This window comes from Aotus nancymaae, unplaced genomic scaffold (assembly GCF_030222135.1).
Source record: "Aotus nancymaae isolate 86718 unplaced genomic scaffold, 86718_ANA_hifiasm-v0.15.2.pri h1tg000053l, whole genome shotgun sequence".
In the NCBI taxonomy this organism is placed as follows: domain Eukaryota; kingdom Metazoa; phylum Chordata; class Mammalia; order Primates; family Aotidae; genus Aotus; species Aotus nancymaae.
Window position 1 is genome coordinate 3764177 of NW_026988467.1, and position 283018 is coordinate 4047194.

The following is a 283018-nucleotide window of genomic DNA, read 5'->3' on the forward strand; positions in this document are numbered from 1 at the left end:
TCTCCAGGATCTGCGAACCTCCTTCTCTAAGCCCCTACAGCTTCCTGAGCCAACTCCAGCCCCAGTATGGCCACCTGACCAACAGCTGACAGCTCCCTCTAGGGGCAATGTTTTTTTCTTTACTGACAGGGACTGAAGAAAAAGACTTGACCTTCATACAGGCCGGCATTTAAAGGTTAAAGGCAAATCTAGATTTAATGCAAATGCAATTATAGGGCACCGGTCTCATTCTTCCAGAGCCTTGCTGCGAATGACCTGCGTGAGTATCTCTGTGAAGATACGAGGAACTGGAGAAAGGCAAAAAGCTGATGGTGGTGGATTGTCTTAAAATTCTTTACAAGGCCCACAGAGTAAAACATGATGTGAACGAGCTAGATTTCAATGCAAAAAAGAAGCAACTAAGAAGCCAGAACCATGGTCTCAAAGGCATCAAAACAAACCACAGTAGCAAGGCTTCCGGTGCTTATTTTCAGCCTTCTGCTGTTGGGTCTAAGAGATGCTGAGGGGCTACCATAAAATACTATAGATAATAATAACCAAGTTTAATTGAAGAGAAGTGTTAAAACCCACACATCCTAGTAACAGTCTTACAAGGTGATTGTTCTGGGAAGATGAAATTCTGACAAAGTAGTGGTCACAATACCAGTTTGAACCTCAGCCCCAGTAAGTATCCTGCTGCCCGCAACACAACAATGTTGCGACCTGGTCCCATCACATGTTTACACAAACCACTTCCAACCTAGAGGACAGAGGGCCGGAAGCTCCACGAAGAGCATGAAGAATGACCATCTGGTCACCAGCCTCCAGCACCCCCAGAAGAAAGCTCTGAACGGCAGAGTTGTTCACAGGTGCAGATTCAGGTCCAGCCTCTCACAGTAAGCGGAGCTTTCCCAAGAGCTGGTTGGCCAGTCCTTCTTCCGAACAGCACAGTCTCCAGCTCTACCCCGTGGTTGTCTTCAGCCTCAGATCAGAAGTCAATTTGGACAAATCTTTTTAAGAGCCTCCAGAAAAGGTTTTCCAGATTTCAAAGCAATTTCCTCAGCATAAAACCACAGGATTAAAAAAAAGGAAGGGCTCTTGAGTCCAAACTTATCTATTAAACACGTTTAAATTTTTCTTTTCCTTTTCCTTTTTGAGAGATAAGGTCTTACTCTGTTGCTTAGGCTGGAGTGGTTGGTGTACTCCAACGTGAAACGCTGAGGCTCAAGTAATCCTCTGGCCTCAGCCTCCCAAAGTGCTAGGATTACAGGCGTGTGAGTGAGCCACCATGCCTGGCCCTATCTATTAAACCTTGATTGAATGTAATAGACCAAGTACAACTGCACCAAATGGACTGGGATGAAATGACCACCCCAGGGCTGTGACCATCCACACCGGCCCCCAGGCCTGCGCGTGGCGAGCCCTTGGATTCACGATGCTTGAGATCCTGCAGGCCGAGCTTCTTCCTTCCTTCTCGGTACATTGTTATGGCCCCAGTCTCCTTCTTTTTATCCTGATTCTAATAACCAGGTCCTGGAAGAACTTTCTGAGGAATCTCTGTTTTAATGGCACATAAACTGTTTCCTGCCATTTTACTCCCTCTGGAAAGCACACCAGACAACAAGCATGAGCAGCTCACAGAAGACTAGAGCAAATTCTAGCTCATGCAGCTTTAAAAGAGAAACTTAAGACTATTATACGACATGCACGAATTACACAGAAAACACTGTTGCTAATAAGGACGCCATTCATGGCCATGAAACTCCATCATGCCTCTTGTGGTCAGGCTTGAGACAAAGCTTCCTGGTAGGCAAGTTTCTTCCCTTAGTGAAAACACGAGCATCACTTCATTTTTCGGTAGAACTTGGGTCTTCGGTATGGTTTCTCTTTATGTGCCTCCTCAGGTTCTCTTGCTCCAATTTTCTCTGATGCTCCAGGAAGTTTAAAATTGTAATCCGTTGTGACATAAGGTACTATCCCTTCGACCCCACGCTGAAATGGAAACACAAAGAGAAGGCATAGAAACACCCCAGGTCCAGCCTAGAGGGGTTCACAGCACTCTCTCTCACACCCAGAATATGATAATGTCACTGTGACGCAGTCTGAGTAAGGACTTCTCACTTTTAAGGCATTTGATCCCTTCCTTCAGAGACTCCTTTAAGCAACTGGCCTGGTAACAAACGTGCCAGTGCCTCCCTTCTGTTACATTCCTCCAACACAGCAAACGGCATGAGGCTGAGTGGGGGTGGAGTGTGCATCCCTCTCAAATGAGGGACACCAGAGAATGAGAATGGTAGGAACATCCTGTCCCCAGAGCCCACTCGAAGCCCCTGGGGCTGGCTCCTTAGGAGGGCAACCCTGGGAGGGCCTCTGCTCGCTCCAACACAACCTACTTCTCTGGTAAAGTCTCCACCACGGGACTTTGGACCATGAGTGACAGTGATTCATCGTCTCAGGCCTCAGAGGCAGCCCTGACACTGCCTTGCCTCATTCAGGATCTACAACAAAGCATAGGTTTCCCAGATCACCCATTCCCATGACCCTTGACCCCACTTCAGCTCCTCACTTCCTGTGGGCCTGAGTAGGCTGGGGCCGTGCCCAGGGTAAGGCTCACCTGGCACTTAAGGACACAATGCGGAATGGCAATAGCTCCAATGAGGAGACAATTCACGGTCTTTAGCTCTTCTGGGGGCACAGGGGTGAGGATGTGGTACAGCCGCTTCTCCATGTCAATGCCTCTACAGATGCCTTCAAGACAGGGGCACAACACAGAAATCAGCCTTTCAGAAGACATCAGACCTCCCCACCACTAGAAACTGCAGAATGGCTTTGAACATAAGTCTTGATTTCAGTTCTGTTTTGTTTTGAAAATACAAAGAGCTGGCTGGGTGCAATGGCTCACGCCCGTGATCCCAGCACTTTGGGAGGCAAAGGCGGGTGGATTGCCTGAGCTCAGGACTTCGAGACCAGCCTGGGCAACACGGTGAAACCCCATCTCTACTAAAAGTAGAAAAAATTAGCTGGGCCTGGTGGTGTGCACCTATAATCCCAGCTACTCAGGAGGCTGAAAACAATAGAAAATACAAAGAGCCAAGAGATGGAGTCCTTGAAAATTCAGACTGTTTGTACCTTCCCTTTGTTCAGTTATGAGGAACCAAAATGGTCTACATGCAAAAGCCCTAATTTGGACTGGGCGCGGGGGCTACACCTGCAATCCCAGCACTTTGGGAGGCCGAGGGAGGTGGATCACCTGAGGTCAGGAGTTGGAGACCAGCCAGGCCAACGTGGTGAAACCCTATCTCTACTAAAAATATAAAAATCAGCCAGCTGTGGTGGCACGCACCTGTAATCTCAGCTCCTTGAGAGTCTGAGACACAAGAATCACTTGAACCCAAGAGGTGGAGGTTGCAGTGAGCCCAAATAGACAGAAAAAGACTTTGCTTCAAAAAAAGAAAAGTCTTAGATTGTTTTAATTAAGGTGAGTACAGGCCAGGGAGAAAAACCCACCACTAAGGAACATACAGAAAACAACCTGACCTTTCCCCATCACTGTTCCTCCTTTATGGTGTGTACTAAATGACACAAATTCCGCGGAAATGCTTTTGAGAAATACAGTGTTGTCCAAATCTGAAATGTGCATTTCAGGACTTTGCTAATTTGGGATTGCTTAGCTCCACACCCTTCCAAAACTACACATTTATTGACCTCAGGAAGCCAGGGCTGGTCAAGGAGGTGGGGACCCAATCTCGCTAGGCACTTCGAGCCCTGGTCCAGACCCGGGATCTGAGTGATGGGAAGTGCCAGGCTGTGGCACAGCTGCACCTGGGTTCAGGTCATTCCTGGCTGTGGGGATAAAGTTTTTAAGAGTGGAAGTGGAAAGTTCAGTTAAGAAACTTTTCAGCAGATGCTGGTGGCTGACTAGCAAGGTGAGAACAGGTGGAGGAAGCTGACATATTTTGAAGACAGAGGCCACCAGACCGGCTAATGGGCTGAAAGTAGCAAATGAAGACCAGGGGATGCTAAGGAGGGGCCAGGGTCTGACCTGGACGTCAGAGTGAATCTTCCAATGGACCAAGCATGAGCCTGGGGCAAGGAGGAGAGGGTACGGGCAGGAGGACCCTCAGGGCCCCAGGTCTGCATGCCAAGGAGGGTGCGGGCAGGAGGATCCTGAGGGTCCCAGGTCTGCATGCCACTGAAATACTCTGGAGATACCCACTGGTAAGGTGGTTTGGAACACAGATGCGCAGCTGTGTTGGAGGACACTGTGGAAAGGGAATGCCTAAAGATGGATTTAGGGCCCAGTAGTGACTGAGGCAGCCTAGAGGAGAAGTGTCGAGCAAGAAGAAGAGGGCCAAGCCAAGCCCAGGCCCTTGGGAAGCCTACATTTATAGGAGCTGGCAGACGAAGCAGAGAAACAGCTGCTTCCTTCCTGGCCCCAACCCCTAAAGCATGCTGTATAGACAGGTGGGGAGTTCTCTGACCTCTGCAGCTTAGACACAGCTACAAGGTCAAGACCAGTCATTTACAGTTGAGGCAGTGGATTCTTTTCAGTAGGTTTATGGACAGATATATTTTACTCTCAGACTCACCAAACCCCAAGCAGTCACAGATTGGAGTCTGGGCAAGCAGGATGGGCCCATTCGTGTATCCTCTGACGTCATCCTGGATCTTGCAAAGACCAACCCAGCTGGCATTCACAGCATACAGTATATGGGTAGGGGCGACATCAGAGTGGGTAATCCGGAGCGCAACTGCATTAAAGGGGACCTGAAAAATGAATTTGCATCTCACTCTATTCATTGCTACTTTTAATTTCTACAATTAGATTAGCCAGCTATCTAAAGCTAGGTCTGCCAAAGTGCCTACCTAAAATTATCTCTAAAGAATAAAAATGGCTGGGGGTGGTGGCTCCCACCTATAATCCCAGCACTTCGGGAGGCTGAGGTGGGTGTATCACCTGAGGTCAGGAGTTCGAGACCAGCCTGGCCAACGTGGCAAAACGCTGCCTCTACTAAAAAAGCAAAAATTAGCCAGGCATGGTGGCACGTGTCTGTAATCCCAGCTACTGAGGTAGGTGGGGCTGAGGCAGGAGGATTGCTTGAACCTGGGAGACAGAGGTTGCAGTGAGCTGAGATCATGCCACTGCCACTGCACTCCAGCCTGGCAACAGAGCAGAGACACTGTCTCCTAAAAAAAAAAAAAAAAAAAAGTAAAAACACTGGGTGAGCCGTGGTGGCTCACACCTGTAATCCCAGCAGTTTGGGAGACTGAGGTGGGCAGATCACGAGGTCAGGAGTTCGAGACCAGCCCGGCCAAGATGGTGAAATCCCATCTCTACTAGAAACACAAAAAATTAGCCAGGGATGGTGGTGTGTGCCTGTAATCCCAGCTACTTGGGAGACAAATTTTTATATTTTTAGTAGAGACGGGGTTTTGCCCTGTTGGCCAGGCTGGTCTTGAATTCCTGACCTCATGATCTGCCCACATCGGCCTCCCAAACTGCTGGGATTACAGGCATGAGCCACCACACCCGGCCTAATTTTTGTATTTTTAGTAGAGACCGGGTTTCGCCATGTTGGCCAGGCTGGTCTTGAACTCTTGACCTCAAGTGATCTACCGCCTTGGCCTCCCAAAGTAATCCCAGCTACTTGGGAGGTAGTTAGCTGAGATCATGCCACTCACCCCAGCCTGGGCAACAGAGCAAGATTTGGTCTGGAAACCATCATTCTCAGCAAACTGACACAAGAACACAAAACCAAACACCACATGTTCTCACTCATAGGAGGGTGTTGAACAAGGAGAACACATGGACACAGGGAGGGGAGCACTATACACGGGGGTCTGTTGCGAGGGAGTGGGGGGGACAGCGTGGGGGGGGAGTTGGGGAGGGATAGCATGGGGAGAAATGCCAGATATGGGTGAGGGGGAGGGAGGCAGCAAATCACACTGCCATGAATGCACCTATGCAACAACTTTGCATGTTTTTCACATGTACCCCAAAACCTAAAATGCAATAAAAAAAAAAAAAAAAAAGTCCAAATGTCTTTGCCAAAAAGTTCTAGCATAAATAAAAGAAAGGGATGGGATTTTGGAAAAAAAAAAAAAAAAAAAGAAACAAACAAAAAAAAACAACGAGTTCAAGATCAGCCTGGACAAAGTGGCAAAACCTGGTCTCTACAAAAAATACCAAAATTAGCTGGGCATGGTAGCACATGCCTGTAGTCTCAGCTACTCAGGAGGCTGAGGCTTGAACCCAGGAGGCAGAGGTTGCAGTGGGCCAAGATTCTGACACTGCACTCCAACCTGAGTGACAAGAGCAAGACTATGTCTCAAAAAAATAAATAAATAAATAAATAAATTAGCTGGACATGGTGATGCACACCTATAGTCCCAGCTACTTGGGAGGCTGAGGCAGAAGAATTGCTTGAACCCGGGAGGCACAGGTTGCAGTGAGCTGAGATCCCACCACTGCACTCCAGCCTGAGTGACAGACCAAGACTCTACATAAAAAAAAGTTAATTAAAAATAAATAAATAAAAATACAAAAAATTAGCCACGTGTGGTGGTGCATGCCTTTAGTCTCAGCTACCTGAGAGACTGAGGCACTAGAATTGAGAATCACTTGAACTCAGGAAGTGGAGGTTGCAGCGAGCCAAGATTGTGCCACTGCACTCCTACCCGGAGTGCAGGCTTCAGTCTCATCCTCAACTTTGACTACACCACTTCAGGCAAGCTGACTCCCAGTCCCTGGCCGTCTGTAAAACAGGGATAGTAACAGGACCACGGTGAGGAGTGGTGTTAACGCTGGCTTAGAACAGAGTACTGCGCAGAGTAAGTGTTTCAGAAGTGCTGCCTGCGCTAGCTTTGTTCTTCCTTCATCCTCAACCCTAACGCTATTGTGCTTTCCTCCCAACATAATTCTTAGCACCCTGGGTTCCAAGTTGCAAATACTCTGGTGTTGGAATCCACTTTTGACAATAGTAATGTGAAATACTTTCAGAGTGAGTGCTCTCTGCCCGAGCGCGGTGGCTCACACCTGTAATCCCAGCATTTTAGGAGGTCAAGGTGGGTGGATCACCTAAGCAGCCTGACCAACATGAAGAAGCCCCATCTCTACTTCTCTACTAAAAATACAAAAATTAGCTGGGCGTGGTGGTGGCGCATGCCTGTAATCCCAGCTACTCGGGAGGTTGAGGCAGGAGAATCACTTGAACCTAGGAGGCGGAGGTAACGGGGAGCTGAGATTGCCCCACTGCACTCCAGCCTGGGCAGCAAGAGCAAAACTCCATCTCAAAAAAGAAAAAAAAAAGAGCGCTCTCTGGGTGCCAGGTTCCATTGTGAACGCTTCCTGAATCCATACAATCACTCTCTGAGGTCCAGTACCACCCCTGTTCTACAGCTGAAAAGGGGAAGTGCTGGAGCAGCCACTGGGACCAGGTGGGACATTCAAACCCAGCACGGAGCAACACTCATCCTCATCACAGCGCCACGGCTAAGAGCAGTAACTGGAGCTGCACTGCCTGGGCCTGCATGCCAGCCCGGCCCCTTGTGCTGAGTCCCTCAGCCTCTCTGCATCTCAGTTTCCCCACCTGTAAAATGGGAGTAACGACAGAACCTAGATCACTGGGTTGTTCTGAGGATTACATGAGCGACGAGTTATGCCGCGGTTAGAAGAGTGAGCAGCACACAGAAAACTACAGACGTTGTGTGTTAACAAAATGAAGACAATTTCTCCTGTACGTTCAGATTACCTGATAGGGTGTCAGGCTATGTAAAGGAGTAAGTGGTTTTGGCATCGGGGGCTGCAGCTGGCTAAGGTAACTCAAGACAGACAGCTCTCGAAGAATTTTGTTATGTAATTCTCTGAAAGGCAATTCAGAACAAGGTAAGTAAGGATTTAACCCTCCATGGCCACCTCCCCACAGCTGTCAACACAGAGGCCGCATTTTCAGAGTACTGGGCTTTCTGAAGCTGCCCCAACTTGACAGACCCTGACTGGAAAAACAGGAAGGTAAAGACTCTCCTTTAAGTCAAAGCTGCTGGCAGCCAGAGGTAGGGGCCATTTCTGGTTATTTCCACTGGGAATATTAGTTCAGAAAACAACTGGTTCTTCTTTGCAAATGCACAGCTGTGACAGAGACCTGAAGATTTTAGAGGACTCAGGCCTTAAAAGGAATTAAGAACAGCAGGCCTTTTTCAACGGAAAACGTAGTTCTTCAGCCAAATGAGGTTTAGTTACCTAGTTCTTGGGGTTATTCTGAATGCAAAATCCGTATAAACGGATATCAGTTTATGTCCAGTGAACTCAACTGGAATCTCTTTTTCTTCATCAGCAAATTCCAAAGCGTCTGCAAATTCCACAAGTCTGAAACCTCGATTTCTCATCTTGGTCTTGCTTTTTGTGTACAAGCCGTCCACGTCATCTACATACTGCGGGGTAAGGTCTGGCATACATTTACTGCGGTCAGAGCTGAACTGAACCACGTGGCTGGGAGACAGCAATCGGATCAGATCAATGAGAAGCAGGAGCCCCTGGTCTGTGAGGAAGGAGACATTAGCACAGCTGACGCACTCAAGAACAGTGACACATTCGTATTACAAATGGGTGCATTTGTTCTAAGACAAAGAAACCGTCAATAAGAAGGTCTTAAAACTGGGCTTTGGGGCTGGGCGCAGTGGTTCACGCCTATAATCCCAGCACTTTGGGAGGCCGAGGCGGGTGGATCAAGAGGTCAAGAGATCGAGACCATCCTGGTCAACAAGGTGAAACCCCGAATCTACTAAAAAATACAAAAATTAGCTGGGCATGGTGGCGCACGCCTGTAGTTCCAGCTACTCGGGAGGCTGAGGCAGGAGAATTGCTTGAACCCAGGAGGCAAAGGTTGCGGTGAGCCGAGATCGTGCCATTGCACTCCAGCCTGGGTAACGAGAGCAAAACTCCGTCTCAAAAAAAACACAAAAAACAACTGGGCTTTGGCTGGGTGCAGCGGCTCATGTTTGTAATCCCAGCACTTTGGCAGGCCAAGGTGGGCGGATCACTGGAGGCCAGAAGTTACAGACCAGCCTGGCCAACATGGCAAAACCCCATTTCTACTAAAACTACAAAAATTAGCTGGGCATAGTGGCACACGCCTGTGGTTCAGCTACTTGGGAGGCTGAGGTGGGAGGATTACTGGATCCCAGAGGCGGAGCACACAGTGAGCCAAGATCACGCCACTGCACTCCAGCCTGGGTGACAGAGTGAGATCCTGTCTCAATTAAGAAAAAAAAAAAAAAAAAAAAGAACCAAAACACTGGGCTTCGACGTGGATGTCTGACAGTCAGTAGCTACTCACGCTGCCTGTCCTTCCCTTGCACAGGTGCGGATGCAGCTTACCTGAAACCCATCCCATAGTGTTGATGATGAGAGGGGACTCTCTCTTGTAAGCGCTGAACACATATTTTATTACATCAATATAATTCTCATAGTTGTTTTTACAAGAAGGTTTCCCATAATATACCATCTTCTGTGGTGTCCTCAGGTGAGTGAAAGGTGGTCCTAAGAAGACAAAGGTGAGTAATGAGATGAGTATGGTAGGATGAGTAATCAATCCTGGCTAGTTAAAAGGTGGGGAGGGTTTTATTTCAGCCATCATCACCAACAAAGAACATTAGGAAATATGAGAACATCCTACCTACAGGGACACTCCGATTCCATTTTTGGAAATCTAAGCTTTCAACTTAACACAAAGAAATGCTCACTTTCACATAAATGGCTAATGCCAATTATGTCCTACATTGGCCATTCATTCAGCGAACACACAAATCTGCTAACTGCTGGGCTTGTTCCAGTGATTTGGGACATATCTGTAAACGAAACAAACAAACGTCCCCACTCTTGCAGGGCTTCTATCCCTGTGAAAGGACAATGAATAACCACATGCCTCTTACAGGAACACAGCACTGACTCTGCCCTAGGCCTTTCATATAGAGCCCCTAATTCTCCTAACGACCCTGAGGCAGATAGTAGTATCTTCATTTTTACAGATGAGGAAATTGGGAAAGAGATTGACCTGGACAAGGTCAGTGAGCCAGTAAATAGCAAGCTGGCTTGAACCCAGAGGGCCTGGCTCCTGTGTCCACTCCTAATCATGACACATCTCTTCTGGTCAAGTACAGGGAGTTGAGCAGCTAATGAGGGCAGGCCAGCACACTCAGCAAGCCAGTGACCAGGACTATGTGTGACAGGGTCAGCAGGGAGATGGCCTGGGTCAGTGTGATTGCAGCGAGGCCATCTGTGACAGAGATTCAACTGTCAGAGTGGCCACTACGATGGGAGCTGGAATTCAGCCAGCGAGGCTCCCTTCAACGTTGGGGCCAGTAAGGGCAGGGATGTGGGGCAGCCAGCAGCAGAGGAAGTGGCCTGTATAGTCCAGAGAAGACTGAGCAAATAAATATGCAAATATAGTATAAATAATCACAGCCAGGTTTCTTATCACCACAGAAAGAACTTACAAATATGAAAGCAAAGAAGGCTAACCAGAATGACCCCTGGGGTGTTAAGCTGGAATCGGAATGAGTCGTAAACTCATGGCTTTATTTATTTTTCTTTTTTATCTTTTATTTTTTTTGAAATGGAGTCTCACTTTGTCGCCCAGGCTGGAGTACAGTAGCACAATCTCAGCTCACTGCAACCTCCCCCTCCTGAGTACAAGTGATTCTCATGCCTCAGCCTCCCAAATAGCTTGGATTACAGGTGCCCACCACCACGCCTGGCTAATTTTTGGTTCAAGCAATTGTCATGTCTCAACCTCCCAAGTAGCTGGGATTACAGGAGCACACCACCATGCTGGCTAATTTTTATACTTTTAGCAGAGACGGCATTTCACCATGTAGGCCAGGCTGGTCTTGAACTCCTGGCCTCAAGCGATCTGCCCTTTTCAGCCTCTAAAAGTGCTGGGATTACAGGCATGAGCCAACGTGCCTGGCCCATTATGACATTTTACTCCAGACTGCATATACAATGGTAGTCCCCTGAGATTAAAAAAAAAAATTATTTTAAATTATGGTGGTTATATAGTAGGTGTATATTCATGAGATTTTAATGGAGCTGAAAAATTCCTACCACCCAGTAACCTCAAGTATAACACATATAATTATGTACCATAGATCATACTTGACTGATACTAAATGACTGCTACCAGTCTATGTATTTACTATGCTACATTTTTAAACATTATTTTAGAGTGTACTCCTTCCACATATAAAAAACACTGAATTGGAAAGCAGCCTCCAGCAGGTCCTTCAGGCATTATCCAGAAGGCATCGTGATCAGATGACAGCTCCGTGCATGCTGCTGCACCTGGAGATATTCTAATGGGACAGGACGTGGTAGGGGCAGGGACTGAAACTGAGCATCTTCACCCTGTGTAGGCTAAAGTGTGTGTTTGTGTCTTAGTTTTACTTTATTTTAAGAATCCTCACCTGGATGTGTCTTAGTTTTTAAACCAAAAAGTTTTTTTAAATAACCAGTAGGTCAGGCACAGTGGCTCACGCCTGTAATCCCAGCATTTTGGGGGGCTGAGGATGGTGGATTGCTTGAGCTTGGGAGTTTGAGACCAGCCTGAGCAACACGGGGAAACCCCGTCCCTACTAAAAAATACAAAAATTAGCCGGGCATAGTGGTGCATGCCTGTCGTCCCAGCTACTCAGGAGGCAGAGTGGGCAGACTGCTCAAGCCTGGGAGTTGGAGATTGCAAGCTAAGATGGCACCACTTCACTCCAGCCTGGTGACACAGTAAGGCCCCACTCCAAAAAATATAAGAAATAAAAGATAAAATACATTAATTTTGAAATAGGAAAAAGCTTACAGAAGAGATATAAAGAAAATATTGTTGTTACAGCTACACATTGCATTCGTGATTTATGCTAAGTGTTACTACAGAACAGTAAAAAAGTTAAAAAAATGCTTGGTGGAGTGCCTCACGCCCATAATCCCAGCACTCTGGGAGGCTGAGATGAAAGGATCATGCGTGGTCAGGTGTTTGAGACCAGCCCGGGCAACCGTCTCCCTACAAAAAAATTAAAAAATAAGCAGCTGGGTGTGGTGGTGAGTGCCTGTAGTTCTAGCTACTGGGAAGGCTGAGGCGGGAGGTTAACCATCGAAGAAATAAATTTTTAAAATAGGCCTCGCACAGTGGCTCACACCTGTAATCTCAGCACTTTGGGACGCCAAGGAGGGTGGATCATCTGAGGTCAGGCGTTCGAGACCAGCCTGGCCAACATGGTGAGACCCAGTCTCTACTAAAAAAAAAAATACAAGAAATTAGCTGGGACTACAGGCACACACCACCACGCCCAGATGCTTATTTTTTAATTTTATTTTTGTACGAAGAGGGTGAGGCATGAGAATCCCTGGAACCTGTGAGTTGGAGGTTGCAGTGAGCCAAGATTGTGCCATTGCACTCCAGCATGGGCGACAGCAAGACTTTGTCTCAAAAAAAACGAAAAATGAAATTTTAAAAATAAATTTAGTATAGTCTAAGTATATAGTGTTTACAAGACTAGAGTAGGTCAAGTACGATGGCTCATACCTGTAAGCCAAGCGCTCTGGGAAGCCAAGGCAAGAGGACTGCTTGAGTCTAGGAGTTCAAGACAAGCGTGGGCAACATAGGGAGACCCCAGGCGGGTCTCGAACTCCTGACCTGGTGATCCACCCACTTCTGCCTCCCAGTGTGCTGGGATTACAGGCATGAGCCACCGCGCCTGGCCCTCTTCACTTTTTTCGAGATAGAATCTTGCTTGTTTCCCAGGCTAGAGTGCAGTGGCGCAATCTTGGCTCACTGCAACCTCTGCCTCCTGGATTCAAGCGATTCTGCTGCCTCAGCCTCCTGAGTAGCTGGGATTATAGGCACCCGACATCATGCCCAGCTAATTCTTTTATATTTTGTATCTGCCTACCTTGGCCTCCCAAAGTGCTGGGATAACAGGCGTGAGCCACCACCCTCAGCCTTTTTTCTTTGTTTTTGAAACAAGCTTCGCTCCTGTCTCCCAGGCTGGAGTGCAATGGCGAGATCTTGGAGATCTTGGCTAAGCACCTCCTGGGTTCGAGCGATTCTCCTGCCTCAGCCTCCAGAGGAGCTGGGACTGCAGACGGCTGCCATCATGACTGGCTCGTTCTTATATTTCTAGGAGAGAGGGGGTTTCCCCATGTTGGCCAGGCTGGCTCCAAACTCCAGACTTCAAGTGATCCGCCCACCTTAACCTCTCAAAGTGCTGGGATTACAGGCGTGAGCCCCTATGCCCGGCCTCCTCTTTCTTTTTTTTTTGTTGTTTGAGACGGAGTTTCACTCTTGTTGCCCAGGCTGATGTGCAATGGCGTGATCTCACCTCACCACAACCTCCACCTCCAGGGTTCAAGTGATTCTACTGCCTCAGCCTCCCAAGTAGCTGAGATTACAGCCATGCACCACCACACCAGCTAATGTTGTTTTGTTTTGTTTTGTTTTGTTTTTTGTTTTAGTAGAGACAGGGTTTCTCCATGTTGGTCAACCTGGAAACTCCCGAGCTCAGGTGATCCGCCCACCTCGGCCTCCCAACGTGTCGGGATTACAGGCGTGAGCCACCAAGGCCAGCCTCTCTTTTCAACATAGCACTGAAGGTCCAAGCAAGAGCAATTAGGGAAGACGAAGAAATAATGGCACCTTAACTGGAAATGAAAAAGTGAGATTATTTCTATTTGCTGATGACACAATCTTATATATGGAAAATCCAAAAGATTCAAGAAACTGTTACAACTGATAAAGGAATTCAGCACCAGTGCAGGATGCAAAATCAATGTTTAAAAATCATTTCACAAAGGCCGGGCGCAGTGGCTCAGGCCTGTAATCCCAGCACTTTGGGAGGCTGAGGCGGGCGGATCAGAATGTCAAGAGATCGAGGCCATCCTGGTCAACATGGTGAAACCCTGTCTCTACTAAAAAATACAAAAATTAGCTGGGCGTGGTGGCGCGTACCTGTAATCCCAGCTACTCAGGAGGCTGAGGCAGGAGAATTGCCTGAACCCAGGAGGCGGAGGTTGCGGTGAGCCGAAATCACGCCATTGCGCTCCAGCCTGGGTAACGAGCGAAACTCCACCTCAAAAAAAAAAAAAAAAATCATTTCACACTGAGAAACAGTTCTGTAAAAAAAAAAAAAAAAAAAAAAAAGCCTAAAAAAAAAGTAGCATTTACATGTAATTATCCAAAAAAGAATCAAGAAAACAATCTCATTAATTAAAACAAAGCGTCTTGAAGAAAAAATAAATAAATAAATAAAAATAGAAAAAAGAAAGCAGTCTCATTTAAAATAGCAACAACAAATAAAATACATGGTACAATAACCAAGAAGATGAAAGACTTCTATATTAAAAACTACCTTTAATTTAAAAAAAATTTTTTTTTTTTTTTGAGACGGAGTTTTGCTCTTGTTACCCAGGCTGAAGTGAAATGGTGTGATCTCGGCTCACTGCAACCTCCACCTCCTGGGTTCAGGCAATTCTCCTGCCTCAGCCTCCTGAGTAGTTGGGATTACAGGCACGCGCCACCATGCCCAGCTCATTTTTTGTATTTTTAGTAGAGATGAGGTTTCACCATGTTGACCAGGATGGTCTCGATCTCTTGACCTTGTCATCCACCCGCCTCGGCCTCCCAAAGTGCTGGGATTACAGGCGTGAACCACCGTGCCCGGCCCTTAATTTTAATTTTTTTTTAAGAGACAGAGTCTCGCTTTGTCACCCAGCTGGAATGCAGCCGTGTGATCATAGCACACTGCAGCCTCGACCTCCCAGCCTCCTGTGGTGACGCACGCCTGTAATCCCAGCTACTTGGGAGGCTGAGACAGGAGAATCACTGGAACCAAGGAAGTGGCAGTTGCAGTGAGCCGAGATTGCGCCATTGTACTCCAGCCTCAGGGACAGAGCAAGACTCCATCTCAAAAAAAAAAAAAAAAAGGCAATATTCAAGAACTGGAATAGACATTTATCCAAAGATATACAAATGGCCAATAAGCACACGTTCAACATCGTTAGTCATTTAAGGAAATATAAACCAAACCAAAATGAGACATTACTTCACACATTCTCGGATTGCTATAATCAAATTAAGCATTGGTGAGGATATGGAAAAATTAGAACTCTTGTGCATTGCTGCTGGAAAAGTAAAATGCAGCTACTGTGAAAAACAGTTTGGCAGTTCTCAAAACATTAAACACAGAACTACCAAATGACCCAGCAATTCCTCTCCTCGGTATGTATCTGAAAGAACTGAAAGCAGGATCCGGAGGAGATACTTGATACCCATGTTCATAGCAGCATTGTTCACGAAAGCCAAAATGTAGAAAGAACCCAAGTGTCCATCAACAGCTGAATGGATAAACTAAATATTATACATACCTACAATTGAGTAACATTCACCCATCAAAAGGAATTTATTTATTTGGACAGAATCTCACTCTGTCGCCCAGGCTGGAGCATAATGGTGCAATCTCAGCTCACTGCAACCTCTACCTCCCAGGTTCAAGTGATCCTCCTGCCAGCTGGACTACAGGCATGGACCACCAAGCCCCGCTAATTTTTGTATTTTTTATAGAGACTAGGTTTCACCATGCTACCCAGGTCTTGAACTCGCAGGCTCAAGCAATCTGCCCGCCTTGGCCTCCCAAAGTGCTGGGATTACAGGTGTGACCCATAGCACCTGGCCAGGAATTAAATTTTGATACATGCTACAACATGAATGGATTCAGACAATACTATGCTGAGTAAAGTAAGCCAGACAAAGGATAAGTATTGTATGACTCCACTTACATGAGAATAGTCAGATTCATAGGGACAAAAAGTGGAACAGAGGTCTCTAAGGGCTAGGAAAGAGGACAAGCCAGAGTTATTCTTCTCCTTTTTTTTTTTTTGAGACGAAGTTTTGCTCCTGTTGTCTAGGCTGGCGTGCAATGGTGCCATCTCGGCTCACCACAACCTCTGGGTTCAAGTGATTCTCCTGCCTCAGCCTCCCAGGGGAAGTTATTCTTTAATGAGTACAGTGTTCATTTTGGGATGACAAAAAAACCACACCCAACTAATTTTTAAATTTTGTGTAGAGACAGGGTCTCACCATGTTGCAAACACAACAAAAAAGTTGTGGCCAGGCACAGTGCCTCATGCCTATAATCCCAGCACTTTGGGAGTCAGAGGTGAGTGGATGACCTGAAGTCAGGAGTTCGAGACCAGCCTGGCGAACATGGTGAAAGCCTGTCTCTCCTAAAAATGTAAAAAATAGCTGGGCATTGTGATGCGTACCTTTAGTCACAGCTACTCAGGAGGCTGAGGCAGGAGAATCGCTGGAACCCAGTAGGCGGAGGCTACAGTGAGCATAGATTGTGCCACTGCACTCCAGTCTGCCTGGGCGATAGAACAAGACTCCAGCTCAAAAAAAGAAAAAAGAAAAAGCAATGTGGTACTTACTTCAGCAGCACATAAACTAAAATCTGGAATGATACAGAGAAGATTGGCAAAGGGCCTACACAAAGATGACATGCAAATTCATGAAGTGTTCTATATTATTTAAAAAAAAAAAAAGTGATGAAGAATTGTGGGTTAGGTTCTGAACCAGATAAAAGACATTAGGATAACTGGTGAATTTTGAATAAAATCTGTAGACTGGGTAACAGTATTTTTTTTTTTTTTGCTATAGAATCTCACTCTGTTGCCTAGGTTAGAGTATAGTGGCATGATCTTGGCTCACTGCAACCTCCACCTCCTGGGTTCAGATTCTCCTACCTTGGCCTCCCAAGTAGCTGGGACTATAAGCACATGCCACCAAATCCAGCTAATTTTTGTTTTTTGGGGTTTTTCTTGAGACAGAGTCTTGCTCTGTCACCCAGGCTGGAGTGCAATGGCATGATCTCGGCTCACTGCAACCTCCATCTCCCGGGTTCAAGCGATTCTCCTGCCTCAGCCTCCTGAGTAGCTGGGACTACAGGCATGTACCACTATGCCCAGGTAATTTTTGTACTTTTAGTACAGATGGGGTTTCACCATGTTGGCCAGGCTGGTCTCGAACTCCTGACCTTAGGTGATCCGCCCGCCTCGGCCTCCCAAAGTGCTGGGATTACAAGTCTGAGCCATCACATCTGGCTTGATGAACAGTATTGATTCCGTGTTCATTTCTTGGGTTAGATAGTTGTACATAAGATGTGATATTAGGGAAAGATGTGTTTCTAATTTACATAACACAATGAATAGCAGTTCCATTTCCTAAAATGGAAAAGCAGCATAGTTTGTTTTTTGGAGGTTAGAGGAGCAGTTATTTAGACCATGAGTTTGGTAGGCACATGTTCACTTTCAATATTTTATACTGTTCTATTTTCTTAGTTTACGTAAGCATCATTACATAAGAATTTTATAAAACCAAGACATTCAAGAAATACATAATACATACCCAGAACTGGTTCTGTAATATTAAGTAAAGAAATGCAACCAGGAGGGGTAAATTCTGTCTGTCCCAGATCACATTCCAAATAGTCAACGCAGGGAAGACTGCAAATTGTTCAAAAAGAAAAAAGAAAGAAAATCCTAACTAGCTTTACTCTGCAGAAAGCATAATCAGACAGTCAAGATTTCACGTGATACACAGGGATAATCCACACCACGCAGCACTTTAGAAGTGATGCCCCAAAGACGACAATCAGTGATTAAAAACAAGAGATCCCAGAACAGACCCTAAGATGGGCATGCCAAAAAATAAAAAATAAAAACAAGTCAAGAGAAAATGTGGCGCAGGCATGGTCACATTGTCCATTCATAACATGGGGACGACTTGGTCTTTCAGAGAATTTTTTCTTTTTTAAGATGGAGTCTCACTCTGTTGCCCAGGCTGAAGTGCAATGGCGTGATCTTGGCTCACTGCAACCTCCCCCTCCCCAGTTCATTCAATCCTCCTGCCTCAGCCTCTGGAGTAGGTGGGATCACAGGAGCCCACCACCATGCCTGGCTAATTTTTGTATTTTTAGTAGAGATGGGGTTTCACCATGTATGCCAGGCTGATCTTGAACTCCTGACCTCAAATGATCCACTTGCCTCAGCCTCCCAAAGTGCTGGGATTACAGGTGTGAGTCACTGCACCTGGCCTGAATTTTTTTTTTTTTTTTTTGAGACAGAGTCTTACTCTGTCACCCAGGCTGGAGTGCAGTTGTGTGACATAGCTCACGGTAGACTTGAACTCCTTGGCTCAAGTAATCCTCTCACCTTGGCCTCCCAGAGTTCTGGGACTGCAGATGTAAGCCACCATAACCTACCTCTGTTGTTTTAAAGGTAAAATTTCAGGTCTGGCACGGTGGCTCACACCTGTAATCCCAGCACTTTGTGAGGCCAAGGTAGGAGGATTGCTTGAGCCCAGGAGTTCAAGACCAGCAAGACCAGCCTGGCCAACACAGCAACCTCCTCTGTCTACAAAAACAAAACAAAACAAATTAGCCAGGTGTAGTGGTGCGCTACTGTGGTCCCAGCTACTTGGGAGGCTGAAGTGGGAGGACTGCTTGAACCCAGGAGGTAGAGGCTGCAGCAAGCCAAGTTTGTGCTACTGTACTTTCGGCTGGGCAACACAGCCAGACCTGGTCTCAAAAAAAAAAATTAAAATCACCAGGAGTTCAAGACCAGACTAGGCAACATAGCAAGAACTCATCGCTACAAAAAATTAAAATTAAAAAATCAGCTGGGCATGGTGGCCCATGCCTGTAGTCCCAGCTACTCAGGAGGCTGACGCAGGAGGATCACTTGAGCCCAGGAGTTCAACACTATAGTGAAGCATGACTGTGCCATTGCACTCCAGCCTGAGGGAGACCCTTTCTGAAAAAAAAATTAAAACATACACACACGATTTTGGGAGGCAAAGTTGGTGGATAAAACAAACAAAACAAAACATACATACACACAACAGAACTTATAAATACAGACTCTGAGACCAAGCGTCTCCTCTTGGAAGTTCCCGGAAGGCAAGGGCAAGTCAGCCCACGCTAGAGCATTGTCACATACTGCAAAACAGAGGGCAGTGAGAAGCGGATGCTTCGGCTGGGCAGCCTTAGAGCTGTATGTCATCTCCAGCTAGAAGCCAAGAAGCACTCCAACCAAATCAAAAACCCCACTTCATGCCACAAATCTAGTAACGTGTCAGGGCTGTAAGAAAAGCACTCTTACCTATTTAACAACTGGTTAATCAGGTATCTATTGAATGTTGACTTTCCAACATCCTGGGATCCACAAACCAGAATGACAGGGCAGCCATCTACTTCTTCTGCAGGGAACAAACATTGATTCCTACAATTAGCCATCTTCCTTGGACATGAATTATGGGTAACAATCCTCTGGGGCTTTGGTGAACAGACGCTGAGGGTGACCAGTGTGTGTTACTCACCACAGGAAGCACTGACTACCTCTTCCAGGGCTGACAGGGTGCTCTCAGTTAACTGCAGGCCTTTCTTTTTTTTCTCTTTTCTGATGCCAACAGACCTCAAGACTAAATGTTCAGGATTAATCTGGGGAGATGGACTCTGAAATCAACAATTTAAACTTTAAGGTGAAAAAAGGCACACTTTTTTTCTTCAGTACTAAATTAAACAAGCCTCACAGAGTTGTGAGCCAGAGAAGATAAATTATTTCCTTCCTCTGTCTTGTGCCCCAAAATCCAACCCATCCACACGTGTTGCTAACTCTATTTATTCCTAAAGTGGTTCACGCCTGTTTTCAGTTTCTGGTTTCTCCCGAGCTGCCACTGCCTCTGCAGGAGACTAACGAGAAAAAGAAAATGCCTGGCGAGGCATGACTGCACAGGATATCTTCAGCAGGAGGCCTGGCTCTAGACTAGGGGGGTGACGTAAAATCAAGTCAAGGCAACCTCTGAAAACATAAAGCAAAAACAAATAGAAATATGCAAGCAGAGCTGAAAAGAGGGAGAAGACATGTCTGTGAAGTCCAGAAGGACTGGAAAAGCAACCCACGGAAAGGAAGAGCAGGCCCTCGCTGAAGCAGGTAAGGCTCAGATGGAGCCAGCTCACCACAGAAGAGGATGAAGGAAGGGACCCGCCCGTGAGCACATCCTCTTGCAATTCATCAACCCTGAGAATAAAGACGTCATGAAGAGTTTGGGCGCAGTGGCTCAAGCCTGTAATCCCAGCACTCTGAGAGATTGAGGCAGGCAGATCACGAGGTCATGAGTTCAAGACCAGCCTGGCCAATATAGTGAAACCCGATCTCTATGAAAACTACAAAAATTGCTGGGGGCAGTGGCGCGTGCCTGTAGTCCCAGCTACTCGGGAGGCTGAGGTGGGAGGATCACTTGAGCCCAGGAGTTCTGAGTAGTAGTGTGCTATGCCGATTGGGTGTCCACACTAAGTTCAGCATCAATATGGTGACCTCCCAGAAGTGGGGGACCACCAGGTTGCCTAAGAAGGGGTGAACCAGCCCAGGTCGGAAACAGAGCAGGTCAAAACTCCCATGCTGATCAGTAGTGGGATCGCATCTGTGAATAGCCACTGTACTCCAGCCTGGGCAACATAGCGAGACCCCCATCTCTAAAAAGAGAAAAAAAAAGCTACAAAAATTAGCCAGGTATGGTGGTGCACGCCTGTAGTCACAGCTACTTGAGAGGCTGAGGCAGAAGAATCACTTGAATCTAGGAGGCAAAGGTTGCAGTAAGCCAAGATCGTGCTACTGCACTCCAGCCTGGGTGACCGAGTGAGACTCCCATCTCAAAAAAAAAAAAAAGAAAAACAAATGAGAAGCAGCCTAGTGTGAGGCTTCCTATTGGCAATGCTGGATTCTAGAAAACAATGGAAGGCAGCCTTCAACAATTTGAGAAAAAAGGCTTTTGAACCACCCATTCTATACTGTGTGTAACTGTCAATCACTGAGGGCAAAAGAACATTTAACAAAATTAGATAATCAAGTTTACTCTCTCCCTTATGTGAAAAAACAGCTCCAGAACCTACTGACATCCAGAAGATGGGATGGGGAGGGAAGTATCCAAGAAAGAGCATAAGAAATATGAACAGAGGTGAAGTCTCAGAAAAAACACAGAAAGCTGAAAATAAATGAAAAAAGAATGTGACTTCCCCATGGCATCTGGAGCATTCACGTTCAGCAGCAAATGCTTGGGAACAGGCAATTGCATCCCCTCCTCTGCAGTCCTGGTCCAGCTACTGGCCTCTGAGTGACTAACAGGCAATCACAACAGTCCGTTCACTGTCCCGCTCTCATTTCCTCGCTCCTTTCACTTCAGATTCCCGACACCCACCTTGTATCTATCTGCTTCCCACACAGCGATGACCTTGATTCCATTTCCCAGTGCAGCGGGAAATAATCAGAGGACACCTTCTGCTTCCTCTGGCCCTCTCCTAGGCACTTCCTCCAGCCACTATGAATGACCTGGCTGTGCTCCTAAGGCCACATGATGCCAGAACCAGACCCATCCCTGGTAGCCAAGTCACAGACACAGTTCCGGCATCCTCTGTTGCTTGGCCACCTCCCCTCTCCTCTGTATCATTCCCATCTGCCATGTTCCAGCAAATTTTTTTCATCTTAACAAAATTGCAAAACTCTCCTGATCATACTTACCCAGTTACTACTTCATTTTTTTCCTTCCCTTTACCGCTAACTTTTACCAAACTCAGGAGTCCCTCTCCACCCAGGCTCTTGACCCTGTTCCAATCAGGCTACTTCCCGCCCTCTACAGATGGTGCTTTCTCAGGTCTCACCTGACTACCAGCAGCATCTGTCACCACTGTTCAGTTAAGCCTCCTTCAAAGACTTCCTGACCTACAGGACATCACACACTGGGTTTTTAGCCAACCCCGATGAATATCTTCTGCTCCCTCATCTTTGCCTGGACCTTTTCTTGGAGTGCCCCAGGACTTGGAGCTGAAACTGTCTTGTTTCTATCTTTTCAACTCCATCAGCATTATTATCGAATCTGGTGGCCTGGGTATCCTCTCTGCTGAAGGCTCCCATATTTGCACCTCCCAACTCTTCCCTGAACTCCAGACTCACATATTCAACTGCCCACTTGACACGTCAAACTGGATGTCTACCAGGCATCTGAAGGTTAACAAATCGAAACCCACTCCTCCTGCAGTGTCCCCAACAATGGCGACTACGTGCACCTCAGTGTTTAAGCCCAAAAACCTGCTGTGACTCCTTGATTTTTCCTCACACTTCACATATCCAGTCTGTCTGCCAATCCTGTAGATTAGACTCCACCTACTGGCCCACGAGAGACAATTACAATAAGAGAACTTAAGGGAATGAATAACATGGCCAGCAAAAATTTAGAGATGAGGCCAGACACGGTGGCTCACGTTGTAATTCAGCATTTTTGGAGGCAGGTAGATCCTTGAGCACAGGAGTTCGTGAGCAGAAATCGTGCCATTGCACTCCAGCCTGGGAGACAGAGCGAGACTCTGTTTAAAAAACAAAACAAAACACCCAAAAAAGCAGGACTGGTTAGTTTAGTTCAGTTGGTTAGAGTGTGGTGCTAATAAAAACCCAAAAAGCACTTAACCAACTACAATATAAAATGGTGGTTTTTACTGAGGAATAAAGCTAAGGAGGGGAGGATGAACATTTTTCATGACATACCTTTCTATGCTATTTTCCATAAACACGTATTACATTCTGTAGGACCTACATAGTGGCTGGAGGAAGTGCCTGGGAGAGGGCCGAGAGCACTCATGTGACAGACAAACTGCTCTTCCGAGACAACATCATGCATATTCATTTGATATCATTGCTTTGGTGCAAGTAATTAGCAAAACTCTGAATGAAAACGGGTTCTACCTCTTGCACAAAAACGCAGGATGCACCTGGATAGCTGGTTATGAAGTTCACAGTGGTAGTTTTCAGATGTTCCAGCAACACAATGGAACACAGGGGAGAAAAATTCTGCATCGACCAACGCCTGTCATCTGTAAAGAGAAAAATAAACTGCCTTAGAAGTAGTAATTTCATTATATTCCACACCCTTTAGGACTGCCATCTCCTCAGCTAAACTATAAACTTTAGGAGAGTAGGAATTACAGTTGAGAGCCTTTTTCAGGGGGTCATATTGCATACTAAGATCACACCTGGGAGGAGAAGTCAATCTAGGTTTGTCACATAATAACTGTGGCCTTGAACAATTTTTCTTGTCTGTAAAATGGTGAAAATCATAGTACTTTCACCCTCAGGACCCTTGTAAGGGTCTATATAGATATATAGCAAAGTTCTTAGCACAATGTCTAGATCACAGTAAACATGGAAAAATTATTAATTAGCCTTATTACAGTAGGTCCTCAGTAAATTATTACCCAGTTCTTTTTATTACCCAGGTTAAGATGAGATTTGAGCAACATCCGGGCTTCCCTTTTGAGTTCCTTCTTGTTTTTCTCAGGCATCGAGTAATGAAGTGCATTGATAGTCAGGCAAGAGTGGGTATACACAGAGAAGATGTCTTGGGCAGGCTGGCCTTGGCTGATGGTAAAACCAAATACCTGCACCTGGCCATAGAGGCAAGTCACACGACAGATGCCACTAAAAGTAAAACCCTAGCAGGGAAAGAAAACAGAAAAAACAAATATTATAGATCCTGTCACTAAGAACTGAAATGTTCTTTTCTTTTTGAGACAGAGTTTTGCTCTTGTTGCCTAGGCTGGAATGCAATGGCCCAATCTTGGCTCACTCAAATCTCCGCCTCCCAGATTCAAGCAATTCCCCTGCCTCAGCCTCCTGAGTAGCTGGGATTACAGGCATCCGCCACCACACCCGGCTAATTTTTGTACTTTTACTAGAGATGGAGTTTCTCAGGCTGGTCTCGAACTCCCAACCTCAGGTAATCCGCCCGCCTTGGCCTCCCAAAGTGCTGGGATTACAGGCGTGAGCCACTGCAACTGGCCATGACTGAAACATTCTAAAATTTTAACTTGCTATTCATACATCAAAAGGCAGCTAAGACCAGGCACAGTAACTCACACTTGTAATCCCAACACTTTGGGAAGCTGAGGCAGGAGGATCACTTAAGCCGAGGAGTTCAAGATCAGCCTGGGCAACATAGTAAGACCTCTCTCTCTACAAAACATTTAAAACTTAGCAGGGGTGCAGTGGCAGGCATCTGTGGTCCTAGCTACTTGGGAGGCTGAGGTGGGTGGACTGCTTGGGTCTGGGAGGTAGAGGCTTCAGTGAGCCATAATTACACCATTGCATTCCATCAATAATAAATACTGGGCCAGGCATCGTGGTTTACACCTGTAATTCCAGAACTCTGGGAGGAGGAGGTGAGGGAGATCACTTGAGGCCAGGAGTTTGAGACCAACATGGACAATGTGGCAAACCCCCTCTACCTGACCCCCACCCCCATCCCACCATCTCTACTAAAATTACAAAAATTAGCTGGGCATTTGCCTGTAATCTCAGCTACTCCAGAGGCTGAGGCATGAGAATCACTTGAATCCGGAGGCAGAGGTTGCAGTGAGCTGAGATCATGCCACTACACTGCAGCCTGGGCAACAGAGTCATATTGTCTCAAATAAATAAAAATTAAATAAAACAAAAATTTTAGAAAGGGTATAGCCATAAAAAGGAACGAGATCGGCCGGACGTGGTGGCTCAAGCCTGTAATCCCAGCACTTTGGGAGGCCGAGGCGGGTGGATCACGAGGTCAAGAGATCGAGACCATCCTGGTCAACACGGTGAAACCCCATCTCTACTAAAAATACAAAAAATTAGCTGGGCATGGTGGCGTGTGCCTGTAATCCCAGCTACTCAGGAGGCTGAGGCAGGAAAATTGCCTGAACCCAGGAGGCAGAGGTGCGGTGAGCCGAGATCGCGCCATTGCACTCCAGCCTGGGTAACGAGAGCGAAACTCCGTCTCAAAAACAAAAAAAGGAACGAGATCATGTCCTTTGCAGGGACATAGATGGAGCTGGAAGCTGTTATCTTTAGCAAAGTAATTCAGGTACAGAAAACCTAACAGCATGTTCTCACTTATAAGTAGGATTTGAACTATGAGAACACATGGATACATGGTGGGTAACAACACACTCTGGGGCCTGTGGAGGTCTGGGGGAAGGACATGAGGAAGAACGGCTAATGGATGCTGGCCTTAATACCTAGGTGACACATTGATCTGTGCAGCAAACCACAAAGGCACCCATTTACCTATGTAACAAACCTGCACATCCTGCATGTGCACCCCGGAACTTAAAAGTTGAAGGAAAAAAGACAGGTGCAGTGGCTCACGCCTATAATCCCAGCACTTTGGGAGGCTGAGGCGGGCAGATCACCTGAGGTCAGGAGTTCGAGATCAGCCTGACCAATATGGTAAAACCCCGTCAATAAAAAATAAAAAAGTTGAAGAAAAATAAAATAATTTAAAAAGGTAACTGATTTGCAAGTAACAGATAAATAACAGATCACATTGTACTAGGTGACCATAACATACTTTATTTTTTTTTTGAGACGGAGTTTCGCTCTTGTTACCCAGTCTGGAGTGAAATGGCGCAATCTCGGCTCACCGCAACCTCCGCCTCCTGGGTTCAAGCAATTCTCCTGCCTCAGCCTCCTGAGTAGCTGGGATTACAGGCATGCGCCACCATGCCCAGCTAATTTTTTGTATTTTTAGTAGAGACGGGGTTTCACCATGTTGACCAGGATGGTCTCGATCTCTTGACCTTGTGATCCACCCGCCTCGGCCTCCCAAAGTGCTGGGATTACAGGCGTGAGAACATACTTCATTTTATTTATTGATTTAGTTTTTGAGACAGGGTCTCGTTCTGTCACCCAGGATGGAGTGCAGTGGTGCAATCTTGGCTCACTGCAATCTCCGCTTCCTGAGTTCAAGCAATTCTCATGCCTCAGCCTCCCGAGTAGCTGGGATTATAGGCACACACCACCATGTCTGGTTAATTTTTGTATTTTTCAGTGAAGACGGAGTTTTGCCATGTTGGCAAGGCTGGTCTTGAACTCCTGACCTGAGGTGATCTGCCCACCTCAGCCTCCCAAAGGGCTGAGGTTACAGGTGTGAGTCATCCATGCTCGGCCCATACTTTATATTACATATATATATATGTATATATATATATGCATTTTTTTTAACCTTTTTTTTGGAGACAATGTCTCATTCTGTCACCCAAGCTGGAATGCAGTGGGGCAATACCGGCTCACTGCAACCTCTGCCTCCTGGGTTCAAATCATTCTCCTGCCTCAGCCTCCCTAGTAGCTGGAACTACAGGCGCGCACCACCACGCCTGGCTAATTTTTGTATTTTTAGTAGAGACAGGGTTTCACTATGTTGGCAAGGCTGGTTTCGAACTCCTGACCTCATGATCCACTGCGCCTGGCATACGTACATGTACGTGTGTGTGTGTATGTGTGTGTGTTTTGAGACAGTCTTGTGCATACATACGTATGTGTATATATATATTTTTTTGCGAGAGTCTTGCTCTGTCACCCAAGTTGGAGTGCAGTAGCCACGCTCTCAGCTCACTGCAACCTCCGTCTCCCAGATTCAAGTGATTCTACTGCCTCAGTCTCCCGAGTAGCTCAGATTACAGGTGCATGCCACCATGCTCAGCTAATTTTTGTATTTTCAGTAGAGACAGAGTTTCACCACGTTGGCCAGAGTGGTCTCAATCTCCTGACCTTGTGATCCGCCCGCCTCTGCCTCCCAAAGTGCTGGGACTACAGGCATGAGCCACTGCGCCTGGCCTGTTTTGTTTTGTTTTTTACTATTAAAGTCCCTTTCAGGGCAGGGCGACTGGGCTCCCATCTGTAATCCCAGCACTTTGGGAGGCTGAAGCAAGAGGATCACTTCAGGTCAGCCTGGCCAACATGGTGAAACACCATCTCTACTAAAAATACAAAAATTGGCCGGACGCGGTGGCTCAAGCCTATAATCCAAGCACTTTGGGAGGCCGAGGCGGGTGGATCACGAGGTCAAGAGATCGAGACCATCCTGGTCCACATGGTGAAACCCCGTCTCTACTAAAAATACAAAAATTAGCTGGGCATGGTGGCGCGTGCCTGTAATCCCAGCTACTCAGGAGGCTGAGGCAGGAGAATTGCCTGAACCCAGGAGGCGGAGATTGAGGTGAGCCGAGATTGCGCCATTGCACTCCAGCCTGGGTAACAAGAGCGAAACTCCGTCTCAAAAAAAAATAAAAATACAAAAATTGGCCGGGCGCGGTGGCTCACGCCTGTAATCCCAGCACTTTGGGAGGCCGAGGCGGGTGGATCACGAGGTCAAGAGATCGAGACCATCCTGGTCAACATGGTGAAACCCCGTCTCTACTAAAAATACAAAAAATTAGCTGGGCATGGTGGCGCGCGCCTGTAGTCCCAGCTACTCGGGAGGCTGAGGCAGGAGAATTGCTTGAACCCAGGAGGCGGAGGTTGCGGTGAGCCGAGATCGTGCCATTGCATTCCAGCCTGGGTAACAAGAGCGAAACTCAGTCTCAGAAAAAAAATAAAAAATAAAAATACAAAAATTAGGTCAGGTGCAGTGGCTCACGCCTGTATTCCCAGCACTTTGTGAGGCTGAGGCGAGCGGATCACCTAAGATCGGGAGTTCGAGACCAGCCTAACCAACATGGAGAAACCCTGTCTCTACTAAAAATACAGAATTAGCTGGGCATGGTGGCACATGCCTGTAATCCCGGTTACTCAGGAGGCTGAGGCAAAAGAATCTCTTAAACCCGGGAGGCAGAGGTTTGGGTGAGCCGAGATTGCCATGGCACTCCAGCCTGGGCAACAAGAGCGAAACTCTGTCTCAAAAAAAAAAAAAAAAAAAAACTCACAAAAATTAGTCAGGAGTGTGGTGAGCACCTGTAATCCCTGCTACTTGGGAGGCTGAGGCAGGAGAATCACTTGATCCCTGGAGGTGGAGGCTGCAGTGAGCTGAGACTGCGACACTGCACTCTAGCCTGGACAACAAGAGTTAAACTCCCTCTCAAATTAAATAAAAATAGGCCAGGCGTGGTGGCTCACGCCTGTAATCCCAGCTACTCGGGAGGCTGAGGCAGGAGGGGCAGGAGAATCACTTGAACTCGGGAGGCAGAAGTTGCAGTGAGCCAAGATTGCTCCACTGAACTCCAGCCTGAGCAACAAGAGCAAGATTCCGTCTTAGGGGAAAAAAAAAAATAAAGAAAGAAAAATAAAAATAAAAATACAAAAACTAGCTGGGTGTGGTGAGGCACGCCTGTAGTTCCAGCTACTCGGGAGCTGAGGCACAAGAAGCACTTGAACCCGGAGGCGGAGGTTGCAGTGAGCGGAGATCGCGCCACAGCACTACAGCCTGGGTGAAAGAGTGAGACTGTCTCAAAAAAATAAATAAATAAAAATAAAACAAAGTCCCTTTAGCTCTTAAGGCCTAGGGACCCCTTTACAGGGTACCTGTTACGCTGCTGCTCGGTGAGCCTAGACCACCAACAGGATGGACTTGAATCCGACTTGCAGCCGAGTTAACAGGCCCTGGAAACCACGGTCGTCTCTTAGCCTGCAGCTCTCCCGGGGCTGCCTCTCCAGCCCTCCCTGCCCTCGGAGTCTCCTGCCGGCGCCCCTTACTTACCTGTTCGACCGGCAGCAGCAGCAATGCGCGGCCAGGGCCCACTGGCCGCACCGGCGGGATGGGGAGAAGCCGGGGACAACGTGAGGCGGGTTCGAATTCGAATTCGGGTTCGGAGGCCGGGGTCGGGCTAGGGATCGGGCTGGGGATCGCGGTCTTGGGTCTCCGGGCCGCCGCCACGCGGGACACCTGGCGGACTCCCTCCCTCCAGTCCACGCCGGCAGCTTGGGCTTGCAGTAGTCGCCTCCGTAGGCGCCGCCGACTGCACCAACGCAGGGTCCAGAGCCGGCGGCGCGGTCGGCGGCTGAGGATGAGCTGGGGCCGGGCCTTTCGGGCCCGCAGCCAAGTGGAGCGGCAGGAACCCCGCTTGAACAGCCGTCCTGAGTCCGCCATGCTGAACCCTCAGCACCTACCGCGCGAGAATCTCGCGAGATCCCGTCGCTCCGCCCTGCGGTCCGCCTAGCTGCTGAAAGGAGCAGCCTCGGAGCCGCCCGCGCCCTCTTTCGGCAGCCTCCGGAAGCGCACTAGGAGGCTCCCACCGGCCTGGTCGCGGGAGGTGGGGGTGGGGCCAGGGGGCTCCGCCACCCCACCGAGGACTCCGTTTACATTATGCAAATTCTCTACCCCAGCCTGCCGGGGAGGGAAAGCCGGAAACCTCGAGACCAGCCAAGGGCCACCTCTCCGGAAATCCACCCGGGATTTTATTTTTTTCTCCTGCAGAAAAAGCTTTAGGATTGGCAGTTTAAACAAAACCCGTCTATTTGCATACCTTCGGTTTGCATGGATTTGTCTCGAAGTGAACAACCCTGGGTAACCAGGCGAAAGTATAAGACGATTGGCTCAGAATCTTAATGTTAGAAAACTGGAGACTGGGGGCAGGAGGGTGTCGACTCAAAGCTGTGTCTCAAAAACTGAGGCCCAGGTAAAAAGTTCTAAAACATCACAACGCCCGGAGAAGTTGTGTCCCAGCCTCCCGTCTCGCCCCAAAATGCCAGGGCTCCTTTCCTGAGCCAGGTGAAGTCACAGGCACCAGAGCATGGACAGAACCCACAGACGTCCAAAGGAAGGATCGCTGGGTGCCTCCTGCTTTGCATCCGTGCCTTGGTCCTGTCCAGTTCCTGAGTGGCACCGCAGGCCCGGAATGCCAAGGCAAACAGCCCTGCTTCAGCCACCGGGCTCCAGCCCCACCCTCTTCAGGGGCATGAAGTTAGGAAGCATCGGCTGCCTCCTTCTATTTAAGCAACTGGCCTCCTTAGGGGACAGTGGTCGGCCATGCTGGGCGTGGGCGTGTGGCCAGGATGCTACCCTGCATAGCTCACCTGGCCGGCCTGCAGCTTTTCATTTCCTGCTGCCGGGCCTTTGCCTGCCACAGCACGGAGTCTTCTCCTGACTTCAGCCTCCCTGGGGATTACCTCCTGGGAGGCCTGTTCCCTCTCCATTCTGGCTGTCTGCAGGTGAGGCACAGACCCGAGGTGACCCTGTGTGACAGGTGAGTGAGGGGGTCAGCGGAGCCACACTTGGTGGGACCCATGGCAATGGGGCCCCTCTGGCTGCCATTCTCAGCTAGGACCTTGTCTCTCTACCTTTGCCCCTTGAACTGTCCCCAGGCCTTGCCCATCAATCCACATGCCACCTAAGTGCTGGCTAGACCTTCCTGGACACTTCGGCTAGTTTCCAATTATTTCACTCTTGTTGTTAGAATGGGTTGTATTATAACTCCACTGAAGTCCGTTCCTGGCTTTCTACTATACCTAGATGGCAAGGCCTGAGCAAGGGCGGCCTTTTCCCTCTTCTATTTTCTTTCCACTCCTACCCATGTTCAAAGCTCCCTAGAGTCCCAGATGACTGTGCGGAGGAGACCCCATAAGTGCCCAGGCAGGAGTCAGAAGCCTCAGCCTATTGCCATATAAATAATGAAGAATATAACTAGAGATATAACCTTAGTAGTTATTCATAGATGATCTTAGTTATTCATATGTGATCTTAGTTATTCATATGTGAACTTATTCATAGATGATCTTAGTTCTTTTACTAATGCCTCTCAGGTCGCAAAGTGTGTACCTAGGGTGACATTGTGAAAGGAATGACCCTAAGGCAAAATGCTTTAAGCCCGCTGTCACGCCCCTGAAAGGGCTGCTGGAGGGCGCCTTGGCTATGCGGAGGGAAAGCACCCGCTGTTTTGCAGGCTGCGGAAGGAGATGTCAGAGATGTCCCCTTCCCCGGGAGAAGTTAGGAGAAAACTCCCCTCCTTCAAGCTCTTGGGGTGGGTCTGACGGCTGTCAGGGAGCCCCACAGACATCTGGGGGTTAATTGTCTCTATGTGATGCTGTGCCTCATCGGTCACGTTCCATGTCCACTCTCTTGTTCCACTTCTGCATCTGGTTCCTTTTTTCTTAGACGAGATAATCAGTAAAAGTAATATAAGTCTTAGTGTCTTTGTTCTTTCTTGACAAGTATGGAAAAGCGCTGAGGCATTATGCGCCTTACCTCATCTCGGTGACTAGAAAGCCTTGGGCCCCCATCCCTATGTCACGTGGTGTATTTGACCCTATCACTGACCACCAATGCCACACCCTACCTGCCCTGCCCTCAGCTTTATATGCAATAAAAGTCAGAGTGTGCCGACACTCGGGGCCACGCCGGACTCCACGCTTTGCTTGGCAGTGGACCCCTGGGCCCAGACTCTCTTTTCTCTATCTCTGTGTCTTGTGTCTTTTATTCCCACAGTTTCTTGTCTCCACACCAGCAGAGAGGGGCTCAAAGGACCCTGTATGGCTGGACCCTACAGATGACAAGTATGGTTCTCCATGGGGTGGGAAGGGAAGACACATCCCAGTAGATGCTTTAGGAGCTTAAAGATAAACTAGATTTAGAATGTGTCATTGCTTTGATAATAAAAATAAAATAAAATAAAAGTAAAAAGGTAAACTAGATTGGGGCCGGGTGCAGTGGCTCATGCCTGTAATCCTAGCACTTTCAGAGGCCAAGTCGGGTGGATCACGAGGTCAGGAGATCGAGACCATCCTGGCCAACATGGTGAAACCCTGTCTCTACTAAAAATACAAAAACTAGCTGGGCGTGGTGGCGCATGCCTGTAGTCCCAGCTACTCCGTAGACTGTGGCAGGAGAATCGCTTGAACCCAGAAGGCGGAGGTTGCAGTGAGCTGAGATTACGCCACTGCACTCCAGCCTGGCAACAGAGCAACACTTCATCTCAAAAAAAAAAAAAGATAAATTAGATTGGTGCCATCATTAAGTCAACAATCTAGGTAGAGAGGAACTACTGCTATTTATTTTTTTATTTTTATTTTTCTGAGACAGTCTTGCTCTGTTGTCCAGGCTGGAGTGCAGTGGCACGATCTTGGCTCACTGCAACCTCCTCCTCCTGGGCTCAAGTGATTCTCCTGCCTCAGCCTCACAACTAGCTGGAATTATAGGTGTGTGCCACCACACCCGGGTAATTTCTGTATTTCTTGTAGAGACTGGGGTTTCTCCATGTTAGCCAGGCTGGTCTCAAACTCCTGACCTCAAGTGATCTGCCCGCCTTGGCCTTCCAAAGTGCTGGGATTACAGGCGTGAGCCACCGCACCTGGCCTGCTTTTCCTTTATTTATTTATTTATTTATTTATTTATTTATTTATTTTGAGACGGAGTTTCGCTCTTGTTACCCAGGCTGGAGTGCAATGGAGCAATCTCGGCTCACCGCAACCTCCGCCTCCTGGGTTCAGGCAATTCTCCTGCCTCAGCCTCCTGAGTAGCTGGGATTACAGGCACGCGCCACCATGCCCAGCTAATTTTTTGTATTTTTAGTAGAGACGGAGTTTCACCATGTTGACCAGGATGGTCTCAATCTCTTGACCTTGTGATCCACCCGCCTCGGCCTCCCAAAGTGCTGGGATTACAGGCGTGAGCCACCGCACCCAGCCCTGCTTTTCCTTTAAAGAAGACAGTTGCTTGCAGACTGTGCAAGTCACAGATCCAGAGGCCCAAGAATGCTACCAAGGCTTGGCTGTGGGGTGTCCTACCCATGAAGCACACGAGATGGTTGGCCCAGGAAGAAGGTTCTGGAAATCCTGGTATATGAGGACCTGCTCGAATTGCTACAGATAAAAACCTGGATAGGCCGGGCACAGCGGCTCATGCCTGTAATCCCAGCACGTTGGGAGGCCGAGGCGGGTGGATCACCTGAGGTCAGAAGTCCGAGACGGCCTGACCAACTATTTTTAGTAGAGAAACCCCATCTCTACTAAAAATACAAAATTAGCTGGGCGTGGGGATACATGCCTATAATCCCAGCTACTCAGGATGCTGAGGCAGAAGAATCATTTGAACCTGGGAAGCGAAAGTTGTGGTAAGCCAAGATTGCACCGTTGCACTTCAGCCTGGGCAACAAGAGCAAAACTCTGTCAAAAAAACAAAAAACAACAAAGAAAAAAACTGGATAAAGAGAACAGGCTGGGAAGAGAAGTTGGGTAGTGCAGGAGGAGGGAAGATGTGAAAACGGGCTTCAGATGCCTGAAGAACTGTCTCATACAGGAGGCACGAACCCTCCTTTGAGTGACTCAGGGTACGGAAGTGGTAGAAGCCATGGAAGACCCTTCTAACAAGCAAGAGGCTGGAAAGTGGAACAGGCTAGCACACTTGGTTTGTTTGTTTGTTTGTTTGTTTGTTTATAGCATGAGGTCTTGCTCTCTCCCCCCTAGGCTGGAGTGTAGTGGTTCAATCACTGCAGCCTCACTTGGGCCTCATTGAGCCTCAAGTGATTCTCCTGCCTCAGCCTCCCAAGTAGTTGGGACTGCAGGCATGCACCACCACTCCTGGCTAATTTTTTTTTTTTGAGACGGAGTCCCGCACTGTCACCCAGGCTGTAGTGCAGTGGCACAATCTCAGCTCACTGCAATCTCCGCCTCCTGGGTTCAAGCAATTCTGCCTCAGCCTCCCGAGTGTAGGGTCCAGCCCTACAGGGTCCTGTGAGCCCCTCTCTACAGGAGTAGAGAAGAGAAACTGTGGAAATAAAAGACACGAGACACCAAGAAAGAGAAAAGAGAGTTTGGGCCCAGGGGTCCGCTGCCAGCCAGAGCGCGGAGTCCGGCAGTGGCCCAGAGTGTCCGCACACTCCGACTTTTATTGCGTATAAAGCTCAGGGCAGGGCAGGTAGGGCGAGGCACTGGTGGTCAGTGATAGGGGTCAAGTACACCACGTGTCATAGGGATGGCGGCCCAGGGCTTTCAAGTCGCCGAGATGAGGTAAGGAGCATAATGCGTCAGCACTTTTCCGTATTTGTCAAGAAAGAACAAAGACACTAAGATTTACGTTACTTTTACTGATTATATCTTCTAAGAAAAAGAGGAACCAGGTGCAGAAGTGGACATGGAAGTGGACACAGAACGTGACCGATGAGGCACAGCATCACATAGAGACAGTTAAGCCCCTGGATGTCTGCAGGGCTCCCTGACCGCCGTCAGGCCCACCCCAAGAGCTTTGGGGAGCGGAGTTTTCTCCTAACTCCTCTGGGGAAGGAGGTGTCTCGGCCATTTTAGACGTTTCCTTCCCTAGCTGGCTTAACAAACAGTGGGCGCTTTCCCAGTGCTGGCGCTGCTGCACAGCCGAGGCGCCCTCCAGCAGCCCTTACACGGGCGTGACAAAGGGCTCAAAGCATCTTGCCCGAGTGTCACTTCTTTCACAGTGTCACCTTAGGTCCACACTTTGCAACCCGAGAAGCATTAGCAACAATAAAGATTATAATGAGTATATATATAAGTATCTATATCTATAATAACTTATGTGATTATATTTCTAATTTCATCATTTATGTGGAAACAAGCTGAGGCTTCAGACGCTTGCCTTGGCACTTGCGGGGTCTCCCACCCACACCGAGTAGCTGGGACTACAGGCATGCACTACCACATCCAGCTAATTTTTTTGTATTTGTAGTAGAGACGGGGTTTCACCATGTCGGCCAGGATGGTCTCGATCTCTTGACCTTGTGATCCACCCACCTCGGCCTCCCAAAGTGCTGGGATTACAGGCATGAGCCACTGCACCTGGCTTTTTTTCTTTTTCTTTTTCTTTTTTTTTTTGAGATGGAGTTTCGCTCTTGTTGCCCAGGCTAGAGTGCAATGGCACCATCTCGGCTCACTGCTACCTCCGCGTCCCAGGTTTGAGCGATTCTCCTCCTGCCTCAGCCTCCCGAGTAGCTGGGATTACAGGCATGTACCGCCACATCCGGCTAATTTTTTATTTTTAGTAGAGACGGGATATCTCCATGTTAGTCAGGCTGGTCTCAAACTGTCGACCTCAGGCAATCCACCTGCCTCAGCCTCCCAAAGTGCTGAGATTACAGGTGTGAGCCACTGCGCCCAGCTCCTGGCTAATTTTTTAATCTTTTGTGGAGAAGGCAGTTTCATTGTGTTGCTCAGGCTGGTCTCAAACTCCTGGTCTCAAGTGATTCCCCTGCCTGGGCCTCCCAAAGTGTTGGGATTACAGGTGAGCCACTGGGCCAGCCATTAAAAAGCAATTTTTTTGAGATATCGAGTCTCACTATGTTGCCCAGGCTGATCTCCAACTCCTGGGCTCAAGCACTCCTCCATCTTCAGCCTCCTGAGTAGCTGGGACTACAGGCATGGGCCACTGCACCTGGTTTAGCCTGCTCTTTAAACAAGCTGACTCCTGTCCCCAGCTCATTCCTATTGGGCTCCAGACAGGAGTTCTCAAAGTAGGGGTAATAAGGCATACAGGCCCTCAGCACATTCATAAGTGTCCTGGTGAGAAGCACTAGTTAAACGAGGTTAGGCAGGTGTAGTGGTTAGCTTTTTTTTTTTTTTTTTCTGAGACAGAGTCTTTCTCTTTTGCTCAGACTGGAGTCCAGTGGTGCAATCCTAGCCCACTGGCAGCTTTGCCTGGGCCTCACTGAAGTCCAAGCAATTCTACCGCCCCAGCCTCCTTAGTAGCTGGAACTACAGGCATGTGCCATCACCCCCAGCTAATTTTTTTTTTGTAGAGACAGGGTCTCACTACATTGCCCAGGCTGGACTCAAACTCCTGGGCTCAAGCAGTGCTAGGCCTCCCAAAGTGCTAAGATTCTAGGAGTGAGTGAGCCGGGGTGGTGAATTTTGTGTGTCAACTTGTCTAGGCTATGGTGCCCAGAGTTGTGTGGTCAAGCAGCAGTCTTGGTGTTGCCATGAAGGTATTTTTAATTTACTCATTTTGGCAGGGCGTGGTGGTTGACACCTTTAATTCCTGCACTTTGGGAGGCTGAGGCAGGCAGACCACTTGAGGTCAGGAGTTCCAGACCAGCCTGGCCAACACGGTGAAACCCTGCCTCTACTAAAAATACAAAATTAGCTGGGCGTGGTGGCTGGTGCCTGTAATCCCGGCTACTCGGGAGGCTGAGGCACAAGAATCCCTTGAACCCAGGATGTGGAGATTGCAGTGAGCCAAGATCACGCCACTGCACTCCACCCTGGGCTGGAGTCTCCAGTGAGACTCAGCCTCAAAAAAAACCCACAAAATTTTATTTTGAGACAGAGTCTCTCACTGTCGCCCAGGCTGGGGCCCATTAGCGTGATCTCGGCTCACTGCAACCTCTTCTTCCCGGGTTCAAGCGATCCTCCAGCCTCAGCCTCCGGAGTAGCTGGGATCACAGGCATGTGCTACCATGCCCAGCTAATCTTTGTACTTTTGATAAAGGCTGGTTTTCACTGTGTTGGCCAGTCTGGTTTCAAACTCTTGGCCTCAAGCAATCCACCCACCTCAGCCTCCCAAAATGCTGGGATTACAGGTGTGATCCACCGCGCCCAGCCTGAAGGTGTTTTTTAGATGTGGCAAACATTTAAATCAATAGACTTGGGCTGGGTATGGTGACTCACACCAGTAATCCCAGCACTTTGGGAGGCTGAGGCGAGCGGATCACTTGAGGTCAGGAATTCCAGATCAGCCTGGCCAACATGGCAAAACCCTGTTTCTACTAAAAATACAAAAATTGGGCCGGGCGCGGTGGCTCACGCCTGTAATCCCAGCACTTTGGGAGGCCGAGGCGGGTGGATCACGAGGTCAAGAGATTGAGACCATCCTGGTCAACGTGGTGAAACCCCGTCTCTACTAAAAATACAAAAAATTAGCCAGGCATGGTGGCGCATGCCTGTAATCCCAGCTACTCAGGAGGCTGAGGTAGGAGAATTGCCTGAACCCAGGAGGCGGAGGTTGCGGTGAGCCCAGATGGCGCCATGCACTCCAGCCTGGGTAACAAGAGCGAAACTCCGTCTCAAAAAAAAAAAAAAAAAAAAAAAATTGGCCAGGCGTGGTGGCTCAAGCCTGTAATCCCAGCACTTTGGGAGGCCGAGGCGGGCGGATCACGAGGTCAAGAGATCGAGACCATCCTGGTCAACATGGTGAAACCCCGTCTCTACTAATACAAAAAATTAGCTGGGCATGGTGGCGCGTGCCTGTAATCCCAGCTACTCAGGAGGCTGAGGCAGCAGAATTGCCTGAACCCAGGAGGCGGAGGTTGTGGTGAGCCGAGATCGCGCCATTGCACTCCAGCCTGGGTAACGAGCGAAACTCCGCCTCAAAAAAAAAAAAAATACAAAAATTAGCTGGGTGTTGTGGCACATGCCTGTAGTCCCAGCTACTTGGGAGGCTGAGGTGGGAGAATCCTTTGAACCTGGGAGGAGGAGGTTGCAGTGAGCCAAGATCGTACCACTGCACTCCAGCCTGGGTGACAGAGAGAGACTCTGTCTCAAAAAAAAAAAAAAAAGTCATTTGGGAGGCCAAGGCAGGTGGATCACTTGAGGTCAGGAATTCAAGACCAACCTGGCCAACATGGTGAAACCCCATTGTCTTTACTAAAAATGCAAAAATTAGTCTGGCGTAGTGGCATGCGCCTGTAATCCCAGCTACTCAGGAAACTAAGACAGGAGAATCACTTGAACCCGGGAGGCAGAGGTTCAGTGAACTGAGATCATGCCACTGCACTCCAGCCTGGGCAACACAGTGAAACTCCGTCTTCAAAAAAAAAATAAAATTAATAGACTTTGTTAAGCAAATCGCTCTCCATAATGAGGGTGGGCCTCATCCCATAAATTGAAGGCCTTAAAAGCCTGAGGTTTCTGGACAAGGAGGGAATTCTGCCTCCAGATCGCCTTAGGACTGAAGAGCAAGGTAACATCAATTCTTGACAGAATGTCCAGCCTGCTGGCCTGCCCTGCAAAATTTGAACTTGCCAGCCCTCACATGTGAGCCAATTTCTTTCTTTTTTTTGAGACAGAGTCTTGCTCTATTGCCAGACTGGACTGCAGTGGCACAATCTTGGTTCACTGCAACCTCCACCTCCTGGTTCAAGCAATTTTCCTGCCTCAGCCTCCCAAGTAGCTGGGATTACAGGCACATGCCACCATGCCCAGCTAATTTTTGTATTTTTAGTAGAGACGAGGTTTCACCATTTTGATCAGGCTGGTCTCAAACTACTGACCTTGTGATCCGCCCACCTTGGCCTTCCAAAGTGCTGGGATTACAGACCTGAGCCACCGCGCCCAGCCGAGCCAATTTCTTTCTTTCTTTCTTTTTTTTTTTTTTTTTTGAGACGGAGTTTTGCTCTTGTTACCCAGGCTCGAGTGCAATGGTGTGATCTCAGCTCACCGCAACCTCCGCCTCCTGGGTTCAGGCAATTCTCCTGCCTCAGCCTCCTGAGTAGTGGGGATTACAGGCACGTGCCACCATGCTCAGCTAATTTTTTATATTTTTAGTAGAGACGGGGTTTCACTATGTTGACCAGGATGGTCTCAATCTCTTGACCTCGTGATCCGCCCGCCTCGGCCTCCCAAAGTGCTGGGATTACAGGCGTGAGCCACCGTGCCTGGCCACGCCAATTTCTTAAACTAAATTTCTCTCTGTCTCTCTCTTTCTCTCTGGAGAACACTGACTTATATAGCAGGTTTCTCTGCTCCGGGACCTCAGGAATGTTTTGATGCTCACAGGCTTCTCCATCAGGGCCAGCTTGTTCCTCCTACTGAGCTTCAGAGCCCTTCTTGAAGTCATGGTTTGGGGGACTGGACCGATGACCTCAGAGGTTCACTTCTACCCCCAAGCCTGGGAGTCTGGGAGGCCAGAGGATCTCAGTGGGGCCTTGTCCTTCTCAGCTGTCTCTGCTTGGCTTTTTCCACAGGCTCGGCACCTTCAATGATCACGGCTACCACCTCTTCCAGGCTATGAGGCTTGGGGTTGAGGAGATAAACAACTCCACGGCCCTGCTGCCCAACGTCACCCTGGGGTATGAGCTGTACGATGTGTGCTCAGACTCTGCCAATGTGTATGCCACGCTGAGAATGCTCTCCCTGCAGGGGCCACACCACATAAAGCTCCAAGGAGACCTTCTCCAGTATTCCCCTAAGGTGCTGGCGGTGATTGGGACTGACAACACCAACCAGGCTGCCACCACAGCTGCCCTGCTGAGCCCTTTCCTGGTGCCTCTGGTAAGCTGGAGCCTCACACCTTCGCCCGTTTCCCTTCAGGCGAGTCTGGGCTAGGGCGTGTCGGCAAGAGCTGCTGTCCCCACAAGGCTGCCTGCCCACTGGATCTCTCTGGTGGTCACTGCTCCCTAGTCACAAGTCAGGGGTCCCTGTCCAGCATGGTTCCTGCCCCAGCCTTCCTTTCTTTCCAGGACTGCTACCAGATCTCCCTGCCTCCACTCTCATGGGAAAACCCATTCTCCTCGGGAACTAGTGCCCTCCACTCCCCTCCTCCCTCTGGAGGTTCCATCGCCTTTGTTAGGAATGGACACCCTGAACACGCACTGTGGCTCACGCCTCTAGTCCCTTGGGGAGGCTAGGCAGATCTCTTGAGGCCAGGAGTTCGAGACCAGCCTGGCCAATATGGTGAAACCCCGTCTCTACTAAAAATACAAAAATTAGCTGGGCGTGGTGGTGCACATCTGTAATCCCAGCTACTCGGGAGGCTGAGGCAGGAGAATTGCTTGAACCTAGGAGGTGGAGGTTGCAGTGACCTGAGATTGTACCACTGCACTCCAACCTGGGCAACAGAGTGTGAGACCTTGTCCCCTCACCCAAAAAAAAGGACACCCTTTGCTTCGCACCCCATAGACTGCTCCACGTCATCCCTGCCTCACCTGCCTGACTTTCCTTCTTCCCTCCCGGCTCAGAGGTGCTGACATCCCTCCCCTTGCTGGGGCCAGTCCTGCCCCTGTGCTTATTCCTGCCCTGTACCTTGGGCCATGGCCCCTCCTTGGCTCGTTTCCCCATGGGCTCCTGCCCGTCCTGTGGTTGCCCTCATCCCTCTCCCTCCTCCAGGCCCTCTACTCTGAGCACTGACTCCTGACCCTACCCATGGGAGCTTCCCGCTGGCCTTACCCTCCCCTCATTTTCCCTCAGCCCCCCATTCCGCCCCCCTACTCTTGCTTTTTCTGTGAGCTGGGGCACTTTCTAGGTCTTCGAATCCTGCTTTGCAGTCTTTTATCTTAAGTGACGTCTTTGTGAATTTATTATTTTTTTTAAGACGGGGTTTCACCATGTTGTCAGGCTGTTCTTGAACTCCTGACCTCAGGTGATCTGTCCGCCTTGGCCTCCAAAGTGCTTGGATTACAGGCATGAGCCACCACACCCTGCCAAATTTTTTTTTTTTGAGACACAGTATCACTCTGTTGCCCAGGCTGGAGTGCAGTGGCGCAATGTCGGCTCACTGTAACCTCCAACTCCCAGGCTCAAGCTCCCAAGTAGCTGGGACCACAGGCATGTGCCACCATGCCTGGCTAATTTTTGTATTTTTTTTTAGAAATGGGGGTCTCACATTGCTTTTGGCTAAGATCAAGTGTAGAGATGGGGGTGTCACTATGTTGCCCAGGCTGGCCTCAAACTCCTGGGCTCAAGCAATCCACCTGCCTTGGCCTCCCAAAGTGGTGAGATTACAGGTGTGAGCCACTGTGCCCTTTGGGACATTTTTGACCAGTCCTCCTATGAGAGTCTGGAATTTTTGCCCCCTCAGCCCCCTGCCCCCGCACCCCGGCTTTCCCTTGCAGCCCTTCTCTCCTCTTGCCCCACCTCCTCTGAGAAGGCAGGTGATTCCCAGGAGCAGGCTTCACCCTCCTCTCCTCCCTGTTTCCAGTTCCCAGGCAGGCTGTGGGTTCGTGGCTTAACCTCTCATCCTGAGGACCCTCTCCTCTGATTTGAGCCCCTGATGCTGGCCCAACATTGCCACATCATGGACCCAGCAGGGCCCAGATTGACTTTACGTCCCTACACAACAAAAGCTTCTTTTCGGCCAGGTGTGGTGGCTCACGCCTGTAATCCTAGCACTTTGGGAGGCTGAGGCAGGCAGATCACGAGGTCAGGAGATCAAGACCATCCTGGCCAACGTGGTGAAACCCCATCTCTACTAAAAATGCAAAAATTAGCTGGACGTGGTGATGTGTGCCTGTAGTCCCAGCTACTGGGGAGGCTGAGGCGGGGGAATCACTTGAACCCAAGAGGTAGAGGTTGTAGTGAGCCAAGATCATGCCAGTGCATTCCTGCTTGGCAACAAAGTGAGACTCTCTCTCAAAAAAGCCTCTTTTCTTCCTGAATTGCCCCCAACCCCCTGGTGAATGGAGCAGCCATCGCTACCCAAGCCACAACCCCAAGTCCTGCCTGCTGCCACTCCTCCTTACCCTGCTCCCCACCTTTGGTCCTCTCTGGCCTCCTTTTCCACTGCCACAGCCACAGCTGGAATTCAGACCAGCATCACCCCTCAGCTAGATTCTTCCATCAGCTTCCTAAGGCTTCCCCCGCCTCTAGTCTTTAATCTTTTCTCATTCCTCACTGAAGTCAGAGATATACTCATAGAATCCAAGTCCTGGCCAGGTACAGTGGCTCACGCCTGTAATCCTAGCACTTTGGGAGGTCGAGGTGGGCAGATCACAAGGTCAGGAATTGGAAACCAGCCTGGCCAATGTGGTGAATCCCCGTCTATACTGAAAATACAAAAATTAGCCAGGCATGGTGGTTCGCACCTGTAATGCCAGCTACTCAGGAGGCTGAGGCAGGAGAATCGCTTGAGGGAGGCGGGGGTTGCAGTGAGCCACAGGGGGTTGCAGCCTGGGCAACAGAGCAAGACTCTGTCTCAGGGAAAAAAAAAATGCTAGTCCAAACATAGCACTTCTCTTCGGACACCCTTAGGGACTCCTTATGGCTTACGGCAGTGGTCCCCAACCTTTTTGGCATCAGGGACTGGTTTCATGGAAGACAATTTTTCCAAGGACATGTGTGGGGAGGTAGGTTTCAGGATGATTCAAGTGCATTACATTTATTGTGCACTTTATTTATGTTATTACATTGTTTTCTATATATATATATATATATATAGAAAATATTTTTTTTTAAGACAGAGTTTTGCTCTTGTTGTCCAGGCTGAAGTGCAATGGCACAATCTCTACCACTACCTTCACCTCCTGGGTTCAGCAATTCTCCCGTGTCAGCCTCCTGAGTAGCTGGGATGACAGGCATGTGCCCCCACGCCCAGCTAATTTTTTGTATTTTTTAGTAGAGACAGAGTTTCTTCATATTGGTCAGGCTGGTCTCGGACTCCCAACCTCAGGTGATCCACCTGCCTCGGCCTCCCAAAGTGCTGGGATTACAGGCGTGAGCCACCATGCCTAGCCACATATATATTTTTCTGAGACGGAGTCTTGCTCTGTCACCCAGGCTGGAGTGCAGTGGCATGACCTCGGCTCACTGCAACCTCTGCCTCCTGGTTTCAAGCAATTTTCCTGTCTCAGCCTCCGGAGTAGCTGGTGGTGTGCGCCTGTACTCACACAATAATTTGTGTATTTTTTAGTAAAGATGGGGTTTCACCATATTGGCCAGGCTTGTGTCAAACTCCTGACCTTGTGATCTGCCTGCCTCGGCCTCCCAGAGTGCTGGGATTACAGCCGTGAGCCACTGCACCCTGCCATAATATATTTATATATGTATGTATGTTATATTTATTTATTTATTTATTTATTTTGAGATGGAGTCTCCCTCTGTCACCCAGGCTGGAAGGCAGTGGGGTGATCTTGGTTCACTGCAACCTCCATCTCTTGGGTTCAAGCAATTCTCTGCCTCAGCCTCCCGAGTAGCTGGGATTACAAGTGCCTGCCACCACGCCCAGCTAATTTTTGTATTTTTAGTAGAGACGGGATTTCATCATCTTGGCCAGGCTGGTCTTGAACTCCTGACCTCGTGATCCACCTTCCTTGGCCTCCCAAAGTGCTGGGATTACAGATGTGAACCACTGTGCCCGGCCTATATATTAATATAATAAAATAATTATACAAATTACTATAAGGTAGAATCAGTGGGAGGCCTGAGCTTGTCTTCCTACAACTAGATAGTCCCCATCTGGGGGTGATGGGAGACAGTGATAGATCATCAGACACCAGATTCTCATAAGGAGCGCGCAATCTAGATCCCTCACATGTGCAGTTCACAGCGGGGTTTGAGCTCCTATGAGAATCCGATGCTGCTGCTGATCTGACAGGAGGGGAGCAGCTGTAAATACAGATGAAGCTTCACTCACACACCAGCTGCTCACCTCCTCCTGTGAGGCCCAGTTCCTAACAGGCCACTGACCTTAACTTCTGCCCTGACCTACACATGCTTCTCTTCTTCCCTGCACACGGCCTCCAGCGGAAGTCCCTGAAGGTCCCTAAACACAAAGGACTATTTCACTCCTATGCAGGTTTTGTCTCTTTTGCTTAGAATGCATGCCCTCGGCCGAGTGCGGTGAGAGGATTATAGGCACTTTGGGAGGCCGAGGCGAGTGGATCACCTGAGGTTGGGAGTTCGAGACCAGCCTGACCAACATGGAGAAACCCCATCTCTACTAAAAATACAAAATTAGCCAGGCATTGTGGCACATGCCTATAATCCCAGCTACTTTTGAGGCTGAGGCAGGATAATTGCTTGAACCCAGGAGGCGGAGGTTGCAGTGAGCTGAGATCATGCCATTGCACTCCAGCCTGGGCAACAAAAGCAAAACTCCATCTCCAAAAAAAAAAAAATGCATTCCCTAACCCTTTATCCTGGGGCAGATTCCCATTCCTCCCCCAGAACCCGCCCCTGTGGAGCCTTCGCAGGTGATCTGTAAGTTTCACAGGGTGAGTGGTGCTTTCCTGGTCTCCCCCCTCCCTGTATCCCCACACCCAGCACAGGACCAGGCACTGGGGGGCCTTCAGTGGAGATTGATGCCACTGAACTGGCTGAATGGGACCTCCCACAGATCAGCTATGCGGCCAGCAGCACGACGCTCAGCATGAAGCAGCAGTATCCCTCTTTCCTGCGCACCATCCCCAGCGACAAGTACCAGGTGGAGACCATGGTGCTGCTGCTGCAGAGGTTCGGGTGGACCTGGATCTCTCTGATTGGCAGCAGTGGCGACTATGGCCAGCTGGGGGTGCAGGCACTGGAGGACCAGGCCACTGTTCAGGGCATCTGCATTGCTTTCAAGGACATCGTGCCCTTCTCTGCCCGGGTGGGTGATGAGAGGATGCAGGGCATGATGCACCACCTGGTCCAGGCCAGGGCCACCGTCGTGGTGGTTTTTTCCAGCCGGCCGCTGGCCAGGGTGTTCTTCGAGTCTGTGGTGCTGGCCAACGTGACTGGCAAGGTGTGGATCGCCTCAGAAGACTGGGCCATCTCCACTTACATCTCTGGGGTGCCCGGGATCCGGCGCATTGGGACTGTGCTGGGTGTGGCCATCCAGCAGAGGACTATCCCTGGCCTGAAGGCGTTTGAAGAAGCCTATGCCTCGGCAGACAAGGGGGCCCCTAGGCCTTGCCCCAAGGGCTCCTGGTGCAGCAGCAATCAGCTCTGCAGAGAATGCCAGGCTTTCACGGCACACGGAATGCCCAAGCTCACAGCCTTCTCCATGAGCGCTGCCTACAACGCATACCAGGCTGTGTACGCGGTGGCCCATGGCCTCCACCAGCTCCTGGGCTGTGCCTCTGGAGCTTGTTCCAGGGACCAAGTCTACCCCTGGCAGGTAAGAGCGCCTACCCCCAATACCCTGTGTCAGAAAGAACAGCCAATCCTGAGACGAGCAGAGTGGGCACTCTCTGACCACCCTAAATGCCAAGGGGGATAAATCCCAGTAACTTGACTGCTTTTTTTTTTTTGAGACAGAGTCTCGCTCTGTCCCCCAGGCTGGAGTGCAGTGATGTGATCTTGGCTCACTGCAACTTCCACTTCCTGGGTCAAGTGATTCTTCTGTCTCGGCCTGCTGAGTAGCTGGGATTACAGGCACCCACCACCACATCTGGCTCATTTTTGTGTTTTTAGTAGAGATGAGGTTTCTTGGCCAGGCTGGTCTCGAACTCCTGGCATCAACTGATCTGCCCGCTTCAGCCTCCCAAAGTGCTGGGATTACAGGTGTGAGCCACCACACCCGGCTGCTCTCTTCTCTTAGACAGATCCTTCTCTCTGATCCTTGCCTTCTCTCACCCACTGTGGGTTGGAAGTGTTAAGGGCTAAAACTGTCTGGAAAGGAGCCCTTTGTTAGAGGCCTCCTCTCAGGAAGTTGGTGGGGAGGGTTGAGGGGCTTCCTAAGAAGGAAGGGAGCTCTAAGGAAGGGACTCGACCTTCCTGATGGGCTGAAACCACCAGGATGGAAACCCAGGAAGGCCCCAGGCCCTTGCTTCTGGGACCATGTGGGTCTGTGCTGTCTATTGTGGCTTCATGATAATGCGTTTCTTTCAGCTTTTGGAGCAGATCCAGAAGGTGAATTTTCTTCTACACGGGGACACTGTGATGTTTCATGACAATGGAAATCCCTTCAGTAGCTATAACATAATTGCCTGGGACTGGAATGGGCCCAAGTGGACCTTCACGGTTGTCGGCTCCTCCACGTGGTCTCCAGTTCAGCTAGACATAAATGAGACCAAAATCCAGTGGCACGGAAAGGACAACCAGGTAATGGGGATGTGGCCACTCACCAGGCGACTTATGGGCAGCCTAGAGCCTGGAGGTGATGTTGACACACTGTGTACAGAGAGCAGGAGGGGGACCCCAGGGATCCAGCTGCCACCACTCTACCCATCCTGGCCAGGGAAGCAGGGAAGACACTTCATGGGAGCTAGCGTGCAGATGCCCTGGGGTGGGAGTTCACACAACCAGGGGCCCTCCCCTAGGGGTGAGGCCCTGAGGGCAGATGCACAGAGATTCTGTTTTCTGTTCCACCTGTGAGCTGTCCTTTGACTTGGACCCCTATATGTGGACCCTCTGGCTTCTTACAGGTGCCTAAGTCTGTGTGTTCCAGTGACTGTCTTGAAGGGCACCAGCGAGTGGTTATGGGTTTCCATCACTGTTGCTTTAAGTGTGTGCCCTGTGAGGCTGGGACCTTCCTCAACACGAGTGGTGAGTGAGCAAAGGAGCAGTCGAGCTACCCAGTACTGCCAGGGGCTGAAGGATGGATGGAAGACCCTCCCTTGGGCCCCATGTGCACATGCCCTGCCCCAGAACCAGGGCCCCAGTCACTGGGTTGCCAGTTAGCTTCAGGTTGGAGGACACCTTTCACCAGACAGAATTCTGATTAAGAGAAAGAATTGGCCGGGTGCGGTGGCTCACGCCTGTAATCCCAGCACTTTGGGAGGCTGAGGTGGATGGATCACCTGAGGTCAGGAGTTCGAGACCAGCCTGACCAACATGGAGAAACCCCATCTCAAAAAAAAAAGAAAAAGAAAGAAAGAATTGGCTGCTGGGTGCAGAGGCTCATGCCTGTAATCCCAGCACTTTGGGAGGCCGAGGCGGGAGGATCACTTGAGGTTAGGAGTTTGAGACCAGCCTGGCTAACATGGTAAAACCCCATATCTACCAAAAATATAAAAAATTAGCTGGGTATGGTGGCACAAGCCTGTAATCCCAGCTACTTGGGAGGCTGAGGCAGGAGAATCACTTGAACCCAGGAGGTGGAGGTTACAGTGAGTCGAAATCGTGCCAGCCTGGGCGACAGATCGAGACTTCATCGCAAAAAAAAAAAAAAGCTGGGCGCAGTGACTCATGCTTGTAATCTCAGCACTTTGGGAGGCTGAGGTGGTCGGATCACTTGAGGTCAGGAGTTCTTGCCTGGCCAACATGGTGAAACCCTGTCTCTACTAAAAATACAAAAATTAAGGGCTGGGCGCAGTGGCTTACACATGTAATCCCAGCACTTTGGGAGGCCGAGGCGGGTGGATCACGAGGTCAAGAGATGGAGACCATCCTGGTCAACATGGTGAAACCCCGTCTCTACTAAAAATACAAAAAATTAGCTGGGCATGGTGGCACGTCCCTGTAATCCCAGCTACTCAGGAGGCTGAGGCAGGAGAATTGCCTGAACCCAGGAGGAGGAGGTTGCGGTGAGCCGAGATTGCGCCACTGCACTCCAGCCTGGGTAACAAGAGCGAAACTCCATCTCAAAAAAAAAAAAAAAAGAAATACAAAAATTAGCCAGGTGTAGTGGTGGGCACCTGTAATCCCAGCTACTGGGGAGGCTAAGGCAGGAAAATCTCTTGAATCTGGGAGGTTGTAGGTTGTGGTGAGCCAACACTGGGCCACTGTACTCTAGCCTGGGTGACAGAGTGACTCCATCTAAAAAAAAAAAAAAAAAAAAAAGGCCGGGCGCAGTGGCTCACGCCTGTAATCCCAGCACTGTGGGAGGCCGAGGTGGGTGGATCACGAGGTCAAGAGATCGAGACCATCCTGGTCAACATGGTTGAAACCCCGTCTCTACTAAAAATACAAAAAATTAGCTGGGCACGGTGGCGCGTGCCTGTAATCCCAGCTACTCAGGAGGCTGAGGCAGGAGAATTGCCTGAACCCAGGAGGAGGAGGTTGCGGTGAGCCGAGATCGTGCCATTGCACTCCAGCCTGGGTAACAAGAGCGAAACTCCATCTAAAAAAAAAAGAAAAGAAAAGAAAGAATCAGGCCAACTGAAAGCCTTAGACTGAGGTGTGTCCTCTATTAGAGAGCTGTCATCACAACTACAAATGCAATTGTATCCTGAATTCAACCTCTTTCTCTAAATGAATGTAACTGTTGTTCCCTTTGTACCCTCTTATCCTGCTGTCCCGTCTGTTGCCCATGCCAAAGACAGCTAGCTCCTTGAACAGCTTGGCCTGAATCCAGATACTAGCATGTCTGCAGCAGAGCAAAAAACAGCATTCCCCATCCAACAATGAAAACTCAAGAACAGAGAGCAAATTAGGTAGCTAAGGACTCATGTCCTTAGTTGGTGTCCAGGAGACATATTCTTTCCTTTCACCATCTCCGTAGGGATAGGAATACTTCCCTGCTGTTCTCAGAGGGTCAGGACTCAGAGAACCACAGAGCAGCAGCTCAGGAAAGTGGTTGATGGAAGTCCTGGAGAGAGAGGGATTAAAATGTCCTCCCTTTGCAGCAGGCTGCTCCCATTGGATCGTAGCCTCTCTGATATGCAGGCAGAGTAAGGTCCACCCTAGGGTTTGCAAAACCCTCAATGGATCATGAGCCATGTAGAACTGACCTGGGTGTTTCCAGAGTCTGTAATTAACACAGGCATTTTGAGGAGATGCCTGGCCTCAGGCCCCATTCCCGGCCACCCCCATCCCACTATGCCTAGCATAGCCTAGCTGCCCTGGAACAATTCTCCCTGCATCTTGCAGGCCCCTATTCCCTATTCCTACTCTGCTTATCTGGCTCTCAGGAACCTTCTTGGCCTGCCCTTTCAGACCTCTACAGATGCCAGCCTTGTGGGAAAGAAGAGTGGGCACCCAACGGAAGCCAGACCTGCTTCCCACGAACTGTGGTGTTTTTGGCTTGGCATGAGTACACCTCTTGGGTGCTGCTGGCAGCGAACACGCTGTTGCTGCTGCTGCTGCTTGGGACTGCTGGCCTGTTTGCCTGGCACCTAGACACGCCTGTGGTGAGGTCAGCAGGGGGCCGGCTGTGCTTTCTGATGCTGGGCTCACTGGCAGCAGGTAGCGGCAGCCTCTATGGCTTCTTTGGGGAGCCCACGTGGCCTGCATGCTTACTGCGCCAGGCCCTCTTTGCCCTTGGTTTCACCATCTTCCTGTCGTGCGTGACGGTTCGCTCCTTCCAACTAGTTATCATCTTCAAGTTTTCCACCAAGGTGCCTACATTCTACCATGCTTGGGTCCAAAACCACGGTGCCAGCCTGTTTGTGATGATCAGCTCAGTTGCCCAGCTGCTTATCTGTCTAACTTGGCTAGTGGTGTGGACCCCACTGCCCACTCGGGAATACCAGCGCTTCCCCCAGCTGGTGGTGCTTGAGTGCACAGAGGCCAATTCTCTGGGCTTCATCTTGGCCTTCCTCTACAATGGCCTCCTCTCCGTCAGCGCCTTTGCCTGCAGCTACCTGGGCAAGGACTTACCAGAGAACTACAACGAGGCCAAATGTGTCACTTTCAGCCTGCTCTTCAACTTCGTGTCCTGGATCGCCTTCTTCACCACGGCCAGCGTCTACGATGGCAAGTACCTGCCCGCAGTCAACATGCTGGCTGTGCTCAGCAGCCTGAGCAGTGGCTTCGGCGGGTATTTTCTGCCCAAGTGCTATGTAATCCTCTGCCGTCCAGACCTTAACAGCACAGAGCACTTCCAGGCCTCCATTCAGGACTACACGAGGCGCCGCAGCTCCACCTGACCAGTGGGTCAGCAGGCAAGGCCGGCAACCTTCCCTGCCCCGAGGGTCGAAGGTCGAGCAGGCCGGGGGTGTCCGGGAAGCCTTTGGGCTCCTCAGTCTGGTGTTAGGACGTGTAAGCGCCAGGGACAGCCCAGACCAGGCTCCGGGCTGCCAATAAAGAAGTGAAATGCGTATCTGGTTTCCTGTCGGGGGAGAGGGTGAGGTATCGCCTATTGAAGTCTGAATCCAGAGCCTGGAAAAGGCTGGCCGCCTAGCTTGATGTTGCTAGGCAACTCTGGAGGCGGGCCCGGCGCCGAAAAAAAAAAAAATAGGGTTTGGCCTCGCCCCCGCATCCCATTGGCGGTTCTCTGCAGGGTCCCGCCCTAAGGGGGCTGGAGCTAGAAACTCTACGCTTCCGAGGCGCCCCTCCTGGCAGGCACGCTCTAACGTCACGTCCGGCGCGAAGACGGCGGCGTCTCCGCACGGTCGGCGGGGCACGCATTGCCCGGCAGTTGGTTCGTGGGCTGTGGAGGCTACGGAGCAGGGGGCTGGCGGAGTCGGCTCGGCCGGCTCAGGGAGACCCTGCCCGGGTGAGGAGGGCGCGGGGGGAGGGAGGGAGGGAGGGGCTGCGGGCCGCCGTGGCTGCCTTCCGCTCGGCCGCTCGGGACCTGTGGGCGCGGCGTGGGCTCCGCTCACCTGTCCGCGGCCGCCGCCCTCCCGCTTCCAGGATCCTCTCGCTGTGCCGGGCCAGTTAGTTCGCGCTCATCCCGTGCCTCCTTTCCCCAAACTTTGATTTTTCCCACCAGGCCCCTCTTCACGACCCTGGACCCCCATCAGCATCCCCCCTGGCCAATCCAATATGGCCCCTGGCCCCCAGGAGGTTCTCAGTGTGTTCCTGCCCTCCGCGTGCACCTCTCACCCTGACCCAAGCCCTTGTGCTGATAAATTTGATTATTTGAGTAGAGAACAACTTCCCCTTTCTCTCTTTTCGACTCCAGGGGCTTTATCTTGTATACCCTCGCTTGGGCTGGCCAGGGTGTCACTTCTGCCTTCCTGCTCTCCGGACCATGGACGGCTCCTTCGTCCAGCACAGTGTGAGGGTTCTGCAGGAGCTCAACAAGCAGCGGGAGAAGGGCCAGTACTGCGACGCCACCCTGGACGTGGGGGGCCTGGTGTTTAAGGCGCACTGGAGCGTCCTTGCCTGCTGCAGCCACTTCTTCCAGAGCCTCTACGGGGATGGCTCAGGGGGCAGTGTCGTCCTCCCTGCTGGCTTCGCTGAGATCTTTGGCCTCTTGTTGGACTTTTTCTACACTGGTCACCTCGCCCTCACCTCAGGAAACCGGGATCAGGTGCTTCTGGCAGCCAGGGAGTTGCGAGTGCCAGAGGCCGTAGAGCTGTGCCAGAGCTTCAAGCCCAAAACTTCAGTGGGACAGGCAGCAGGTGGCCAGAGTGGGCTGGGGCCCCCTGCCTCCCAGAATGTGAACAGCCACATCAAGGAGCCGGCAGGCTTGGAAGAAGAGGAAGTTTCAAGGACTCTGGGTCTAGTCCCCAGGGATCAGGAGCCCAGAGGCAGTCATAGTCCTCAGAGGCCCCAGCTCCATTCCCCTGCTCAGAGTGAGAGCCCCTCCTCCTTATGTGGGAAACTCAAGCAGGCCTTGAAGGCTTGTCCCCCCGAGGATAAGGAACCTGAGGACTGCAAAGTGCCCCCAAGGCCCTTCCAGGCTGAAGGTGCCCAGCTGCAGGGCAGGAGTAATGAGGTACTGTGCCCAGGGTACTGGGACTGGGGAGGGAATAGAGGGAATAGACAATTTTTTGGTATAATAGGGACCCTGGGCCGTGTGTGGTGCGTGATGGCTGACTCACGCCTGTAGTCCTAGCGCTTTGGGTGGCCAAAGAGGATGGATCACTTGAGCTTGGGAGTTCGAGACTAGCCTGGGCAACATGGTGAGACCACATCTGTACAAAAAAAAGCCCAAAATTAGGCCGGGCATGGTCGCTAACGCCTGTAGTCCTAGCACTTTGGGAGGCCAAGGTGGGTGGATCACCTGAGGTCAGGAGTTCAAAACCAGCCTGGCCATCATGGTGAAACCCCATCTTTAAGAAAAAATAAAAATAAAGAAAAAATAAAGAAAAAAAAATTAGCCAGGTGTGGTGGCACACACATACCAGTTGTCCTAGCTGTTCAGGAGGGTGAGGTGGGAGGATCACTTGAGCCCAGGAAGTAGAGGTTGCAGTGAGCTGATATCGTGCCACTACCCTCCAGCCTAGGCAACAGAGCAAGACCCTGTCTCAAAAAAAAAAAAAAAAAAAAAGCCAGGCGCAGTGTCTCATGCCTGTAATCCCAACACTTTGGGAAGCCAATGTGGGCGGATCACAAGGTTAGGAGTTTGAGACCAGCCTGGCCAATATGGTAAAACCCCGTCTCTGCTGAAATACAAAAAAAAATTAGCTGGGCATGGTGGCAGGCGCCTGTAATCCCAGTTACTTGGGAGGCTGAGGCAGAAGAATGGCTTGAACCCAGGAGGCGGAGATTGCAGTGAGCTGAGGTTGTGCCACTGCACTCCAGCCTGGGCAACAGAGCGAGACTCCATCTCAAAAAAAAAAAAAAAAAAAAAATCTGGATCCCAAGACAATCCCTGTTAACATGGGTTTGGAACGGGCTTTTTCCAAACAAAGGAAGCTGGTGACATCAGGCTGACCTTTCTGCAAGCCCCTGCTGTTCATGGTTGCCACTTTCCTGAAAGAAGTGGGCAGCATCGGGGTTACAGGTGTTTCCCTGGGGTGGTGTTTCCAGCCGAGCTTCCAGTTCCCCCCAAACAGCCACTTTCCTCCAAATCCAAGATTCAGATGCTCTCTGCCCTGGACCCCTGAGGGAACAGTCCCTGATGAAGGGACTTGTCAGGGTTGGAGTTTGGGATGGAACTGGAGCTGGGTCCCTACAACCCCTGTTGATTAATTTGTGACCCCACCCCGTTCTGCTGCCTGTTTTGGTCTAGTGGGACGTGGTGGTTCAAGTAGAGGACGACGGGGATGGCGATTACATGTCTGAGCCTGAGGCTGTGCTGACCAGGAGGAAGTCAGATGTAATCCTCAAGCCCTGTGCAGCCGAGCCAGCCCTGAGCGCAGGCTCCCTAGCAGCTGAGCCTGCTGAGAACAGAAAAGGTACAGCGGCAGTCGAATGCCCCACATGTCATAAAAAGTTCCTCAGCAAATATTATCTAAAAGTCCACAACAGGTAAACGTTCTGTTTTTCTATTTTCTTTTCCTGTCTACCATTCCCGTGTTGGGGGAGGGGTCCTGCGCTTCCCACTTCTGGGTGAGGCAGAGGCCGAGGGATCCATCTCAGACCCACATAGTGCCTGGTCTTGGCACACCTCTGATGATCAAAAAGTTAGAGTCTGCTTTGGGCTGGATCCTCGCTCTCTTGTGAGTACTCTGCTTGGAGATGGGTTTGTGAACATCTTGTCAACGGGTTCCACCCACTGTGGACCTTGACCTCCAACTGGCTTCTGCCAGCAGAATGAGAGACGTGTGGCCCCTGTGTCAGAGCTAAGGCCTAGCCTTAGGTGTTTCTGAAGCCTGGCAGCCGGGGCTTTGGGCCACAACGCTGAGCCTTGGGTCAGTGTTACCTGTGTTCCAGGGAAGTGTTCACTCTGGGGTGTCAGTAGGGCATTCAAGTTCATTTGTGTAAAGCTTGTGTCCAATAAAGTCACCAGGAACTGCAGGGGCTGTTAAAAGTTTTATTTTTACTTTTAGTAGAGACGAGGTCTTGCTGTGTTGCCCAGGCTGGTCTCAGACTCCTGGGCTCAAGCGATCCACCCACCCTGGCCTCCCAAAGTACTGAAATTACATATTTTTTTGAGACAGAGTCTGACTCTTTCGCCAAGGTGGGAGTGTAGTGGTGCGATCTCAGCTCACTGCAACCTCTACCTTCCAGGTTTAAGCAATTCTCCTGCCTTAGCCTCCTGAGTAGCTGAGACTACAGGCGTGTACCACCACGCCCAGATAATTTTTTGTATTTTTTAGTAGAGTCGGGGTTTCACCATACTGGCCAGGCTGGTCTTGAACTCCTGACCTCATGATCCACCTGCCTCAACCTCCCAAAGTTCTGGATTACAGGCATGAGCCACTGCGCACAGCCCCCAGGGGCTACTTTAACTTAAAATTAAAATTAAATAAAAATTCATTTCCTGAGACATGTTAGCCAAATCTGAAGTGGTGAGGAACCACGTGGCTCCTGGTGGCTGAATTGGGTGGTGCTGACATAGCATATTTCTATCATTGTGGAGAGTCCCCTTGGGCAGCAGTGTTCCAGAGTCCCTGCAGGGCCTGTAGGGATGGCAGCCCTGTGACCTGCCTTCCAGTCCTGCCACTCTCAGCTAAGACATCACTAGTCTATCATGGCGTGTTTTCTTGCCAAGTCAGGTTGGGCCACATGCTAGTAACCACCTGGAACGGGAGCAAGGGGCAGACCTGTTTGCTGTCCCTGTGCACTGTGCTTGGGGCAGCTGCTGCCAGTGGAATGTTGGGATAACCCCAGAGTGTCGGGGGTCCTGGGGCAGCCTGTGTGCTGCTGGATGCTCACTCTCAGGCACTCTGCTGGGGTAAGATTGGGGCAGTTTCCATCCATTTCTTGGGCTTCAGCTTGCTGGACTGGCCCTGAGAACTGGGAAGGGAGTGATGGCTTCATGAAGTCATTTTGATGGGGGTTGAGGAGAGTTGCTGCAGAGGCAGAGGTTGAGAGAAACTCTTGGCCCCTGGCTGGTGGGAGGAGCTGTCGCAGGCTGCCCAGGGGCTCTGAGGTCCAGTTCATTTAGTTCGTTCATTCAGCAGTCTACTAGGTGGCCAGCAAGGCTGTGCAGGTGTTAGAGATGCATTTAAGGGAACAAAACAAAGGCTCTTGTGCAGGCCACCTGCTTGCAGGGCAGTGCAGATGACAGATAAGTCCATCTGCCTGCGGTAGACGGTGAGGAAGTGCTGTGGAAAACGAAAAAGTAGAGGCGGGCCAAGGGGTCAGGGAGTAATGGGGTGGATTAGATTGTGATTTTAAGTAGCCAGGGTCTCAGGAGGTTTACTGAGAAGGTGAGATTTGAGCAAAGACTCAAAGGAGGTGAGGAAGTTGACTAAGTGGGTGACTGGGGAGCATCTGGGCAGAGGGAAGAGCCAGGGCTCTGGGTTAGGAGGAGCCTGGCAGGGTGACAGGCAGCAAGGAGGCACATGCCTGACCCATGTGGCCAGATGACACCCTGGGAGTGAAGCAGGCAAGGTGAAAAACACATTTTCTTCAGCATGAGCAAGAGTGAGCTGTACCCAGAGTGGGCAGCTGGCGATATGCTTTCTGTTGTTCTGGGGGAGGGGGCTTGTAGGTCTCCCAGGAGAAGCTGTTGCTGAGCTAGGTGGGGCAGTGGAGTCAGGTGAGGCCATTAGATCTGGCCGTGGGTTTGAAGCTCTGGGAGGACTGTGTTTCTTCTCCAGTAGTCAGGACCCAGGAGCTGTTTCTGCCTTCAGACAGAATGCGGTCAGCAGGGCCTTCCCATCGGCCTCTGTGCTGCTCAGATCCGTGGCGGCCTCTTAGGACCCGTGTGAGCTCTTGCCATGGCACTCTCCCTTGTGGAGAGTCTCCATGCTGGGGAGACTTTTGGGGTTGCCCCTGCACCTTAAGCAGCTGGTGTCACCTCAGAACACCTGTTCCCCTCAGAGGGGAGCCAGAGGGGGCCCTGGGTGAGGGAGAGATGGGAAACCCTCTCAGCCCCCCGACCCCTGTGGCTTCTCCTGGCAGGAAACATACTGGGGAGAAACCCTTTGAGTGTCCCAAATGTGGGAAGTGTTACTTTCGGAAGGAGAACCTCCTGGAGCATGAAGCCCGGAATTGCATGAACCGCTCGGAACAGGTACTTGGGAGCTGGCCCAGGTACTTGTGGGCAGGGCACAGGCACATTGGCCTCTCTGTTTTTGTGCCGTCCGGGAAGGGCCCCAGGACACTGTCTGGGAGAGTTACTGTAAATTCAGGAAAGCTGTGGGGTCCTAAGATGTCATCAAGTCCATGCCCTGGTATAGGGGACAAAGGTCCTGAGGGCGGAAGGGACAGGCATAGGAGGAACTTTGTGGGAGGCATTTTGGATTTGCCTTCCTAGGCCCCTGGCCCACCCACCTTGGGCTTTGGAGAAGGGGAGCCTCCACAGAGGATGGCAGCTGGGAAAGGCCCCCTGGCCACCTCCCTGCAATGCCACTGCTGGCTTCTGTGTCAGGGCCAACTGAAACCCAGACCCACTCTTTCTAGAGGCCTGTCAGCCGCCGCGGGGGCCAGGGACTGTGGGTGAGGCCACCTGGACCCTGCCCTCAGTCTGTCTGGGCCTGAGAAGGGCCTGGTGTGCAGTGGGCTTGCAGCACTCAGTGACGGTCAGGCCAGGCAGGTTACATGTTGCCCTCTCCCACCCTAGCGTCCCCACCCCTCAGGCAGACTCTTCCCAGCAGCGAGTGGAAGCCCGGGCAGAGGCTGCTGTTGCAGGCAGAGGCCCCCGCTGATGCTGGCCCCGCTTGCCCCTCACACTGCCAGGTCTTCACGTGCTCCGTGTGCCAGGACACATTCCGCCGGAGGATGGAGCTGCGGGTGCACATGGTGTCTCACACAGGGGAGATGCCCTACAAGGTCAGGCTTGGCCTGTCTCCAGGGCCAGGGGTGGGTAGCCCCAGGATCCCTTCTGCTTAGCCCTTTACATGGGTGGTATTGGGCACCCATGGTAGCTTGTCAGGGAGCCTGCCTTCCCTGCTGCCCAGTGCCCCTTTATCTGGGCAGGGCTGCTCGCTGCAGCCTCACCTCCAGGATCCTTATTGGGCCCTTGTTTCTTTCCATGGAGGACAGGCTCGGCATCCTCTGGGCAGCTGAGCCCTTAGGGCCCTTCCTGGCTCTATACTTCACACCAGATCGGGGGCCTCCCTTGAGTTCCCGCCCTATAGCCTGAGGGTGGGTGGCAGGGTTTCCTGGGTGCAGGCTGCCCTGGAGGTGACTGTGGGCCTCTTTTTCAGTGTTCCTCCTGCTCCCAGCAGTTCATGCAGAAGAAGGACTTGCAGAGCCACATGATCAAGCTGCACGGAGCCCCCAAGCCCCACGCAGTAAGTGATGGGCAGGGCTGAGCATATTTTGATGCTGGCATTGTAGTGGGAAATTAGAGATTTGGAGAGATGGATGGGGTTGCGGGAGGATTTTATTTAACGTGATTATGGGCTTAGTGGAATTGCTTTTTAATTTTGAGTAAAGGACAAAGAAAATGGGGTGCCTTTTATGCACCTGGGTGGTACAGGATGATGAAGCAGGAAGCACATTTACAGAAGCCAGAATAAAGAGCAGTTAACTTGTAACGTGTTTTGTGATGTACTTTACATTTGAAAAGTAACATTTTGAGAAACACATTTTCTTCAGCATGATCAAGAGTGAGCTGTTCCCAAAGTGGGCTGTTGGCCATGAGCTTTCTGTTGTTCGGGGGAGGGGACTCGTGGGTCTTCCAGGCAGCCCTGCCTTGCTCTCACCCTGGCCCTGGTGGCTCTGCCTGCCCGGTCTGCCTGCAGTGCCCCACCTGTGCCAAGTGCTTCCTGTCTCGGACAGAGCTGCAGCTGCATGAAGCTTTCAAGCACCGTGGGGAGAAGCTGTTCGTGTGTGAGGAGTGTGGGCACCGGGCCTCGAGTCGGAACGGCCTGCAGATGCACATCAAGGCCAAGCACAGGTGTGTGTCGCCCGTTCTCTACTGGGGCCCTGTCCTGCTGCCAGCCCACGCTAGCACCGGGCAGGGAAGATAGAGTTTGCTGACATTTACACAGATGAGTATGTCCTTGGCCTCCACCTTGAATCTAGTGCCTACAGACTTTCTGGGGTAGTGGGACCCAAGGGGCAAGCAGGTATGCCAGGCGGGAGAGGCTGGGTGGAGGTGTTTCAGGCTCAGATAACTCTGCCCAGGGCAGATTCCAAGTTTCCTTAGTTTCCTGTGACTTCCTGCTCGTAGATGCCCTTCTGCTCTGGGGGTGGAGGTGCTGCTCCTTTCCTGGCACTGCCCAAGCCCTTTTTTCCACCAGTCATGTTCCTAGCTGTAGCAGAGCGAAGGGGCCACTTCTCTTGGTGATGGCCTCTGCCCCATGTCCCCACCCTAACAGGAATGAGAGGCCACATGTGTGTGAGTTCTGCAGCCATGCCTTCACCCAAAAGGCCAATCTCAACATGCACCTGCGCACACACACGGGCGAGAAGCCCTTCCAGTGCCACCTCTGTGGCAAGACCTTCCGCACCCAAGGTGAGGTCCGCCCCGCCCCTCCCCTCAGTCCTGCCCCGCCCCTCCCCTCAGTTCTGCCCCGCCCCTCCCCTCAGTCCTGCCCCGCCCCTCCCCGTCCCGAAGCTGAAGCAGGCTGAGCTCCTGCCTCGTGCCCACAGCCAGCCTGGACAAGCACAACCGCACCCACACTGGCGAAAGGCCCTTCAGTTGCGAGTTCTGTGAGCAGCGCTTCACTGAGAAGGGGCCCCTCCTGAGGCACGTGGCCAGCCGCCACCAGGAGGGCCGGCCTCACTTCTGCCAAATCTGCGGCAAGACCTTCAAAGGTACCTGGGTGACCCTGGGGGAGCCATTTCCTGCTCACCCAAGTTGGAGGGTGTCTGAGGAGGAAACGCTCCCTGCTTGCCAGTGAACTTCTGTGCACTACATGTTAGAGTTGAAAGTGGACCTGCTTTGACTGAAGGCAGGGTGTCCTGTGCAGTAGTGACTCTGGGTGGCACTGGAGAGCCTGGCAGGGCCTGTGCAGCACTTGTAAACCACTGGCCCCATGTACGGCAGAAAGAACCCCCCTGCCAGTGGTTCAGCCACCTCCCTTGCTGCCTCTCCCAACCTCCTGCTGGGTTTCCTCGAGGGTCCCGGGGCTCCTGCACTATCCGCTCCGTGTTCTCCTCCCTCCCGCAGCCGTGGAGCAACTGCGTGTGCACGTCAGACGGCACAAGGGGGTGAGGAAGTTCGAGTGCACCGAGTGCGGCTACAAGTTCACCCGACAGGTAGGCCAGGCCCTGGGCCCCTTCCCCTCCCCCAGGACCCCCCAAAGTCCTGAGCTCGCCCTTCCCGCTAGGCCCACCTGCGGAGGCACATGGAGATTCACGACCGGGTGGAGAACTACAACCCGCGGCAGCGCAAGCTCCGCAACCTCATCATCGAGGACGAGAAGATGGTGGTGGTGGCGCTGCAGCCGCCTGCCGAGCTGGAAGTGGGCTCGGCAGAGGTCATTGTGGAGTCCCTGGCCCAGGGTGGCCTGGCCTCCCAGCTCCCCAGCCAGAGACTATGTGCAGAGGAGAGCTTTGCCGGACCAGGCATCCTGGAGCCGTCCCTCATCATCACAGCTGCTGTCCCCGAGGACTGCGACACATAGCCCACTCCAGCCACCAGAGCCCATGTGGCCCCAACCCTCAATAAACCGTGTGGCTTTGAACTTGTGTATTTCAGCCTGACAATCTGTTCCCCAGTGTCCTGCATTTGGGGAAGGGCTGCCTTCCCACGTGTGCCCTCGGGACGGTGTGGTGCCCTGCCGGTCCTGTGTGGGTCTCAGCTCAGCTGGCAGCTTTCCCTTCTGTTGGGAAGCCTCAGCTGAGCGACACTTGGACAGGGTCCCTTTGGGGGCCAAACCTCTGGCCTTGGCTGCTCTCCACATCTGTATGCATGTTCCTCATTATTGCAGGATTTTAGAGAGGGGAACGCTGGCCAGATAGAGCACTACTATTCCTAATTTAGAGCTGAGGTGATGCCAGCCACTGGGGACAGAATTCATTACTAAGCTTCTGGAGTTGAGTGGTCAGGACCCAAGGTGTTGGCCTTGTTGGGCAGAATCAAGGCTTGGGCCCAGTTAGTGCAGCTGAGCACGCCTAGGGGCCTCAGGAAGGCGGGGCTCTTGACTAAGCCCTGGGCTCTGGCATGCCCAGAGGGGACCCTTCCCTCAAGAGCAGCCTGGTCTATGTATCTAGGCTTTGCTGGTCCCAGGTTCTACAGCTGTGGGGTACTGTGTCAAGGAGCAAATGCACATGGGCCCTAGAGCAGATTTCTCATGTTTAAATTTCTTCCCAACCAAGTTGGCCCTGGCAAGTCACTGACAGCTTCATTTCTCTACTTAAAATACAAAATTGCTGGGCGTGGTGGTGCATGTCTGTAATCCCAGCTACTCAGGAAGGAGGCTGAGGCATAAGATTCCCTTGAACCCAGGAGGTGAAGGTTGCAGTGAGCCGAGATTGCACCACTGCACTCCAGCCTATGTGACAGAATGAGACCCTGTCTCAAAAAAAAAGGCCCACTCTGGCTTCAATACTGCTCCCCTTCCCAGCCGAGACACCGGCTTCGCCCTCAGGTTCAGATGGGCTCTGCAGATGTGAAAAACATCCTGAGCTGGACAGCTTGTGTGGATTCACAGCCTGGTTTGGGACTGCATTTGAAGGGCTCCACCTCCTCAGGTCCAAGGTCCATCCCATTGCAGATGGGAGTCTCATCACCACCTGTACCACATCCTCAGGAAGGGCTGCGAGCGCCAGGCCCAGGCAGAGGACCAACAGGCAGAGACCAGCTTTGGAGCAGGCAAGTTTCCCATGCATCACCCTGCTCCACCTTTACTTCTCGGCCTCTATTTAAATGGAGACAAGGTCTCCCTGTATTGCCCAGGATGGTCTTGAACCCCTGGGCTCAAGTGATCCTCCCTCCTCAGCCTCCCAAAGCACTGGAATTGCAGGTGCGAGCCACCACACCCAGCCTCCCAGGCGTCTTTTCCACTGCCTCATCGCTTGCAACAATCTGAGATGAGAAAAGGTCTGGAAGGGCCCTGGGCCCACCATGCTGCCAGTTCCTCCCACACCTGGCCTCAGCCCAAAGGAGTCCCACAAGGCACAGTAGCAGGAGGACAAAGGGAATGACCTCAAATGGATGGGAAATGTTTTTATTGCAAAAAGTACCGAAGGCACCCTAAAACCCTAAGCAGGATTCTGGACATGGAAGCCTACAGAATAGACAAAAATAAATACGTCAACCTGCCCAACCCTCTGGGGTAGGACGGGATGTGGACACTGGAGGGAGGGTGTCCTTTATCACATATGCGTCTCTGAAGTCATATAAATATAAAATACATTATAGTAGATCAGCATTAAATACCAGTCACTGTATTTTCATAACTTAATTTGTGCTGTAGACACAGTTCTGTACATGTAACACGTGGGGACAGTCCCATGCCCAGGCATCCCAGCCTCTATCCTGAAGTCAGTGTAAAGACACCCTTAAGTGGTGGGGACATGACAGCCCAGAACCCACAGCACAGGGGAACCGGGAGAGGAGGGGCCTGACCCTGGCTCCCCGAGGTGGTGTCCACAGCCATTGCTGCAGAGGCTGGTGCCTGCTCTTCCCCGTCCTTGGTCTTTGAACCCAAAGATGGGGTCCTGATGGTGGAGACCTGGGTAGGTCTGGAGAACAGACACAGGAGAGGGCGCAAACCCAAGCCCAGCTCTTCCACCCTGGCTCGTACCATAGCCCTCGTCTGAGTGGCCGCCACAGGACTGGAGTATGGCAGCTGCCAACCACAGCAAAGCCGCAAAAAGAGAAAACAGGAACCCAGAGTTGTCTTCCACAGGGGCAAAGCCTTGCAGCCCAGCCCAGCCCAAGATGCCCTGTGCTGGCAGTCATCACACAGCCTGGAAAGCGTGTCCTTGGGTGCCCAGCTCAGTGCCTGGGACAGTCAGGGATTGAGGGCCTGGCCAATCTTGTGTGGCTGAACCCAGCCCTTATACACCTGATGTCAAGGGAGACAAGCTGCCCCACTGAGCTCAAACCTCTGGATGGGCTTGACAGCTCGATAGGAAGTTAAGTGAGGGCTACAGGGCAGGGAAGCTCCCTGAGGGAGTTTGCGCAGACCAGGAGGGCCCGAGGGTAGCCCCAAGGAAGCAGAGGAAGGAGGAGGGCAGGAAAGGGCTCAGGGTGCAAGGCAAGCAATAGGGCCAGAGGGCGCCTGGCAACAGGAAGCCCAGCTGCACGTTCCACACCACCCATCAGACTCCCAGCCAGGCCCCAATAGGCCCGGACAGTGCTGGGGCCCCATCCTCGGCCGTCCCACCAGTGCCTGGTGCACAGCAGGTGCTGGGAGATGACCATGACCCAAGGGAGAAGAGCTGCCACGAACTGTAACCAAACCAGCCAGGGCGTTCTAGGACAAGATTTTCTAATGACAGCAATGTCATCCACAGTGTATGGATTGGGCTCTTCAGGAGCATGAGGGAGAGGCCAGGCAGCCCTGGCAGGTGTCCCCGGACATATTAAGGCAACCAGCCATGCCATCTGGCTAACACAAGGGTCTTAAGTGCAATCTAAGTGACAATGCGAGACTGTCTCTTGCTGAGAACATCTCTACAAGTTAGTTCACTAGAAAAGGCAATCAACATTTGCTTTAATCTTAACGAGGAAAGCGCAGTGTGAATGCCCTCTTCTCTAAAAAGGAAGGCAAGGACAAAAACTCAAGCCAAGACTCCTTTGGGTACTTTGAGGTGAAACTGACCATTTCCAAGAGAAAACCAGGGACTGCCAGGCTTCGGTGTTCCTGAGTGCTCCTGCAGAAAGCTCTGGCAATGGCACTTTACAGACTTGAAAAATCAAACAAAGCTGACCCTATACAGCTTCCTCTTCTTTTAAGGTCAAACTGCAAGCATTTTAAACCTTGAAACCAACCACCAAGGCCACCTCCTTCCTGCCCAGGACTTCCTTTAGAAGCTGTGGGACTCCTCATGCACAGGCCTGGCAAGGGCTCGGGCACTCGCAGCTGTCTGCCTGGCTGGGTGTCAATGACTGCCTCCCAGGGCCTCCTGGGAAGGACCTATGGCCTGGCGTTGAGATCTCCCCTGGGCTTCTGTCCCAGGATGGTGAAGGAGACGGTGAGAGGTGAGGATGCAACAGCCAGTCGGAGGTGGGAGCAGGGGGGCTACGGCTGGGGAGGCCCAGCATCTGTCATGGCCACATTCTCTTTACCCCCCAGGCCCACATCCCTGCTCATGTCCCACTGTGCCAGTGGCCTCTGGAGGCGAGCCCTCTGAAGGCTTTGGATATAAGCCCCGGGCAGGGACTATGAGCTAGGGAGGCAGGCCCCCATGCCCTCTGGGGAAATGGTCCCCCAAGACACCCCAGGATGTGGAATTTGGGACCCCACTTCAGCCTCTGTCTGCCTGATTCACTGCTCCAGGTCCAGGCCTTCCTCCAAGCTTCACGGGAGGACCCCTCCTCCCTTCACTTGTCCCTCTCAAGTCGTCCTCCTCGCCCAAGGTGGGAGCAAGTAGGTGCAGGTGACAGCAGCAGGAGGGGTGTGTACTGCGTGGGTGAGCTGCAATCCGCAGGCTGGGGGTGATCCGAGACCCAGAGACATGTGCCGGCAGGAAGGTGGCTCTTCCTCAACGTCGGGAAGGGCGTTCACGATGGCCTTTGACTCAGGCTCTCAAGGCACAGAAACCTTCAGGCACTGGATCCTGGGCTTGTGTGGCTACCCGAGAGCCTGTGCTCCACCTGTGAGCCCAACTTGTCCTCGTACATGAAGGAGTGGGGCGCTGCCCCACAGAGGTGCCAGTTACCTGCACCGAGGCCCAGACCGGGCCGGACCGGGGCTAGTGCAGCTCATCAGGGTCGCGCAGTGGCCGGGGTCGGCCTGGGTCCATGTCATTGCTGCCACTGTCCAACTCGAAGCCGCGCCCACTTGAGAAGGTCTGGGGCATGAACTGGCGGAAGATGCTGACACTGCCGTGCCAGAAGGTGGGTTCTGGGAGCCGCCCCACCACACTCCACGCGCGAGTCTCTGGGTCGTAGGCCTCTACCACGTCCGAGAGTTCAAATGTATTGTCATATCCCCCAGAGACATACAGCTTTCCTCCAAGGACAGCCAGGCTGCCCCCCACGTGCACCTGTGGCCCAAAAGGATGAGTGAGCGGAGGTTAGAGGAGAGGGTAGGGCAGGGCCCCACCTGACGACCCATGGGAGACAAGAAATGACCTATCATCACCCCAGAGGAGTAGCCTTGGCACTCCCAGAAAGAAGCAGAGAAGCCAACCCCCTTCCTACACCCCGCTTAGGAGAACAGGCCTCCCCAGGGGCAGCTGGGCCTTCCCTATGGTGATGAGGGCACCCGCTGCAGTGCCAGCCCTCCCTGTGTGCAGGCCATGCTGAGCAGCACTTCCCACGTTCTCTCTCAGAACCTTGCAGTAGCCCTGTGGGCTGGGTGCTAATGTTTTCCCCATGTTACAGATGGGAAAACTAAGGCTTGTGTGGCTGACACTGGCAGAGCTGGGCTCTGAACCATGAGGCTGGATGATTCCTTCCATCTTTCCCAAATTCACTATGACTATGTGTAGCTTACTGTGGGGAAAACAGAAAGTTAGGTCTCTTTTTTTTTTTGAGATGGAGTTTCACTCTTGTTGCCCAGGCTGGAGCGCAATGGCATGATCTCGGCTCATGGCAACTTCTGCCTCCTGGGTTCAAGCGATTCTCCTGCCTCAGCCTCCCAAGTAGCTGGGATTATAGGCGCCTGCCATCACGCTCAGTGAATTATTTTTTTTTTGAAACAGAGTCTCGTGCTGTGTCGCCAGGCTGGAGTGTAATGGCGCAATCTTAGCTCACTGCAACCTCTGCCTCCTGGGTTCAAGCAATTCTTCTGCCGCAGCTTCCTGAGTAGCTGGGATTACAGGCACGTGCCACCATGCCTGGCTAGGTTTTGTATTTTTTAGTAGAGACAGGGTTTTCCCATGTTGGCCAGGATGGTCTCAATCTCTTGACCTTGTGATCCGCCCGCCTCGGCCTCCCAAAGTGCTGGGATTACAGGCGTGAGCCATTGCGTCTGGCCAAATTTTTTCTATTTTAAATAGAGATGGGTTTTCTCCATGTTGGTCAGGCTGGTCTCAAACACCCAAACTCAGGTGATCCGCCTGCCTCGGCCTCCCAAAGTGCTGGGATTATAGGGTGAGCCACTGAGTCTGGCCAGGTCACTCTCTCTTTTTTTTTTTTTTTGAGATGGAGTCTTGCTCTGTAGTCCAGGCTGGAGTGCAATGGTGCAATCTTGGCTCACTGCAACCGTCGCCTCCTCGGTTCCAGTGATTCTCCTGTCTCAGCCTCCCGAGTAGCTGGGATTACAGGCATGTGCCACCACAGGAGGCTGGGAGGTCGAGGCTGTAGTGCGCTATGACAAAATGGCTGCACTCCAGCTGGATGACAAAGTGAGACTCTTGCTCTTAAAAAAAATTAAAATTAAAGGTAGTTTTCAGTATAGAAGTCTTTCATCTTCTTGGTTACTGTACTACGTATTTTATTTTGTTGTTGTTGCTATTTTAATTGAGATTGTTTTCTTGATTCTTTTTTGGATAATACATGTAAATGCTAGTTTGTTTTTGGTTTTGTTTTTTTTTTTACAGAACCGTTTCTCAGTGTGAAATGATTTTTAAACATTGATTTTGCATCCTGCACTGGTGCTGAATTCCTTTATCAGTTGTAACAGTTTCTTGAATCTTTTGGATTTTCCATATATAAGATTGTGTCATCAGCAAATAGAAATAATCTCACTTTTTCATTTCCAGTTAAGGTGCCATTATTGCTTCGTCTTCCCTAATTGCGCTTGCTTGGACCTTCAGTGCTATGTTGAAAAGAGAGGCTGGCCTTGGTGGCTCACGCCTGTAATCCCGACACGTTGGGAGGCCGAGGTGGGCGGATCACCTGAGCTCGGGAGTTTCCAGGCTGACCAACATGGAGAAACCCTGTCTCTACTAAAACAAAAACAAAACAAAACAAAACAACATTAGCTGGTGTGGTGGTGCATGGCTGTAATCTCAGCTACTTGGGAGGCTGAGGCAGTAGAATCGCTTGAACCCTGGAGGTGGAGGTTGTGGTGAGGTGAGATCACGCCATTGCACATCAGCCTGGGCAACAAGAGTGAAACTCCATCTCAAACAACAAAAAAAAAAGAAAGAGGAGGCCGGGCATAGGGGCTCACGCCTGTAATCCCAGCACTTTGAGAGGTTAAGGTGGGCGGATCACTTGAAGTCTGGAGTTTGGGGCCAGCCTGGCCAACATGGGGAAACCCCCTCTCTCCTAGAAATATAAGAACGAGCCAGCCATGATGGCAGCCGTCTGCAGTCCCAGCTCCTCTGGAGGCTGAGGCAGGAGAATCACTCGAACCCAGGAGGCGGTTAGCCAAGATCTCCAAGATCTCGCCATTGCACTCCAGCCTGGGAGACAGGAGCGAAGCTTTGTTTCAAAAAAAAAGAAAAAAGGCCGAGGGTGGTGGCTCACGCCTGTTATCCCAGCACTTTGGGAGGCCAAGGTAGGCAGATACAAAATATAAAAGAATTAGCTGGGCATGATGTCGGGTGCCTATAATCCCAGCTACTCAGGAGGCTGAGGCAGCAGAATCGCTTGAATCCAGGAGGCAGAGGTTGCAGTGAGCCAAGATTGTGCCACTGCACTCTAGCCTGGGAAACAAGCAAGATTCTATCTCGAAAAAAGTGAAGAGGGCCAGGCGCGGTGGCTCATGCCTGTAATCCCAGCACATTGGGAGGCAGAGGTGGGTGGATCACAAGGTCAGGAGTTCGAGACCCGCCTGGCCAACATGGTGAAACCCCATCTCTACTAAAAATACAAAAATTATCCAAGCGTGGTGGTGGGTGCCTATAATCCCAGCTGCTCGGGAGGCTGAGGCAGGAGAATCACTTGAACCTGGGTGGTGGAGGCTGCAGTGAGCCAAGACCGCACCATTGCACTCCAGCCTGGGCAATGGAGCGAGACTCTGACTCAAAAGAAAAGAGGAGTGAGTTCTTTATTCTTCTTTTTCAAGACTGTTTTGGCTTTCTAGCGCCCCTTGCAATTCCATCTGAATTTGAGGATCTGCTTCTCCATTTTTGTGGAAAAGGCTCCATTTTGAAAGGGATTGCATTGAGTCTGTAAATTGCTTTGAGTGGTATTGATACTTGACAAGGCTAAGTGTTCCCATCCTTCCTTAAAATTACACAGTCGTGTGTTGCTTAGTGCAAGGAAACATCCTGAGAAATCCATCCTTGTGTGAACATCCTAGAGCGGGCTACGAAAATCTAGATGGTCTTAGCCTACTACATACTGAGTCTCTGGCAGAGCCTGTGCTCCCAGGATACAAACCTGTACAGCATGTTACTGTAGGCAACTGTAGCACAGCGGTAAGTGTTTGTATATCTAAACACACGTACCCATAGGAAAGATACACGTTAAGGCAGTGAGTGGCTCACGCCTGTAATCCCCGCACTTGAAGAGGCCGAGGCAGGTGGACCAGTTGAGGTCAGGAGTTTGAGATCAACCTGGCCAACGTGGTGAATCCCCATCTCTACTAAAAATAACAAATTAGCCAGGCATGGTGGTGAGTGCCTGTAACCCCAGCTACTCGGGAGGCTGAGGATAAGTGCTTGAACCTGGGAGATGGAGGTTGTGAGCTGAGATCACATCACTGGTGGGTGACAGAGTGAGACTCCATTTCCCCCCCCAGAAAAGAAAAGGTAGAGTAAAGTTCAATATAAGAGACAACAAATGGGGCGCGTAGGGCACTTAGCATGAATGGAGCAAGCCCGCGGGGCTGGCGGTTGCTCTGGCTAAGTCGGCGGGTGAGTGGTAAGAAAACAGAAAGGCCTGGATATTGCTGCACCCTACTCCCTTTTTCTTTTTTTGTTTTTTGCTTTTGCGACAGAGTCTCGCTGTGTCACCCAGGCTGGAGTGCAATCGTACGACCTCCACTCACTGCAACTGCCTCCCAGGTTCAAGCAGTTTTTGTGCCTCAGTCTCCCGAGTAGCTGGGATTACAGATGCACGCCACCCCACCCAGCTAATTTTTGTATTTTTGGTAGAGATGGGGTTTCACCATGTTGTCCGGGCTGGTCTCCAACTCCCAGCCTCAAGTGATCTGCCTGCCTCCGCCTCCCAAAGTGCTGGGATTACAGGTGTGAGCCACCGTGTCTGGCCGAATTTTTTCTATTTTAAATAGAGGTGGGGTTTCTCCATGTTGGTCAGGCTGGTCTCAAACACCCAACCTCAGGTGATCCGCCTGCCTCGGCCTCCCAAAGTGCTGGGGTTACAGCCGTGAGCCACCGACCCTGCCCAGGTTTTTTTTTTTTAATTTTTTTTGAGATAGAGTCTTGCTCTGTAGCCCAGGCTGGAGTGTAGCGGTGTCATCTCGACTGACTGAACTTCCACCTCCTGGGTTCAAGTGATTCTCCCGCCTCGGCCCTCCAAGTAGCTGGGATTATAGGTACGCACCACCACGTGTGGCTAATTTTTGTATTTTTAATAGAGATAGGGTTTCACTTGGTTGGCCAGGCTGGTCTTGAACTCCTGACTTTGTGACCTGCCTGCCTCAGCATCCCAAAGTGCTGGGATTACAGGCATGAGCCACGGTGCCCAGCCAAGTCTCTTAAATGTAAGGACATTAAGCTGTGATGTAAGCCGTGAGGCTAGATGTCATGGAGTGTAGGGTCGGAAATGTTAAGACAGGAAAGAAGACTACAGGCAGTGAGATATGTACCCAGGACTAAGACTGGTCACATGGCCAAATGGCACTGAGCCTTCCCTGTTACCATCGCACTGCCAGGCTCAGCACCCCGCTTCTCATCAAGCCCAGAGAGAAGGGGTGGACCCTGGCTGTCCTATTCAGAACCCACAGCAGGTGACAGAAGTATCCCCACAGTGGGTTCCTCAGGAACCTGCCGGGCGTGGTGGCTCACCCCTGTAATCCTAGCCCTTTGGGAGCCCAGACAGGAGGGTCACTTGAGGCCAGGAGTTTGAGACCAGCCTGGGCAACATAGCAAGACCCTATCTCTACAAAAATTTTAAAAAATATCCTATTGTATCTACATATGAGAAAAAAAAACAGCTGGGTGTGGCAGCACACGCCTGTAGTCTCAGCTACTCAGGAGGCTAAGGTGGGAGGATTGCCTGAGCCCAGGAGGTAGAGGCTGTGGTGAGCCATGATTGCACCACTGCACTCCAGCCTGGGTGACAGAGCAAGACGCTGCCAAAAATAAAAAGGCAGGACACAGACCTCACGCTGACCGCTCCAGCCACACTGGCCGCTGGCGTACCCAAGCACATGCCAGGACGCCCTGCTGCAGGGCCTCTGTACCTGCTGTCCCTCTCTGGAACAGATGTCCCCAGATGGCTGGATGCCCTCACTTCCTTCTGCTCTCTGGCTTATAGTCGACACTCAATAAATACTGGTCAAGTGCATGCTAAGCTGTGTAATCCTGGGGTGTTACTTAACCTCTGTGTCTCAGTGAGCCTCAAGTGCAAAACGAGGATAACAGCAGCCTTGTATCCACTGAGATGAGACCCACCCATCATGGCGGTGGATCCCAAACACTCATCATGATGACACTTGGGTTGCAAAATCAGGACCAGCCTGAGCTTCCAACGCTGGCCCGCCTGAAAATTTACCTGATTCATGGCCGGGATCTTGTCCCATTGGTTCTTCGTCGGGTTGTACACGTCCACCTCCGCGGAGTCATCCCTGCAGAGGAGGCAGTGGGAGGACAACTGCTCAGAGCGAGGAGGAAGCTCCCTCAGGCGCGCAGGGCTGGAGCGGAGTCCTCCCCTGAGTCACTGACTTCTCCAGTGATCTGGATCTTTCTGATGCCATCCAGCAGCTCCCTTGCCAGGCGGGCTCCATCCTCAGCTCTTAGTGCCCACCCAGCCAGGGCGCCAGGGCTAGAACCCTCGCTCCCAAACCTGAAGATCAGGATTCTGAGGACCTGAAGCCCCTTCAATGCCTCCCCATCACTCTGCACCAAGGTGGCTGTCCCCCTAGCCCCCAAGGCTAAAGGATCTCCCTTCAGATCTTAAAACAGGTTCCTGGCTTCACTGTACATCCCCACATGCCCTGGAGCTCTCCTTGCCACTGTCCCCAGTATCACTGTGAGCCCCCAACACCGTCCTGTTCACTATGATGTTGAAGTGCCCCTCACTTTGGGATCAAGACCTTTCAACTTCATTTGACAACCTTCTTTTTCCCACAGAAAAAGGCTCAAAGGCACAGCCTTGAAAAGCAAAAAAGATACAGGCCAGGCACTGTGGCTCACGTCTATAATCCCAGCACTTTGGGAGGCTGAGGCAGGTGGAGTGCCTTAAGTCAGGAGTTAGAGACCAGCATGGCCAATACGGTAAAACCCCGTCTCTACTAAAAATACAAAAATTATGGTGGCTCACGCCTGTAATCCCAGCACTTTGGGAGGCCGAGGCGGGTGAATCACGAGGTCAAGAGATCGAGACCATCCTGGTCAACATGGTGAAACCCCGTCTCTACTAAAAATACAAAAAATTAGCTGGGCATGGTGGCGCGTGCCTGTAATCCCAGCTACTCAGGAGGCTGAGGCAGGAGAATTGCCTGAACCCAGGAGGCGGAGGTTGCGGTGAGCTGAGATCGCGCCATTGCACTCTAGCCTGGGTAACAAGAGCGAAACTCCGTCTCAAAAAAAAAAAAAAAAAAAAAAAAAAATTAGCAGGGTGTGGTGGCACGTGCCTGTAATGCTAGCTGCTCAGGAGGCTGAGGCAAGAGAATCACTTGAACCTGGGAGGCAGCGATTGCAGTGAGCTGAGCGCATCACTGCACTCCAGCCTGGGTGACAGAGTGAGTGACATTCTGTCTCAAAAAAAAAAACAACAAAAAAAAAACGTGCCGGCCTTGTGGCTCACGCCTGTAATCCCAGCACTTTGTAAGGCCAAGGCAGGTGAATCACCTGAGGTTGGGAGTTCGAGACCAGCCTGACCAAAATGAAGAAACTCCGTTTCTACTAAAAATACAAAATTAGCTGGGCGTGGTGGCGCATGCCTGTAATCCCAGCTACTCGAGAGGCTGAGGCAGGAGAATCACCTGAATCTGGGAGGCGGAGGTTGCGGTGAGCCAAGAATGCACCATTGCACTCCAGCCTGGGCAACAAGAGCAAAACGTCTCAACAACAAAGAAACGCAAAGGTACTACAAGACAAACAACAGTAGTTGTGAACCAGACACTCCAGCACAAAACCAGCCCCAGACAACGCAGACATGCGGCTGGCTGCATTCGAAGGAAACTGCATCCATGGACACTGACAGTTACATTTTGTGTAACTTGAAGTGTTACTCTTATCTTGATTTTTAGCCCCCAACCATTTCAAAATGTCAAATCCACCCTCAGTCTGTGGGCCCTACGGGGGTGATGATGATCATTAAACACTGGAATCTGCTAGGCTGCCCTTTCTTTCCCCAGCAGAGACCTGCAAAACACAGCCTGGATGCTGGGCCAGACGGAGCTCGCCGGCATTCCCAGAGGGGGCTACTGGGCCCCAGCCAAAGAGCCATCTTGTACCAGAACCAAGGGGAGGGAGGCTCAGCTCATTCGTGGGTCACACAGACAACGACCAAAGCTATGGCCTCCCTGAGGATGGCACGTCCTAGACACAAGCTATTCAAAGACAGGTGGTATTCTGGGGGGAGGGTTATGTGGGTCTTGAAGAGTCAAACTGCACAGACCAGGTGGCACTGGGACAAATACCCCAGGAGGACCAGCCCCAAGCAGGGCCCCGGCAGGTCCAGCCTTCTCTTCCAGGCTCCAGCATCCTCCACTCAGGCTGAGCCTGGGCACCCCTCCTCTGGCACAGGTGACATTGGTAGGATGAACAGATGCAGCCTTTCCAGAGCACGGCCTCCTCCTACACATGCAGGTGGCTTAGGAAACCCTTGTAAAGGCTAGAAGTGAGCGGGGTGGGGAGCGCCAGACCCTCATGCTTCCCTGTGGGAAGGTTAACCCAGCAGGCAGACCTCCCTGGGGCACATCATATCTTGCTCTAGGACAGATGGGGGAGGGGAGGAGGACTCTTAAAGGCACTGCGCCTGGAACCACTGCCTAGGAGCTGAAAAGAAGGTTCTAACGCTCTGATAGGTTGTATTTATAGCCATCTCCACCCCCTCTTTGAAGACACCTTCACAACTTGGGGGAGGGAGAGCGGGGCAAAGGGTCAGACGATGTTTTATAATGGGACCAGAGCTGGCTCAGATTCCAGGGCTTTCTCAGAGCAAGACTGTTGGCTCCTGGAATGTAGAGGTGCCCAGCTACTTACGTAACAACGCCACCCGTTTTTTTTGGTGCTCACCCCAAAAGCCTGCTAAGGAGCCTCCTGTTTCATGGGGTGGGGCAAAGGCCAAGGCCAATGCAGCTCTGGCAGTGAAAGGCACGGGGCCAAGGAGCAGGGAGCTCACATCCCCCAAGCTCCCCGTTCAAATCGCCAGACCGAAAGGACACAGTGGGGACTGTCATTCAGTTTCTCCCCTTCCCTCCTGGACCCAGAGCTTCAGGCAGGCTCCAGGCTGGGAAGGAGCAGCAGGGTGTGTGAAGATGCAGCGGAGTACGGCAGGCGGGGGCTGCCCTGTGCCATCACTGATGCCCACCAATCAGTTGGAGGCAGCATTTGGCTGTGACCAGACAGGTCATCAAGGCCAGCAGACACACGATGACCTGCAGGCTGCCTGTCTCTGCTTCGCGCTGCCCAGGCTACAGTCTGCTCTTCCTCAAAGAACCCAACTCCACCACCCTTAAAATCCTTTGATTAAGAAAATCTGGAGTTTTCCTTAAACTCAAAGGAATAGAACAAGCACTCTAGCTCAGAAAGACCCGGCCTGGCCAGATGTGGGGCTCACGTCTGTAATCCCTACACTCTGGGAGGCAGGAAATGTGGGAGGATCATTTGGGGCCAGGAATTTGAGAGCAGCCTGGGCAATACAGCGAGACCCTGTCTCTACAAAAAAATTAAAAATCAGTCAGGTGTGGCACATGCCTGTGGTCCCAGCTACCTGGGAGGCTGGTGGAAGGATTGCTTGAGCCCAGGAGGTTGAGGCTGCAGTGGGCCATGACTGCACCACTGTACTCCAGCCTGGGCGACAGAGTGAGACTCCCATCTCCGAAAAAAAACAGCCCAGGAACGGTGGCTCATGCTGTAATCCCAGCCTTTGGGAGGCCGATGCAGGTGGATCACATGAGGTCAGGAGTTCGAGACCAGCCTGACCAACATGGTGAAACCCCATCTCTACTAAAAATACAAAAATTAGCTGGGCATGGTGGCGCACGCCTGTGATCACAGCTACTTGGGAGGCTGAGGCAGGAGAATGGCTTGAACGTGGGAGGCAGAGGTTGCAGTGAGCCGAGATCGCACCACCATACTCTAGCCTGGACAACAAAAGCAGAACTCTTGTCTGCCTCAAAAAAAAAAAAAAAAAAAAAAAACAGAGACAGACCCAGCCTCCGACCCCAGCTCGGCCTCAGTTTCTCATCTGTAGAAAGGGGAGAGCAGCCACGATGTGCTTAGCGCAGGACCCGGTAAGAGATGCCAAACACAGTGTGGCTCGGCGCCTGCAACTCACCTGACAAAGTACATGAGTCCATTCAGAGTCACAGTCTTGGGGGCGAAGGACCAGGGTGGGAGCTGGCCACAGTCCACCAGCGACCACAGGTCGGTGTTGGGGTCATAGCACTGCATCACCATGGTCTCCTTGCCGGCCAGGGAGCCGATGGCATAGAGCCGGCCGCGGCAGGCGGTGGTGGAGCAGTTGTCCATGGGGTAGGTCATGGGCTGCAGGGCCTCCCAGGAGTCGGTGGTGTGGTCATAGCGCTCGGTGCTGTCGGCAGCCACCACGTACAGCAGTCCGTCCAGTACAGAGGAGCTGTGGTACTCGCGGGCCTTCAGCATGGGCGCCACCTCCGTCCACTCGTTCACGCTTGAGTTGTACCTCCACACGCAGTCGTAGAGCCGGGAGCCATCGGACCCACCTGCCAGGGTGCATGACGGGCAGGTGGTCAGCCCACTCGAGGTGAGTCACCCACCTGCCCCCTCCTGAACTTCCAAGAGGGCCTCTCCCTTGAGAGGAATTAATGTCACTGGGCTTCACCTCACACACATGTCCTCTCCCCAAAGCCCAGGCCACATGCTGTGGCTAAGGCAGAGCACACGCTGACCACTGCCAGCGAGATGACCACCGCCAAGCCTCTACCAAACGAAGGTCCCGGGTGCAACACCGAAGAATCCGGCAGCCTCCCCTGGACACCTCAGCCGACCAGAGCACCTGGCCGTGAGACAGCTCTGCTGAGGAGCCACTGAGCGTGTCTGCAGGGTGCACAGGGACTTGCTCACTAAGTCCTAGGGTTCCTGGGCACCCTCCGAACAAGGTTCTGCCAGGACTAGAAGAGCAGAAGCCCACATCCTCCTGTAAGCAAGAGACCTAACAACATACAGCCCACTTCTTGATTCTGGTGCAGGTTACAAAGCTGTGTTTTGTTTAGAAAAATCCATCAAGCTGTGTTAAGTACAATATATATACCCTTCTGCCTGAATTACTTTTTTTTTTTTTTGATACAGAGTCTTGCTGCCACCCAGGCTGGAAGGCAGTGGCATGATCTCAGCTCACTGCAACCTCCACCTCCTGGGCTCAAGCAATCCTCCCACCTCAGCCTCCCGAGTAGGTGGCACACGCTGCCACACTGGGCTAATTTATATATTTTTTGTTGAGACGGGGTTTTGCCATGTTGCCCAGGCCGGTCTTAAACTCCTGAGCTCAAGAGATCCACCCACCTTGATCTCCAAAAGTGCTGGGATTACAGATGTGAGTTACTGCACCCAGCCCTGTATTTTTAATTTCAATAAAAAGTGCTACTAGCTGTAATCATAAATTACACCAAGTCTATCAGGGCTATTAGAAAACCCAGGACATGAAGGGACCCCAAGAATCCTGGGGCTGCACCCCTTGGCCTGCCAGACTGGCACCACCAGGACTGAGCAGACAGGACATTCTGTCTCCCAGCCCTGAGTTCTAAAGGAAGAGCAAGTTCTTGTTCTTAGGAAGTGCACTCTGCCGGCCTCCCTTCCATGGAGCTGTGTGAAAGGCAGCTGAATGGAATGACCCAGCCACCTGCCTAAACCCAAGGGATTAACTGCTCTGCTGAAACATTTATGGAAGGGTTTGCAAAAAGCGGGGGCGAGTCTGACTAGTTCTGGGAAGCAATTCTCTGCTCAAAGACATTGGTCAGACTTTGGGGAGAGGGGAGGGACACAGTCTCCAATCAACTAGGGGAAAACCTCAGATTGGAAAGAGGAACCGATTCTGGCAGATTCCAGCAGAGGCTGGACTCTGAGCTGCAGGGCAAGGAAGCTGTGGCCACAGAGTCCAGCAACTGTCCCACTTGACAGCTCAGAGTCCCACTGGAACTCAGGGCACGTCCCAGAGTGCGCTCTCTGGCAAACATGCGAGGCTGGGCACAGCAGCTGTGACATCCCAGTCCCCACCTCCTTGCCTGATAACTGCCTCACATGCCTGACTGGTGGGTTCTTTCTTTATATAGCAGTTACAGAGACCGCCCTTCCTCACCCCGGGGAAGGAGATAGCCTCGTGTTTAAACTGGGATTTATCTTCAATAAAAACTGCAGGAGAAGCCCAAACCCAGGCGGCCTGGGACCCGCCTACCATGACTCGGCAGTGTTTTGGGGCTTGGGCCAAGTAACTGGAAGAAAACCTCTAACATGTGACCATGTTTACAGTCTCTGGGGAGGTCAGCCTAAACACCATGTGACCACAGCACAGCGCCTAGGTGCAAGCCCAAGGGAACCGTGTCACCGGTGACAAAGAGTGAGTCAGGGTGCCGGGGTGGCTCAGCAGGGAGGGCGACATTCCCCCGCTGGGGGAGAACAGATGCCTCACCGGGCGTCAGCCTCCTGCCTGTCCCTAGATTCCTTAAGGAGAAAAAGAAAGCAGCCATTGTGCGGGGTGAATGCCCCAGTATCTTCCAACCAAGTGGGGAGGCATCTTCGGGGCACGGAGTTGGTTCAGCCTGGCGCCCCGGCCGCACGGGTCACAGAGACTCACAAGCAATTACTTGTCCCGGTTCACACAAGGGGCGATACTTTTCAAGGGTGATAGTATCGGCCAGAGAAATGTAGTCACCCGGGCCCCAGCTTGGACTCAGGTGCGGCCCTAGGATTCCAGGCTCTGTGCGTTTCTCCTGCGGGTAGCTGGGCTCCCGCACGGGCGAGGCTCCACCCCAGAAAGCCTGCCCAGCCCCTGGCCCACTCACCCGTCACGTAGATGTCATTGCCCAGCGCCACGATGCTGTAGCCCCCGCCCAGGTGGTCTGGGAACTCGGCTAGGTAGCGCCACTGGCCCGTCTGTGGGTTGTAGCAGTCGACAGTGACCAGCTCGTCGCAGTCCTGGTCGCAGCCGCCCACGAGCACGAGGATCTCGGCGAGGCCAGTGGAGGGGCGAGGACGCATTCGGGGGCAGGGCCCGCGGTCGTGGCGGTCATAGCGCGCTGCCTGGAAGTCGCGCGCCTCGCGCAGCAGGCGCAGGCAGGGCGGGCAGCGCGCCACCAGCGGCTCAGCCTCGACGTGCGCCAGCAGGTAGAAGCGTCGCACGAAGGGTAGGCGCACGGCCTCCAGCAGCTGCGGCCAGTGCGCGGCGCGGCGCGGCGGGTCGGCGCGGACCCAGCGCAGCGCCAGCTGGTAGGCGGCCTCCTCCTTGGGCACGCACAGCCCGTCGTCCCGCAGGTAGCGCAGCAGGCGCGCCAGCGGCAGCCGCTCCAGCTGCTCCGCGCCCAGCTCGCCCACGTGGCGCAGGATGAAGCGCTGCGCGGCGCTCGCCAACCCCGCGCAGCTGAAGGCCTCGGCGAAGTCCTGCATGTCCAGGCAGTTAGCCAGGTCCAGCTGCTGCTGCAGGAAAGCGCCGCATGCCTCCTTCACGGCCGGGAACTGCAGCAGGTCGGCGGCGCGCAGCAGCGGCTCGGCGTTGTCGCCGCTCACTGCCACGCGGCCCGTGTAGCTGAAGTCCAGCAGCAGCTGCAGCATGTCGGGCGGTACTCCGTGCAGGCGCACCCGCTCGGCGCGGCTCTCGCGCAGCTGCCCGGCGAACATGGCGCGGAAGTAGGGGCTGGCGGCGGCCAGCACCGCGCGGTGCGCCGGGAAGTCGCGCCCGCCTGCCGCCTCCAGGGTCACGTCCAGGAACTTGCGCTCGGCGCGGAGCTGGCTCAGGCCGCGCAGCAGGCTGAGGGCGTGCGCGGGGTCCGAGAAGGGCAGCACGGCCAGGGGCGCTGGCCGCTCCATGGCGCTTTCACTCGCGACTCGGGGACACCGCGGCCAGGGCCTGCGGAGAGACGCGGCGGGCCCGGCACCGGTGCTATAAATAGGGCGGGGCGCCGCGGCCCCTAGGGGAGCGGGACGGGCGGGGAGAGGCGGGGCGTCGCCGACACCGCCCCCTTAACCCCTCCGTGCCCAGCGCCACCCCCCCGAGCGCGGGCTCGCCTGCCCCCCACGCGGCGCCCGCCCCCGGCTCCGCAGGGTGAATCACCGCGGTCCTCGCCGCGGTCCCTCCCTCCGCCCTTCCGGGTCTCCCCACGGACGCCCGTGCCGGGGACGGCGAGTGACAAGTGCCAGCTCCGTGGGCGGCCCAGCCGCGCGCCGGGACCGGGGGCCTCCCGGGGTTGCCCACGACCCACACGGCCCGGCCACTGAACCCAACCCGGGGGAGGCGAGCTCGGCCCTGAAACCGAAGCCACCCCTCCTTTCGCGCCAGACTTCCCAAGGGCGCCGGCCCAGGTCCCGGGGCGGTTGGGTACAATGGCTTTTTGTTTTGCTTTTTGAATTCCACTAGTTTCAAGGATTGCTAGTTAACCCTGTCATGGGATACAAAGGGTAGGCTTTTTACCATTCTGAACCAAAGCAAGAACGCGTATCAAGTTTTTCGGTGACGTTTTTTCTTGGCGCATTTATAAGCGATCCGGAGCCGGATTCCAGGAGTCGGCCCCACTCCTGTGTTCCTGCAGGAGCTTCTAACTCAGCCACACTGGCGTTCACTTTAGTTGGCTTCAGGCGTAGTTACAGTTTCCGAGCCTGCAGCGACGCTGCGGGCTCCTGGGCTGCTCGTCCCAGGGGCTCCCGGGCCTCCCTGCAGCAGCTGCTCAGACTCCATGAGAGGGGCCCTGGGGGGTCAGAGAGCGAGGGCTCAAAGTGAGATGGGAGACCGCCTTGAAACTAGGAGATGACGCCACTTAGCACAGTCCGGTTCACTTGTACTGAGATGGGGGAATGGTGAAAAGAAGAAATTACCCTTATTTTAGTTACAATAGACACAGCATCACTTTGAATGTCACTATAGGGAAAAAAGAGCGCTCCCTTGGTTCTTCAGAGGAAGGTAGGCTTTGGTGAGTTTTAAGAGAGACCCCTACTTCACTTCCAGGACTGCTGCTTTGTAGGGGACACTTGGGTTTGTGCTATTTTCCAGCCCCCGCTACACCTGGTGGGGCCTTTGAGAACGCATTCCTGAGGAAGGAACCCGCCCACGTGGGTCCCAAGACAGGCTGGGCACATGGGAGCTGGCTGTCATTCCCTGGTGCCAGCGAGGTCTAGGTCCCGGAACCCTTCCAGAAGACATTTTGTTTTTATTCCACCTCTGAAATGAGAACCGCAGGCTTTCTCTTCTGCTTGAGAGTTTCACGACATTTTGCCCTGAGAATGCATCTGGTCTGAATTTCAGGGTGAGCATGGGAAGCACAGGCCCAAGTGAGAAAACATTCAGGTACCCAGGCGGGCTGCCTCTTGCCCATAGAAGGACTGTTCACACAGCTATTCAAGGCAGCAGCAGCATTCCTGGGCCCAGGAGCAGGGCCAATAGCTTCCTCTCACAGGCTTAGTGACAAGAAAGGCTGAATAGCCAGGAAGTGGAATGTTTGTAGGGAAAAGAACTCCCGTCCCCCAGGTCAGCTTACCCACCTTGCATAAGTCCAATGATTAAGTCAATAATGTTTCCATAGTTGAGGGCTGAGTATGCTTTTTTTGTATTCCCAACAACAGGGGTTATTTTTAAACATCATTTCAGTGTATGTAGCTTTGAAGAATAACGATGTATTTATTGAAATGGAAAGATGTTCAAGCTATGAAGTGGAAAGTCAGATTACTCATCCTATGACCCATTTGTTATATGTATTCATATGCCTAAAAAATTTTGTGAAGTTAACATTACAGCGGTGGCTCACACCTGTAATCCCAGCACTTTGGGAGGCCGAGGCGGGTGGATCACCTGAGGTTGAGAGTTTGAGACCAGCCTGGCCAACATGGCAAAAAACTGTCTCTACTAAAAATAAAACAAATTAGCTGGGTGTGGTGGCGCAAGCCTATATCCCAGCTGAGGCATGAGAAGTGCTTGAACCGAGAGGTGGAGGTTGCAGTGAGCCGAGATTATGCCACTGCACTCCAGCCTGGGTGACAGAGTGAGACTCCATCTCAAAAAACAAATAAAAAACAAAAACATTTTCTCTAGGTGATTATGTTCATTTTTTTTTTTGTTTGCCTGCATTCTCTTTCTGTACATTATCTGTTAAAGAAATAATTCAAGTTCAAAATAAAATTAAGAATTCATATCTTGAGAAAAGAAATACTTCATTGATAACCCGCATCTACCAGTAAGCATGTAAAAGGCATGTGTGTGTGTGTGTGTGTGTGTATATATATATATATAGCTAAGTTAAGAAAGGAATGTGGAGAGAAAAGACAGGAACAGATTTAGACCCATCAGCTGTGTTAGGAATTTTGGATAACCTGCTAACCCAGGCATGCTATTTAGCTCTTTTGTTTTTAGGGGTGGGGCAGGCAGAGTGGGAACAGTGGAACAATGTCAGCTCACTGTCACCTTGAACACCTGGGCTCATTTGATTTTCCCACTTCAGCCTCCCAAGTAGCTGAGACTACAGGTGCATGCCACTACGCCTGTCTAATTTGAAAACTTTTTGTTGAGACTCAAAATATTGGGTCTCACTATGTTGCCCAGGCTGGTCTCAAACTCCTGGTATCAAGCAGTCCTCTTGCCTCAGCCTCCCAGAGTACTGGGATTCCAGGTGTGAACCATCCTGACTGTCCTACTTCCTCTTTTTGCTGGTCAATCTCATGAGTTCAAATGGGAATGTGAGAAACTCATACACCTCAAAATGACAAAGTTGTTATTGTTTTCAGCATTCTATTTAAGGTGATCTGGGGGCCGGGCGCGGTGGCTGACGCCTGTAATCCCACCACTTTGGGAGGCTGACGCGGGTGGATCACGAGGTCAAGAGATCGAGACCATCCTGGTCAACACGGTGAAACCCCGCCTCTACTAAAAATACAAAAAATTAGCTGGGCATGGTGGCGCGTGCCTGTAATCCCAGCTACTCAGGAGGCTGAGACAGGAGAATTGCCTGAACCCAGGAGGTGGAGGTTGCGGTGAGCCAAGATCGCACCATTGCACTCCAGCCTGGGTAACAAGAGCGAAACTCCGTCTCACAAAAAAAAAAAAAAAAAAAAAGGTCATCTGAAGACCCATAGAATCATCCACCACACTGATGTGGTGGAAACACTATTGTTTGGTGAGGAAGATGTTAACTCTGCCAAGCAGGCAGTAGTTTGTGGGAAAATACTTGTATTTACAGGTTAAACTTCAGTCATGAAAACTTACCTCTTCTAAAATCATGAAAATGGGCCAGGAGAGGTGACTAACACCTGTAATCCCAGCACTTTGGGAGGACAAGGTCAGGAGTTTGAGACCAGCCTGGCTAACATGGCAAAACCCCGTCTCTATGAAAAATAAAAAAATAGCCAGGCGCCGTGGCTCACGCCTGTAATCTCAACACTTTGGGAGGCCGAGGCGGGTGGATCACGAGGTCAAGAGATCGAGACCATCCTGGTCAACATGGTGAAATCCCGTCTCTACTAAAAATACAAAAAATTAGCTGGGCACGGTGGCGCGTGCCTGTAATCCCAGCTACTCAGGAGGCTGAGGCAGGAGAATTGCCTGAAACCAGGAGGCGGAGGTTGCGGTGAGCTGAGATCGCGCCATTGCACTCCAGCCTGAGTAACAAGAGCGAAACTCCGTCTCAAAAAATAAATAAATAAATAAATAAATAAAATAAAAATAAAAAAATAGCTGGGCATGGTGGCTGGTGCCTGTAATCTCAGCTACTTGGGCGGTTGAGGCAGGAGAATTGCTTAAACCCCGGAGAAGGAGGTTGCAGTTAGCCAAGATTGCGCCACTGCACTCCAGCCTGGGCAACAAAGTAAGACTCCATCTCGAAAAAAAACTAAAATTATGAAAATGGTCATTGCCTAAATAATTTAAGACAGTGTGATTTACCCGAACATTCTGAGGCTAAAAATAAAAAAGAAAAAGTGATTTAATATGTGATGTGATTTTTTAAAAAATGGTATTATTTAAAAAAAAATTTAATTTTGATATTTATTTATTTATTTATTTTGAGACGGAGTCTCGCTTTGTTGCCAGGCTGGAGTGCAGTGGTGCGATCTTAGTTCACTGCAACCTCTGCCTCCCGGGTTCAAGCGATTCTCCTGCCTCAGCTTCCCGAATAGCTGGGACTACAGGTGTCCACAACCATGCCCAGCTACTTTTTGTATTTTTAGTAGAGCCGGGGTTTCACCATTGCAGTGAGCCGAGATCGCGCCACTGTACTATAACTTGGCGACAGAGCCAGACTCTATCTCAAAAAAAAAAAAAAAAAAAAAGTGTCTGTTTACAGCCTGGCCAACATGGTGAAACCCCATCTCTACAAAAAAATACAAAAGTTAGCTGAGCGCAATGGCACACATTCGTAGTCCCAGCTACTCAGGCTGAGGCAGGAGAATTACTTGAACCCGGGAGGGGAAGGCTACAGTGAGCCAGGATCTCGCTACTGCACTCCAGCCTGGAGGACAGAATAAGACTCCGTCTCCAAAAAAAAAGTAGACTGTTAACTCTTTTTTTTCTTTGAGAATATTTAGGAACACACCCCTTAGCCTTGATAACATCCACAGTGATTGTGTCTTTTCTTGTATTACATACTGATTTTTTTCAGATTCCTGGTTTTCTAAGGTATGGCATATTATAATGCACTTACCACATATAACTGCTTTTTTTTTTTTTTTTTTTTTTTGAGACGAAGTCTCACTCTGTCACCCAGGTTGGAGTGTAGTGGCACAATCAAGGCTTACTGCAACCTCCACCTCCTGAGTTCAAGTGATTCTCCTGCCTCAGCCTCTTGATTAGTTGGGATTCCAGGCACGTGCGGCTGATTTTGTATTTTTTGGTAGAGATGGGGTTTCACCATGTTGGCTAGGCTGGTCTTGAACTCCTGACCTCAGGTAATCTGCCCACCTCAGGCTCCCAAAGTGTTGGGATTACAGGCGTGAGCCACTGTGCCCAGCCTAAACATTTTTTCTTTAAGGAATGTTGCACTATTCTCTATTTATTAAATGCATTTACATATGTAAATGAGATAGTGTAAATAAAAACATTTAAACAGTGACACACAGTGTTAACTATTACCTTTTTTTTTTTCTTTGAGACGGAGTTTCGCTCTTGTTACCCAGGCTGGAGTGCAATGGCGCAATCTCGGCTCACCGCAACCTCTGCCTCCTGGGTTCAAGCAATTCTCCTGCCTCAGCCTCCCGAGTAGCTGGGATTACAGGCACGCACCACCATGCCCAGCTAATTTTTGTATTTTTGGTAGAGACGGGGTTTCACCTTGTGACCAGGATGGTCTCGATCTCTTGACCTCGTGATCCACTCGCCTCAGCCTCCCAAAGTGCTGGGATTACAGGTGTGAGCCACCGCACCCGGCTACCTTTTTTTTTTTTTGAGACAGAGTCTTGCTCTGTCCCCCAGGCTGGAGTGCAGTGGCATGATCTTGGCTTACTGCAACCTCCACCTCTCAGGTTCAAGCAATTCTCTTGCCTCAGCCTCCCAGGTAGCTGGGATTACAGGCACGTGCCACCATGCCAGGCTAATTTTTGTATGTTTTGTACTGATGTGGTTTCACCATGTTGGCCAGGCTAGTCTCGAACTCCTGACCTCAACTGATCTAACTGCCTTGGCCTCCCAGTGTGCTGGGATTACAGGCATGAGCCACCTCACCCAGCCTTTAGCTATTACCTTTATATTCTACCAGTATGAACACAAGAAACTCATCTGATTCTTCTATGTGTAGATCAGATTAACTATGTGAAACACTGACGATATATATTCTAGAAATTATTTATTTATTCTTTTTTTTTTTTGAGACAGTCTCTCTCTGTCGCCAGGCACCAGGCTGGAGTGCAGTGGCACTGCACTGAGAGGATCACCTGAGCTCAGGAGGCCTAGGCTATAGTGAGAGCAGTGCACCGTGTTTGCACCACTGCACTCCAGGCTAAAAAAAAAAAAAAAAAAGGCTAGGCCTGTAATCCCAGCACTTTGGAAGGCCAAGGTGGGTGAGATCAGCAGTTCAGGACCAGCCTGGCCAACATCGTGAAACCCCATCTCTACTAAAAAGACAAAAAATTAGCTGGGTGTGGTGTTGCATGCCTGTAGTCCCAGTTACTTGGGAGGCTGAGGCAGGAGAATGGCTTGAACCTGGGAAGCAGAGGTTGCAGTGAGCCTAGATCCTGCCACTGCACTCAAGCCTGGGCAATAGAACTTCGGTCTTAAAAAAAAAAAAACAATTAAGCTGAACAAAAAATTGCAACATTCGAAAAGCAAGCCTTTGGTTATGCTCACACCTGCACTCAAGCACAGAACTAAACAGAAAGCCTTCTCACATGTTTTCGCAAGTGGATGTAGTGTAGCTGCTGAGATTTAGGAAGGTGAAGCTATATTTGGTAACTCAATTAAAATAACCACATTCTCAAGTTACTTACTGGGAAACCATGGTATTCTTAGTATTTTTAACTTGTTGCAACCTGTGCTAATGTTGGCTTTTTCCTCCTCTCCTAAGTAACTATAATCATCTGAGAATTAGTATTCAGCAGTAGGTATAATTAGTTTGTTTTTTGTTTTTAGCAGAAAACAAAGAATCATAGACTCCAAGGATGTGGCTACTGTGGTGAACGTTCTTCAATTAATCAAGGAGTTTTAGATTTGCCCCCTGCAGCCCAGGAGTAGTATAATATACCTGAGAAAAAAACCAGAGATAATTTAACAAACCTAAGCCTGTCACACAGAGAAAATCAAATTTATTACTTCACAACTACATATTATCCCACTGTTTGGGGCAACTCTGAGTGTTATAGTCCTGTTTTTGAATTTAGGGAAAGGATGGTAAAGATTAATGTCTAGATTTCCTCCAAAGGCTGTATTTCTTTCTTTCTTTTTTTTTTTTTTGAGACGGAGTTTCACTCTTGTTAACCCAGGCTGGAGTGCAATGGCTCGATCTCGGCTCACCGCAACCTCCGCCTCCTGGGTTCAGGCAATTCTCCTGCCTCAGCCTCCTGAGTAGCTGGGATTACAGGCACGCACCACCATGCCCAGCTAATTTTTTGTATTTTTAGTAGAGGGGGGGTTTCACCATGTTGACTAGGATGGTCTCGATCTCTTGACCTCGTGATCCACCCGCCTCGGCCTCCCAAAGTGCTGGGATTACAGGCGTGAGCCACTGTGCCCGGCCATTAATTATTCTTAATCCCAGCACTTTGGCGGGCCAAGGCGGGTGGATCACCTGAGGTCAGGAGTTTGAGACCAGCCTGACCAACATGGTGAAACCCCTTCTCTACTAAAAATAGAAAATTAGAATTAGCCAGGCGTAGTGCTGCATGCCTGTAATCCCAGCTACTTGGGAGGCTGAGGCAGGAGAATTGCTTGAACCCAGAAGGCGAGGTTGCAGTGAGCCAAGATCGTGCTACAGCACTCTAGCCTACAGCACTCTAGCCTGGTCAACAGGAGTGAAATTCCATCTCAAAAAAAAAAAAAATTAGTTGGGCATAGTGGTGCATGCCTCTTATCCCAGCTACTTGGGACGCTGAGGCAGGAGAATTGCTTGAACCCGGTAGGTTTCAAAAAAAAAGAATTACTGTTTACTAGAAACATATTCAAGAAATATTTAAGTCTGGGCAGGTGGCTCATGCCTATAAGCCCCTCCACCAAAAAAAAAAAAAAAAAAAAAAAAAATCTATTGACTATCCATTTTGTTTGTTTTTTGTTTTTGAGACAGAGTTTTGCTCTTCTTGTTGAGGCTCGAGTGCAGTGGCGTGATCTCGGCTCATTGCAATCTCTGCCTCCCGGGTTCAAGAGATTCTCCTATCTCAGATTCCCGAATAGCAGGGATTACAGGCACCACCCCCCACCATGCCTTGCTAATTTTTGTATTTTTAGTAGAGACAAGGTTTCATCACATTGGTCAGACCAGTCTCGAACTCCTGACCTCAGGTGATCTGCCTGCCTCAGCCTCTCAAAGTACTGGGATTACAGGCATGAGCTACTGTGCCCAGCACTTTTTTTGGTGTGAGACAGGGTCTCCCTCTGTCACCCAGGCTGAAGTCCAATGGCATGATCATGGCTTACTGCAACCTCAAAACTCCTGGGCTCAAGGGATCTTACTGCCTCAGCCTCCGAAGTAATTGGGACTACCGGTGTGCACCACCACACCCAGCTAATTTTGTTTTGTTTTGAGATGGCATCTCACTCTGTTGCCCAGGCTGGATTGCAGTGGCTCTATCTCACCTCACTGCAACCTCTGCCTCCCGGGTTCAAGCGATTCTAGTGCCGCAGCCTCCCAAGTAGCTGGGATTACAGGCACATGCCACCACACCCAGCTAATTTTTGTATTTTTAGTAGAGACAAGGTTTCACCATGTTGGCCAGGAAGGATGGTCTCAATCTCTTGACCTTGTGATCCGCCCACCTTGGTCTCCCAAAGTGCTGGGATTATAGACGTGAGCCACCGCACCCCACCCTTTTTTTTTTTTTTTTTTTTTTTTAAGACAGGGTCTCCCTATGTTGCCCAGGCTGGTCTGGAACTCCCAGGCTCATGGGATCCTCCTGCCTAGGCCACCCAAAGTGTTGAGTTTACTGAGCTACCATGCCTGCCTGGTAGAATACCCATTCTGAGCAAAAGTTATCACTTAGGTCTGAGTATCTGTTCCCTGACTCAATCCATGTTTGGGACTTTTCTTTCTTAAGGTGACCAAATAGTCCAATATACACCCCTGAATTCTAGGCTCAGTTTTGTCAATGAGTCCATTATTCTGAGCAAGTCCTTCAATTCATTCCCAATTTGAGAATTTTTCTTTTCTTTTTTTTTGTTCTATCTCTCCAACACTGTTCAGATTGAGAATTTCTTAATCTGTGTGTATGTAGGGAAGGATTTAATGTTTATTATGTGAAACATTTACCATAGGGGATAATGATCAGGTTAAAAAAAACTTCCTTCTTCTTTCATTTGGGTTTTGTCTCTAATAATCTTTTTATTTATTTATTTTTAGATGGAGTTTCGCTATTGTTGCCCAGGCTGAAGTGCAATGGCGTGATCTCTGCTCACTGCGACCTCCGCCTCCGGGGTTCAAGTGATTCTCCTGCTTCAGCCTCCCAAGTAGCTGGGATTACAGGCATGCGCCACCATGCCCAGCTAATACTAATTTTGTATTTTCAGTAGAGACGGGGTTTTGCAGTGTTGGTGAGGCTGGTCTTGAACTTCCGACCTCAAGTGATCCGCTGGCCTTGGCCTCCCAAAGTGCTGGATTACAGGTGTGAGCCACCTTGCCAGACCTTCTAATAATTATTCTTTTTGGTATTTGTATCTTTAAACTACCAACAGGATCATCACCTTCTTAGCTATGTTTCTTATTCTGGCAAAACAAGTTGCTCTTTGTTAATATGACCTTGGGCAATACTAGCCAACCTCAGGACATCTGCTCTGGTCACAGTAACCCGGTAACATTCCAAATCTGGCTAAATCATCTGAATGTGCAATTGTATAAATTGTTGTTGGCTGGGCGTAGTGGCTCACACTTGTAATCCCTGCACTTTGGGAGGCCGAAGGGGGCGGATCACCTGAGGTCAGGAGTTTGAGACCAGCCTGACCAACATGGTAAAACCCCGTCTCTACTAAAAATACAAAATTAGCCTGGCGTGGTGGCTTATGCCTGTAATCCCAGCTACTAAGGAGGCTGAGGCAGAAGAATCCCTTGAACGCCGGAGGCAGAGATTGCGATGAGCCGAGATCGCGCCATTGCACCCCAGCTTGGGCAACAAGAGCAAAACTCCGTCTCAAAAAAAAAAAAAAAAAGTTGTTAATCAGCCAATGTCTCTGTTTTTAATCATAGTAATATTGTTTTATCTTGTAAGACACCTCAATTTATCATGTCTTGGGAGCCCTCCAATGGGCTACAATATCGCGTAAATAATAAAACAAGAGGAACAACAACAGTAATCTACGATTTATTTAGCCAGGCACTACGCTCAAAATGTAACAGCTTAGGAAACTGAGGCTCAGAGGAGTATTTCTAAGATGAACACCGTCTCCTAGTAAACGTTTCCATCGGAATGATCGTAACCCCTGAAATAGCGACAGCCAGCTGATGGGTCATTCGGCGCCTGTCAAATATCTTACTGGTATCTCCAAAAGTTTGTTTTCTAATTTGAATTTTAAATTTTGTGTCACTCCCCTTTAACTTCTTCGAAGATACCAAACAGGTTACTGAATCAGCCGCGTTTTGTGCTTACACCCCACCCCACCCCCGCCGCCCCTTCGAATGGTTATTAAAAATGTTACAGACCCGCAGGCCGCCTTTTGATCATCTCATCAGGGCAGCCCCCTCCGTGTCCGGCCAGCCTTCCACTCGTACAGCTGTCGGATACTCTGCGGTCCAGCGTTTACGCACTGCCCATCCCAGTTAAACCCCAGTAAACAGGGACCGAACACCGCGTCTTCGCCTCGCCCTGCGGGCCGGACTCCTCCGAAGATATTCAGGAGAGTGGGAGGGAAAACGGCCTGTGGGTCCCAAGGTTAAGCGAAGGCGACAAGAGAAAGCTAACGGAAGGCACAGCTCTTTAGAACGCTGACAACGCTGGCCCCGGGTTTTTAATGCCCGAACCCGGCCCCCACGAGTGAATCCCGCAGACGCCTACAGAAGAGTCCGGTCCAGCCCCGGCCCCGCGGGCCCGGAGCAGGGAGCAGCGCGAAAATGGAATTTGCGAAAACAAGTTCGCTCCGCCCGGCCTGGCGCGGGGGCCCGGGCGGCTACTCCGCCCTCAGCGGGGAGTGGCGAACGGTGCTCCGGGAGGCCGCGACGTCAGCATCCCCGCCCCCGCCGCCCCCACTCCAGGCCGGACCTCGGGGACCCCCGCCCCACAAAGGAGCGCGAACCCCAAGCACGAGAGGAGGGAGGGGAGGTGCTAGCCGCCGCCGCCGCCCTTTGCTACTCGGGCCGTCAGCCCCGCCCCCACCCCCGCGGGCACCCCCGCCCCCGTCCCCGCCCCCGTCGAGACCAAGGCGCTACCGCTCACACTGCCCCTCCCCCCGCGGCCGAGCCGGCGCGGGCCCCCGCACCTCCCCCGCTCCCGCGGCCTGGAGTCCAGAAGACCCGCCTCCACACACCGAGCCGCCGCCGCGAAGCCTCATGGGGGTTGCAGTCCTCAAGGATATCTTTGTGCGCAACACTGGTGAGGCAGTGGACTACCACTCCCACAAGGCACTGCGCCCACCCCCGCGCCCCGCCCCTTCGCCGCCGGTTTCCAGTCGTCACCCAGACTACATTTCCCGACAGCCCTCACGGCTCTCCCGCCCTCCCTCCCGAGACACGAGCCGAACTGGGCGTCAGGTCGGGGAGCCGGTCGGGTTCCCGCTCGCTGCCGCTGCCGCCGCCGCCCCCCGCAGCGACTCTCCCGCCTCTGCCGCCGCGGGAGCTGCATCGCCCACTCTGCTCGGCGGTGGAACCGCCAGTCCGGGGTCACAGAACCAGAGACGCGAGGCCCCGAGCCCCCGAGCCCCCCATCACCTCCAGCCCGGGCGACCCCCCCCCGGGTCCGCCCTCGCCCTGCGCAGCCGCCCGAGCCCCCTGCCCCGGGCGATCCCGCTCCCGCATCCCAGCCCCTGTACTCTCGAAGCCGCCGCCCCTCGCCCGGAACATGGACTCTGACTCTTGCGCCGCCGCCTTCCACCCAGAGGTGAGTGAAGCTGCGTCCGAATCGCCCCCGACCACCCCCTCCGCGATCCTGCGATCCTGCGCTCCTCAGGCAGCCGGACCCCCAGTCACCCCGAGCGCCGCCCTCACCTTCCCCCAATTTCCCCTCGACGGCCCCCCACCGGGAGCCCAACCCTCGCCCCCTGCCCGGGCCCGCGCTTGGTCCTCCCCGCCGGGCCTCGCCTCCGCGTCCCTCCGCGTCCTCCCCGCGCCCTTTCTCCAGGGCTGTTGCGCCTATCCTTCTCTTCGTGGCCGCCCTTCTCCGGCCTCTGTTCGCCCCGGGACCTGCCGGCGCCTCCAGCGCCTCCTGGCCGGCCTGCTTACTCTTTCCCCGCCCCCGGGGACGAGGTCTGAGCCGCCGCCCGCCCCAGGCTCCCGCAGCTCTCGGGGACTTTGCGGCCCTCCTCGCACCGGGCTCGGCTCCCGCGGCCCCCGGCAGCTCCCCTGATCCCCCGGGCCCGGTGGCCCGCGCCCCGCCCCCTGACTCCGCGCGCGGCCCGATCGGCCCCCGCCCCCTACGGCTCTCGGCGGCCCCTCCCGCTCTGGGGACCCAAGTCTTGCCACCCCCCACCGCCCCCCCGGCGCGCTGGCCTCCCCCTCCGGGCCCCGGCCCCCCGCCCTCGGCCCCCCGCCCCCCGCCCTCGGGCTCCGCTGGCTCCGCCCCGGCTTTCTCCCCCTCCTTCCGGGGATCGGCCTTCAGGGCTCCCGGCCGGCCCCCCACCCCACGCGGCCCCCTCCCCCAGCCGAGGCGCGTCGGTGTCGGGGGTGCGGGTCTGGCGACCGCTGGCGAGTGGGGGAGGGGAGGCGGCGCTGGAACCCGCCGGTTTCGCTGCCGCCCCCGGGGGTTCGGAGGGGGTTCCCCGGCCTGGGACCCCCAGAATCCTGGCTGGTGTCCCCACTCCATATCCCCGCGGGATGGGCCCCGCATCTTCCGGGGCCGAGTGTTGCAGGGGGCGGCTGCCGCGCGGGAGGGTGGGTGGGGGCCGCCCCGCCATCTGCTTTCCGAGGAGGCGGGCGGGCGGGCGGCGTGGGCCGGGTGGGGGCGGCTTGGAGCCCCCCAGTCCCCGCGCTGGTGCCCCCAGCGCGCCCTGGCTCGAGGCCGCGGTCGCTCTCCACTCGCCCTCCGGGTTCCTGACCCACTTCTGCTGGTTCCCCGCCGAAAGAAAAGTTCTTCCTAGGAGTTGGAGGCCCGAGCGGCGGCCCGCGGTTCCCGTAGCTGGGCAGGCTCGCCAGTGCGGGGAGCGCGGGCACCAGTGATCTTTGCCTCCGCTCCTCCCCTCGGCCCTGGGGTCCGAGGGGTTGGGAGAGGAGGAGGTTTGCCTGAACCAGGTGGAAAAAGTAATTTACAAAGAGAATTGTCTCCCTCAAAGCTAACCGGCGGGCCGCAAGCCTCCTCCTCGCGGCGGGAGGGATTGCCCGAGACCCCTGTCCCCCATTCCCCCCCGCCGCCCTCCCCCACCCCGGCTTTCCCCCAGCAGAGCGGTGGCCCCGGGCGCTAGAACGGTAACAACACCTCTCCAGGAAGGATGGGGGTGGGTCGGACAGGGCACTAAAAGGAACCTCAGGGAACGTGCTGGGCGAATAAACAGCAATACAGCACACTTGTTTTGCTTAGGAGCAAATAAGAGCTCCATCTTCTCGTGCTGCTCTCAGGAGAAAAATCTCTTCTTGTGATGGGTGTTTCCAATTGAATGGGGCTGGAACCCTCTAGCAAAAACCTCCACTGTGCCATTTAAATATGGGACTAAGCTTCGCAGTAAGGTTCCTCGTTTATTGTGAGTTGAGACATTTGAGTGCCTGGCACCCGGATTGCTAGGGGAGTGGAGGAAACCCTCTGAGCAGGAGAGAGGGGTCCTCAGTGGCCCTAGCTGGTCAGGGTCAGCCAAGTGAATCCGCTCCAGGGTCCCGGTCTCAGAGAGCTCTGGAGAATGAGTGGTTGATTATTTTTTTTTTTTGTCCTCCAGGCTAGAGTGCAGTGACCAGATCTCGGTTCCCTGCAACCTCTGTCTCCAGTGTTTAATTGATTCTCCTGCCTCAGTCTCCTGAGTAGCTGGGATTACAGGGGTGCGCCACCACTCCTTGGTAATTTTTGTATTTTTAGTAGAGACGGAGTTTCACCTTGTTGGTCAGGCTGGCCTCGAACTCCTGACCTCAAGTATCCGCCCATCTCGGCCTCCCAAAATGCCATGAGCCTCCTTGGCAGGCGAGTGGTTGATTTTTGAAATCACTTATACATCAGTTCCAGCTGCTACAGGAGTTCATATTCAGAATGGAAAATCTGTAGCAAAAAAGCAGTTATTAGAGCTCCTCTCGATAGGCCTGTGGAGACTAATGGATAAAGTCAGAAAATATCACGAGTGCTAAGAAATAGACTTTTGTATAAGTTTTTATCTCCCAGCTGATATCCCAGCATTCTTGGCATAAAGTCTTAATACTCCTCTTTCTGCTTTCTAAATGGTGTTATTTCTTGACCTGAGCTTACCTTATCTTGTTTGTGGACCCTGTAAGTCTAACAGTATTTTTTGAGTGGTTGACTGCAAAAGTTTCAGCTTACTTCCTTTTGTTTCTGTGATTCCATTTAGAAGCTTCTGCTGTAAACATTCCCTTTTCTCTCCCCATAATAGGAATACTCCCCCAGTTGCAAGAGGCGCAGGACTGTGGAAGACTTTAACAAATTCTGCACCTTTGTCTTGGCCTATGCTGGCTACATCCCTTATCCGAAGGAGGTAATCTTCTGAGCTTCTGAGACCTTTCTTGATGGGTAGTCAAACCCCAGGGCCTCCACCTCAAATCTTTGGGCTTCTGACTGGTCAGTGGGTCAGTAGATTTGGAAGGGGCTGCTTGTGATGACCTCAGTCAGTAGTCTGGCAGAAATCGGTTTCTTGGGAGTTTGGATTAGCTAGGGAAATGGTTCTAAAACTGGTAGAAAATGCCGGGTTGTCTAGAAAATGGTTTAGTAAACTTTCTTTTTGGGAATGGAATCTTCCTCTCTTGCCCAGGCTGGAGTGCAGTGGTGCAAATTCCGCCTCCTGGGTTCAAAGGATTCTCCTGCCTCAGCCTCCCAAGTAGCTGGGATCACAGATGTGCACCACCATGCCCAGCTAATTTTTTTTTTTTTTTTTTGTATTTTTGGTAGAGACAGAGTTTCACCTTGTTGGCCAGACTGGTCTCGAACTCCTGACCTCAGGTGATCTGCCCGCCTCTGCCTCCTAAAGTGCTTGAATTACAGGAGTGAGCCACCATACCCGGCCGATTTAGTAAACTTTTAAAATTTATTTACAAATAAAGTCTGTGATATCAACTTGCTCATTTTTATTTTTTTGAGACGGAGTCTCATTCTGTTGCCCAGGCTGAAGTGCAGTGGTGTGACCTCGGCCCACCGCAACCTCTGCCTTCCAAGTAGCTGGGATTACATGCGCACGCCATTATGCCCAGCTAATTGTATTTTTAGTAGACACAGGGTTTCACTATGTTGGCCAGGTTGGTCTTGAACTCCTGACCTCATGATCCGCCTGCCTCGGCCTCCCAAAGTGCTGGGATTACAAGCATGAGCCACCGTGGGCAGCCATCTGCTTCCTCTTAATTAGAGCCTGTAGTTACTGACTGTTGACCGTGGGTGGACACTATTCTTGACCTTTGTAATGCTATGAGGTAGGTGCCATTTTTTACCCCCAGTTTATAAGATGAGGAAACTGAGACATAGAGAGGGAAAACTTTGCCTTAGGTCACCCACTAATAGTGGTGGAGCTTGGGGTTCAACCCGGTGGCTGGACTCAGGGTGCACACTCTGCCTTTCTTGAAGCTTCCTGCCTGTTGGAAATATGTATTAGTGTCTTCAGGGACTCATGGCTACAACTTCGTGTAGGTGAAGAGAGGTTTTTTTTTTTTTAACTTGCGGAGAAGAGGGCAGGACTGGAGTAGAGCTGCTGTGCTGCTCAAACTTCAGGCCTCATTTATATTCTATTCCATGAAGCTCAAAATCGAAGAATCCAGCTTTTTTGTTTGTTTTTGAGACAGGTCTCGCTCTGTTGCCCAGGCGCGATCTCAGCTCACTGCACTCTCCGTCTTCTGTGCTGAAGTGATGCTCCCACCTCAGCCTTCCAAGTAGCTGGGACTACAGGCCCGCCACCATGCCTAGCTAATTTTTGTATTTTTAGTAGATACGGGGTTTTGCCATGTTACCCAGGTTGGTCTCAAACTCCTGGGCTCAAGTGACTCACCTTGCCTTGGCCTCCCGAAGTGCTGGGATTACAGGCGGGAGCCACTGCGTTTGGCCATAATTTTATTTTTTGTAGAGACAAGGTATTACTGTGTTGCCTGGGATGGTCTGAAGGTAGTGATCCTCCTGCCTTGGACTCCCAGAGTGCTGGGTTTACAGACACGAGCCACTGTGCCCAGCTGCATTCAGTATATTTCAAGGAGGCAAACTGCCAGCATGGGTTTATTTCCATCTGCTACATAGGTAGCTAATGCCTGCTTTCTTTTCTTTTTTTGAGATGGAGTCTTGCTCTGAGGTTTAGGCTGGAGTGCAGTGGTCTAATCTTGGCTCACTGCAACCTCTGCCTCCTGGGTTCAAGCAATTCTCCCTGCTTCAGCCTCCCAAATAGCTGGATTACAGGCACCTGCCACCACGCCCAGCTAATTTTTTTGTATTTTTAGTAGAGGGGGTTTTACCATGTTGGCCAGGCTGGTTTTGAACTCCTGACCTCAGGTGATCCATCCACCTCGGCCTCCCAAAGTGCTAGGATTACAGGCATGAGCCACTGTGGCCGGCCTATTGCCTGCTTTCCAACGAGGAGAAGGTTCCACTGTTTGCAGATGACATGCTTGTGATCCGAAGGGACCGTAGAGTTGAGTTTGCCGCTTTGGGGCAGTCATTCCCGACTTTGATTTTGCAATATTTTGGAATGCCTAGTTTTTTAAGAGTGTCAGGAAATTCTCAAAACTAATTTAAATTCACTTAAAACAATCTCTCTCTTCAGAGGGCAAATGGAAGGAGAGGTTTTACAATGAGGGCAAGATAAGCAGACAGGTGTGGGTGTCCACAGCATTCCTTCCCACAGACACTGTTGAACTAATTTCCTGTCTCTAAGATGGGGCTGAGGGTTCAGTAGGGAGTTTCTCTCCTTGTGGCATCACATTAAACTCATGGCATTGTTTTTGTGTTCTTTTTTTTGACACGGAGTCTGACTCCATTGCCTGGGCTGGAGTGCAGTGGTGCGATCTCAGCTCACTGCAACATTTGCCTCCTGGGGTTTTAAGTGATTCTCCTGCCTTAGCCTCCTGAGTAGCTGGGATTACAATTGCCCACCACCATGCCCAGCTAATTTTCATATTTTTAGTAGAGATGGGGTTTCACCAAGTTGGCCAGGCTGGTCTCGAACTCCTGATCTCAAGTGATCTGCCTGCCTCGGCCTCTCAAAATTCTGGGATTACAGGCGTGAGCCACCGCGCCTGGCCAGAAGTCATGGTACTATTGCTTCAAGTGTGATGCTGATGGGCAGAGAAGCTCAAAGTTGTGCAGACATCTCTGGAGGTCTGACCTGGCTGGGTGGCTGGGGATGCTCTGCTAGGGGCTAGATCTTGTCACCAATGACTGGTCACAGTAACCGGAGCCCACCACCTTTGCCTGTCTTTTTAGGAACTCCCTTTAAGGAGCAGCCCCAGCCCTGCCAACAGCACTGCTGGTACCATTGACAGTGATGGCTGGGATGCGGGTTTCTCAGACATCGCGTCCTCCGTGCCCTTGCCAGTCTCTGACCGCTGCTTTAGCCACCTGCAGCCCACTCTCTTGCAGCGAGCCAAGCCCAGTAACTTCCTGCTGGACAGAAAGAAGACGGACAAGCTGAAGAAGAAGAAGAAGAGGAAGCGCAGGGACAGTGATGCGCCTGGGAAGGAGGGGTACAGGGGGGGCTTACTGAAGCTGGAAGCCGCTGACCCCTATGTGGAGACCCCCACGAGTCCCACCTTACAGGATATCCCCCAGGCTCCCAGTGACCCCTGTTCTGGGTGGGACTCCGATACTCCCTCAAGTGGCTCTTGTGCCACTGTGTCACCTGATCAGGTCAAAGAAATAAAAACTGAGGGCAAACGGACTATCGTCCGGCAGGGAAAGCAGGTGGTGTTCCGAGACGAGGACAGCACAGGCAACGATGAGGACATCATGGTGGACTCAGGTGAGTGGTCCCTGAAGGATGATGACCCTTGTTGGCTGGTAGTGAGAAGAGAGTTTATTTATTTATTTTTGAGACAGAGTTTCACTCTTGTTGCCCAGGCTGGAGTACAGTGGCGCAATCTTGGCTCATTGCAACCTCTGCCTCCAGGTTCAAGCGATTCTCCTTTCCCAGCCTCCTGTGTAGTTGGGACTACAGGTGTGCACCACCACTCCTGGCTAATTTTTGTACTTTTAGTCGAGACGGGATTTCATCATATTGGTCAGGCTGGTCTCGAACTCCTGACCTCAGGTGATCCACCTGCCTTGGCCTCCCAAAGTGCTGGGATTACAGGCGTGAGCCACCTTGCCCAGCCTAAAGAGAGGTGTGTTTTTTTTTTTTTTTTTGAGATGGAGTCTCTGTCTGTCACCTAGGCTGGAGGGCAGTGTCATGATCTTGGCTCACTGCAGCCTTCACCTACCGCGTTCAAGCAATTCTCCTGTCTCAGTCTCCTGAGCAGCTGAGACTATAGGCGCACGCTGCCACACCCAGCTAATTTTCTGTATTTTTATTAGAGAAGGGGTTTCACCACGTTGGCCAGGATGAGCCTCCCACCTTGGCCTCCCAAAGTGCTGGGATTACAGGTATGAGCCACTGGGGCTGGCCCAAAAGAGGTTATTTATTAAGGGATCATCTCTCTGGGGCAGAGAGTCTAGTTCCTGCCGTAGAGTGTGACAGCCCCACTCTGTCAAGGAGAAGCGTTGCAGGAATGTGGATATTGAGATGTTTAGGAAGGAGTTGATTATCATTAGAGACAGCTGAGATTCTAAAACCTCAGAACATAAAAAGGATGTAATTTTTTTTTTTTTTTTTTTTCTGGAGACAGAGTCTTGCTCTGTCACCCACGCTGGAGTGCAGTGGCACGAACTTGGCTCACTGCAACCTCTGCTTCCCGGGTTCAAGTGATTCTTCTGCCTCAGCCTCCCAAGTAGCTGAGACGACAGGCACACAGCACCACACTTGGCTAATTTTTGTATTTTTAGTAGAGATGGGTTTCACCATGTTGGCCAGGATGGTCTCAAACTTCTGACCCCAGGTGATCTGCCCTCCTCAGCCTCCCAAAGTGCTGGGATTATAGGTGTGAGCCACCGTGGCCGGTAAAAGGATGTAGTTCTAAGTAAGCATCCAAGTGAGCATCTGGGCCGGTTGCAGTGACTCCAGCAGGAATCCCAGCACTTTTGGAGGTTAAGGCGGTTGGATTGCTTCAGCTCAGGCGTTGGAGACCAGCCTGGGCACATGGCAAAGCCCTGTTGCTACAAAAACATACAAAAATTAGGCTGGACAAGGTGCCTCATGTCTGTAATCCTAACACTTTGGGAGGCTGAGGTGGGCGGATCACCTGAGGTTGGGAGTTTGAGACTAGCCTGGCCAACATGGTGAAATTCTGGCTCTACTAAAAATATAAAAAATTAACTGGGTGTGGTGGTGGCACCTGTAATCCCAGCTACTTGGGAGGCCGAGGCAAGAGAATCACTTGAACCCGGGAGGCAGAGGTTGTAGTGAGCCAAGATCACACCATTGCATTCCAGCCTGGGCAACAAGAGCAAAACTCTGTCTCAATTAAAAAAAAAGAAGTACAAAAATTAGCCAAGCTTTGTGGTGTGTGCCTGTAGTCCCAGCTACTTGGGAGGCTGAGGTGGGAGGATGGCTTGAGCTCAGGAGTTTGAGGCTGCAGTGAGGTATGATTGTGCCACTACACTCTAGCCAGGGTGACAGCGAGACCCTGTCTCAGAAAAAAGTAAGCATCTCTTGGGTAATATCTGGTTCCCACACATTATGGAGCCCCTTCTGCCTTTTCAGAGAGAGTGTCAGCCTCACATGGAAGTGGAGTGTTCTTTTCAGTTGAGTAATGGGTTTCACGGAAGCCCAGCTGATGGCGAGGAATCATGGGAATTTCTCTTCCCTCCTTAAGATAAGTGTTTTTCCTTCCAGATGACGATTCCTGGGACCTCGTGACCTGCTTCTGCATGAAGCCCTTTGCCGGCCGCCCCATGATCGAGTGTAATGAGTGCCACACCTGGATTCACCTGTCCTGTGCGAAAATCCGGAAATCCAATGTTCCGGAAGTGTTTGTCTGCCAAAAGTGCCGGGACTCCAAGTTTGACATCCGCCGTTCCAACCGATCGCGGATGGGCTCCCGGAAGCTATTCCTGGACTGACTGCTGGCTGGTGAGGAGGTTGCAAGCGTGGAATCGGAAGCGACGGTGGGCTTCTTAGCCCTTCTCTTAGTTGAGCACAGAACTCTCAGCTCTGGTGGGGGCAGACCTCTGCCATTTAGGTGCCTAAGCAAAAGGACAGGCTGTCCAGGTAGCAACTGTACATAACCAGTGACCGAATGCAACCTTTGCTGGCCAGCGCTGCTGCCAGAGCTGTGTTCCCTGCAGTGGAGGTGGACCGGACACCCACATGCAGCGCGTTTGGCTCATTTGAAAATGAGGGTCCATGGTAGCTGTGTGTTTTGCTATCATTGCTAACAGATTCCCGCTTATTGGGCTGAGTGCCAGTTGTTGTTCTGCTTCCACTGTGTTGGGGAGAGGTGTTCGGTTTCCCCGGCCTGTTAATGAACAGCCATACGTGTAAGCTTTTTCTTGCGTGTTAAGTCTTTTACCAAAAGTGTCTGTACAGCAACCATCTAAGTTGCCCCTACTTAGTGGCTTGCCCTCTACCTGCCTCAGCTCTGCCTGACAGGCTGGGAGAGGCACTGGTGGGAGGCCTTGGGCTCCCCTCGAGGGGCCCTGGGGTGGTGGGTCAGCGTGTGGTTCTTAGGTTTCCTTCTGTTTGTTAAAAGGGACAATGTGGCCGCTTCTCTGTGGAAAGGGGATTGGTTGGGGGACTGAAGTGGCCCGTGTTCATAACTCAGTTTTCTGTTTTGCACGATGTAAAAACTCTGTCTTTTTGCACGATGCAGCCAAAAGTGTTGGCTGATTTCTTGCTGAGCGCCCTCTCAGTTGGTGTATGAGATCCTGGTGGGGCCCAGGCCAGCTGTTTTCAAGTGTGGGAACTCGTAGGTTCTGTTCTCTTCCTTTCATCTTATTCTTGTAGCGACATAAAGGTTAGGCAATCACTGGGACCCGCATGGTGGTGTTCCTCTAAATAATAGGGTAAAGGAGAGTTGGGAGGGAGACCTCTCCCTTGGGTGACTCTGTATGCCCTTTAGACAGGCTGGCCTGCCGGTTCCACAGGGCAAGGTTAGGACTTGAGTCCTTTTCTCCTGGTTTGAGTTGTTGAGTGAGTGATAGGGTAACATGGGCCTTCCAGAAGACACCTTGGAACTGTGCTGAGCTCCTTAGGTCTTTGCTGGGATCTCGGACGTGGGAGGTGCGTGTGAGGGCCAGCTCTGGAGAAGGCTGGGAGTTGGTGCTGGAGGCTTTGGAAGAACTCTGCTGGAGGGCAGGGTACCCCGGGACACTGGTGGTTCTGGGGCTGGGAGGGAGAGGGGCTCCGGCTTTCTCCAAAATGAGCATTGCTCTTTAGCAGTTTGAATACTTGTTCTCAAAACGTTTTGTAATTGACTGGTAGGTTTTCATAAGCATTGTTTCTCGTAAGGCATGGAAAGGGAAGAATGCCCAAGGGGGTCATGTTTATTTTTAGCAGAATGGGCCTGAGTGCTCCCTGCTGGGGGCTTCCCCTTCGTGTGGCACCTTTGTGCCAGGCCACCAGGCAGACTCTTCCCACCTCCTTCCACTGAAGCACCAAGGGGCTTGAACCGTAATTTGGCTAATCAGAGGTATTTTTTTTGGTCCTAATATCTTTCACACTTGTACAACCAGCCGTCTTATTTTTTTAAAGTTCTGTTGCTTGTATTAACACAAAACTAGAGAGAAAGAGTTTCTGAAGCCAGTTTATTGTGAAGATCCCCAAGGGAAGGTTCTGTAGAGAAAGACAGTAAGCTGATTTAGAAACGACCTTCTCCACACCATTGTCTGGCTCTGACGAGGGCAAACATCCAGGACGCATTGGAGAGGAATTTGCCAAAGATCCTGCCCTATGATAATGCCTGTCCAGTGTCTTCATCATACGAATAACCAAAGCTCCAAAGTGTTTTTCTTCTTTAAAAAAAAAAAAAAATTCCACAAGCTTTTAAAGGTGCATTTAAGAATCCATGTGACTTTAGAGTGGAACTGCCGGCCCTGGCGACTGTCGACTGTTGTGTGTGCTGGAAGGTTCGACGCCTCTGGAATGCATGTGATACTCATCTCCATTGTTGTTTCCTTGATTGCATTTTTGTTCTTTTAACAGGCCTGTCCCTGTGGGTGGTGTCTAAGAAGTCGGACACCTTAGTTTTTGTGTTAGGTTGAGCTGGGCAGCTGCAATCAGCTTCTTTATGCAGATTAGGCACAACCCATCTGGGGCTCCTGGTTGGTGGCTAATGAAGTGAGGGGAGGGAGGGATGTCACCCCAAAAGTAGGCCCTCCCATCGGCTTTGGCCAGGCCAGACACTTCACGTCGTTTACATGGTTCTGTGTAATTTTAAAGTTTATGTGTATAAAGCGAAGCTGTTTCTGTGAAACTGTATATTTTGTAAATAAACATATTGCTACTTTGAGGTTCATGATTCAAGGTTCAGGTGATTGCGTTCTGTGCTGAAGAACAATTGTGTTTCTTTCCTCGCTACCACCCCAAACCATGATTACATGAAGTCTCTGGGAAGGCAGAGTATCAGTGTGCACTTAGCGGGATGGAAAATGCCCACGGCATTAATGTATTTTGCTGTAGAATTCCTCAGAAACCACAGGATGAGTAAATGTGAATGGTTTTTGCATTTTCTTCATCAGATTGTGGATTAGCTCAAGCCCCAGTGAGTGTTTAGCCTATTTTTTATTTATTTATTTATTTTTATGAGATGGAGACTCACTCTGTTGCCCAGGCTGGAGTGTAGTGGTGCGATCTTGGTTCACTTGTGACCTCTGCCTCCAGGTTCAAGTGATTCTCCTGCCTCAGCCTCTTGGAGTAGCTGGAACTACAAGCACATGCCACCACACCTGGCTCATTTTTTGTATTTTTAGTAGAGACAGTTTCACTGTGTTAGCCAGGATGGTCTTGATCTCCTGACCTTGTGATCTGCCCGCTTCCACCTCCCAAAGTGCTGGGATTACGGTCGTGAGCCAACGAGCCTGGCCCCCCTGCTTTTTTTTTTTTTTTTTTGAGACAGTTTTGCTCTTGTCACCTAAGGTCGGCTTACTGCAACCTCTGCCTCCCGGGTTCAATCTATTCTCCTGCCTCAGCCTCCTGAGTAGCTGGGATTACAGATGCCTGCCACCATGCCCGGCTAATTTTTGTAGTTTTGGTAGAGATGGGGTTTCACCATGTTGGCCAGGCTGGCCTCAAACTCCTGGGCTCAGGTGATCCGCTTGCCTCAGCCTCCCAAAGTGCTGGGATCACAGGCGTGAGCCACTGTGCCTGGCTGTTTTTTTTTTTCCCTTACAAGATGATGCCTTCCCTATAGCCTGCTTTGAGAAACCTGCAGCTCCTGGGAGTTTCTGCAAGGCCAGGACTGGAATCTCCCTCCCCTCGGGTGCCCTTTTTGCCTCTTCATGTTTGGGTGTTCCCAGTGTCCAAACTTCTGGCAGTGAGCTGTCTGGCCCCTGAACTGACACTACCAGTGGCCAACTAGTAGCACCTCCAGTGACGTCAGAGGAGTCCAGACCTATTCACACCTCAAAGCGCTAAACACTGGGGTTGGCCTTGGTTTCCAGTTGTCCAAGTCTGTGGGTGGCTGAGTCCTGGCTGGGTGGTCAAAGTAAGGAGGTGAAAAGCGACCGGCTTTGGCGAATGGGATAAGACCTGCCCAGGCCCAAGGCTAGGAGTTGGCGTTTCGGACCTCAGTTGGGGACCGGAGCACCCAGCGACGTGGCGCCCCGGGCCCCGTCCGACCCTGGGGAGACGCGGGTCGCGGGGACCGCAGGAGGAGCGCGCCCTGGAGTCGAGCCAGGCCCGTCACCACCTCCCGGCGGCCCCGCCCCTCCCGGCAGGCCCCGCCCCGCCCCGCGGCCCCGCCGCCGCCATCTTTGTTGGGGGCAGCCGGGCCTGGCTCTGGAGATGCCGAAGTCGTGCGCGGCCCGGCAGTGCTGCAACCGCTACAGCAGCCGCAGGAAGCAGCTCACCTTCCACCGGTAAGAGGCCTGGGCCCGAGGGCGCGGGAGTACCGGACCCGGGCCTCGCGGACAGACTTGGAGACCTTGGAGCGCCGGGCGGGAACGCCCCGGAGGCCCGAGGGCTTGCGGCCTCCGCATCCAGGGACAGGCTGAGGTGATGGGCCCAGAGGGGCAGGCGCCGCCTCGCCCGCCGCGGGGACGCGGGGACGCGGGGCGGGTTGGACGGAGGGGCTGCGGCGCACCTGGCGGGGTCGGGGCTGGGGCTCGCCTGGAGCGGAAGGTGTCTGCTGAACGGGTGAGCGGGCCGCGGCCGGGGTTTGCTGTGTCCCTGGCCCCTGCAGCCCCCGCCGCGCGCCGTCCTTAAGGGAGCCCGGGACCTGGGCGGTGCAGTGGAGGAGTGGATCCCCCAGGGGCGTGAGGGCAGTGGGAAGGGACTTTGCACGGTCGCGGGAGGATGCTGGACACGTTGGAGTCTGCTCCTGCAGTCCCAGGACCCCCCGGCCCGGCCCAGGACCCCCCCGGCCCGGCCCAGGAGCAATCGTCCTTGGTCCGTGGTGGAAGTTGCGCTTTCTCCAAGGTTCAGCCACGGCACCGTTTCTCTACCCACTTTTGGGCACATCTCCGAAGGGAGGCTTGTGCTGATCGTTCGCATTCCCTCTGCTCCCATTTTACTCTGTTTTATGATAAATGCTTTGCTTGAAGTATACATAACGTACATGGAGAAAAATGCACGGATCTTAAGTACACAGCCCGGCAAGTTTTCCCCAGGTGAACGCCGCTGAACTGAAACGTTACCAGCTGGGTGCGGTGGCTCACGCCTGTTATCCCAGCATTTTGGGAGGCCGAGGCGGGAGGATCGCTTGAGCCTGGGAGTTCGAGACCAGCCTGGACAACAGAATGAGACCCTATCTCTACAAATAATTTTTAAAAATTAGCCAGGCAAGATGGTGTGCCCCTGTAGTCCCAGCTGCTCAGGAGACTGAAGTAGGAAGATTGCTTGAACCCAGGTTAGAGGCTGCAGTGGGCTATAATCTTGCTACTGCACTCTAGCCTGGGTGACAGAGCGATCCCTCATCTGAGAATACGAAATAAGAAAACATCACTACCGCTGAGAAGACCCCCCAATCTGGAGCCCTCCCAGACCCTCCTCCTCTCTCCTGCCCAAGGGGAGCCTTATCCTGCCCTCCATCAGGGTGGATTACGGTTCATTCCCTTTCATTGCTGCATAGTATTCTATTGAATGTGAGTACCAGAACGTACCGATTTGTTCTACAATTGAAGGGGCATTTGAGTGGCCCCGTTTTTTGAATGACAAATACATTATTCTGGTGGCTGCTTGCAGTGGCTCACACCTGTAATCCCAGCACTTTGGGAGGCCAAGGCTGGTGGATCACCCGAGGTCAGCAGTTTGAGACCAGCCTGATCAACATGGTGAAAACCAATCTCTACTAAAAATACAAAAATTAGCCGGGTGTGGTAGTGCTTGCCTGAAATCCCAGCTACTTGGGAGGGTGAGGCAGGAGAATCGCTTGATGCCGGGATGAGCCGAGACTGTGCCACTGTACTCCACAGCCTGGGCGACAGAGTGAAACTCTATCTTGAAACAAAAACAAGAACATTATTCTGGCCAGTTTTGCTGGGACTTGTGTTGTGGTGCATCTGTTTGCTTCTGTTTGGTATATACCTGGGGATGGAGTTGCCACTCCTCTCTTGAAGCCATTCTCTCCACTCCCATGAGAGCTCTGTCACGTTACTGGTGAGCCTTGTGATGCTAATGGACTACTGTGTAGCATTTCACACAACTGACCCCTGACCCTGGGTCACTTTTCCCACAAGGTGTCTGGGACACTTCTCAGCCACAGGTGTCCCTTCTCAGTCTCCTTTGCTGGCTCCTCCTTATTTCCAGCACTGGGGTGTGGGCCATGGCCTGGGTGGCCTCTGTCCACACTTGCTCCCCAGGGGCTGATCTCAGCCAGGCTTATCGGTTCTGCAGGGTCGTCCTCCACACTGACGTCTCCAGATGCGTGTGGCCACCTGTCACCCTAGCAGATGGGTAGCCTAAAAAGCACCTTGAATTTAACTCCTAACATATGAAACAAACTTTTTTATTTTTTTTTTTTGAGACAGACTCTCAATTTGTTGCCCAGATGGAGTGCAGTGGCGCGATCTCAGCTCACCGAAACCTCTGCCTCTCTGGTTCAAGGGATTCTCCTGCCTCAGCCTCCCAAATAGCTGGGATTACAGGAGTGTGCCACCACATTGGGCTAATTTTTGTATTTTTAGTAGAGATGGGGTTTTGCCATGTTGGCCAGGCTGCTCTCTAACTCCTGAGTTCAGGCAGTCCACCTGCCTTGGTCTCCCAAAGTGCTGAGATTACAGGCATGAGCCACCACGCTAAGCTTCTACAAAACAAACTTCTGATCCCATAAACCTGCTCTCCTGTAACTTCTTTTATCTCAAACATGAAACTCCTTTCTTCTCTATTTCACCATCTACAGGCAGACTTTACTGCATGACTTTAAAAATACATCCAAATCTGCCCTCTCATTACCACTTCCTGCCAGCTCCTGGTCCCACAGCAGCCAGGGTGGACTCAGGTTCCATCTCACCTCTGCCTAGAGTGTCCAGGGACTCCCCAGCTGCTCAGGGCCTTGCATCATGCAGTCCCCACTCCCTCTTGCTGTCTCAGCCAGACCTGCATGGGTGGCTGCTCCTGCTGTTTCCCGCAGCCCCTCGAGGCTTGTGCTCCCACTTCCGTGGTCTGTGCTCCAACGCTGCACCTTCAGCTGCCTTTCCTGACCACCCCCGGGCTTCCCTCTGTCCGTTCTCTGGAGCAGCTGTCATCCCTGGAAGATGCTGTCCGCATCTGTGTGGCTCGTCGGGTGTGTGCTCCTTCTCCAGAATATCGGCTCCTTAGGGGCAAGGACTTTGTCTCATCACCCCCCATCCCCAGCACCAAAACAGGGCCTGGCAGGCTCCTAGCAAATGTAGCATCGGAAATGGCTCACTTAGGCTCTCTGGCCGTGCTCACGGTCTTGGGTTTCCTATTAAGAACTCTTTAACAGCCGTGACAGAAGCTTCCAGAAATTAGATGTGATTTAACAAAGTGAGAGGACTGAATGTCCACAGCTGCTCGGTGAAATAATCTGCGATGATGTGAAAATTCCGTGTGACGCTGAGGGGCTGGGTCCAGTCTGCTGGGAGTCACATCCCCGCCTCTGCCCTCAGGTTTCCGTTCAGCCGCCCGGAGCTGCTGAAGGAATGGGTGCTGAACATTGGCCGGGGCAACTTCAAGCCCAAGCAGCACACGGTCATCTGCTCTGAGCACTTCAGGCCAGAGTGCTTCAGCGCCTTTGGAAACCGCAAGAACCTGAAGCACAACGCCGTGCCCACGGTGTTCGCCTTTCAGGACCCCACACAGGTAGGAGCGCACTGCATCTTGGTCTGCTCACATCCAGCCGGCACTGCCCACCAGCAGCTGGGTGTAGTGGTGGTGGCGGCATGTGTGGGGAAAGCCAAGGCCAGGACCTGCAGTGACAACAGCACTGTCATGCCTCCGGGGTCCATAGCCCTCTGGCACTGCTGGCCATGACCTCGGCTTTAAGAGAAGTCATAATTTAAAGCCACTTTAAAGATGAATCATTATATGGCTGGGAACAGTGGCTCATGCCTGTAAGCCCAACACTTTGGTAGGCTGAGGCGAGTGGATCACCTGAGGTCAGGAGTTCAAGACCAGCCTGGCCAACATGTTGAAGCCCCATCTCTACTAAAAATACAAAAATTAGCCGGGTGTGGTGGCACATGCCTGTAATCCCAGCTACTCGGGAGGCTGAGGCAGGAGAATCGCTTGAATGAAGGCAGAGGTTGCAGTGAGCCGAGATTACCTTGGTGGGGGTGGGCTGTGCGGGCCTGGCTCAGGAGACGGCTCACGAAGAGTTGGATGCTGAAGCCTCTAGATCGGATTCTAGGCCCTGTAGTGGGCAGGCAGAGTGGTGGCCAGACAAGCCACAGGCCAGCAGCTCCCTGCGCTGGTGGATTTATTGGGAGAGGAAAGGGACCCATGAGTGAAGAGTGGAGCCCATGGGAAGAACAAGGTGGCTGCATAGCCAACACGCCCAGAGCGGCCGCCTGGGAACGCCTGCCCCATCTGCCCCAGCAACCTTTCCGATGGCCTCACGAGTGCTGCCTCACCCTCTTCAGGTCGGCCGTCCCTTCTTCAGGAAGCCCTCCCAGACCCTCACATCCCTGCTGGCCTCTGACCCCTTACTGCCCCTCGGTCTTCCTGGCCCCTGGGGCCCCTGCCATCATTCCTGTTTCCCTCACTGGTTTTGTTTTCTCCCTGGAACAGAAGCTCCACGAGGGCAGGGGCTGCTTTCCCTGCTTCAGGCTCCACACCCAGGACGCTGCCTGTAATCCACAGGGCAGGTGCTCGGGGTGTGTGTTCATAGACGAGCAGTTTAATCACCTTCACGTATTTGTGATAACATGTTTGTCCCGGAAAGATGACAGTTGAGCCACGAGGAGTGGGGGACATTTGTCATTGTAGCCCTCAGTGCTTCCAGAGCCAGGTGGTGGGGAGAAGCTGGGTACAGCCCCTGCCAGCTCTGCACCATGTGGTCCCCGCACCGGCCCAGCCCAGGGGCTGCAGGTTCTGCGTGAGTGGCACCTCGAGTGGTGAGCTGGGCTTCTGCTGCTTGCTGGTGGTTGTGGGGCAGGGCGCCAGGCCCTGGGGTGACGCATAGGAAGTAGATTGCTCCCTAGCTCTACAGGGACCTATTCAGGGTGCTCTGACCATGATTTGGGAACATCTTTTGAGAAAGGGAAGTGGACCAGGTAGGCATTGTGAGTTGGGTTGAGCTTCAGGTCAGTTTAATTTAGCAAACGTTCATTGATTGTGGCACGCAGTGGGCCGAGCACTGGGGACAACCATGATGCCCAAGGCCTGCCCTGAGCTCTGAGGGTTCTTGGGGTCCACGTCCACTCTGTGTGTGTCTCTTGCAGCAGGTGAGGGAGAACACAGACCCTGCCAGTGAGAGAGGAAATGCCAGCTCTTCTCAGAAAGAAAAGGTGAGTGCACTGGGCCAGGTGCTTGAATGTTTACATTATGCTGTGGGTTGAGACAGGGAGGTGGCATTTTCCCAGTAAGGCCGGCCTGTGGGGCTGTTGCCTTTCCTCATATGCCAGTTTGGATTCCCAGTTTTTCTGGAGGGAAGGTCTAAGCCTCTGAGCTTCCTTCTTTTCAATATCAAAGAATCTCAGTTGCTAGTAAGGATGGTGCCTGATTCTTTCTCTCTCTTTTTTTTTTTTTGAGACGGAGTCATGCTCTGTCACCCAGGCTGGAGTGCAGGGGTGCAGTCTTGGCTTACTGCAGCCTCCTTCTAGGTTCAAGCGATTCTCCTGCCTCAGCCTCCCGAGTAGCTGGGATTACAGATGCCTGCCACCATGTCTGGCTGATTTTTGTATTTTTTTTTAGTAGAGATGGGGTTTTACCACATTGGCCAGGCTGGTCTCGAACTCCTGACCTGTAGTGATCCACCCGCCTCAGCCTCCCAAAGTGCTGGGATTACAGGCATGAGCTGCCATGCCTGGACCCCCGTTTTTTGGTAGAGATAGGGTCTTGCTGTTTTACCCAGGCTGGTCTCAAACTACTGGAGTCACTGCGCCCAACCTTTTTTTTGTCTTTTTGAGACAGGTTTCACTCTGTTGCTCAGGCTCGGTTCAGTGGTGCAGTCATGACTTATGGCAGCCTCATCCTCCCAGGACCAATCCATCCTCCCATTTCAGCCTCCCAAGTGGCTGGGACCATAGGCATATGCCACCACACCCAGCTAATTTAAAAAAAAAATTGTTTTGTAGAGGTGGGGGTCTTGTTCTCTTGCCCAGTCTGGTCTCAAACTCTTGGATTCAAGAGATTCTCCTGCTGTGGCCTCTCAAAGTGCTGAATTACAGGTGGCAGCCACCGCACCTGGCTGTGCCTGATTTCACTGCCCCCGGCCTGCCTGATTTCTTAAAGTTCAGTTTCAGGGCTGGGTATGGTGGCTCACACTTGTAATCCCAGCACTTGGGGGAGGTGGGTGGATTTCTTGAGGCTAAGAGTTTGAGACTAGCCTGGCCAACATGGTAAAACACCATCTTTACTCAAACTATAAAAATTAGCTGGGCTGGGTGCGGTGGCTCCTGCCTGTAATCTCAGCACTTTGGGAGGCCAAGGCAGGTGGATCATCTGAGGTCAGGAATTCGAGACCAGCCTGGCCAACGTGATAAAACTCTACCTCTACTAAAAATACAAAAATTAGGCCGGCTGTGGTGGCTCACACCTGTAATCCTAGCACTTTGGGAGGCCGAGGTGTGTGGATTGCCTGAGGTCAGGAGTTGGAGACCAGCCTGGTAAAACCCCATCTCTACTAAAAATACAAAAATTAGCTGGGCGTGGTGGTGGGTGTTTATAATCCCAGCTACTGGGGAAGAGAATCACTTGAACCCGGGGGGCCGAGGTTGCAGTGAGCTGAGATCATACCACTTCACTCTAGCCTGGACAAAAGAGCTAAACTCAAGAGAAAACAAAATAAAAAAATCAGCTGGGCATGGTTGCGCGTGTCTGTAGTCCCAGCTACTCAGAAGGCTGAGGCAGAATTGTTTGAACCTGGGAGGTGGAGGTTGCCGTGAGCTGAGATCATGCCACTGCACTCCTGTAGAGCTAGATTCCGTCCCAAAAAAAAAAAATAATTTCACCTGGGATGGTGGTGGTCGCCTGTAATTCCAGCTACTGGGGAGGCTGAGGCACAAGAAGTACTTGAACCCCGGAGCAGAGGTTGCAGTGAGCCAAGATCGTACCACTGCACTCCAGCCTGGGTGACAGAGCGAGACTCTGTCTCAAAAAATAAAAAATAAAAGGCTGGCTGTTTGTGCAGGGGCACAGACCCTGGAGCTGGTCCCTGGCTGTTGCCACTCCCCCAGAGGGACAAGTAGCAGCTTCGGGGCGGGGCCCCAAATGCATCTGCAGGGCTATAGTGCCTGACTCCACCCTGCTGTTCCCAGATCCTCCCTGAGGAGGGGGCCGGAGAGGATGGCCCTGGGAGAAACATGAACACTGCGCTTGAGGAGCTTCAGTTGCCCCCAAATGCCGCAGGACCCGTAAAACAGGTAAGACTGAGTACAGAGGTGGAAAGTGCTCCAAATGCAATGGAAACCAGTGTCCTGAGCACACACCACATGAGAGCCGTGTGGCTGAGGCAGGGTGCGCAGCCTTGGTTTCAGAGCTTCCCAGTAAAATTCACCACCATGGTGTGGACACATCCGGATTTCGGGAGAGCAGCCAGGAGCATCTCGCTGCCCGGGGCGGGGTGTGCTGGATGTGTCTGGTGGCCTGCCCTGGCCCGCCTTCTGCTGGTGAGGCAGCCCTCAGCTCTCACTTCCCTCTGTCTTCAGGTCTTGCCACAGAGGCCGCAAGCTGTTGGCTGGCTGGCCGGCCCTGCAGGCCTGAGAAGGCCCCCCTACAAGCAGCCATCTGATCACAGCTACGCCCTTTTGGACTTAGAGTCCCTGAAGAAAAAACTCTTCCTCACTCTGAAGGAAAATGAAAAGCTCCGGAAGCGCTTGCAGGCCCAGAGGCTGGTGATGCAAAGGATGTCCACCCGCCTCCGAGCCTGCAAAGGGCACTGGGGACTCCGGGCCAGACTTCGGCCAGAGCAGCAGAGCTGAGCCCCATGGGCTCCAGACACACAGGCAGCAGAGGCACCAGGGCTGGCAGAGCTTTGCAGCTCTGGCTGTGGACATTTCTGTGTGCTGTGGATACTGAGAAAGTTGGCCATAAGGCCTGCTGGGCGGGGGATTGGGACAGTGGCTAAGCTCCCCGGTGAGAGCCCTATGCTTCTGGGGGACGTTTAGAGGCATGGCACCAGAGTGCACATCTGTGGCATGACGAGCTTATCCTCCCATGGCAACAGAAGTCCAGGCTGAAGCTGGTTCTGGACACTGTCCTTTCAGAGCGAGCATGGTTGGAAGCCCCAGTGTGGGAGATGCTCCTGAGGAAGCCACGTGGGGGAGCACTGGCCGACTCTGTGGCGAGTGAGTGGGTCCCCTCCTCCATCAGCCTGGACAGCTGCTCAGGGTTTTGAGTGACTCCTGTCCCAGGCTGGTGTGAGTGGGCAGTGTAATAAAGTGTCTTTCTATATGATGTCGCTTCCGTCATTTTGTTTTCTCTCCTGCTGTGATTCCTCCTAAGAAGACTGACTTCCATGGCTGGGCGCAGTGGCTCATGCTTGTAATCCCAGCCCTTTGAGGTCACTTGAAGTCAGGAGTTTGAGACCAGCCTGGCCAACATGGTGAAACCCCGTCTCTACTAAAGTACAAAAATTAGCCAGGTATGGTGGCACATGCTTGTAGTCTCAGCTACTGGGGAGGCTGAGGCAGGAGGATCACTTGAACCCGGGAGGCAGAGGTTGCAGTGAGTTGAGACAGCGCCACCGCACTCTAGTCTGGGCCACAGAGTGAGACTGTCTCAAAAAAAAAAAGACTTCCTATTTCATGTAATTTATAATTTTAGTGAATTAAAAAGAGAAAAGTTGAAGCCTAACTAACTAACTGCTTTCCTAACTTGGGGTCTATTTCTCGGGAAATTTTTTTTTTTAATCTTTTCACTTTTCTTTTTTTTTTTGAGGGGGCCACATTTCTGGCACGGGCAAATGTTTAATGTAGAAAATGAAACCCCAGCTTCAGGTGAAGGCATGTGGTTGAGTGAGCAGTGAAGGCTGGGGAGGAGGCCTCTGGGGAAGGGGTGGGGTACCCCCCTTACGCTGCTCCCTCTTGAAGATGAACACAAGCTAAATGGAAGAGCGCCACCCTCTGCTTTCAGGAAAGGTTTATTGTGGCGAGTGCCTTCTGTACAGTTGACTGCAAACCGAACGCAGAAGATGGGTGCCCAGAAGCGCCTGCGGCAGAGGCGCACAGGAAGCCCGGGGCCCAGGCTCATGCAACATGATGCTCACCGCGGCTTAGGCCGTGGGGCTATCATCCGGAAACGTTTTTAAAAAATGGAGATGAATGTTACAGAATTGGACAACCTGAAGTGCTTTGCAAAATCAGAGGAAGGAGGTTCTTTGCCGTTACTCAGATGCCTGTGCTGGGGGGAGGTCTGACTAGCAACAGCTGTGGGCAGGCTGGAGGCTGGTGCAGCTTCGGGACCCCAGGGCCAGCTGTCTCGGCCACCGCCTGTGTGGCGCTCACTCCGAGGGGTCAGTGAGAGCGACTGATGGCTGCCACTTCCAGGACCCATGAGACGGGCCTCAGGAAACTTTACTGCAGCCAAAGCTCAGGCTGTCGAGGGGGTCCCAGCTCTGCCGCATTCTGCATCCCAAGTGGGCATGTGAAGGAAGGGTCTGAAGGGCAACTCCAGAGCACAGGCCCTGGTTCCCTGTGAGGACAAAGGACCTGCAGGAGCAGCGGGTTGCAGTGCCACCTGCTGGGTGCCATGGGCCAGGCCTGGAGTCCACACCTCCGAGTTCGGTGTCTGAGGTCTTGCCCACCCTTGTAAGCACCTGGCCCTGTCCCTCGAGCTGCTGTTGCCTAGCACGGCACTCTGGAGGTGGGTGGTACAGGCGATGGAGGGACAGAGGCCAGCTCGAGCCTGCTGGTGGCAGGGCATTTTCCCACAGGGATATAGGAAGCCACCTTGTCAGGGACAGGCCCTGGGATTGGGAGTTATACTACCCTGTACCAAGCTGAGGGGGCCGCTGGAATGATTTGAGCAGCTCTGGGAGTGGGGAAAAAAGACTAATTTCCAAACCTGTTTGTTCTCAGTTAAAAAGCAGTTTTATAAACCCGCAATCTGCTCCAGATTCACGCAGTAATATTTCAGCAGGAGAAGGTGGTCGTGGGAAGTCAGCCCAGCAGACGCTCCCTGACCTGGAGGCCTGCCTGCCTTTCCACATTGTTTCCCACGTTCGGCGTGGACTTCAGGAAAAGCAGCTCACGCTCCTGTGGTGTGGGCAGGGTGTTCCACAAACACCTCCAAACACAACCAAGAACTACAGGGCGGTGTGCTGTGGTCAGCACGCGTGCTCAGGGGACCCGGTGGAGTCAAGGCCAGCGCCCTTCCCTCCAGGAACCAATCCTTGGAAAAACAGCAATGGCCACGCTGCAGTCTGGTTCCCAGTGGGGCTTGCCTCAGTCCTACCCCCAGCACCCTCAAAAGCTGGGGTGTCTGTGTGTCCCTTCACATAATTGATATGGTACCACCTCCTATAATAATAATATAAAATAAAAACATCTGATGTCTGGGTTTTTTCCCTGCTTCCAAATTTGTAGACTCCCAGGAAGAAAAGATTTTTTGCAGCCTTTTAAAAATCTGGTTCTCAGGCAGTTTATCCATCTGTATCGATCCTGTGGGCTGTAAAAGAAAAGACAGACGCAGGTGGTTAGAAGGTGGCCGTTCCCATGCCCCTTTCTCCTGATGGGGCAACACAGAGCACCAGCTGCTGAAAGTCAACTGCTTCTGGAACCTGGAGGTCTGCTTCCATTCCCCCGCCATTCAAGCTGCAGGCTCCAAAGAGCTCCCTCTAATTCTACCTGTGAAAGGGCCCCAGCACCCTTTCTCAGGGCACAAATCATGGGCTCTGAGTGAATCATGGGTCACGGGCTAGCTGGCGTCTCTGCTCCCAAGCAGGCAGCTGAGGGAAGGTGGCTGGAAGCCCACACACTGAGCAGCCGCTGTGAGGTCTCCTCCCCCGTTAGCTAGTGGCCACCAAGGGACGGCTACTCACACTGCTTTGGTATCCGGAGGGCCTCACTGTCCAGCACCATCACCTGATGCAGGACGCCTCGGAACTGATAGAGCACTTTCAGGTTCTTCTCTTCACCCACACACGGGTCATAAAAGCCAGGCAGCCCAGCCTGTAACAAACAAATTGCTACCCTAAAATACTCCAGATACTCCACAGCGTGTAAGACCCAGCGCTCGCTCCTCACTACCAGCGGAGGTGCAGTGTGCACAGCCTTCCCTGGGGAGATGCAAACTTTGGAGCTTGAAGAAAAAGAAACAAGAATCTGGAAAAGTTGCCAAGACTTGCTTCTTAGTAAGTTCCCTTCCTCATACCAAGTAGACCTCTATCTTCACAGAAAGCCTACCAAGACAGAGACACTAGACGACTTCCAGGGAGCCAGGAGCTCTCTGGCCTGAGCTAACCTGCATTTTCATGAATGCAAGGCCCCAGGCCCCAGAGGTGAGATCCACACATTATAAGTGACCTCACGCTCTTTTTGGAACGAGGCAAAAATAAACAGAATCACATGCCATGAAGGCAGGTGTTTGTTTGCTGGTGTGGCTGGCACACAGCAGGAGCTCAGTAAATCCTTACTGAGTGAGTGGATGAAAGAAATGACTGAATGAAGTGAATAGCTCCAACATGGGTATTACTCGGGGGCTGGGCAGCATCCCATGCAGTAGATGCCGATGACGGCAAAGATTCCACTGCAAGGGGCCAGGCTGTCCTTGTCAGACTGAACCTGTTCTTCAAACCACTTTTTTTTTTTTTTTTTGAGACGGAGTTTCGCTCTTGTTGCCCAGGCTGGAGTGCAATGGCGCGATCTCGGCTCACCGCAACCTCCGCCTCCTGGGTTCAGGCAATTCTCCTGCCTCAGCCTCCTGAGTAGCTGGGATTACAGGCACGCACCACCATGCCCAGCTAATTTTTTGTATTTTTAGTAGAGACGGGGTTTCACCATGTTGACCAGGATGGTCTCGATCTCTTGACCTCGTGATCCACCCGCCTCGGCCTCCCAAAGTGCTGGGATTACAGGCGTGAGCCACCGCGCCCGGCCCCAAACCCCTTTTTGTTTTGGAGACAGGGTCTTGCTCTGTCACCCTGGCTGGAGTGCAGCGGCACTATCACAGCTCACTGTAGCCTCAACCTCCTGGGCTCAACCAATCCTCCCACTTCAGCCTCCCGAACAGCTGGGATGACAGGCGCATGCCACCACACCTGGCTAATTTTCTCTTTTTTTGTAGAAACAGGGTTTTGCCATGTTGCCCAGGCTGATCTCGAACTCCTGGGCTGAAGCCATCCGCCCACCTTGGCCTCCCAAAGTGCTAGGATTACAGGCATGAGTCGCTGCGTCCAGCCTGTTCAGATCTGTGAACAGTTGGCACATGGTGGCTGGTGCTGCTGTACCTTGGAGGCCTCCGTTAGGATGAGCTTTGAATCCTTCACCAGGCACTGCAGGGGCACAGTCACGTCAATCACCTTCACCTTCTCGCTCTTCCTGCTCTTGTCATTGACAAACTTCCCGTACCAGGCATTGACGATGATGAGCCCTGAGGACGGACTCACAGTAGAGGAAGGCCTCCTCTGGGCACCTCCCTGTTCAGCTTGGAGACTCCCAGTGCCCACCCTGGCCCAAGAGAGGACACATGTTCTTACCCATTCTGGACTCTTCTGCCTCGATTATCCTTCGGACAGATTCCTGCATCAGCCGGACCTGCCAGAGAACAAGGATGACATGGTCAGGGCCCCACCAGGCCCGCTCCACTTCTGGTCAGAGGGCCACAGGCAGGCAGTCTCTGTCCAGGTCAACATACCCGCTCAGGGCCTGGAGAGGAAGGGAGTGGGCGCCCTGACAGCTCTGCTACCCAAGTGGCTGGCTTTGAATCTCCTAGACCTGGGGCAGGCAGCTTGGTCAGGTGAGAAGCTGAACTGGCATGACCCCTCCTGTGACCATTGGTGGGAGCTCCCTTTCTAGGGATAAATGCATGGGTGGGATTTCTTGACCCAATAAAAAAACACTGAATGCGTTGTCAGCTTTAAAAAGAAAGAGATTTCACAGGAGAAGCTGGACTCCCAGCTACTCTTGATAGGTCCCATGTTCTCCAGTGGCATCATTCTACTGGGCACAGCTGTGCCATCCCCTCAGACAGGCATGTGCTCGCCGGGCCATGCACATGGCCCACGGCCCACTTCAGCTCTTCTTGCCATGAAGCACTTGGCAGTGTGCTCGCCACTTACCCAGGACACCGACTCCCTCATGCTCCATAAAAGGCAGAGCACTCAGAGGGAAGAAAAAGAAGCCAATAGTCACCACTTCAAAAAAGCCCTTGTTATGTCTTTGGAGGGTAATTATCTTTAGGGCAGGGACTGCAGGGCCGAGTATCGCATCCCACAGGCGACAAAGACTAAAATAGTGAGCCAAGGTATTGGAGAAGAGAAGTTGGACCCTAAGGCCTTGAGACCAACATGGGGGGTTTGGAGTGTGTCACTTAAGGACGGTAGGGAGGAAGGGGCAGTGTGCCCTGCGTCCGGGCTGCAGCAGCACTCACAGCGGACTCCGCCTCCTGCTTCTTCTGCAGCACGTCGGTGGCGGCGCTTTCCCTTTGCTTCTCCAATTCCCTGAGCGAGAAGAACACAAGCCCCACGTTAGCGTGGCGCTGCCCAGCTTCCAGCCAACACAGCCCCTCCCTTGCTGGACCTGAGCCCAGCAAACAGTCTGTGATCTTAGTGGAGTTCCAGTTCTAGAACTTTGAAAAATATTCCCACGACAGTCTTAGGCAAGTCTGTTAGTCACACAGGCTGGCAGCTTTCATTTTACCCCTAGATGGCTCTGCCCCACCTCCTCACCGGAACTAACGGGACACCCATTGTCAGTCTCTTTGGAAAGAAGACCCCACCACATAAGAATTTCAAGAGATCCCACCAACCTTGTGGAATTGTTATGGGGGGTTTCACTATATTGCCCAGGCTAGTCTTGAACTCCTGGGTTCAAGTGATCCTATTGTCTCAGCCTCGAAAAGTGCTAGGATTACAGGCATGAGTTATTAAATAACACTTTTGGTAGGAACAACTAACACCACTTTGGACACATAGATCCGCTTTCCTGTAACAAAGTATGGGACTTGGGGTCAGCAGAGGCCTGTCCTTCCAGAAGACTGGGCCAGCACATGTCTTGTTCCAAGCCTCAAACTCCTAGGGAACTAGGATTCTGAATCCAAAGGCCAGAGGGGCCCAGAAGAGGAGATTCATTCCTTTATCTGAGATTCTCTAAGAGCAATGCTTTACTAAATGAGATACTATAAAGTAACAAATCTATACCACCTCTCAGTTTGCTGTAGAGACGCTTGCACTAATAATTTAGGTTTCATAGCATGCCCCAATGGATTATCTAAGAAACTGCAAAATAAATTACATTTCTATGACTTATAAGACTATATATAGTTAATGCAGTCCCCTTACATAAGAATCCAGAACCCATTCCTCTTAAACTCAGTGCCACGAAAGGAAAAAGAAGTTTTTATTTCTTGAGGCCATGGTTTAGAGGCTCAACGCTTTTATAAACTCCAGTCCTTTCTAAGAGTAGGAATAGTAGGAATTACGAATGAAGAGATAACAGCAGTCCAACTACTGACAATGATGATAAATAGTTAACATTTACCAATCGTGGCCCAGACATTAGCCTAAGTGCCTTACATGCATTAATTAATTCAGGTTTCCTAATCACCCTATGCAGTAGGCTCTGTTATCCTCTCCATTTTAAAGGTGAGGAAACTGAGGCACAGGGCTGGTTAGTCACATGCCCATACATGTTAACTCACTTCTCTCTCTGGGCCCTGAGGTATGGTTTGATGATCAGACGGTGCATGGCAAAGTAGACCACCAGAGGCCCCACGGTGGCATAGAACACGGCACTGGGCAGAAGCTGGTCCGTCAAGTGAATGGGGAAGAAGTATGTCTGACTGGCCCTGTTGAGCCTGGGGAAAAACACAAAAAAACAAAATAGCCAAGATGAATCAGGTTTTCCAGGGAAGGGCAAGCGGGTGTCAGCCACAGGTGAGAACCTGTGCTGTGCAGCGGAGAGCTGAAGGGGCCTGGAGTCTGTTCCTTTCACAGTTCAGAACTTGTGCTGTGCGGCGGAGAGCTAAGGACCCTGGAGTCTGTTCCTTTCACAGTTCAGAACTTGTGCTGCGTAGCGGAGAGCTGAAGGACCCTGGAGTCTGTTCCTTTCACAGTTCAGAACTTGTGCTGCGCAGCGGAGAGCTGAAGGACCCTGGAGTCTGTTCCTTTCACAGTTCAGAACTTGTGCTGTGCAGCGGAGAGCTGAAGGGGCCTGGAGTCTGTTCCTTTCACAGTTCAGAACTTGTGCTGCGTAGCGGAGAGCTGAAGGGGCCTGGAGTCTGTTCCTTTCACAGTTCAGAACTTGTGCTGTGCAGCGGAGAGCTGAAGGGGCCTGGAGTCTGTTCCTTTCACAGTTCAGAACTTGTGCTGCATAGCAGAGAGCTGAAGGACCCTGGAGTCTGTTCCTTTCAGTTCAGAACTTGTGCTGCGTAGCAGAGAGCTAAGGACCCTGGAGTCTGTTCCTTTCACAGTTCAGAACTTGTGCTGTGCGGCGGAGAGCTGAAGGGGCCTGGAGTCTGTTCCTTTCACAGTTCAGAACTTGTGCTGTGCAGCGGAGAGCTGAAGGGGCCTGGAGTCTGTTCCTTTCACAGTTCAGAACTTGTGCTGTGCAGCGGAGAGCTGAAGGGGCCTGGAGTCTGTTCCTTTCACAGTTCAGAACTTGTGCTGTGCGGCGGAGAGCTGAAGGGGCCTGGAGTCTGTTCCTTTCACAGTTCAGAACTTGTGCTGTGCAGCGGAGAGCTGAAGGGGCCTGGAGTCTGTTCCTTTCACAGTTCAGAACTTGTGCTGTGCAGCGGAGAGCTGAAGGGGCCTGGAGTCTGTTCCTTTCACAGTTCAGAACTTGTGCTGTGCAGCGGAGAGCTGAAGGGGCCTGGAGTCTGTTCCTTTCACAGTTCAGAACTTGTGCTGTGCAGCGGAGAGCTGAAGGAGCCTGGAGTCTGTTCCTTTCACAGTCCACTGCCTTCTCTGGCTCCCCATTCCAGACTCTGACTGATGGATCTGACGCTGTGACAGAATAAAGATCCCAGTATCTGCTGACCCCAAGGGCAAAGCAACAAGAGGAACACTTCACAGGGTCAGCATGCCCTACAGGGACATTCGGTCAGAGGCTGTAGCGGACGGTAATGGGCTCCTCCGGATGTCACTGGAGAGTCACATCTCAGTCCTTAACTGAAGTTCCAAAAGAAGTTGGTGAAGACTTCAAAAGTTAGTGAGTTAAGGAGGATCTGCTTCCAGCGGTGGCTGAGTAGCTCCTACTGGATCAATATGTAAACTCTGGACCACATATATCAAATGTGGCTGGGTGCGGTGGCTCATGCCTATAATCCCAGCACTTTGGGAGGCCAAGGCAGGCGGATCGAGAGGTCAGGAGATGGAGACCATCCTGGCCAACATAGTGAAACCCTGTCTCTACTAAAAATACAAAAATTAGCTGGGCACATGCCTGTAATCCCAGCTACTCGGGAGGCTAAGGCAGGACAATCACTTAAACCAGGGAGTCGCCAGGCACAGTGGCTCATGCCTGTAATCCCAGCACTTTGGGAGGCCGAGGCGGGTGGTTCACGAGGTCAAGAGATCAAGACCATCCTGGCCAACATGGTGAAACCCCGTCTCTACTAAAAATAGAAAAATTAGCTGGGTGTGGTGGCATGAGCCTGTAGTCCCAGCTACCTGGGAGGCTTAGGCAGGAGAATTGCTTGAACCCGGGAGGCAGAGGTTTCAGTGAGCTGAGATCGCACCACTGCTCTCCAGCCTGGCAACAGAGTGAGACTCCGTCTCAAAAAAAAAAAAAAAAAAAAAGAGACTAAACAGCAATGAGAAGCTGGCAGACCCTGATGGAGGGCGGAAGCTAAGAAGAATGGAATGGCACTGGCGAGTTTCCCTTTTTTTTTTTTAAACAGCTTTGAGCTTGAGGGTAAAGTTCAGTCTGTACTTTATGGGCTGGATTAAACTTGGAAAGAAACTTGCAGTGATATTCTCAGAGCTGGGCACAGTGGCTCATGCCTGTAATCCCAGCACTGTGGGAGGCTAAGGCGGGTGGATCACGAGGTCAGGAGTTTGAGACCAGCCTGACCAACATGGTGAAACCCCGTCTCTACTAAAAATACAAAAATTAGCTGGGCGTGGTAGCGTGTGCCTGTAATCCCAGCTAGTAGGAAGGCTGAGGCAGGAGAATCGCTTGAACCTGGGAGGCAGAGGTTGGAGTGAGCTGAGAGCGCACCACTGCACTCCAGCTTAGGTGACAGAGCGAGACTCTGTCTCAAAAAAACAAACAAAAAGAACCAGAGCTAAGAGTTTGTGACAACGACAGGCGCTAGTAACAGGGGGAGGGTTCCCTAAAAGGAAAGTTGGAGATACGGAGCACCAAATTCTGTGTATGAGGGTGGCAGAACTCTCCAGCTGATCTGTGAGCTACCACACGGCCTTGCAAAGCCTAAAATAATTACTGGGGTTCTGGCAGTGCCATCAGAGGTGAGGCAGAGTTTGCAGTTTCAGTTCAGCCAAGTCAACCACTTTCTAAAATGAAAATCAAAAATTTTTGGAAAAACGGAACAAAATATTGAGTCTTTACAATGTATCATTCACAATACTCAGGATAGAATACAAACTATTCTATATACATATATACATACACACGAGAAAAATGAAGAGACCAACCCTACATAGAACTAGCTCATAAGGACTTAAAACAGCTATGCAAATGATGCTCAAAGCCATAAAATGTTCTTGTGAAGAAAGACAAAGATATAAAATCTCAACTGAGAAACAGAGAGTATAGGAAAGCATCAAACAGAAATTCTAGAAGGGAAAGGAACAATATTTGAAGTGCAATATTTATTGGATGGAGAGATTCAAATATTCAACAATATTTGAAGTGCAATATTTAACAACGGAGAGAACAGAAGTTAGTGAAGGTGAAGACAGAGCAATAGAAATTACCCAGTAAAGGCCAGGTGCGGGGGGTCATGCCTATAATCCCAGTGCTTTGGGAGGCCAAGGCAGGTGGACCACCTGAGGTCAGGAGTTCGAGACCACCTTGGCCAACAAGGTGAAACCCCATCTCTACTAAAAATACAAAAATTAGGCCAGGCACGGGAGGCTAATGCCTGTAATCCCGGCACTTTGGGAGCCAAGGCAAGCAGATCACCTGAAGTCAGAAGTTCAAGAACAGCCTGGCCAACATAGTGAAACCTTGTCTCTACTAAAAATGCAAAAATTAGCTGGGTGTGGTGGTGGCTGCCTGTAATCCCAGCTACTAGGGAGGCTGAGGCAGGAGAATTGCTTGAACCCGGGAGGGGGTGTTGCAGTGAGCTGAGATCACACCATGGCACTCCAGCCTGGGTGACAGAGCGAGACTCCACCTCAAAAAATATCAAGTATGGCTATGCATAGTGGCTCATGCCTGTAATCCCAGCTCTTTGGGAGGCCGAGGTAAGCGAATCACCTGAGGTCAGGAGTTCGAGATCAGCCTGGCCAACTGGTGAAACTATCTCTCTACCAAAAATACAAGAATTAGCCAGGTGTGGTGGCAGGTGTCTGTAATCCCAGCTACTCAGGAGGCTGAGTGAGGCAGGAGAATTGCTTGAACCTGGGAGGCGGAGGCTGCAGTGAGCTGAGATTGCACCACAGCACTCCAGCCTGGGGGACAGAGTGAGACTCCATCTCAAAAAAAAAAAAAAAAAAGAAAAGAAATTATCCAGTATGAAGAACAAAGAGAGAAAGGATTGAGTACACATGGACAGAACCCTCAGAAACCCATGTGAGAATGAAGTTTAACATATCGGTAATTAGAGTCCCAGAGAGGAAAAAGAATGAAATGTATAGACGCAAGAAGTTTAGGAAGCCCCAAGCATGATACATACAACAAAAGCCACGTCCATCTACATCACAACCTGCTGAAAAGCAAAAAAAGAAAAAATGTCGAGTAGCCACTGACAGTACCTGTCAATACCGTTTCAGAATAAAAGCAATTCCAGAATTGATAAAGAACACTCAAAGCTCGGCTAGGTTTGGCTCACACCTGTAATCCTAGCATTTTGGGAGGCCGAGGCAGGTGGACCACTTGAGGTCAGAAGTTCAAGACCAGCCTGGCCAACCCCGTCTCTACTAAAAATGGTGAAACCCCTCTCTACTAAAAATAAAAAATTAGCTGGGTGTGGTGGCACGCGCCTGTAATCCCAGGTACTCAGGAGGCTGAAGCAGGAGAATCCCTTGAACCCGGGAGGCAGAGACTGCAGTGAGCTGAGATTGTGCCATTGCACTCCAGTCTGTGAACAAGAGCAAAACTCCATCTCAAAAACAAACAAACAAAAACAAACAATATATATGTTTCTACACACACACACACAAACGGATAGGTTGAACGTGAACGGGCAAAAAAGATCAACTAAATAAATAGTAAAAGAAGAAAAATAGTAAAAGAAGGCTAGAAGAGCTATATAATAACAGATAAAGTAGACTTCAAGACAAAAATATGTACGTATTTATTTTTTTGAGACAGAGTCTTGCTCTGTCGCCCAGGCTGGAGTACAGTGGCGTGATCTCGGCTTACTGCAACCTCCACTTCCTGGGTTCAAGCCACTCTCCTGCCTCAGCCTCTCGAGTAGCTGGGACTGCAGGAGCCCACCACCATGCCTGGCTAATTTTTTTTATTTTTGGTAGAGACGTGGTTTCACTGTGTTAGCCAGGATGGTCTTGATCTCCTGACCTTGTGATCTGCTTGCCTCGGCCTCTCAAAGTGCTGGGATTACAGGCACGAGCCATTGCACCTGGCTTTTTTTTTTTTTTAAGTGACAGGGTCTTACTCTGTCATCTAGCCTGGAGTACAGGGGCACAGTCAGAGCTCACTACCACCTTGAGCTCCTGGGCTCAAGTGATCCTCCTGTCTTGGCCTCCCAAAGTGTGTGTGCCACTGTACTGGGCCTTCAAATATTATCTGAGGAGAGATGGCTGATGCCAACTCTAATCTTGAAGTGATTTGGCTTTTGTTTCTAAAACTGAGCTGAATGAAAGCGATCCACTTTCATTCATTCACTGAGTTCTTCTCAGGTACCAGGATGGGTTTTAGGTTCTAGAAATAAAGATGAAAATAACAGACCAAGACCAAGAGCTTATTTCTGATGAGGAGTGGAGGAGACAGCCCTTCAGATGGAGACTGGTTTGCTGGAGGCTGAACACGGTAAACATGGTGTGGGGGAATCACCTGGGCAAGGGGAGGGGCTACTATATTATACAAGGTGAATTGGGGACATTTGAACAGAGAGTAGATACCTACAGGGAGTGAAGGAAACAGCCACATACTGATTGATCTGCAGACTGAGAAACAGCAAATGCCACCTCATAAGCAGAAGTGGGCTCGGCATGTGCCAGAACAGCTCAGGGGATCAGGGTGGCTGGAGTGGGGGCAGAGAGGAATACTACATCATGGAGAACCCTGTGGGCTCCAAAGTCCCTGAAGGGCTTTGGCCTCTGCCTGGGATGGCGGGAATCTCTGAGGTTTTAGGCAGAAGACAGACGTGAACTGCCTTCAGTCTTAAAAAGGACTCACCTATAGAGAGCAGACACACGAGGAGGGAGACAGGTTCAGCCAGGAGGGTGCTGCGTAACTAAGACAAAGATGGTGGTGGTGGTAAGGCTGAGAAATGGCCAGACTGGGGATACACTTTTGGAGTGTGTAGTTCATGAGGTGGTTTTGAGATATGTCTGATTTGGAGTGTGGGATAGAGAGTGATGGAGGCTGACGCCAAGGTTTTTGGACAGAGTAAGTAGAAGGCTGGAGCTCTCTTTACTGAGACGGGAAAGGAGGCTGGGCACAGTGGATCACACCTGTAATACTAACACTTTGGGAGGCCGAGGCAGGAGGACTGCTTGAAGCGAGTTCAAAACCAACCTGGGCAACCAAGTGAGACCCTGTCTCTATAAAAATAAAATGAGAGGCGAGGGGGGCGGAAAGACTTTGGGCAGAGCGGGTTCTGAAAGCTCTATGTGTCTGGGGGCACAGGGAGAGGATCGAGTTCTGTTTGGATACGTGACATCTGAGATGCTGTTAGGTAACCAAGTAGAGATTAGGAAAGGAAAGCTGGACGCATATATGAGCTGGAGATTGAGGGGGTGGTCCAAGCTCGCACTTGCAATGTGAGAGTCCTCAGGCCATGAGAGCCACGACACAGGACATGACTGCTTGGGAGTGAGTCTGGAGAGGGAGGGGTTGTGTCCTGCAGTGGTGCCTCCTTTCAGAAGTTTGGGAGACAGAGAGCAGCCAGGTGGTACGGAAAGCCAGAGCAGGGCGTGGTGTCCTGGAAATTCAGGGCAGAGAGGCCATAAGGTTGGGAGGGAAAGGCCACCAAGGCAGGAGGTGCAGAGACCAAGTGAGATGGAGACTCACCCTCTCCTCTGCCACAGGAGGCTGGGCGCCCCACTGATGACTGAGAAAGGCTGACTGTGGAGAAGGCTGGTGTTTCTGGAGAGGCCTGACTTGAGCGGGTTTAGAAAGAAAGAAAATGGATGCAAGCGAAAACAGACAACTCTTTCGAGGAACTAGGAAAGGATAGTGACTAGACTTGGGTGAAGCAAGGGTGAGTGCATTGATGGAAACCCCTGCTGAGAGCAATGAACCAACAGGGCTGCTGCCGCCAGAGATGCTGTGCCTGGGCGAGAGCTGCCAGGGACTCCAGGAGGCCTGGGCTGATGGGCTGCCATCCTGTGACATCAGGGGAGGCTGGTAGGTGGCTGGTGAAGCGCAGATGCACACCTCACTCACTGAGTGTTAGAACTCCTTGACATCTGCTTACTCAGCAAAGACACAAGCAACTGTATGTTTTTTTTTTGGAGATGGGGTCTTGCTGTCCTCCAGGCTGGAGTGCAGTGACCCGATCTCGATCTCGGCTCACTGCAACCTCCGTCTCCGGGTTCAAGTGATTCTCCTGCCTCAGCCTCTCAAATAGCTGGGATTACAGGCATATGCCACCACGTCCGGCTAACTTTTGTAGTTTTAGTAGAGATGGGGTTTCACCATGTTGGCCAGGATGGTCTTGATCTCTTGACCTCAAGATCCACCTGCCTTGGCCTCCCAAAGTGCTGGGATTACAGGTGTGAGTCACCGCGCCTAGCCAAGCAACTGTATCTTTAAGAACAAAATTACAGGCCGGGCGTGGTGGCTCAAGCTTGTAATCCCAGCACTTTGGGAGGCTGAGGTGGGTGGATCATGAAGTCAGGAGTTTGAGACCAGCCTGACCAACATGGTGAAACCCTGTCTTTACTAAAAATTAAAAAAAAATTAGTTGGGCGTGATGGCACATGTCTGTAATCTCTGCTACTTGTGAGGCTGAGGCAGGAGAATGGCTTGAACCTGGGAGGCGGAGGTTGCTGTGAGCCAAGATCACGCCATTGCACTCCAGCCTGGGCAACAGAGTGAGACTCCATCTTAAAAAAAAAAAAAAAATTACAATGCAAACACTGTTTCAGCCTTAATTTAGGTGAAGCCTGGTTGAGTGAAAGTGCCAGGCATTCTTTGGCCAGAAAGGCCTGAGTTCAACTTACTTGACTTTGAGAGAAACGCCCTGTGGAACTCCGATGCTGACAGCTGCACCCAGAACGCTGTGCCTGGAGATCTTCCTTTCAGCTCCGTACTCCACCACCGTCCCAAAGAAGCCTGCTCTGCAGGAAGAGAACGCAGTCTGTGTCCCCTCATTCATCACTTCAGGGGCAGCTGTCGTTTGAGAAGAGGGCAGGTGCCTGTTCCTTCCCTCCCCTCCCTCCTGCCTCCTCGACCCCCAGGGAGCAGATTCATGACAGAAGAAAGTCGGGACACCCATGGTCTACTTCTTCCATGACACTCTGAGCTCCTCAAGGGCTGGGACTGTAGTGTTAAATCCCCCACAGCCTCAAAATAGGAGGCGCTCCAAAAATGTCACACACATGTATTCACATGACCAGGGATCTTACACCAGCTGGCTCCACTGTGAAGACCCACATGCAGAGCCAGCGTGCTTCCACTTTAGCCAGGCCGGGACTTACTTGAGGGATCCTTTCACACGAGTCTGATCGTCATCTTGGAATTTGTGCTGATAGCTGATCAGTGCAAAGGAGTGAGGGATTCCCAGCTGGGGAGACAGAGGGTGCAAGGACGCGTGGCTAAGGACATGTGACTCGGGGGGAGGTGGGTATCTGCCCTCCCATGAGCTCCGGGCATTGGCTGCACACATGCCTTTAAGGCAGGGTCACGGTCTGGCAGTTGCACCAAGTGCATGATAGTTTATTTTTTATCTTTTTTTTTTTTTTGAGACGGAGTTTTGCTCTTGTTACCCAGGCTGGAGTGCAATGGCACAATTTCAGCTCACGCTACCTCCGCCTCCTGGGTTCAAGCAATTCTCCTGCCTCAGCCTCCTGAGTAGCTGGGACTACAGGCACGCGCCACCATGCCCAGCTAATTTTTGTATTTTTAGTAGAGACGGGGTTTCACCTTGTTGACCAGGATGGTCTCGATCTCTTGACCTCGTGATCCACCTGCCTCGACCTCCCAAAGTGCTAGGATTATAGGTGTGAGCCACCGTGCCCGGCCTATTTTTTATCTTTTTGTTGAGACAGAGTCTCACTCTGTCATCCAGGCTGGAGTGCAGTGGTGCAATCTCAGCTCACTGCAACCTCTGCCACCCGGGTTCAAGCTATTCTGCCTCAGCCTGCCGAGTAGCTGGGATTACAGGTACCTGCCACAGCGCCTGGCTAATTTTTGTAGTTTTAATAGAGATGGGGTTTCACCATCTTGGTCGGGCTGATCTTCAACTCCTGACCTTGGGATCCACCAGCCTTGGCCTCCCAAAGTGCTGGGATTACAGGCGTGAGCCACCACCCTTGGCACGATGGTTTATTAGTAGCCAGTATTTAAAAACTGGGTGATTTCGTAGAAAACCCAGTTTCCTAGCTTTTCACAAGAAATGAAAAGCTCTGGTGACACTGAGCCTGTGCTCCTGGGTGGCACTGGCTGGTTAGAGCCGAGGAGCCGCCCTTGTGTGGGGCAGCTTCTCATGTACCAGCCCTGGCCTGGCCGCAGTGGCGTCCGAGGGCAAGATTCTTCTGTGGGGCTTCATCTGCCCACCCCGATTCTGTGGGCTGCTCCCACCAGACATTAAGATGTAGCTCTGCTTTAGGATGACCCGACACAGCTGCCACAGGCGCCCGAGGGCTTCCACCTGGTAACTGGAGCGTGAGCACTGACAGCCTGCCCCTCAGGGCCCCTCGTGGGTTTAGACTTAGTGGTGATCAGAATGCAGGATTTAAGGGGCACAATGAGTGCTTGGGGGGGGGGGGCGGTCCTTCCAGAGCTCTGTCTGCAGAGACGATGGCTGCTTGGCTCACCTGCAGGGCCACAGTGAAATGGCTGGTCTTCGTGTCCCGGACGATGCTAGTGTTCATGGCTGACTGGATGCCCCACCGCCACTGCAGGTAGCCCACGGTATTCTTGTCTAGGTTCCGAGCTAGGACCGTGGTCAGGCCAGGTCGGATTCCACGGGATGAAAACTGCAGAGCACAGTTTGTTGTCACAAAGCTGGAGGGACACACAGACAGAATAGGTTCTGGATGGCACCTGCTCTCAGCTGTTCTTTGTCACTTCCTCTCTGCCAGGCTAAGACCTTACTGTCACGTCTATACATCCCTGTACCAACTCCCAGTAAAAAAAAGCAGGAGGGCCGGGCGCGGTGGGTCAAGCCTGTAATCCCAGGACGAGGCGGGTGGATCACGAGGTCAAGAGGTCGAGACCATCCTGGTCAACATGGTGAAACCCTGTCTCTACTAAAAATACAAAAAATTAGCTGGGCATGGCGGCGCGTGCCTGTAATCCCAGCTACTCAGGAGGCTGAGGCAGGAGAATTGCCTGAACTCAGGAGGCAGAGGTTGCAGTGAGCTGAGATCGCGCCATTGCACTCCAGCCTGGGTAACAAGAGCGAAACTCCGTCTCAAAAAAAAAAAAAAAGCAGGTCAGGCCTCTATCCACATCGGGGGGTGAAGGGGGTTCTGGCCAGAATTTTCCCAGTAATCTCCCGACTCCCCTCATCTACCCTAACTTTAGCTACAATCGAAGAGGCACCTGAATGTCTGCGTTCCTAAGCCAGCAGATGCAATCCCACTCAAGTTAGAATGGATGGGGGCTGAGGGGTGCAAGTCAGAATCACCTACAGAGTGTCTCATATTAAGCAGTCCAGGACAGTGGTGCCCAAACTACTGCACACTGGCATCACCCGGCTCATCCACGGATCACGGCTGGCTGGCTTCTCTGCCCGCATGCTGATTTCTTCAGTGTGGGCTTGTAGTGCGAAAAGCGTCCGGATGATTCCAACGTGCAGCAGAGTTTGAGAATCACTCACCCAGAGGACACCCCAGACCTATGGAACCAGAATTTCTGGGTGGAGGCCCTGGCGTCAGTATATTTTTGGAGCTGCAGCATGATCCTGATGTTCACCTACAGCTGGGTACTAGGGACAGAAACTACGGGCAAAGTGAGCACAGGAAACTGGTTCCTGAAAAGAGCCTCTGCAGTTTCTTTCCAAGGGAGTCCAGCTCCATCTTCTGGTTGAAAATGGCTATTTCATGTTACTAACAGGAATTCACACTTCATTCAAGGTGCTGAGCAGCTGGTTTCTTTAATAAAGAGCTCAACATAAGTTGCTTAAGTTTAGTTTCTTTCTCTCTTTTCTAAGCTCTGAAGGCGATTTTTTGCCATTAAAATAACAGTAGGCAGGCTCAGTGGCTCACACCTGCAACCCCAGCACTTTGGGAGGCTGAGGAGGCGAATCGCTTGAGCCCACGAGTTGGAGAACAGCCAGGGCAACATGGCAAACCTCCCATTTCTACAAAAAGATACACAAAATTAGGCAGGTGTGGTGGCACACCCTGTAATCCCACCTACTTGGGAGGCTGAGGAGGAAGATCATTTCAGCTTGGACAGGTCGATTTTCTTTTTTTTTGATGGAGTTTCACTCTTGTTGCCTAGGCTGGAGTGCAGTGGCGCGATCTCGGCTCACTGCAACCTTTGCCTCCTGGGTTCAAGCCATTATCCTGCCTCAGCTTTCCAAGTAGCTGGGATTACAGGAGCCCGCCACCATGTCCAGTTAATTTTTTGTATTTTTAGTAGAGATGGGTTTCAACAAGTTGGCCAGGCTGGTCTCGAATTCCTGACCTCAGGTGACCCACCCGCCTTGGCCTCCCAAAGTGCTGGGATTACAGGCATGAGCCACTATGCCTGGTCACCCAGGCTGAAGTGCAGTGGTGTCATCATGCCTCACTGCAGCCTCAACCTCCTGGCCTCAAACAATCCTCACACTTTAGCATCCGGAGTAGCTGGGACTACAGGTGTGTGCCACCACACTGGCTAATTTTTGTATTTTTTTTTTTGAGACAGAGTTTCGTTCTTGTTGCCCAGGCTGGTGTGTAATGGCGCGATCTCGGCTCACTGCAACCTCTGCCTCCCGGGTTCAAGGGATTCGTCTGCCTCAGCCTCCCAAGTAGCTGGTTTTACAGGCATGCACCACCACGCCTGGCTAATTTTGTATTTTTAGTAGAGATGGAGTTTCTCCACGTTGGTCAGGCTGGTCTTGAACTCCTGACCTCAGGTGATCCACTTGCCTTGGCCTCCCAAAGTGTTGAGATTACAGGTGTGAGCCACTGCGCCTGACCAATTTTTGTATTTTTTTGTAGAGTCAAGTTTTCGCCATGTTGTCCAGGCTGGTCTCCTGAGCTCAAGTGATCATCTCACCTGTCCTCCTAAAGTGCTGGGATTACAGGTATGAGCCACCATACCCGGCCCCTGAGGCAGATTTTTTTTTTTTTTTTGAGACGGAGTTTCCGAGGCAGCTTTTAACCAGCATCTGAGGTGACAAATCTAGTTGACAGGGTCAGGACAACACTGATATGTGTATAGATACTGTTCCCCCTGCTGTTCCATTCTAAGCATGAACCCCAGTCCTCTTCCCAGACCTATTGAATCCAATTGCCTAGAGCAGGGCGTGTGGAGCTGTGCTGTGAGCAGCACCCAGGTGATGCCCCACAGCAGCATGTCCCACATCCCATGCATCTTAAAAATTTTTTTTTTCGGGGGCAGTCTTGCTCTGTTGCCCAGGCTGGAGTACAGGGGTGCGATTTTGGGTCACTGCAGCCTCGACCTCCTGGGTTCAAGCGAGCCTCCCACCTTGGCCTCCCAAAGCCCTGGGATTGCAGGTGAGAGTCACAGCTGGCTCCCTTCCTTGTGCGTCTGTCGGAAGCAGTGCTTCGGTGCCTCTGCTTGAGCAGCCTCCGCCTGCCCTACAGGCCACATCCTCCTCCTGTCTCGCATGATCTCTCCCAACGGCAGGCTGATCTACAAGCCTGCCTGGGTTCCCTGCCCCATGCCCCACAAATGACCAGACTAGTGGGCAGGGATTGGGTCAATCCCTGCAGAGCCTGGCAGGCACACAGATACATGTCTCACTGGAAGTGTATAATAACTTTCTTTTTTTGAGACAGTTTTGCTCTGTTGCTCAGGCTGGAGTGCAGTGGTGTGATCTTGGCTCATTGCACCCTCTAACTCCCGGGTTCAAGTGATCCTCCCACCTCGGCTTCCTGAGTAGCTGGGACTATAGGCAAGCACCACCACGCCCGATTAATTTTTGCATTTTTAGTAGATAGGGTTTCACCATGTTGGCCAGGCTGGTCTTGAACTCCTGACCTCAGGTGATCCTCCCACCTCCAAAAGTGCTGGGATTACAGACATGAGCCACTGTGCCCAGCCTAGAGTCCATGTTTGATAAGAAAGTTAAGTCACACCACTATGCCTGGCTGGAATTGTAATAACTTTCTTAACAAACATGTATCTCAGGCTGGGTGCAGTGGCTCATGCCTGTAATGCCAGCACTTTGGGAGGCCAAGGTGGGAGGATCACCTGAGGTCAGGAGTTAGAGACCAGACTGGCTGACAAGGTGAAACCCCATCTCTACAAAAATTAGTCAGGTGTGGTGGTGCACACCTGTAGTCCCAGCTACTCGGGAGGATCACTTGAGCCTGGGAAGTTGAGGTTGCAAGTGAGCCAAGACTGCATCACTACACTCCAGCCTAGACAGAGTGACAGAGTGAGAACCTGTCTCAAACCAAAAAACAAAACAAAACAGGTACTCTAGGCTTCTGAAGTGGCTCATGCCTCTAATCTCAGTGCTTTGGGAGGCCAAGGTGGGAGGACTGCTGGAGACCAGAAGCTTGAGACCAGCCTAGGCAATACAGGCAGGCCTTATCTTTAAACAAAACTAAAAAATGAGCCAGGCATGTTGGCACGTGCCTGTAGTCCTAGTTTTTCGGGAGGCTGAGGGAGGAGGACTGCTTGAGCCCAGAAGTTCAAGGCTGCAGTGAGCTATGATTGGGCTATTGCACTCTAGCCTGGGCAACAGAACAAAAACCTCGTCTCTAAAAGTAAAATGCAATACAAAATAAAATAGGCTAGGCGCGGTGGCTCATACCTGTAATGTCAGCACTTTGCGAGGCCGAGGCAGGTGGATCACCTGAGATCAGGAGTTCGAGACTAGCCTGGCCAACATGATGAAACCCTGTCTACTGAAAGTACAAGAATAGCTGGGTGTGGTGCCACGGGCCTGTAGTCCCAGCCACTCGGGAGGCTGAGAGAGGAGAATCACTTGAACCCAGGAAGCAGAGGCTGCAGCGAGCCAAAATCGTGCCAATGTACACAGCATGGGCGAGACAGAGTGAAACTCCGCCTCATAAATAAAATAAACTGAAATAAACTTCGTGTGCTCCATTCTAGGACTCCTTTAGCTACATCTTCCCCCAGAGGAAAGAGGTGTTATTCACCCTCAGCAAGTCTTTTATCTGAGCTCATACAGACAACACTGCCCCCACCGTATGGGAAATAAAGACACTGCTCTTGCTCTAAAGAGACAGGGATACACTGTTCTAGGAGTGTGACATCATGGCAGCAGAGGTGACAGGAAGCAGAGGCCGGCTGGGGACTACATCTCTGGCATATGTCAGTCAACCTGATGACGAAGCAGTCTGCCATTCTCTGGGACAAATAAGTGATCCAAAAGTCTGTTCACTGACCAGCTCTCCCTGAAGGCGTTCTTTCCCCATGGCCTCGTGGCACAGGTGAGGGAGGTGCGAGGCCTGGAGGGTGCAGCCTGGGCCGGGACTGGGACAAGGCTCCGGCCCCCGCAACCCAGCCTCTTCCCACCTGCACACTGCCTGGGCATCACGCCAGTGCTGCACTTGCCCTTGATGTACACAGTGACCTTGAAGGACAAAATCGTGGCAAAGACTGTGATAAAAAGAACACGCAGTTCTAGTCTCCTAAGCCCATGAAGACCACCAAAGAGGAGCTGCTATCTTTCATATTTACCATCTTGGTGTGAGATTACGGAACAGCTTGAGACCAAATAAGGGCCCCTGTAGGTCTCCGGCTCCAAATTCCAACTGTTTAAAAAGGAAAAAGAGAAGAGAAGGCATTAATGGTGTTTTATCTCATAGCAGCAACCCAGGCTCAGATATGTACCTCTGGGTATAATTCCTTCATTCAATTCACTGTCATGCCAGGGCTCTAAAAGAAGGGGGTGGAAGATTGTAATGTCTCATCTTAACCTCTGCCAAATATTTGGAAATGTCTGCTGCCACAGATCCAAAGGAGACCCAGGTTTCAATGGGTCTCTCCAAAGAAAAAGCTGCTCACCTCTGATCCTTGCCTCCGAGGCTGAGGTCAGAAGAGACCAACTGGCTCCCCACAACCGTCCAGGTGCAACGCCCCCACCTGCAGAGCGCCTTCTGCGGTCAGGTGTGCCCCCTGACCCCACATGCGCTGCCGATTCCTTTTTATTTTCTTCCTGCGCCAAATGTCTCCCAGGTGACCGGGGTGGTCCTCAGGGGCCTGACGTTAAAACCCAGCAGCAGTTCCACACTCGCACAGCCTTGGAAGTCACAGCTGAGCCTGGCTGCTGTGTTTACTAGTCTGGGTGACTTTCAAGCAAGTCTTCAATGTTAATTTGATGCAGCTCAATTTGTTTGGCAGAACTGGCGGTTAAATGGCCACCAATCAGTGAACCATCGCGCTGAAGAGAGCACCTGCCTTCTGAATTGTGCAGGGAAAAGTTAGCCCACAGGCTTTTTGCTCAAAGGGAGCAAACATGCTGAGTTGCAGGGGCTGGATTTCTGGAAGTTGGCATCTCATAGGAAACCTTGTTTTTCTATCCTAATTTTAAACTGTGAGGCAGACGGATGGACTTCTCAGATATGAGACATATTTTTCTTTCTTTTTTCTTTGAGACAGAGTTTCGCTCTTGTCCGCCAGGCTGGAGTGCAGTGGCGCGATCTCGACTCACTGCAATCTCCACCTCCTGGATTCACGTGATTCTCCTGCCTCAGCCTCCCGAGTAGCTGGGATGACAGGCAGGTGCCACCATGCTCAGCTAATTTTCATATTTTTAGTAGAGACGGGTTTTCACCATGTTGGCCAGGCTTATGAGACCTATTTTTCTTTTAGGGCCAGTCAACTTATGGAAGTTTGACACTTGGTATCATGTTGCACAATAACGGGGCCCCCTGGGTGGCTTTCGGGGTGACCTTTGAGAGTGTAAATGTTCGGAAATAAGACTTTGCACGGACAACACAACTCGGCCAACAGACATTCTTACCTCTCCCCATCCCTTTGCAGAAGTGACTCGTCTGAGCGCAAAGTTAACGGAACCCCCTCCATTCCCATTCTGGGTTGAGAGGCTTCCAGAGAGGATGGCTGTGTCTGTCGCTGTCAAGGGTGCCTAAAAATGATATTTGCTGGTAATAAATGAATCAAAGCAACAGGAAGTGCCAATGGCAGCGCCTAAAGAACACACTGTGAGCCCAAGGCCAAAGGTGCAGATGACTGCGCTGTTCAGAAGTACACACGGATGCAGAGCTATCGCAGCAGCTCTGCTTTGCTTTCGCTTTGTCATTTGGTCTGCATGTGACCATGAGGATAAAATGTTTTGCAGAAGCTTTAATGGGCAAATTTCACCACACCAGGGGGAACGCGGGGCTGCATGTCCCAATGGTATCAGACTGCACAGGGGCTTCACTGTGTGCCTTCCCTCTGTGGTACACCTGGGCCTCTCCTGTCCTCGGTTGCCATCAGGGTTCTGGGGGGACTGAAGACCTTCCCATAGCTGTATTCTGTACTGACTCGGGGAGCTCCAAGAGGAGGCAAATTTCCCCAAGTTAGGACTCCACACTGTTGCCTGATGCATTTCATAATAAATTAACGAGCTGAGGAGACAGAGACCTACTGTAAATGCTCAGGAGAATGGCCTGACCTCGCCACATCCAAACAGTGGGCAGAATGGTGACATTTTCGTGTGTCCAGGGCTCAGGATGGGAGCTGCTATTACGGCACCTAGCAGAATCTGCCTTAAAACTAAAAGCGGTTGTTAGAACGATCCACGGAGGTCTGCGTTCTCTCCCAGAACCCCATGACCTTGGGCCTCTGCTTCTCCCAGACCATTCACACCCTCTGCTGGAAAGGCCCGAGGCCTTGGGAGCCCAGTGCCCCAGCCCACACTCCTGCGGGCCCACATGCCAGCACAGCAGTAACACGTGGCTGGGACTGAAACGCTTTCTTTTTTAAGTGGCTAATTGCATCCTTTCATAAATAAAGATGAGAAGAACCCTGGGCAGGCTCTCATTCTAGCTGCTTGGTGTGCTGTGCCTCATTAACTCGAGCCCTTGCTGTACTCCGAGAGGTGGTTGTGTGCTTTACCTCAATGGACTGGGATATGTGCATTTTATTAATTTCAATCTGCGGAAAGCCACTGCCGGACACATCTTCATACTCCTCGTCATAGCGATCGAAAAGGTCAGTGGCATCTACTCCAACGCTGATGGTTCCCTGGGGCAGAAAAATAAGCCGTCAGCAGAAGGGGTGGTATTTGCGGAATGAAAGACAATACTGCAGTTAAACAGCCAGCTCGCTTGAACTGTACAAGTCATCCGACTTCAGGGTTCACTGGGTTTAGGTAGGACACTCCACCAGGAAGCGCACAAAGCATGAATGTCACGGTCCGAACCAAACAACCGCAGAGCACCACAGACGTCCGGAGCTGGAAAACATCATTTGACAGGGAAAGCCGGTCTGCATGTCTGCAGAGCAATGACACGCCAAACACAAGGTGCTAGTCAGAGAAGTAACAGCTCCACGGTTTGATAGAGGCCAAACAGGACCCAGAAATGCAGAAAACCACCTAGAAATTAGCTGCATGGATTAAACACTTTTTTGTGAACACCCTTATACCACAAAACTACCCTAACACTCTTTAAATAAAAATGTCTTCAAAGATGAAGCAGCACAAATTACGAACAAATGGGAGACTTAAAAATTAATCCACCTTCTCAAATTAACTTGGGAATTAAGTTATGAGAAACAGAACACTGTTCACTCAAGGAATTCTAAGCTAAAATTTTGCTGATAAAAATGCTTGTCACTCAGAAAATCAATGTTTATTATTCTTTTATAGTCACAACTTTAAAAATGGACATGTATCTTAATCCAGTGTATAAAACCATGGCCGCACACATTTTTTAAATGAAACTTTTTGCAGTCCATTAAAAAAATCAAGTGAGGTTTAATTTATGTATTACAATATAAACTGCACCCATCTGAAGTACACAATTCCATGAGTTTTTGACATGTATACGCTGGTGAAAATACCTGGTGATTTCTATCACCCCATAAGTAGCTTGAGAGTGTTTTAAGTGGTCAAGAAAGGGGCCTCTGAGAAGGGGGTGTGGGAACAAAGAATCAAATGGGGATGGCCCTCGTGGGCACCCAGTGGAGGGGCGAGGACGCCTTAGGGCTAGAGCAGAGGGGGCAATGGCAGATGAGTTCAGATGCGGTGATGTGTGGGTGGTCTCTAGAGTGTCATAGGTGGGGTTTAACCTGTTGTTTCTGTTGGTTTAGCCATTCCCCCAGCTTTTTCACTTTTATGCCAGAGTCGGTTTTGCAGATGGACCATCACTTGTACTTCCAGCATCTGCCATGGTCTTATCTCATGTGTGAGGTGCACAGTGGCTTTAGGAGATGACCAGTGAGAGCCCACCACTCTTCTCCCGCTTCTTTGCAGATGAACTGCAGGAGGCAGCTCCCTTTCTAGGATGGGCGTGTGTGGTGGGCGCTGACAGTGGCGAGGTGCAGCTTGCTCCTGGCCTCGGTAGTGGGGAAGTATCAGATGCTGCTGCGTGGCATAGCCGGTGGTGGCCAGAGCCTTGCCCTGTGGGATGGCTGAAGCTGCAAGCCCATGGTCAGCCACATCCCTAGGAAACTCCAAATACATATGAAAATGAGTGGGAAACACAGGTAGCCTGTGCTGCGGAGCCTGTCAGAGAGCACCCCGAGCGCCCTGCCACAATGCTTCTGTGCCTGCTGAATGATACCCATCAGGCTTTGCACATGGTTTCTGTGAAGAGCCGGAGTGAAGATTTTTGGTGCTGTGGGCCATGCAGTCTGCTGTCGCAATTCACCTCTGCTACTGAAGTGGGAAAGCAGCCAGGTAACAGTAAATGACTGAGTGTGGTTGTGTTCCCAGAAAACACTGTTCATGAACCCGGAAATCTGAATTTCATGGAACCATCATTATGTCACAAAACATAATTCTTTTGGTTTTTCTTGACCATTAAAAAAGGTAAAAACCATTCTTAGCTCACAGGCCATACAAAAAACAGGCAGTGGCTTGAAAATGGCGATGACTAATATAAACCTACAAGTTTTTGCTGTTTGGCAACACTTTCTTTTTCAATAAACTCTACAGGCAGGGACGACACTGAGTATTAAATTTCCATTTTCCCAGAGAGCCGATGAACTTGTAAGTTGTATAAAATGTTTTTCCACACTGACCACCCAAAGAGCTAACTCTCAGCACGTGAAAATCAAATCTCAGATCTGCTGAAGAAGCACTAGCGTCAACGGTCAGTCATTTCTCTGAGACTGCGCCTGAAGGTGGGCTGTAGCAGCAGGTGTATTTACATACAACTCTGTGAAAAGCGTTTTCATTTAGATCGAATGGTAGTTTCCCTCCCATTTCCACTCCAAGGTCTGCAATGCATAAATGAAAGATAAAGCAGCAGCTGCTCCTGTGTTTGCTGCCCTATTAGCCCAACTTCCCAACTGCGAATGACGCTAGCTTGCTTTCTTTTTTTTCCCGAGACACAGTCTCGCTCTGTTGCCAGGCTGGAGTGCAGTGGCACAATCTCGGCTCATTGCAGCCTACACCTTCCGGGTTCAATCGATTCTCCTGCCTCAGTCTCCCGAGTAGCTGGGCCTACAGATGCGGGCCACCACGCCCGGCTAATTTTTGTAATTTTAGTAGAGATGGGATGTCACCATGTTGGCCACAATGGTCTCAATCTCTTGACCTCGTGATCCGCCTGCCTCGGCTTCCCAAGTGCTGGAATTACAGGCATGAGCCACAACGCCCAGCTGATGCTAGCTTTCTATCAGATACTTCAATCTGAAAATGTATTAACCCTAATAATTACTTGATTTCTGTTGAGGGTGAAATACCTGACATTATAAATGCTACTATAAACTCAATTAAAAAGTTCCACATTGAAGGTAAACGTGTTTGTTTTTGTGGTGATGTTCAAATGCCAACTTTAAGGCAGTATAGTGTTATGGTAAAAAATATTCTTATTAAATCAAGAAACCCATGGAGCAGAAACATCCTTAGAATTAGCTGTAGTGATACAGATAATGTATAATTGTGTCAAAACAAGCTGTGATACTCTACCCATGGAAAATGAAGTTGTCGTCGTCAAAATTTACAAATCTTTTTATATTCACAGAGTAACAGCACAAACACATCTCTGTGATGACGATGATTCTGAATAATAAAAAAAAATCTGCATGGCATTACATAAACAATTGTATATTCATGGCCAGGTGCAGTGGCTCACACGTATAATCTCAACACTTTGAGAGGCTGAGGCAGGTGGATCACCTGAGGTCAGGAGTTTGAGACCAGCCTGGCTAACACAGTAAAACTCTGTCGCTACTAAAAATACAAAAATTAGCTGGGCACGCGTGCCTGTAATCCCAGCTACTCTGGAGGCTGAAGCAAGAGAATTCCTTGAACACAAGAGGTGGAGGTTACAATGAACTGAGATTGTGCCAGTGCACTCTAGCCTGGGTGACAGAGCAAGACTCTGTCTCAAAAACAACAGGCTGGATGTGGTGGCTCATGCCTGTAATCCCAGCATTTTGAGAGGCCAAGGCAGGTGGATCATGAGGTCAGGAGTTCAAGACCAGCCTAACCAACATGGTAAAACCTCATCTCTACTAAAGATACAAAAATTAGCCAGGCGTGGTGGTGCGTGCCTGTAATCCCAGTGACTCAGGAGGCTGAGGCAGAATTGCTTGAACCTGGAAGGCAGAGGTTGCAGTGAGCTGTGATTTCACCATTACACTCCAGCCTGGGTGACAGAGAGAGACTCCATCTCAAAAAACACCACCAACAAAACTGTATATTTATTTGGAATGTTGAAACCTTTGTAGAACTTTTTTTTTTAAAACAGACTAAAAATATCTAAGAAATTATAATCACTGGGCCAGGTGCAGAAGCTCATGCCTGTAATTCCAGCACTTTGGAAGACTGAGGCAGGTGGGTCACCTGAGGTCAGGAGTTCGAGGCCAGCTTGGCCAACATGGTGAAACCCTGTCTCTACTAAAAATCAGTCGGGCATGGTGGCATGTAATCTCAGCTACTCAGGAGGCTGAGGCAGGAGAATCACTTGAACCCGGAAGGAAGAGGTTGCAGTGAGCCAAGATCACACCACTGCACTCCAGCCTGGGCAACAAGAGTGAAACTCTGTCTTTTAAAAAAAAAAAAAAAAAAAAATTACAATCCTTGAAAATAAAGCTTGTAACCAAAAATACTCTGAAACTAATCTTTCTAGGAAAAAAAAAAAGCCATACAAACTAAATAAGAGCTCAAATGGTTTATCAGATATAATTCTGAAATTCCAGAATGGCATTTTGGAGTATCTTTATTTTGGGTAGGAATCTTTTGGTGGAGCTGTCATGTTTAATTGGGTAAATTTATATTCTGTCCTAGAAGGAAATTGAATTGAAAAGGTCTACAGTTTTGTAGCATTTAAATTTGACAAGACATTACAAAAATCATAAATAAAGATGATTTATTAAAATGTGTCAAAGAAAACTATTCTGAATGAAGTTAAAAAGATAATACCTGTCAAAATACGTGGGCCAAGATATTTTTATGTTCTAATATGAAGAAATTGAGAATTGAGAATTTTCTTTTTTTTTTGGGAGACGAAGTCTTGCTCTGTCACCCAGGCTGGAGTGCAGTGGCACTATCTTGGCTCACTGCAATCTCCACCCTCTGGGTTCAAGTGATTCTCCCTGCCTCAGCCTCTCGAGTAGCTGAGATTACAGGTGCACACCACCACGCCTGGCTAATTTTTGTATTTTTAGTAAAGACAAGGTTTCACCATGTTGGCCAGGCTGGTCTCGAACTCCTGGACTCAAGTGATCCACCCACCTTGGCCCCCCAAAGTGTGGGGATTATAGGCGTGAGCCACTGCACCAGGCCTGAGAGAGTATTTTCTAAATTGAAAATATGATAGGCATTTGGTTCAATTCATTCACTTCAGAGAACAGTAAAAAAAAAAAAAAAGAAAAAAGAAAGAAGAAAATATGATATGCAGAGAATAATCAATTAAATGTGTCAAAAATTTTGGCTGGGTGCTGTGGCTCACACCTGCAATCCCCGCACTTTGGGGAGGCTGAGGTGGAGGGATTGCTTGGGCCCAGAAGTTCGAGACCTGCCTGGGCAACATGGTGAGACTGTTTCTACAAAAAAATTAAAAAAAGAAAAGTTTGGCTGGGAGTGGTGGTATACACCTGTGGCCCTAGTCTCCTGGGAGACCGAGGTGGGAGGATTTCTTGAGCTCGGGAGGTCCAGGTTGCAGTGAGCCGTGATTGTGTCACTGTACTTTCGCCTGGGTGATAGATAGTATGAGACCCTGTCTCAAAATAAATAAAGTAAAATAAAATTTGCTAAATATAAATGCAACTTTCATAAAGATGGTAGGCAATGTTATGAAAGAAAAAGATTGGAAATACACTCTTCACAAAATAGCATGACACAATGTGGAAGTTAGATTAAAGGCCTCCGGAGGAGCCATGCCTGCGGGTACTCACGCCCTGGTACAGAGCCCTCTCCTTGATCCTGAACCAGCTCTCAGACTTGCTTTTGTCCAACAGAATGCATGGGTGTGACGGGGCTGACTTCAAGACCGGCTCACGAGAAGGCTTACAGCTTGGCCCAGGTCTCTAAAATGCACTATCTGAGGGACACTAGCTAATACATATCAAGTCCGACTACCCAGAGACTGCTGTTGGCAAGGAAGCCCAAGCTAGCCCAGGGAGAGGTGCCTGGAGAGACAGCGACGCCAGCCACCCCGGGGAGGTGCGTGAGACAGGGATGCAGAAGCCACTGCTGACATGCAGACCAGCAAGCCTGCAGCGGACCAGACCCAGCTGCCATCTGCCTGTAACCCCTTGGGCACCATTCTGTCACAGTCAAGTCCCAGCCAATCCACAGAACCGTGAGAGAGTATCGAAGTGTTGTTGGAAGCCACCAAGTTTTGATATGGTTATACAGCAGTATACAATCAGAACACGGATACTGGAGACAGTCAGGGTTGGTGAACAGACTGATTCCTACTCTTAATGTTCACATAATCAATGTAATTTAAAAATTTTGTTTAACTCTACATAGGTGCATGTTTTCTTAAGAAATTTTTATTTTATTTTTACTTTTGAAGAGACAGGGTCTTGCCCAAGCTGAAGTACAGTGGCACAAACACAGCTCACTGCAGATTCAAACTCCTGGGCTCAAGTGATTCTCCTCCCTCAGCCTCCCAAGTAGTTGGGACTTAAAGGTGCATACCACCACCCTTGGCTAATTTTTGTATTTTTTGTAGAGATGGAGTCTCACTATGTTGCTCAGGCTGATCTCCCAACTCCTGGGCTCAAGCAATCCTCCTGCTTCAGCCTCCCAAAATGCTGGGATCAAAGGTGTGAGCCATTGCGCCTGTCCTAATATTCTATTTTTCAACTACCTTTTGAATAAACTATTTATAGTTTCTGATATAATGAAACCAATGTTCCTTAAAAAATACTTCAAACAATGACATAATTGAAATAATTATTATTTTTTTTAGAGACAGGGTCTTTGCTGCCCAGGCTGGAGTGCAGTGGCTTGATCATAGCTCACTGTTGCCCCGAGCTCTCAGACTCAAGGGATATCCCTGCCTCAGCTTCCTGAATAGCTGGGATTATAGGTGTGTGCCACTGTGTTTGGCTAATTTTTTTTAAGGTGTTTTTTTTTTTTTTAATAGAGTTTCGCTCTTGTCGCTCTGCCTATAAGACTTAGTGTTTCGTTTTTTGTTTTTCTTTTGAGACGGAGTTTCACTCTTGATGCCCAGGCTGGAGTGCAGTGGCGCGATATCAGCTCGTTGCAACCTCTGCCTCCTGGGTTCAAGCAACTCTCCTGCCTCAGCCTCCCGAGTAGCTGGGACTACAGGAGCACATCACCAAGCCCAGCTAATTTTTGTATTTTTAGTAGAGACGGGGTTTCGCCATGTTGGCCAGTCTGGTCTTGAACTCCTGACCTCAGGTGATCTGCCTGCTTCGGCCTCCCAAAGTGCTGGGATTACAGGTGTGAGCCACATCCCCGGTTCTAATACATAATTTATATACTGCATTTATTGCAGATTCTCTGTCCCTCAACTAGATCATTAAGCTTCACAAGGGATTAGGCGATTTTATTTTCTGCTGAATGTCCTAAAGTACCTGGCACATTACAGGCACCCAAATTAAATCACTTTGTTATGAATAAACCAATCATTTTTACCCACTCCCAACCCACAAAATTGCTGATATTAAACCAAGTCAATGAAAGATGACCATTTTCCCTGTTTTCCTCTTTTCTTAGCTAGCACATTTCTCCCTGTTAAATCTTATTTTGTAGTTTAATCCCTTCATTCTTGTTCACTGGCTCTTTTAGAACCTTCTGCTTGGGTCAACTGTGAATGTGATAATCACGTCTTCACTGACATCACTCAGAAATTCTGAGCATGAGTTACAGCCTTTCTCCCACAATGAGAAACTTCTTACCAGGTAAGAAATGATGCATTTGTACTCGCTGAGTAGAATCAGTTGTTTATTTAGCCAGGAATGTACCATTCTAAATTCTTTTTTTTTAATTTTTAATTTATGATTATTATTTTTTACACCTTATACAAAAATTAACTCAAGACTAAATTCTTTATTTTTCGATTTCAAATCTTTTTAAAAAAATTTAAGGTGTACAGTGTGATGATTTGATACATGTAGCTACTGTGTAGTGATGATCACAATCAAGTCACCACATTCACCACCACACATGCAGAATTACTTTCATGTTTACATTTATCTGGACATGAGGATAACAAGAAATTTCTGTCAACTGCAATCTCAAAGGGAACTCTTTACTGACTGAAAATTCCACCAAAAGAGGTGACATGAGGCAATGTGAAATTCACCTGTTTTATGACTGATGAATCCAGGACGGCACTCAGGACTGTTCCCACTGAATCACTTTATCTCAAATGGAAGTCAGAGCCTGTTCTCCCTGTATAAACCTTAGTCTTTAATTCGGAAACCCTGTTTGTAAGTGATTATGCTGACGTAGGGGGTGAAAGAGCCCTCCAACGGATACTCACTTCAAGACAAACAGCTGTTTACCTTTGAGTCCCTCTGTGCCTCCTATCCCAATTGCCGAGACTCTTCTCCAGAGTCTCAGTTTCACGTCACAGCACCTTCCCAGACCTGATTAACCAGGCTTGGGTCCCTTCTCCTTACATGACGAACTCCCACATTCTCCAATCGCAACAGCAGCCCATTTCTGCAGACGGTGAACTGCCCCTTCCTGCCACTACACTCAACAAATATACGGGTTAAACAGTCCATCTTCTGCTGTCATCCTCTCAGTCAAGTCAAGGCAGTTTTAGGACATCAGAATCACTTCCACAGAACAGACTGAAGTCATAACCACAGGTGAACTTTGCTGGCTATAGTCATTAGCCAGGGCAACCCCAAAATCCTTGAAAAATAATCAAGTGATAGCCGAGCAAGGGCTCACACCTGTAATCCCAGCAACTTTAAGAGGCCGAGGCGGCCGGGCGCGGTGTCTCATGCCTGTAATCCTAGCACTTTGGGAGACCGAGGTGGGTGGATCACCTGAGGTCAGGAGTTCAAGACCAGCCTGGCCATCATGGTGAAACCCCATCTTTATAAAAAAAAAAAGGCTGAGGCAAGTGGATCACAAGGTCGGGCATTCGAGACCAGCCTGGTCAATATGGTGAAACCCCATCTCTACTAAAAATGCCAAAGTTAGTCGGTTGTGGTGGGGAGTGCCTGTAGTCCCAGCTACTCAGGAGGCTGAAGCAGGGGAATAGCTTGAACCCGGGAGGTGGAGGTTGCAGTGAGCCGAGATTGCACCACTGTGCTCCAGCCTGGGTGACAGAATGAGACTCTGTCTCAAAAACAAACAAAAAACAAGTGATGCATGCTTACGTCTTTATGAAAACATTTGTCATTTAAAAATATTTTTATGGTTATATGCCTTCCTTGATACATTATTCATTTATTTGTTGAGATGGGGTCTCCTCTCTCTGTCACCCAGGCTGGAGTGCAGTGATAGGATCTTGGCTCACTGCAACCTCTGCCTCTAGGGCTCAAGTGATCCTCCTGCCTCAGCCTCCCGGGTAGCTGGGACTACAGGAGCACACCCAGCTAATTTTCTTTTTTTGGTAGAGATGGGATTTTGCCATGTTGCCCAGGCTCTTGATACATTTTATTTATTTATTTAGAGGCGGAGTCTCGATCTTGTCGCTCAGGCTGGAGTGCAGTGGCGTCATCTTAGCTCACTGTAACTCCTACCTCCTGGGTTCAAGTGATTCTCCTGCCTCAGCCTCCCAAGTAGGTGGCATTACAGGTACCTGCCACCACACCCAGCTAATTTTTGTATTTTTAGTAGAGGTGGGTTTCTACCATGTTGGTCAGGCTGGTCTGGAACTCCTGACCTCAGATGATCCACTCAATTCAGCTTCCCAAAGTGCTGGGATTACATGTGCGAGCCACTGTGCCTGGCTGATACATCATTTAAATTTTTTTCTGATAAAGCGGAATTGTGTTTCTCAGCTATTACACAAACCACGCTGATGATGGGGCTTTCTAGATCAGAGAGGAGGTCTTGCCAAGGAGTGTGTATCAACCTCTGTAATAGCAAAAATGGCCAAGGAAATAACGTAAATCTCCATGAAACTATTTTACTGTAGGGTCAAAACTCTAAAGTAATATATGCCTGCAGAGACAGTCAAGCTCCTTTGCCCCTGCATCCCCAAACAATCCTAACATAATCATCTGCTCCACACAAGATCTAAACAAGTTCATGAAGGAGGCAGCAATGAAATCGGACAAGCTGCCTGGGGTCAAGTTGCCTTCTAAAGATGCTCAAAGTGGCTGCCATCCACAGAGGGAGAAGATTTATGGGTATTAAGGAAAAAAGGAATTAAATAATCAATACGAAGTGAATATAGTACAGAACGACACTGTTACACGATCTTGAGTCCTTAAAATACAAGAAATGTGGATGGATTGTGCAAATAAAACAGAAATCCAAAGAGGCAGGGCGATGCTCAGGGTGCTCCAGTCAGGGTCCAGTTTCACATACTACCCTCAGGGATGAACCTCATGTCCTGTCCAGCCACCAATTCTCTCCCCGATACCAGTTCAACGTGGAGGACCCTAAAGATACTGGGACCCCAGCTACTGGAGGCTGGCATTTTCCAGCAGGACATATGGATAGGAATTTATTCCCACAGGGCAAAGCAAAGGCAGAAAACAGGCAGTTAGAGCTAAGGACTGTGGGGTCCAAAGCCTCAACCCAGAAACTGGGCCTCCCATTTCATGGAAGCAGAAACTGAACTAAGGCTATGGAAGGGACTTGATCAAGGACACAGACAGGAAGGTGGAATCTGAGGCTGGACGCGGGGCCCTTGACTCCAAGTCCAAGGTTCTCCCATACATGGATGTGTCTGTGTTCGTGCATGTGGGTATGCGCAGGCATACATTCTATCAGCTGAAGCCAGTAGGCAAAGCGGACACACCCAGGGCTGGGGATTCTACCCGTTCCTTCCTGGGCACTGTGGTGCCTTGCACAGCACATTCCACACAAGCCCATATCACAGGCAGCCACACTGCAAACAGCACTGGACCTGGCCCCAGACAAAGGCCGCAGGAATTGTTCGAGGGCCATTTTCAAATCCCAGCTCACAGGCCCCACCATACCTGAATTTCCTTCTCAGTGTTTTTTTTGTTTGTTTGTTTTATTTTGGGACAGTCTTGCTCTGTCACCCAGGCTGGAGTGCAGTGGCTTGATCTTGGCTCACTGCAACCTCCGCCTCCTGGGTTCAAGTGATTCTCCTGCCTCAGCCTCCAGAGTAGCTGGGACTACAGGCGCATATTACCACACCCGGCTAATTTCTTGTATTTTTAGTAGAGAGAGGGTTTCACCACGTTAGCCAGGATGGTCTTGATCTCCTGACCTCGTGATCCGCCCACCTCGGCCTCCCAAAGTGCTGGGATTACAGGCGTGAGCCGCCGCACCTGGCCTCCTCCTCAGTGTTGAATGAACTACCACCACCACATTTAGTTCTGAACGTCATTTTGGCACCAGTACCACCTTGCATTTAGATAGCAAGATTACCTTTCCCTAATAAATTAACATCTCTTTCATGTGTTTCAATCTTTTAACAACTTGGCATGGTAGTCAGGACAGATGTCCTTGTTTTACGAAGCACTGCCACACGGTTTGCTCTGTGTCCTGCCTCCTGGTGGCCGTCGTCCTTTCTAACCTGTGCTTCTCCTCACTAGGCCGTTTTGCTTGGTAGATACATCAGTCTACTGGAAATCCCTACCTAACCTGTTCTTATTGATGAAAACGGAGAGAAACATGCACCTGCGCTTTGGGCAGCAGTAGTACACATGGGACACAGCCTGCTAACCCCTCTGGGCTGAGGTCCTCTATGGGGGAATCCAGCTGACAGGCTGATCCCTAAGCCATCAAAACTGTCCTTCTGCCCATGATCTTTTGTTTGAGACAGGACTTTGCCCTGTTGCTCAGGCTGGAGTGCAGTGGTGCAATCACAGCTCACTGCAACCTCGAACTCCTGGCCTCTGACAATCCTCCTTCGTCTGCCTCCCAAGTAGCTTGGGCTACAGGTATGTGCCTCTGTGACCAGCTAATCTCTAAATATTTTGTAGAGACAGGGGTCTTATGTTGTCCAGGCTGGTCTCGAACTCCTGAACTCAAGTGATCTGCCCACCTTGGCCTCCCAAAGTGCTGGGATTACAGGCATGCAACACCACGCCCAGCCTCCATGGTCTTCTGAAAGAGGAGATCATCCTTTTCTCTTCAGGACAAGGATGTCTGCTCATCTTGAGAAGCAAAAAAAAAAAAAAAAAAAAAAAAAGCCTTCGGAAATGAAATGAAACATCTACCCCAAATCCTCTCCTTAAAATGCTGGATAGCCAGCATCTGGTTATCACTCAATATTTCTGATTAGAAAATGTTTTATTTATTTGGAAGCAGTTTTATGGAAGTAGCAAAGTACAGGACATTTTAAAAATAACTTGCATGCCTGTGTGAGATGGTCACAGCTGTGCTCCCTCATTCCACAGAAACATGGCCTGCAGACACATTTGCATAGAATCCCAATAAGCAACTGCCACACACCCCCAGATGGCCGATTTGATCATAGGACACGGACGCAGGATGACAGCGAGGTTCTCTTTCCCTTTCACTGCTCTGAACACAGCAAACCTCCAGGCAGAACAGCAAAAACACCAAAGGAACAGCCTGCTCCTGCCAGGCATTCCTGCCTCCCTGCTCCACCTCACCTGCCAACACTGACTTTCCAAACTGGACCTCCCCCCGGTGCACTGGCCACAGTTCAGGGCACCTTGGAGACTTTCAACTCTCCCAATTATCCCAAACTCCCCGACTTGGTTCACCCAGGGTTTTCTCTACCACCATCTGACCAAAAGGTAACCCTGCACTTCTGAGGGCCTCACCTGTTGGGGAGAGTGGGTAGATGGGAGTGGAGGTGTTAGCTTTTCAAATATACATTTTTTTCCCAAGAGAATTAAATCGTTTATTGATTACATATGATAATGGATGATACACAAGCTTCATTCTCATCCATAATCTTATCTGGTCAAATATACTTTGAAATGTGGGATTCAAATAGATGGAGGTGTTCTGGATATATGGCCCTTTAAATGCTGTGTCTTAAAAAAACTCCTTTGAATGTATTTCATCAGAGGTTTATCTTACCATGCATCCCAGTTTAAGCTAGCATTTGTTCTTTTCTTTTTTTTTTTTTGTTTTTTTGAGACAGAGTCTCACTCTGTTGTCCAGGCTGGAGTGCAGTGGCATGATCTCGGCTCACTGCAACCTCCACCTCCTTTGTTCACACAATTCTCCTGCCTCAGCCTCCTGAGTAGCTGGAATTACTTGGGAGGCTGGTGGGCATGCACCACCATGCCTGGCTGACTTTTTTTGGAAACAGGTTTCACCATGTTGCCCAGGCTGGTCTCAAACTCCCAGTCTCAGATGATCTGCCTGCCTCTGCCTCCCAAAGTGCTGGGATTATAGGCATGAGCCACCATACCCAGTCTGCTCTTTTTTCTTTACAAGGTTTAAAGAAAATAATAATGCTTATTACTTTGTATGGCTTCTGCTCTCCTTCCAACAACACTGCTGAGTTGACAGATGATGGGAGAAGAGGTTGATGATGGGAAGAAGACCGGGGGGCTCCCAGCTCCTTATCATGACACATACAGGCTGTCTGCCAGGCTCTCCTGGCCACACTGATAGGGTCTGGCCACTGAGCCCTCTTTTTAAACACAGCTGAACAATACACTGTGCCATGTTTAATTAGCCGTTCAGTACAACTGGCATCTCACAGTGACCAAACTATCCTATTTTCCACAGAGCTGGGGCACACATGCAAAACAATCTCCCCAGCAAACTGAAGGAAAAAGACAGCATGCTTAGGACTGAAAAGTAACTCTGACTCAGTAGTGTCACTCGGTTAAAGGACTTAAACTCCATCGGGGATCTGGGATGACTCTGCTGCTCAAACAACCCAGTGACCGGTGGTCATGGCACCAATGCCCTGGGGTGATGTGAGCAGGGCCCTCTGCTCAAGGCAATGTGGACATGCCCCGAGCCCTCCGCATCATTTAGCGCTCCACATCTTGATGGGTAAGCAAGGACTTCTGCTGCCTCTATGCTTAACGTGGTTAGGTGGCTGTCCTCTGCCCTGCCACTGTCCTCTGACTTCCAGTGTCGAGGACTCGGTCAGCATAGTCGGAGGAAATGGCCTTAGACAACTAGCCTGTGTATCTGCTTGGAAAAACTCCCCGATTTCTGGAAAGAGCAGGAGACTGACTTTGTCTTCCCTCCACATGGTATAAAACATTCACCTCCTGGAGATCAGCAGCAGTGTGTCTGATGGCTGCCAGGGAGGTGCTTTCCAGAAAGATTACCACTTTTACATAATACAAGCAAAACTTTGTCCCACCAGCTTTGTAGGTTTTTACTTTAACAAGCCACCAGCACCTCATTATTTCAGACCTGGCTTCTGGCTATGAAGCCTTTTCATGAGGTGTCCTGTGAGGAAACCTGGCCCCGGGCTCACCTTGGGATTGGTTCGCTGCTGCAGTCTCCTCTCTTCCCTCTCTCTCTGCAGTCGTTCAAACTCCTCTCGAATTTCAGCGGGGGTTCTCCTCCTTTCCACAACCTGTGCGCAGAATCAAGATGGGAAGACAGCTGAGGACCCGGGAGGCGAGGGCAACGTACACAAAGCGCTGCAGTCACTGATTTTGGTGTGTGCATGCCGCCTGGGGTCTGGCCACATCCTTTCCCCAGCAAGTACCCCAAACCATGAGTTCCGCCATCTGACGGCTCAGGCCTGGGCGAGGGAGAGCTCTGCTGCCCTCCTGGCCCTTCCCAAGGTTGAAATGAGTTTTTCCTCGGCTCTCCCGAGTTAAACATTCTTTAACATTCTTTATTTTAGCAACTTACCTTTAAGGCAGCAAAAATCTTACAAGGAAAACGTCACCTTAAATTTCATGGTGTAAATTTCCTTATGAATCTCAGATAACAAATGTTAAGTATCAGGACGAAGGCAAGCTGGCTTTCCCTAGTGGTCTGGGACAATCACTAGAGACTCCTTTTGAGCTTCTTGGACCGAGCATCTCAAGCTGTCAGGTCTGGGTGTTTCTATTTTGTTGTTGTAGAGATGGGGTCTTGCTATGTTGCCCAAGTTGGCCTCAACCTCTTGGCCTCAAAGGATCCTCCCACATCAGCCTCCAAAGGACTGGGATTGCAGGCATGAGCCACCATGTCCGGCAGGTCTCAGTGTTTTTAGAATCATGGAACTCTTCTTACAACAGTATATGAACCTTAGAATGTGGGCTGTCAGTTATAGGCTGGTGTAACAATACTCAGGTACCAAAGAGCAGATCTTATTAAACTCAGGGACGCTCGGGGACGCACGGTGACGTCGAATCTGAGAAAATATGGCATTCCAGGCAGGGCATGGTGGCTCACACCTGTAATCCCAGCACTTTGGGAGGCCGAGGCGGGTGGATCACCTGAGGTCAGGAGTTCGAGACTAGCCTGGCCAACATGGTGAAACCCATCTCTACAAAAAATACAAAACATTAGCCGGGCGTGGTTGGGCATGCCTGTAATCCCAGCTACACAGGAGGGTGAGGCAGGAGAATCACTTGAATATGGGAGATGGAGGTTGCAGTGATCCAAGATCGCAGCATTGCACTCTAGCCTGGGCAAAAAGAGCTAGAAACTCAGAAGGATGGGAGGGGAGGGGAGAGAAAGAGAGAGAGAGAGAGAGAGAAAGAGAGAGAGAGAGGAAGAAAAAAGAGAGAGAAAGAAAGAGAGAGAGAAAAAAATAAAGAAAGAAAGAGAGAGAGAGAGAAAGAAAATAAGGCATTCCAATTCCAGTTCAGCCCTTCTTCAAAAGGAAGACAATCTAGTCGACATTTCAGAGAAGCGGAAAGAAACACGAGGAGGGAAGGCACTGCAGCGCTGCAGCCTTCCATCTGTGAAAGAGGCAACTGCCCTGCACGATTTCGAAGGGTCCTGTTTATGGCGTAAAATTGTATGCACCAGCGAGAAACACAGCGTGGGAACGGAAAAAGTAAGGTTACTCTTTTTCTGTCAGGACCAAAGTTGTCAGATGGATTGGGGGAGGAGGCAGGGGTGTACGAAAGCAGATTCCGCCTATCAGTGGGAGAAATACAGGGAAGTCTTGAGATGCTGCTCACAGAATATCTACAAAGGTGTGACGTGAGAAAAAAATGTCCTGGGAAATTTCAAGTTTCAAAAAATTATTTTAAAAATTACAAGCTTATGGCAAAAAATCAGTAGAACAGAAGGACAGGAAATGAAAAGTATGCGATTCCCGTTACCCATTTCACTCTTCTCACAGGTTACCACTCAATTTTTTTTATAGCTTTTCCTAAAACTTCTCTATGCACGTGTATGTACCTATGTATGTGAGCGTGTGTGTGTACACACACACACACACATACACAAATATTCAATATAAATGAGATATTACAGGCTTTGTGCAACTTGATTTTATTTTTCAATAAATAGAAAAATAAATACAAAAACTTATCCAGAAAATCCTAGGAATCTGTCCACTACTTTCAGGAGGTAAACATTAAAAATAGTGAAAACAACATTTTCTTCTGTAACAACCCAATATGAATCAATAGCTGCTAAAAAAGGGGGAAGTGATTCTTTTTAAGGAAGGTTTAAAATAAAGAGACTGTTAATTCACCCAAGAACAAACTAAAGGTAAGTGGCATGACAGTGATTGCTCTGTGACCTCGCAAGGCCATTCTGGGTTCTATTTCATGAACAAGATGTGTTCCTGCTGCCCAGGCGTAAAATCCTCGAGGGCATGTCACCAATCTACTGCACCCTCACTTTGCAATACCACCCGTCTTGATGTAGACAAAAGCAAGGTAGTTTTTCAAAGTTTCCATTATCTTCTCAATTTCATGTCAGTCCCTCCCTTCCTCAAAGAAAATAAAATAAAGAGCTTCAGGGAAATGTAGGTAATCAACTACTCCATGTAAGTTTGAAGATCCAGAAAAAATGCTTTAAAATACTTAAAAAATTAAGGCCGGGCGTGGCGGCTCACGCCTGTAATCTCAGCACTTTGGGAAGCTGCGGTGGGCGGATCCCAAGGTCAGGAGATCGAGACCAGCCTGACCAACATGGTGAAACCCAGTCTCTACCAAAAATACAAAAATTAACTGGGCATGGTGGCATGTGTCTGTAATCCCAGCTACTACTCAGGAGGCTGAGGCATGACAATTGTTTTGAACCCAGGAGGTCGAAGTTGCAGTGAGCAAAAATCGCACCACTCAACTCCAGTCTGGGTGACAAAGTAAGACTTTGTCTCAAACAAACAAACAAAAAAACTTAAAAAATTATTCATGACTTTACAGCCCAATTCATTGGACCTGACTGTGGAGCTAGTTTCTTTGGACCCAGCAGATGGTGACTGAAGCGACCCATCACCAGGGACGAGAAGGTCTAAGTGTGAGGCTAAGTCTGAACGGAGATAGTTCTTCCACATAGCCCAGATGATGCAGGCCATTCCAATCTGGATAAAGAGATTTTGTTTTATTTCAATTTTTTACTTTTTCTGAGATGGAGTCTCGCTTTGTTGCTCAGGCTGGAGTGCAGTGGTGCAACCTCGGTTCACTGTAACTTCTGCCTCCTGGGTTCAAGCAATTCTTCTGCCTTAGCCTCCCAAGTAGCTGGAACTACAGGCTTGTGCCACCACGTCCAGCTAATTTTTGTATCTTTAGTAGAGACAGGGTTTCACCATGTTGGCCAGGCTGGTCTTGAACTGTTGACCTCAAGTGATCCACCTGCCTCGACCTCCCAAAGTGCTGGGATTACAGGCATGAGCCATCACACCTTGCCTAGATAGAAATTTTATAATTGAGTGTTCTATTCAACAGGATATTAGTTTAAAAAAAATGCAGATTTCATGAAAGTGTGATTCGCCATAACTTTAACCAGTGACATAAGCAGACCCATGAATATGCCCATATACTACTATTTTTTTCAGAAACAGATTTGTAAGATGTTGGGAATTAAAATCCTGGACTCAAACCCTGCAGGAAAAACAAACAACCTGGAGATGTGAGGCTTTACAAAGGCTGCAGCAGGAAAAGATCCATTTTCAGGAATTTTAGCTGTTTAATCCTTGCAGACTGAACTAACAGCTGAAAATCACTTTCTCTCTGCTACATTCTGTGATGAGTTAGAGAGGCAAATAATCCAAAGGTGGCAGATTCTTCCATTTTTAGTCATATTTTACACAATTTTTGCAAATAGTTGGTACATAATCAGCGCTAACAGCAAAGCCAAAATGGCCGGCCTTTCTGGAGCACTGAAGACCCTTAGCAGGGCAGGGCGTTTCATTCTCAGCTCCCACAGGCCTCTGCCAGCCTTGGTTACTTATATCTTCCTTTAAACAGAATACATGATCTGGAGAGGGGAACAGGACTAAGCTAGCGGTGAGCCGCTCTTCTTATCAGCATCTGGGAACACAGCATCCGAAGCTGCATTACAGTTGATAACTACCAGACGTGTTCAATATTTCTCATGGACAGAGTGTATCATATGCAGTTTGTGGATCTTACAACTACTGTTCACTAGACCACTATCCCTATGCTAATAAGAAAACTGAGCGGCCAGGTGCGGTGGCTCGTGCCTGTAATCCTAACACTTTGGGAGGCCGAGGCGAGTGGATCACCTGTGGTCAGGTGTTAGAGACCAGCCTGGCCAACATGGGGAAAGCCCATCTCTACTAAAAATACAAAATGTAGCCGGGCGTGATGACAGGCGCCTGTAATCCCTGCTACTCAGGAGGCTGAGGCAGGAGAACTGCTTGAACCTGGGAGGTGGAGGTTTCAGTGAACTGAGATCACACCACTTCACTCCAGCCTGGGTGAAAAAGTGAAACTCTATCTCATCTATCTCAAAAAAGAAAAAAAAAAAGAAAACCGACTGAGCCCAGGAGTTCCAGATTAACCTGGGCAACATAGTGAGATCCCATCTCTACAACAAAAAAACCACCACCAAGAAGACTGACTTTACTGATGAAAGGAATGAGGAGATCTCCAAAAGCTAGGTGGCATAAGGGAAGGAGGACAGACAGGATCCCAAACCTCCTCGGAGACCTCGTGCAAGTCACTTCACCTCTCTAAGCTTCAGTTTCCCTGCTATAAAATGAAGAAGGTTAAGTGACAACATTCAAAACGTGTCACCTGGGCTGGGTGCAGTGCCTCATGCCTGTAATCCCAGCACTTTGGGAGGCTGAGGTGTGCGGATCACCTGAGGTCGGGAGTTCGAGACCATCCTGACCAACATGGAGAAACTCCACTAAAAAAACAAAATCAGCCAGGCGTGGTGGCACATGCCTGTAATGCCAGCTACTCGGGAGGCTGAGGCAGGAGAATCACTTGAACCTGGTAGGCGGAGGCTGCAGTGAGCCAAGATCGCACCATTGCACTCCAGCCTGGGCAACAAGAACAAAACTCCATCCCCAAAAAAAAGAAAAAAAAAGTGTCATCCGGGTCTAGCTAGTAAACTTTTTATTCTGGAATAATTTTAGAAAATTATTTAGGACTTCAGAAATGCTACAAAAATAGTAGAGAAAGTTCTAGAATAGCCTACACCCAGGTTCTCCCAATGTTAGCATTTTATATAACCATGGAATATCTGCCAAATCTCAAAAAGCAACGTTAGTACATTTCTACTAATTAAACCTAGGGTTCAGATTTCACTAGTTTTTCTGCGAACACCCTTTTTCTGTTCCAGGATTCAATCCAAGATCCCACGTTGCAGCAGGTGTCCTTAGTCTTCTCTGCTCTGTGACAGTTCTAAACCTTGGCTAGTTTTTCATGATCTTGACCATATTACAGCTTTTAATATGGGCTGGCTTTCTCACATACTACAAAACCAACAACAGAGACAGAGAAAAGTAAAATATAAATAATGTAAAGGACTGCAGACAAAAACCAAACTGCAGATGATCTGGGCCGAAGGACGCAACAACTCTGGACGTAATCTAACATCTGAAAGTGTTAGATTATTCCAGAATAATTAGTTATTATTAATAATTAGTTATTATTCTGGAATAATAACTCCACTCATTCCAGGAGATGCATTACGTGGTTTCCATGGCAGTTGCCAGCCATTACCAGAATGAACGCTGTCAAAGCATTCACAGTTCAAAGTTAGATTTTGCCATTCTGAAACAACGACCAATTTCATTTTCAATGTGAGAATCTGCATGAACATCACTAACCCACCTCAAGAAGTAAATAGTAGGGCTGATTTTATAAGTTGGGAATGGTTACATCTCATTCCTTATGGATCCTCCCAAAGAATAACAGTCTCTGGAAGGCTTAAAAAAAAAAAAAAAAAAGGCTGGGCACAGTGACTCACATTTGTAACCCCAGCACTTTGGAAGGCCAACGTGGGAGGATCACCTGAGGTCAGGAGTTCGAGACCAGCCTGGCCAATAGGGTGAAATCCCATCTCTACTAAAAATACAAAAATTAGCCAGGCATAGTGGTGCACAACTGTAATCCCAGCTATTCAGGAGGCTGAGGCAGAAGAATCACTCGAACCCCAGAGGCAGAGGTTGCAGTGAGCTGAGATTTCGCCACTACACTCAGCCTGGGCAACAGAGCAAGACTCTGTCTAAAAAAAAAAATAAACAAAAAATAAAAAAAATTAGTGGGGTGTGGGGATGCACGCCTGTAGTCTTAGCTACTCAGGAGACTAAGGCGGGAGGATGGCCTGAGCTGGGAGGTCGAGATTGTGCAGTAAGCCACAATCACACCACTACACTCTAGCCTGGATGACAGAGTGAGCTCCTGTCTTAAAAACAAAAACAAACAAACAAAAAACCTGAAAATTTACCTAATGACTGACAACTAGGCCAATATTTTGTACATTCTAAAGAAGCTCCAGCGGGTTGGAGAACAATTTCTAGTTGATGGAATGCTTTGAGATCTTTGGATTAAAGATGTCTCAGACACTCAGAACACCAACAATGCCCTTCACCCTTCACTGACTACCCATATGGCTAGCCCAATAACTATGTGGTAAATGGATACCCTTCAGCAACTGAAGAGTTTAATAGTCTAAAAATACTAGCAATAGCATGAAGGGAATACAGCTTCCTCCCTGGAGTGAAAGCTATTATTGTAGTGAGAGAATCCTCATAAGAAATAATCCATCCAGCTGTAGGAATTCCTTGAAGGAATGTTGATGCCAGCTTCATAAATGTGCTTGAGTTCAATGAGACTTTCTGTGTACTATGAATAATGGGCTCAATTTTCCTATTGTATGTTAAGCACTAATACATCTCTGAGTAAACGTCTGGGGAGGTATCTTCATTTAGTTTTCTTTGAAGGCATTTTTATCTTGCAGTGAAAGCTTAGTATCAATATGAAAAAAAGCCAATTCTAATCCATGAGAATCTGACTTTCTTAGTTTACTAAAAATTATGAAGCCAGGCACAGTGGCTCACGCCTGTAATTCCAATGCTTTGGGAGGCCAAGGCAGGTGGATCACGAGGTCGGGAGATGGAGACTATTCTGGCCAACATGGTAAAATCCTGTCTCTACTAAAAAAAATACAAAAACTAGCCAGGCATGGTGGTGTGTGCCTTTAATCCCAGCTACTCAGGAGGCTGAAGCAGGTGAATCACTTGAATCCGGGAGGCAGAGGTTGCGGTGAGCTGAAACTGTGCCACTGCCCTCCGGCCTGGGCGACAGAGCAAGACTCTGTCTCAAGAAAAAAAAAAAAAAAAAAAAAAAAACTAAACCAAAACCAAAAACCCCAAAATAATGTTTAACCACTTACCACCCACAACTCTGTACATATTTTTATTTTCATTTATTTATTTCATTTTTTATTTTTTGAGACACAGTCTCACTGTCACCTAGGCTGGAGTGCAGTGGTATAATCATGGCTCACTGCAGCCTCAACCTTGTAGGCTCAAGCGATCCTCCCACCTCAGCCTCCCAAGCAGTAGGACTACAGGCATGTGCCAGCATGCCTGGTTAATTTTTTAATTTTGTATCATTTGTAGAGATGTGATCTCACTGTGTTGCTCCAGCTGGTCTGGAACTCCTGAGCTCAAGTGATCCTCCTGTGCCAGCCTTTGAAAGTGCTAGAATTACAGGTGTGAGCCACTGCCCCCAGCCCTACATATTTTTATAACCACTATTTTGTGTGTGAATTTGCTTTGTTTCTAATGGGAAGATAATCTGGTTTCATGAGAGGAAACCATACAATACTTTACCAGCAAACCCCACTGCTTCACTGACTGGGATGCTGCTGCTGGGGCTAAAATCCTAGTCTTTGAGGAAGGAATATGTAATGGGGTCCTACAGCTTTTCAGTGACTACAACTGCTGCCTTGAAAAACTGTAGTCAACCCACATCTAAAGAAACAAAGAAGCTTTAAGGAGTGTATAAAGAGTGAATACAACAGAATTGTATTTTCCTTTCTGGATGAGAAAATGCTAAGTTACATGGCTTAATACCTAGCTGCAATGAACTAATGTGACAGGAAGCACTGCTATTTCCATCAAGCCAGAAGCCAAATACCAACTGCCCATGGGAGCCAGGAGGACATGCAGATGACAAGAGCCGGAGGGAACACAAAGGGGAGTGGTGGGGACTGGACAGCCCAGCCCTGTCCGAAGGGCAAGGGTTCCTCAGATTCAGTGTTACCAGATCTTTAGATGTTTCAAGAAAAAACAGAAGACTGGATTATCATGCAGAACCTCCCAGGGTTTAAATGTTGGCAACTACAATTCTTCGTGTGAGACAATCAAAAAATGGCAACAGGCTAGGCATGGTGGTTCACACCTGCAATCCCAGCACTTTGGGATGCTAAGGTGGAAGGGTAGCTTGAGGCTAGCAGTTTGAGACCAGCCTGGGCAACACAGCAAGACCCCATCTCTTAAAAAATAAAAAAAAAGCTAGGCATGGTGGTGTGTACCTGATCAATGCACTGCAGCCTGAGTGATATAACGTGTGCTCACACCACACACACACACACACACACACACACACACACACAAAGCGCATGCATTCTCTCAACACACATGCACACACGCACACATACAAAGTGCATGCACTCTCTCAACACACGCACGCACGCACGCTCACACACACACACACACACACACACACACACAAAAGGCTATTAGTGGAATATGCCCACAGCAACCAATATGAAGCAGTAGTGGAAAGGTGGGAAAGGAAATAGGATCCTCTCTTCCTTCTCCTCCACTCCTCATCTAAAGGCCTTTACAAGGTTTTGATGCTAGAACTGGAAGAGACAGGCACACGTGCTTGAGATCAAACATTGAAGGAACTTCAAGGGAAATCTTACACGATGCTGAAAATATAACTCAGTGAGAGACAATTCAATGTTATTAACAGCCTAGCAAAATTTCTTGGGCATCAGAACCAAGCTTCTTTTTTTTGGTGAGACAAGGTCTTGCTCTGTTGCCCTTGTTGGATGGAGTGTAGTGGTGTGATCATAGCTCACTGCAGCCTCAACCTCCTGTGCTCAAGTGATTCTCCCATCTCAGCTTCCTGAGTAGCTGGGAATACAAGTGTGTGCCACCAAGCCTGCCTCATTAAAAAAAAAAAATGTTTTATAGAAACAGGGTTTTGCTACGTTTCTCAGGCTGGTCTCAAACTCCTGGCCTCATATAATCCTCCCAGTTTGGCTCCCCAAAGTGTTAGGATTATAGGTGTGAGCCACTTTGCCTGGCTCAGAACCAAGTTTCTTTAATGAAACCCCTATATTCCTGTAGCAATTTAGAGTTTCACAAGTAATTTTAATACTCATTTTTCAGACAGTAACATGGAAGCACCAGCAGTCCAATGACTTGCCCAAGGCTCTCCTCCTAGTCTGTGGCAGTGTGAAAGAAAACAAATTGTCTGAATTTTAGTGACTGTTCTCCCACAGCACAGTTGCCGAGGGCTACACATTTGCTATGTATTTTGTTTCACTCATCACGTTTGACAGAGCTCTATCATTATAGTATAATACATGAGAATTGAAAGGGTCCTCATAGGCAATGTAACCTAGCAGTTCTCAACTTTTCTCTGCTTCCATTTTGTTCACATGCATAACATACTCCCATCTGAAACATTTCCTCACCGCAATTATTGAGAACTGAGGTGGAGAGAGAGGCGCAGAGCTGTGGAGGGTGGAGGGAGTGGAAGTGCAGACAGAGGTGCGCCCTTGAAGAAATCGTCTCCCATCAACCCCTGCTCCGCCTGCTCCCACCCCACACCTGGGTTAAAAATTACTGGCCCAGTCCACCCCTCTTCCGTTTTACTTGACAGGTTAGGAAACGAGGGGCAAGTCAGAGGAGTGGCTGGTCCAAGTTCAGAGTGACAAAGTGGCAAAGCCAAGTCCAGAAATCAACCTCTAAAACTAAAATACAAGGCAAGGTAGGGGGCTCTAACATCTTCAAATATTCCCAAAGACATTATGACAGATTGCAGGGTTTTGGGGAGATGTTTTGTATCTGTTTAATGACTTTTCTGGGACCCCAGACGCAGTTTCTCTTACCTCCCATCCTTCCATTTCCAGTCCTCTCTTCCCATATATATCATAGATGGCCCTGGTTTGGGGGTCACTAAGCACTGCAAATTAAAAATCAAATACGTTTATAAAATACAAAATTCACCTTCAGTCCTTTCTGAGAACACTGATATCATTAGGTAAGCTCATCTCCTGTTCCCCCGTCTGATAACAATCTTCCTACTACCCTTTCATTTTCTATGCATCTTTCCTCCTAACTGCGTTTTCAATTTGGCCTAGGATTTGTTTGTTTATTGATTTACTGACTGACAAGGTCTTTCTCTGTTGTCCTGGCTGGAGTGCAGTTGTATGATCACAGCTCACTGCAGCCTTGAATTCCTGGACTTAAGCAATTCTTCCACTTCAGCTTCCCAAGAAGCTGGGATTACAGGTGTGCGCCACCATGCCCAGCTAATTTATTTTTTGTAGAGATGGGCTCTCCCTATGTTGCCCAGGCTGATCTTGAATTCTCGGCCTCAAATGATTCTCTTGCCTTGGCCTTGCAAAGTGCTGGGATTACAGGCGTGAACCACTGCACCTGGCTAAGGCAGGTTATGTCTAAAGGTGGCTACAAATGAGAAAAGTCAGATTTTCCCAGTGTCCAAGTTACTCTTGATTGTAAGGTACAGGTAACAAGGTGTACAAGGTGCAACGTGTAGGAAGCTGCACTGGCTCCTGCATTGCGAAAGGATGCCAAAGTTGTTTTTAAAATAATTTGGTAAATTTCTGCTACAGCACATAAAAGTACACTGACTTGAAAGAGTGGGTTCCAGTTTCTAAAGAAGCTTGATATAAAGGTAGAAACAGGTTCAGATACTAGAAAAAGCTGATTTATTATTTACTCTATAGAGTTTTATTAACTCCAAAGACAGTCTACATTTATTTTATCTCTCTATTTGTAAATAACTTTAAAAGACAAAACACCTCTTACCATGTTGTTGGCCACATCACCCAAACTACATCAGAAAGGATTTCTCAGTTAAGGGTGAGAGCTGCTCAATGATATCCCAACCGAACTCAAATGTCAGCAAGGCCAATGGTCATTGTCTTTTCCCTCTACTTCACCAATTTTTGCCAAGACCTTCGGGCCTCTTCTCCCCTGAGAGTTCCCATGTATTTTTAGGGCTAATTTAAAAACCACATAAATGATCCTATGTATAATCAAATCTAATGGGAAAGGAAGAAACGCCATCTCCTGGAAAACACAGGAACCAAACTTGTGCTCCTCTCCAGCGTTTAACAAGGAATTATTTGGTCGGCGAGGTGGCTCACACCTGTGATCCCAGCACTCTGGGAGGCCAAGATGGTGGATCACCTGAGGTCAGGAGTTCAAGACCAGCCTGGCCAACGTGGTGAAACTCCATCTCTACTAAAAATACAAAAATTAGCTGGGCATTGTGGTGCATATCTGTAATCCCAGCTACTTGAGGGGCTGAGGCAGGATAACTGTTCCAACTCAGGAGGCAGAGTTTGCAGTGAGCCAAGATCGCGCCACTGCACTCTAGCCTGGGCAACAGAGTGAGACTCTGTCTCAGAGAAAAAAAGGAATTATTCATTCACTATTTTTCTCCCTGTAGGCTGAACATGAGGCAGGGTCTGCTGCTGTGGCGCTTTGACTACCACTGGTAGGGTTTTTCTGTTAACTCTTCCCCAAGTCTCCAACACGGTACAAGCAAACTATGTGGCTAATTTAGACAACAGTAAAATTAATGCACCCGTTTAGAGAACATAATACAATAAAGAGAACAGGCTACACTTCACAACCGCCATGCAAATGATCTGAATAGAGTTACATTTGGTAATGATACTACCCTGACTGTACACATTTATCACATTTTCACTGGCCATTAAAATCTAACTTTTTGGTAAAACTATAAAGTGAAATATACTACAAGCTGTTATGTATACAGTGAGATGTCTTTATGATTTTACAAAGAAACACATTATCTAATTTTTGGTCTAAGGAGCAAATCACCAAATGGTTCTGGAACAAATAGTGTAGTTGATGTATTTAAGAGTAATTTAACTTTTTGTAATCTAAACTTTTTAAATGGTGGTAAAATATACATATAAATTTACCATTTTAACCATTTTAAAGTATATAATTCAATAGCATTAAGTACATTTTCAATGTTGTGTAACCATCATCACTCTATTTCCAGAACTTTTTGCCATCCCAAACAGAAGCTCTGTATCCAACAGTGACTTTAATATTTTATAAACCAATATATCACAGAATGTTCTTTCTGACATACATAAGTATAAAAATGTGAATCACTTGATTCTATTTCCTATAAGCCTTCTTAACACCATTTTCTTTCTTTTATTAGAACCAAAAACTGAATGCTTCAGAACCAATAAAATCACTTTTAGATGAAAAAATGTCCTTGTGTCTTCTAACAAAAAAAGAGAACAAAGAAACCTTCCCTGTAACGATCAGCCTTTTACCTGTAAGAGTTCCCTTTAGAAGAAACTGGTGAACGATTTAAAACTTGAGTACTCCCTTGCAATTGAGACTCTGTCTATTACTTCACTCAGTCTCTCATTTTCTACTTACTGGACACGTATTGATTTCCAAAGCAAAATATTCCTCTTTCAAAGGACGCTGTCAGTGAAAAGTACTAAACTAACCACCTCTTTTATATACCTCTAAGGACTCTCTGCTTCTATCCTCTACAAATCACGCCTCCTAAAAATCGAATATCTGTTACCAGGATGTTTCTACAAAGCCCAGCCCTCCACTGACCTTCATAAGCCTGGTGGACAAGGTTAAACAACCGTTCCGCCTGCGACTTGAGCTCCGGGTCTCTGTGCTTGTCTGGATGGTAGAGCATACACAGCCTCCGGTAGGCAGCTTTCAGCTCTTCAGAAGAGGCCTAAAGAAAGAAAAATTCAATTAGAGAACAATCAATGCTACTTACACATTATCATTATCAAAATCAGCCTTGAAATGGGAACCCATCAGCCACGTCCCCACGTGTCTGCTCTCGACATACAGGATGTAATGAAGTTAGGTTTACCTCAACAGGGCTTCTTTTTGCCAGTTAATAAAGTGATCAGTTATGTACATCAATAGTGACTGGGTTTTGCTGGGAAGTGCTGCTATCAGATGAATGCACGTCTGTGTCTCTGGAATGGCTCACTGTGCTCTGAGCTGAAACAAAAATGTCACAGAGACCCGCTAACTCTTTAACTTATTTGAAGTAAATCATGCCAAGGCACTCTCAACAGAATAGGTTCAGGAAAGGAAAAGCTATATACCATTAGACAGAAATGGCATGAATTTAATGATGAAATGAGTATGAATCCTTGAAATTCAAAGACAAACTTGTAGGGTCCACACGCACCTCTAATGCAACCTCCTAAGTCCAGAAGGCAGCACATTCAGCGGCAGAAATGCTTCACTAACCTGCGGCAACCAACCCTCCCCACAAAACCCCCTCAAAACCAAGAGGCATCAACTCTCCATTCTCCTATGCAGGACATCTGAAGGGGCGGCACAAGGCAGACAGGCTCTGGTGTGCTTTAACCACAGTGCGGGGCGGGCCAACGAGGCAAACCCGCATTCACTGTGGCCTGCCTCGCAGCCACCAAGAGGGTCTCTAGACAGGGCCCCTCAGAGGCTCTGGGACACTGAGTGGGCTGTGTGGCTGGCCCCTCAGGTCTGCTTTTGGGAAGTGTTATGTTTGATTCTAGAGGCTATTTTTGCCTATCGGAGGTGGTATGGGATGGACAGATTTACCCTTTGGTATATCAGTTAAAGAACACTTGATTTGGGGACATATCCCCACCATTTTGACAACTGAAACACATTTCTGGGTCACTGACAACATGCTAGAGGGGCCCAAAAAATCTGCCACCTGAATAGAAGAACAGGCCCAGGTCCCGGGAGAGGATGTGAGGACTGACACCTAGGACCCGGGCCTGGAACACAGACCCTCAAAGAGGTCACAGAGATGTGATCAGTCCAGCGACCATGCTTACAAAGGAAAAGATGACTCTGTATGCTGTTACTCCCACAATTTTTCAATATCTTTCAGTCCCAGGACCAATGAGCTTCTTCACCAGCAAAAAAAAAAAAAGTGCAATTTTACTGTACTTTAGAAATAATTTTTGGCCTGGAATCTAAATATTTCCTACAGGATTAAGTCATTCAGATGCTGGAAAGCCAGGGCATTTGTGTGTTTACCAGAGGTTCTAAACAAAGAATTCTGAAGAACTCCAAGAGGTAGACAATAAACGTGACAGGAAAGACGTGCAGAGGACATCGGCCCATCGGTCCCATGTGCCCGAGAGGAGGGGTGGCGCTGGGGCCCGGGTTCTGCTCCCTCAAGCCCATCTCCTCAGCCCTACACCAGGCTCGAGCCAGCTTTGTCTGAGGAATAGGTGATGGTGTGCGTGACCTCCAGGAGGCTTCTGACTCTAACTTTACTGGATTCTGCTATTCAGAAAAGAAACAAGGCTGGGTGCAGTGGTTCACACCTGTAGACCAGGCACTTTGGGAAGAGGACGTGGGCAGATCGCTTAAGCCCACAAGTTCAAGACTAGGCTGAGTAACATGGCGAAACTCCTTATCTACCAAAAATACAAAAATTAGCTGGGCATGGAGGCATTTGCCTTTGGTCCTACCTGGAAGGCTGAGGTGGAAGGATCACCTGAGCCTGGGGAGGTTGAGGTTGCAATGAGCTATGACTGCACCACTGCACTCTAGCCTGGGTGACGGGGGGTGGGGGTGGGGTGGGGAAAAACTAGCTAGACCTGAGCCATTCAGCTTGTCCTTTAAAGCAGGCCACAGAGAGCTTCAGGCTTATTTGGAGAGAGGCAACTCTGCTGCACGCCATTTTAAATCAGGAGCTCCTGGAAGGTTCCATGAACTACTCTGTCAGAAAAGGGTTAAGGATCTTGCTAAACGAGCAGCTCCTGGCCTCTAAGAATTGGTGAGACCCACTCCATGGCAAATCTCTTTCTTCCATCTTCCCTTGGTGCAGCCTTCAGAAATGGCACTGTCTTCCAGGCATGTCCACGTGGTGCGCTCTGGGGCAAAACAACCTTCCATTTTGCTGGTTGAGAATGCAGGTGTGGCAGTCAAATGGCTCATGTTTAGATGCAGGATCTGTCACTTTCAAGCTTTGTGACCACGGCGAGTGAGATTTCTGGCCTTTGGTCTTCTCCTCCATAAAACGGGATGACAACCCTCACAGGGACAGCGTGAGAATGAAACCAGACAGTGACTACGCAGTGCTTCACACATTGCCCGACACACAGCAAAAACTTATGAATTAGCTCCTTTAAACCCCTGTTTCCTCATCTGCAAAGTGTGGACAATAGTGCCTCTTTCTGTGTCTCTGTGAGGCATAATTGAGAAAACACAAGCACGAGTGCTTGACAATGCCCAGCTCAGACGAGGGACCATAACCACTTTTGTTATGACCATCATCACAAGTCAATTGTCGTATCTTTTTGGCAGCAGGAGTACTGAAACTGGAACAATTCAGAGGGTACTGCCTTGGTGCATGGATAATAGAAACATTCATTCATGAAGTAGTCCTGCTTGTGAAAATTCATTGTGCCGTATACTCATGAGATGACCACTTTTCTGCATGTATATCCTATTTCTATAAAAATACAAGGCTCCCTAGAAGAGGTGGGTCTCCATATTTCTATCTCTGCATTTTCTCCTTTTTAAAAAAATGTTTATATATATATATTTAATTGGAATCAGAAAGAAATTTTCTTTTTCTTCTTCTTACTACAGTGTTTTTTTTCTCCCAACTTTAAATGCATTTCTTGCCACATTTATCAATATACTACCTGTACCAAACCCTAGTGTTTCAAACATAAAATCATGGGGAAATAATCTTTTCCAGGTAGGTTTACTTATGTGACGATGTAAAAGGGGCTTGTTTTTTTTCTCTACATGGCCATTACAAATTATGTTCTTTCTTTTTTTTTTTTTTTTGAGATGGAGTTTCACTCTGCCACCCAGGCTGGAGTGCAGTGGCGTGATCTTGGCTCACTGCAGCCTCCGCCTCCTGGGTTCAAGTAATTATCCTGCCTCAGCCTCCCAAGTAGCTGGGACTACAGGCATGTGCCATGATGCCCGGCTACTTTTTTGTATTTTTAATAGAGATGGAGTTTCACCGTGTTGGCCAGGTTGGTCTTGAACGCCTGACCCCAGGTGATCCGCCTGCCTTGGCCTCCCAGAGTGCTAGGATTACAGGCATGAGCCACTGCACCTGGCCACAAATTATTTTCTTTCTGCAAATATTAACTGTCCTTTCCTGTATCTCATAAAAATTACAAGTACTGGATTAGACAGATTTGACTGACTCCAAGTTAGATTGCTATTTCCTGGTTGTTAAAATTAAACTAGATGAAAGAGAGCTGAATATCTAGTCTGCAAGACATTCTTTAATCTTATTAATAAATGGCTTAATATGCTATTGATTAAGTAATGGAAATAAGATGTTTCATTTTTAATAAATATCACGTTCAATGAAAGGTTAGATTGGGCCTTTCATCATAACTGAATAGCTAAGGTCACTGGTTCGATATTTCACAAATGAGAACCTCTTTCACTATCACAGAAATACTGTTATCATTTCAAAATGCAATGAGATATCATTAAGAATGATAACTAAAGGTACATTCTTATACTAAAATTCTGTAATAAAATTAAGAGATGTATCATACTTTGTCTATGAACTTTCATCATCTCAATCACCTGGTTATATTTTCATTGGATAGACTATATGTTAGGCCCCAAATTAAGTCTCAATAGACTTTAAAGACTGATCTCATACAAAATATCTTCCACCACAAGAGGATGCATTCAGAAATCAATTAACAGAGCTGGCACAGTGGCTCACTCCAGTAATCCCAGCACTTCGGTATGCCAAGGTGGGAGAATTGCTTGAGGCCAGGAATTCAAGACCAGCCTGGGCAACATAGCGAGATTCTGTCTCTACAAAAAAAATTTTAAAAATTATGCAGGTTTACTTCCAGCTACTCAGGAGGCTAAGGCAAAATAAGCTAGAACATGTTTGGATAATATGTCTGCAGCACAACTGCATTTGATTAGCATAGGCTAGATCAGTGGTTCTCAAAGTGTGGTCTGGGGCATCCCAAGAATCTCTGAGACCCCTTCAGGGATTCACAAAGTCAAAACTATTTTTCTAATAACATGAACCTGTTATTTGCCTTTTTCACTCTTATCCTCTCTTGAGTGTACAGTGGAATCTTGAGGTTACAGGACGTGTGATATTAGGAACAAATGTGAACCTAACAGAGCCAATCCTTCAAGATGAATCCTGAGAGACCTAAATTTAAAATAGAGTCAGGTGGCCTTCTGCTGACTAGGGGTTGTACAGAGTTTTCCAAAATCCACATCTTTTATCTTTGGAGCTCATCTGCCCCAGCCAATCAGGGCTCACTTGTATCAACCAATCAGAACTAAGCAAGTTTCAATCCCTCATTTACATAAATGGACCTGATTGGGAATCCAGGCAGGAACTTTGGCTATAAAATCTGAGCTTTCCTTTCATTCTCTGGAACCCACCTTTGTTTCACACTGGAGGCTGCGTCTCTCTGGTAATGGAGTAAAAGCTCTTTTTTCCAAATTCCTTTTCAGAGAACTTTTAGCTACAATATCATTGTTCTGATGGCCAGTGGAATGTGTGTACATGTCATGTTTTCTAGAAATTTCTAAGGTTGGTATAAATACAAGAGTTTAAATAAATACAAGGGTATAAATACAAGAGTTTTGAGATTAACTGAATCAGATCTCAGTTCTGTGACTGTGCTCACTGTCGTTGGTTATACCTGCTGTGATGTCTGTGTATCTGTAACCTCTTTATTGTCCAATCGTCATTTTAAATCCTTATGTTTTCCTTGTGCTTCTGCTGCAATACATTTGTATTTGTGTCTCGTTTTACAACAGTATTTTACCAATTACTGTTTTAACTTCTAATTAAATATCAATAGCTATAATTCACATAAACAAAAGTTCTTTGGGACCCTCAGTAATTTAAGAATGTAAAGGAACCCTAACACCAAAAAGCTTGATAACTACTGGGCTAGATGACAGTACAATAACAAATAATCCAAAAATTTCAACGGTTTATTTCTCTTTCACTTTCCATGTCCAAGTGAGGCCAGCTAGTATGGTTTGGCAATGTCTTCGGGTCCCAGGTTGACAGAGCAGTCATCCTGTGCCGATCACCAAGGCAGAGGGAAGAGAATGAGACCTCCTGGCTCACACTGGCATTTACATGCTTGGGCCTAGAAGTGACACACCTCACCTCCACTACATCACTGGCTAGAACTCGTCCCATGGTCTTGCTCAACCACAAAGACACTAGCAAGTGCTGGGCAAGCAAAGACCAACCACGTTTGGTGAACAGTACTTATATCCACCATGATGATGATACTTGATATGATACTTTGAAGACTGAATAGAGCATGAAAGTAACAACTTAATAATACCTCTTATTCATATTCACTTTGGGAATACTAAAGCCATCAGGTTTTTTGTTGCTTTAGTCTATACTTTCAGACTCAAACTTCCAGGGGATGTATCTGTGTTACTGAATTTCAGCAACCAAGGCTCCACAAACTATATTCTACTGGATTTTGGGAAGTTTGCCTGATTACCACAATTGAAGATTCATTACTGTCCATATGTTCTACAATAATCTGATGGAAAGAAACTGCATCAGCTCATAAAAACCTGCAGTTTTTTTTTATGATAGTTGGTACTTATACACTTTAAAAGAAAAAGCAGATTTCAGAGCTAATTAACACCAAGACAGCATGGGTACTTTGTGCTGAGTAAGAGCTATTCTATGGAGAGAAAGGGTGTCACATATTATTTGGTGTCATTTAGTAGCTACCGATTGTACTAAGAGACCAAGCCACTTAATTATCAGGCATTAAAAAGCAACCACTTAACTGGACTTGGTTAAAAAAAAATTCCCTACTTCATTCTGTAAAGCTTCCAACTATACAGCCTGGAGCTTTCCACAACACAGTCCCTCTCATTCCCAGCTGCACCATATTCTGATGCCATTTTTCCTGCTCAACCCCACCTTCTCTCATTTTCATTTACATGTAGAATACCTTTGGAAAGTCTGGAAATATGGGATTCATCCTCAAACAGAAATAAACCCCAATGATGTATTTGGAATCATCCTACAACATCAAGCATTGTGTAGACTGGAGTAACTCATTCTGACTGATCTCCATAGGAGCATTGCGAGTAGAACAGGATTTAATGTGAGACTAGCCAGTATCTACTGTAAAAATGCAGCTCCATTTATTTGACCAAAACAAACAGAAAAAATCACCGTACTAAAATATATTTGATCCATCCGAAACTTATTTTCTTTTACAAATGTCATTATTGGTGCTACTGCAAAAAAGGATAAAGTAACCTTTTCCCACCACAATAGAGAAACATAAGAGGAAGATAATCAATATCTGCCAGATGAAAAGGACAAGCCAAGCAAGGGAAAAGCTGTTGTTTCATTTTCTGGCATGATACTCAGTGTTGGACTGAGTCTCCGTAGGCCTTAACTTACTCTGGGGCCTGAGCATAAACGCATGTGTTTGAATTTGCTCTCTTCGTCTTGTACCTGACCTCAAACAATTTTCATACATGAAATTTAGATTTACCAAATTAACAACAAATAAATTCCTTCCAATAATAAGTTCCTCTAGAATAGTTTGATTGCTAAAATTGCAATGTGTTCTTCAAGAATTCAAGTACACAAGGTGAGTATGTCATTAGTAAATACTTATCATTTCAATCAGTAAGTTTACTGAATGTCAGCTGGTTCTAGAAACCACTGTCGGCGAGCCGGGTGTGGTAGCTCACACCTGTAATCCCAGCACTGTGGGAGGCCAGGTAGGTGGATCATCTGAGGTCAGGACTTCGAGACTAGCCTGACCAACATGGAGAAACCCCCTCTCAACTAAAAATACAAAATTTGCCAGGTGTGGTGGTGCATGCCTGTAGTTCCAGCTACTTGGGAGGCTGAGGCAGGAGAATCGCTTGAACCCGGGAGGTGGAGGTTGTAGTGAGCCAAGATCATACCATTGCACTCCAGCCTGGGCAATAAAAGTGAAACTCTGTCTCCAAAAAAAAAAAAAAGAAACCACTAGGGACACAAAAGAAATACAATATGGTCTGTAGCTCAAAGAAATTACGCATAGATTCATACGTATTTCTTATTTCACCCCCCAAAACTCCATGTAAACATGGATTTAACTAAACAATATAAAACAGGAATACTAACATTAATGGTGCAGAAATACGTTCACAGCAGTCAGAATGCAAAGAAAACTTCATGGAGGTGGTGAGACCCAAATGAGAACACAAACGGTGGACTTTGATTTGTTCTGGGTACCCAAGATGGGCTGTGGCATTTCAGGGGAAAATAACACCCTGAGCAAACAGGCCAGTGTTGGGGACAGAAACATAATTCTGAGCAAACTGGCAGGCGCAAAGGGGCATCAGAAGGCATGAAGTAGGTAAGAAACCAACGTGGACACCCATCTGTCTGCTCATTCATTCGGCAAACATTTGTTAAGTACCATTATGTGCCTGGCGCTGTGCAAGGGACAGAATAGTGACTCAGACAGCCACCACCCCGATCACATGGTGCTTCCTCTGCAGTGGAAGAGGGCAGGACATCAGCACAAAGTAGCCAGAAAATACACAAAACATCTAATTTCAACCTGACCCATGAAGTAAGAGGAAGCCATACAAGGTTTCTGGGTACAGAAATAATGTGACCAGTATTATTCATTAAGATTAATTTGGTACAGCTTGAGAGACAATAAACAAAAAACAAAACCAGAGAGACCTAAAGGAAACAGCAGCAGAAATTCAAGTCTGAGGTTATGTGGCCAGCAGCATGGAAGCTGAAACAGAAATGAAGGATCAGTCTGCTGAAGTCCTAGAGGATTCATGGATCTATGGGACAAGCAGTTATTGAAAGTGAAATCGAGAAGAATCAACAAGCATTCCAGGGTTAGGGAGAAATCAGGAGGTAGTCAGGCTTGGGTTAGAGGTAAATTTCAACACCTACGTGGCGTGATGCCCGGAAGGCAGATAGAGATGCAGGGCTGAAGCCACAGACTTAAAAAGAGCCAAGGAGGCGAGGATTGAACCTGGAGAAGGGGCTACGTAAGGACAGGGAACATGAAACTGGCAAGGTGAAAAAGAAGGACGGAGAAGCATCACAGAGCTTTAAAAGGCCTGACGATGGTGTCACAAATGCATTTATACAGATTTACAGCTAACAAAATCATTCCACTATTTCCTCACTTAATACTTTAATACTCAAAATGCATTGAGGTTGGTATCAGACTTCCATTTTACAGATACAAATCCCGAGGATGGGAAGGATCAAGTGACTTGGTTGAAGATGGAGGAGTTTATCTGGTTATGGACCCCTAACCTGAAAGTTGGTTAGAAACTAATAATGTGTAGCCTAACTCAAACCGAACTTCAGTTCATGAAAGCAAAAGGCAACATATAGAGAGGCAACAGGTATTTACAATATATACACCACATCAAGGAATCATCCAAATTACGTAAATAACCAATAAGAGCCTTCCTTATTAATGGCTATGCTCATGACACTAACAGAAATACAAAGGCGTTCGTGTTACAGTCATATGCCCACTGCTACGTCAAGCGTTTCCATGCACTCCCAGTGAATTCTCACAAAAGATCTACGACAGTAAAACTGTCTGGATTTTAGGGATGAATGGGCTCAGACAGGTTAGGTAATTTGCCCCATAAAACCTGCTAGAAACTCAAACTCGGATTCTTCACAATGACCCCTTCTGAAGCTCCACCATTGTCCCGGGACATTCAAATCATCACCAGCGAATGCTCCTTGGTGCTTAAACATGCAAGGAGTGGGCTAGGTGACTTCAGCTGTCCTTCACTTCAAACTCCTGAATTCTATCACACCTTTGCTGAGCACAGAGGTCGGGCTGACCTACACTGATTCTGGAAGTTTGACTCCTACAGACATTTTAGGCTTCACTTTGGAAAGAGTTTAACAGAGAAATAATCAAATCACAAATGAGTCAGAAAAGCTGAACAAAGAGACTGATAAAACAATTCTAAAAGGTTTCTACAAATAGGAATAATTTCTTAAACCTAAGTGAGTTCTACTTAACCCAGAGTTAAGGAAAAAAACTTACAAAACTCACAGAACGCAATACTTCCAAGATGGCGATACAAACTTGAAAAAAAGATTAGACAATTAGTAACAACAGAATCCCAAATACTTAAAAAAAAAAAGGCAGGAAGCACATCCGCTGTAAGGTTTATGGGGCAGAGGAAGAACCAAGTTCTGCAGCACACCCCTCTGTCACAATCACAGAATTCAAGAACAAACAGGCCAAAGGAGAAAAGTCCTGACTCCCAATCAGAGGTCATTCCAAGGACTTAAGAAATATTTTGCTACCATTGTACAGCTTGGTTTTCATTACTCTTCCTGGTCATGTTCATATATTTATTTGTTGCCCTTGAGACGCAATAGAAAATAAAAGGCCCCAGTCTCTAGAAACAAGCTCCAGAGTTGCACCAAAATTGATGGCTCAGATCCTAATCTTAACAGTAAGAAATTGGCTTATTTCTCCCTAAAAGCCTGACCTTCTGCCTTCTCTCATCCGTGTTCATCTGTTACTTCCTGCCTACTCATGCAGGCTTCTGTGGCTGATCTCTACTGGCTTGGCATTTCACTGCTGAAGAATTTCCTGGCTCCTGTCAGCTAGGGAGGGTATGCTGTACACTGAAAACACGCAGGAGTGATTCTGACAGTCCACGAACCAAACAGGAATCAGCTGTCAGACTCTCATCTCGGCGGCTCCACTCCAAGCTGCAAGCTCCTTCCAGGGAGTGGGATCTGTACCAGGCTTGTGCCGTAACGTGGTAATAAAGCAGCAATGTTCTCAACTGTCTTCTTTTTAAGAAATGTGTGTCTCCTTTAAAAAAATAAATGCTATTTTATTTATTCATCTGTTGTCTTACATTCTTTCTTAAACAAGGTAAGGTTTAAATAAGTAAAATTAAAATCAAAGGTTAATAAAAGCAGACACTCAAATTCTACAGCCGAGCAAAGCGAGTTGCTCTCATGACCCCTATTTTATTTTCCATTGTTTTATTACTAAATTCACAGCAAATACGAAAGTTTTCCACTGAATTCTCTTTAAGAAAGAAACAAAAGAGGTGCTTTGGTAGATAATGCAAAATTAGAGGATTAAAATTTCAAGAAGCAATTGTGTGAAATGGCCAAAGCAGAAAATAACTGGCTTATATGTCATTAAAGAAACACATTTTAAATTACGAGACTGGAATGATGACACTGGAAGTGGCGGGGCATCCTCCACAGCTCCCTCCCCGTGCACAGGCAGCTTCTCCAAACGCCACTTCCCAGGCACCCTCTCGAGCCCCCCACCCATCTCTGCCTCCTCTCTGCTTGGCTCACAGCTATCCTACTTTTACCGCAAACACCCAAAAAGGTTATCCTGGAGGCTGCACCCTACTCCCATGCTCAGCCCCAGCTTCCAGGAAAGGAAGCACAAGTTCAGAAAGATCACTGTCTTTTAAACAGAACTAACTCAGCGTTTTAAACAAAAAAAAGCTTCAGGAATTTCTTTCTTTTTTTTTGAGACGGAGTTTTGCTCTTGTTGCCCAGGCTGGAGTGCAATGGCACAATCTCGGCTCACTGAAACCTCTACCTCCTGGGTTCAAGCGAATCTCCTGCCTGAGCCTCCCGAGTAGCTCAGATTACAGGCATGTGCCACCACACCTGGCTCATTTTTTGTATTTTTAGCAGAGACGGAGTTTCACTATGCTGGCCAGGCTGGTCTTGCACTCCCGACCCCAAGTGATCCACCAAACTTGGCCTCCCAAAGTGCTGGGATTACGGGTGTGAACCACCATGCTTGGCCCCATTTTTCTAAGAGATGGTTTAATTATTTTCTCCTCTTCCCCTTTCCCCTGCATCCTGTTTCCTACTTAGCCCTTTAGAAACGAAAATATAACCTTTCACCTCCCTTTCACCAGACATCCTCCACAGGGCAAGTTCATCTAACTGTGCTCCAAGACAGATCTCTTGACAGTGGATCTGCAGACCAAAGCACGCTCCCACGGCCACTTTTACTCATTTCTGCCCAGGAAGGTGCCAACTCAACTGCCAGGTAGATAAAGCACCCATAGAGCAGGAGGACCCTGCCCTTGCTCATTTCCTCCTATACCTTATAAAAGTGCCCACTTCCTGCTCCAAAAGTGAAGCGGTACAGCAGATGTCGTGCCCCTTCCCCAAGCTGGCTTCGGAGTAAATTCACTGGCTTTGCATTCGGCCTCACTCTTGTTATAGACTCTGCTTGGAGTGGACAACTGACCTGCTTTTCAGTTGCACTCCCACCTTAGGCTGTACTACAGGCAACAGCGCATGCCACCATGCCTGGCTAATTAAAAAACAATTTTTTTTTAATTAGACATGGAGTCTTGCTATGTTATGTTACCCAGGCTGGTCTCAAACTCCTGGTGCCAAGCTATGCTCCTGCCTTAGTCTCCTAAGGTGTTGGAATTACAGGTGTGAGCCACCCCCGAGCCTAATGTCTTTTTAAAAAATAAACAACATTTAGGCCTGGTGCAGTGGCTCATGCCTGTGATCCCAGCACTTTTGGAGGCCAAGGCGGGAGGATCATGAGGTCAGGGGATTGAGACCATCCTGGCCAACATGGTGAAACCCTGTCCCTACTAAAATGCAAAAAAATTAGCCAGGCTTGGTGGTGTGCACCTGCAGTCCCAGCTACTCAGGAGGCTGAGGCAGGGGAATTGCTTGAACTTGAGAGGTGGAGATTGCAGTGAGCCGAGATTAAAAAAAAAAAAAAAAAAAGCAAGACTTCAAACTTACCAAAATCCAAGAAATAACAACAATAAGTATTAACCAAATACCTGCTTATGCCAGGCACCTTATGTACATCCTCAGCACCTAGCAACGCACATACCACACACGTCATCCTGGCCTACGGTGAGTGCTTATGACATTGTTACCTGTTACCTACATTTCAACATTAAAGAAATTGAGGAGAAAGTTTAAATTACTAGCCTTGAGGCATAAAACTTCCAGAAGAGTAAAATGGGATTTGAATACAGAACTCTGGCTGCAAAGCCCTATGCTGTGGCCTCCCTCTATCCCACTGTTAAATAAGGCTGGTGCCTCCAGTCTGCAGGTAAGTAGAGGCTGAGTTTAAATGACTTGTTGAAGGTCACACAAGAGGTAGGTGGCATGGGCTGAAATTCTTGCTGCTCAGCCTCTTGGCTTACAGGAAACCCTATGGAATGGAGACATCTGGGTAAGTTCTGGTTTTGGATAACCGGGGATAACTCTATGTGCCCAAGGCACACATATAACTGGAGTCGTTATAAATGTCAAACTTTAACATAATGCAGTAGATAGAAAGTGAAGGAATTTACCTTTTCAGAGCCATCTTTATTTCTCTTAAGACAAAATTAACTGCCCATCACGAGGTTTGATAAGAAAGCAATGAATGCATAAACACACACTGCTTTAGGGATTTGAGTGGCTCAAGCTGGCTCAGCTGAGCCTTTTACAAGTCAATTTCTGCAGATGGCTGAGTCAGTGGTCCTGATTGGAGGGTCTGCTGCCTCCTTCTTTGTGGGTGACTTTGACCCTAGGTCAGTCCTGAGAGTGACTAGGGTAACCTTCCTCTACTGCTCTAGCCCCTTCTTCCAAAGTGCAGTTCTAATTCAATGGGTGGGCCTTACTCTGTGGCTGTAACCTGCAGCAAAGGAACCCGGATAACCCACAATTGTGAAAAGAATGATATACCCTATACCAGAGAAGGGACGAAAACGCAGAGACTTGGGGTAAAGCTTTTACTGGTAGGTGATGCTTTTGTACTTCTAGTTTCATGGCTGTTCTGGAAGGATGAAGATCCCAGAACACTGACCTCCATACATGGACTGCCAGAAAAAAACTTTATTAATAACTTCATTTTTTACTTAACTGTGTTTTTTTCCCAAAAGTGTTTAAAACTTGAAAAGGAGGGTGGCTGTTTAAGGTTAAAACAATCGGGACCAGAGATCTTCAAACAGGTGCCTCCAGTCTGCAGACAAGTAGAGGCTGAGTTTAAAACACTGCAAAAATGAAATTCTTTCAAAGGCAGTGGGACATTGATAAAGAAAGAATTGTAGCCATTTGTCTGGGAATACATTAAGTTTAAAATGTGTCGATTAAAGTTCCTAATTACAGGATCAGGTAAATTTAACTCTGATTTACAGTTAAAGAATCCTTTCTCCAAATAAATTTTGGAAAATCATCCTGGAAATCTCAGAGCAGTTAGATTTTAGACACCAGACAATGCATCCATCACTAAACCAGAAAACCAATCTGGTTTTGGTGTGCCCAGTTAATGATAAATTACTCCTTCCTCTCAATGTGAGGCAGGCATGACAGATGATGGCTCTGCTCCGTAAACAGGAAATCTAGGAGAATCATTCATGCTCCTGGGTCTTGTCATAGGAGAATGGGTGGTCCTGTCTAGCTGCCTGCTTCACTCCCTCGAACAGTGGTCTCCAACCTTTTCAGCACCAGGTGCTGGTTTCGTGGAAGATAATTTTTCCACAGACTAGTGGGGGTGGGATGAAACTGTTCCACCTCAGATTATCAGGCATTAGTAGATTCTCATAAGGAGCACCTAACCTAGATCCCTTGCATGCATGCAGTTCAAAATCGGGTTCGTTTTCCTATGAGAACCTGATGCCACTGCTGAGCTCACAGGAGGCAGAGCGCAGGTGGTAATGCTTGCTTGCCCACCACTCACCTCCTGCTGTGTGGCCCAATTCCTAACAGGCCACAGACCAGTACCAGTCCGTGGCCAGGGGGCTGAGGACCCCTGCTCTAGAATACAAATTTAAGGGGATATTCTAAAGTTTAAAACCTGGAGAGGGAGATTCTTTTGTTGACATTTCTATATGACTCCCATTATATACCTCTATTACGCTTATAATTTTAAAGTAGGAGTCCCTGGCTTTGTCTGGAGTTGTTTCCATTTGAGATTTCTAAAGAAAAGTCTCTAAACTCTACTGAACATGGAGAGTTTTGAAGATACTCTTTTGAAGGTACTTGAAGTATCAGTGGAAAGAGGACCTTGCCTCTCATAGCTATACTTAAATGGCAGCTACCGACAGCAAACTGACAGCAAACACACAAACAGGTATTAAGATATTCTTCCAACCACGCACGTAAGAATTAAGATTACCCTGACTTTTTCTTCAACTAAATCACATTATTTCAACTTCAGGTTTCATTTCACACAAAAAATTCCAGTAAATACCAAGTCCAGATGTCACCTTCAGGGCTTCTAGTGGAATCCTGGGACAGAAAACCAGCACACCACATCTGAATATGACATTTAACACCGAGTTTGCTGACAAAGGCAACAGAAACTGACTTCTGCAAAGGGGCATGTTTCATATGGATTTAACCTATAGCCATAAATACAGAAAGTGCCTTCACTCCTTGGGAGAAGTAAAAAAAAAAATTTTTTTTAAGGAAATATTTCTTGGCTGGGTACAGTGGCTCATGCCTGTAATCCTGGCACTCTGGGAGGCTGAGATGGGCAGATTGCTTGAGCTCAGAAGTTTGAGACCAGCCTGGGCAACACAGTGAGACCCTGTCTCTACAAAAAATACAAAAAATCAGCCGGGTGTGATGGTGCGTGTCTGTAATACTAGTTACTCTGGAGGCTGAGGTGGGAGGATCACCTGAGCTAAGGGAGGGTCGAGGCTGCTGTGAGCCGTGACTGTGCCACTGCACTCCAGCCTGTCTCAAAAAAAAAGAAAAGAAAAGAAAGAAAGAAAGAAAAAGAAAAAAGAAAAATTTACCTCATCCTTAAGTCTAATAACAGTGACAAGCCTGGCCGGGCCTGGTGGTTCATGCCTATAATCCCAGCATTTTGGGAGGCAGAGGTGGGAGGATTGCTTGAGCTCAGGAGACCAACCTGGACAACACAGAGACCCTGTCTCTACAAAAGATACAAAAATTCGCTAGGCCTGGTGGCATATGCCTGTGGTCCTAGCTACTACCGAGGCTGAAGTGGGAGCACCTGAGCCTGGGGAAGTTGATGCGGCAATGAGCCATGACCCACCTCTGCACTTCAGCCTGGGTAACAGAGCAAATGAGACCCTGTCTCTAAACAAACAAACAAAATTTCTTTGGCTCCCATCCATAAGTCCAAAAACAATGACAGGCCCTACAATTTCAGCAGTTTCAAGGTATACCTCTGACAAAATGTTTACCTAGAACTCCAGCTAAAACTGTCATTCTAGACCTGCTTGATCATCTGCAGCTGCCTAAGGTTCAGTATGCCTGGTAAATGGCTGCTCAGTTACTGATAACCTGGACTAAGTATGAATGATTTCAGAAAGGCCGGCTTCATTTATTGCTTGACTTCTAAAAACTTGAAAAAAAACAATAACTCGCCAGACATCTTCATTCAAAGGGAAAGAGACTGAAGGCTAAAGAATTGATTAGCCCATTAAAACCTAGATGACTGGTTGATGGGTGCAGCAAACCCCCATGGCACATGTATACCTATATAACAAACCGGCACATTCTGCACATATATCACAGAACTTAAAGTATAATAAAAAGAAAAAGAAAAAAAAAAAAGAAGTGATTAGTCCAAAGTGTTGATTAATGAGAACAAGAACCACCAGGTGCCCTATGGCAGTTTAACAAGATCTGCAATTCTCAAATATATTTCACTGGACATTCTGACATAGTACAGTGGCCCATATATTGAAGGGATTCTTACATGGGATGCTCAAGGATACAGTACCAGAACTAGCCCCTTTGTAGTCCAAGGACTGGTAAGGTAAGGTGACAGAATAGCACAGAGCTCACAAGCTGGGCTCCAGAGTCAGGCTGACTGGGTTGAATTCAGGCTCTTGCACTTTCTAGCAGTGTGACTTTAGACACGTTACTAATCTCTCTAGGTCTTAGTTTCCTCAACTGTACATCAAAGGCTATCACCTTACCTTAAGGGCTATCCTCAGGATTAAATGAGATAACAAAAAGGTCATTCAGCATAGTGGTCCCACACAAGGTAAGTTAGTATTATTAACACCACATAGACCAATATTTACTGAGAACACACACTGAACCCGCTTTGCTTAGGACAGCAAAATTTGGCTAGCTTTCATCAGCACTGGAAAACCTGAGAGATGGAATTAGGAATTCTTTGGCAGGGCTGTCCCAGACTCTGGATCTGGCTTAGAGAAACCGATCCACCTTATGACCTGACCCTGGAAGCCTTCTCGCCCTTCACATCTGTAACTCCGGACTAATCATGAAGAAAGGAAGTGTAGTTTACCACTGCCAGACTACGTGAGACTCCCTCGTGTTATCTTTATTCGTTGAGGAGACAGGGTACAAGCGCTTGGTGTGAATGTTAAAGCTGTTGTTAGGGCACCACTTTTTTTCTGGCCTAGGGCTTCTTCCCAATCTGCAGCCTCCGAGCCGAGGGTCTGTTCCTGGAGGCTCTGCCTTCAATTTCTGGACAGCAGGTCCAGGGGAATGAAGGAGGACACGAGACGCGTGCCTCTGAGGCTAGACCCACTTCAGAGGCAGGGCGTCCCCACGAAAGACTCGGGGACCAGATAAAGCCCTAAGGACGTTCCCTAGTGGCCTTGACCTTGGTGGGTGAGACTCAGTTTGCCATCCTGCTGGGGGCGGGCGATGACACAGCTCCTCAGCCACGACAGGTATGTGTGCTGATCTACGGACGGGCTCTCGGAGGACTGCGAACCCCACTCCGGTAGCCTCCTCGGGGCCCCCGTTTCCTCCTGTGGGTGCAAGGGCCTCTGGCCCTGCCCGGACACAGTGCACGCGGCGCACTAGCCTCCAGGAGCTGGGGCAGAGGCCGGCCCCGGTACCCTCGGCGGGAGGGTCTGGGCGGTGGGGAACGCTCCGTCGGCCGGCGGGCGTGCACGTCGCCGGGGTCACGCGGCCTCCCCGCCGGACCTGGACCTCCCGTGGCGGGGGTGGCGCGGCCGCCGCCAGCCCGGCCCTCCCGAACGACCGGGCCCAGCCTCAGCCCCCAGGGCGTCCAGCTGCTGGCCTCACCTCCCGGCGCACGTTCAGCAAAGAGTAATAGTCTTCATTGTCCAGCTCCTCCTCGTTCAAGGCCGTCGCCATCTTCGCAACCTTTCACCCCGTCAAACCGGCAAGGCCGTGCTCAAGAGGGCCCCGTGATCCGCGGCAGGGACAGCGCGGGGCAGCCCCGCTGCACCACAGCGGCCCCTGGCGGCCCGGAGCGGCCCTTGCTCGGCAGGAGTGCGCCTGCGCTCTGCGCCCCCTCGCGGCCTAGGGCGGGATGCGGCGCCGCGGCAGCCTGGGGTGGGTAACTACGGGGGTGCTCTCAGTGGACGCGCAGGACGTGGGGTACCTGCGTCTTCGGTAGCCAGGCCTCCCTAAGGCTTTTCCTAGACTAGAAAAGGAAACTTCTTTTTTTTTTTTTTTTGAGACTGAGTCTCGCTCTGTTGCCCAGGCTGGAATGCATGCAGTGGTGCTATCTCGGCACGCTGAAACCTCCACCTCCTGGGTTGAAGCGATTCTCCTGCCTCAGCCTCCCGAGTAGTTGGGACTACAGGCGCCCGCCACCACGCCCGGTTCATTGTTCTGTATTTTTGTTAGAGACAGGGGTTCACCGTGTTGGCCAGGCTGGTCTCGAACCCCTGACCTCAGGTGATCCGCCCACCTTGGCCTCCCAAAGTGCTGGGATTACAGGCATGAGCCACCGCGTTCTGCCTAGAAAGAGAAACTTTGAAGTCAGCTCCAGGAGGTTGTCATCCTCTGGGAGACAAACCTCTGTGACACCACCTGTTACCCCACTGGCCCCAAACTCCTGGAAGAAGCGAGAGGTGCCCCAGTGCAGGGTTTATCTGGATCCCAAATATCCCCCAAATGAGATTTGTTCCTACCGCCATTGTCTTTTTTGCTTGGCCACCCAGAAGCCTTCCTGCCCAGAACAGGCCTCTTCATTTTAGTGATTTGTTATTGCCCTAATTTGGGAGCACCTGGCCATCTTTGCTGCTGCTTAAATGACGAGGCAATACCCATTTGGTTCCTGATATAATTGTCTCTGGCAGGCATGTGTACCTGCAGTCCCTACCCCAGAGCCATTCTCCTGTAAATTTCTCTGTTATAATTTATCGGTGGAGTCTAATTGATTTCAACCTGGTGCCTGCTGTTTGGTGCATTATTAAAGATGTCTTGGTTACAATAATCTAAATAATTTAAACGTCTTCGAAATGATGCCACTGTCGAGGGAAGGTGGACAACAGCCCACTCTTGCCACCTGTTTGGTTCCCGCTGACCTGCGCCAAGCCTCAGAAAGCTCTGTTTTTCCTTTACTAACCATCAGTCCAGAGCCATCACTGTTGCCCTTCATAAGCAGGTCTCCTGGGAAGCCCCAAACACCTGTCTGTGGATTTGAGAAGCTGATTTCTTTCTCTTTCTAATTTTTGGCCAGATGTGCACCATCTGGGCCTGTGTCTCATGCCTTCCAAGTTGCCCAGCCCTCTTAGGATCTCTTGGCATGAGACACTGAGGTGTGCTGAGACAGATTGTTCGGGAGAGTTGAGTCAGCCTGGAACAAACTGTCGGCCCAGGTTATAAATTAAGGGCCATTTCTTCAGTTGTGTGAGGCTTCTCCACAACAGTGTCCATGGGCTATCAGCTCTTCCAGCAGTTTTTAGGGGCTTTCCCTTTTGCTCCTTTGCAGAGCTGTGGTTAGGGCCAAACTGCATGCTGACATTTGCCAGTCTTTAAGATTTTATTTGTTTGTTGCTTTTTTTTTTTTTTTTTTTAAAGATAGAGTCTCGCTCTGTTGCCCAGGCTTTAGTGCAGTAGTGTGATCTCAGCTCACTGCAACCTCCGCCTCCTGGGTTCAAGTGATTCTCCTGCCTCAGCCTCCTGAGTAGCTGGGATTACAGATGCGTGCCACCACGCCTGGCTAATTTATATATTTTTAGTAGAGACAGGGTTTTACCATATTGGCCAGGCTGGTCTTGAACTCCTGACCTCATGATCCACCTGCCTTGGCCTCCCAAAGTGCTGGGATTACAGGCGTGAGCTACCCCACCCTGGCCAAGAATTTCATACAGAGAGGCTGGGGGAACAAATGATGATGTTGAGACATTCCTTTGTTTCCTTAGGTTTGTAGACATTAATTGGGCCATAATGCTCACTTGGGTAGAGAAGTTCTTTGCCATCCCTCCTCTGCTTTGGAAAACACAGCCTCTAGGAATTATATAAATGGAACATAACATATGTTTCACTACGCCCAGGTCTGTGTTTCTATGATTGAGAATGACCTGGTTTTTATCACCACTCAAACAAAATAAACAGTGACTCAGGCTGCTCTGTGGCTGTCCTCTCCTGGGCCCACGAGGTTTTGTGTTATGGTTACTCGGAAAGTGGTGGTGATAAATAGAAAGCGAACTTCGATGCACCACAGACCTGAGGAATGTATCTCTTTCTGAGGCTGGCGCTCTCGTTTCTCTCCTCCAAAACCCTAATCTTCAACAGGCAAAATAATGGGAACTAGGGGCGGTACAAATTTATATGTTAAAAACGCACATCCAACAAACGACTCACGCCGGAGCAACGGACAAAACCCAGCCGCTTTCCCGCACGCCTTAGAGCAACGGACAAAACCCAGCCGCTTTCCCGCACGCCTTAGAGCAACTGACAAAACCCAGCTGCTTTCCCGCACGCCTTGCACTTTGCTTTCTTTTTTTCGTTTCCTTTCTTTGTTTCTTTTTTTTTTTTTTTTGAGACAGGATCTCACTCTGTCACCCAGGCTGCAGTGCAGTGGCACAATCACGGCTCACTGCAGCCTCCACCTCTCTAAGCTTAGGTGATCCTCCCACCTCAGCTTCCAGAATAGCTAGGGCTATTGGTGCCCCCCACCCATACCTGGTTAAACTTTGTATTTTCTGTAGAGACAGGGTCTTGCTATGTTGCCCAGGCTGGTCTGGAACTCCTGTCTCAAGTGATCTGCCCGCCTTGGTCTCTCAAAGTGCTGAGATGACAGGTGTGAGCCACCGTGCCTGGCCTTTTGTTTTCCTTTGGTTGGGTAAGACCACAAAACAAGCTGTAACATGGCTGTAAAGAAAAGCTTAATGGGTAACATTTAAATATAAACTTATGTAATATATTTATGTCACTATATATGCATATATATTTTATATTTATGCAAATAGTATATGTAATATACACATTTATGCAACTGCTAAGAAATTCTCTCATCTTTATTTTTTTGAGACAGAGTCTCCCTCTGTTGCCCAGGTTGTAGTGCTGTAGCGTGATCTCGGCTCCTGTAAACTCCGACTCCTGGGTTCAAGTGCTTCTCGTACCTCAGCCTCCCCTAAGTAGCTGGGATTACAGGCATGTGCCACCACACCCAGCTAATTTTTGTATTTTTAGTAAAAACAGGGTTTTGCCATGTTGGTTAGGCTGGTCTCGAACTCCTAACCTCAAGTGATCTGCCCCACTTGTCTTCCCAGAGTGCTGGGATTACAGGCATGAGCCATGGCGCCCGGCATTTTTTTTTTTGAGATGGAGTCTTTTTTTTGAGACGGAGTTTCGCTCTTGTTACCCAGGCTGGAGTGCAATGACGCGATCTCAGCTCACTGCAACCTCTGCTTCCTGGGTTCAAGTGATTTTCCTGCCTCTGCCTCCCAAGTAGCTGGAATTACAGGTGCTTGCCACCATGCCTAGCTAATTTTTGTATTTTTAGTAAGAGATGGGGGTGTTTCACCATGTTGGCCAGGGTGGTCTTGAACTCCTGACTTCAGGTGATCCACCTGCCTTGGCCTCCCAAAGTGCTGGGATTACAGGAGTGAGCCACTGTGCCTGGCCCCATCTTTAAATAGTAATCATAAGAATATTTACCTCTACCATCATTCACATTCGGAATAACCCTAAAACATTTCTGCTTCCAGCACAGGTATCTGTGTAGCCACTCAGGAAGGTTTCTCTGTTAACGGCTCAATCCATTGCTGGGGCCCTCCTTCTAGTACTGGAGGTGGGGCTGCCAGATTAAAAACACTGTGCTCGGCCGGGCGCGGTGGCTCAAGCCTGTAATCCCAGCACTTTGGGAGGCTGAGGCGGGTGGATCATGAGGTCAAGAGATCGAGACCATCCTGGTCAACATGGTGAAACCCCCGTCTCTACTAACACAAAAAATTAGCTGGGCATGGTGGTGCGTGCCTGTAGTCCCAGCTACTCAGGAGGCTGAGGCAGGAGAATTGCCTGAACCCAGGAGGCGGAGGTTGCAGTGAGCTGAGATCGCACCATTGCACTCCAGCCTGGGTAACAAGAGCAAAACTCCGTCTCAAAAAAAAAAAAAACACTATGCTTGGTTACATTTGAATTTTAGATAAACAATTTTAGATAAACAACTCCAAAAATTGCAAAAATTAGCTGGGCATAGTGGTACATGCTTGTGGTCCCAGCCACTTGGGAGGCTGAGGTGGGAGGATCACCAGAGCCCGGGGAGGTCGAGGCTGCAGTGAGCTCTGATAGTGCCAATGCACTCCAGCCTGGGCAACAGAGTGAGACCCTGTCTCAAAAAAAAAAAAAGTATGTGAATATTGCATGGGAGCGTTTACATATACTAAATAATGACTTTTTGTTTATCTGAAATGCAAACGTAACTGGGAATCTTTTTTTTTTTTTTTTTTTTTGAAATGGAGTTTGCCTCCGTTGCCCAGGCTGGAGTGGAGTGGCTTTGGTCTCTCAAAGTGTGGAGATGACAGCTGTGAGCCACCGTGCCTGGCCTTTTGTTTTCTTTTTCACCTCAAGCTCCACCTCACAGGTTCAAGCAATTCTCGTGATCAGCCCTCCTTGGCCTCCCAAAGTGCTGGGATTACAGGTATGAGCCACCGCACTGGCCAGAATCCTGCATTTTGATTTGCAAGCCCAGCCGGAAGCCTTGCAGTCCTTCCCCTTTGTCCTGAGTAATGCTCCTGAGAGCAGAGGTGGGCAGCCTGCCCCACCCCTTCTATAGCCAGGCTAAATCCACACCCTCTCTATAATTCAGGAAGAAAAATTACCTATAATCTTTTATTATTCCTTTGTCACAGAGTCCAGACTGGGATTCAGTGCTTGCCTGCCATTCATAGCCTGACCTTCCTCCCCCTCATAAGCTCTGACAACCCTGTTAAAGGAGATAGGGGAAAAAAGATCCTTTGCTTAAGGAAAGAAGAGGAAATTTGCCAGCATTCAAGAATTACATTTTCTTGATGTTATCTTCTTCCTGAGTATACGTTGACTAGTCTTTAGCCAAGATGATCATTGCAGAAGGGTCGGGATGCCCTCGGGAAGAGCCACACCTGCCTCTACCGAGATAGCCGCTCCTAGAGACTGAGTCTAACCCAGCATTTTACCTGCAATGTCATGCTTCCATTGTGCCTGTGGGACTGCTTTTCTCTGCTTGGGAACTTTAGGTCCTTGGTCTCTATGTATTGATCTATCCCAATCTGTCAACATCCTTAGGGGGACCCCATTCCAGTCTGCTTTCTTGGCCAATTCAGTGACACAGTCCTTTGTCTTTTGGCTCTGCCCAAAATTTCTGTTGTCTCTGTTGTCAACCTTTCTATCCCTCGCAGGCTGTCAAGAGTAGCTGGAGAAAGTCTTGGAAAATACAGAGTTTATGCCTTCTAACTTCAACTGGACTGCAGAGTTACCTGGCAATATTTTAATTTTCATCTCAAGTTAATACCCTATACGTTCCCCCCCACTCTAGTATCTATTCCACTTATCCTTAAGTTTGAAGATGGAGTCCTGAAATGGGTACTGGAGTTTCAGCAATTCACGAGAGGGAAATGGGTTCTATGCTAGTGAAATTAACACTGTGGCACCGGGGAGGTTCAGGCAAGAAACAAGTTAGTGAGTACACAAGATAATTTCAGATGATCAGTGCTGTAAGTAAAATACAACATAGTGATGTGATGGTGGAACATCTCCGGTGGAGGAAAGGTACTCTACGTTGGTTGGTCTGGGAAGATCTATCCCAGGAGGTGATTTTGAACTGAATGACCAGAAGGACCCAGCTTTGCAGGACCTGGGGGAAGAATGTTCCAGGGCAAAGCCTTCGAGGAAGGAACAAGTTTGCTGTGCAGGACCAGGGACAGGGCCAGTGAGCACAGAACTGATGAAGGCAGGAGAACAATAGGAAAATAGGTTAGAGAAGCCACACCAGCTGGGGGGAGCACCAGAGACATTAAGGGCAGTGCACCACTGGGCGCGGTGGCTCACGCCTGTAATCCCAGCACTTTGGGAGGCCAAGGCTGGCAGATCACATGAGGTTGGGGGTTCAAGACCAACCTGACCAACAGGCAGAAACCCTGTCTCTACTAAAAATACAAAGTTAGCTGGGCATTGTTACTTGAGCCTGTAATCCTAGCTATTCTGGAGAGTGAGAACTGGGAGCACTTGAACCTGGGAGGCGGAGGTTGTGGTGAGCCGAGATGATGCCGTTGCACTCCAGCCTGGGTAACAAGAGCGAAACTCCGTCTCAAAAAAAAAAATTAATTAAAAAAATGCACTGCTCAGCAATTGAAATTTCATTCTGATCACAATGGGGAACCACTGAAGAATTTTAAGCAGGAAAGTGACATGGTCTGATTTTCGTCCCTCCTGAATGGTCACTCTAGGGAGATTGGATTCAAGACAGCAAGAATGGAAGCATCTTCTCACCCTTCCCCCATCAGAGGCCGTTGCAATGTTCTAAGGAAGAGATGATGGTGGCCTTGGACTTGGACTCAGCCAGGAGCAATGCAGATGGTCACAGATGGATCACACATTGGACTGGAGGCAACAGGAATTACTGATTGATTGGGCTTGGGGAATAAAGAATTGGCTGCTGCTTCTTTTCTTTTTTTTTGAGATGGAGTCTCCCTCTGTCACCCAGACTGGAGTGCAGTGGTGCAATCTTGGCTCACTGCAACCTCCACCTCCTGGGTTCAAGTGATTCTCCTGCCTCAGCCTCCTGTCCCTGCGTAGCTGGGATTACAGGTGTGCGCCACCACACCCTGCTAATTTTTGTATTTTTAGTAGAGACAGGGTTTCACCATATTGGCCAGGCTGGTCTCGAACTCCTGACCTCGTGATCTGCCCTCCTTGGCCTCCCAAAGTGCTGGGATTACAGGCATGATGGTGGTTACTTCTATATTTGGCTTGAGTTACTAGGTAGTAAGGCTGTTTATGGAGCTGAAGAAGACTGGGGAAGAGGCAGGCTTGCAAGGGGAGTGACCAAGGGTCCTATTTTGGAGAAATGGAGTTCAGTCTTTGTTAGACTTCTAAGTGGAAGCATCTACTGCTTCTGCTTCCTTTACCACTCACTCTTGCTATTTTTTTGTTTGTTTGTTTTTTGTTTTTTTTTTTTTTGAGAGAGAGTCTTGCTCTGTGGCCCAGGCTGGAGTACAGTAGTGCAATCTTGGCTCACTGTAACCTTCAACTCCTGGATTCAAGTGATTCTCCTGCCTCAGCCTCCCACCATGCCTGGCTAACTTTTGTATTTTTAGTAGAGATGGGGTTTCACCATGTTGGCCAGGCTGGTCTCGAACGCCTGACCTCAGGTGATCCCACTGCCTCAGGCTTCCAAAGTGCTGGGATTACACGCATGAGCCACCATGCCTGTATTATTACGAACTCTTTGTTTGAGAGGTCACATATCTCTACCACTCCAGAATTGGTCACTGGTACCTTATTTAGTTTATTTGGTGAGGTCTTGTTTTTTTGAACTCTTTGTTTGAGAAGTCACATATTTCCACCACTCACTCTTGAATTCTTTGCTCATCCTGTCATTTCACAAATACACCTTCTTAAGTTTCCTATGACTTCTTGAACCCAGTGATGTTTGTTTTCTGCCTGGAGTAGACATTATTTAACAATATCACCTGACTTCTCTTCATTGTAACCTCTCTGCCCTTGACTACCATGCTTTTCTCTCTCTTAACTTTTTTTTTTTTTTTTTTTTTAATAGGAGATGAGGTCTCACTCCATCACCCAGGCTGGAGCACAGTGGCGTCATCCTAACTCACTGTAGCCTTGAACTCCTGGGTTGACTTGATCTTCCCTCCTCAGCCTCTCTAGTTGCTGGGATTACAAGTGTAAGCCACCATTTCTGGCTTTTCTTAACTTTCATATTTCTCCAGATGTGCTCTCTTTTCTTCTTCCTCCTGCCTGGCATTTAGGACTCTTGGTGATCTAGGTTCATGTATTTTTCAGCCTTATACCCTCCGGCTTGCCTTTATAGATCTCTGGTTCCAGTCAGAAAAAATATATTGCTTATTCTCTGAACACTCCTTAAACATCTTAGTTCTTCATTCTTTGCTGCATCGCTGAGATTCCACGTTGAGGTCACTGACCTTCAGCCCAAAAAACACCCTGTGGAATTTCTTTGAGTTGGGGGGGCCTGCTCTTGGAGAACTCTCTCAGCTTTTGCTCATCTGAAAATGTCTTTCTCTTATTTCATTAATAAAGAATATCTTCTCTGGGTAGAAAATTGGTTTTGGCAGTTCTTTTGTCTTCCAGCGCTTTGGTGATATCATTTCACTTCCTGTAGGTTCTGTTAGAGCAGCTGGAAAGTGATTATTTCTTCTCATTTTGGGACTCCAAAAAAACATGTTAAACCTTTTGAGGATGTCATATCTGCTTTTTATTCTCTCTTTTGTATCTTCCTTTTTTTTTTTTTTTTTGATTTCTATGGCTTCTTTGTGGATAGTTACCTCTGACCAGTCTTCCACTTCACCAATTCTCTTGTTTTCCTAAATTTCTTTTCTTTTTCTTTTCTTTTTTTCTTTCTTTCTTTTTTTTTTTTTTTCTGCTTTATTAGTATAAAATATGTCAACCGCCACGCACAGTGGCACACACCTGTAATCCCAGCACTTTGGGAGGCCGGGGGTGGGCGGATCACTTGAGGTCAGGAGTTTGAGACCAGCCTGGCCAATGTGGCGAAACCCCATCTCTACTAAAAATACAAAAATTAGCCAGGCATGGTGGCAGGTGCCTATAATCCCAGCTACTTGGGAGGCTGAGGCAGGAGAATCACTTGAACCCAGGAGGCAGAGGTTGTAGTGAGCCGAGATTGTGCCACTGCAACCCGGCCTTGGCGACAGAGCGAGACTCTATCTCAAAAAAAGAAAAAGAAAAAAAAAGTGTCAACCTAAATAACAGAGGGAAGTTCTCTAAAAGAAAAAGGTTTTATTTGGGAATAGAGCATTGTAATGGAAATATGCATGTCATGGTAAGCTATGTGTGTATTCAGGGAGGTACAGGAAGACACATTGTTTAAAGGAAAAAATGAGGAAGAGGCTGGGCACAGTGGCTCATGCCTGTAATCCCAGTACTTTGGGAGGCTGAGGCAGACAAATCACTTGAGGTCAAGTGTTCAAGACCAGCCTGGCCAACATGGTGAAACCTCGTCTCTACTAAAAATACCAAAAAATTAGCTGGATGTAGTGGTGCACACCTGTAGTCCCAGCTATGGCTGAGGCAGGAGAATCGCTGTAACACAGGAGGTGGAGGTTGCAGTGAGCCAAGATTGCAACATTGCACTCCAGCCTGGGTGACAGATGGAGACTCCATCTCAAAGAGAGAGAGAAAGAGAGAGGGGGAGAGAGAGAGAGAGAGAAAGAGAGAGAGAGAGAGAGAGAGAGAGAGAGAAAGAATACATAATTATTTTGAAATAATTATCCTTGCTACAAAGATCAGTAACGGGGGTGGCACCAGTCTGAGGTTGGAGAGGCAATTGCCGAGTTGATTTCCTTGCAGAAGTATGTTTTGTGTAAGGTTGGGATGGCCATTGCAATAGGTCGTTTTTTTTTGCAGCATTTGTGATAGTTTTTTATGAGGCGTACAAGCATGAGAACCTTCTCTTCAGGACCTTCCCTGACTATCTATCAGGGTTGGCCTTTTTAAAAACTTCTTTATTTTTAAATTAATGATTCCATTTTGATTCTGACAACTTGATTCTGATTTAAGGTGCAATAAAATGCATATAGTTAAAGTGAACAATTTTATGAGTTTTGACACATTAATATAATTAAAATAATGAACATTTCCAGCACACTCAAAAGTTTTCTCATGCTCCCTTATAATCTATTCCTCCCTTCACCCCCATGTCCAGGCAACTGCTCATCCACGATCTATAATTATAGATTAGCCTTCATTTTCTAGAATTTTATATATGGAATCATATGGCCTGCTCCAATCCTATATCTTCTCTATACCATCACTGTAGGATAACCCTTTTTCTCTCTCCAGTATTGGTATCCCTGTTTCCTGAATGCCATCATTTCCTATTCTTTTTTTTTTTTTTTGACAGAGTCTCGTTCTGTTGCCAGGCTTTTCTTTTGTTTTATTCCATTGTTTTGATGGGCCAAATGTTCCCACAGTTTTTTTGAGAACTTGGCTATTTTTATTTTGCCTGTATATTTGATAGTTTTATAAGTAGATTGTTTGGTTGGGTATAAAAGTCTAGATTGCAAAAATTTTTACACAGACTTTTGAAGGCATTATTATACTATTTTCAATTTTCCAGTATTGTTAGCACTAAGAGTAATTCTGTCCTACCCTCTGTAACTGTATTTTTTTCTTTGGAAGCATTGCTTTTATTCTTGGTGTTCTGAAATTCCATGTGATGTACCTTGTATGGGCAATTTTTTGTTTGTTTGTTTGTTTGGCAGAGTCTCACTCTGCCTAAAAAGGCTGGAGCACAGTGAGTGACATGATCTCAGCTCACTGCAACCTCTGCCTCCTGGGTTCAAGTGATTCTTCTGCCTCAGCCTTCTGAGTAGCTAGGATTACAGGCATCTGCTACCACACCTAGCTAATTTTTGTATTTTTAGTAGAGATGAGTTTTCACCACATTGGCTAGGCTGGTCTTGAACTCCTGACCTCAGGTGATCTGCCTGCCTTGGCCTCCCAAAGTGCTGGGATTACAGGTGTGAGCCACCATGCCTGGCACGTTTGGGCCTGTTAGACTTTATTGTGCTGTGTGCTCAGTGAACTTTCTTGAACTCCTGACCTCTGGTGATCCGCTTGCCTGGGCCTCCCAAAGTGCTGCGATTATAGACGTGAGCCTCTGCACCTGGCCATGTTTTGTTTTTGTTTTTTGTAGGTAGACTTCCTTCAGAGCTCTAGTAGTCTTTAGCTGTCTATTCATGGGAGCTCCATGTGCATGTTCAAAGCTATTCTTTTGGTGAGCGTCAAGGAGAATCATTAGGTCAGGTCCCCCAGATGTTAGATCTGTAGATTTTTCTCCTTTGGGTAGATCAGGTTTCCCAGAGAGGAGTCCTCTTTTCTCCTTCCTGGGTAAGGTAAAAGTCCTGCCGAGGAAGGATCTGGGAATAGTATCTCAGTACCCAAATGTTCACAAAATTCCCATTATTTGGAATAGTATCTGGTGTCTAGCTATGTTCTGATACTGAGACTCCAAGGTCTTCCTTTGGAATTAACTTCCCGTAGTGGTGGAGGTGGTGTAGGGAAAGGAGATCTGGGGTTCTTACCTATTCTTTATAAAGAACTAGCAATACCGCTGCTCGGCCTCTGATTCCTGACCACTCCTGGGTCCTGCAGCACAAACCAGCTTACTTTCCAGGTGGCATGGGCCCCTCCATTTTACGTCTCCCAATATTTCGTTGATGTCTTTTTTCTTTTATTTATAAAAGACGGGGTTTCACCATGTTGGTCAGGCTGGTCTTGAACTCCCAACCTCAGGTGATCCACTGCCTTGGCCTCCAAAGTGCTTGGATTACAGGCATGAGCCACCACGGCTGGCGATGTCTTTTTTCTGATATCATATTCTCTTCCATTCCTTTTGTCCATAAACATTTATAAACGTTTTGCTTTTTTCTTATTTTAGTGAGATTTCTGGAGGGAACAAATGTAAGCTCTGGCATATGTTTTCATCAGGCATAATCAAAGTCCCTTTGTGCAACATCATATTATGCCATTTGTCCATTTGTGCAACTTACATTTCATTTCCAAATTTCCATCATTTAGAAATTTATTTCCAGGCTGGGCACAGTGGCTCACACCTATAATCCCAGCACTTGGGGAGACTGAGGTGGGTGGATCACCTGAGGTCAGGAGTTCATGACCAGCCTGGCTAACATGGTGATACCCTGTCTCTACTGAAAATACAAAAATTACCCAGGCATGGTGGTGGGCGCTTGTAATCCGAGCTACTTGGGAGGCTGAGGCAGAAGAATCGCTTGAACCCAGGAGGTGGAGGTTGCAGTGAGCTGAGGTTGAGCCACTGCACCCCAGCCTGGGTGACAAAGTGAGACCTTGTCTCAAAAAAACAAAAACAAAACCAAAAAAACAAGCAAAGAAATTTCTCATGAGACTATAAACACCTTGAGAAAAGTGGTTGAAATATTTACGTTTCCAACAGCATTGTGTGCCTAGCACACGACCAGTTCTCTGGGCATGTATTTAATGTACATAGTTCCCCTGGCATCCACAGTTTCACCCGCTGAGGTTTCAGTTACTCATGCTCAACTGCAGTTTGAAAACATTAAATGGGCCAGGCATGGTCGTTCATGCCTGTAATTCCAGCACTTCGGAAGGTTGAGGTAAGTGGATCCCTTGAGTCCAAGAGTTCAAGACCGGCTTTGGCAACATGGCAAACCTCATCTCTGTAAAAAAGACAAAAATTAGCCAGGTGTGGTGGCGTGTGCCTGTAGTCTCAGCTGCTTGGGAGGCTGAGGTGGGAGGATGGCTTAAGCCCAGAAGATGGAGGCTGTAGTGAGCTTTGAGGGTACCACTGCACTCCAGCCTGGGTGACGGAGAAAGACCTTGTCTTAAAAGGGGTCGGGGGAGAAAGAAAAGAAAAAAGAAAATATTAAATGGGAAATTCTAGAAATAATCTGTAAGTTTTAAGCTGTGCACCATTCTGGGCAGCATGATGAAGGTCTCACTATAAACTTCATCCCATCTGTGATGTGACTCCTCCCTTTGTCCACCGCATTCAGGCTCTCCCTGCTGGTTAGTCACTTTACCATCTTGGTTGTCAGAACTACTGTCATGGTATCACCGTGCTTGTGTTCAAGAAACTCTTCTATTACTTAACATTGGCCCCAACTTGCAAGAGTAGTTGGCTGGACATGGTGGCTCACACCTATAGTCGACTCCAGCACTTGGGAGGCTGAGACAGGTGGAATACCTGAGGTCATGTGTTCGAGACCAGCCTGGCCAACATAGTGAAACCTCACTTCCACTAAAAATACAAAATTTGGCCAGGATTGGTAGCAGGCTCTTGTAATCCCAATTACTTGGGAAGCTTGAACCCAGGAGTTCGAGACCAGCCTGAGTAACATAGTGAGACCCCCATCTCTACAAAAAATGTTTAAAAATTAGCTGGGTGTGGTGGCACATGCCTGTAGTCTCAGCTACTTGGGAGGCTGAAGTGAGAGGATCGCTTGAGTCCGGGAGGCTGAGGCTACAGTGGGCTATGATGGCATCATTGCACTCCAGCCTGGTGACAAAGCAAGACTCTGTCTCAAAAAAACAAAAACAAAAAACGTCTGGGTTTTCGTTGGTTGGTTTGTGTTTTGTTGTGTTTCAATTTGTTTTTCTGTGAGTATTTTATTTTGCAAAAATGTTGAGAGTCCTTCAGGGTGGAAAATGGAGGCATTTTTGTTTATGGGTACAAGGCTTCAGTTTTGCAAGATGAGAGTTCCGGATATTGATTTCACAACAACGTGAGTGTACTTAGTGCTACGGAACTGTACACTTAAAAATGGTTAAGATGGTAAGTTTAATGTTATGTGTATTTTATTATGATTAAATATATATATTTATATATATATATATATGTATGTACGGAGCCTTGACCCCCCCTGACTTCGAGTGACTTTTGAATCCAGAGACTGTTACTATTTCTATTGTCATCTAAAAAGCCAAGCTGTAAGCAGAAATGCTACTGGTTAGCAAGAGATAGTAAGTTCTGGAAGTCAGTAGAGTCACCATTGCTTAGTGCCACACCTGTTCACAGTGCTCATAGCTGGCATTTCTGAATGAGGTTTCAACTTTAGAGAAGCACAGCTTTGATTGTGTACAGTGGCTGACCAGGGACTCAGTTCTTCAATGTTAAAGCTGAAGACGCTTCTCGTGAGGCCGGAGAGGGTTCCCAATCTCAGCACTGCTGACGTTTTGGGCTGGATAAGTCCCTGTAGGGACCGATCTCTGCATTGAAGGATATTTAGCAGCACGCCTGGCTTCTCTCATTAGATCCTAGTAGCACCACTCCCCAGCTGTGGCAGCCAAAACATGTCTCCAGACTTTGCCAAAACCCCCTGGGTGCACAAAATTGCCCTGGGTTGAGGACCGCTGGTGATGAAGGTGTCTGCACACCACAAGGATCTCAATACACACTTCTCTTTTCCAACATTGGCTTTTCCTCTGTGCCACTCTGAGCAAAGTTTTCTAGCTTCTAGAATAAAATGATCAAAAAAGAAAAATATTTAAGCTAACATTTTAAAACAAGCTTGTCCAACTGTTGGACCGCCAGCCACATGCAGCCCAGGATGGCTTTGAATGTGGCCCAACACAAATTTGTAAACTTTCTTTAAACATTATGAGATTTCTTTGCTGTTTTTTTTTTTTTTTTTTTTTTTTTGTTTGAGACAGAGTCTCACTCTGTTGCCCAGGCTGGAGTGCAGTGGCACTATCTTGGTGGACTGCAATCTCTGCCTCCTGGGTTCAAGCCATTCTCCTGCCTCAGCCTCCCGAATAGCTGGGGCTACAGGGGTGTGCCACTATGCCTGACAAATTTTTGTATTTTTAGGAGAGATGGGGGTTTCAACATGTTGACCAGACTGGTCTGGAACTCCTGACCTCAGGTGATCTGCCTGCCTTGGCCTCCCAAAGTGCTGGGATTACAGGCATGAGTCATCATGCCTGGCATTTTTTTTTTCTTTTTAGCTCAAGCTCATCAGCTATTGTTAGTGTTAGTATATTTTATGTGTGGCCCAAGACCATTCTTCAGTATGGCCCAGGGCAGCCAAAAGATTGGACACCCCTGATTTAAAGGATATTTCCAATGTGCTGGATACTGTCCTTTGCTGCCTGATTAATGATCTCATTTAATCTTTTCAACAATTATCTGATGCAATTAGACTGGGGTTTAGAGAAGTTGAATAACAGGGCAAAGTGGTTTACGCCTATAATTCCAGCACTTTGGGAGGCTGAGGTGAACAGATCGCTCAAGCCTAGGAGTTCGAGACCAGTCTGGGAAACATGGCAAAACCCTGTCTCTACCAAAAATACAAACTTAGCCAGGTGTGGTGGCGCTTGGGTGTAGTCCCAGCTCAGGAGGCTGAGGTGGGAGGATCCCTTGAGCCCAGGAGGCAGAGGTTGCAGTGAGCTGAGATCATGCCATCGCATTCCAGCCTAGGCAGCAGAGTCAGACCCTGTCTCAAAAAAAAGAGAAGTTGAGTATTTGTCCCAGCGCATGGAGCTAGTAAATAGAGAGACCAGGATTCACTCTCACGTTTGTCTCTTTCAATGACTGTTTTTATGTTTACTTGGTTTGTTTATGTTTTCTCTTTTAGATTAATTTATATGATGATGTTTCAGAGGACTTTTAGCCCTAGGTGTGATAACGCCAGCTTGATTTTAGAATTCCCTGGGATATGCGGTGTGTAGATGTTATCTGTGACCCACGAAGGCAGAGAATGTTTTATCGGTCACTCCACAGCTCTGACTCTAAGATAAAGTCTCCATGAGTTAGGAGGTAAGTACATTACTGCCTACGTTACTGTCCCCCCAGGGAAAAACGTCCGTTAAGGGGCCACAGCACTGGTCCCCTTCCCAGTTGTGGTAATGCTCGCATGTCCCTTAACCAGCAGAGGGCAGACTTGTGGTCTCAATGAACAGAAGTGTGGAAAGAAACTGAGAAGGTTTAGAACAGGGAAGGGGGAAGGTTTCGGGAAAATGGCGCCCCCATCACCTGCTGGTGCAGAGACAGGGCTGTTTTGTGGATGGTGTGTTTGATTCTCTGGGTCCTTCTTTCCTTCCTTCCTTCCTTCCTTTCTTCCTTCCTTCCTTCCTTCCCTCCCTCCCTCCCTCCTTCTTTTCTTCCTTCCTTTCTTTTCTCGGAGTTTCACTCTTGTTGTCTAGGCTGAAGTGCAATGGAGCCATCTCAGCTCACTGCAACCTCCGCCTCCCGGGTTCAAGCAATTCTCCTGCCTCAGCCTCCTGAGTAGCTGGGATTACAGGCGCGCACCATCACACCTGGCTAATTTTTTGTATTTTTTTTTTTTAGTAGAAATGGGTTTCACCATGTTAGCCAGGCTGATCTTGAACTCCTGACCTCAGGTGATCTGCCCACCTCAGCCTCCCAAAGCCTTGGGATTACAGGCATGAGCCACAGTGCCTGGCCTCTCTGGTTCTTTTCAAAAGTGCACGACCTCCTTCTAGAAGGCTCACAATAAGCGGACATATGACCTTAGATCTGTTTTCCCAGTCCTCCTGGTTTATCTTCTTCTTTTTTTTTTTTTTTTTTTGAGACAGAGTCTCTCTCTGTTGCCCAGAGTGGAGTGCAGTGGCATGATCTTGGCTCATTGCAACCTTCGCCTCCCAGGTTCAAGCAATTCCCTGCCTCAGCCTCCCAAGTAGCTGGGATTACAGTTGCCCACCACCACACCCAGCTAATTTTTGTGTTTTTAGTAGAGATGGGTTTTCACCATCTTGACCAGGCTGGTCTTGAACTCCTGACATGGTGATCCACCTGCCTCGGCCTCCCAAAGTGCTGGGATTACAGGCGTGAGCCACCATGCCTGGTCATCTTTTTGTATTTTTTTTTAGTTTGAAAAAGGGTCTCACTCTGTCACTCTGTCAGGCTGGAATGTAATGGTGTGATCTTGGCTATTGCTACCTCCACCTCCTGGGCTCAAGCAATCCTCCCATCTCAGCCTCCTGAGCAGCTGGGACTGCAGGCACATGCCTCCACACCTGGCTAATTTTTGTATTTTGTGTAGAGACAGGGTCTTGCTATGTTGGCCAGGCTGGTCTCAAACTCCTGGGCTCAAGCGATATGCCTGCCTTGGCCTCCCAAAGTGCTGGGATTACAGGCATGAGCCACCGTGCCCGGCCTACTTCTGGTTTTCCATTGTGAAGCCTGATCCTTGGCCTGAAAATATTCTAGGAGCAAAACCTGTTTCTGCCATGCGGGACACCATCAAGGAGAGGGTTTTTCTCTGCATCCTCATTTTCGGTAGGTACTCAGGGGCTCAGAGCCACAGCTGCAAAGTCAGACCATGTGCTCAGGCCTCAGCATGCTACATGAGGCCGCAGCACGCTGCTGGAAGCAGGATGCTGAATCTAGAGGGTGATGGATGGATTAACATGAGCAAAGTCACTCAGGTTTTTACTTCACGAAAAAGGAAATTACCAAGAGAACCTTCAGCCAAAATCCTGTCCAGACTGAAACTCTGATGAGCTTACCCAAATCTTCCCTTTCACAGGCTTACCTGCGTGACACTTCCAGGCAGATTCCACGAAAGCCACGGCTTCTCCAAGTTCATTGTTTCCTGGAGAAACAGGCTTTCACCCACCACCTGGCCCTCTGCAGCTTGTAAGAGATGTGTGTGGCAAAGTCATGCTAATCACGATACGCTGTTCATGCAGAGGCTGTCCTGTTACCAACAGTATCTTAATAGAGTCAAGAGTTTTCTTTTTAGATTTTTAATTTAATTTTTGAATAAAGATGGGGTCTCACAGGGTTGCTGCGGCTGGTCTTGAACTCCTGGCCTCAAGTGATCGTCTCCCACCTTGGGCCTCCCATGATGCTGGGATTACAGGTGTGAGCCACCACACCCAGCCTCAATCATTTTTTTTCTCTTATTAAATTTATTTTTATTATTTATTTTTGTTTTGTTTGAGACAAGGTCTCACTCTAGAGTGGCCCAGACTGGAGTGCAATGTGGCGCGATCTCGGCTCACTGCAAACTCCACCTCCCAACTTCAAGCAATTCTCCTGCCTCAGCCTCCTGTGTGGCTGGGATTACAGGCACACACCACAACACCCAGATAATTTTTGTATTTTTAACAGAGATGGGATTTTTCCACGTTGGCCAGGCTGGTTTTGAATTCCTGACCTCAGGTGATCCACCCGCCTTGGCCTTTCAAAGTGCTGGGATTACAGGCGTAAGCCACTGTGCCTGGCCTCCTTCAAGCATTTTCAAAATTTCTTCTGAATAGGGGTGGTAGAGGGTGGTATTGAAGCATTTCTCTTCTACCTCTTCTGTCCGCCTCACTCTCAAATATGTCTGATTATATTGAAAGTTTAGGGTTGTTGCTGAGCCTAGTATGGTGGTCATTGGGGAGAATCCCGAGAATGACATAGATGCTGTTTCTTCAATGAAGGCGGAGGGGAGTTCTCACTCCAAGCAATGAGCTTACTCTAGAAACAGCCTATCTGTTGGATTCCTGCATTTCATATGAGGTTTGAGTAACTAGTTCCTTGCAAACAATATGAAAAGACAAAAGTTTCAAGGTTTGGAATCACCATGGCAACGCCCCAGATTCCCTGCCATGCCCAGGTCTTGGAGTGGTAGGAATTGCTCAAGCAATTTTTCTGAAATTGGCCAAAGCTTCAAGACCTACAGGGTTTCCCATTTGGTGCTCAGAATGTGAATTTTCTTTTTTGAGACTGAGTCTCAGAGTCTCGCTCTGTTGCCCAGGCTGGAGTGCTGTGGTACCATCTCGGCTCACTGCAGTCTCTGCCTCCCTCCCAGATTCAAACGATTCTCCTGTCTCAGCATCCTGAGTAGCTGGGACTACAGGCACGTGCCATCGTGCTTGGCTAATTTTTTTTTTGTATTTTTAGTAGAGATGGGGTTTCACCATCTTAGCCAGGACGCTCTCGATCTCCTGACCCTCCCGCCTCGGCATCACAAAGTGAAATGTGAATTTTTACAGCTGCCAGGGCGAAGTCTCCTGTTCTGTGGGTTAAGTGGGTTGAATCCTGGCTCCCGAAAGTGGTGTCCAAGTCCTAACCCCCAGAACATGAGAAAGTGACCTTATTTGGAGAAAGGTCTTTGCAGATGTAATGAAGGGTCTTGAGATCATCTTGGATTTAGGATGGACTCTAGATCCACTGACAGGTGTCCTTATGAGAAAAAGGTAGAGGGAGATTTGAGACACAGACACAGGGGAGTGGGCCATGAGAAGACAGAGGCGGAGACTGGGGTGAAGCAGCCACAGGCCAACAATTCGCTGATACTGGAAGAAGCAGGAAAGGAGTCTGTCCTGGGATCTTCAAAGGGAGCCTGGATCTGCTGGCGCCCAGATTTTGGACTCATGACCTCCAGAGCTGGAAGAAAATAAATTTCTGTTGTTTTAAACCGCAAGTTTGTTACAGCATGCTCAGGAAACTAATACTCTGGGTGATTTCTGCCCCTCTACCCCACGCCTCTCCATGGCTTGAGTTGAAGCAGAGGAGAGTGCTTTCCCCTTGCCTGACAACACTTTTTTTCTTTAGAAAAGAAAGGAAAACCTAAGGGTAAAGCAGTTTTTGGAAGAGTTACTCAGCCAGCCAGATCATCAGCACCAACCCTGGTATGAGTGAGCTGTGCTTGGGCCGCAAGCATTTATCCTAGGGAATCCTGAGAGAGTCATTCTCCCTAACAATAGCTCTGGGCCTGGCTCTGTATTAGTCTCTTCTTGCATTGCTGTAAAGAACTACCTGAGACTGGGCCATTTATAAAGAAAAGAGGTTAAATTGGCTCGCGGTTGGTTCCACAGGCTGTACCGGAAGCAAGGTTGGGGAGGCCTCAGGAAACTTATAATCATGGCGGAAGGCGAAGGGGAGGCAGACATGTCCCACATGGCTGGAGCAGGAGGAAGAGAGAGCAGAGGGGAAGGTGCTACACACATTGAACAACCAGCTCTCACGAGAACTCACTCATTATCACCTGAACAGCAAGAGGGAAGTTTCCCCATGATCCAATCACCTCCCACCAGGCCCCTCTTCCAACACTGGGGATTATAATTTGACATGAGACTGGGTGGTGCCACAAATCCAAACCATATCAGGGTCCTTTCCGCCCCTCCGTCCTCCCCACTACCTGAAGCTCATTTGAAAGCTAGTTTCCATTGCTGCTATTCCTTCCTCACTTTGGTCGGAATCCTCTTTTTGTGGTATCATAAATGGTTTCCATGGAAACAGAAGATTGGGATAGAATGGTGCCGACATGCATGTAAACTTCAGAATTAAACAAGGGCTGTTGTTTTTGCCTGTCGTGGAGTTCCGTTCCTTCTGAACGTGTCACTGGGGACTTTGGAATGTGTATCCATAACTCCCTGATTTTCAACCACATTCCAACCTGCCTGCCTAATGAGGCGTGGAGCGACCCAGGAACAACCCCCTCCTCACGTGCCACATTCTTCAGGCTTTCTCTTAGTTTTGGCATGTGCATGTAAATGTCAACAGGTGAGGTGAGATTTGCTGTAAAGAAGCAGATGGTTCCACAGGGTAGGCTGTGGGAGAGATGGAAATTCTAGCAGGAGATATCACAGCCAAAGACTAGCAATCTAGGCGTATCATTTGTTTAGTGCATCAGAACCAGTGAGTCCAGGAGGAAGGGAGACCCGAGGCGATGCAGTTGCCCTCACGACCAGAGTGTACACCTGCTTCCTGCCAGAACCAAGGACGTAGCGACCGACATGCACAGACGTCTTCAAGGTTGTTTAGTCATTGGCAAAAACAGGCCTTCACCCATCCTTGAACTGGGTCCAGGTAACTGAGATGCGCCCCCAGTAGAGGAGCCCACGGGGAGGTTCTGAGTCCCTGACGCGCTGCACCTTTACAAGAGACGCTGTCTGAGAGTTCTTATTTCCGAGTAAGTGGGGTGGCCATATTATCACCCAGACTAGAACTCTTTTTCAGAGTGAGAATCTGGTCTGTCCCTGGAGAAGAGAGACATCTGGTAACCCTATCTTTATTTTATTTTATTTTATTTTTTTGAGATGGAGTCTCGCTCTGTTGCTCAGGCTGGAGCGCAGTGGCACGATCTCAGCTCACTGCAACCTCCGCCTCCTGGGTAGAATTGATTTTCCCGCCTCAGCCTTCCAAGTAGCTGGGACTACACCAGCCACCATGCCTAGCTATTTATTTATTTATTTATTTATTTATTTATTTATTTATTTATAGACAGAGTCATGCTCTGTGTCGCCCAGGCTGGAGTGCAATGGCACTGTCTCGCCTCACTGCAACCTCCGCCTCTCGGGTTCAAGTGATTCTCCTGTCCTGGAAAATTTCAGCATCCCAGGCTGGGCATGGTGGCTCATGCCTATAATCCCAGCACTTTGGGAGGCCGAGGTGGGCAGATTGCTTGAGCTTAGGAATTTGAGACCAGGCTGGCCAACATGGCGAAACTCTGTCTCTATTAAAAATACAAAAATTAGCTGGGTGTGGTGGTGTACGCCTGTAATCACAGCTACCTGGGAGGCCGAGGCAGGAGAATTGCTTGAAACTGGGAGGCAGAGGTTGCAGTGAGTCAAGATCGTGCCACTGCACTCCAGCCTGGGAGACAGTGTGAGACTCCATCTCAAAACAATAAAAATAAATAAATAAAAATAAACAAAATGTCTCATTCTCTTTTTCCTTCCAGTGCCCAGATCAGCGCCTGATATACACTTAGCACACGATAACTACTTGTGAAATTCTGAAGGAATTTGGATGGTTAGGGGTTGCGTAGGATCCGTCGCTTTTAGGGAAGATTCTCTGGCTGATGTGTGAGCGCCCTGAGCTCTTCGCCTGCGTCCAGCTCCCTCGCACTGCTTCTCTAAGGCTGGCCTATATTTCACTTAATTCAGTGGCTCTCAACTGGGGGCGCTTTTCCCCTTGCAGGGGACATTTGGCAATAAATGGGGACATTTTTGGTTCTCACAAGGGAGGGGAGAGGTGCTACTGGCATCTAGTGGGTAGAGGCCTGAGAGCCTGCTATTAATAAATACCCTATATCAGGGCAGGCATGGTGACTCACGCCTGTAATCCCAGCACTTTGAGAGGACAAAGTAGGCGGATCACCTGAGGTCAGAAGTTCGAGACAAGCCTGGCAAACATGGTGAAACCCTGTCTCTACTAAAAATACCAAAATTAGCCAGGCATGGTGGTGAACACCCATAATCCCAGGTACTCCAGAGGCTGAGGCTGGAGTATCACTTGAACCTGGGAGGTGGAGGTTGCAGTGAGCCAAGATCACGCCATTGGACTCCATCCTGGGCGACAGGAGCAAAACTCCGTCTCAAAAATAAATAAATAAATACATACATACATACCCTATGTCATGCCCAGGACAGCTTCCCCTAACAAAAATTATCTGGACAGATGTTAACTGTCTCAAGGTTGAGAACCCTGATCTATCCTGATCATATTAGGAATGATCTAGTCTGCATTTAATTAGAGGGAAGTCTTTTGAGGGGCTGTTATGGATTGAATTGGGTCCCCTCAATTCATATGTTGAAGGCAAGTCCTATCCCCAGGACCTCAGAATGTGTCTGTATTTGGAGATAGAGCCTTTGAAGTAATTTAATTAAAATGAAATCATTAGGCTGGGCACAGTGGCTCACGCCTGTAGTCCCAGCTACTCGGGAGGCTGAGACAGGAGAATCATTTAAACCTGGGAGGTGGAGGTTGCAGTGAGCCGAGATCGCACCACTGCACTCCAGCCTGGGCGACAAGAGTGAAACTTCATCTCGGAAAAAAAAAGTCATTAGGGTGGGGTCCTAATCCAATATGACTGGTGTCCTTTTAAAGGGGAAGTTTGAATACAGATGCACACAGAAGGAAAGTGATGTGAAGATGCAGGAAGGAGATTGCCACCTTAGGGCCATGATGATGTGTCTGCAAGTCAAAGGATGTTGAGGCAAACTCTGCAAGCCACAAAGACAAGGAAGGATCCTCCCTTAGAGCCGCCAGGGAAATCGTGGTCTTGGGGATGCCTGGGTTTAGATTTCAAACCTCTAGAACTAGGAGAGAATATATATGACAGTCTCTGTCACCCAGGCTGGAGAAGAGTGGCACGATCCTGGCTCACTGTAGCCTCGACCTCCTGGGCTCAAGCAATGCTCCCACCTCAGCTTCCCAAGTAGCAGCGACCACAGGCACATATCACTATGCCTGTAATTTTTATTGGTTTTTTTTTCTGTATTTTTCTTGGAGATGGGGGTTTCACTATGTTGCCCAGACTCAAACTCCTAGCCTCAAATGATCCTCCCGCCTTGGCCTCCCTAAGTGCTGGGGTTACAGGTGTGAGTCACTGTCCCCACTGAGATTCCTGTTGCTTTAAGCCACTCAGACTTTGGTACTTAGGGCAGCCGGAGCAAACTAAAGCCAGGGCAGAGCCAGTGCTAAATCCAAACTTGATACTAATGGGCTCTGTACCCTGTGATGATTAAGGTTTCTTGGAAAAGGAAAGGGTCTTACAAGGACAGTGGTTAGCTCCTCCTGTGGGAGGAGAGACCAGAATATTTAGTCTGTTGGCCATGATGAGACTCACGACCTGGAGTTGGCCAAGAACACTTGTATAATAAATGTTCAAAGCCACCAGTCACCAAAGCCTTTCATGGGTAAATGACCCCGGCACAAAGTGTTTTTTGCTAATATTAACTTTGGTTCTATTTCAGATCAATAAAGGCGAAAACCAGGAGATCCCATAAATCCTGCTGAGCCTGTCATAGCTGTCAAATTATGCCCAGATAAAGCTTCTGGTGGCTAATGACATGGCCATCACCCAGCGTGGACATGGGCAGGAGGGGGCTCTCCGAGAGCATCTGGTCTGCCGTGGAGACACTTGTCAGGGAGTATCATCTGGAGGCTCTGTGGCTCTAATGGAGAGTGACGCTTTGAACGTGATTATCTCCCCCATAAAGAAATAAATAAATAATAAGGATAATTTAAAAATAAACAAAGATCTAGATTTGCAGGCTACTTACTGTCCCAGGACCAAGATTAATGGCCAGTGGCAAATTTTCGTGAAGATCTTCTGTAGCCCGATTAGCTGTGCTGGGAGTCCAGAGAGATAATGTCTTTTCACATATAAAAGATCCTATTGATTTCCTGTTAGTATTATCCTGAAAATGTGCAGTGTATATCTATGAAGCAGAGACAATCTTCCATCACTTGTTTTATGGGAAGAGAATGGTTATTGTATCTCTTCCCATAAAATATAATCTCTTTTTCTCTTCCAAAATCCACTCGTCCCTCTGGGAATTTCCACTTGTAATCTGTGGAAGTGAATTCATTTTTTTATTTTATTTTATTTTTTTGCATGTGCCAGTATTTTTATTTTTGGCTTCTCTACATTTTCTCATTGTTCTCTGGAGTCTGGCTTTTCTAGATTGTTATTTGAGCTTGTCTAAAAATAAGTTTAAAAAAAAGTCAGTCCCGTTGAAACACGCACAGCCACGTACACCACAGTGGTGTCAGGTACCTGTGATGGCGCCCCACCTTTCTCCGCCATCAGGGGTTGGCGTTTGTAAGTTCCTGGGAGGACTTCGGAGGCAGTAAGGTTGCCCATTGGATTCCAGCAAGATGCAGATGCGAAATACCAAGTCACTGAATGAAGGAAGTGGTCCTCCTGCTGAATGAAGGAAGTGGCCTTCCTGCTGACTGGGGTTTTCAGCATTGTGTCTGGGCATTTCTTCAGGATCAATTAAGATGCAAGGGCAGAGACCTGCTTATTGAAACTTCGTGCCCTGAGTAGCAGCTTCCTAAGCTAATGAGTTTGGCTGAGAAGACCCCAGCAATGCAGCCCTGTCCAGACCTTACACAGAGAGCTTTGCAAACTCGAGCTCCAGCTGGGAAGCCAGTCCTTGTGGTTCTACCCTGCACCTCTTTATCAAGGTAGCTCCCCGTCAATTCTCCTTCCTACAACCGCCCCACGCTTTGAGGTCCAACCCCTCCACAAGCCCGTTCCATACTTTCCACCCGCCACCGGTTTCTCTCTCCTCCTGGAGCTCCTGCGGTAGTTAGGGATTGCACCATCCTGGCCAGCGTTTAATTACAACCACCTTTTATTGCTCCCTGCTTACTGCACCTGTGCTATTTTACAGCCGTACGTGCCTTGTCTTCAAGCTTCACCCTGTTCTCACTCCTTCTGCTTCCACACGATGCCCGGGGTCTACCAAATTTATTTTGCATGATTGACAGAAGATTTTTAAATATATATGTGAGTGTGTGTGTGTGTGTGTGTGTGTGTGTGTGTGTGTAGAGACGGGGGAAGAGAGAGACAGAGAGAGAGAGAGAAAAAGAGAGAGACAGACACACACACCCACTGGGCGCGGTGGCTCACGTCTGTACGTCTGTAATCCCAGCACTTTGGGAGGCTGAGGCAGGCAGATCAAAAGGTCAGGAGTTTGAGACCAGCCTGGCCAACATAGTGAAACCCTGTCTCTACTGAAAATACAAAAATTAGCCAGGTGTGGTGGCACGTGCCTGTAGTCCCAGCTACTCAGGAGCCTGAGGCAGGAGAATCACTTGAACCTGGGAGGTAGAGGTTGCAGTGAGCTGAGACCACGCCAAAAAAAAAAAAAAATATATATATATATATATTTTTTAAAATAGTTATATTGTATAGTATAAATATATAATAAATTATAACATAAGTACATTATATTAACATATATAGTATATAACATGAATATATAATGTAAATGCAAATCTTGGTGCTATGGCTTCCCAAATTCATATTAATTCTAACCCCTAGTACCTCAGATTGTGACTCTATTTGGAGATAGGGTCTGTAAGAGGGAATTAAGTTAAAATGAGGCTATTAGGGTAGGCTCTAATCCCATATGACTGCTGTCTTCATAAGAAGAGATTAGGGTTGGGTGCGGTGGCTCACGCCTGTAATCCCAGCACTTACGGAGGCTGGGTAGATCACTTGAGATCAGAAGTTCAAGACCAGCCTGCCCAACATGGTGAAAGCCCATCTCTACTAAAAATACAAAAATTAGCCGGGCGTGGTGATACATGTCTTTAATCCCAGCTACTTGGGAGGTTCGCACCACTGCACTCCAACCTGGGCGACAAAGCAAGACTCCATCTTAAAAATAAATAAATAAGCCTCGGCGTGGTGACTCACACCTGTGAGCCTAGCACTTTGGGAGGCCGAGACGGGGGAATCACAAAATCATGAGGTCAAGAGATTGAGACCATCCTGGCCAACATGGTGAAACCCTGTCTCTACTAAAAATACAAAAATTAGCTGAGTGTGGTGGTGCACTCAGGAGACTGAGGCAGGAGAATTGCTTGAACCTGGATGGTGGAGATTGCAGTCAGCCAAGATCATGCCACTGCACTCCAGGCTGGTGACAGAGCAAGACTCCATCTCAAAATAAATAAATAATAAATTAATAAAATAAAATAAATAAATAAAAGATTAGGACCTACAGGAGGACTACCACGTGAGTCCACAGGGAAGAGATGGGGTCTACAAGCCAAGGAGGGGAGGCCTCAGGAGAAACCAGCCCTACACGCACCTTGATCTTGGACTTCCAGCCTCTAGGACAGGGAGGAAATAAATCTCTGTTGATTAGGCTGCCCAGCTGCTGTACGTTGTTATGGCAGCCCCAGCGAACTATTAATAATACAATTAGCCATTCGCAGAGCACCGTGACTCAGGACAAAGGCCAACTTTCTTACCCTGATATTCAAGACCCTCCATGTCCTTGTCCCATCCCACATTCCCAACCTGTCTTCTTCCTCCCAGGATGGAGCCCTCTGTCCACCAAATCTGGTTGATTCCCAGGCTCCTCAGCTCCCAAATGCCTCCCATCTCTGCCCCTTTGCCTTTTCATCTTTTTTTGAGACAGGGTTGTCTCACTCTGTTGCCCAGGCTGTAGTGCAGTGGCATGATCATGGCTCACTGCTAACCTCCCAGGCTCAGGTGATCCTCCCACCTCAGCCTCCTGAGCAGCTGGGAGTACAGGTGCATGCCATCACTCCCAGCTAGTTTTTTGTATTTTTTGTAGAGATGATGTTTCACTATGTTGCCCAGGCTGGTCTTGAACTCCTGGCCTCAAGTCAGCCTCCTGCCTTAGCCTCCCAAAGTGCTGGAATTACAGGTGTGAGCCACCATGTCTGGTCAATATTTTGTTAATCGGCAGATGTGGAAGTTTCTTGTGGATTTTGCAGTAAACTGTGCTCCCTAGGTCCTTCACTCAGGGGCTACAATTGTGTGTAATGGGGTGGGGGCAACTGGAGAAAAGGGCCAGCCCCTTCTACCTACCTACTCATTAAGCAGAGCGATTACTTTTTTCCAGTGTGATTTGCTTGCTCTTCCACATATTGTTTAAAAAGGGATTCTGGGCCAGGCATGGTGGCTCACACCTGTAATTCCAGCACTTTGGGAGGCCAAGTGGGAGGATCACCTGAGGCCAGGAGCTTGAGACCAGCCTGGCCAACATGGAGAAACCCCATCTCTAATAAAAATACAAAAATTAGCCGGGTGTAGTGGTGCGCACCTATAGTCTCAGCTGCTCGGGAGGCTGAGGCAGGAGAATCGCTTGGACCCAGGAGGCGGAGGTTGAAGTGAGCTGAGATTGTGCCACTTCAGCCTCGGTGACAGAGTGAGACCCTGTCTCAAAACAACAACAACAAAACCCAAAAAAACAAAAACAATGAAAAGGGGTTCTGTGGGGGTGGCAATGAGGCTGGAGAACACTGAAGTTCTATCCCAGCTGTGATGACAAGAAAAAGTCCGAAAAAGTCACACAAAGCTAATGGTCCTTGCTCAGGAAACACTTTAACGCTTTTATCTAGACTTCCTAGAACTGGATTCATTGCTAGGGATAAACTCAATTATCAAAACTCATTGACTCTGAAAATGTAAGTTGCATATACTGCTGCCCACTCCAATTCATCAGATAGGCAGCTGTTCGACAGTTAATGTAATCACTCCTTGCCTCGTTATTAATCTGTTTTCTAAGTATGAAAGGAAGACAGTGTGATTCTCTGATGCAGATGTGGACATCTGCCAGGTCACATCTGGCCAGGGGTTTGTTGCACAAGGACTTCATGAAGAAATCAATTCCCGTTTCCTTCAGCTGACCTTAGGGCCATCTTCACAGGCTTGATCCTCTCTATTGTAATATCAAAATTAAATTTCAGCCCAGATGATTTATGCAGTGTTATTTCTCTCAGAAGTTAACAGCACACAGTGCGTGTTCACAAGGTCCCCACAAGGCAAGGAGGGGAAGGTCTATAATTCTGTCCAGCTTTTGTGTATAGAGATATTCATAGGAAGAGGAAGAGCTGGGTATAAAGTCCTATCTATCCATGCCTAGGGTCACAGGTTAGTCTCCAGGCCACATTAGCAGAAATGTTGCTGGGTCAGGGCTAATTGCCAAGCAGTCACATCCCAGGCCTTTGCTGGGGTCTCGTGCATGAAATATGTCTCTCATAAGTCTGTGAGAATTAAGTTAAAGTCCAGCTGGGCATGGTGGTGCATGTCTGTAGACCCAGCTACTTGGGAGGCTGAAGCCGGAGGATTGCTTGAGCTCGGGAGATGGAGGCTGTGGTGAGTTATGATTGCACCACTGCACTCTAGCCTGAGCGACAGTGAGATCCTTACACACACACACACACACACACACACACACAGAGAGAGAGAGAGAGAGAGCGAGCTAAAGTCCTTCTGCTAAGTTTGGCACAAATTTCCTTGGACCTTTTTTGCTTCAGAGGCCTGGCCAGAGGGTTCCCCAAACATGAGACTTTACTGCTTCTTAAATGTGCCTTTCGATATCCAACATCAATCTGTGAATCCACTGTGAATTAAAAAAAAATTTTTTTTTGATGGGGCATGGTGGCTCATGCCTGTAATCCCAGCACTTTGGGAGGCTGAGGCGGGCGGATCACGAAGTCAGGAGTTCAAGACTAGCCTGACCAATATGGTGAAACCTTGTCTCTACTAAAATACAAAAATTAGCTGGGAGTTGTGATGCATTCCTGTAGTCCCATCTACTTGGGAGGCTGAGGCAGGAAAATAGGTTGAACCTGGGAGGCGGAAGTTGGGTGACACAGTGACTCCCTGTCACAAAAAAAAAAAATTCTTTTTGAGACTCCTGGTCTCAAGTAATCTTCCCACTTCGGCCTCCCAAAGTGTTGGGATTACATACATGGGTCAGCGGATGTATTAAATGCCCATGAGATAAGTGAATCAAGAAAATGAGGCTATATTTCCCATCCAAATATGCAAGCTCTTCCTCATTCCGTGCCTCCTGCCTGTCCACCAACCTGCCAACATACACAAAGATTTTCCGTCTCAGATCTCCATTTTCAGAGAAAAAGCCGATTCACTTGGTATCCTGATGCAAATGGATGCTGTGTTGAGATGTGGGCCTCCTGCTATCTGAAGGTACTATTCTTTTTCTTGTAAGGTTCCCTAACTAGATTAATTAGTCAGTATCATCTAGTCTGATTATCTGTTTCACCAGGGATTCGTCACAGATTTCCTATGTTTCTGATCAGTTACCATGGATATTGCTTTTGTTATCACAGTTCTCAGTAACTAAAGGCTGTACTTTTGTGGGGTTCACCCACTGTAAAAATTAATCTGTGCAAAAGCTCTCAGGATACACTTTTTTTGTTTGTTTTTAATTCTTTTTTTTTTTTTTTTTAGACAGAGTCTCGTCCTGTCACACAGCCTGGAATGCAGTAGTGCGATCCTGGCTCACTGCAACCTCCGCCTCCCAGGTTCAAGCGACTCTCCTGCCTCAGCCTCCCAAGTAGTTGGGATTACAGGCATGCACCACCACGCCCAGATATTTTTTCTGTTTTGTATTTTTAGTAGATACGGGGTTTCACCATGTTGGTCAGGCTGGTCTTGAACTCCTGACCTCAAATGATCTGCCCGCCTTGGCCTCCCAAAGTGTTGGGATTACAGGTGTAAGCCACCATGCCCGGTCTTAATTCTTTTTTATAGAGACGGAAGGATTGCAGATCCTGGGGTAGTGGTAAGGAGGGGAACTGAAATAAAATTTCCCATATGCTTGTTAATTATCAAACATTTGCATCTCATCTTCAACTCCAAGCATACATTTCCAGTGTGGTTTATGCTTTGGAGACGTTTGGCTCTGAGGTTGCTGGGGTTTGGAGACAATCATGTCCTTCTTCCTCCTCTCAGGCTCATCTCATTGCAGCAGAATTACTTCCTTAGCTGTCTGTCTTCTTTCTTCCCTGTATAATACTGTGGATTCAAGTTATCATTGTCTCCCCAAAGTGGCTCAGGGCACAGAGAGTTCTCAACATGTGTTCAGTGAATGAATGGCTCTTTCTTATATTTCTCTCCTCTTACTCAGCTGAAAAGTGCAATTACATCTAAGATCCCTGTTTAAGATAGGACTTTTCTGATCATAAGAAAAAACAAAAGACCCTCAAGGAATGGGAAGCTGGTGGATGAAGAAGGAGATAGCCAGGCCCAGGAGCCCAGGAAAAGCTGGACAGACAAATCGAAGCCTTAGAGCAGTAAAAGGACACCTCTGGACCCAGGGCTGCCCCAGGGGCCTTGGGAGCAGGAGTCTGTGGGTTTCACTCGGGTGTTCTGTCCTTGACACAGTCCTGGGTTCCTCCAGGCCTCCTGTTCCCCGCTCTCTCCTGCCGTGTCTCACCTGTCAGTCTACATCTCTCTACTTTATAGACTCATCCGATCCACATTTCTTCTCCCTCATAACCTCAGCTGCACCAGGCCCACTGTGGCCTCTCTGGCTTCCTTCTATGTTATGATGTTTAAAGGTCAACTTTTTTCCCCCAAGTTTTATTTTAGATTTGGGGGTACCTGTGCAGGTCTGTTACATGGGAATATTGTGTGATGCTGAGGTTTGGGAAACAATGGCTCCCATCACCCAGGGACTGAGCACAGTACCAAGAGTTAGTTTTTCAACCCTGTCCCCCTCCTTCCCTCTCTAGGAGTCCCCAGTGTCTTTTTTTTTTTTGAGATGGAGTTTCACTCTTGTTGCCCAGGCTGGAGTGCAATGGCATGATCTCTGCTCACTGCAACCTCCACCTCCTGCGTTCTAGTGATTCTCCTGCCTCAGCCTCCCGAGTAGCTGGGATTACAGGCATGCGTCACCACGTCCAGCTAATTTTGTATTTTTAGTAGAGATAGTGTTTCTCCATGTTGGTCAGGCTGGTCTCGAACTTCTGACCTGAGGTGATCTGCCCGCCTCAGTCTCCCAAAGTGCTGGGATTACAGGCATGAGCCACCGCATCTGGCCTTTTCTTTTTTGAGACAGGGTCTTGGTCTGTTGCCCAGGCTGGAGTGCAATGGCACGATCGTGGTTCACTGTATCCTCAACTTCCCAGGCTCAAGTGATCCTCCCACCTTAGCCTCCCTAGTAGCTGGGACCACAGGCGTGCACCACCATGCCTGGCTAATTTTTTAAAAAAATTTTTAGTATAGACAAGGTCTTGCTATGTTGCCCAGGCTGGTCTTGGTCTCCTCAGGTCAAGCAATCCTCCCACCTCCACTTCCCAAAGGTGTGGGATTACATGTGTGAGCCACTGTGCCCGGCCCCCAGGGTCTATTTCTGCCATCTTTATGTCCATGAGTACCCACATTTTAGCTCTCACTTATAAGTAAGAACATGTGGTGTTTGGTTTTCTGTTCCTTTGTTAATTTGCTTAGGATCGTGGCCTCCAGCTGCATCTCTGTTGCTGCAAGGACGTGATTTGGAAGGCGGAAAACTTGAGGTCAGGAGTTCGAGACCAACCTGGTCAACATGGTGAAACCCTATCTCTACCAAAAATACAACAAATTAGCTGGGCATGGTGGCATATGCCTGTAATCCCGGCTACTCGGGAGGCTGAGGCAGGAGACTCGCTTGAACCGAGGAGGCGGAGGTTGCAGTGAGCCAAGATTGTGACACTGCACTCTAACCAGGTGACAGAGTGAGAATCCATCTTAAAAAAAAAAAAAAGACATAATTTTGTTCCTTTTCATGCCTGCGAATGTCCACTTTTAACATTAACTGCCCATTCTCTCAGGCTTACAGTTTTTTCCTTCGAATTCTCCAGGCAAGAATCTGATTGGTCCAGCTCATCTTTTTTTTTGAGACAGAATCTCACTCTGTCTCCTAGGCTGGTGGGCAGTGGCACTATCTCAGCTCACTGCAACATCCTCCACCTCCTGGGTTCAAGCAATTCTCCTGCCTCAACCTCCCGAGTAGCTGGGACCACAGGTGTGTGCCACCACATCCAGCTAATTTTTGTACTTTTAGTAGAGACAAGGTTTCACCCTGTTGGCCAGGCTGGTCTTGAACTCCTGACCTCAAGTGATCTGCCCGACTCAGCCTCTTAAAGTGCTGGGATTACAGGTGTGAGCGACCGAGCCCGGCTACCTCCTCTTTCTAAACCAGGAGATGCACAGCCCCTGGATCGGCTCTTCCAGGTCAGGGGACCCATGGTCCTATCACATATGGCTAAGGGTCAACGTCATATGCTACAAAACACGGCTGCCCATGGACAGTTTTCACCAAAGGATAAGGCGGCGCATGGGGACTGTCATTTAGAATGGTCGGCAACATCTCTCCATTGTGCAGCAGCAATGGGGTGCAGCGGTTTGACCCCAGCTGGGCGGGGAGGGGGCTGCTGAAGCCAATCAAACTAATTCTGCTCCTCCCCCTTGCCTGTTCTTGGTCAAAGAATCCGAGATTGGGCCAGCAAGTGGCATTCCTCTGTGTCGGGGAGTGGTTCAGGGATTGGTCTGCAGATCAGTTTGATGTTTTCTCAAGAACATTGTTGGGAAGGAAATGTCCTTGGTTTTTTTTTTTTGAGACAGAGTGTCGCTGTGTCACCCAAGCTGGAGTGCAGTGGCCTGATCTTGGCTCACTCCAGCCTCTGCCTCCTGGGTTCAAGCAGTTCTCCTGCCTCAGCCTCCCGAGTAGCTGGGACTATAGGCACGTGCCACCATGCCTGGCTAATTTTTTGTATTTTTAGTAGAGACGGGGTTCACCGTGTTAGCCAGGATGGTCTCAATCTCCTGACCTTGTGATCCGCCCACCTCAGCCTCCCAAAGTGCTGGGGCGCTTGGCCAATGTCCTTGTTTTTAAGAAACAGCCGGAGGAGAAGTGGTCTTTTTTCCTTGGGACATTGCTGTGCACGAATGAATGGTAGCACCCAGAGCTGCTGCAGCCATTCTCGCTTCTGCCCCAAGGATGACATTGCCTGCTCAAGAGGGCAGGACTCAGAGCATGGCGGGGAAACTGAGGCAGTCAGTGGATTAGCTAGGCCCCAAAGCGCACCCTCTCCCTTGGCCTCCAGTCATTTGACCCAATAAATGCCCTTATTGTTTAAGCCAGTTTGGGGCTTTTGTAATTTGCAGCTAAAAGTGTGGCTGGAAGTGGGGGGTGGGCTGGGTTGGGGGTGCCTGTGGGTCTGGCAGGGAATGTGTAGGATGTGATTTCAAATGGTGAATTCTGAATATTATGCAGGGGCCGGGCCAGCCTCACAAGCAGATAGCTGGGAAGTCACAGAGGGCCCTGTACTTGGCTTAATGCTCTGCTGTCTTAAAATTCCTATTAATTTTTTTTTGAAGAGATGGGGTCCAGCTCTGTGGCCCTGGCTGGAAAGCAGTGGTGCAATCATAGCTCACTGCAGCCTCGAACTCCTGGGCTCAAACAATCCTCTTGCCTCAGCCTCCCAAGTGGCTGGGACTACAGGTGCTTACCATCATAGATGGCCAATGTATTTATTTTGCAGAGATCAGGTCTCAGTATGTTGTACTGGCTTGTCTTGAACTCCTGGGCTCAAGTGATCCTCCGACCTTGGCCTCCCAATGTGCTGGGATTACAGGCGTGAGCCACCATACCCAGTTATAAATTTTTAGCAAAGGGCCTGCATTTTCATTTTGCGGCAGGCCCTACAAATTTTGTAGACAGTCCCAGGCAGGTGATAGAACATTCAGAAAAGGAGTGTGTAATCTGTAAAGCACTACACAAAAGCATTCTGTCTTTCTCCCCAGGGACAAGGGATACTCTCTGAGGCACCTATGCCTAGTTTCATGGGTCTTCCTGCCAACAAACCTCCCGTCCACACTCTCCAGCTGTCTGCTGCCTGACCCTTGAGAGCCTGCACAGACAGCGGGTCACCTCCGACCCACTGTGTTCCCATAGGAACGTGGAGAGATAGGTAGATAATTCATTATCCACTGAAGTTTATTTTTCATTTTTGGAAGTTTTGGGAAGCATAAGACTGAAGTCAAATTATTTAATTAACAGCTAAACAAATGAATAAAGCAAACACACACACACACACACAGATGTTTGCTGGGCCTGAATTAAAATCTATTGCTCTGGGCCAGCCAAGGTGGCTCATGCCTGTAATCTTAGCACTGTGGGAGGCTGAGGCAGGCAGACCACCTAAGGTTAGGAGTTCAAGACCAGCCTGGCCAACATGGTGAAACTCCGTCTCTACTAAAAATACAAAAATTAGGCAGGCGTGGTGGCGCATGCCTGTAGTCCCAGCTACTCAGGAGGCTGAGACATGATAATCGCTCGAACCTGGGAAGCAGAGGTTGCAACGAGCTGATATCGCGCCACTGCACTCCAGCCTGGGTGACAGAGCAAGACTCTGTCTCAAAAATCTATTGCTCTGTTCAGAATCTTCTGCCTTTCATGGACCTACTTTAGACTCATAGGCCCGACTGTCCTACCTTTATCCTTGTGTGCGTGTGTTTTTCCCCACTGAACACGGGCTCATGTGTCACAGTTGAAAAGAATGGCTGTCCGATTCAGCCTGTCCCTTCCTCCTGCTAATGTGGTTACTGTGAGTGAATGTTACTTCGGAGATAATGAATGCATTCCATTTAGTGCAAAAATATACCTTGTCCCCGGTCACATGGCAAATGTAACCATAAAAAGTTTAAGATGCTATTATTTAAAATTTATTTTCTCATAAAAAGTGGTTCCTGAAATGATCATAATTTGAGGAACTTACTTCATCCTCACAATATATTCTGCCCGGGCTGAGGTCTAAGGCTGGTAATCCCGGGGCCAAGTGGGAGATCTGAGTCCAGGTTAGGACTGGGCTGTCTCAGTCCCTGCCACCCCCTCCTTTATGGAGCCTCAACTCTGGGGCTGCTCAATTTGCATCAACCCAAAATTGTGACTGCAGACGAGCCCATTTTACGCGATTGCCTCCCCATTCCCAAAATGGCTTTTTTTTTTTTTTTTTTTTGAGACAGGGTCTCACTGTCACCCAGGTTGAAGTGCAGTGGTGTGACCTCAGATCACTGCAACCTTTGCCTCCCAGGCTCAAGTGATCCTCCCACCTCAGCCTCCCCAGTAGCTGGGACTACAGACAGGCATGCACCACCATGCCTAGTTAATTTTTTTAAAAAAATTTTTTAGAGAGGAGGTTTTGTTCAAGTTGGCTAGGCTGATCTCAACCTCCTGGGCTCAAGCAATCCTCATGCCTTAGTATCCTGAGTACCTGAGACTACAGGTGCACACCACCATGCCTGACTGATTTTATTTATGTAATCTTTTCATAGAGACGAGGTCTTGCTACATCATTGCCCAGGCTGGTCTTGAACTCCAAGGCTCAAGTATTTTCCTGCCTTGGCCTCCGAAAGTGCCGGGATTGCAGGTGTGAGGCATGAAGTCTGGCCTCAGGTGGCGTTTTGTGTGTATGCGTGTGAAGCTGTGGTGCGGGGTTAGAGACCTGAATTCTCTTGGGTAAAGGAAGGGGCATGATGCAGGTGGGAAGCCTCAGGACGAACGTCCCCTTTGTGCTTCGGCAGTGGTTCCTGATCTTACTTTGGGGACCCCTCCCTCCCCCACTCCAATGACTGTCTGACCTGAGAGTCATCGCAGTGTGCGGATTCAGGAGTCTGTGGTTACCATTTAGCGATCAGCCGTGGTATGAGATATCTCCATTGCTTCTGGGGCAGGGGAGGGCGGGGGGCGCCCCGATAGAGCAGCACCTATGTTCCTGTTCCTGACAGCAATAAACATGCGTGTCCCTGCTGTGCACAACATGGCACAAGCCTGCTAACAACTGCAGCTTAGGGAGAGTCAGGTTCCGTGCTGGGAACCCTACAGATGCATAAATTCTTTTCTCTTTTTGACTCTGTGCCCCAAGATGCATAATTTTATTAATTTTTTTTTTTTTTGAGAGGAGTCTAGCTCTGTTGCCTAGGCTGGAGTGTAGTGGCACCATCTTGGCTCACTGCAACCTCCGCCTCCTGGGATCAAGCAGTTATCTTGCCTCAGCCTCCCGAGTAGCTGGGATTACAGGTGCCCGCCACCACGCCCAGCTAATTTTTGTATTTTTAGTAGAGATGGGGTGGGTTTCACTGTGTTGGCCAGCTGGTCTCGAACTCCTGACTTTGTGATCCACCCGCCTTCGTCTCCCAAAGTGCTGGGATTACAGGCATGAGCCACCGTGACCTGCCTAATCTTTTTTTTTTTTCTTGAGACAGAGCCCAGGCTGGAGTGCACTGGCACCATCTCAGCTCACTGCAACATTTGCTTCCTGGGTTCAAGTGATTCTCCTGCCTCAGCCTCCTGAATAGCTGGGATTATAGGTGCCCACCAGCATGCCCATCTAATTTTTGTATTTTTAGTAGAGACGGAGTTTCACTATGTGGTCCCAGCTGGTCTTGAACTCCTGGCCTCAAGTGATCTGCCCACCTCGACCTCCCAAAGTGCTGGGATTACAGTTATGAGCCACTGCGTCCTGCATTTTAATTAATCTTTATAACTATCCTGTGGGAAAATATATGCATTTCCTACAGCTGCTGTAACCAATGATCACAAACGTAGTGGCCTAAAACAACATATCCATTTATTATCTTACGGTTGTGGAGGAAATGCGCCTTACTGGACCAAAACGAAGGCTTTGGCAGAGCTGCGTTCCCGCTCTAGGCTCTGCTGGAGAATCCCTTTCCTTGCATTTTCCAGCTCCACCGGGCTGCCTGCATCCCTTGGTTTGTGGTCCCCACCTCCTCCTCTTCAAAGCCAGCAGTGCTCCTCTTCACACCTTGCTCTGACCTCTGCGGCTGTGGTCACCTCTCCTTGTTGGACTCGGACTCTCAGGCCTCGCTCTTCTGAGGACTCTTGTGATCCCACCGGGCCCAACTGGATGATGCAGGAGAGTCTCCATAACTCAACTTCTTTCCATTTTGTCACATCTGTAAAGACCCTTCCTGAGCCGGGCACGATGGCTCGTGCCTATAATCCCAGCACTTTGGGAGGCTGAGGCAGGCGGATCACTTGAAGTCACGAGTTTGAGACCAGGCTGGCCAACTTGGGGAAACCCAGTCTCTACTCAAAATACAAAAATTAGCTGGGTGTGGTGGCGCATACCTGTAATCCCAGCTACTTGGGAGGCTGAGGCAGGAGAATCATTTGAACCCGGAGGTGGAGGTTGCAGAGATGGCACCATTCCGAGGTCGCACCACTGCACTTCAGCCTGGGTGACAGAGTGAGACTCAGTATGACAACAAAAGGACCCTTTGTGATATGAAGTCACATATTCACAGGCTCTGGGGATTAGGATATGTATTAATACATGGTTGTGGGCCACTATTCTATTGGTGACAGAAAGGTAATAAAGAATCCGAGGCTTAGAATGACCTGCCCAAGGGCACATGGCTGATGTGGAACACCTGGGATTTGAATCAGGTGTGTCAGACACTAAGGCTTACTCATTTGGGTCAGCGGGTACCCTTTCTGCAATGACCCTCTTTGCCCCAGTGGTTAGTGGGTGCCTGTGCTCCCCAAACTCACTCGGCGGTACCCAAGCTCAGTAACATTCTTTCACACCTGTATTAGAGGGACAGAACTGATGGAACGTATAAGTGTGTGTGTGTATATGTATGTGTGTGCATATATGTATATGCGTGTGTGTGTATATGTATGTGTGTGCATATATGTATACGTGTGTGTGTGTATATGTATGTGTGTGTATATATGTATACGTGTGTGTGTGTATATGTATGTGTGTGTATATATGTATATGCGTGTGTGTGTATATGTATGTGTGTGTATATATGTATACGCGTGTGTGTGTATATGTGTGTATATATGTATACGTGTGTGTGTATATGTATGTGTGTGTATATATGTATACGTGTGTGTGTATATGTATGTGTGTGTATATATGTATACGTGTGTGTGTATATGTATGTGTGTATATATGTATACGTGTGTGTGTATATGTATGTGTGTGTATATATGTATACGTGTGTGTGTATATGTATGTGTGTGTATATATGTATACGTGTGTGTGTGTATATGTATGTGTGTATATATGTATATGCGTGTGTGTGTATATGTATGTGTGTGTATATATGTATATGCGTGTGTGTGAAGTAAAAGTTCCTCTTTAAAATTTCCTTTCTCATTAAAGAATAAGTCCAGGAAGTAAGAATTGCTTTGCTGAGAGATCCTTTAATGCAGTGCTGATTTTCTTTGCGGCACTGAGCATCTGTTTCCAACAATATATACACGTATATGTGTATGTGTGTGTCATATAAAGGGGAACTTAGTAAGTGTTATCTCACACGGTGCCACAACAGGCCGGTCTGCCGGCTGAGGAGCAAGAAGAGCTGGTCTGAGTTCCAAAACTGAGGAACGTGGAGTCTGGTGTTTGAGGGCAGGAAGCACCCAGAATGGGAGAAAGAGGTAGGCTGGGAGGCTAGGCCAGTCTCTTTTTTCACATTTTTCGGCCTGTTTATATTCTTGCCACGCTGGCAGCTGATTGGATGGTGCCCACCCAGATGAAGGGTGGCTCTGCCTTCCCCAGCCACTGACTCAAATGTTAATCTCCTTTGGCAACACCCTCACAGACACACCCAGGATCAATACTCTGTATCCTTCAATCCAATCAGGTTGACAATCACTATTAGCCATCACAACAGCTGATACAAAGTCACAGGCCCTTGGCTCTCATGCTCACCTGTATGGTAAGGCCAGGATTCAGAAACTGTTCCCCAGTCCCCAAACCAGGACCTCACCACACCCGAGTCACCACTGCCAACCCCCAACTGCCATCCCTATTTGCTCTCTGTGCCTGGGGCGGGGGGCTTGTTTTGTTCCTCAAAGTGTGGTCCATGGGCCAGCTGTGTTGGCATACCTGGGTACTTGTTAGAAAGGCAGAATCTCGGCCCCACCCTACATCAACTGAATCAGAATCTGCCTTATAACCAGAGGCTCCAGTGAGCCACAGCACAGCCGAGTTTAAGAGGCTCCTCCCTCAAGGACCCTGCTCCACCTGGGCTGCCTTCTCACACCTATTTCTCCTCGTCTTCTGCCCCCTCCGCAGGTGTCTCGGCTTGGATTCCTGCAGCTCGGGAGGATGCATTAGAGAAATGTCTATGCTGCTCTTTCTGCCTTAGCTTCTTAGAGTTGGCAGCAGAAGCGGCCCCTCCCGGCAGCGCTTGGCTGGGCCCTGCAGCTGTATGGGGGAGGCCTCTCTGTGGCCGGCACACCCGGGGTCTGGGCTGGTTCCCTTGCCCTGCCTCTCTCCTGGGTGGACGTGGTCTAGAGCCGCGCTGGGGTGCGGGGGGCGTCCCTCCTCCTGTGCACCAGCGTCTGTGAGAGGCAAAGGCGAAGGTGTGAAATGACTTTGACCTTGGTGTCTAGGCAGATCCCTCTTACTCTGAAAGTGCTTCAACATGTTGGCCTGGTACGTTTCGAGCACTGTGGAGTTTTGGCAGAGTGGCCGATAAGTATTTTTAGTTCCTTCCTCCTTAATGTTTGCCAGAAAACCACAGTCATTACTCATGAGCAGAAGTTTCCTCCCTCCCAGGCTCCAGAAGAGTCCGGGCTTGCCCTCAGATGCCCACTGAGCTGCCCCTGCCCTGGACTTCTCAGCTGTCTTTGAAATCAACATAATGCTAACACCTATAATAAAGAGGATGCCGTATATTTTTTAATAGAATAAGACCTGAGCTTTTTTTGTTAATTGATTTGGTGGTTTTTTTTTTTTTTTTTTTGAGACAGGGTCTCTCTCTGTCACCCAGGCTGGAGTGCAGTGGCACCATCTCAGCTCACTGCAACTTCTGCCTCCCAGGCTCAACTGATCCTCCCACCTCAGCCTCCTAAGTAGCTGGAACCACAGTCATGTGCCACCACACCTGGCTAATTTTTGTATATTTTGTAGAGATGAGGTTTTATTATGTTGCCCAGGCTGGTCTTGAACTCCTGAGATCAAGTGATCCTCCCTCTGTGGCCTCCCAAGGTGTTGGGATTACAGGTGTGAGGCACCTTGCCTGGCCCAATTTATTCGTTAAAATTCTAGTAAAATATACATATCATAAAAGGTACGGTTTAAACCACTTTTTTTTTTTTTTTTTTTTTTTGAGACGGAGTTTCGCTCTTGTTACCCAGGCTGGAGTGCAATGGTGCGATCTCGGCTCACCGCAACCTCCGCCTCCTGGGTTCAGGCAATTCTCCTGCCTCAGCCTCCTGAGTAGCTGGGATTACAGGCACACGCCACCATGCCTAGCTAATTTTTTGTATTTTTAGTAGAGACGAGGTTTCACCATGTTGACCAGGATGGTCTCGATCTCTTGACCTCGTGATCCACCCGCCTCGGCCTCCCAAAGTGCTGAGATTACAGGTGTGAGCCACTGCGCCCGGCCTTAACCACTTTTAAGTATACCATTCAGTGGCATTAAGTGTATTCACAGTTGTGCAATTATCAGCGCCATCCATTTCCAGAGCTCTTCATCTTGTAAAGCTGAACCTCTATACCCCTTAAACAAGAACTCCCCGTTCCTCCGCCGCCCCCGTATCCTCAGGAAACCACCATTCTACTTCCTGTGAATTCGATGACTCTAGGTCTGTCATGAGCGGAATCAGACAATATTTGTCCTTTTGTGACCTGTTTGTTTCCCTTAGCATAATGTTTTCAAGTTTCACCCATGATGTAGTATCCTAAGCTTCTTAAAAAAAAAAATCTGGGGGGAGGGGCCTCGGGCAAAAAAAAAAATCATTCATTTAATTGATAGAGGAGGCTGGGCACAGTGACTCTTGCCTGTAATCTTAACACTTTGGGAGGCCGAGGTGGGAGGATCGCTTGAGCCCAGGAGTTTGAGATCAGCCTGGGTAATATAGCTAGGTCCCATCTCTCCAAAAAATAAAAAAATTACACGCCATCGTGCCTGTAGTCTCAGCCACTCGGTGGGAGGCTGAGGTGGGAGGATCACCTGAGCCCAGGAAGTCGAGGCTGCAGTGAGCCAAGCCGTGTCTGCTCTACTATACTGCAGTCTGGCCAGCAGAGTGAGACTCTGTCTCTAAAATAAAATAAAATAATTGGTTAAAAATCACTAAATTAAAGAACAGCTGCAGCTGGGCGTGGTGGCACACACCCGTATTTCCAGCTACTCGGGAGGCTGAGTTGGATCACTGCAGGCGACGCTGCAGCGAGCTATGATCACGCCACTGCACTCCAGCCTGGGTCACAAAGGGAGACCTGGTCTCAACTAAAACAAAAGCAAAGAAACCAAGATTGCATTTAAAAATTTTAGGCAACCAGTTTCTGGTTAGTCTTAGCACATCCGCTAAGGTAGGGCAGCATTTGCTTTCAAAAAAGGGGATGGCGGACCAGAAGCACGCCAAAGGCAGCCCCCAACCACCTCTGCTCCTTGGGAATGGTCTGGGGAAAGCCAGCTGGGCACCCCTTCCCTCCCCCAGGAGAGTGAAGAATCCCACAGGGTGAGGACTTAGACTGCTTTACACAAATACAGGACTCCCAAGTCCCTCTGCCAAGGGGCAATTCCTGCACCTTCAGCATCTTCAATCGTAGTTCCCTGTGTGGATCTTAGTTTTAATGGCAGTAACTTCCAGACCACAAGGGACTCCGCTCCCTCAGAAAAACCTCACCATTGGTGGAGGGATAATAGCCTGAAGGATCTAGTTCAGTAAACACAGGATTCTTTTGTGATGCGCTTTCCAAACGAGGCACACACTTTGGGATTAATTAAACTCTTTTCTAGCTGCTTGCCAGGGTAACCTTTCTTTTATGCTTCTTAGGGGGGCACACAACGTAAAAAGTCAAATCTATTACGTTCATGACTCGGAGGGAAAGATCTGGGACAAAATTACCTTACACACCATTTTTTGTTTTTTCTTTTCTTAAATTTCCCGAGTACGGGATCAGATGGAGAGCTGTCTGAGCTGTGCGCTAGGTAAGCAGCAGATTCAACCCGGGAGAGGAGCGGTTTGGAATTACAGCGATAGAAGCTGGGGCGGAGGTGACACTGATGACAGCAGGAACCCCCAATTTCTCGGCACACTCACTCTTGGGGGGACGATAAAGAGGTACATGGGAGTTGAGTGCTGACTGTTTAAGCCTTGGACCATGTTCTCTTCCAGGTTTGCTGAGTTTTTGAGTGCATGACATTTAATTAATTTTACAGTTAATTCTTTTCACCGTTCCGTTTTCGACAGTGTCACTCTCTGATCTCTCAGCTGGTTGAGAAAAGTCTCTATCAGTCATTACCCTTGCTCAAGCCCAGACAGGGTCATCTGGCCACAGCAGGAGATGCAGCGGGGGGAACAGCAGCAGGCGTGGAGCTGAGACAAGATTTCACTGTGCAGACAGTTTCCTGGAAGAGGCTGGGTCCGAAGCTGCATCTCCGTGTCCCATGAGTACCTTTCAAAGCTTCCCCTGTCCTGGCTTTAAGCTCTAGAAGCTTCGAAAAAATGCTTGCATTTTGGGCCAGGTGGGGTGGCTCACGCCTATAATCCCAGCACTTTGGGAGGTCGAGGCGGACAGATCACGTGAGGTCAGAAGTTCGAGACCAGCCTAGCCAACATAGTGAAACCTCATCTCTACTAAAAACACAAAAATTAGCTGGGTGGTGGTGGTGGCTCAGTGCCAGTAATTCCAGCTACTCAGGAGGCTGAGGCAGGAGAATCACTTAAGGCTGGGAGGTAGAGGTTGCAGTGAGCCGAGATCATACCACTGTACTCCAGCCAGGGTGACAGAGTGAGATCCTGTCTCAAAACAAAAACAAGAACAAAACCTTGAAAGTATGCTTACATTTTGAATATATATATATATATATATATATATATATATATATATATATAATATCTGTAAAATAAAAAAAACATTGAGGACTCTCTAACTTTATTATGCCAAGGGGAGTTAAGCCCTGGAGACCGTCACACAGCGTGTTTGCAACTTCTGCTTCTTAGGTTATAGTTTAAATCTCTTCCTCATTGCTCTCGTTTTGTAAATGACTGGGAGAGACCAGAGACCAAATCTCTTCCCCTTCCAGTCACTGATCTTTGTTATAGATGAACTGCCTCCTTTACTGTCCTGTGCCTAACTTAGACCAGATGGCACAAAAGACCCCATGACTGTTAACATCTTTAGTGTGGAAGGTTAGATACACCTTTCCCAAAAGGAAAAAGACGGCCTCAACTAACCAGATCATTGTAACTATGCATTAAACGTTCTATAGAAGTATGTTGCAATTCTGCTAGACGTCTCTAAACTTTGTCTATATAAACGATCACAAACTTCCACACTTGGGAGCACTGACTTCCATTCTTTGGAATCTGTGCTTCCCAGGCAGCTCATCTTCAACCTTTATGCTTGAATCAACTCCCTTTAAACCAGATTCTGACCGTTTTGCTTATTGTAGATTGATGTATCAAAATAATATACACACAAGAACAAGTGAAAACAAGTAGAAAGATAATAATGTTGAAAAACGGCATTCTCATCCCGGTTCCCAAAGCAACTCTAAGTGTTTCTTGCTGTAATTCTTCCGGAATTTCCTCTGCTGCTCTGTGTCCCTACCCAGATCTCATCTTCAATTGTAATTCCCACATGCGGAGGGAGGGGCCTGTAATCCCCACGTGTCAAGGGAGGGAGGTGATTGTATCATGGGGATGGTTCCCCATGCTGTTCTCATGATAATGAGTGAGTTCTCACAAGATCTGATGGTTTTATAATGGGCTTTTCTCACTTCTCTTTCTCTGTCTCTCCAGCTGCCATGTAAAACATGCCTGCTTCCCCTTCCACCATGATGGTGAGTTTCCTGAGGCCTCTCCACTCATGCAGAACTGTGAGCCAATTACACCTAATTCCTCTATAAATTACCCAGTCTTGGGTGGTATCTTTATAGCAGTGTGAAAACAGACTAATATGCCTCTCTAATTTGATTTATCAATTTTGGGCAATACCTTCTGACTCCTAAACAGGAAGATGAGGATTGAGCTCAAACATTCCACTTCTTTTCTCTCTGCCCTTTTCTCTCTTTCTATTTTTCATCACTGCTTTAATGAGATATAATTCACATGTCATAAAATTCACTCTGTTAAAGTGTACCATTCAATGGTTTTTAGTACACACATTCACAAAGTTGTGCAGTCATCTCTAAATCCACTGTGCGCCATTCTCTAAAACCAGAACATTTTTGTCTCTGCAAAAAAGAAACCCCTATCTTCATTAACAAGAACTCTTATTATTCCTGCTTATCAACCCCTGGCATCCTCATCAATACTCTCCTCTTCTCCTCTTCCTCCTCCTCCTCCTTTTTCTCCTTCTCCTTCTTCTTTTGAGATAACATCTCACTCTGTTGCCTAGGCTGAAATGCAGTGGCATGATCATGGCTCACTGCCCTCAACCTCCTGGGCCCAAGCAATCCTCCCACCTCAACCTCCCTCCTGAGTAGCTGGGACCACAAGTGCATGACAGCACACCTGGTTAATTAAAATTTTTTTTTTTTTGTAGAGACAAGGTTTTGCTATGTTGCCCAGGCTTGTCTTAAACTCCTGGGCTCAAGTGATCCTCCTGCCTTGGCCTCCCAGAGTACTGGGATTACAGGCATGAGCCACCTCACCTGGATATCTTTCTCTGAAAGCCATCCTGATGGATGTGAAGTGGTGTCTATTGTGGTTTTGATTTGCATATATCCCTAATTATTAATTATTTTGAGCTTATTTTTTCATGAACTTATGGGTCATTTATATATTTTCTTTGGAGAAATGTCTATACAAGCCTTTCATTCATTTTTAAACTAGATTGCCTGTTTATTGTTGAGTTGTAAGGATTGTTTATATATTTTGGATACTAGACCCTTACAGATGTATCATTGCATATATTTTCTCTCAGTCTGTGAGTTATCTTTCTTATTTTCTTGAATGGTGTCCTTTACATCATCAAAGTTTACATTTTTGATGAAGTTCAGTATATTTTTTCTTTTGTCATTTGCACTTTTCGAGATATGTCTGAGAAATTATTGCCTAATCCAAGGTCATGAAGATTTTTTATTCCTCTGTTTTCTTCTAAGATTTGTGTGGTCTTTGCTCTTACGCTTAGATCTCTGATAGGGACTGTGCTCAATCTGTGGAACAATATGGGGAGTTGGCATCTTAACAATATTGTCTTCCAATCCATGAATATAGATTCCATTTATTTAGAATGCTAATTTCTTTCTTGATTGCTATTTTTTTTTTTTTTCCATAGAGGGGCTTGCTGTCTCCTCCAGGCTGGAGTGCAGTGGCACAATCATAGCTCACTGCAATCTCCAATTCTTGTGCTCAAGCAATCCTCTTGCCTCAGCCTTCTGAGTAGCTGGGACTACAGGCATGTACCACCACACCCCACTAATTTAAAAGTCTTTTTTGTAGAGACAGGGTCTTGCTATGTTGCTCATGCTGGTCTTCAACTCCTGGACTCAAGCGATGGAGTCTTACTTTATCGCCCAGGCTGGAGTGCAGTGGCGTGATCTCGGGTCACTGCAACCTCTGCCTCCCGGGTTCAAGCTATTCTCTTGCCTCAGCTTCCCAAGTAGCTGGAATTACAGGTGCCCACCACCCTGCCTGGCTAATTTTTATATTTTTAGTAGGGACGGGGTTTTACCATGTTGTCCAGGCTGGTCTCGAACTCCTGACCTCAGGTAATCCACCTGCCTCTGCCTCCCAAAGTGCTGGAATTACAGGCGTGAGCCACTGCGCCTGGTCTATAATCTTTTTTATATGGATTCAATTTGCTAGTATTTGATTTGCTAGTATTTGCTGGATTCAGTTTGCTAGTTTGTCGAGTTTTCTGTCTATCTTCGTAAGGGCTATTGGTATGTGAGTTTCTTGTGATGCCTTTGTGTGGTTTTGATACTAGGGAATACTGGTCTTAGGGAATATACTGAGAAGTATGCCCTCCTACTTTATTTTTTGGAAGAGCTTGTGAAGAATTGTTCATTCTTCTTTAAACATTAGGTAGAATTCACCAGTGAATTCTAGGCCTGGGCTTTTGTGTGTGTGTGTGTGTGTGTAGAGGAAGGTCTTTGATTACTAACTCAATTTGCTTACTTGTTATAGGTATATTCAGATTCTCTATTCCTCCTCCTCCTCCTCCCCCTCCTCCTCCTCCTTCCTCCTTCCTCCTCCTCCTCTTCTTTTTTGAGACAGAGTCTTGCTCTGTCACCCAGGCAGGAGTGCAGTGGTGCAGTCTCAGCTCACTGCAACCTCCACCTCCTGGCTTCGAGATTCTCTTGCCTCAGCCTCTGAAGTAGCTGGAATTACAGGCACGCACCATCATGCCTGGCTAATTTTTTTGTCTTTTTAGTAGAGATAGGGTCTCACTATGTTGTCCAGCTGGTGTCAAACTCCTGGCCTCCAGTGATCTGCCTGCCTTGCCTCCCAAAGTGCTGGGATCTGCGCCTAGCCAGATTTTCTATTCCTTCTTGAATCCTTTCTTGAGTTTCCCTCCTTCTCTTAATGTTTGATGTTTTTATTATTACAATACTTAAATTATTCTATCCATCACTTTTCTAACCTTTAGTAGGCTTATATTTTGATTTTTTATTCTATTTTTCTTTATTTCACATCAAGTGGATAACGTGCTGATGTCATAACACCTTTTGAAGGAGGCACTCTCACACATGCTCGTGAAAACCTAATCATGTGTAAGAAATACGTATTCACTCGTCCAAACCCAAAGAACTGACGCGGAGACACGAAGAACAGCGTAAGTGAGAGTTTTAATGTCAGTCTTGCGAGAGCGGGTGTCTGGTCGGCAGATAATTTAACTCCTAGCACGCTAGTCCCTCCCCCAGTTGCTCATTGGTCGAGTACTGTGGGGTTATAATCTTCCCCAATGTTGCCTAAGTTTCAATATTCCCCTTATAAGGTTATACGCAGGTGCCCTTCCCTGCTTAAATTTTTATTTGCCAGTAACAGAACTTTCTTCCCTTTTATGGGCTGACCCCTCCTCTGCATTCTGTTCGCTTATTGTGACCTTCTAGGTGCATGAGCCGTGAGGTTTGTTACATCTGCAGGCTGCCTGCCAGTACTCAGATTTATCATGCCTTGAAAATGGACGATTTATTTATTTTTCAGATGGAGTTTCACTCTTGTTGCCCAGGCTGGAGTGCAGTGGCAAAATCTCAGCTCACTGCAACCTCTGCCTTCCGGGTTCAAGAGATTCTTCTGTCTCAGCCTCCCGAGTAGCTAGGAATACTGGCGTGAACCACTGTGCCCGGCCGAAAATGGACCATTTGAAATGTTTTCTTACATCATGCTAATGAACTGCAGAAGTATCTATTTTGATTTCTTGTATATCCACTTTCCACAATTTCATTTGATCCTCCCCGTTGTCAGACAAGGATATTTACACTCCGTTTTCCCCTCTTTGCCTTGTTGCAACATCTATCAGTTTCACTTTTTAACTTTTTCACTTGTTAGTATTCGTCAACATTTGCATTCTGCCTTGCCGATACAACCAAGTCTCGAATGCAATGTCTGCAACTTGACTTTAAAAGTTAGAAATCCGTCAGGTTGCGGTGGCTCACGCCTGTAATCCCAGCACTTTGGGATGCTGAGGCGGGCGGATCACGAGGTCAGGAGTTCGAGACCAGCCTGACCAACATGGTGAAACCCTGTCTCTACGAAAAATACAAAAATTAGCTGGGTATGGTGGCGCATGCCTGTAATCCCACCTACTCAGGAGGCTGAGGCAGGAGAATTCCTTGAACCAAGGAGGCAGAGGTTGTGGTGAGCCAAGATCATTCCACTGCACTCCAGCCTGGGCCACAGAGCAAGACTCAAAAAAAAAAAAAAAAAAAAAGTTAGAAACCCATGAACGGCTTCCCGTGATGATGCCATTCTCAGAAGCGTTTGTTGCCTGGCCTGGTAGTAAGCTCTATGCCATTTTTCCAAATGCGAAAAAAGAATTGTCATATTCCACCAATAGCTTAACATTATGACACATTTCATTTGCTTCATTGTGGGCCATTATTTCTTGTATATGCTTGTTTTTCCTAGAGTGTCTCATCGCCTTTCTTTTCCTTTTTTCTTGCATGACTTGTGTTAATCCTTAATTGTTTTTAAGCTCTTAATTATTCCATCTCTTCTGTTAAATCTTCTTTTTTCACCAGAGATCTTTCTCTGAACATGCTCTGCCTTCCTGATCTAAACTGGATGGATGGTTGCTCACTTGCTTTTTTTTTTTGAGGCAGGGTCTTGATCTGTCATCCAGGCTGGAATGCAATGGTATAATCATCGTTCCCCACAGCCTCTACCTCCTGGACTCAAGCAATCCTCCTGAGTCAGCCTCCTGTGTAACTGGGACTACAGGCTCACACAACCACACCTGGCTAATTTTCATATTTTTATTTTTAGTAGAGACACGGTCTGGCTATGTTGCCCAGGCTGGTCTCAAATTCCTGAGCTCAAGCCATTCTCCTGCCTCTGCTGTCAAAAGTTCTGGGATTAGAGGCGTGAACCACCATACCTGGCTGCCAGTGGCTTTTTGAAAGCAATTTTCCCTATATCCTCTCTTATCCCCAGGCCTTGCTCTCTCCTCGGGCCAGTCATCTCAGCTCCTCTGAACTCTGGTTTTTCCCTCTTTACTGGTTAGCCTCTTCCTGAATCATTTCTTCTTCTGACTTTTACTCCTGCCATTATGGAATTTTGCTTTACCTCAGTTTGCCCACCTCTAAAAGTAGTCTAGATCATTCCAGAATATAACTTCAGCGGAATTTGGAAGAAGGTGATGAGCTCATATTGAAAATGTGCCTAGGCCGGGCGCAGTGGCTCAAGCCTATAATCCCAGCACTTTGGGTGGCAGAGGCGGGTGGATCACAAGTCAAGAGATCAAGACCATCCTGGTCAACAAGGTGAAACTCCGTCTCTACTAAAAAATACAAAAATTAGCTGGGCATGGTGGCACGCACCTGTAATCCCAGCTACTCGGAAGGCTGAGGCAGGAGAATTGCTTGAACCCAGGAGGCGGAGGTTGCGGTGAGCTGAGATCACGCCATTGCACTCCAGCCTGGGTAACAAGAGCGAAACTCCGTCTCAAAAAAAAAAAAGAAAATGTGCCTCAAAATGCCCAGGAGAGAGAGGTGTGACATAAAATGAAGGGATTGATTTCATTGTTAATTTCTTCTGACTTTTCCCTGGTTTTAACTAATTATCCATCCTGCAGCCAAGGTTAATTTTTGAATTTGGTATCATTGTATAGGGTTTAATCAGATAAAAGGATAATCAAGGTTAAATTGCTATACAATTAAGTTGTATTTTCCTTCCCTACCTAAAATGGAAAATTAAGGATTTACTTCTTTAACATTAAAGTGAATCCAAATATTGATAAGTCTACTGACAAGTTTTTAAGGGAGAGAATTTAATGCATCATCTCGGCCGGGTGCTGATTCAACATGAAGCTGCATATTCCAGTGGACAGAATTTGTGTTTGAATCAGGTGCTTCGTTGGAACTATTTTGGTTCACTTAATTCAACACATTTTTAAAAAAGGAACAACAAATTGGATGTGCAAATCTTCTTTGTAAGAAGAGGGGAAAAATCATTTTATTATGAGCAGTAAATCAAGAAATCAAGTTCTTACATCTATGAGTCCTTAGGGACAGACTGAAAAATCTCGTGGTATCTCACTTCATGTCCAAAAGCAAATAGTGGTGGGTTAAGTTTTAGATTTGCATCAAAAATTCAGGCTGGAAATAAATTAGAGTAAATTGAGGGATGTCAAAATCATATAAAAATTAAGATGAGGCCGGACTCAGTGCTGTAATCCCAGCACTTTGAGAGGCTGAGGTGGATGGATCACGAGGTCAAGAGATCGAGACCATCCTGGCCAACATGGTGAAACCCCATCTCTACTAAAAATATAGAAATTAGCTGGGTATGGTGGTGTGCGCCTGTAGTCCCAACTACTCGGGAGGCTGAGGCAGGATCGCTTGAACCTGGAAGGTGGACGTTGCGGTGAGCCGAGATCGTGCCACTACACTCTAGCCTGGTGACAAAGAGAGACTCTGTCTCAAAAAAAAAAAAAAAAAAAATTAAGATGAGTCTGGGTGCGGTGGCTCATGCCTGTAATCCCAGCACTTTGGGAGGCCAAGGTGGGTGGATCACCTGAGGTCAGGAGTTCAAGACCATCTTGGCTAACACAGTGAAACCCCATCTCTACTAAACATACAAAAAATTAGCTGAGCATGGTGGCGGGTGCCTGTAATCCCAGCTACACGGGAGGCTGAGGCTGGAGAATTGCTTGAACCTGGAAGACAGAGGCTGCAGTGAGCCAAGATCACGCCGCTATACTCCAGCCCGGGTAACATGAGTGAAACTCAGTCTCAAAAGAAAAAAAAAGATGTTTGACTTTAAAGTTTTTTTTGAGACGAAGTCTCACTGTCACTCAGGCTGGAGTGCAGTGGCTCAATCTTGGTTCACTGCAACCCCTTCTTCCTGGGTTCAAGCGATTCTCCTGCCTCAGCCTCCCAAATAGCTGGAATTACAGGTGTGTGCTGCCACGCCTGCTAATTTTTGTATTTTTAGCAGAAACGGGGGTTTCACTATGTTGGCAGGCTGGTCTCAAACTCCTGACCTCAGGTGATCCACCCTCCTCGGCCTCCCAAAGTGCTGGGATTACAGATGTCTGAACCATCGCACCCAGCCTTGACTTTTAAGAAGTATTTTTGCCTTCATCAACACAAACCTTTGGACATATGCGCAAGTAACTACGAGAAAAACTACCAGTTCATCAAATGTTTGACTTCCTTGCCATTCCATCACATGGTGAATAAGGAAGAAAACCTTCTCTCTTATCACTTTCCCAGACGAAATAGTTCATAGTTCTAGGCAAGTTGTCTAGGAGCTGTTTGTGACACAGAGCTAGGGACACACAGATGCCACCTCAACGATGATGCCTATCACTTAGAACTTGAAATTGACGCATCATGGGCTTCCCCCCTTAATTTATAGTGCAATAAAAGCAGTAATAAATGTAGGTGCAAAGAGTTACCATTTTTACGATTCTGATAAGTTCACACTCCTGGTTTTCCCCTCACGCTATCCCAGGCTCAAGTATTTAATATTTAACAATCTGTATTCTATAAATAATAGATGTGCCTGTCCTCACAACTGAAGATCAGCAGCAGATTTTATTGTTGACAAGAGTGATAATGTTCTCTCACCTGCTTAACTTTTTATGTTTCTGTTAATTTCCCCTTTGTGGCCGAGAGTCCAGGGAGGGGTTTGGGTCATTCTGGAGAGAAACAGGCTGTAACAAGCCACCTGGAACCAAGCATTTGGAGAAGCATGGATGACTCTATGATCACGTCAGCAGTCTGAGGTCACAGACTCGTGCAGATGCTGGAGCTGGAGGGAGGCATCCTCCGACTTTCCATGACAGGCAGCTGCAGGTCTCCATCCAACAAACAACGAGCTCATGCCTGGTAAGTGCAAAGAAGACCCTGTGGGACAGTTGTCTGTGAAGGGATTTGGCCAAGGTCAGACAGCGAATTCTTGGCAGAGTGAGTGAAATTCAATTCAGTTCAATAAATGGTTGGAAAACATTAAGAAACAGAGTCCTGGCCGGATGTGGTGCTCACGCCTATAATCCCAGCACTTTGGGAGGCCGAGATGGGTGGATCACTGAAAGTCACAAGTTTAAGGCCAGCCTGGCCAATATGGTGAAATTCTGTCTTTACTAAAAATACAAAAATTAGCCAGGCATGGAGGCACGTGCCTGTAGTCCTAGCTACTCAGAGGTTGAGGCAGGAGAATCCCTTGAACCCGGGAGACGTAGGTTGCAATGAGCTGAGATTGTGCCACTGCACTCCAATCTGAGCCACAGAGCAAGACTCTGTATCAATTAAAAAAAAAAAAAAAAGTGAGAGAGCCCTGGCTGGGCACCGTAACTCACACCTACAATCCCAGCACTTTGGGCAGCTGAGACAGGAAAGTTGCTTGAGCCCAGGAGTTCAGGACCATGGTGGGCAATATAGGGAGAGATCTCATCTCTACAAAATTTTTTTAAAAAATTAGCTGAGCACGTGTCACACACCTGCAATCCCAGCTTCTCAGAAGGCTGAGGTGGGAGGACTGTTTGAACTTGGGAGGTCGAGACTTCAGTGAACCAGATCATGCCATTGTACTCCAGCCTGGGCAACAGAAGAAGACCCCTGAGAGAAAGAAAGAAGGAAGGAAGGAAAGAAAGAAAGAGCAAGAGAAGAAAGAGAGAGAGAGGAAGGAAGGAAGGAAGAAAAGAAAGAAGAAGAAAGAAAGAAAAAGAAAGAAAGAAACAGAATCCTGGCTCTCAAAAAAGTTTAGCTCATGAGTCCTCTGCTGAAAAATTCCACAAATGGACTTCTGCCACGTTAATAATAAAACCCCATCGAGGCAAGTCCCCTTGAGTTCTGACTGCTTCCATCCCCATCTGTGGTCCTATCAGTCCCTCAAACTAAGATAACTGCCTCCTCAGGGCCATTGTATAGGCTGTTCCCTGTGATCAATATGCTCTTCCCCCCAATATACCCACAGCTCCAGCTAAAACATCATCATCCCACCCACCATTCCACTCACTTAGCGAGGCATTCCCTAGCCCATTTCCTGGCTTTGTTGACTTCAGAGGGTCTATCACATAGAAAACCATCCTACTTATTTGTATCTTACGTCATTGTCTGTCTGCTCCACCAGAATGTAAGCTCTCATAACTGTAGGAACTCGTCTCTGTCCTTCACTTGCCCAGTGGCAAGAACAGGGCCTGAGCCTGTGTAGAAATGCAGACATCTGTGAGAGTCAATGAATGAGTAAAGAGGGAAACAGCAGACCTGAGAGCGCCTGCAATGCTGTGGGATGTTTACACCCCACCTAGCCTTTTTTTGTTTTGTTTTGTTTTTGAGATAGGGTCTCACTCTGTCTTCCAGACTGGAGTGCGGTGGCATGATCTTGGCTCACTGCAAACTCTGCTTCCCAGGCTCAAGCGATCCTCCTGCCTCAGCCTCCCAAGTAGCTGGGACTACAGGCATGCACCACCACACCCAGCTAATTTTTGTATTTTTTGTAGAGATGGGTTTTTGCCATGGTTTCCCAGGCTCCCATCCAGCCTTGAGGCCCATCTTGACCAACTCTCCTAACGTCCTTGCAGGGAGGTGGTGTCTCCCCTGTCCTCCTCAGCACTTCCTACACACAATCCTTGGAATACTCATAGTAGGACTGCGTGGTTGCCTTTTGGTCTCCCTTGCTGGGGGGCAGCTTGCAGTTTCTTCTCTACGTCCAATATCCAGCAAAATCCTTAGAGGATTTTGAGAAGTCAGTGAATGAATGAAGATAGCTGAGTAATGGAGATGAGTGGATATTGGAAAGCATTTCTTCTTACAATTCCTGAGCCTGTCATGGTGACTCTATTCTCAGACTAGCCCAGGTGTTATTTATAAATTGGATCTACCCTTTACTCATAAGTATATTAGCTGGGCGTAGTGGCGCGCGCCAGCAGTCCCAGCTACTCGGGAGGTTGAGGTGGGAGAATCGTTTGAACACGCTTGCCCAATGTCACCGTGTACCATTGGCAGAGGCAGGACCAGAGAGAACCCAGGCCCGGCTGTTCGTCCAGTGCCTTCCTTAGGATGTTCCCAAAGTGGAAAGTAAGGCGGGAAATAAGAACGAAGGAAGCCAAGGCGTTTCTGCTGATACCACGATACTGAAGGCCAAAGAGGAATTCGGAAGCAAACTCCTTCCGATTCCCTCGCCTATTTCCTTTTCCCGCTTGCATAGTTTACTGTTGACTATGCAATGGTTGGCAAAATTAGGCTGGATACTGGCTGCAGCCCGTCATCATCCTCACGGCTCTGAGGATCCCAGATCTTGTTAAAGAATCCTCCATAGCATTTAATTGTGTCTTTGGGGAGGCACGGATGAAGGGGGGAAGTCAGGTGCCTAGGATGCAGACTGTAAGGAGTGCTCACTCCCGGGCTGTGCACATGCAGGGCGGGCACCCGGTGGGCACTTCTGGAGACACTGTACCTGGCTTCCTGGCTTGCCTCCCCCAGTCCTGCTCTGGCCTTGGGTGCCCACCATGCCTGCTGCTGGGGACCTGAGAGGTGGGGGGAGGGTGGTGTTGCATGAGCATTCCCACCTGAGACTCACCGTCACTGCCCTCCATGTGGGCACAGTCTCTTTTCTCCTTACATTCCAGCGTCCCCTCCCCACCCCGCGTCCGGCAACAGATTAGGTTTATCCCCAGAAGACAGAGAGTTCCCAGAGAGGAATTCTCTTCCCCTTCCCGGGGCCTGTCATTGCAACTCAGGGTCATTTTCACCTAGAGAAAGTGGTCATGGGAGTGGTACAGAAAAGGAGGGAATTCTCTCCCTACCCTTGCCACAGTCTCTGCATGTTCACTGGGCAAGTGGCTCCTCTTTGCCATCCAGGGCTTCTGGCATTGCAAGGTGGAAAACCGTCAGGTGACGTGTCTCATCAGGTCTGTAAGAAAATATTATATGCTGCCAGGCATGGTGACTCACACCTGTCCCAGCACTTTGGGAGGCCAAGGCAGGAGGATTGCTTGTGCCCAAGAGTTCCAGACCAGCCTGGGCAACATAGGGAGACCCCGTGTCCACTAAAAAACTTAAAAAATTAGCCAGGTGGTACAGTTCTGTAGTCTTAGCTACTTGAGAGGCTGAGGTGGGAGGATCACCTGAGCCCAGGAGTTTGAGACCAGCCTGGACAACACAGGGAGACTTGGAGTCTCTACAGATAACCTAAAAATTAGCTGGGTGTGGTGGCACGTGCCTGTGGTCTTGGCTACCTGGGAGGCTGCGGTGGGAGGAGCACCTGAGCCTAGGAGGTCTAGGCTACAGTGAGCCATGACTGTTCCATTGCATTCCAGCCTGGGCTAGAGTGAGACCTTATATCTAAAACATAAATAAATAAAATATGATATAACAAGTCAATGCTAACTCAGCACCCACTGCTCATAGGAAAGTCCGGCCACTGCCATCTTCCTTCACATTGCAAGAACAGGCTGCGCACGGTGGCTTACCCCTGTAATCCCAGCACTTTGGGAGGCCAGGCTGGGGGAATCACCTGAAGTCAGGAGTTCGAGACCAGCCCGGCCAACGTGGTGAAACCCCCGTCTCTACTAAAAATACAAAAATTAGTCAGGTGTGGTGATGGGCGCCTGTAATCCCAGCTACTCTGGAGGCTGAGGCAGGAGAATTTCTTGAACCTGGGAGGCGGAGATTGCAGTGAGCCAAGATTGCGCCACTGCACTCCAGCCTGGGCAACAGAGCAAGACTCAGTCTCAAAAAAAAAAAAATGCAAAAATGTATCAAGGAATGGCAAGACAATCACATTAGATAGATGGGCCACCAGACAGTGGGAGTGTAAGCAGGGGCTCCTCCATGTGGTTCTGAACACACATTTGGTAAACTCAGCAGTGTCTCACTCAGCATACAGCTGGATTGCTGTAGGGACTCAAACTATTATTACAGACAAGGAAAAAAGACTGAGTGCAGTGACTCACGCCTATAATCCCAATGCTTTGGGAGGCTGAGGAGGCAGGATTGCTTGAGCCCAGGAGTTTGGGACCAGCTTGGGCAACATGGCAAAACCCTGTCTCTAGAAAAAATACAAAAGTTGGCTGGGCAAGGTGGCTCACACCTGTAATCCCAGCACTTTGGGAGGCCAGTTAGGGCGATTGCCTGAGGTCAGGAGTTTAAGACCAGCCTGGCCAACATGGTGAAACCCCGTCTCTTGCTCTAACATTGGCCTTAATGTGGAGTTAAAAAAAAAAAAAAAGAAAGAAAGAAACCCCATCTCTACCAAAAATATAAAAATTAGCCAGGTGTGGTGGTGCATGCCTGTAGGCCCAGCTACTCGGGAGGTTGAGGCAGGACAATCGCTTGAACCCAGGAGGTGGAGGTTGCAGTGGGCCGAGATGGCACCACTGCACTCCAGCCTGGCGACAGAGTGAGACTCTGTCTCAAAAAGACCAAAACCAAAAAACAAAAATTAGGCCAGGCACACTGGCTCACACCTGTAATCCCAACACTTTGGGATGCCAAGGTAGGCAGATCACTTGAGGTCAGGAGCTGGAAACCCGCCTGGCCAACACAGTGAAACCCAGTCTCTGCCAAAAAATTAAAAACATTAGGCAGTCGTGGTGGTGTGTGCCTGTAGTCCTAGCTATTCAGGAAGCTGAGGCGAGAGAATTGCTTGAACCTGGGAGGGGGAGGTTGTGATGAGCCAAGATCTTGACATTGAACTCCAGCTTGGGCAATACAGTGAGACTCTGTCTCAAAAAAAGAAGAGAAGAGAAAAGAAAAGAAAAAAATTAGCTGAGCTTGGTGGTGCATGCCTGTAGTCCTAGTTACTCAGGAGGCTGAGTGGGGAGGCACACTTGGGCCCAGGAGTTGAGGCTGCAGTGAGCCATGATGGCGCCATTGCACTCCAGCCTGGGCAACAGAGTCAGACCGTCACAGAAAAGGAAAAGGATCGAGTTTTTATGTATTTCGAGCTTTAAGGTCAGCTACCTTTTAGAAGGGTTTTCCCTACACCATACTTAGGAAGAATCATCACTGATACATTAAAAGATGCCACGCCAAAAGAACAGTTGGTTTTATCTCAGTCACGCAAACATTGGAGAAGCGAGCCTCGTGTTTGACTAGCGTTTAAAAAACAACAACACTTGGCATCTTCGCCGCTATTTTCCTCTGCAGAGAAACTTTGTACGAGAGGAAAAGGGTTTCAATATTGATATTCTAACCATTAGGAACTGTGTAAATCATCTGGTTGTGTTGTGCTTGCCAGAGCAACTGCACATGTGTGCACGGAACTGGTGGAGCGCCTGTGATGAAACGCCTGCATGTGATCCTCGCTGTTTATACGTGTGCATAATACATAAACATAGGCAGTTCAGTTTTTTTTTCTTTTTGTAGAGATGGGGTTTCACTATATTACCCAGGCTGGTCTCAAGCTCCTGGGCTCAAATGATCTCTCACTTCAGCCTCCCAAAGTGCTGGAATTACAGGTATGAGCCACTGTGCCCACGCTTATAGACATTTTTTTTTTTAAACAGAGTCTTGCTCTGTCCTCAGGCTGGAGTACAGTGGCACAATCTGGGCTCACTGCAACCTCCATCTCCTGGGTTCAAGCAATTCCCCCTGCCTCAGCCTCCCAAGTTGCTGGGATTACAGGTGCCCACCACCACGCCTGGCTAACTTTTGTATTTTTGGTAGAGACAGGGTTTCACCATGTTGGCCAGACTGGTCTCAAACTCCTGACCTCAGGTGATCGCCTGCATTGGCCTCCCGAAGTTCTGGGATCACAGGCATGAGCCACCGCGACCGGCCAGAAGTTGTATTTTTAACAAGTTCCCAGATAATGCTGATGCAGCTAATCCAGGGACCCCACTTTGAGAACCACTGATTTAGAGACATATCCCACAAGAAAGGGGTGTGCACTGCATTACTCACTTCGGGACACCCCCGCTCCTGACACATCTGATTTCTCAATGTTCCGGAGGGAGACAGATATTTACGGAACTGTCCACATTTAGCAACAACAACAAAAACCTTGAAATCGCCCCTTCGCTCTCTCCCTCTGGCACCTAAGCCACAGTGCCACTGATCCTGAAAATGCCAGGGCGTGCTTGGGCTGGCAAACAGAAGTCATTGACTACCAAGTTATCAACATTCACCAGGTCTATTCTTGATCTCTCAGTGCCAGAGAAAATGGAAAGTACACTCTTGATTAGGAGCCTTCTGACACAGTCGAGCAGCTCCGAGTTCATGTTTCCTCCTGAGTGAAGCGGGAAGAACCATGCTGGGGAGGGCTCAGGTCACCAGGGAGAGAGCTGGCTCAAGGGCCCACGCGATGCCTGCATTCAATAGCAAGTTTAACCTTCCCCTACAGACATGCTTCCTGTTCTCGCAATCTTTTTTTGTTTGTTTTTTTTTGAGACGGAGTCTTGCTCTGTCACCAGTCTGGAGCGCAGTGGCACAATCTCGGCTCATTGCAACCACTGCCTCCCATGTTCAAGTGATTCTCCTGCCTCAGCCTCCCAAGTAGCTGGGATTACAGGTGCCCACTACCATGCCTGGGTAATTTTTGTATTTTTAATAGAGATGGGGTTTCACCATGTTGGCCAGGCTGGTCTTGAACACCTGACCTCAAGTGATCTACTCTCATTGACCTCCCAAAGTGTTGGGATTACGAGTGAGCCAGCCACCACGCCCAGCTGAGCCTGTTTCTATTAAAGAGGGAAAGAAACCAAATTAGAACACTTAATTGCATTTTAATGAGAGGCAAAAACTTTCATTTCAAAACATAGAGCAAATGCCCAATTAAAACCTTCTTCCCATCAACCTGTAAACAGAACTCAATGCCTGCCATCTTGGAAAAAAAAAACAAACCCCTTGATTCCCTCCCCTCCCACCCTGTCTTTCTCATCGCACCTTGCCTGGCCCCCCACCTTGGGGGCTTCGCTTTCTTACTCTTCGGTCATTCCTGATCCCCTGTAGTTGGGCTTCTGTCCTTTTTACTTTTTCTTTTTTGAGAAGGGGTCTCATTCTGTTGTCCAGGCTGAGTGTAGTGGCACAATCACAGCTCACTGCAGCCTCAACCTCCCAGGCGATCCTCCCACCTTAGCCTCCTGAGTAGCGTGGACTACAGGCATGTGCCACCATGCTCAGCTAATATTTTATTTTTTGTAGAGATAGGGTCTCACTATGTTGCCCAGGCTGGTCTCGAACTCCTGGACACAAGTGGTCTTCCCTCCCTGGCCTCCCAAAGTGCTGGGATTACAGACATGAGATGCAACACCTGGCCTTCGATACATTTTTCTCCACAGAAACGGTGATCTTCAACATTCCCAGTAACACCCAGGTGGGATTCACAGGTGTCCTCTAACTTGATTTTTAAAAATACTGTGGTAATATACTTAACATAAAATTTATCACTTAAACCACCTTTAAGCACACAGTGTGGTAGCATTGAGCACATTCACATTGATGTGCAACCATTGCCACCATCCTTCTCTAGAACTTTCTCATCTTCCCAAATGGAAACTCCACACCTATTAAATAATAACTCCCCATTCTCCCTCTCCTCAGGCCTTGGCAACCACCATTCTATTCTCTGCTTCTGTGAATTTGACTACCCTTTGGGTACTTCATGTAAGTGGAATCAAACAGTATTTATCCTTATCCCTTTTTTTTTTTTGAGTCGGAGTTTCGCTCTTGTTGCCCAGGCTGGAGTGCAATGGCACCGCAATCTCAGCTTGCTGCAACTTCTGCCTCTCAGGTACAAGTGATTCTCCTACCTCAGGCATGCGCCACCACGCCCAGCTAATTTTGTATTTTTAGTAAGGATGGGGTTTCACCGTGTTGGTCAGGCTGGTCCCGAACGCCTGCCCTCAGGTGATCCGCCCACCTCAGCCTCCCAAGGTGTTGGGGTTACAGGTGTGAGCCACCGCGCAGTATTTATCCTTATGTGTCTAGCTTATTTCACTTAATGTCCTCCAGATTCACCCATATCGTAGCATATGTCAGAATTTCGTTCCTTTTTACATCTGAATAATACTACATTCTGTGGATATGCTGCATTTTATTTATCCATCATCCACCGATGGACAGGAGTTGCTTCCACATTTTGGTTATTGGGAATAATGCTGCCATGAACATGAGTGTACAAACACCTGTTTGAGTTCCTGCTTTCAGGTTTTTAGGGTATATACCCAGAAGTGGAATTGCTGGATCGTATGGTAATTCTATGTTTATTTCCTTGAAGAACCACCATACTGTTTTCAGCAGTGGTACTATTTTACATTCCCACCAGTGATCCACAAAGCTTCCAATTTCTCTACATCCTCACCAAGACTTGCTATTCTCTCTCTCTCTTTTTTTTTTTGAGATGGAATCTCGCTCTGTCATCCAGACGATCTCAGCCCCCTGCAACCTTCGCCTCCTAGGTTGAAGCAATCCTCTCACCTCAGCTTCCTGAGTAGCTGGAATTAGAGGCATGTGCCATCACGCCCGGCTAAGTTTTTTTGTATTTTTAGTAGAGATGGGTTTCACCATGTTGGCCAGTCTGGTCTCGAACTCCTGACCTCAAGTGATCCACCGGCCTCGGCCTCACAAAGTGCTGGGATTACAGGCGTAAGCCACTGCACCTGGTCGTTTTTCTTGTTTTTGATAATAATCATCCTAGTGGGAAAGAAAGTGGTTCTAACTGGAATTTTCTGTGGTCTTTATGGCAACTACTTCCTGAAAATTCCTACTCACTTCTTTTCTCCACACTCCCTGGTATTCTTTTCAACTTTTCTTTTTTTTTTTTTCCTCAGTCTCCAATCACCTCATTGACATCAGCATCACCCAGGGCTGCATCTGAGGTTCCTGGCTCCATAATCTCATATACTCTATAGAGCCATCTACTTTGTTACTGAAAGTCATTACTATTCCCACTTCACCTCTCACTTGAATGGTGGAGATGCGCAAATCTGTAACCCCCATCCAGGCGTATGTCCAACGATCCACCAAACACAGAAGTTAAAAAATATTTGAGCCGGGCGCGGTGGCTCACGCCTGTAATCCCAGCACTTTGGGAGGCCGAGGCGGGTGGATTACCACGTCAAGAGATCGAGACCATCCTGGTCAACATGGTGAAACCCGGTCTCTACTAAAAATACAAAAAATTAGCTGGGCATGGTGGTGCGTGCCTGTCATCCCAGCTACTCGGGAGGCTGAGGCAGGAGAATTGCCTGAACCCAGGAGGCGGAGGTTGTGGTGAGCCGAGATCGCGCCATTGCACTCCAGCCTGGGTAACAAGAGCGAAACTCCGTCTAAAAAAAAAAAAAAAAAAAAAATTTGAAAGCCTGATATTTGTGTCAGGGACTGGGGTGAGTGGTTTACAAGCACTTTGTCATTTACACTGTTTTTTTTTTTTAAGAAAAAATAAGAGATTCTCCAGCCTCAGCCTCCCAAGTAGCTGAGGTTACAGGCATGCGCTACCACATTTGGCTATTTTTTTTTTGTATTTTTAGTAGAGACAGGGTTTCACCATGTTGACCAGGCTGGTCTCAAACTCCTGACCTCAGGTGATCTGCCCAGGTTGGCCTCCCAAAGTGCTGGGGTTACAGGCGTGAGCCACCGCGCCCAGCCCTACACTTTGTTTTTAATCACTGAATACTCTCAGCAACCCTACGAGGTAGGCTGTTGTATTAATCCCATATAGCTATTGAGGAAACTGAGGCTTTAAGAAATACCTTGTTGATATGGTTTGGATTTGTGTCTTCATCCAAATCTCATGTTGAGTTGTGATCCCCAATGTTGGAAGAGGGGCCTGGTAGGAGGTGATTGGATCAAGGGGGAACCCCATGCTGTTCTCATGATTGAGTGAGTTCTCGTGAGATCTGGTTGGTTAATATGTAGCACCTCCCCCTTCCCTCTCTCCTCCTTCTGCCCCAGCCATGTGGGACGTATCTGCTTCCTCTTCCACCATGATTGTAAGTTTCCTGAGGCCTCCCCAGCTATGCTTCCTGTACAGCCTGTGGAACCGTGAGCCAATTTAACTTCTTTTTTTTTTTGAGACGGAGTCTCGCTCTGTTGCCAGGCTGGAGTGCAGTGTCGTGATATCGGCTCACTGCAATCTCCGCCTGCTAGGTTCAAGCGATTCCCCTGCCTCAGCCTCCCGAGCAGCTGGGACTACAGGCGCGCACCACCACACCTGGCTACTTGTTTATATATTTTAGTAGAGATGAAGCTTCACCATATTGGCCAGACTGGTCTCGAACTCCTGACGTCAGGTGATCTGCCCACCTTGGCCTCCCAAAGTGCTGGGATTACAGGAGTGAGCCACCCCGCCCGGCCCAATCTCTTTTCTTTATAAATAACCCAGTCTCAGGTAGTTCTTTGTAGCAATGCGAGAATGGATGAATATGCTTGCTTAAGGTCATGCAAGTGGTGAGTAACTTTGGAACCAGACTTGAACCAAGTCCACCCTACTCCAAAGTCCACATGTTTCACCGCACCCCACCCCTAACTCCTTTATAACCATCTACTGACTATTTCAGACTTTGAAGTTCTCATCTGAGTTGTAGTTATGTGTTTTCTTCCCTATCTCTACCACTGGCATAGAATGTCTGAGGATAGGGGCAATTCTTTTTATTTTTATTTACTTTTATATTAACAGGTCTAAGCATAGTGCTTGGTGTCAGATAATATATCTAACTAGCGTTTGTTTAATATATGAATGAATGAGTGAACTGCATGCATTTTGTACTTTTATTCATTCATGATCCTGTAATACCAATGTCAATGTCAGACATACATGTCACATAAGCTTCTATTAAAGAAGTTAATATGATTCATCTTTTTGTCTTAGAGCTAAACTTTTATGATGAAATGTTATTTATGGGGAGAATCTCACAGGATGAGAACTGATGCATTTTTCCTCTCTGGACATGGGTAGAAATGATAGAAAAATCGTTCTCGGATGCTAGCAAGAGTAGAAATTTAAACTTTTAATTTCACTATTATTCAATTACTATGTACTATTCCTCAAGATATCTAATAATTATTGTCCAATATTTTGTGTTTTTCTTCAGCAGATAACTATCATTTGAATGACAATTTTTTTTTTTTGAGACGAGTCTTGCTCTGTTGCCCAGGCTGGAGCGCAGTGGCACGATCTTGGCTCACTGCAACCTCCGCCTCCCGGGTTCAAGTGATTCTTATGTCTCAGCCTCCTCAGTAGCTGATTACAGGTGTGCACCACCATACTTGACTAATTTTTTATTTTTAGTAGAGATGGGGTTTTGCCATGTTGCCCAGGCTGGTCTCGAACTCTTGAGCTCAGGCAATCTGCCCACCTTGGCCTCCCAAAGTGCTAGGATTACAGGTATGAGCCACCACATCTGGCCTGAATGATAACTATTTTTTTTTTTTTTTTTTTTTTTTTTTTTTTGGTGAGACAGAGTACCGTTCTGTCCCCCAGATTGGAGTGCAATGGCTCGATCTCAGCTCACTGCAACCTCTGATTCCGGAGTTCAAGCGATTCTCTTGCTTCAACCTCCCGAGTAGCTGTGATTACAAGCGACCACCACCACGCCTGGCTAATTTTTTTTTTGTATTTTTAGTAGAGACGGGGTTTCACCATGTTGGCCAGGCTGGTCTTGAACTCAGGTGATCCACCCACCTCGGCCTCCCAAAGTGCTGGGTTTACAGGTAAGAGTCTTCACACCTGGCCAATGATAACCAATTTTAAAAGCAGAACTACTGCTTTAAAAAATGATAGATTTAACAAATATGTAGTGCATGCATCTTAAAATAAATAAAAAAGTACAGAAGGGTGGTGAGATGTCTCCTTCCTGTTCTGGTGACTTGTATCCTGGTCCCCCAGGTCTTTAACTCAGAGACAACTCCTTTAGCAATTTCTTTTCTTTTCTTCTGTCTGAGACAGGGTCTTGCTGTGTCACCTACGTTAGAGGGCAGTGGCATGACCGTGGCTCTCTGCAGCCTCAAGCTCCTGGGCTCAAGGGATCCTCCTGTCTCAGCCTCCCCAGTAGTTAGGACTACAGGTGCAAACCATCACAACTGACTAATAATTCTCTCTTTTTTTTTTTTGTATAGATGAGGTCTCGCTATGTTGTCCAGGCTGATCTCAAACTCCTGGGCTCAGGCAATCCTCCTGCCTTGGCCTCTCAAAGTGCTAGAACTACTTGTGTGAGCTGTGGCACTAGGCCTGTGGTTTCTTATGTATCAGCCCAAAGTATGCTCTGCAGTCACAAGCATTTATAAATATCTCCCCTCCCCTGCTTTTTTCTAAAACAAATGGTAACACCTGGTTTTGTGCTTGGATTTTTTTTTTCACTTTGTGCTAGATCTTGGCAATTGTTCCGTGGACATGTGGAGGGCAGTCTTGTGTGTCTTCATAGGTAACCAGCACTGCTCGAACTTTCCTATCAAAGCACCTGGGATGGGAGAAGCACACAGATTGCAGCAAGGACATCAGTTATTTGAAATCTTCAGTTTTATTTGTATTTCATGCCAACTTTCCATTCTGCTTTCTAATGCATTTGTGCTTATTTTAATATAAAAATCATAGTTTAAAACAGATTCTCTAGGCAAGTGCACCTTGTTTATTCTGAGGCTTACACCCCTCTGCAGGCACATGCACCCTGGTTTAAGAAGGACAGACACAGGCCGGGTGGGATGAGGCATGCCTGTAATCCCAGCACTTTGGGAGGCCAAGGCGGGTGGATCGCGAGGTCAAGAGATCAAGACCATCCTGGCCAATAATATTTTTCTACTAAAAATAGAAAAATTAGCTGGGTGTGGTGACGTGTGCCTGTAGTCCCAGCTACTTGAGAGGCTGAGGGAGGAGAATTGCTTGAACCAGGGAGGTGGAGGTTGCAGTGAGCTGAGATCCCACCATTGCACTCCAGCCTGGGCAATAGAGCGACTCCCTCTCAAAAAAAAAAAAAAAAAAAAAAGGACAGAGCATGAACTGATGAGATTATTCCAGTGATACTATAAGGAGGAGGCAGGGCAGGAATCATCAGCCCCTTCTAAGGATGAAGAGCCTGGTGATCAGCCATGTTGAGTGCCCTGCCCCGGGTGCCACAGGTGTGAAGATACAGCCTGGACACCCGGCACTGCTGCTCTGTCCTGATAACTGGTCACACTGCCTCTCAGGATACAGACTCACATATGCCATGCCCATACATGCAAACTAAAGAAGAGAGAAACGCAGGAGCTTCAAGGATAAACTGCATCAGGGTTTACATGGAAGAGATACTTGCATTAAATATTTCGCTGAAAGGTGCACCTTCCAGGTCAGATGAAAGGCCTGGAAAATGTAACCTTCATGGGTGTGGCAGGAAATGGAATTGGTACTCTTTTGTTTTAAAAACCAAACCTGTGGCTGGATGTGGTGACTCATACCTGTCACCCCAGCACTTTGGGAAGCCGAGGTGAGTGGATCACTTGAGGTCAGGAGTTCGAGACCAGCCTGGCCAACATGGTGAAACCCCGTCTCTACTAAAAATACAAAAATTATTCAGGCATGGTGGTGTGCCCATAGTCACACCACTGCACTCCAGCCTGGTTGACAGAGCAGGACTCCGTCTCAAAAAAATAACAACAATAATAATAATAATTAATTAATGGGCTGAGTGCAGTGGCTCAGGCTTGTAGTCTCAGCTACTTGGGAGGCTGAGGCAGGAGGATCACTTGTGCCCAGAGGTCGAGGCTACAGTGAGCTGTGATTGCACCACTGCACTCCAGCCTGGGCGACAGACTAAGATCCCATCTCTAAAAATAAATAAATATGATAAAATAAATTAATGACCCAAAGCATGATTTATAGATGGTTCCAAATGGTTTTTTGCTTTTGTGTTCTTGCTTTTAAACACAAACGTCTCTTGTAGATTGCCTTGCTTAATAAGACATTCAAGAAAAAATGGCCGCGGTGGATGACTATCAGGCTTCCCCTCAGTATGCAGGTGGTTCCAAGTGCATGGCATAGCCCGTTGGGAGGCTCACGGCTCTGACCTCGCTCAGAGCTATTGCTTTCCTGGCATCTGTACTTCCGGAGACCACCCAGATTCGGGGAAGAGCTCGGATTCTCCTAGTGCTGGTGGCATTGTTTCCCCTCTTGGCAGGGAGGATGAGGGGTAAGGCTGAGTGGTCAATGCCTGGGGGTGTGGGGGGTGGCTTCCCAGGCCCTTTAGGCCACTGGGTTGCAGAGTGCTAGAGCTGCTGTGGATCCAGTTGTGACTCATCCGCCTCCCTAAGTTTGCGCTCAGAATGTGCTCTCTGGACTTCCTCAGGCAGGTCTGAGTGGCTCATTGCAGATACCCATCATTAACGTGCCTTTCACGCTTCTTAATTCCCTCCAGAACTTTAACAATCATCACAAACACGGAAAGGGTATTCTTCCCAGAGAAAGACATTCATCATGACCGTACCCAGCCGCTGTCTCCAGCGCAGGATTGCTTCAGTCGCCAGTGGGGAGACGGAGCCAACAGGTATTTTTAAAGAGGCTCTATGCACCAGAGGATCGAAAGGAAAATATCCCCTCTGAGCATTTAGTCACACACATCAAAGGAAACAATAGTTTCCATCTTCATTTGCATCGTACAGGCATTAGATGTGGTCCAGTTACACCAAGCTCTGCTTGAAAATGCAGAAGTGCCAGTACTTTTCAAGCCTTGACGGAGACAGAGAGAAAATGCAGCCAGGCAAATAATATATCACCCTGCCAAGGCATTTTCCATTTTTAAAAGGACAGAACAATTTTACATTATTTCTGGAGCCTCTTTGCAGCAAATATCCCTTGACATCTGTTCTAGCACCCAGGCTGGCCCGCCTGAAAGTGGTGGCTAGTCCCACCCTGCTGCTCCCGGGTGTGCGCCGGGGACCACATTCTGCCTTGTGATCTTGAACCTCCACACATAAAGGGGCAAGTGACCTGTTTTTTTTTGGAGCACAGGCAGACCGACCTTGGCTCTGCAAAAATGGCCAATTTAGACACCACCCTGGTGGAAAGAACATGGCGTTTCAGGTCACTTGTAGAGGCTGGATGGAGAATCAACACTGAGCTTTGAGCCACTGCAATGAAAATATGCCGGGGAGGGCTTGAGGCTTTTCAGTAAAGCTCCCAGGAGGCCCAAGAGGGTTCAGAGATAAGAGATAAGGCAGTGAATTGTGCTCAGCCTTGATGGTGAGACCTCGTGGGGAAGGGAGAAACACACACTCCATTTCTGGAATAAATTAGCACAAGACGTCTAGTGAGGGTGACAGATGAACACGATTTGCCACATCTGGAGAATCAAGATTGTGTTATTTGGCAACATTTCCCATACCGTTCCTTCCAAGGCGGCCTACGGTCCACTTCTGGCCAAGTGTGAGACCCTTTTGTTAGAGGGTGAACTGTGAATTTTACTGTTTCTAATCCTCAGCCCTCGCTGGCCTGAAAAATCTCAGGGTGCTGAATGATTAATTCCAACCTGCCCTAGAAAACGTTAGTCAGCTGGCAAAAGGAAATAGCCCAACTCGAAGGCAAAAGAGCAAACTGACTTTATCTGGGAGTGATTGTATTTGACAAGATGAAAAAGAAAGACATCTTTTGTCACTGAAGAAAATTGTGCTTTGAGAAATCAGGCTGTGCTTTACACAGCTGCTCGAATTAACATGGAAATAGTCCCAGTACCCACTTTGCCCTCCCAGAGAAAGAGCAGAGAAACCAAACTACATGTTCATACATTTACTACAGCAGAGTTTCAGAAATCGGAAGTTCCAGGTCTACTCAAGAGCAGCACTATCATCAACTAGGAAATTCTCTTTCAAGAAACCTATTTTTGAATTGCTATTTACTACTAAAATTTTAATTTTCTCTTTAAGTATTGTCACACAGGCAGTCTGATTCTTTGTGGGTGGAAAAGCGAGGCAGATGGGAGTCTCCTCCCATAAAAAAGGAGCCAATTTCCATTCCAAAAGGGTAAAAAGATCAGTATTGTTAAAATCATTCTTCTGGTTTAACATTTATCTCATACCCACAGCATCCCAGTATGCCTAGAACTTGAAAGAACACATCACAGGCAGGAAAACAGATGGTTTTGACTCAATCTATGATATAGATTTTTCTGCTTACATGTTTTTCCTTCATCAAGTAAAAAAAATAACTCTCTTTTAAACATTCTAAACTCTTATTGGTGCAGTGGCTCACTCTTGTAATCTCAGCACTTTGGGAGGCTAAGGTGGGCGGATCACCTGAGGTCAGGAGTTTGAGACCAGCCTGGTCAACATGGTGAAACCCTGTCTCGACTAAAAATACAAAAATTAGCCAGTGTGGTGGTACCAGCTATTCAGGACGCTGGGAGGCAGAGGTTGCAGTAAGCCAAGATTGCACCATCCACATGGCTGCCTCCCTCACCTCCTTCGAGTCTGCTCAAATGTCAATTTCTTTCTTTTATCTTCTTCTTCTTTTTTTTTTTTTCTTTTGAATTGGAGTCTCCCTTCTTCACCCAGGCTGGAGTGCAGTGGTGTGATCTCAGCTCACTGCAAGCTCTGCCTCCCGAGTTCAAGCGATTCTCTGCCCCAGCCTCTGGAGTAGCTGGGATTACAGGCACTCGCTACCACATCTGACTAATTTTTGTATTTTAGCAGAGATGGGGTTTCAGTGTCTTGGCCAGGCTGTTCTTGAACTCCTAACCTCATGATCCACCTGCCTTGGTCTCCCAAAGCACTGGGATTACAGGCATGAGCCACGGAGCCCGGACTTATCTTCTTTTTCTTCTTCTTTTTTTTTTTTTTGAGAAAAGGTCTTGCTCTGTCACCCAGGGTGAAGTGCAGTGGCATGATCATAGCCCATTGCATCCTCGAACTCCTGGCTTCAAGTGATTCTTCTGCCTTCATCTCCTGAGTAGCTGGGACCACAGGTGTGCATCACCACATCTTGCTAATTTTTAAAATATTTTTTGGTAGCGATGTCTTGGTGTGTTGCCCAGACTGATCTAGAGCTCTTGGCCTCAAGTGATTCTTCTGCCTCAGGCCCCCAAAGTGCTGGGATTACAGGCGTGAACCACTGGGCCTAGCCCTGCCCCTCACTTTTTTTTTTCTTTGAGACAGGGTTTTACTCTGTTGTCTGGCTAGAGTGCAGTGGCGTAATCATAGCTCACTATAGCCTTGAACTCCTGGGCTCAAATGGTCTTCCCCACTCAGCCTCGCAAAAGACTGAGGTTACAGGCATAAGCCACCACTCCTGGCCTCAAACGTCAATTTCTCATTGACATTTACACTGACTAGTCCTATTTAAAATTGCACCTCATAGGCTGGGTGAGGTGGCTCACACCTGTAATCACAGCACTTTGGGAGCCCCAGGTCGGTGGCTGTTGAGGCCAGGAGTTCGAGATCAGCCTGGACAACATGGCAAAACCCCCGTCGTTACAAAAAATACAAAAGTATGCTGGGTGTGGTGGTGCATGCCTGTACTCAGGAGGCTGAAGTGGGAGGATTACCTGAGTCCAGGGATGCAGAGGCTGCAGTGAGCTGTGGTTGTGCCACTGCACTCTAGCCTGGGTGACACCCTGTCTCAAAAAATAAAATAAGCCGAGCGCGGTGGCTCACATCTGTAATCTCAGCACTTTGGGAGGCCAAGGAAGGCAGATCATGAGGTCAAGAGTTTGAGACCAGACTGAACAACATGGTGAAACCTGGTCTGTACAAAAAATACAGAAGAATTAGCTGGGCATGGTGGTGCGCCTGTAGTTCCAGCTACTTGGGAGGCTGAGGCAGGAGAATCGCTTGAACCCAGGAGGTGGAGGCTGCAGTGAGCTGAGAGTGGGCCACTACACTCTAGCCTGAGGAACAGAGTGAGACTCCATCTCAAAAAAATAAAATTAAATAAAGTTTAAAAATAAAATAAAATTGCACCTCCCCAACTCTGATACTCCTGGTCCCTTTAACCTGCTAATAATAATCTACTTTTATTTTTTTCCATTCTATCTATGGCCTTCTTACATACTATAGAACTTGTCTATCATGTTTATTTCTCTCCACTAGAATGGAAGCACCAGGAGGGAAGGCAACAGTGTTTCGTTCATACTTTAATAGCGCAGAGTGGTGCCTGTCACTCTGCAGGTGCTCAATAATGTTGAATGACAATGTCAGAAAAAGTCCAAGGGTCAGGAATGAACAAGGGATTACTGGGTGACCTTTCAGCAAAGTGCCTAGAGGACCCTCCAGGGAGGATCTGAGTCTGCAGGGGCGAGCAGCTTAGATTGCCTTTCCACAGACTAGAGGGCAATAGAAACGAGAGTCGTGCAGACAGGCCTTGCCCTGTAGAAAAAGACACCCCCAAAATGAAACTTTATTGCACTACAGGATATGAACCAATTTTGGATCTTTTTAACCTTCCTTGTTTTTCTTTAATACACCTTTGTTCTTCAAATTCTCATCTGACCCAGCTTTAACATCTTACTGGTTTCCTCATTAATTAAATAGCTGAAGATAGTTTTTGTTTGTTTTTTTTTGAAGATAATTCCTGACATGTTCTCACTTTGTATGGGAGTCATGATTTTTATCTCATAAAAATTATCATGAGGTAAAATTGAATTATACTCCCTCCCCTAGGAAATCTTATCTAGTCTTATGGTGGTTTTATTTATTTATTTACTTATTTTTGAGATGGAGTATTGTTCTGTCGCTCAGGCTGGAGTGCAGTGGCATGATCCCTGCTCACTGCAACCTCCACCTCCCAGGTTCAAATGATTCTCATGCCTCAGCCTCCTGAGTAGCTGGGATTACAGGCATGGGCCGTCATGCCTGGCTAATTTTTGTATTTTTAGGAGAGAAGGGGTTTCACCATGTTGGCCAGGCTGGTCACAAACTCCTGTACCTCAAGTGATCTGCTGGCCTCGACCTCCCAAATTGCTGGGATTACGGGCCTGAGCCACCATGCCCAGCCTAGTCTCATGGTTTTAGATGCCACTGAATGCTGACTACTCCCAAATTTGTATCTCTAGCCACAACGTCTCTCAGGTGAATATGTATGTCAGATGCACATATTCAGATGCCTTCTTGATTTCTCCACTCTGATATCTTGTAGGCATTTCAGCATTAGAATGTCCCAAGTAGAATTGTGGATTCTCACCTGCTCCTAACTCTGTTCCTTCCCCAGTCTTTAAATGCAACACCATTAACTCAATTGTTCAGGCCAAAATCCCAAGAGTCAAATCTTGGCCCAACGCATTTCTTTCTATATCTCGCATTTGATCCTTCAGCAAAACCTGAGCAATCATTTCTACTTTCAATATATAGCCAAGTCCACCCACCTCTTAACACCACCACACCACCATCTTAGTCTAGGACCTGCACCCTGTTTTTGTGAATAAAGTTTTACTGGAACGTAAGTATGTTCCCACGCTGCCTTTTTTTTTTTGGTCATGGTTGCTTTTGTGCTACAGTGGCAGAGTTGAGAAGTTGTGACAGAGGCCAGAGGGTCTGCAAAGCTTCAAATATTTACTATTTGATGCTTTACTGCCCTTGATGTAGTGGGCTGAATAATGGCAAAGATACCAAGTCCTAATCCTTGAAACCTGTAAATATTCCCTTTTTTGGAAAAATTCTTTGTAGATGTGATTAAGAATCTTGAATTGGGGCCAGGCCTTTGTGGCTCATGCCTGTAATCCGAGCACATTGGGAGGCCAAGGTGGGTGGATCGCTTGAGGCCAGGAGTGCAAGACCAGCCTGGCCAACATGGTGAAACACCATCTCTACTAAAATTACAAAAATTAGCTGGGCATGGTGGCACACACCTGTAATCTCAGCTACTCGGGAGGCTGAGTCAAGAGAAGCACTTGAATCAAGGAGGCGGAGGTTTCAGTGAGCTGAGATCATGCCATTGCATTCCAGCTTGGGCATCAGAGGGAGACTCTGTTTCAAAAAAAAAAAAAAAGAATCTTGAGATGGGAAGATAATCCTAGATTATCTTGATGGGCCCTAAATACCATCACGTGTCCTCTTTACAGAGAGGCAGAGATCTGACACATACACAGGGGAGAGAGGGCAATGTGAAGATGGAGAGAGAGAGATTTGAAGATGCTAGCCTTGAAGATTGGAGAGATGTGGCTACAAGCCAAGGAATGCCGGTAGCCACTAGCAGTTGGAAGAGGCAAGGAATGAATTCTCCATAGAGCCTCTGGAAGGAGTGTGGCCCTGCCAACATCTTCATTTGGCCCAATAAAACTGACTTCAGACTTCTGGGCTCCAGAACCGTAAGAGAACCACTAAGGTAATTTGTTCCAGCAGCAGCAAGGAACTAAGACCCCTCATCTAAGCCACCATCAAGTCTTGATGTCTAATTATGTCCTAACTAGTCTCTCTGCTTCTCTGGCCTCCTTAAGGTCTGTACTCCACATTATGGCATAGCAATCCTTTTTTTTTTTGAGACGGAGTCCCGCTGTGTCACCAGGCTGGAGTACAGTGGCTTCATCTCAACACACTGTAACCTCCGCCTCCTGGGTTCAAGCAATTCTTCTGCTTCCTGCCTCAGCCTCCCAAGTAGCTGGGACTATAGGTGTGTACCACCATGTCCAGCTAATTCTTGTATGTTTAGTAGAGATGGGGTTTCACCATGATGGCAAGGATGGTCTCGATCTCTTGATCTCATGATCTGCTCACCTCCGTCTCCCAAAGTGCTGGGATTACAGGCGTGAGCCACTGGGACTGGCCAGCAATCCTGTTAAAACACCAGGAAGATAATGTTCCCAGCTAAATTCCTTACATTGTTTTCCTAGAATCCTCAGAGTTAAATCCAAATATTTCACCGTGGAATGGGAGGTCCTGTGTGGCCTGGCCTGATTCCTCCCTGGATTCACATCCCTGCAGTCCTTCCACGGAGCCTCATTGCAGTTCAGGACACTGACTGTGCACCTGCCACCCCACCCATAACCACAGGGCTTGCTTCCACCTCCTTCAGGTCTCGCAGATAACTACCTGACCCACTCTTCTAAAACAGCCTTCTTGGTAGGGCATGATGGCTCACATCTGTAATCCCAACACTTTGGGAGGTCAAGATGAGCGGGTCATCTGAGGTCAGGAGTTCACGACCAGCCTGGCCAACATAGTGAAACCCCGTCTCTACTAAAAATACAAGACATTAGCCAGGTGTGGTGCCAAGCACCTGTAATCCCAGTGACTCAGGAAGCTGAGGCAGGAGAATCGCTTGCACCCAGGAGGTGGAGGTTGTGGTGAACTGAGATCATGCTAGTGCACTCCAGCCTGGGTGACAGAGTGAGACTCCATCTGCAAAAATAAAAAAAGTCAGCCAGCCATGGTGGCTCACACCTGTAATCCCAGCACTTTGGGAGGCCGAGGTGGGCGGATCACGAGGTCAAGAGATCGAGACCATCCTGGCCAACATGGTAAAACGCCGTCTCTACTAAAAATACAAAAATTAGCTGGGCGTGGTGGTGTGCGCCTGTCGTCCCAGCTACTCCAGAGGCTGAGGCAGGAGAATTGCTTGAACCCAGGAGGCAGAGGTTGCAGTGAGCCGAGATTGCGCCACTACAGTCCAGCCTGGCGCCTGGCGACGGAGTGAGACTTTGTCTCAAAAAAAAAAAAGTTTTCTTGTGATCTCACCCTTTCACATGATTTTTCTTCAAGCATTTATCATTATCTAAAGCTCAAATGTATATTTGTTTATCTCTCCCACTTCCACAGCTCCAGAAAGGCAGAGATTTTTGTCTGTTTTGTTCACTGCTGTATCCCTAGCACCTAGAATCAGTATCTAGTATGTCATAGGCACCCAATAATTATTTGTTGGATAGGTGCATATGTTAACAACATTTAAAGAATATCAAATGAAGAGTAAGCCTTATTTTTTTCTGCCCCATCTTCAGAGGTAATAGCTAGATTTCCTATTATCCTTCCAGGAATATTTTCTGCATACAGAAGAATATATATATACAATAAACCTTGTATCCATTTTCTATATCCAGAGGAGAATAATACACGTGATGCTGTGTGGCTTGCCTTCTTTCAGTTAAACATTTAAGCTGGAGATCTTTTCATAGTATCACACACTGATTTACCTCCTTTTTTTTTTTTTTTACTTTATTTTTAAATTTGAGACAGTTTTACTCTGTTGTCCAGGCTTGAGTGCAGTGATGCGATCCTGGCTCACTGCAACCTTCATCCCCCTGGTTCAAGCAATTCTCCTGCCTCAGCCTCCTGAGTAACTGAGATTACAGGTGTATGCCACCATGCCGGCTAATTTTTATATTTTTAGTAGAGACGAGGTTTTGCCATGCCATGTTGGCTAGGCTGGTCTCAAACTCCTGACTTCAGGTAATCTGACCACCTCGGCCTCCCAAAGTGCTGGGATTACAGGCATTAGCCATAGTGCCTGGCTGGATATTATTACTTTTAACCATGCAGCCCCTGGGGGATTAAGGAAGGCACAGGTTGTTTTTTTTTTTTGCTGTCCGGTGAAAATGAGCTTGGGAGAATGAGCTTCTCTTTTAAGTGTTTAAGCTTCTGAAATGGGTTGAGTCCATGCTTTCCTCTCCCAATCCAGTAATATGGAAGCTTCAGTAACTTCAAATTTAAGGAAGCAAGTCCAAGCACTTTTATTTTTATCATCACCAGTAATATAAACAGCCACTTTACTTTGGAAAGCTGACCAGGAAGAAGACTCTTGCAAATCTTTTTGCAGTGAAAAAGTAACATTTTAATATCCCCACTATTTCTCTGATAAGTTCTGTTTCTGGACAGTAACATTCCCTTTCCTTGAAGGACATTAGGGCCAAAATGGGCAAGGATTCTGAGATTGGTTCATCGAGTGTATATTCCAACTCTTCTCTTTTCTAACTGTGCTTATTTAGTAATGCAGGCTGCTTCCTTTACTTGAAATGCCCATCTCTTGGTTACCCTCCCAAGCAAACAGAAACACCAACCAGCCAGCCCTGAAAACATCTCATTCTCTAGCCTAATGGTTCCCAAACTCTTGAGTCTCAAGATCTTTTTCTACACTTAAAAATTGAAATCCCAGCACTTTGGGAGGCTGAGGTGGGCGGATCACTTGAGCCCAGGAGTTTGAGACTAGCTTGAGCAATGTAGTGAAACCTTGTCTCCACTAAAAATACAAAAAGTAGCTGGCATGGTGGTGCACGCCTGTAGTCCCAGCTACTGAGGAGGCTGAGGTGGGAGGATCACTTAGCACAAGAGGTTGAGGCTGCAGTGAGGTGAAATTGTACCACTGCACTCCAGCTTGGCTGACAGAGGGAGACTGTTTCAAAAAAAAAAAAAAAAAAAAAGACTTCAAAGTACTTTTGTTGGCTGGGCGAGGTGGCTCACACCTGTAATCCCAAAACTTTGAGGCTGAGGTAGGTGGATCACGAGGTCAAGAGATTGAGATCATCCTGGCCAACGTGGTGAAACCCCATCTCTACTAAAAACACAAAAATTAGCTGGGTGTGGTGGTGCATGCCTGTAGTCCGAGCTACTCGAGAGGCTGAGGCAGGAGAATTGCTTGAACCTGGGAGGCGGAGGTTGCAGTGAGCCAAGATTGTGACACTGCACTCCAGCCTGGCGACAGAGCAAGACTCCATCTCAACAAAACAAAACAAAAAACAAAGTACTTTTTTTTATGTGTGTTAGTTTTATCTAGTTATGTACTGTATTTGAAATTAAAACAGAAATTTAAAAAATATTCACTAGCTCATTTAAAAAGAATAAAACAAGCTGGCACGGTGGCTCACACCTGTAATGCCAGCAGTTTGGGAGGCCAAGGCAGGAAGATCCTTGAGCTCAGGAGTTCAAGACCAGCATGGGCAACATGGCAAAACCCCGTCTCTACAAAAAATGCAGGTACCCACATATATTCCCAGCTACTCAAGAGGCTAAGGCAGGAGGATTGCTTGAGCCTGGGAGGTTAAAGTTGCAGTGAGCTGTGACTCCACTGCACTCCAGCCTGGGCAACAGAGTTAGACTCTATCTCAAAGGAGTAACAACAAAAAAGAGAATAAACTCATTATATGTTAATATAAATCCTATTTTTATGAAAAATACCTACATTTTCTAAAACAAAAAAATTAGTGATAAGTGTGGGATTGTTTTAGTTTTGCAAATCACTTTTATATCTGAGAGAAGACTGCTGGATTCTTCTCTGTTTCTGATTCTTCTGGATTCAGCCTGTTGTGAGATCACATATCATGTAGCCTGGGAAAAACACTGCACACATGGGAGAAACTTACATATTATTGCTACAAAAATAGTTCTGAGGTTAGGTGTGGCGGTTCATGCCAGTAATCCCTGCACTTTGAGAAGCTGAGGTGGGAGGATCACTCGAGCCCAGGAGTTTGAGACCAGCCTGGGCAACAAAGCAAGATCCTGTCTCTATAAAACTTAAAATAGATTAGCTGGCTGTGGTGGTGCATGCTTGTGGTTCTAGCTACTGGGGAGGCTGAGGTGGGAGGATCGCTGCAGCCCAGGGGTTTTAGGCTGCAGTGAGCTATAATGGCACCACTGCACTCCAGCCTGGGAGACAGAGCAGGACCTTGTCTAAAAAAGTTTTGACTTGTGGGTCCCTTGAGCACCCTCTGCTCCACCAAGGCCCCCAGAAAACCACTGATTGAGGCTAGGGTAATTTCAGTGGTGATGGTGTTGAGGCCCAGGTGATGTTCATGACCCTCTCCTGTGTTCCCACTGCACCTGTCCTGCTGCTGTTTGTGAACCTGGCTAGGCTGGGAGCCTCTTGAAGGAAGACAGTCAACTTTATTCATCTTTCTTTCAATTTAAATAAGTGTTTTAATAATAAAAGTAACATAGATATATTGCAGCTATATTATAGAAAGTAGACAATTAAAAAAAACTCACGCATAATCCTCATATGTCATTTCTTGGGTGTATGTATCAGCCCTTTTTTTTTTTTTTTTTTGAGACAGATTCTTGCTCTCATTGCCCAGGCTGGAGTGCAGTTGTGTGATCTCAGCTCACTGCAACCTCTGCCTCCTGGGTTCAAGCGATTCTCATGCCTCAGCCTTCCGAGTAGCTGGGACTACAGGCGCCTGCCACCTTGCCCAGCTAATTTTGGTATTTTTAGTAGAGACAGGGTTTGCCATGTTGGCCAGGTTGGTCTCAAACTCCTGGCTTTAAGTTATCTGCCCACCTTGGCCTCCAAAAGTGCTGGGATTAACAGGCGTGAACTACTGCAACCGGCCTATATCAGTCTTTTTTAAAAATGCAGTTTTTTAGACCTATTATCTCACCTTATACATGAACATCATATTTTTGGGTATTGCCCCTTCTACCTAGCAGCGGGTGATCTTCTGTTTCTGATGTCTATGACTAGCATAACGTTCCAGTGTGTAGATGGATGTAACACTATTTACTAAATACCCAATATTAGCACATGTAGGATGCTTCCAATTTTTTGTTCTAATAAGTACAGTGATCCTGTGAAGAATACCTCACACATACAGCTTTTCTGGCATTTAGTGTTATTTCCTTAGAACAGATTCCCAGAAGTAAGATTACTGGGTCAAAAGATGCAGACATTTTTATGGCTTTTAATACATACTGTAAAATTGCTTTTCCAAAGGAATATACTAATTTACAATGCCACCAGCACTTTTAAGAATCCGTTTCTCCACACAAATCGTCAACATAGGTGCTATTAAGAATGCTAATCGATAAAATATTGTCCCCTCGTTGTTAAAATTTTGCAATTTTTGAGGCTCATAAAATTAAAGTTTCTTGAAGGATAAGTGTGTAACACAAAACATTCTTTTGGGACATCTTTATTTCTGGAAAACCTAAGACATTCTTACTTATGAAGACCAGAAAAAGAACACGTTAGGACTGGCACAGAATTCACTGTGACAGTCAATCTTAATGCCAAAACACTTGAACGATGATTTTTCACTTATTTTGCTAGTTGTCACCAACAGCAGCAAAAGGAAGAATAAAATGCGGAAGAATGAAATGTTCTTATTGCAAACCGTACAAGATCACATTGAGGGGTTGGAGCTCTTTCATTCAACTTTTCTTCCCTATTTATTTTTATTTATTTATTTATTTTAAACAATTTGCGATTGCAGCCTCTCCTTTTGTTTCCGGTATTACCTGCCCAGGAGCAGAATTCCTGACTTTCTCCGGAGAGAGGAGGGTCCCTGGGAGCGCAGCCCAGCCGCCCGCACGCCCGGCCCGCCCGAGAGCCGCACTCGGCGCACCCCGTTCCTAGGCTCGTTCCGGGGGCACCCAGCGGGTGCCCGCGGCGCGAGGGCAGCGGGAGCCGGGCTATTTATTCGGAAAAGCCCCGCGCGGACGCTAGGGATTGGGGAGGGAAGGAAACTCGGCTGCCCCGCGCTCCACCCGGGCGGCCGGGGCTGGCGCTTCTCCGCTTTCGGCCGGCGGCCTCATCCTGGGACAGGCGTCCATGAGTCATCGGCTCCGCAGGTCACATGGGCAACGTGACCAAAATAAAGTTTCGGTATTTTAAGCCGCCAGAAAAGGGGACAACGGAGCGCACCGGGGGCGGGCGCGGGAGGCGGGCGCAGGCGGGCGGCGCCGGGGCCGTGGGGACGCGGCGCCGAGGGGGCGGGGCCTGGCGGGAGGCGCGCCCCTCCCCCACGGCCGGCAGCGACGCCCGCACTCCTAGGCAGCCGGGCTCCGGGGTACGGCGCCCCGGCGGACCTCAGCCCCGAGTACTCCCGCGCCCGGCTCCCCACCGGCGACGCCGGGCTGCGGGATCCCGGAGATCCCGGCGCGTCCCCCACAACCACCGGGACCCCACGCGCCGGCAGCGGCTTCCCCGGGAACGTCCTTCAGCCCCGGGAGCACGCGGGAAAAGCCCCACCGCGCCAATGAGCGAGCGCCTTCCTCATGACGGTCACGCTCAGGGGCGGGGCTTCCCTTCGCCGCTCCCGAGTTCCGGGAACCCCCTTTGATTGGTCTGAACGGCCTGGGAAACACTGTAGTGACGCCCAATGAAAACGCCAAGTCTCGGCCTCGAGGAAATATTCCGTGTCGGCCCCGTCCTGATAGGACAGTTGTTTCGGGCTCTGACCACTAGGAAGCTTTGTTTAGGTCCGGAAGGCGGGCTTTCCTGGGAGTGGGTGGGGAGGGGGCGTTGATTCTTGACCAATCCTTTCAGTCCGTTGGGTGGTGACCAGCCAATGGGCCGGATGGATAGGACGCTCCTCCCGGAGAGTAGTGAGACCCCTGGTGCGGGGCGATTGGCGGCGGGAGTAATGAGTGGCAGCCGCACGGCCCAACGAGCGCTGTGCGTGGGCCGTGGGGCGGGGCCAGGGCGGGTGCGCGGCGGCGGCGGGGTGGCTGGGCCGGCGGCGGCGGCGGTACGAGGCGCGCGCTCGGGGTCCCGGTCGCGAGGAGGAGGAGGATGTGGCGCGCGGAGGGGAAATGGCTGCCGAAAACAAGCCGGAAGGTAAGAGCCGGAGCGCGAGGGGCTGGGGGGCGGCGCGGCGGGCGGCGGGACCTGGCCTCGCCGGACATCCCGGGCATCGGCGGCGCCGGGCGGGAGCGCGGGGGCGCGGCGGGCGGGCGGGCGGGCGACCCGGCCGGGGAGGGGGCCGGCGGAGTGGGGGGGGGCGGAGCGCGGCCGAGTCCTGAGGTGACTCGCGGGGCCGGCGGAGCGCGGCGCCCCACACCCCACCCCCGGGGGCGGGCTGGGGCCGGAGGGGGCGGGGGGCTCGCGGGGCGGGGACCGGGCCCAGCGAGGAGGAGGAGCCGGCTGAGGGCCGGCGCCTCCCCCACCCGGACCGGGCATCCCTGCCGCTCCCGAGCCCGCGGCGCGGCCCCCGCACCCCCGGTGCTGGGTCCGGGGTGGGGGCCGCGGGGCGGAAAGTTTATCCGCCTCGGGCCCCCCTGGCCCCGCGCCCCACTGCTCCGGGCCGGTCCCCGTCGGGCGGCAGCGGCCGGCGCTCAGCCCTCGCCGGCCCCCTGCTCTCCGGCTGGCAGGGCCAGACGTACTCTCTCCGGCACCCACTTCAGCTCCGTAGGCGCCTCCCGGAGCGGGCGAGGGGTCCCGGAGCTTCTCCCCGCCAGGGGGACCCCGTCCTGCCGAGCGTCCCTCGGCCGAAGGGCCTCGTGTGACCCCTCCCCCTTCGCTTCCCGGGAAGGGAAGGGGGCCTGCGCAGCATCCCCGCCCCTCGCAGTCGTTCGCATCCTACTCTTGCCCTTGCACCCTCACAGCCAGGAGGGTGGGGTCTCCGTTTCTATGGCAAGTGAGGATCTCCACACTGCCTTGCCCTTTACCTTCCGTGACCCCGATCCTTCCTTGGCACAGGGGTCTGTCTGATCCGCTCCTCTTCTTTGGAATCTTTTGGGGCCTCTGCACACTCTCCGTTGACCCTTTTTGCCAGGACAAGGGGACACGGGCTACCCGTGTTCTTTCCTCACCCAGCGGATACTGGGGGCTTGTGGAGCTCTGAAGTCATTTCTGAATAGGAAAGCAGAGACTTCTTCCCGATCGTGCACACTCGCACACTTTGCTGGGTTAGAGTGAGCTCATTTCCTGAATACCCTTCGAGTTGCCCTCTTTTTCTTAGGGAGGCAACTGGACATTCACAGTGCTCCTTTCCCCATCTGTGTGTCTACACTGACATGTTCTCTCTTCTCTGAGTTCCTTGTCTGGGTGAGAGTGGGCGCCCCAATAAGATGTAGGGCAGGGCTTCCATTGTGCCTAGTACTTGAGTGAAAAGGGGCCACTCTAGTTACTCCTGTGTCTGAGGAAGACTGGGGTATATTTTTGCTTCCAGTTGACTCTTGTGTCTCAGGAGGGGGCAGCCTTCACCAGTTGACACTACCCCACTGGGAAAAGGGTCATGTGCCCTTGTTTTTTGATGTTTTCATGACTGTCTTCCGTGCAGTGAGAACTAGACTTTGTCCGTCTCACACTCAAGAGTCCTTGAACCTTCCCTGGATATAAACTTCCCAATTCTTTTTTGAGAGAACTCATATCCTCCCTTATGGCTTCTGCTTCTCAGTCAGCCATATTTAGTGAGCCTGTTACTTTGACTTTTTCTCATTTTCTCAAATTGTATTCCTGTTGGCTGGGTAAGGAGAAGCCATATGCCTTTCCATTCAGAAAAGGGAGTGTAGACACCCATGTCGCCCACATGCCATCCTGGAAGAGGTTGCTTGTGTGCTCCTTGTTGTACTAGAACCTTCCTTTGGCTCTGGTGTTGTCTCTTGTGGGATCCAAACATTTCTTTAGATCTTGTAGCTTTCAGGAGAAGGGGAAATTTGAATGATTTCTGTTTCTTGCTGTTCTGGTTCTGTTTTGGAGAACCAGATCATGATGCTATACACATTTGTTTACATATACATGCATGTAGGTGTACACAGATGAAATCACATCCATTACATATACAGTGTACAGGAAGTTGGAAGGGTCAGATGACTTAGCTCTACGTTTTGGGTGCATCTGGGGACCTTTATGTGGGATGATAAAGATAGATATTAACGTTGTTGGTGACTCTTCAGGCTTAGAAGCAGCAGCAGAAGAATCATTGGTAAATGGCCAATTCTGACCATTCTTTCGTTTGTCATGTGTACTGTACTGAATAAGCAGAATGACATCCTGCATGTTCACCAAGTCCCTGAATGTGCTAAGTGTACAGCGCCTGCCCATACGCATCACAACTTTGGCACTCTGAATTTAGGGACGTTATTCGTTGCCTGATTCTGCATAGAGTGAAAAGTTCTCGGTTTCTTTACTGCAGTGTAGGGGAAAGAGATTTCGTGTGTGTAGGCAAACAACAGGAGATGGGTGAGAAGAATATGTTTTCCTGTGACAGAGCTGGGAACGAATGACCATAAATATGTCCTTTTTGTATTTTGGCCATTTAAATAATTGAGAGAGTTTGTGAAATTAGCAAAATGTACCTGTGGAAAGGCCCTTGATGCTTCATGAAAGGGTGGGGGGTCGTTATTCTTCGGGTTCTTTTCTCTTGGGCAGGGGAATGATTTGAGTCCTGTCAGCTCTAGTCAGGAGCTTTGCCTCCTCAGGTCTCCCTCCCTCCCTTTCCATCTCTTTGCCTTTCTCCCTCCTTCAAGAAACTCAGAATGGCTGCTAGTTGCTGTCACTCAACGGGGAAGTCTTCCTCTTTGACAGGCTTGGTGTGGAGACTCATCCTCCCCAACAAGTTCTGTTGGGCTCTAGGCCGTTGGGCCTTTAAAGCTCTTTTCTAGCTCAGAGGCCCACTTTGCCTCAGTTTACTACGTAAGGAGAAGTGGCTATTCAAAGATTTGGGCGGCACTGGTCTGTGACTTCTGGACTTTGCCTTTCAGTTAACATTGAGTCATCCAGTGGGCCTACTTCCCAGTGTCAGAAAGTAGAGCTTTTGAGCACATTTTTGTTTGGTTTAAAAGTTTTTTTATGCTGTTTGTATTCTGTGTTTGTAATCGGCTTGATGGGCTTGTGTATTTTTAGGGGCTATTACTAGCGAACTTTGGAAAAATCAGGAGTTGAATACCTGCTGTAGATGGCGCAGATTCAGCGGAGTCATCCCGTTCCCAGTGGTGGTTCTTCCTACCCTTCCTCCATGGCCCCATGGAGACTTTGGGAGTTTTTCCTGCTAAGCAGGGGGCTCCATGCAAGGTGCAGTGGAAGGAAAAGTGGTAAACGTTGTTTGGAAGAACACACTTGAGGTTATGGGCTGAAGCTGGGCCCTTTTTCTTGAGTTTAATGTGGTTGTGTTTCTGTGTTACTGGTCTCCACAGATGATTGGAAATCCCGCTTTTTCCTCTTACTCCTCTAGTGCAAAATGCTCTGCTGCAGTTGGACGGACTAGATGGGTTCTCCGAACCACATAGTTTCCTCGGATTTCCATTTGACTTTCTGTTAGAACATCACTCTTTCCTCTCCTTCACCCCTTACCTTCAGTTTTTGGGACTAGGTTGGGCGACCTCTTCCTCCTTTGTCTTCTTGGAGACCGACCTTATCCTGCTTCTGCAAATGTTGGGTTTCTCCATCTCATCGTTGAGTGGATTCAAAATGTTGACATATACAGAGCAGCCTCTACTCAAGGTCAGATTGGGTCAGCTTTTCCTTTTCAAAAGAGTAGTGTTGCTCTTACTTGCTCTTTGAGACATTTCTGCATCCTACTCAGCTGTGTTTTCTATTTTCTTAGTTTTTAGGCTCTGGCAGCTTTAGGCTTTCCCCCTGAAATAGCCTATTCTTTAGAGAGTAGCGTTAGTTTAGTCTCCTGTGTCTGCAGGTGTCAGCCCATGTGTCTTGCTGGGTTTTTAATTCTTTGTGACTGATTTTGAGGTAGCCCATTTCAAAATCTGAACTTTTCCTCCCCCACTGTTTGATTAGTTAGAGCCGTTCTTCCTTTCCTGTTTGGGGGAAATACCCCTTTGTGTGCAGTTGGACTTCTTTCTGCCTGCCTCATGGGAAAAGCAGGAGAAGGTGATTCTCTTATTTTCTTCCTTTCCCTTCACATTTGTGTCAGTTGCCTCTTATGTGGGACCTTTGAATTTGCCCTTCTGGGGAGAAGTTGTTTTTATACTTATACTCCCATGACTGAAATCATTCATTCAGGGGACCTTTACTGAGCTTTTGTGATGTACAAGGAGCTGTAGGGGGTGATGTGACTTAGACCATATTGGATCTTGTTAGCCTTTTATAGTAATGACATTTCAGTGTATCTTTTTTTTTTTTTTTTTGAGACAGTCTCGCTCTGTCGCCCAGGCTGGAGTCCAGTGGTGCGATCTTGGCTGCAACGTCTGGCTCCCAGGTTCAACTGATTCTCCTGCCTCAGCCTCCTGAGTAGCTGGGATTACAGGCGTGCATCACCACGCCCAGCTATTTTTTTTGTATTTTTAGTAGAGACTAGGTTTCACCATCTTGGCCAGGCTGGTCTTCTTGAATTCTTGGCCTCCAGGGATCCTCCTGCCTCGGCCTCCCAAAGTACTGGCATTACAGGCATGAACCACCGTGCCTGGCCTTCAGTATGTCTTATACTTGTCTTTTATACAGTCTTGTAAGAAATATTTTCCCCAAATTTTAAGTTTTTGGATTGTTAACTTACAAAGATGCAGTGTAATAGTGTGCTATCCTGTTGAACCTGTTTTCCTCCTCTCAGCCAGGAGTAGGGGTGGTGAAGAGAGTGGTAGGGTGGACTGGGAGAGTCATTTAGCAGCTTTCTCCCAGACTGTATGCAGAGTGTGTGTGTGTGTGTGTGTGTGTGTGTATGTATGTGTAGAAGAAAGTAAAGTCAGCCTTCTTAATCTGATTGTGTAGGTGGAGCTTTTAGGTCAATTAGATATATGATTGGTTGGAATGCTTATTTAACATTTGAACAGCAGCATTACACTAGGTGTTCTATAGAACATAGGATCAAATGTATTTTTTATATAAGGAAGTGGTATAAAAATGTTTTTCCTCTTCTAACTGTCATGGTTCATATGACCAGATAGTAAGAACTGTATGAGCTGCTGTTACATTTTCGCTGCCACGAAGTATTATATCCAAATTTAATACCTAATTGATGATCATTTTTAGGCTAGGTATCTGATGTAATTATCACCACTTTTGTTTATGAAGTGACTTTTAATTTATGCTTTTTAATGGTGTTATTATTTTTGTAGATTGCCTCAAATTGTTTGTGGGTGCAGGCTAGGTATAAATAATGATAATATTAAAAATTATCAATAATTTGAAATGCCTTTTTCTTTTCTTCCTTTATTAAATTAGATTTCCCACCTCCACAATGTATATAGAAACCAATTCTGCTAGTATTTCACTCTTGTGAAAACTCTTGTGTGAGATTTGTAGTATGTGGTTTGGCAGTGTCTTTTGGTCATTTGAGTATGTGACTGAGTGTATTTTATGTTTAGAAGCGATGTATGTTTCTTTTGCATTTCCGTTATATAGATGATTTTTGAAGATGTTCTGTGTCTTGTGGAATCATGTGCCATGTCCCTTTTTCTTTAATGTTCTAGGTGACTTAAATCTGACCTCCCTTTCTTTTCTTCTGCCTTTCCTTTTACCTTTTACTTTTCTCACCTGGAGAGGTTTCTTCACTGCCCCTGTCATTATTATAAAAAAGTATTTGTAGATGTGCTGTATTTGTAGCCTTTTAGTAGAAAGGGGCTGCCCACCATCCCTTTTGTCCTAGAGCACAAAGCATTGTATCTTCTTGTTTCCCCAAGAATAGGTACATGGAATGAGATTTCAGCCCCAAGGCAGGTGGGATTAGTGATTGTAACTAGGTAGCATCTCTAGGTAAAACACTGGGTCCTCCTGCTCTGGGCCTCCCCATGTAGGCTTTTGGAAATTTGTTTTTGCTGCATTTAGCCAGCTTCTTTCTTTTGCTTTGGCTTGATACAATAAATTTCTTTAAGCACAGCCGAGCATATTATTTCATTTGGAGACTTCATTTACAAGGAAGTGTGGGGCCTCTCCTAATGTTCCTTTGCCTGTTATATATAGTACTGTCTTTAGTTTTTGGTGTGTTTGAGAGTGAGAGTGAGAAGCATTCTTGCTCTACTACTTTGTCCGTGTAACTTGAATAAGAGTGTACAGTCATTCACTATTTTTTAGACAGTTTATAATGTTTCTTTTTATTTTTCTTGAATACCTAATCAGGTTCGAGATGGAGGTTGATCAGACTATTATATCCTTTTATTTTGTGCCATCCTTGGATGTAGTGTCCCCTTAGTCCTATAATTAAGCCATGTTCCTATTCTGTCATCAGAGAGTGAGACTTAGAAACATATAGATGGTCTGCTTTCCCTTGATAATTGTCATACATTTGTAAGGAAAGTGTTTCTTTTCTTTTTTTTTGAGACTGAGTCTTGCTCTGTCGCCCCAGGCTGGAGTTCAGTGGTGCGATCTTGGCTCACTGCAACCTCCACCTCCTGGGTTCAAGTGATTCTTGTGTCTCAGCCTCCTGAGTAGCTGGGATTACAGGCGCTGGCCACCATGTCTGGCAAATTTTTGTAATCTTAGTAGAGATGGAGTTTCACCATGTTGGCCAGGCTGGTCTCTAACTCCTGACCTCAAAGTGATCTGCGCACCTTGGCCTCCCAAAGTGCTGGGGATTACAGGCGTGAGCCACTGTGCCCAGCCGAAAGTGTTTCTTCCCATATATTGGCAATGGAGAGCAGTTCCTGATTTTTCATGTGATAGGACAAAGTAAAGGGTGAGTAAAGGGTGTTTTTTTTTTTTTTCCTCCAATCAGTATGCTTGCTGTATATTTCTAAGGTTGTATTGCATCCTTCTGCTTTGAACACCATTGCTTGTAGAAGGTCATGGGCCTCCTTGTGTAAAAACTGGTACTGTTTCCTGAGCTTTTTTTTTTTTTGAGACGGAGTTTCGCTCTTGTTACCCAGGCTGGAGTGCAATGGCGCGATCTTGGCTCACCGCAACCTCCGCCTTCTGGGTTCAGGCAATTCTCCTGCCTCAGCCTCCTGAGTAGCTGGGATTACAGGCATGTGCCACCATGCCCAGCTAATTTTTTGTATTTTTAGTAGAGATGGGGTTTCACCATGTTGACCGGGATGGTCTCGATCTCTGGACCTCGTGATCCACCCGCCTCGGCCTCCCAAAGTGTTGGGATTACAGGCGTGAGCCACTGTGCCCAGCGCATTATTTTTACCTCATTACCCCGGACTTACAGAGAAATATTATGTACCCCACTGCAAAGAGAGGCCAAGGGTCACACATTATTTCCCCTTTTGCTCTTTTTTTGGAGGATTGTTCATTTACTTTGAACTGATTGACATGACATAAGATGGAATGACTAGAGATTTTTTTTTAATGGTTCTTTCATATTCACCTGCAGTGTTTTGCTCTTTCCCGGCATAGTTGCTTGTTCTCTTTTACATGAATCCTTTTTCAGTCCCTTTCTTGTTTTTGTTTTTCAAATTTAGCCAGGCCGTTCAAGTCATGTAACATGTCCTTTCCTGAGAATATTAGCAGACAGTAACTTTGAGGGAGTTCTGCTTCTTTGGGGTTGTATTCATCCCTCTGCTCTCTACAGTCTTGTAGTTTCATGTGTACAAAGTGATGTTTCTTGAAAGAAGAGTTTGGGGCTGTGTTCTTAACAGTTTTATTTATTTATTTATTTATTTATTTAGAGACGGAGTCTCACTCTGTCGCCCAGGCTGGAGTGCAGTGGTGCAATCTCAGCTCACTGCAACCTCTGCCTCCCAGGTTCAAGCCATTCTCCTGCCTCAGCCACCCGAGTAGCTGGGACTACAGGTGCACACCACCATGCCCGGCTAATTAACAGTTTTAAACATGTTATTACGTGGAGACTAAGTGGCATAGTTCTCACCCCTAACTTCATTTTTTCATATCATCTAAAATACATCCCCAACTCTTATATATCTCCCTTCCCCTCAAATCTCAGAACAACAGTCAAAACAACAATCCCCCCAAAAGCAAAACTTTATGAAGCCCAGCTCTGATTACTCCTGCTGTGCAGTCGAGTCACTAGGTTTGGACAGGTGTATAGCAGATAAATTTTGAATGTATAATAGTCTCAGTATGGTTGATGTGTGACTTTTGGGACATAGAGCATTCATTCAGTCAACAGACCATGCAGTATCTCTTCCATTTTTTTCCCTTATCAGTTACTACAAGGTAAGATTATGTATTCAGTCACTTAAAAACACTTGCAAAATGGATTTTTTTCCCCTTTATTTCCATGTAACCATTGGAATAAATGTTGATGGTAGTAAATTGCCATATCCCTACTTTTGTGTTCAACATCTCTAAGAGAATCTGGGGAGCTAACTTCCAATAATGGCAGTACAGCCAGTCATGACTCTTTTTCCATGTAGCCTGTGCATATTGCAGTGATGATTTATACTTTCAGCTAAATTTAGTGTCTATAAGAAGGGATACATCAGATAAAGTTTAAGTCAGTTTAATCTTTTTTACAGTGTACATTCGACAAGATGTATTTGTGTGTTATATTAGCATGATGTGCAGATACAACCAGAGGTATTCTTTCAACTTAAAAACAGAGAGAGAGAAAGCCTTTCTTTGACAAGTTTTGAAGGAAAGGTACTGTCTATGTTTTCTTCATCGGGGTTGATTTAGAGTGCCAGGAGTCATTTCTGAAGGTATATTAATACAATCAAGAATTCATCTTTTTAAAACTTAGATTTGGTTTTTAATCCTTTTCTGAAAAGTCATTTCTGATGATGTATGTGCCCCATTGGTTTTCTGGGCACTTGGATACCAAATCATTTGGGAGTGATAATAAGAAATTGGTGCAAAGTGTGAAATTATCAGAGAGAGAGAAAAAAGATGCTATAGTGGAAAAAATTACTCATTTATGATTAAAAATAATCTCAAAGTGATGATTGGAAGTGTAAATTCAGATATTTGAAGAGAAATGGGATGTTGATAGAGTTGTCACATGGAATCCACACATGTAGACATATAAAGAATGCTCCCCAAAATGGTGACACTTAATGGACAAATAAGTTGATTGGATTGGTTTTAAGAAAAATGTCAAGTTTGTCTTTTTAAAAAGTAATTGAAATGAAATAACCCTTCTTAGTGAAGAAAATATAAGCTTGGATGGAAGTTCAGCAGAGTGGAATATTTAACAAGATTCAAGATAAGAATTTTTTTATTGCGAATCCACAAGGGGGTAGTGATGTTCTATCAAAGATATTTGTGGTGGCAATGTGAGATGATCTCTTAACATTTTAGATTTACAGATAAAACTGGCATGTTTGCATTTTAACTTAATAAGATCTTCTTTTTAAAATGTTTATTGGCAAAATTGTTTATTGCTTAAATTAAAGAAAAATTTGGGTGAATGGCTACTTTAAGCCATATGAATGGTAAAGAAGAGAGAATGTCCTTACAGTTTTGTGCTTTGGAGAGGTTACCAAGGATGTGAGGGTAACTGTTATTTTCTAAGAATGTAATAATCTTAAATTCCCTGGGAAACATTAGAAATCTAGGAATTAGTTACTTAAGTATCCTGAATACAAGGATTTTAGTAAATTGTGTCTAAACTTTACAGAAGTTTGTATTATTTGTTTTATTTTCAGTCCTGCTGAGAAATGAAAAATATGAACAATCCATGCCACTAGCCACTTTTAATAGTTCTAAGTAAATCAAATTTTTGTAATCTTTATTTTTTATTAGTTTAGATTACAGGCTTTTTTTTTAAGTTTTTCTTTTCTCCCTCATATAAAAATTCTGGGAGCTTTCTTTTGGTCACTGAGTTCCACTCTTTATTATTCAGAATTACTTCAAATCAGGTGTGATATGGCTGTGCTAGGTTGTTTTCAGTGGAGGAATAAAACCTGCCTAGCTGTATTAAGCACTCTTTTTTGAAAGTTATGCCACGTGGTGGGAGAAAGATTTAAAGTTGGAGGGGGGACTATGCCCTACTTATTTAGAGACACAACTAATCATCACTGTAAAAAATGTTACTTCTTTTAAATTTTATTTTATTCATTTATTTATTTTTTTGAGACTGAGTCTTGCTCAGTCACCAGGCTAGAGTGCAGTGGGGCGATCTTGGCTCACTGCAACCTCCGCCTGCCGAGTTCAAGAGATTCCCCTGCCTCAGCCTCCTGAGTAGCTGGGACTACAGGCACTCGCCACCATGCCTGGCTAATTTTTTGTATTTTAGTAGAGACAGGATTTCACCATGTTGGCCAGGATGGTCTTGTTCTCTTGATCTTGTGATCCGCCCGCCTTGGCCTCAAAGTGCTGAGATTACAGGTGTGAGCCATCATGCCTGGCCTTACCTTATTATTATTATTATTTTTTTAGAGACAGAGCCTTGCCCTGTTTCCCAGACTGGAGTGCAGTGGTGCGATCCATAGCGATCCATAGTTCACTGCAGCATTGGTCTCCTGTGCTGAAGTGATCCTCCTGCCTCAGTCTCCTGAGTAACTGGGACTACAGGTGTGCACCACCTTGCCTGCTTAGTTTTTTTCTTTCTTTCTTTTTTTTTTGCTAGAGATGAGGTCTTGCTGCGTTGCCTAGGCTGGTCTTGAACTCCTGGTCTCAAGCAGTCCATCCACCTCAGCCTCCCAAAGTGCTGGGATTTACAGGTGTGAGCTACCATGCCCTGCCTAAAAATATTATTTCTAACAGTAACACAAAATAGTTCTGTGGTTTAGAGGTTATGATAGTTTGTGCCATATACATTGTATATTTTTCATTTTTGGTCCATGGAAAAGGTTGTTAATTGAGCTTTTCTCTTTTTTTTCTCCCATCCCTTATTCTGAGCAAGGAAGGACTTTTTCTTTTATTTCCTTTACCAAATGACTTTGGTGTTTTAACATTCCAGAAGATACACTGTTTTTCATATGCTACTCTAAACTCTACTGGGAACTGAACTATGACGTCAGCACTTTCATTCATGAATTTGACTCTTCTAAATCTCTTTCCTGTTTTGTATTCTTGAGCTGACTTCTGGCACATGCACAAATCAGTTTACCATTAGTCAGCCCATAAATCACTGATAAAAGGTAAAACAAAAGATAAGATACTGGAGTTATTTTGATAGTGCTATAGTTCTCATGCTGATTTGCATCAGTACAGTTTGGATAAGGTTTCTGGCTAAAGAGATTGAAACCTAAAAAGTCAATTTAATTATCTCATGATTGTGTGACTTGAACTGTGTTGTGAAAATATTGATACTATATTTTTGTTCTTACAGGAAGTTCAGAGTGCTATGCTATGGCTCTGTTATAAAGTAGCATTTCTTTTTTTTTTTTTTTTTTTTTTGGAAACATGATCTCACTGTGTTACTCAGGCTGGAGTACAGTGGCAGGATCTCTCTTGGCTCACTGCAGCCTCAACTTCCTGGGCTCAGGTGATCCTCCTGCCTCAGCCTCCTGAGTAGCTGGGGCTACAGGCATATGCCACCATGCCTGGCTAATTTTTGTATTTTTTGTAGAGATGGGGTTTTGCTGTGTTGCCTAGGCTGGTCTCTGACTTGTGAATGCAAGTGATCCACCCACCTTGGCCTCCCAAAGTGCTAGGATCACAGGTGTGAGCCACTGTGCCTTGCCTAAAGTAGCATTTCTTGTATAATTTGACTAAGTCGGAATATTATATAACGCTTTATTTCAGAGAGGTTAGGCCTAGAGATTAAATTATGTTTTATTCAAATTACCTTTGGAATAGATTTAGATTTTTTTGGAGCGTTTTGTTGCCCTTGACATATTTTAAATAACTTCGTTGTTTGATACTTTTATTTTAATATATTATGATTGTGATGGAACTAGCTTAGCATACCTTGCGTTGGAGTTAGGGTGCATCTCTCCTGGATTGTGCACTCGTAGCTCTGGACTCCAGTTTCTCCTCTAGGGAGGTCACTGCTTGCAGTTTAGTGCTGCATTAGAGCAGTTCTTGAAGAAATCTTACTTGGAGTTTTCCTCTGCAGGTCAAGTTTGAGGCTAAGCCTCCAGCCTATGATATCTTTCAAGCCCGCTGTAGTTGTTGGATGGTGAGCTGTAACAAAGTTCATTTTTGGCTGGGCGTGGTGGCTCATGCCTGTAATCCCAGTACTTTGGGAGGCCGAGGTGGATGGATCACTTGAGGTCAGGAATTCAGGACCAGCCTGGCCAACATGGTGAAACCCCGTCTCTACTAAAAATAAAAAAAATTAGCCAGGCTTGGTGGCGGGTGCCTGTAATCCAAGCTACTCCGGAGGCTGAGGCTGGAGAATTGCTTAAACCCAGGAGGCGGAAGTTGGAGTGAGCTGATGTCACACCACTGCACTCTACCCTGGTCGACAGAGCGAGACTCCATCTCAAAAAAAATGTTCATTTTCTCTGCTTTTGTTGGGGGTTTGCTGACTTTCTGGATACACAATTGCCAAGAAATATTTAGAAATAAAACATCTTATATTTAGGAATCATCATTTTAGCTAAATAAGAATTCATGATTAGAATTGATGATTCAAGCTGCAACCACTTTGACTGCTACCCAGTCTTACTCTTGAGATCACTTTTTTTTCTGAGATTGTCTTGCTTTGTCACTTAGGCTAGAGTGCAGTGGTGTGATCTTGGCTCACTGCAGCCTCCACTTCCAGGGCCTGAGCAATCCTCCTGCCTCAGTCCCTCAAGTAGCTGAGACTATAGGTGCGCGCCACCATGCCAGGTTAATTTTTGTATTTTTTGTAGAGACAGGGTTTTGCTGTGTTGCCCAGGCTGGTCTCAAGCTTCAGGGCTCAAGTGATCCTCCTGCATTGGCCTCCCAAAGTGCTCGGATGACAAACATGAGCCACCATGTCCAGCTGAGATGACTTTTCATTTTTTATTATTTATTTATTTATTTTTGGGATGGAGTCTTGCTCTGTCACCCAGGCTGGAGTGCAGTGGTGTGATCTTGGCTCGTGCAACCTCCGCCTCCAATGTTCAAGCAATTCTGCTACCTCAGCCTCCTGAGTAGCTGGGATTACAGGCAGGCACCACCATGCCTGGCTCATTTTTGTGTTTTTAGTTGAGACGGGGTTTCACCATGTTGGCTAGACTGATCTTGAACTCCTGACCTGATATTATTTGCCTTCCTCGGCCTCCCAAAGTGCTGGGATTATAGGCGCAAGCCACTGCGCCTGGCCTGAGACGACTTTTTAAATGCTATAACAACTCACAGATCCTGTGTCCTCTCATTCTTAAATGAAACTAGAGCTTTGTGTTCCTTTAGATTAAACAAGTTGTCTAATAGGTAACAGAAGAGTGGTCTGTTAGCTGGCTTTCTCTTTTCAGTAGATTTGCTAAGCAAAAGGAAGTAAAAGCAAGTATACTGTGAATAAACATTTAAAAGACATTATTTTCCCTAGTAACTAAATAATTTACATATTATTTAAGTATGATTTCTATAAAAGAATTTATTTGCAAGTGATAATGAAGAAAGGAATAGTTAATGGTCAAGGGGCTCTGTAAAAACTCCCTAATTTTCTTTTTTTTTTTTTTTTTTGAGATGGAGTCTTGCTCTGTTGCCCATGCTGGAGTGCAGTGGTGCCATCTTGGTTCACTGCAACCTCCACCTCCTGGGTTCAAGCAATTCTCCTGCCTCAGCCTCCTGAGTAGCTGGGATTACAGGCGGGCACCACCATACCCGGCTAATTTTTTTTTTAAATAATTTTAGTAGAGACCGGGTTTCACCTTGTTGGTCAGGCTGGTCTCGAACTCCTGACCTCATGATCTGCCTGCCTCTGCCTCCCAAAGTGCTGGGATTACAGGCGTGAGCCACTGTGCCCAGCCAAACTCCCCAATTTTCAAAGCCATGCGCCACTGTAGGATTTATGAAAAGTTGTGGGCTATTGTTATTCTAAAATGTCTGGAATACTGGCTGTAGCATCAGCATTATCATTTTTATGTAACCCTGAACCAATCAGTGATTGGTTAGTCCTCTAGCTGTGATGGCTTTACGTTTCCTAGACAGCTTTTATAACAAGCCCACTTTGATTCCCAGCTTGAACTCTTCCTTTTCACTATTTGTTAATTATTATTTATTTATTATTTTACTTATTATTAATTCAAAAAAATCTTTTAGAGACAGAGTCTTGCTCTGTCACCCAAGCTAGAGTGCCATCAGAGCTCAACTGCAACCTTGAACTCCTGGGTTCAAGTGATCCTCCTGCCTCAGCCTCCTGAGTAGTGAGGACTATGGGCATGTGCCACCACACCCAGCTAATTCTTTTTTAATTTTGTAGAGAAAGAGTCTTGCTGTGTTGCAAAGGCTTGTCTCATACTCCTGGCCTCAAGCGGTCATCCTGTCTCAGCCTCCCAAAGTTCCGGACTGACAGGCATGAGCCACTGCACCTGGCTTGTACTCTTTTCTTTCACTAGGTAGGAATGCTGGTGAGCAGGACTCAAAGATCCCAGCAGAGCTGTATCCTGTACTGTCCTTGCTGCCACTTAGGTGGGCCAGGGCTAGAAGCCTTTCTCTCCTTGGCCTCCTCACCGTCTATTACCAGATAGTATTTCTGCACTCATCACTCTTGATTCCAGCATAACTTTTCCTCGTCTTGCTTTTCTCAGACTGCAACTATAATGAGATAGTTGGTAGTCATTTTGAGGGGATTCATGTATTGGGTAAAGAGTTATTCTAGTGATGACCTCTAAAGTCCCTTCCCATTAATAATTGCAGTAACTAATGATAAAATAGAACAGTTGCAACAATATACTGTAATAAAAGTTGTGTGAATGCGGTCTGTCTGTCTTTCTCAGATTATCTTATTGTTCCATACCCACCTATTTTTGGACCTTAGTTGACCGCTCGTAACTGAAACCACAGATAAGGGGGGGACTATTGTGTAAGGAAATAAAGTCAGAGATATGGAATTTCACTTCAGGGCTTGCTTTCCTGTTACTCAGCTATTCTGTAGAACTGTATCTTTTCCTTTGCTCCAGGACAAGAATATGTTGACTCAAGACATATGGGGGGATTTGAACTGCAGACACTCAGATGTCTCCTTTCTGAGGTGCATAGAGGGCTTAATTTTTTAGGTCTCTCTGTTTAATATACTATATTTACTTTAAAAAATGTAGGCCAGGTGTGGTGGCTCACGCCTGTAATCTCAGCACTTTGGAAGGCTGAGGCGGGAGGATTGCTTTAGCCTGGGAGTTCGAGACCAGCCTGGGAACGTAGTGAGACCTTGTCTCTGCTAAAAATAGAAAAAATTAGCCAGATGTGGTGGTGCGTGTCTGTAATCCCAGCTGCCTGGGAGGCTGAGGTTGGGGGATTGCTTGAGCCCTTGAGGTCAAGGTTGCAGTGAGCTGTAATCATGCCACTGCATTCCAGTCTGGATGACAGAGTGAGACCCTGTCTCAAACAAAATGTAAAAAGATTTAAAATTATTTTAAAAGATGTACAACACCAAAATATTCATAGTTATTCTCTGTGACAGATCTGAGGTCTTCCTTCAGATATAGATGAGGGTTCAGTGTTTTGGAGTTTTGGAAAATAGACTTAAATAATGTTTGATTACAGATGAAAAAATATTTTCTTACAATGAATTACTTAAATTTTGGAAGTTGGAAAAAAAGTATTTGCTAAGCTCAGACTTTTTATGTTTAAGGTAGTATTTATATTCATTTAGTTGTACTTTCTGGAGTTGATTAATATAACCATTATTAAAATCTATCGATTACCAGTAATTCAGTAAATGAAGACTCTTCCTGTTTAGAAACTCATGTGGATTGGGGAGTCGCTGTGGGCCCACTGTCATTGATCATATCAGATCTTCACTTGGACCTACTCCCTGGGCCACTATAGGCTTGGCATTTGAGAGGCCATGAACATAATTCATTTTTGGAAGTTTCTTTTATTTTTAAAGATACTGAGGGGCAAGTTAAAAGTTCCTGGTGTTCGTGTAAACATTCCCTGCCTTATCCCTTCCATCTCAGTCATTATGAAATGATTCTCTGTGACAGATCTGAGGTCTTCCTTCAGATATAGATGAGGGTTCAGTGTTTTGGAGTTTTGGAAAATAGACTTAAATAATGTTTGATTACAGATGAAAAAATATTTTCTTACAATGAATTACTTAAATTTTGGAAGTTGGAAAAAAAGTATTTGCTAAGCTCAGACTTTTTATGTTTAAGGTAGTATTTATATTCATTTAGTTGTACTTTCTGGAGTTGATTAATATAACCATTATTAAAATCTATCGATTACCAGTAATTCAGTAAATGAAGACTCTTCCTGTTTAGAAACTCATGTGGATTGGGGAGTCGCTGTGGGCCCACTGTCATTGATCATATCAGATCTTCACTTGGACCTACTCCCTGGGCCACTATAGGCTTGGCATTTGAGAGGCCATGAACATAATTCATTTTTGGAAGTTTCTTTTATTTTTAAAGATACTGAGGGGCAAGTTAAAAGTTCCTGGTGTTCGTGTAAACATTCCCTGCCTTATCCCTTCCATCTCAGTCATTATGAAATGTACTGGTTGAATCATTTGCTTTCACAAAGCTTTGATGGAAATTTCTTTCTCATTTGGTTTTATTGGTAGAGGCTGTTGTGCTAAAAAGAAAGCTATAACAAGTTAGAAAGGTGGCAAGTGGGTACTTAACATTTTTGAAGTACCTGTCTTTCTTCCTAGGGGTCCTTCAGAAATTGATCATAGATTACTTGACCAAATTCAAGGCCCAGAGATTTATTCCAGGCATTCTGGGAGGGAAGGAACATCAGGCTTTCTATACCGAATCTGATTATTCTAAATATGACCCATGGTAGCTTGTATGAGTGTCTTCCGATGTAAATATGGTGATAGTGGCGACCTCTCTAACTGGGCTAAATGTCTTTGACAGTTTTTATCTGTCCTCTCCAAGTATTTTTAGTCTCTTTAGCTTCTGTGGCCATGTCTGGAGGAACTGAGGATGGATTTAGCTGCTCTGGTGCCGCTCCAAGTTGTTGCGGGTGCTCTTGGCTACCTTCATCACTGTCCTGCCCCAGTCTCGCCACTGATGAGGCTCCTGGCCCTTGTCATTTGATGAGAACATAAATGATTGTTTAATAAAAGTAAAGGCCGGGTGTGGTGGCTCATGCCTGTAATCCCAGCACTTTAGGAGGCCAAGGTGGGTGGATCGCCTGAGGTTGGGAGTTCGAGACCAGGTGACCAACACCGCGAAACCCGTCTCTACTAAAAATACAAAATTAGCTGGGCATGGTGGCACGCACCTGTAGTCCCAGCTACTCAGGAAGCTGAGGCAGGAGAATCGCTTGAACCTGGGAGGCAGAGGTTGCAGTGAGCCGAGATCGTGCCATTGCACTCCAGCTTGGGCAACAAGAGTGAAACTCCGTCTCAAAAAATATATATAAAATAAAAAAGTGATGATTTTCAGAGTACTATGAAAAATAAGCTATGGCTACTGGTGATACACAATGAGAATGTCCTTAATGTCAGCAAATCATATGCTCAAAAAGGGTTAAAGTGGTAAATTTTACCACAATTAATAAAAGAAAAACTTCAAATGTATTTGAAGCTTACTGAGAAAACTAGTTACAAGGTCCTAACAGTAAACATAGGGCAATATTTTTATGACCCCCAAGGTGGGAGGCTGTGCTTTTTAAATAAACTGTCAAAATCACACATTAAAAAATAAGTAAGTGATGGTAATCAGGTCCTGTGGTTCATTTATACAGAAAGTGATTTTTAGTTGTGATTTTAATATTTGCAGTATTTATATTTGTAAAGAGGATTGGCTAGCTCATTCAGAACAGTCTGAGGTGCTTAATAAACACTAGGAAACAGGTTGTTTGGGGTTGATGTCAGGGAAGGTAAGCAGGCCCTGCTTTAGATTAGAGCACTTTTGATTGCAAGTCCTGCAAGCCACACGGGTTAGGCCGAGTGAAGGCAGTTTTAGTCTAAGAAGAGCAGAAGCAACCTTAGCCTCCCAGGATAGAAACTGAAGTGCAGCTGGGTGGTGGGAACAGGATCTGGAGAGTCTGGAGTACATGTCTTCTCTGGAGCTGGGCTTTCTCCATTCACATGTAGCTTCCTTGTTTAAATCGCGTGTAGTGGTCTTGGTCATGGCTCCTGCATGTCCTGACTCTAGTTCCAGTGCTCACCATCATCTTGACTCCCGTTTGTATGACTCAGTACAGAAATACTCAAGACTGGGAATTGGACTGACTTCTCTCAGCCAGTTGCTTTGTTTCCATAGGCCAGGTGTTCATCCCACTCCAGTCAACTATGAAAGAAGATTGGTTAGATCCAGCGGCCTGCTGATGATTTAGAGGGTCTTAGAGTGGGAGGAGATTGTGTGAGAAGCTGGTTATCGTAGCAAGGGATCCGGGTACCTCAAACTCTGTCTCCATCAAACAGTGTAAAAGAAAGAGTGTTGACTCCTAAAGGAGTGTCTTATGTTCAGGTGCTACAGTGATTAAACGTTTTTCAGAGAAAGTGTTCAGTGTAGCTGCAGATAGGAGGCTGGCTGTGTATGGAGTAAGTTAGTGGTGGGTGTATGTAGTAACTGTCCCAAAGCTTTTTCTTTCTCTCTCTCTCTCTCTTCTTTTTTTCCAGACAGGGTCTTATTCTCTTGCCCAGGCTGGAGTGCAGTGGTGCAATTCCAGCACACTGAAGCCTTGACAGCCTGGGCTCACGTGATCCTCCCACCTTAGCCCCCGCAAGCTGAGGACTTAGCTGGGGCTACAGGCATATGCCACCACACTTGGCTAATTTTTATGTTTTTAAGTAGAAACGGGGTTTCATTATGTTGCCTAGGCTGATCTTGAACTCCTGGCCTCAAGCAGTCCACCTGCCTCAGTCTCACAAAGGGCTGAGATTACAGGCGTGAGCCACCACGCCTGGCCCCAAAACTTTTTCTTTGAACAGTGGAGAGTCAGAACACCCTGGAATGCTATGGTCTGTGCAGTCTTTGCCCTGGGTGGTCTCAGGTAGAATCAGGCAGTTTGGGTGATGTCAGTATCATTTGAGGCCTTCCACAGTTCAAATATTTGGGTGGGCTTCCCCACTTTTCCCCTTGTTTTGGATCAGTAAACATAAAAGGTTGGAGATGTAGTAAGAAAGGGCCTTCAGAATGGGTAAGTGGGGAAGAAAATAGAAAACAGCCTCTCTTTAAGTGTATGTGGCTGTCTGTATGCACAGTCCTTCTGCTTTTCCTTAGTATATCCTTCCTGCCTCTGATCTGTTCTTGACTTTTCATGGTAGAAGGAGGAAACAAAATTATAGAAGACAGGTGGAAGGCTATAAAATAATAGTAGTTTGGAGATAACTATGTAAAGGGCTAATAGCCTGCACACCATTGAATTCTCTGAATTTACAGCTGTTTAGTAATTGATGTTTCATAGTGATGACCTTGAGTATATTTAGAAAAGCAATACTAAGTATGTTCTGCTAAACAAAAGAGGAAAGTATATAATGATTTAAAGAAACAACTTTCACAGTAGTTTCTGTAGTTAAAGGGACTTGATTCCTCTTAAAATTAGTTTATTTCTTTCTAAAGATGGTCTCACTCTGTCATCCAGGCTGGAATGCAGAGATGTGAACATAGCTCACTGGAACCTTGAATTCCTGGTCTCAAGTGATTCTCATGCCTCAGACTTCCAAGTAGTTAGGAGTACAGGCATGTATCACCATGCCCAGCTAATTAAAAAAAAATATTTTTGGTTGGGCACTGTGGCTCAAGCCTATAATCCCAGTACTTTAGGAGGCCGAGTTGGTGGATTGCCTGAGGTTGGGAATTTGAGACCAGCCTGGCCAACATGGTGAAACCCCGTCTCTACTAAAAAAAAAAAAAAAATACAAGAAATTAGCTGGGCATGGTGGCGGGCGCCAGTAATCCCAGCTACTCAGGAGGTTGAGGCAGGAGAATCGCTTGAACCTGGGAGGTGGAGGTTGCAGTGATCCGAGATTGTGCCATTGCACTCCAGCCTGGGCAACAAGAGCAAAACTGTCTCCAAAAAAAAAAAAAAAATTTTTTTTTTTTTTGTGGAGACAGAGTCTCAGTTTGTTGCCCGTGCTGGTCTCAAACTCCTGGCCTCAAGTGATCCTCCAGCCTTGGCCTCCCAAAGTGCTGGGATTACAGGTATGAGCCACTGTGCCCAGCCTGATTTGTTTTTTAGTAATAGCTTAAGAAATTATTCATACTCTAAAAGTCACCCTTTTAAAATATATAATTAAGTGGGTTTTCTTTTGTAAATTTACATGTTTGTGCAACTGTTCCCACTCTCTAATTCCACATTTTCATCACTCCAAAAAGAAAATCTGTACCCGCTAGCAGCCACTCCCTATTGCCTCCTCCTCCCAGCCCTAGTCAGTTGCTAATCTACTTTCTTTCTTTATGGATCTTTATGCCTAGTCTGAACATTTCATATAAATGGAATCCTATAGTGTTTGTCCTTTTGTGACTTGACTGGCTTATCTCCCTTAGCATAATGTTTTCAAGGCTCATTTATATTGTATGTAGCATGTATCATTACATCATTCCTTTTTTAAAAATTTTAATTTTTAATTTAATATAATAGAGTTGGGAGTCTCGCCGTGTTGCCTAGGGTGGTCTTGAACTCCCAGTCTCAAGTGCTACCTTGGCCTCCCAAGGTGCTGGGATTACAGATATAAGCCACCACACCTGGCCACTTCATTCCTTTTATTTTTGAATAATCCTCTGTTGTACGGATATATACCACATTTTTAAAATCCATTCACTAGTTAATGAACATTTGAATTATTCCACTTTTGGCTGTTAAGAAAAATACTGCTGTGAACATGAATGTACAAGTTTTTACGTGGACATGTTTGCATTTCTCTTGGAAAGATACCTAGGAGTGGAATTGTGCTATCATATGTTAACTCTGTTTAACTTTTTGAGGAAGTGTTTTCAAACTTCCAAAGTGGCTAGATCATATTACATTCCCACCAGCAAGCATGAGAGTTGTAATTTCTCCACATTCTTGCAAACACTTGTTATTGTCCATCTTTTGATTATAACCATTCTTGTAGATGGGAAGTGGTATATTATTGTGGTTTTGATTTGCATTTCCCTAGCAACTAATGATGTTGAGCATCTGTTCATGTGGTTATTAGCCATTTGTATGTGTGCTTTGGCAAATGTCTATTCAAATCCTCTTCCTTTTTTTTTTTTTGAGACTGAGTTTCGTTTTTGTGGAATGGCGTGATCTTGGCTCACTGCATCCTCTGCCTCCCTGGATTGAGCAATTCTCCTGCCTCAGCCTCCTGAATAGCTGAGATTATAGGCACGTGCCACCATGCCCAGCTAATTTTTTGTATTTTTAGTAGAAACAGGGTTTCACCATGTTAGCCAGGCTGGTCTCGAACTCCTGACCTCAGGTGATCCGCCTGCCTCTGCCTCCCAAAGTGCTGGGATTACAGGTGTGAGCCACCGTGCCTGGCCATCTGTCGTTAATTTTTTTTATACAGTGTCAGGTAGGCTTTCAGCTTCATTCTTTTGCATGTGGATATTCAGTTGTCCTTGCCCATTTGTTGAAAAGACCATTCTTTCCTCATTGAAGTGTCTTGGCACTCTTTGAAAATCAACTGACTATAAATCTGTGGGTTTATTTTTGGAGTCTTAATTCTTTTCCATTGATCTATGTGTCTGTCTTTATGCCATCACCACAGTGTCTTGATTCTGTAGATTTGTAGTAAGTTTTGAAATCAAGAACTGTCAGTCCTTCAACTCTGTTCTTCTTTTTCAAGATTGTTTTGGCTGTGCTAGGTCCCTTGTATTTCCATATGAATATTTGGATCAGCTTGTTAGTTTCCACAAAAGAGGCAACTGGGTATGGGAATTATATTCAATGTATGGATCTATTTGGGAAGTTTAAATTCATTTTATGGATTTGCTGTGTGCTTAGGAACTCCTGGCTAACTCAGACACCCAAGCATCCTGCCTTAAAAACATACAATTTTGGCTAGATGCAGTGGCTCACACCTGTAGTCCCAGCACTTTGGGAGGCCAAGGTGGGTGGTTTTGAAGGTCAGGAGATCGAGACCATACTGGCCAACATGGTGACAACCCATCTCTACTAAAAATACAAAAAAGAAATTAGGCTGGGCACAGTGGCTCATGCCTGTAATCCTAGCACTTAGGGAGGCCAAGATGGGCAGATCATCTGAGATCAGGAGTTCAAGACCAGCCTGGCTAACATGGAGAAACCCCATTTCTACTAAAAATACAAAAAAAGTAGCTGGGTGTGGTGGTGCGCACCTGTAATCCCAGCTACTTGGGAGGCTGAGGCAGGAGAATCGCTTGAACCCAGCAGGTGGAGGTTGCAGTGAGCTGAGATCGTGCCACTGCACTCCGGCTTGGGCAACAAGAGCAAAACTCCATCTCAAAAAACAAAACAAACAAATAAAAAAACAAAAAAGAAATTAGCTGGACATGGTGGCATGTGCCTGTAATCGCAGCTACTTGGGAGGCTGAGGCAGGAGAATCGCTTGAACCAGGGAGTAGGAGGTTGCAGTGAGCTGAGATCGTACCACTGCACTCCAGCCTGGCAACAGAGCAAGACCCATCTCAAAAAAAAAAATACAATTTTGTTTTAATTTATTAATGTAGTAGGCTGCCTTGGTGAAACACTGTAATTCACTGTTAGACTGGAATTGGACTTTTCAGGTTCCAAGAGAGCAAACAGCTCTTCCACATAGCCTGTAGGTTGGCTTCCTGTAGTATGTTTTTTTGATGTGAAAGTTTGCTGATGCCTTGCATGTTTTAAAAATAATGTGGCATTCTGATTAATACACATTCTGGTTAATAGAGAACTAGCAGATTACATATATGAATAATTATTAAAGAGTTAGAATATGTTACAATCAAATCGTGACATTAAAATTCATATAATTGTTATTGTTACTGGAGGGATCAGAAGATATTTTAGGATCTTATGGTCCTGCAGGGGGCCATGTGAACATGAGTTATGATTATACTTCTAAGTCACTTCATTTACTCAACAAATAGCAAAGTGCCTATCTGTGCCAGGCACAAGGAAGGACAGACCCAGTCTCTGTCCTTATGGAGCTAAGGGGGAGACCGACATTAATCAAGATGCCATGTGAAATTACAGCTGGGACTCAATGCTGTGAAGTTGTGTGCAATGTGTCATAAAGGGATTTGACTAATCTTTGAGGTTGGGGGAGGCTTCTTGAGAGCCCTGGAGGAAAATGGGAATTAATTGTGGCAAGAATTAAGGATAACAGTTCCAGGTAATTGGATGAGTTTAATAGTGAGTTGTGTGGAGATCCTCTGGTTATAGTCTGTTTATCACTTTTGGGAAAGAGTATCTCGAGTCTTGGCTCTGGTCTTGACTCTGTCCCTTAAATGCCTTGTGACTGAGTAGGTAATCTTTCTGAGCTTGTTCACATACTGTTTTTTAAATTTCTGTAGCCATTTTTCTTTACAGATACTTACATGAAAATGTACAGAAATCTAGGCTTTTGGTTGATTGTTTTTGCATAATTCAAAAATAATTATTTCTTCATGACCTTCCATGGTTAGCTATTTAGAACTGCAGTAGTGGTAAATTGATTACTTTTCTGAACATCTTTCCTAGACTTTGAAATTAGGAGTCACTTCTGTTTAGATAGGTAGTAGAGAGAGGGTAGAAGGACAGAGTCTGTAGTGACATAAGTCTATAGGGAAGCAGATATGGATGTAACTGATTCAAGGCATGTCATAATGCTTTAATAAGGCTCTGTAAGGGAAGATGGAAAGACTTCCAGGAGGAGGTAGAATTTGACCTGAAATCATTAACAGGCAAACATGGTAGGTAGAGGAGCAATTCCAAGCAGAGGAAACGGAACACAGGCAGAGAGCCAGGCGAGTACAGGGAGTGGGTGGAATTCATGTGCATATGGGTAGGTAAGCCTGGGAGAGTACGTAGGGGTCATGTTGTTAGGGGCCTGAAAAGTCAGACCAAAGAATCTGGATTTAATTCTCTGCTCAGGAGAGGCTTTTAGAATTTTTTTATTAGAGGAATGGAATTGATTGGATAAAGTCGATTCTCCTGAAATGTGCTAATAAGGGCCACCTAGTCACCTCTCCACCTTCCTCTCTACAGTCATGTTACATTTTTTAGACTCTGATTGTACCAAGGTCCCACAGTGTCTGGTGGTTTTAGGCCTTGCACATTGCTGTTGCCTTGATTTAGAAGTTGTACCTGACTCCGGAACGCAGGCACACATGCTTACCCATGTCTTGTTGACGCTCTGTGTCCTCTGTGTTTCAGCTTAAATGAGACTTCCAATAGGAGATGCCTTCTTGACCTTGGTGCTCTTTTCAGATTGGATCGGACGCTCTTCCTGTGTGCACCATAGCACTATATGGTTTTCATAGGCATGGCACATTTTAGTTTACATCGGAGTTACTTGTTTACTTCTTTCTCAGTTAGATATGCATTTCTAGAGGTTAGAAGCTGGAGTACCTAGGCTTAGTAAATGCTTATTAGCTGAATGAATGAATGAGCAAAGAGTGGACTGGAGTTCGGAAAAAATCACTTCTAGCAAGAGTTGTCTAGAAAGGTGAGGAAAGAGCTAGCATGGCTGAGGAGTGTGTGTCTCACACACACATATAATTTTGTGACTGATTGAGTGTGGGTCTTGAGGGAAGGTGACTCCTAGGTTTTGAACCACAACTGGGCATTTAGTGAGGCCAGATTGAGATAGGGAAGACAAGGTAGGTATATTTTGGGGAGAATTGGGTAGCTTTAGAATGTGCATATACAATGTGACATTGGAGATGTGGGTCAAAGCTTAGGGTGTCATTCATATCACCCTGCTTCTTTTCTTCATTGCACTTCGAGAGGGCAAGGGAGCCTTGGTGCTGGAGTCCTTAGAGGTCAGCTTCCTGGGCATGGGGCAGGGAGAGAAGGGCTGTGAGGAAGTCTGGAGGTGCAGATGCAGTGGCAGCAGCACAGACCCTAGGAGAGTGGAAGCTTCATGGAAGCAGCAGCCTTGTCTTTCTGCTCACTGCTACGTCTTGTTGCCCAGACAGTACCTTTTGGTTGAATGAATGAATGAATGAATGAATCAGTTCAAAACAATTAGAAGTCACAGTCCTGAGTGAGATTGCCAGGGGAGCAGAGAAGGGGCCTGAGGGCAGAAATGTGATGGATGCTTACATTTTAGTATCAGCAGAGGGGAGAGAACCAGTAGAGGCTGAGAAAGAATAGTCAGAGAGGTAGTAGAACAAGCAGAATATGAATTCAGGGATGCTGAGAGCGGAGGATTGAGAGGAGGTTGACAGCTGTAATGCTGCAGAGTTGAGTAGACTGCAGACTAAAGAAAGTTATTGGTTTTTGTCAATTTGATAATGAGAGAATAAAGGAGTAGAGATAGGGTAGATGATTATTTCAGAACCTTGGTGGCATATACAGAATATTGGTAGAAATGATGGTGAAGTGATTGAACCAATCCAAGCTGAGAGAAGAAACCACTGTGGCCAGATGGTCAGTGGGCGTATTAGTTATCTATTGCTGCTGTAACAAATCATCACAAACCCAGTGGCTTTAAATAGTCCAGGGTGGGATCTCCTGGTTCCCGGTTCCCATGGGTCAGGCGTTGGGGCAGAGCAGGGCTGAGTCTGCTGCTTTGGGACTGCTAAGCTGCATTCGAGGTGCTGGCCATTACTGGGCTCACCTTGGTAATCTCTGGTAGGAAAGGATCCACTTCCAGGCTCTCTTGGTCATTTTGAAGTCTCTTTTCTTTGGGCCGTTGGGCTGAGGGCTCAGCTTCTCACCAGCTGTTGACCTGAGGCTACCCTTAGTTCCTGCCCCACGGGCCTCTCCAACACAACACCTTGCTTTATCAGAGCCAGGAGGGGACAGTCTATAGCAAGACAGAAGTGACAGTCTGCCCATTACGTTTTCCATGGTCTGCTGGTTAGAAGGACTGGCTAGGTCCAGCCCACACTCCTGGGGAGGAGGTTACACAAAGATGTTAACATCAAGAGGTGGGGATTGTGGGAGGTCCATCATAAAGTTTGTCCTCCGCTGTATGGGGGGATAATGGGAGTAGAAGGCATTATAACAGTTCTTCGGACGAGGCTCTGTAGGATGTAGATGGAAGAATGGGAGCTTTCAGAGGTGGAAGTTTTGGAAGTGAAGTTCTAGTTAAAAGTTGGGATAGTCATGTGGTGATGCTTCTGAGGAGGCCTTCCGTGCCCTTTGTCTTCACGTGCCTTCTATGTACTCTCTCCTGTTAGACAAATGAACATTCTTTGTTGTAATTGCCACTGATAAACCCATCTGTCTGACTAAAATAGAAGTATTTACCAGTGAATTCCTGGCCAGTGGAGGTGTCTGCCCTCTTGCCTTATGGTTTTTTTGAGGATCAAATGAGGTAATTCATAAGAAGTGTTTTATAGACTGCAAAGTGATATGCAAACAAAAGGTATTAAACTGTGCTACCTTTTTCTCTGTGTTAAGTAGAACACATGGAATTTAACTTAGATTTTCCTTAATAACCTTGGGTTCATTATGTTGTATGTACCTTATTAAATTGGGCTTTATTTAATACTGTGTTTTGGGTTTTTTTGAGTAGAATTTTGCTTTTATGATAAATGACCCCAAACTGCTACACCTTTCAAATCCTTGTGTCCAATTTTTATTGCTTAAAAAACAATCTCTCCTTGCTGTTTCCTATTACTCTTTTGCTTCTGTGTGTCAATTTTCAGCTGTATTTTTTTTCCATCTGATTTGTTGCTTCTGATTTTCTCTGGGCTTGGCAACCTGATAATTAAGCATATTAGAACTGTGAATAGTTTTATCGTAATCAAGCTAGGAATGTGGGTCGGAGAACCTCTTCTCACAGTAGAGTACATGAGCTTTTGTGCATGGACTTCGTAAAATTCTTTTTTGGCCTTCAGAGTGTTCTTGGCTTCCTTCCTAGTTCTGGCTCTGGCTGTGTTCGGATTAAGGGAGGTTCCCAGATAGCCGACCTCCATTCCGGGGCTGTGGCTGCCATTTTCTGGGTGTCTGGCTCATTGCTCTATTATGAGAAACAGTGCCATTCTCTCCTTTGGTTTTGATGAAGTTTTAGTTCTTTGGGCAGTAGAAAGTAGTGATAGGTGATGGTGGTCTGTGGTTCATGGACCAAAAAATGTTTGAGAGATATGGAGGATCTTTAGACAAGGTCAGGTTAGGCGTATGTGGTAGCATTCTGTTCACTGCTCTGCTCTCCTTTGGGATGTCTCCCTCCCAGCCAACCTGCTCGGTGTTCCTCTGCGGGAGCGTTTGCTTTCCCTTTCTCTCAGGGCAACTTACTTTTTCTGGCCAAACTTTTGCAGTGTTGCTTTGTGGAGAAGCATTGCTGCATTATTAAGGAGAGAACCATGTGTTCTTGTAGAAGTCACACCGTAGTGTAGGGAGACCTGGCCGGGTTTGAATTCTGCTCCGTCCCAGCCTGTGACCTTTGCCCAATGCCTGTACCCATGTCTTAGTGTCTCCATTTCTAGAATAGGCTTAATGTGTGCTTCGCTATCTTTTAGGATCAAAGTAAAATTTTAT

At 48.2% G+C, this 283018-nt stretch overlaps 8 protein-coding genes, 1 long non-coding RNA gene, 1 other non-coding gene and 1 pseudogene across 24 annotated transcripts in view; 7 read left to right on the plus strand and 4 right to left on the minus strand.

Annotated features, from left to right (window-relative positions):
- Window positions 1-521: 521 nt before the first annotated feature.
- On the minus strand, window positions 522-28964 carry NOL9 (nucleolar protein 9). The gene is made up of 12 exons (XM_012473650.2): window positions 28575-28964; window positions 23340-23559; window positions 22814-22941; window positions 19398-19533; window positions 19181-19277; window positions 17427-17524; window positions 9356-9517; window positions 8219-8516; window positions 7731-7842; window positions 4569-4746; window positions 2594-2727; window positions 522-1971 (listed from the first exon to the last, which is right to left on the minus strand). Exons 1-12 carry the CDS (start codon window positions 28962-28964, stop codon window positions 1822-1824), a joined length of 2103 nt encoding a protein of 700 aa, XP_012329073.1. The 3' UTR covers window positions 522-1821.
- On the plus strand, window positions 16443-16550 carry LOC135269532 (U6 spliceosomal RNA). Its single transcript, XR_010337795.1, has one exon. It is a non-coding gene; the product is annotated as a U6 spliceosomal RNA (small nuclear RNA).
- An 815-nt stretch (window positions 28965-29779) lies between the features above and the next one.
- On the plus strand, window positions 29780-49274 carry TAS1R1 (taste 1 receptor member 1). The gene is made up of 6 exons (XM_012473649.2): window positions 29780-30060; window positions 38734-39040; window positions 43818-44579; window positions 45293-45505; window positions 45829-45949; window positions 48281-49274. Exons 1-6 carry the CDS (start codon window positions 29870-29872, stop codon window positions 49210-49212), a joined length of 2526 nt encoding a protein of 841 aa, XP_012329072.2. The 5' UTR covers window positions 29780-29869; the 3' UTR covers window positions 49213-49274.
- Window positions 49275-50173: 899 nt separating this feature from the next.
- ZBTB48 (zinc finger and BTB domain containing 48) lies at window positions 50174-58647 on the plus strand. 2 transcript variants are annotated; one of them, XM_012473647.3, is made up of 10 exons: window positions 50174-50948; window positions 52188-52426; window positions 54971-55082; window positions 55748-55870; window positions 56218-56304; window positions 56758-56912; window positions 57337-57473; window positions 57611-57775; window positions 58131-58219; window positions 58291-58647. In XM_012473647.3, exons 1-10 carry the CDS (start codon window positions 50259-50261, stop codon window positions 58585-58587), a joined length of 2094 nt encoding a protein of 697 aa, XP_012329070.1. In that variant the 5' UTR covers window positions 50174-50258; the 3' UTR covers window positions 58588-58647. The 2 variants fall into 2 exon arrangements, with proteins under 2 accessions (XP_012329070.1, XP_012329071.1); XM_012473648.2 differs by having other exon boundaries at window positions 50175-50948; window positions 55748-55840.
- A 1469-nt stretch (window positions 58648-60116) lies between these two features.
- Window positions 60117-76342, minus strand: KLHL21 (kelch like family member 21). The gene is made up of 4 exons (XM_012473596.3): window positions 75307-76342; window positions 72606-73011; window positions 68652-68724; window positions 60117-63121 (listed from the first exon to the last, which is right to left on the minus strand). Exons 1-4 carry the CDS (start codon window positions 76325-76327, stop codon window positions 62828-62830), a joined length of 1794 nt encoding a protein of 597 aa, XP_012329019.3. The 5' UTR covers window positions 76328-76342; the 3' UTR covers window positions 60117-62827.
- An 11727-nt stretch (window positions 76343-88069) lies between these two features.
- Window positions 88070-98940, plus strand: PHF13 (PHD finger protein 13). The gene is made up of 4 exons (XM_012473646.2): window positions 88070-88156; window positions 90798-90899; window positions 93815-94349; window positions 96318-98940. The coding sequence occupies exons 1-4, from the start codon at window positions 88118-88120 to the stop codon at window positions 96542-96544; spliced, it is 903 nt and encodes a 300-aa protein (XP_012329069.2). The 5' UTR covers window positions 88070-88117; the 3' UTR covers window positions 96545-98940.
- A 1446-nt stretch (window positions 98941-100386) lies between these two features.
- THAP3 (THAP domain containing 3) lies at window positions 100387-110758 on the plus strand. Of its 4 annotated transcripts, none has more exons than XM_064363181.1 (5): window positions 100387-100498; window positions 103709-103901; window positions 105482-105547; window positions 107519-107630; window positions 109166-110758. In XM_064363181.1, exons 1-5 carry the CDS (start codon window positions 100425-100427, stop codon window positions 109225-109227), a joined length of 507 nt encoding a protein of 168 aa, XP_064219251.1. In that variant the 5' UTR covers window positions 100387-100424; the 3' UTR covers window positions 109228-110758. The 4 variants fall into 4 exon arrangements, with proteins under 4 accessions (XP_064219251.1, XP_064219252.1, XP_012329066.1 ...); XM_064363182.1 differs by having other exon boundaries at window positions 105485-105547; XM_012473643.3 differs by lacking the exon at window positions 109166-110758 and adding an exon at window positions 107909-108656 and having other exon boundaries at window positions 107519-107623.
- On the minus strand, window positions 109324-176498 carry DNAJC11 (DnaJ heat shock protein family (Hsp40) member C11). The gene is made up of 16 exons (XM_064363180.1): window positions 176405-176498; window positions 158968-159097; window positions 156210-156283; window positions 146176-146277; window positions 132110-132238; window positions 131013-131135; window positions 129728-129801; window positions 124711-124900; window positions 123373-123458; window positions 122896-123012; window positions 115059-115214; window positions 113790-113859; window positions 112897-112954; window positions 112648-112790; window positions 111241-111370; window positions 109324-110867 (listed from the first exon to the last, which is right to left on the minus strand). The coding sequence occupies exons 1-16, from the start codon at window positions 176474-176476 to the stop codon at window positions 110842-110844; spliced, it is 1680 nt and encodes a 559-aa protein (XP_064219250.1). The 5' UTR covers window positions 176477-176498; the 3' UTR covers window positions 109324-110841.
- Window positions 176499-196688: 20190 nt separating this feature from the next.
- On the plus strand, window positions 196689-200294 carry LOC105731747 (uncharacterized). Of its 2 annotated transcripts, none has more exons than XR_001110815.2 (2): window positions 196689-196793; window positions 199991-200294. It is a non-coding gene; the product is annotated as an uncharacterized LOC105731747 (long non-coding RNA). The 2 variants fall into 2 exon arrangements; XR_001110814.2 differs by lacking the exon at window positions 196689-196793 and adding an exon at window positions 198068-198152.
- A 22858-nt stretch (window positions 200295-223152) lies between these two features.
- On the minus strand, window positions 223153-223248 carry LOC135269580 (small nucleolar RNA U13; annotated as a pseudogene).
- Window positions 223249-255383: 32135 nt separating this feature from the next.
- CAMTA1 (calmodulin binding transcription activator 1) overlaps window positions 255384-283018 on the plus strand; it is a 964678-nt gene continuing 937043 nt past the window's right edge. For all 10 annotated transcript variants that reach the window (XR_010337677.1, XM_064363183.1, XM_064363184.1 and 7 more), the window contains exon 1: window positions 255384-255505. Coding sequence is in view for 9 of the 10 variants with exons in the window: in XM_064363183.1 (XP_064219253.1) it covers window positions 255461-255505 (45 nt within the window). In the remaining variant the exon portion in view is untranslated. The remainder of the gene's footprint in view (window positions 255506-283018) is intronic.

What these genes read in the sequence shown, in the direction of transcription:
- NOL9 (XM_012473650.2), bottom strand. Translation starts at nt 28,964, where the DNA reads ATGGCGGACTCAGGACGGCTGTTCAAGCGGGGTTCCTGCCGCTCCACT. An exon ending in TGCTGCTGCCGGTCGAACAG is followed by an intron (nt 23,560 to 28,574) that starts GTAAGTAAGGGG and finishes TTTCCCTGCTAG; the next exon opens with GGTTTTACTTTTAGTGGCAT. An exon ending in ATAGCCTGACACCCTATCAG is followed by an intron (nt 4,747 to 7,730) that starts GTAATCTGAACG and finishes TTCATTTTTCAG; the next exon opens with GTCCCCTTTAATGCAGTTGC.
- TAS1R1 (XM_012473649.2), top strand. Translation starts at nt 29,870, where the DNA reads ATGCTACCCTGCATAGCTCACCTGGCCGGCCTGCAGCTTTTCATTTCC. An exon ending in GAGGTGACCCTGTGTGACAG is followed by an intron (nt 30,061 to 38,733) that starts GTGAGTGAGGGG and finishes CTTTTTCCACAG; the next exon opens with GCTCGGCACCTTCAATGATC. An exon ending in GACCTTCCTCAACACGAGTG is followed by an intron (nt 45,950 to 48,280) that starts GTGAGTGAGCAA and finishes CTGCCCTTTCAG; the next exon opens with ACCTCTACAGATGCCAGCCT.
- ZBTB48 (XM_012473647.3), top strand. Translation starts at nt 50,259, where the DNA reads ATGGACGGCTCCTTCGTCCAGCACAGTGTGAGGGTTCTGCAGGAGCTC. An exon ending in TGCAGGGCAGGAGTAATGAG is followed by an intron (nt 50,949 to 52,187) that starts GTACTGTGCCCA and finishes GTTTTGGTCTAG; the next exon opens with TGGGACGTGGTGGTTCAAGT. An exon ending in GCATGAACCGCTCGGAACAG is followed by an intron (nt 55,083 to 55,747) that starts GTACTTGGGAGC and finishes TCACACTGCCAG; the next exon opens with GTCTTCACGTGCTCCGTGTG.
- KLHL21 (XM_012473596.3), bottom strand. Translation starts at nt 76,327, where the DNA reads ATGGAGCGGCCAGCGCCCCTGGCCGTGCTGCCCTTCTCGGACCCCGCG. An exon ending in CAATGACATCTACGTGACGG is followed by an intron (nt 73,012 to 75,306) that starts GTGAGTGGGCCA and finishes GCACCCTGGCAG; the next exon opens with GTGGGTCCGATGGCTCCCGG. An exon ending in GGACTCATGTACTTTGTCAG is followed by an intron (nt 68,725 to 72,605) that starts GTGAGTTGCAGG and finishes CCTCCTCTGCAG; the next exon opens with GGATGACTCCGCGGAGGTGG.
- PHF13 (XM_012473646.2), top strand. Translation starts at nt 88,118, where the DNA reads ATGGACTCTGACTCTTGCGCCGCCGCCTTCCACCCAGAG. An exon ending in CCGCCGCCTTCCACCCAGAG is followed by an intron (nt 88,157 to 90,797) that starts GTGAGTGAAGCT and finishes TCCCCATAATAG; the next exon opens with GAATACTCCCCCAGTTGCAA. An exon ending in ACATCCCTTATCCGAAGGAG is followed by an intron (nt 90,900 to 93,814) that starts GTAATCTTCTGA and finishes CTGTCTTTTTAG; the next exon opens with GAACTCCCTTTAAGGAGCAG.
- THAP3 (XM_012473643.3), top strand. Translation starts at nt 100,425, where the DNA reads ATGCCGAAGTCGTGCGCGGCCCGGCAGTGCTGCAACCGCTACAGCAGC. An exon ending in GCTCTTCTCAGAAAGAAAAG is followed by an intron (nt 105,548 to 107,518) that starts GTGAGTGCACTG and finishes TGCTGTTCCCAG; the next exon opens with ATCCTCCCTGAGGAGGGGGC. An exon ending in CCGCAGGACCCGTAAAACAG is followed by an intron (nt 107,624 to 107,908) that starts GTAAGACTGAGT and finishes CTCTGTCTTCAG; the next exon opens with GTCTTGCCACAGAGGCCGCA.
- DNAJC11 (XM_064363180.1), bottom strand. Translation starts at nt 176,476, where the DNA reads ATGGCGACGGCCTTGAACGAGGAGGAGCTGGACAATGAAGACTATTAC. An exon ending in CGTAATCTCACACCAAGATG is followed by an intron (nt 124,901 to 129,727) that starts GTAAATATGAAA and finishes GTGTCCCTCCAG; the next exon opens with CTTTGTGACAACAAACTGTG. An exon ending in TCCTAACGGAGGCCTCCAAG is followed by an intron (nt 111,371 to 112,647) that starts GTACAGCAGCAC and finishes TGTTTGTTACAG; the next exon opens with GCTGGGCTGCCTGGCTTTTA.